The 224,688-nt window shown below is 38.0% G+C and overlaps 26 protein-coding genes and 3 long non-coding RNA genes across 53 annotated transcripts in view; 17 read left to right on the plus strand and 12 right to left on the minus strand.

Annotated features, from left to right (window-relative positions):
* The first annotated feature begins 394 nt into the window (after positions 1 to 394).
* On the plus strand, positions 395 to 4,195 carry il12b2 (interleukin 12B 2). The gene is made up of 8 exons (XM_056766352.1): positions 395 to 553; positions 1,024 to 1,105; positions 1,425 to 1,670; positions 1,953 to 2,055; positions 2,138 to 2,301; positions 2,726 to 2,880; positions 3,196 to 3,318; positions 4,057 to 4,195. The coding sequence occupies exons 2-8, from the start codon at positions 1,024 to 1,026 to the stop codon at positions 4,150 to 4,152; spliced, it is 969 nt and encodes a 322-aa protein (XP_056622330.1). The 5' UTR covers positions 395 to 553; the 3' UTR covers positions 4,153 to 4,195.
* A 129-nt stretch (positions 4,196 to 4,324) lies between these two features.
* Positions 4,325 to 6,444, minus strand: cfap161 (cilia and flagella associated protein 161). Its single transcript, XM_056766353.1, has 7 exons — positions 6,228 to 6,444; positions 6,036 to 6,125; positions 5,467 to 5,705; positions 5,301 to 5,382; positions 5,059 to 5,217; positions 4,896 to 4,969; positions 4,325 to 4,686 (listed from the first exon to the last, which is right to left on the minus strand). Exons 1-7 carry the CDS (start codon positions 6,297 to 6,299, stop codon positions 4,455 to 4,457), a joined length of 948 nt encoding a protein of 315 aa, XP_056622331.1. The 5' UTR covers positions 6,300 to 6,444; the 3' UTR covers positions 4,325 to 4,454.
* Positions 6,445 to 10,402: 3,958 nt separating this feature from the next.
* si:dkey-88e18.8 (major intrinsically disordered Notch2-binding receptor 1) lies at positions 10,403 to 14,361 on the minus strand. The gene is made up of 3 exons (XM_056766476.1): positions 12,330 to 14,361; positions 11,672 to 11,839; positions 10,403 to 10,906 (listed from the first exon to the last, which is right to left on the minus strand). The coding sequence occupies exons 1-3, from the start codon at positions 14,271 to 14,273 to the stop codon at positions 10,724 to 10,726; spliced, it is 2,295 nt and encodes a 764-aa protein (XP_056622454.1). The 5' UTR covers positions 14,274 to 14,361; the 3' UTR covers positions 10,403 to 10,723.
* Positions 14,362 to 17,580: 3,219 nt separating this feature from the next.
* Positions 17,581 to 28,738, minus strand: cd9a (CD9 molecule a). 2 transcript variants are annotated; one of them, XM_056765793.1, is made up of 8 exons: positions 28,441 to 28,738; positions 23,794 to 23,896; positions 23,615 to 23,712; positions 23,442 to 23,516; positions 23,250 to 23,351; positions 19,530 to 19,619; positions 18,642 to 18,725; positions 17,581 to 18,054 (listed from the first exon to the last, which is right to left on the minus strand). In XM_056765793.1, exons 1-8 carry the CDS (start codon positions 28,507 to 28,509, stop codon positions 17,989 to 17,991), a joined length of 687 nt encoding a protein of 228 aa, XP_056621771.1. In that variant the 5' UTR covers positions 28,510 to 28,738; the 3' UTR covers positions 17,581 to 17,988. The 2 variants fall into 2 exon arrangements, with proteins under 2 accessions (XP_056621771.1, XP_056621772.1); XM_056765794.1 differs by lacking the exon at positions 28,441 to 28,738 and adding an exon at positions 25,906 to 26,180.
* A 1,164-nt stretch (positions 28,739 to 29,902) lies between these two features.
* vwf (von Willebrand factor) lies at positions 29,903 to 54,973 on the plus strand. Its single transcript, XM_056765778.1, has 52 exons — positions 29,903 to 30,029; positions 30,628 to 30,691; positions 30,781 to 30,927; positions 31,123 to 31,225; positions 31,300 to 31,508; positions 32,427 to 32,548; positions 32,637 to 32,853; positions 32,938 to 33,060; positions 33,235 to 33,346; positions 33,439 to 33,485; positions 33,581 to 33,717; positions 33,798 to 33,936; positions 34,275 to 34,375; positions 35,293 to 35,488; positions 35,676 to 35,891; positions 35,975 to 36,215; positions 36,351 to 36,445; positions 37,023 to 37,177; positions 37,867 to 37,970; positions 38,095 to 38,233; positions 38,311 to 38,445; positions 39,682 to 39,828; positions 39,979 to 40,119; positions 40,260 to 40,358; positions 40,457 to 40,613; positions 40,895 to 41,050; positions 41,141 to 41,276; positions 41,859 to 43,294; positions 43,665 to 43,775; positions 43,869 to 44,012; positions 44,096 to 44,239; positions 45,116 to 45,280; positions 45,395 to 45,441; positions 45,950 to 46,127; positions 46,443 to 46,657; positions 47,248 to 47,437; positions 47,832 to 48,161; positions 49,131 to 49,384; positions 50,171 to 50,273; positions 50,425 to 50,496; positions 51,421 to 51,525; positions 51,605 to 51,810; positions 51,948 to 52,097; positions 52,181 to 52,264; positions 52,424 to 52,607; positions 52,687 to 52,727; positions 52,827 to 52,934; positions 53,750 to 53,848; positions 53,977 to 54,105; positions 54,203 to 54,242; positions 54,326 to 54,423; positions 54,507 to 54,973. The coding sequence occupies exons 2-52, from the start codon at positions 30,628 to 30,630 to the stop codon at positions 54,696 to 54,698; spliced, it is 8,463 nt and encodes a 2,820-aa protein (XP_056621756.1). The 5' UTR covers positions 29,903 to 30,029; the 3' UTR covers positions 54,699 to 54,973.
* Positions 54,974 to 55,119: 146 nt separating this feature from the next.
* LOC130435283 (anoctamin-1) lies at positions 55,120 to 77,191 on the plus strand. Of its 3 annotated transcripts, none has more exons than XM_056765780.1 (26): positions 55,120 to 55,888; positions 56,787 to 56,980; positions 58,057 to 58,362; positions 60,212 to 60,304; positions 61,842 to 61,993; positions 62,091 to 62,145; positions 62,486 to 62,537; positions 62,632 to 62,687; positions 62,793 to 62,840; positions 62,936 to 63,000; positions 63,143 to 63,277; positions 63,575 to 63,735; positions 63,859 to 63,941; positions 66,456 to 66,533; positions 67,346 to 67,411; positions 69,278 to 69,352; positions 69,444 to 69,645; positions 69,782 to 69,893; positions 70,688 to 70,745; positions 70,837 to 70,937; positions 71,107 to 71,258; positions 72,762 to 72,914; positions 73,009 to 73,061; positions 73,452 to 73,633; positions 73,708 to 73,813; positions 74,362 to 76,919. In XM_056765780.1, exons 1-26 carry the CDS (start codon positions 55,867 to 55,869, stop codon positions 75,466 to 75,468), a joined length of 3,867 nt encoding a protein of 1,288 aa, XP_056621758.1. In that variant the 5' UTR covers positions 55,120 to 55,866; the 3' UTR covers positions 75,469 to 76,919. The 3 variants fall into 3 exon arrangements, with proteins under 3 accessions (XP_056621758.1, XP_056621760.1, XP_056621757.1); XM_056765782.1 differs by having other exon boundaries at positions 56,814 to 56,980; positions 74,362 to 76,905; XM_056765779.1 differs by having other exon boundaries at positions 55,120 to 56,980; positions 74,362 to 77,191.
* A 408-nt stretch (positions 77,192 to 77,599) lies between these two features.
* cers3b (ceramide synthase 3b) lies at positions 77,600 to 83,963 on the plus strand. Its single transcript, XM_056765789.1, has 11 exons — positions 77,600 to 78,416; positions 79,381 to 79,548; positions 79,895 to 80,012; positions 80,316 to 80,434; positions 80,529 to 80,586; positions 81,008 to 81,058; positions 81,259 to 81,351; positions 81,937 to 82,065; positions 83,334 to 83,440; positions 83,520 to 83,673; positions 83,826 to 83,963. Exons 2-11 carry the CDS (start codon positions 79,385 to 79,387, stop codon positions 83,934 to 83,936), a joined length of 1,104 nt encoding a protein of 367 aa, XP_056621767.1. The 5' UTR covers positions 77,600 to 78,416; positions 79,381 to 79,384; the 3' UTR covers positions 83,937 to 83,963.
* Positions 81,790 to 89,227, minus strand: caps2 (calcyphosine 2). 3 transcript variants are annotated; one of them, XM_056765787.1, is made up of 17 exons: positions 88,938 to 89,226; positions 88,813 to 88,850; positions 88,666 to 88,711; positions 88,454 to 88,543; positions 88,056 to 88,259; positions 87,868 to 87,935; positions 87,686 to 87,775; positions 87,237 to 87,311; positions 86,666 to 86,761; positions 86,464 to 86,542; positions 86,274 to 86,389; positions 86,128 to 86,204; positions 85,566 to 85,717; positions 85,308 to 85,427; positions 85,100 to 85,196; positions 84,379 to 84,544; positions 82,060 to 82,076 (listed from the first exon to the last, which is right to left on the minus strand). In XM_056765787.1, the coding sequence occupies exons 1-16, from the start codon at positions 88,983 to 88,985 to the stop codon at positions 84,381 to 84,383; spliced, it is 1,560 nt and encodes a 519-aa protein (XP_056621765.1). In that variant the 5' UTR covers positions 88,986 to 89,226; the 3' UTR covers positions 82,060 to 82,076; positions 84,379 to 84,380. The 3 variants fall into 3 exon arrangements, with proteins under 3 accessions (XP_056621766.1, XP_056621765.1, XP_056621764.1); XM_056765788.1 differs by lacking the exon at positions 84,379 to 84,544 and having other exon boundaries at positions 81,790 to 82,076; positions 88,938 to 89,227; XM_056765786.1 differs by lacking the exon at positions 82,060 to 82,076 and having other exon boundaries at positions 84,005 to 84,544.
* A 278-nt stretch (positions 89,228 to 89,505) lies between these two features.
* Positions 89,506 to 91,805, plus strand: glipr1b (GLI pathogenesis-related 1b). Its single transcript, XM_056765792.1, has 5 exons — positions 89,506 to 89,880; positions 90,443 to 90,682; positions 90,823 to 90,938; positions 91,179 to 91,264; positions 91,420 to 91,805. Exons 1-5 carry the CDS (start codon positions 89,707 to 89,709, stop codon positions 91,542 to 91,544), a joined length of 741 nt encoding a protein of 246 aa, XP_056621770.1. The 5' UTR covers positions 89,506 to 89,706; the 3' UTR covers positions 91,545 to 91,805.
* A 542-nt stretch (positions 91,806 to 92,347) lies between these two features.
* Positions 92,348 to 97,357, plus strand: si:dkey-30c15.17 (cAMP-regulated D2 protein). The gene is made up of 8 exons (XM_056765783.1): positions 92,348 to 93,635; positions 93,826 to 94,027; positions 94,106 to 94,239; positions 94,330 to 94,457; positions 95,733 to 95,851; positions 95,943 to 96,080; positions 96,162 to 96,334; positions 96,412 to 97,357. Exons 1-8 carry the CDS (start codon positions 92,979 to 92,981, stop codon positions 96,862 to 96,864), a joined length of 2,004 nt encoding a protein of 667 aa, XP_056621761.1. The 5' UTR covers positions 92,348 to 92,978; the 3' UTR covers positions 96,865 to 97,357.
* Positions 97,358 to 97,502: 145 nt separating this feature from the next.
* Positions 97,503 to 100,284, minus strand: bbs10 (Bardet-Biedl syndrome 10). Of its 2 annotated transcripts, none has more exons than XM_056765785.1 (3): positions 100,251 to 100,284; positions 99,544 to 99,731; positions 97,503 to 99,368 (listed from the first exon to the last, which is right to left on the minus strand). In XM_056765785.1, exons 1-3 carry the CDS (start codon positions 100,251 to 100,253, stop codon positions 97,733 to 97,735), a joined length of 1,827 nt encoding a protein of 608 aa, XP_056621763.1. In that variant the 5' UTR covers positions 100,254 to 100,284; the 3' UTR covers positions 97,503 to 97,732. The 2 variants fall into 2 exon arrangements, with proteins under 2 accessions (XP_056621763.1, XP_056621762.1); XM_056765784.1 differs by lacking the exon at positions 100,251 to 100,284 and adding an exon at positions 99,922 to 100,230.
* Positions 100,285 to 101,132: 848 nt separating this feature from the next.
* On the plus strand, positions 101,133 to 104,606 carry syt1b (synaptotagmin Ib). The gene is made up of 9 exons (XM_056766256.1): positions 101,133 to 101,234; positions 101,753 to 101,949; positions 102,033 to 102,208; positions 102,330 to 102,443; positions 102,610 to 102,777; positions 103,244 to 103,411; positions 103,968 to 104,085; positions 104,199 to 104,332; positions 104,403 to 104,606. The coding sequence occupies exons 2-9, from the start codon at positions 101,754 to 101,756 to the stop codon at positions 104,604 to 104,606; spliced, it is 1,278 nt and encodes a 425-aa protein (XP_056622234.1). The 5' UTR covers positions 101,133 to 101,234; position 101,753.
* Positions 104,607 to 105,906: 1,300 nt separating this feature from the next.
* si:dkey-30c15.13 (uncharacterized protein LOC558731 homolog) lies at positions 105,907 to 108,203 on the minus strand. The gene is made up of 7 exons (XM_056766750.1): positions 108,080 to 108,203; positions 107,468 to 107,626; positions 107,140 to 107,250; positions 106,939 to 106,995; positions 106,608 to 106,715; positions 106,304 to 106,450; positions 105,907 to 106,192 (listed from the first exon to the last, which is right to left on the minus strand). Exons 1-7 carry the CDS (start codon positions 108,095 to 108,097, stop codon positions 106,139 to 106,141), a joined length of 654 nt encoding a protein of 217 aa, XP_056622728.1. The 5' UTR covers positions 108,098 to 108,203; the 3' UTR covers positions 105,907 to 106,138.
* A 1,302-nt stretch (positions 108,204 to 109,505) lies between these two features.
* Positions 109,506 to 115,393, minus strand: LOC130435938 (B-cadherin-like). The gene is made up of 15 exons (XM_056766836.1): positions 115,337 to 115,393; positions 114,513 to 114,569; positions 114,170 to 114,322; positions 113,720 to 113,875; positions 113,481 to 113,625; positions 113,224 to 113,390; positions 113,006 to 113,134; positions 112,716 to 112,901; positions 112,262 to 112,509; positions 111,058 to 111,200; positions 110,726 to 110,950; positions 110,426 to 110,641; positions 110,181 to 110,310; positions 109,908 to 110,034; positions 109,506 to 109,712 (listed from the first exon to the last, which is right to left on the minus strand). Exons 1-15 carry the CDS (start codon positions 115,379 to 115,381, stop codon positions 109,506 to 109,508), a joined length of 2,334 nt encoding a protein of 777 aa, XP_056622814.1. The 5' UTR covers positions 115,382 to 115,393.
* A 460-nt stretch (positions 115,394 to 115,853) lies between these two features.
* On the minus strand, positions 115,854 to 125,000 carry anln2 (anillin, actin binding protein 2). 3 transcript variants are annotated; one of them, XM_056765504.1, is made up of 23 exons: positions 124,917 to 125,000; positions 124,402 to 124,477; positions 123,822 to 124,007; positions 123,549 to 123,635; positions 123,288 to 123,460; positions 123,090 to 123,182; positions 122,549 to 122,672; positions 121,892 to 122,232; positions 121,440 to 121,531; positions 121,156 to 121,285; positions 120,777 to 120,912; positions 120,501 to 120,665; positions 120,301 to 120,427; positions 120,137 to 120,185; positions 119,987 to 120,052; positions 119,882 to 119,914; positions 119,742 to 119,763; positions 119,544 to 119,653; positions 119,127 to 119,180; positions 118,547 to 118,633; positions 117,609 to 117,716; positions 117,364 to 117,500; positions 115,854 to 117,230 (listed from the first exon to the last, which is right to left on the minus strand). In XM_056765504.1, exons 2-23 carry the CDS (start codon positions 124,457 to 124,459, stop codon positions 117,068 to 117,070), a joined length of 2,541 nt encoding a protein of 846 aa, XP_056621482.1. In that variant the 5' UTR covers positions 124,460 to 124,477; positions 124,917 to 125,000; the 3' UTR covers positions 115,854 to 117,067. The 3 variants fall into 3 exon arrangements, with proteins under 3 accessions (XP_056621482.1, XP_056621481.1, XP_056621480.1); XM_056765503.1 differs by having other exon boundaries at positions 121,440 to 121,528; positions 121,892 to 122,328; XM_056765502.1 differs by having other exon boundaries at positions 121,892 to 122,328.
* Positions 125,001 to 125,733: 733 nt separating this feature from the next.
* Positions 125,734 to 128,887, minus strand: pdp2 (putative pyruvate dehydrogenase phosphatase isoenzyme 2). Its single transcript, XM_056766169.1, has 2 exons — positions 128,783 to 128,887; positions 125,734 to 128,326 (listed from the first exon to the last, which is right to left on the minus strand). Exon 2 carries the CDS (start codon positions 128,280 to 128,282, stop codon positions 126,729 to 126,731), a length of 1,554 nt encoding a protein of 517 aa, XP_056622147.1. The 5' UTR covers positions 128,283 to 128,326; positions 128,783 to 128,887; the 3' UTR covers positions 125,734 to 126,728.
* A 319-nt stretch (positions 128,888 to 129,206) lies between these two features.
* terb1 (telomere repeat binding bouquet formation protein 1) lies at positions 129,207 to 139,264 on the plus strand. Of its 6 annotated transcripts, none has more exons than XM_056766919.1 (22): positions 129,207 to 129,244; positions 129,327 to 129,407; positions 129,518 to 129,595; positions 129,903 to 130,013; positions 130,145 to 130,276; positions 130,361 to 130,489; positions 130,654 to 130,714; positions 131,195 to 131,292; positions 131,575 to 131,703; positions 131,793 to 131,945; positions 132,022 to 132,153; positions 132,683 to 132,808; positions 133,171 to 133,283; positions 134,171 to 134,371; positions 134,493 to 134,800; positions 135,111 to 135,175; positions 136,035 to 136,130; positions 136,206 to 136,415; positions 137,324 to 137,365; positions 138,024 to 138,094; positions 138,352 to 138,519; positions 138,941 to 139,264. In XM_056766919.1, exons 4-22 carry the CDS (start codon positions 129,950 to 129,952, stop codon positions 138,971 to 138,973), a joined length of 2,331 nt encoding a protein of 776 aa, XP_056622897.1. In that variant the 5' UTR covers positions 129,207 to 129,244; positions 129,327 to 129,407; positions 129,518 to 129,595; positions 129,903 to 129,949; the 3' UTR covers positions 138,974 to 139,264. The 6 variants fall into 6 exon arrangements, with proteins under 6 accessions (XP_056622897.1, XP_056622898.1, XP_056622894.1 ...); XM_056766920.1 differs by having other exon boundaries at positions 130,148 to 130,276; XM_056766916.1 differs by having other exon boundaries at positions 129,518 to 129,578.
* Positions 139,265 to 140,000: 736 nt separating this feature from the next.
* si:dkey-238c7.16 (uncharacterized protein LOC559078 homolog) lies at positions 140,001 to 142,005 on the minus strand. The gene is made up of 2 exons (XM_056766922.1): positions 141,675 to 142,005; positions 140,001 to 141,089 (listed from the first exon to the last, which is right to left on the minus strand). The coding sequence occupies exon 2, from the start codon at positions 141,079 to 141,081 to the stop codon at positions 140,386 to 140,388; it is 696 nt and encodes a 231-aa protein (XP_056622900.1). The 5' UTR covers positions 141,082 to 141,089; positions 141,675 to 142,005; the 3' UTR covers positions 140,001 to 140,385.
* A 5,663-nt stretch (positions 142,006 to 147,668) lies between these two features.
* neto2b (neuropilin (NRP) and tolloid (TLL)-like 2b) lies at positions 147,669 to 152,768 on the plus strand. Its single transcript, XM_056766837.1, has 11 exons — positions 147,669 to 147,699; positions 147,741 to 147,797; positions 147,969 to 148,112; positions 148,305 to 148,553; positions 148,667 to 148,714; positions 149,337 to 149,464; positions 149,889 to 150,117; positions 150,481 to 150,594; positions 150,868 to 150,998; positions 151,201 to 151,729; positions 151,846 to 152,768. Exons 1-10 carry the CDS (start codon positions 147,669 to 147,671, stop codon positions 151,693 to 151,695), a joined length of 1,626 nt encoding a protein of 541 aa, XP_056622815.1. The 3' UTR covers positions 151,696 to 151,729; positions 151,846 to 152,768.
* Positions 152,769 to 154,994: 2,226 nt separating this feature from the next.
* Positions 154,995 to 160,501, minus strand: si:dkey-30c15.2 (uncharacterized protein LOC558938 homolog). 2 transcript variants are annotated; one of them, XM_056766528.1, is made up of 12 exons: positions 160,310 to 160,501; positions 159,905 to 159,948; positions 159,498 to 159,561; positions 158,497 to 158,643; positions 157,903 to 158,010; positions 157,571 to 157,617; positions 157,364 to 157,492; positions 157,243 to 157,288; positions 157,082 to 157,153; positions 156,801 to 156,939; positions 156,021 to 156,094; positions 154,995 to 155,867 (listed from the first exon to the last, which is right to left on the minus strand). In XM_056766528.1, exons 1-12 carry the CDS (start codon positions 160,331 to 160,333, stop codon positions 155,709 to 155,711), a joined length of 1,053 nt encoding a protein of 350 aa, XP_056622506.1. In that variant the 5' UTR covers positions 160,334 to 160,501; the 3' UTR covers positions 154,995 to 155,708. The 2 variants fall into 2 exon arrangements, with proteins under 2 accessions (XP_056622506.1, XP_056622505.1); XM_056766527.1 differs by lacking the exon at positions 160,310 to 160,501 and adding an exon at positions 160,123 to 160,278.
* A 567-nt stretch (positions 160,502 to 161,068) lies between these two features.
* LOC130435262 (ADP-ribosylation factor 4-like) lies at positions 161,069 to 164,776 on the plus strand. The gene is made up of 6 exons (XM_056765740.1): positions 161,069 to 161,282; positions 161,531 to 161,611; positions 161,981 to 162,090; positions 162,267 to 162,338; positions 163,022 to 163,147; positions 163,239 to 164,776. Exons 1-6 carry the CDS (start codon positions 161,216 to 161,218, stop codon positions 163,323 to 163,325), a joined length of 543 nt encoding a protein of 180 aa, XP_056621718.1. The 5' UTR covers positions 161,069 to 161,215; the 3' UTR covers positions 163,326 to 164,776.
* Positions 164,777 to 165,396: 620 nt separating this feature from the next.
* LOC130435263 (ADP-ribosylation factor 4) lies at positions 165,397 to 168,764 on the plus strand. The gene is made up of 6 exons (XM_056765741.1): positions 165,397 to 165,593; positions 166,284 to 166,364; positions 166,679 to 166,788; positions 167,013 to 167,084; positions 167,231 to 167,356; positions 167,615 to 168,764. The coding sequence occupies exons 1-6, from the start codon at positions 165,527 to 165,529 to the stop codon at positions 167,699 to 167,701; spliced, it is 543 nt and encodes a 180-aa protein (XP_056621719.1). The 5' UTR covers positions 165,397 to 165,526; the 3' UTR covers positions 167,702 to 168,764.
* A 1,418-nt stretch (positions 168,765 to 170,182) lies between these two features.
* LOC130435817 (uncharacterized) lies at positions 170,183 to 171,330 on the plus strand. Its single transcript, XR_008908861.1, has 3 exons — positions 170,183 to 170,300; positions 170,415 to 170,480; positions 170,876 to 171,330. It is a non-coding gene; the product is annotated as an uncharacterized LOC130435817 (long non-coding RNA).
* Positions 171,331 to 171,517: 187 nt separating this feature from the next.
* LOC130436040 (uncharacterized) lies at positions 171,518 to 176,582 on the plus strand. Its single transcript, XR_008908907.1, has 4 exons — positions 171,518 to 171,662; positions 172,217 to 172,304; positions 172,423 to 174,166; positions 175,178 to 176,582. It is a non-coding gene; the product is annotated as an uncharacterized LOC130436040 (long non-coding RNA).
* Positions 176,583 to 178,194: 1,612 nt separating this feature from the next.
* On the plus strand, positions 178,195 to 179,178 carry LOC130435780 (uncharacterized). The gene is made up of 3 exons (XR_008908849.1): positions 178,195 to 178,304; positions 178,579 to 178,664; positions 178,746 to 179,178. It is a non-coding gene; the product is annotated as an uncharacterized LOC130435780 (long non-coding RNA).
* A 5,568-nt stretch (positions 179,179 to 184,746) lies between these two features.
* zgc:77752 (uncharacterized protein LOC393862 homolog) lies at positions 184,747 to 189,233 on the plus strand. The gene is made up of 11 exons (XM_056766604.1): positions 184,747 to 185,055; positions 185,212 to 185,292; positions 185,409 to 185,527; positions 186,694 to 186,831; positions 186,911 to 187,476; positions 187,557 to 187,784; positions 187,903 to 188,019; positions 188,310 to 188,411; positions 188,673 to 188,753; positions 188,893 to 189,003; positions 189,101 to 189,233. The coding sequence occupies exons 1-11, from the start codon at positions 184,877 to 184,879 to the stop codon at positions 189,206 to 189,208; spliced, it is 1,830 nt and encodes a 609-aa protein (XP_056622582.1). The 5' UTR covers positions 184,747 to 184,876; the 3' UTR covers positions 189,209 to 189,233.
* A 175-nt stretch (positions 189,234 to 189,408) lies between these two features.
* Positions 189,409 to 191,371, plus strand: cimap1b (ciliary microtubule associated protein 1B). Of its 3 annotated transcripts, none has more exons than XM_056766348.1 (8): positions 189,409 to 189,526; positions 189,824 to 189,858; positions 190,123 to 190,239; positions 190,341 to 190,544; positions 190,623 to 190,724; positions 190,804 to 190,925; positions 191,005 to 191,145; positions 191,233 to 191,371. In XM_056766348.1, the coding sequence occupies exons 3-8, from the start codon at positions 190,128 to 190,130 to the stop codon at positions 191,323 to 191,325; spliced, it is 774 nt and encodes a 257-aa protein (XP_056622326.1). In that variant the 5' UTR covers positions 189,409 to 189,526; positions 189,824 to 189,858; positions 190,123 to 190,127; the 3' UTR covers positions 191,326 to 191,371. The 3 variants fall into 3 exon arrangements, with proteins under 3 accessions (XP_056622326.1, XP_056622324.1, XP_056622325.1); XM_056766346.1 differs by having other exon boundaries at positions 189,445 to 189,595; XM_056766347.1 differs by having other exon boundaries at positions 189,471 to 189,690.
* Positions 191,372 to 193,285: 1,914 nt separating this feature from the next.
* rabl2 (RAB, member of RAS oncogene family-like 2) lies at positions 193,286 to 197,420 on the plus strand. Its single transcript, XM_056766781.1, has 8 exons — positions 193,286 to 193,788; positions 193,876 to 193,905; positions 194,303 to 194,382; positions 194,589 to 194,668; positions 194,902 to 195,013; positions 195,127 to 195,224; positions 195,488 to 195,571; positions 195,650 to 197,420. The coding sequence occupies exons 1-8, from the start codon at positions 193,688 to 193,690 to the stop codon at positions 195,725 to 195,727; spliced, it is 663 nt and encodes a 220-aa protein (XP_056622759.1). The 5' UTR covers positions 193,286 to 193,687; the 3' UTR covers positions 195,728 to 197,420.
* Positions 197,421 to 197,553: 133 nt separating this feature from the next.
* shank3a (SH3 and multiple ankyrin repeat domains 3a) overlaps positions 197,554 to 224,688 on the minus strand; it is a 190,491-nt gene continuing 163,356 nt past the window's right edge. For 4 of the 9 annotated variants that reach the window (XM_056766772.1, XM_056766775.1, XM_056766777.1 and 1 more), the window contains 9 exons: positions 220,129 to 220,211; positions 218,507 to 218,631; positions 218,181 to 218,316; positions 213,037 to 213,117; positions 211,411 to 211,434; positions 210,831 to 210,955; positions 209,650 to 209,755; positions 206,869 to 209,296; positions 197,554 to 203,046 (listed from right to left, as the gene is read on the minus strand). In XM_056766772.1, the coding sequence (XP_056622750.1) occupies positions 202,497 to 203,046; positions 206,869 to 209,296; positions 209,650 to 209,755; positions 210,831 to 210,955; positions 211,411 to 211,434; positions 213,037 to 213,117; positions 218,181 to 218,316; positions 218,507 to 218,631; positions 220,129 to 220,211 (3,658 nt within the window). In that variant the 3' untranslated portion in view covers positions 197,554 to 202,496. Of the gene's footprint in view, positions 203,047 to 204,655; positions 204,709 to 205,969; positions 206,019 to 206,868; positions 209,297 to 209,649; positions 209,756 to 210,830; positions 210,956 to 211,410; positions 211,435 to 213,036; positions 213,118 to 218,180; positions 218,317 to 218,506; positions 218,632 to 220,128; positions 220,212 to 224,688 lie in introns of all 9 variants that reach the window. The other 5 variants (XR_008908896.1, XM_056766776.1, XM_056766779.1 and 2 more) reach the window with 5 other exon arrangements.

The raw sequence follows: 224,688 nt of genomic DNA on the forward strand, positions 1-224,688 counted from the left end.
CTTCAAAACTCTTCAAACTTCCTTGTAATCTCTTCTCAAGCACCTGACCAAATGCAGACATAAAAAAACTATATGCAGAATAAAAATAATTTCAACTGGGGAAGACACTCTGCACTTTTCTCTACTGTGTACATGAGTGTAATATAGTACATCGCAGTACCCAAGAACATAACACACAGGTTGTTTGTTTGTTTATTATGAAGTAGCCAAGACCACACAGATGCAAATGATTCTAGCTGGGTTTATAACTGCATCTTTGTTATTTTGTTCTTACTGATAAGTCCTTTTAATTTGATTAAAAGAGGGTGAAAATATAGTGATGTCACAGTGACCACATGCCTATTTAATGGTAATTTTAACACTTCGTTCATGGCCTCGCGAGGGGAACTCTTACTAGAATTCACAGACTTTCGCCCACAGAGTGAGTGGGTGTTCACAAGTGGGAATACAAAAGAACACGGACCCCAAGAATCCGAGACACATCGTGAGATCTCAACAAGCGCTCCTGGTTTCTGCGCTTAATTTGACGCAAAGCACAGCACAAACAGATAAGGTAAGAGATGCGCTACTGTTTCTATGAGTAAACTGAGCAACAAAATTATTCATTCAATAATGAAAGCGAAGGCATTAATTTAAACCTATTTATATATATTTTTTATATTTTTAATTTAATATAAACACGTATATGTAGTGTATACGCTTTTTTGGACATGAATAAGAAGAGACATGAAAAAAGACAAAAGTTATACATTAATAAGAAGAGGGTTAGAAATTTGAATATTTATTTGGCTTATTTATGTGATGTCCCGTTTACAACGTAAATAACTATTTAAACCATTAAACATAATTTCAAAGAATAACTTTACCTATTATTACCTGTTATCATGCTAAATTAACGTATCTCCTTAATATTACTATAGTAATTTCCACCTTGGAATTTGTGCTCACATGTGACACTTTAAATATGAATTAATAAGATTAATAACAAGACTTAATATTGGTTCATTTTATTTCTTTTTCCAGATGGGGTTGCTGGTGAGGTTCATCTTACTCCTGAGTTTGTTAATAATACGAATATCGACGCTTAATGTTTTCCCTGAGAAATGTAAGAATATTGACGACACACACACGATTTTTACTTAGGCTATTATGGGCACTTTTATTGCTTTAATATTAAGATCATTTTAATTACATGTTAATATTAACATAATCCAGAAAATATTTCAATCCAATAAAAACGAAAAGCAACATTATAGCCTGTATTTATTTTATTAATGGTATTTCATTACAATTCATCCCATTCCCGAAGGAATGTTTAATTCCTTAGTTACTTTATATATATATATAATATGACTCCAAAACACACAGATAAGAAATGACGAATCTTCTTTAATTCACTTTTTGTATATATTTTCTCTTTAAAGTTCACTTTGGAGAGAAACACACCACCATTATTCTTGATTGTAAAACGAATAAGAACAGTGTCACGTGGAAGCGAGAGGAGGCACAAGGCACAGTGGACGTGGATTCCGATTATGAGAAACCCGACGGAACCAAACTGATCGTGTATGACCTGCAAGAAGACCAAACTGGGAATTACACCTGCTGGAGTGATGAAGGTTTAGAAGACTACATCTATCTCCTACTGGACAAGTCCAAGGAAGCTTCGGGTAGGAACATGTTTCTTGATAAAGAGCCTTGTTTGGATCTGGAATTTTTTAGGATTAGGAATTTGACCAGAATTTGTTGCATCAAGACTGTTGATCGATACTGTGAATGTCGTCATGGAAGATGTGCCAGTCTGACGATGACAGTAGTACAAGTTAATCATAATGCAATATACATTGCGCAATAACGTCAGCCCACAACGCTGGCCAGAAGTGACTTCACAAGAAAATATCAATGTTATAATTTTTTAAAGGCTGAGATGTGGTTTTGACTCGTTTTCACAGATTTGAACTTGAATTGCACAGCCGAATCTTTCTCCTGCGCACACAGCCTCAAATGCTCGTGGACCTTAAATGATTATACAGCGTTCAGACTTCGTAATACACGGTATGAGATATTCAGACATACAGTAAACAGTACAGACATACTCACACACCCTGACTCACCGGAGCATGATGTATTGATGCAGTGACGGTGGGAGCTGGGTGTCATCATCTGTGGATGGGCTGTTTCTTGTCCCACATACCACCAACCCCTTTTCCGAAGAGTCTGAGCGCCTGCGGATAACAGGGGAGGCTGTTTCCTCTTGCTGCTATATTAAAACCGACTACAGCTTCTACCTTCGAGACATTGGTGAGCATGTGGTTTAAACTGGGCACATTATCCAAATGTAATGACATCATCAGTGAGTTTTAAAGTAAAAAAAAGTTTTAAAAAAGGAAAACTTAATGATTATAGTGGGAATTGTAGGCTATTGGTTTTAATCGAAACTACAATGGTCTGTTGCCTGATAGCCAGGGTTGTACCATTAAAAAAAAAAAAAATATATAAAGGAGTTTTGTGATGGTTTGGGTAAACACATTATTTTCAAAAATACATTTGTAATAGAAACCATTAGACAGGAATGAGTGATAATAAATGTAAACTCAACATTATTAATAATGAATTCAAATGATTTTTAACATGATTCACTCATGAACTCTACTGAGATGTACTTAAAGAGAGATTTTAGAAGGGTTTCCCTTATAATTGATCACACTTTTTTTTATTTTCTCAGTCAAACCTGCTGGTCCAAACATTACCAAATGTTTCCAAAAAAAAAACAAGGAAAAGGTTGAGGTGGTGGTGACGCCTCCTTCCACATGGCCACAGCCTCACAGTTTCTTTCCTTTGAAGCATCAGATTGAGTATGAGATACGTGACAATGGGAAGGTAAGATAAATTAATGAACATATTTTAAATTTCTACTTTAAAATATCACTTTATTGGGCGGTATCCTGGAAAGGATTTAAGAAAACAATTTGCACTGGCATATCTAAATATCACAAATATATCAGTGCTTTTGTTTTGTCTCAAGTAGACACCAGTAATGTTTTTTTGTAAAGTTTGTTTTCAAAAACGTCTTAGATATCCCAATTTAACTAAGCCCTAGTCCTGGTTTAAGGTTATCCCTGTCCAGGAACCCCCCATTAGAGTTTGAATGGCATGAAGTATTATTCCTTTCTGATATGAACTTCCATCCTTCAGTTCAAGACTCATGAATGGGAGGGGTTAAAGGTCGAAATTCAGGGGGTCATCACGAAATTGAGGGTGCGATGCAGAGACCTGCTGCTTCTCTCTCAGTGGAGCGATTGGACGCCGTGGAAACACGTAATCCACTGATCTACATTTATTTATGCTTCTGTTCCATCTTCTGATTCCTACATCCTCTTAACTTACTTATGAATTTATTTATTATCAGTATTTATTTATTTATAATCACTCGACACCTGACTGTTATAAGCTGCATGTCTGGAACATGTGGTTCTCTGTCCTATTAAAATATGCTCATTTACTCACTGTCTCTTGATTTTTTTAGATACACAATAATATTTTCCTGAAATTATTCATGCAATGTTGCATTTTATTAACATGTAAAATGCCTGAGGGATGAATGACAGTGACCCCAAAAAGTATTCAGACATTTTAAAAGACATCATCATCACATCAAAAAACTAAATGTCAACTGCAAAGAAATAATTATAGGAGCAACTTTTAAAACCATTTTTCATAATAACTTGTGTAGGCAAAAGGTGTTTTTTTGTGGAAGTCAGTTCCCTCAGGTTCAAACAAGTGCACTCATACTTTAAATAAATTCTTCTTACACTTGACAGCCAGAAGGTGGCCAGATATGCTGTGTCTCGATTTTAAATTTATAGTTTGATTGCTTTAGGTTTGATAGGATGTCATTTTTCTCACCCTGGTGAAAAAAATGTGTAGCTTGATAACTGCACTTTTACTTTCTGTTTTAATAAATCCAATTTGATTTGACATTTTGTTACCTTTTGGGGTCATTGGACATTATACAATAGATGATCGAGAGTGCAAATGATTGTTTGTTCTCCATAGGTACTAGACAACAAGAAAGGAAAACTTTCGAAGGGAAAGAAAAAAAACACTAAAACAAGAAACCGGAGAAAAAAAGGCAGAAAAAACCAACAGTGAAAATGTCAAAACCCACCCAACCTGACCCAGTTAAAGATTTTTTAACAAAAAGATTGAATGTTTAAATGATTTGTATTGTTTAATGTTAATTTGTATTGTTTGACGTATACATGATTGCGATGCTGAAACATTGAACAGCACGGGGCAGCAGTGAGTAATGAAGAAATGCTGCCTGGTTTTTGATGCTTTACTATATGCAATGTTCATTAAGTCAACTGCTGATGGAAAAATGATCTTGGTAAAATACAGATCGGTGAACATTATATTTTGTAATATATAAAGTATTTTTCTTTTCGGCCCAGTTATTGTTTTACATCTCCTTTGAAATGCTCATTTACTTGTATGTCCTCCACTGGCTCTGGTTCTTGTCTCAGCTCATCTGTCATGACATCATCTTGTTGTGGTTGCAGCAGACTTTGATTTTGATTGGTAGGATTAGCCGTGACAAACAGCCAATGATTATTGTCCTGCTCAGCCTTATGGGAGTCCAAGAATGTGTGAGCAGTGAGTTCATACTCTTTACCAAACGGAGTCCTGTAAACACAAACCAAATAGATAAATAAATACACCCGGTACACCCAGAAATGAACGTATTTTAACAAAAGGATACAAAAGGACGCCTGATTGAATTTGGAGTATGATCATATTTGTATTTGGAGGATCAATGATATAAAGTACCTGTAGCTTCCTCACTTAAACTGAGTAATTGGGGTATTGATTTACAATGTTGTGATATACATTACCAAAGGATATGATTGCCGAGCGCAGCCAAACATTGATTGGTTTTACAGTGGGAAATCAAAACCTTCCTGTTTACCTGCAAAACAGAATTCACCATGAATTATTAAATTGTACACGTGTACAAACGTTGAAGTTTGGGAATGAAAATATAACAGTGTGTGATACCGGAACAGGATAGCCCTCGTTTTCAAGCCTTTCTTGAGGGTCCAGATAAATCACTTTCCACCAGCAAAGGAAATCAATTTTGTCAACCAAGCTCAGCTCCTGTAGCCGAGATTTCTTAGCGCACTTCAGAAAAGTCCTGTGGTCACTGGCAAGGTACAGCTATGTGGAGTCATACAGGTCACATAGTAAGACCAAGCCCGGCAATTCAATAAACTGAATACACATTTAATTTGCTCGGTTACCTCTCCGGCAAAGCCTGAAGCAGTTCTAAGTGCAAAGTTTTGGTCATATCTGACCACCTCTCCATCTGGGGTCCCATCAACGCTGAATCATAAAGCACAGGTGATAAAACAAGTCAATATATTTATGTACTCAAGTGTCTTGAAGTGTGTATATGTTTGTTTTTACCTTGCAATGACAAAGGCGTTTCTGAGGCAGGGGTCCGTACTGTGGGCTCCCCCGACTTGAAGGGGCCCTTGAAGGCTGGGAGATGGATTTGTCCCAGAATGCGACCCGATATTACTGCTGTCGGCAATTATGCTGAGGACACAGGGCCGGCGTGGGTCATGCAGTCCACCTCCAGAGTTCACCAGAATGACTGTGTCTCCAAAGTTCAAAAAGCCATCCAGAGATACCGATAGGCTAACCTAAAGAACATCAGTTCAAAAGACTCACATACACTGACGCCAAAACACATTAAGACATCTAAAATATAAGTACGTATTTAAATGCATTTATTAAATACAAAAAAATATTTTCATTGGTACTAATAAGAGAGTTAAAATTGTCTTACCAGCTTGGTAAAGACAGTTCATGGTTGTGTTGTGTTATCTACATTTTTTTTAAATCAGAAACAAATTCCCTTATATAACTATCCTACCCACTAAAGGCCTATTTGTTTTAGTATAATATATAATTGTAATATTATTAGACTTCATTTTATATAATAACAAGCAGCCAGTTAACTTTTATCTTACCGGTTTCATGATGTTGTGCCTCAAAACTCCTTCTTTCTGCACAGTGAGTTCGCCTCTTTCTTTTCGAAGAATAAACTCCTTTAAAGTTTCCTGCAAATGCACAATACACAAATAATGTACAACACACACATTTATTGACATGTTTTATACTTATGTTTTAAAGTAAGATCGGATGCGCTAAAACAAGCAAACCTCTTCTAAAGTCACGTCTTCTTTCCAGTTCCCCACACGCACGCGCGGATTGTAGCTCCGAACATATGCCATTTCGATGCCTTGATAAAGCAAACTCAATAGTTTGAATAAAATTGATCAAGCAAATGTAAAAATAATGCTTTTAGCACAGGAATGAACGTTTACTATGGAGACAGCCTACTGCGCAGCACTAGCGCGCAAGGGTATTTGTTACTATGTTGTCTCCATGGCAACACTTCCGCGTTTTACTATAGTTTTGAGTGTTTTACAATTGATAGTTTTATAATAGACGTAATGAAAAAAGTCAATAGTGTGCCATGATTGCTTTTTAAATGTGTCTTTGTTTTCAACGTGATTTTAAATTATTTGTTATGCTTTTTGAATATATATTATTTTTATACCACATTTTGGTAAATCATCGCTTTGTGAAGCACTTTAAATTAACTTTATTTACATACACATATTGCAGAAACTTGCAAAATGTTATTTCATGCAAAGCAAACTCAGGACCAACTCATGATTCTTTATGCTGACCGAGGTGTCAAAACTGCAAAAGTTGTGTTTGTTTGACTTAATAATAAGAATATAAAATAATTGATTATTTTATCTATAGTCCCAGTATACACACCTTCAAACATATATGAATCCTCATTTTTTTGATAGTCAACATGCACCCAAATACAGAAACAATTGAGGAGAAATGAAATTATAGACAATCATCCTTTAGAGAGACTCATTATGTGCTATATTTTAAAATGACATTATTTGATATGAAAAAACATTACATTTAATATCAGTCTCTAATTAATTACACACAATTCACAGCATCGATATGGCAGCTGTACCCTGCATTGGCTGATGTGAAGCAAAATAATCTGTGTGCAGAGTATAGAGGAAAAAGCCAGTCGAGATTTGAGCTAAACTACATTAGAAGGAAGTCTCATTTGGACTTAAGAGAGTGTGTGCGTGTGTGTAATGTGTGGTTAAGTGCTTTTGCGTCAATAGCGGAACTGACAGATCATAAATAGATAATAAATGTTTATAAGAGCTGTGCTCTGAAATATTAAAACTCCAATGGGGTGCACAGCAATCTACTGTGTGCTGAAATGTTCTATAGAAAAACACTTAAATCAAAAACAGCCATTATCATTGTCATGATCTGAATACTTACCTGTCAGACTTTTTAAATGTTGAATGACAAGACAGGAAACGGCGATAAACCAAAATCAGCTTTATGATGACAATATAAGATGCATATATATTTTTTAATTCATTCCTTTTTAAAAAAAGTGTCAAAGGTGTACTTGAAAAAAGAGGAATCCCTATACAGCAGGCCTATGTATACAACTACATAAAGAAACAATTTAAATATAAACTGTAAAATTAGAGCAAATTAAATTCTGATTCGGCCATTGGAACTCAAAAGCAAATATGAAAAAACATGTTAAAGGACAAGTTTTCTAACATTGCCCACTAAAAGCTGTAGTGTATCACAAAACTTTTTATCCCTATTAAACTGAAATAAAAGTAATTCATGGTTAAATACCTCAATTAGTTTAAACACTATTGCTGCGTCCCAATCTGCATATCTGGCCTAAATAGTATTCAACAGTTGAATTAGTATGTCCCAAATCGTAGTATGTTGAAAAGAGTATTCCAAAGATTCCCGGATGGACTACTAATATTTCACGTAGAAATTTGAAGTACAAAACGATGCACAATCTAACGGCTAATATTACCCACAACTCACAGTTTAGTGCATCTATAAATTATATAACTGATGCGTCATTATATTAACAAATGTAAGTATACAGTAAACATCACATATGAAACATTGAATGAATAAATAACTTGTGGAAGGAAGAGCTGGAAGGAAGAGCTGTATTTTGATGTGTGTGATAGTGGCCACAATATTGTCTAGGCAACAAGGGCCACTTACGCTGTCCCAATGCGAGCATTTTGATTTGCTACACACTAAAATGTATATACTTTTACAAAAAAAAACAGTACATAGTTTTAGTGCACAGTATAAGTAGGAGAATAGGCCCTTTTCACATGACGACACGCATCTTCTGTTTGCCGCGAAGCAGTTTAGCGTTACTTCCGCTAGCACCTCAAAATGGAGTTAACCAAGTCCCTTGCACAGCTGCCACAAATACGGCTAGATGATGTTTAACATCTTGCAGACAAGATCAAACCTAGATAAATTCTTTGCTGAACATTAACTGTTTGGTTATGAAGTTAAGTGTTTTGTTTTCTTTTTGTGTTAGCGAAGGTTTCAGGATAAGTACTTGAATACATGTTCTGTCAATTTTGTTCACTGTTGTTAAATCCCTGCGCGACGTTAAAATGGAAGTAGTTGTTCTTCTCCTTGTTTGTTGCAAGATGGATTTTATGATACACTGCTTTGCGAAAAGGCGGAAGTTAAGTTATGTCATTGTGAAAAGGGCCTATTGGAACGCAGCATGTGACTTCCAAAAAAAATCTGTTTTACCAACACAATCTCACAGCAAAATTTTTAACTATATTATCTTGGCTAGAGATTTGTCTAATTCGTACGATATCACATTTTAGTATTATTTGCTTTCGTGCCAGCGACGTTCAGGGTGGGGCCTCGGTATGGATTTTTATTCTGGTAATCATCCGTTTTTATGCATTTCACAAAGGTAAAAATTAATACAGATAAGCCATATTATAAAAAAATATTATTTTTGGTGAGATCAGGGCTGCATTCAGCCCCAACAAAATGTTGAGAATTATTTTTTTAATAGAAATGGTGTTGCAATGAACACCCTGTTCTGATGACGTAAGAGTTGTAACTATGGCAACTGAGAAAGCCATTCTTTGTGTTATTTTTGAAGAACTTTCAGAGCATGATGAAATCTGTATAAATATGTGTTTAATACTGCAAAATACATGTCTTCTTATATCTACAATTGTTGCTTTTATATGGCCCATGGCAGATAGGAGAAGTGCTCAGGACACTTGTTTCAATAACAATCGTTTCATTTTTACAATACAGGTTAATTTATATATAGTTAGTCTTACAATACATATTAACTAATGATCATAGCACATCTTCGAAAATTGTCTTCACGCTGCGGTATTTAATATGGAAAATATTCAGTTTTTCAGTATTTGCTTATCAGATTAGTCAAGAAGCGAACCCTGAGACAAGAAAAATACAGGAGTAGAATACTGCGTTGTATAGAAAGACATGGACAATATACAGTAAGACAGTGTTAACAACCGTTTTCAATTTAAGTTTTCTATAAGGAAAATGTCACTGGGGCTTGCTTGCAGTTGCAAAAGTTTTTTGGATGTTAGCACATTGCTAAGCAGTTGCTATGAGCGTTGCTATGCAGTTCCTAAAATGTTTTGTGGATGGTTGTTAGGTGGCATCCAATTGGAGGCCATGCTCATAAATCATCTGCAGCAGACAGAACCAGGCTTTAGAAACCTTTAGGCTGAATAAACAGGACAAACCTTCTCTTTCTCTCCATTCCATTCCATCCTCCCTCACTCACTCTCTCCGTCCCATCACTGCCCATTAAAAGTTTAGTGCTGTTGTTCAGCAAATTGAAAATGTGTGCCGTATCGATCCACCACTATACTGTACATCCATTCTACCTCTCTGGAGGGTCATTTAGGCTACTTTTCTTTTAAGCTTTTGCGAGGAAAACCAGTAGGAATATTACGCTGTCACATTATCACAGTCGCGGTGGATGCGGGTCTACCGCCAATACGGGTCATTTATAAGAATGTTGGGGAGGAAAAGCTAAAAAGATAAGTGTTTCCCGAACGTACCTCAGCTTTTTCTTCATAGCCATGAGGTACACGGAGCATTATTAAAGAGGCGGGTGCATGCAAATTTGCCAAGGTCAATGGATTTTCCTAGCATTTAAAAGGAGTGAGAGTAAAAGGTAAAAGAGAGAAATGCCTTTGTGTGAGCGAGTCGCGATCCATATCAGGTTTCAAAAATATTACATTAGCGTAAGAGGAACTCCCCAATAAGCATCAACAAAGAGAGCGTACTGGAACAAACACAAACAGCCAAATCAGCCTTTGAATCGTAAATTAGAATCTGCTTTAATTCAAAACATCAACATTCTTACTAAACATTTATTAAGGGAAACACCATGGAAACATGGGAAAGCCCATGGAAATTTTGGTAAATTTGTTTTGAAAAGCAAAATATTATTCAGCATGTGGGGCCGATCCGCCATGCTTGTTGATTACAAAATCATGCTTGACATTCTTAACATTTTACGTGCCATTTTCATGTATTGGATTAAAAAAACACTTAACGCAAGTAGGACACACGAAAGTTCTGACTCACGCATGGTTTGAACATGTTCATTCTTGTGTTGCAGTGAGTTTAACAGTCAACCTTGCGTAGCTGGAAGGGTGTGCATTCGCGTACATGCGCCGATTATGTTTTGGCCTTTAAAAAATGAAGCTGATCAGTGTGTTTATATCATGTGACTGTAAGTACATTACACAGTGCTGACTGGAATGACGATGATGAGAATGAGGATGATAGTGGCAGTGATGCTGAGGGCGGCGATGCGGTAGGCCTGGTTTCTGTTGCAGCGGCTGTAAGAATGTGAACGCCGCAGGAGCGTGTCCGAGGCAGGCGTGTAAATCTCATCCGTCCAGAACTCCAATGACTCTGGGGCCTGCAAACATGAACAAACATGAGAAAAGTTGCTACATGTGATTTATCAGCAAAAATTGTCATTATTTTATTCTTTATTTAATTTAAAGTGTAACTTTTACTTTGTTAGCAGTCTGCCATGTTGTAAAGCCGAATGTGAACGATTAACAAAATTATATTTGTTATAGATTGACGTCACTGCGTGTAATGCCCGCCTACATTCCATTTTCGACATTGTGACGCCGTACGCGTTACACCAATAACAACAGACTAGATCATCTGACCAATCAGATCAGAGTTGGCTGACACAAAGGAGGGGATTAGACAGATGAATCGCCGAACGAATCATTTGAGAGTCAGTCAAGAAGTAAGGCAGTAAAAACTGCTTATTATTAGAAATTGAAAGTGTTTTTACACATTGTATGTACGTAGACTTGTTGTTGGACACTCCATAAACCAAAGTAGGATCTTAGAAATCACAAAATATTTACTCTTTTTAAGTCTTTTATAGTTTGAAATGGCAGAGACAAAATCAATGTAAAGCATGTGTGTAATGAACTTATACATTATATAAACGGTATAAATTATAAATATATAAATGTATAAAACTATATCAAATGTATTAAAAAAATGTAAGTGTGGATAAGATATTGAAGTTATGTTTGCAATTTGCTCTAAAAATGAAATACAAAAAAATCAAAACTATCAAATCAATCAATAGACAGAAAAGTTTTGTATGAAAAATCAATATCCTCAAAAGATAATTTATTTAACTCAATCTAATTACCTGAAGGTCCAAAGGTGTTAAGTCTGATTGGTTCCAGGTGACTTTGGGGCGGTCATTGGAAGTCTGGGTGGTGCTCTGGAGAGATGTACGCCGCGAGGTTCTGTGCGCTTCAGGTGGCATGAGGTATTCAGGGGCTTCCTTTTTATAGACGACACTCAACTGATCTGACTGAGGAGCCAAAACAAAACTTTAAAGGCAAAGCCACACTCATACAAAATGAATGTCTGAGATCACTCATAAAAACACAATTCCTTTAATTGAGACAATTGGTTTGAATTTCTTTCAGCTGAGTTCACTCAGAGTCGGCATGGACTGCACAAGAACATATAACTTTCATGTTAACCTTGAATGATTGAAAAATGATTCAAAGAGCATCTTGTGTGCCAAATGGAGAGTAAGACGACCTTTTCCTTAAAATATGTTAATATGTCATAAATTTGCTTACATTTGACTGGTGCGTCAGCTGTTTGCTAACTTCTGCTTTTTGCTTCAAATTCTTGCCATTATAAATGATTGACAGGCATTCTGATGCTTATTCTTAATTTCTTATACTCTTTGATTAATGAACTATGTGTTCTCAGACATTAGACATTTCTTTCCTAGCACGTGTTTCTCATCACAGTGCTTTAAAAAAAAAAAAATTCTCTAGCTTGGTTACCTTGGAAGGCTGTATCTGTTGCTCTTTGGTGAAGCTGATGCTCCACTCTCTGTGAGCTTCAGAGCAAGAGCTGCTTTCCGTGGGAGCTTTGGACGCCCTGCGAACAAAAAGGCGTCTACGCTTGGCCGCAGCCTCATTGGACCCCTCAGTCCCCAGGCTGACCCTCGGAGATCCCTGTGACTGTATACTGGTCTGCGGAGTGGGGTGCAGGTACTGTATTTGATGAGGGTGTGGGCACACGGACGGCTCGCGCTGTTCAAGTCGGTCCAGCGTGGAGAGCACAAGATCAAGTTGATTCCGTAGCTCTGCGATGGGCTCCAGCTGTTGCTCCAGCTCTGCGACCCGTTGGAGCAGGCGGCCCACGCCCCATCGCACGCCCTCCTCAGGTGCTTCCATAGAGTGAAACAACCGGCGCAATTTTCCCAAGCGTTCACGCCTCTCCGGCAGACCGACTCCCCCCCCATCTTGGGCACCTCCACCCCCTTCCCCTGGCAGGACCGCCATGGAGCCACACATGCTGATATCATCCAGGAACCGGAAGATAGCGCTGATGTCGTCCTCACCAATGTCGGGGTTGTCAATGGAGAGCCTTTCGCTAAGCATGAGGCTTCGCAAAGCACGCCGGTCCGTAGTTTCCGTTTGGGTGCCCGCGTTAGCCACCCCCTCCGCGGTCGGTGACCAGTCGTACCAGGCATCCAAACTCATGCCGCTCAAGCGCTTGAAGGTGTCCCGAACAGAGCTGATGATGCGAGGGTCAAAGCCGGGAATGTCAAGGCTCGAGCCGTCGAAACTTAGTTGAAAAACTCCTGGTTTTCTCAATCCAGACATTTCCAACACAGACCGCTCCGATTTGGGCTTCTGCAGCCCGGAGGGTTCTTGTTCAGATCTTTCATCGGCAGTTCTGCTATCGATGTCCAAGCTGTGGCTCTTGATGTGCAGAGCTGGGGTCTGCTGCTTTTCGAAGGAGACCGAAGGCCCGAAGTAGGTAGATGTTTGTAGTTCATCCAAACTCTCATGCTTTTTCTGATGCCAGTGAATCTGATCAGGACTGTACGGGTTCGAAGCGTCAGTGTCGTCGTATGCATCCGATGCGTTCGAATGTGTTGACGCATCAAAGGATTGTGATGCATAGATGTATGACGGATCATGCAGACACAGCGAATTTGAGTTGGCATATGTTGCGGGGTCTGGATAGGGGTTCTTTTGAGAAATATAATGCACATCCTCACCATCCTCTCTTGGGCTTTGCTCTGATTGGCCAACGTGTTCCACGGAGATAAGTGGCACCAACTTGTGGCCCCCTTTAAATGCACTCCTCTTCTGAGAGCAGGAACGAGCAAAATGGGCTTCCTGATTGGCCGCCGACGTCTTCCCTGCCTCCTGATTGAGAACATCACCGGACGCATCCACAGAATGAGTATCCTGCATGCTGCCTTGGACGTAAGAGTGAGGGTAAGCAAGCAATTCAGAGGCGGTCTGCGTGCGGGAAGCCTCTGCGTTAAGACTGAATGCCTCACAAGGGAGGTTCTCATATTTACAGTCCGCAGAGACACTCCCTCCTCCTGTGACGGGCAAGGCGGCCGGCCAGTCATAACGCACGAATCCCTTCCCACAGACCTGACAGGGTGTCAGAGACTGAACATTCGTGTATGTAGGGGCCATGCGTGTGTGCATTAAGAGGTTGAACAGAGACACAACATCTGCGGCCGCAGAGAGCCGGTTGCTGCAGGGCGGGTGCAGGCGCTCTCGGAACAGGGTGGCCGGGAAACAGGGATCTCTACAGGCGGTGGAATAGAGGAGACTCCGTAAGTCTAGAAGGGGTTGCAGACTGAAGCGTCCACTTAGATACACGCAGATATCAGCGTAGGACACACTCTGACGGCAGGCCCCCAAAACCTCAAGTATCTCCAATAGCGCCAGGGGGTCTTCTGGATTTTCAGCCATAGATGCAGGGGATGCAAACTTGCACTCATGCAAACACACGTTTATCAGCGTGGCATTCTGTCCCTCCGTGCTCCTCGTCCACACAGCACGCAGCATGCAGAAAAAAAAAAGAGCAAAAATCAGGTCAGCAAAAGGTGGCGAACATACATACAAATGCTTTATGCATAAAGTTAAAACAGTTTGCCCATTCACAGACATGCAATGAAATAAACACATACCTTTTGCTACTGGGACACAGATGGTGAGGATGAAAAGATTCAGCGGTGACCTTATTCAAATTCTTAATATAGCCGCTGATCGGAGCACATATGAAAGGCACAGAATCCAGTACATGAAAGTGTTCGGACTCCTGCACAACAGATAAAGCATCAGCCAGTGGTCAGACAGCGGTCAGTCCAGCACTCAGTGGAGAAAAGCAGGTCGTTTAGGGTCTCCAGGGATGCCCGATGGAGTCTCATTCTTGCACAGCCGAGTAAAAACACACAGCACGTGAGAAACGGCATAAAGAGATTTAACTTCACGTCTGACAGAAAGAGTGCATCCTCTGTAGCTGGTGTGCGCATGGAGGTGCCGTGATGCAAGACACACATGACGTTAGTAATAGTGCATATCAATAAACCAAGTCAACGCACAGCACAAAGAAACGTGTTAGGATACATTATAATCTAACTGCTAAAAAAATTATATCTTTCAATTTACATTAGGTAAAAAATACTATTCACGAAAATGATATAATCAATAAAATAAATAGAATGGATTTATAATATCAGAAATTCATGGAAGTTACAATAAATTCTCTTGAATTCTCTGAATATTATTATATATATATATAGTTGGCTAATTAGAATGAACAAAATCTAGTCAATTCCTACAAATATTGACTTGATGAATTTATATTAATTGAATTGTGACTAATTTAAATGCACAATAAAAAACTACATCTTTGGATTTTTTTAAAACCGATGTATTTATTTGTGCAAATAAACTTCACTTATGTATACACATATTATATATGGTATATAAAACACATTTAAATACACAACGAAGACCTGAAGGATACGTAGAAGATATTGATATTTTAAGGTAAGGTACACTAACATTTCATTAAAACAATCATGTTTCTTTCCTGTGCATAGACTTAAGAAAATTCTATTGGAAAATTATTGAAACATCATATTTGCTGAACATTGTAATAAAGTCTAAAGGCTTGATGCCATCATAATAATAATGGAGACTCACCTATGCCATCTGATTGATCTGACACACACAGACCGTCCCAAATCAAATTCCACCCCAGAAAGTGGATAATTCAAAGAAAACAGCCTCAACATCTAATACACAGCGTATCGGAGCCTGCATCTGTCTGCAATGAGTGATCAGTAATTGACTTTAATGGAGACTATAACACACATTCCCTCTCTCTCTGTTTTAAGTGTGTATATCCTTTTAAACTGTAATGTACCTCAACCACTTTAGACACCACATAGTCTGAACTATTCAGAAAGTTCTCTCTCCATCTCTAATTAATGAGCACCTGAAAAACTACATTAAACATCTTAAGTCATAATACTCACGACATCATCATGGCAGTCAGGCAAATGCACTTTGTAAAGTTTGTTCTGAAGTTTCATACTCGGTTGGTTGTCATTAAAAAAGCCGCCTAAAGGCCACTAGAGGGCAACAGAGTCCATATTATGACATCAAGAACCTGAAGACTCAAACATTCCTGACGAAGTCAAAAAGTACAAAAGCATGTGAATAGGTTTTCGAAACACTACCAAACTTAAAAAATGTCTTGGAGTCATATGACACGGCCAAAACTAATAGTATTGTTTGTTTTAGATGCTACGTGTATACACGATTTAAGTTTAGAAAAAACTGTATTTTCCAGATACCTTGCATTTTTGTGTCTCCTCTTAGCCCCGCCTCTCTAAAACCCACACGTATATTACAAAGCTCATCGCTCTGAAAAGCAAGGTGTGCTATGATTGGCCAGTTAACAAGTGTGACTTAAATGTGGTCTTAGTCAAATTATACCACGAACTGACGTAGATTTGAGTGGGTGTGGTTACACGAGGTGTTTCAACTAGGTCTGGGTGAGCACTCGCTTTTAGATGGAATGCATCTTTTGTTCTGCATCTTTAATTTTTATAATTCAACGTGTCTAATACATGCATGGGCAACTTATAACACACCAAAAAAAGACATTTTGCGCCATATGACCCTTTTAGAAAATATCTTGATTTTCTAAATATGAACTAAATATTTATTTGTCTAATTTTATATAGTTTTAAATCATCTTGAGGCCTTTAAAAGTTTATCGAAGCCCTGAGGCCCTGGTTGAGAGAACGTGACGTTTAATAATCTGACAATTAAAGTCTGGGCTTTTTTTCAGTAAACGACTAACCGATGCTTTTGTACCTGGCTAGTTGGTTAAAAAGACATTAAAAAAGAAAATACGTCCGATTATGCACTATTTAGGTCACTGCATTTGTGACACAAACTATGTATCAGATTCAAGAGTCATCAGATTTTGCTCATTTGTTCTCGCTCAAGTATGTATATATATATATTCATAAGAGCTGAGGAAACTACCAAAAATCTTTAGTTTAACTTTTCACTCTAATAATGCAGATAATATAGCCTAGTTAACAAAAGATGTCAATATAATGGCATGTTTAGTGTTTTAGAAGAGCATTTTTCACTCTGATCTATACATCGCATGAGAAGGTACTTTATGATTGATGAAAGGGCTTTTTATTTTAAATCCAAAATTAATTAAAGTTTCGAGGTTTTTGATAAATTACAGCACAGGAAATGTTTTGATGGGTGTGCCCCTGCGTGCTTAAGTGTGCTTTTCAAGATGACTTTGATGATAGAATCTGTTTGGGTTTGTTGGTGAGTCATAGTGTTACTTGTTACACTATGTGAGAATAAACAAAAAATTGCATGACATCAAAGGAAGTGAAACTAGGTGGCGAATAATTGTACGGTTACTAACCTGACACGAATTTATTCTGCCAAAATTAAAGCTCAGCTGAAGTAAAAAAAATTAAAAGGAGGCAAGCAAACAGAGACAACAGGGTTGAACGGAAAGAGAAAAAGACACAGGCGCGATTTGAAAAACGGAGGGTACCAGGGTACGTGATACAGTGACCATGAGTCATCACATGATTAAGTTTGTGCATCATTTTCCTTTGAATTATTTAACACTCTTATCGTTTGCCTGTTAAAGGAAACACTGATTAGTTTTAAAACAAGTCACACAAACACATTCCACAGAACTACAAAAACAGCCGCTGCATAATTCATGTTGAATTTGGCTTTATTGTAGCCATGCATCGATGTTGGTAAATCAAATCAACCCTATACACAAATCAAAACTTTAGAAAAAGCTCAGCAATACTGCAAGTACAATACAGAAAACAAAGGTTAATCCTTATATCTATTTTGAACAATAAAAAAATATAAAAATACTTAAAGGCCTTATTCAATGGGTTTGAAATGCTAAACCGATCCTTTTTTATCTCACGGTTGAGGCCAGGTACACAGCTGCCTAAACTAAGATACTGCCTGAATTCCATCAATCGAAGAAATATAGAGATTTTATGCTCGTCGGTGTGATCTAACTGGTTCTAAGCCGATGAGGTCATGTGCTTCGGGACAGACATCATGCAACAACGATACACAGGCAGTTGCCCAGGCAACGGCACCATCACACAATCTCCCGGGTTTTTCGGATGGCACAGCACAGCATCATGCTGAAGATCATGCCAAAGATCTGTGAAAACAGACAGAACGTTCCATTAATGAACACGTAACATTGAAGCCACGCACATCGTGATGCACTTCACATTAAAAACATTTCCATTTAAAGCTGCAGCGTGTAATTTATGTGGCATTAGCGGCACTGGACACAAATTATGACCGCTGTTAAAGATGTTTTGAAAACAGTCTCCCCGGCTTCTATTGTTTGGGAAGCAGGAAGGTCTTGCCTGAATCTCACGCTATTAACTGAACTTATGTTGTGTCAGGCTTCTCAAACCGCAAAAAGAAAACTCTTAAAAAAGGTGCTTCACTATGACTTAGAAGAAAAAAAACTTGGCTAAGTGGTTAGATAAGGAACTTTTAACATCTGAAGAACCTGAAAAAAATGAAAAAGAAGTTCTTTAGAATCAAAATTGGGTTCCATGGGGAACCAAAAATGGCTCTTCTATGGCATCACAGCTAAGAGCTTTTTGTTGTTCCTTTTTTTAAGAGTACAAGTAAAATCTTTTAGAACATATGCCACTATGTTGATAAGTTATCATTTTCACCCCACTCCAGATGTTTTGAGCAAAATGTTTCAATGATACAAAAATAATTTACCATAATCACTCCGATGCCAATGCCAACACCTCCTATAATATGTAGTTTGGAGTTGAAGACTTCGTCAATGGCATCAGGGCAGGTCTAAACATAAAAACAAGATCACAGAATAAATATCAACGATAAACTATATAGGCAAGTTTCTTCTGCTCTGTAAACTACACGAAAAGAGCATTCTTGGTTCTCTGAGCATCTGCTCCTGCCAGTCGAGGGTCATCGTGGTAGAATAAACATCAAGAGTGATTCAAGCTGAGCCGCGTTTAGAGTTTCTGAGGAGGTCACAATGATTTCCAGCTCAGCTGGTGGATATCGAACCTGCTTCTGTGACTTATATTTGATGGATAGGTAAACTAAATTGGCAAACGCATTTTCTAGTAAACATGTTTTTGTATTCCAGTAATGTAACAAATATAAATGCAATACCATATTAAAAACTTTTGTTTTGTGCAACACATTTGAAGGGGCTTTTTCTGTTCTGAAATGACTTTACCGCAGTGAATAGACATTGATGTGTTTAGCTGGGTTCAGGTCTGTGCTTTATGCAGACCAGTCAAGTGCTTTCACACTAGACTTACTTATTTTAATATCTTCCTTTGTGTACATGTATTGTCATGTTGGAATTGAAAATCAACAGAATATTAATATATGATCAAAGAAACAACTAAACTAGTCAAACCCGTACATTTGAAGATATTTTTGTCCATACAGTGCATCTTCACATTTGCAAAAGTTTTTTTATTGTTCATTTATTTATATCTGTATTATTATGCATAATTGTATTAATTTCGATATTGTTCACCTATAAGTTGAAAACACTAAACGCAAACTAATTATTTGTTAAAAAGCTATACTAAACAAAAGGTTTAAATGACCGTTATGGACTTTTACCTTGGTAATGAGTACATCAAGCCCCTCTTTTTTGGGGCAGGTCTCCTTAATTGCCTCTTGGTCTAGTCCTGATTGACCACAGCAGTTCAGCTGAGACAAGAGAAAAGATATTAGCAAAGTTCATATTAGTGGCTATAAACACACTGTGATTCTTTCATGGACCATCTGAAATGTTTATATTAATATTATAAAAATGTTAAAAGCTTTCTGACAACACAAAGCTGTGACTGGCCGGTTTTACACAATTTCCAGCATGATAATGCGTTGATTTTTATCAGTGTGTTGTGAAACATGGTCATTTCTATGGAAGTAAAATAGTGACTAATGTGTTTGAAGCAAAGAGACGTGCTGAAAAGCACTAACTGAAAAAAAATGCATTGTATTAACAGTTCTTGCATTTTAAGGTTCTGCAATTCAATATGGTTGTACATTTAAGCTGTGAATATTTCAAATTGAAAAATTTCACACTCGGTTTTCACTTTCTAAAAATTAAAAAATCTAAATTCAACTTTTAAATTTCATTTAAAAAAATGTAACTTGTTTTTGAATACAACCTTTAATATTCGACGGATAATTTTCAGTCCATATTATTTCGATTTAAAAATTCGCTTCCACAAATTCAGCGGTTCAAATTCGGCTTGAAATTCAAAGTTTCACATCCGGGAATCCCAGGAAAAGCAATAGAGCACCGATTCTACAAATGCATGATCTCTTCCTGCTGCCTGACCGCTTCACCAGCAGGTGGTGTAAGTCGGTTCTGACGAAGATCAAATCAAGAAATGCAGATACTCTTTAAATGTTTGCCACGGAGTCCTTTCATCTGCTCGATTAAGTGAATTTAGTTGTTCTCATATATAGCTTCTTATGTATCATCAACATTTTCAGTAATTCAACTGAAGCTTGCACTGCTAGTAGTTTACACAGACACACTCTAGGACTATTATGCTCAGACTATGAATCTCCTCCTGTTCTGGCTAAAATGAATTAGGTTATGTTTTACTTCAACCCATCATGTTCACATAAATATTATGCATCGTCAGCATTTACAGGACATTTATTGTGTTTAACTGTTTAAAGCGGTCAAATACTGAGATCTCAACCAGCATCTCATTGATAACTGCTCCGACTTTAACACGTATGCAACTCTCTCAGTAGTGCTTCTGTTTATATGACATAGAAGCAATCTCTACAGACTTTCTTTTAATTTTCCTCACATGATCTTTTTTTAGTTTGCGACTCTCAGAAAATGCTGGATGTTGTGGAATTGTGGAAACGTTCGTCGTTTTTATTTTGTTAATACAAAATAGAAAAAACTATCTTTTAGCCAAGCGAACTTCTTGAGCAGGCCAAATAAAATTGACCAGATACAAATAGACATCACGTTCTTTAGAGCCAGAACAGACACGAAATGTATTGTCGAAGCCAAGAAAGAGACCTCACGGCGTTATGGATCTAACAGCTGTAAGATGGTGTTTCCTAAAATGTGCGACAAATTGCTTGAGTTGCTGTCTGTTAATAAAATGCAAAAATGTCAATTACGGTATTAATCTAATAATGTATTGGAAATTTTGGTGTAACAAATATTTGTTGTTTCCATAACATTTAAACAGATTCAATTTTTGTCTTTCAAGTCGATTCGGTAAAAGTAAATTCATTTTAAATTACTAGAGACGCAATGCCATATCGGACACGATCTTTGTCAACGTTTTAGACCCGAAGCCGCTGGGACCCATAAGGATCTAACAGACCTGTACACCTCATCGCAAAGTGTCTAAAATGTATGTGTACAGTTCAGATAAACGATCAAGTTTACCCTCTTTAAACTTATGATGACTGAATGAGATGCGTAGGTAGGTGTCTTTATTATTGCAGTATTTCAGTTTGTTTTTTATTCATTCTTTCATTTAGCCAATAGACTATACTTGGCTATATTTTTCGTTCTGACCTCAGAGATTTCAGATGAAAAACAGGCATAATTATTTCCATTGATATGTCTCTTCTAAGTGGTTATTAGTTTGTTTAAGTTTAAGCATTTATATCCTACATTTTACTACTTTTTTTTTAAGAAAATACTTTACTTTTAATTGGTTATTTATATTGTAGATTATTTTACGTTGTGATAAAATAGTTCATGGCTTGTTCTTATATCTGTTTGGACTACTTTTTCATTTCCTACTGTAGTCAGTTTTAAATGGATATTTATTGTTTTTCTTCCTATTTAGTTTTATACCAAAATAAACTGTTTCATTTGAATCATTAAGTTTATTGTGATTGTGTTATGAACCTAATGTAATGCTTTAAAATCTTATTGTATTGTTTTCTGGCACATTTAATCATATACCATCGCATGTGTCATTCAAATAGCTTCATGAAATTAACTTATTTTATTTTAAAAACTCAATACACAGTATGGTTTAGTAAAGCTCTGTTATATATCCATTTTTTCTCATCCCCGAAACTCAAACCATTATTTGATGACTTAAGATGGTGCTTATCAATAGCACGATTTTATGTTTGCATGTGGCAAGCTACAGAGATTTGCGTGCATTTGATACGCAGGTGTAATTTACCCATAGCATCTTAACCAATATTGTTTTGCTTCTGTATGACATATCGCTTTATTGCTCCCTGACCTCTTTTGAAGTTAATTTGGATAAAAATGCTAAATGCTGCTAAATGACTTAATGTAAATGTATCATATGCACGTAAAAAGTAATGAATGGGTAATAAATAGCAAGCCAAATACAAACGTAAACTCATACTCTAGATAGACAGTACAAGGAGATCGGGTAGAATATTAAATAATTAAATTAAAATGTATGACTAGTCCAATGATTCCAGGCCACCTAGAATTGTCCCCGTGCTCCATGTCCTTTCTAGGGCTAATAGTGGTGAGCTAAGCTGCCAGTACAAACGTCAATATTTTTTTTCTTGATGAAGCATAAGAAGCCATCTATGAGAACAACTAAATTCACTTAATCGAGCAGATGAAAGGACTCCGTGGCAAACATTTAAAGAGTATCTGCATTTCTTGATTTGATCTTCGTCAGAACCGACTTACACCACCTGCTGGTGAAGCGGTCAGGCAGCAGGAAGAGATCATGCATTTGTAGAATCGGCGCTCTATTGCTTTTCCTGGGATTCCCGGATGTGAAACTTTGAATTTCAAGCCGAATTTGAACCGCTGAATTTGTGGAAGCGAATTTTTAAATCGAAATAATATGGACTGAAAATTATCCGTCGAATATTAAAGGTTGTATTTAAAAACAAGTTAATTTTTAGACAGTGAAACCGAGAGTGAAATTTTTCCATTTGAAATATTCACAGCTTAAATGTACAACCATATTGAATTGCAGAACCTTAAAATGCAAGAACTGTTAATACAATGCATTTTTTTTCAGTTAGTGCTTTTCAGCACGTCTCTTTGCTTCAAACACATTAGTCACTATTTTACTTCCATACATTTCAGGACGATGCAATAGAACAATGAACGTTACAAACTTTGTCCAGTCTAGCAACCTCTGTCTAAGTCTTTAAACTATTCAAAGCGTTTAAGACATTACACACCACACCTCTGCTTTGTTCTTACTTGTTTCATTTTAGAATGACCCATGAACATCACATAAACAGACATGAAAAACAAAACAGCGCTTTGTAGATCTGCATGACTGACAGGCGTCTGCATGACTGTCAAATAAGTAAAAAGAGACCAGATCTTACGCCATGCTGAATGAGACGGAGTGTCTCTTTCAGAGCATCCTGTTTGGTGTCTTGGTAGTTTTTGTACGTTTGCCTGTAGAAAGCAGTTATATCTTCAATAACCTGTAGGCACAGAGATATTAACAGATTAGGATCGCTGTCTGTGTGTGTTCGTGTCTTTGTGTATGTGCATGTGATGCATGTGATGCTCACCTTGGACTGGTTAGAAAAGCCCCAAATTCCAGCAGCCACTTCGACGGCAAATATCACCAACAGAAAGAAGAAAAACTACAGGAACCAACACAAGAAACATAAAAGATCCTAAAATAATACTGAAATATGTTCAAGAAGAGAAAGTAAGCAACGGCACATGTCGTATGATTTACCAATCCCAGCATGCACGAGGACTCCTGGATGGCTCCGCAACATCCCAGAAATCCCACGACCATCATCAAAGCGCCAGCCGCGATTAGAATGTACACACCTGAAACACACACACGCTTCATTTCCACGTTGCACAAAACCACAACAGATGTGTTTAAGACGCACATAAACAACCACTGACCGGTGTAGAAGACATAAGGAGAGTTCTCCCCTTCAAACAAGCTCTTAGTCTTGGGATCCAACCTCAGCCAAAGTCCAATACCCAGGACACCCGTACCCGCAATCTGCACAAACGAAGGACAAAATATTGAGCATAAACCAGACATGACACCCTTAAATACACATCACTGGCATCACATCGCTAGATGAAAACATAAAGATAACATAATAGGACAATACAGATGTATGAACTTCATTTGCATCTTGCAAAGAACCTCCAAAAAAAAGCATCCTTAGATAAACTAAACTTGGCTCTGTACATTGTAGTAGGCTTTGTGAGACATGTTTTTATTGCGCTTATGCTTTTTGTTGTCCTAGTGTTTGACCCAATTGCTTCCATTGTTTACCCAACTTGTAAGTCCCTTTGGATAAAAGCGTCTGCTAAAAGACTAAATGTAAATGTTTGATGAAAAATTATTTCCCTTTAAGGCAAATGAGTTACATATGTGGCCATCTCTGGCAGCTCTTATTTATACAACTGACACGCATTCAATTACTTAAAGGGGCTGGGTATCAATTCTGATGTTCCAATTCGCTTCCAATTCACAAGCCCTCAATTCGATTCTCGATTCGAGTCAATGATTACAGATTTAAAACAAATACCATACATATTTCTAAAAAATATCGGTAAACAACAGATTACAATGGTGAATTGAAAAATGAAATTAAGAGCCACAAACCTGTATATTTACCTTTAAACAAAACTGGGTATATTGAAACAGAACAGTTGCATACCTTAGCCAAACAGGATCAGGTTATTTTACATTTAAGATCAACAAAATGTCCCCAAATTAGCCAGTTGGACGTATGACATAGTATTTCTGGCCCTGATACACTCCCCCAGCATTCCACCTTGTTTCGGAAGGTTTTCAATAATTTTGGATCCCTGTGTCATCACTGAGATCCTATTTCTTTTATTGGACATTCTCCTGGAAAAGCACGTGAAAAACCTGCTGAAAAAAACATGCTGGACATGAACTGCACACGGTAAGTCAAACTAAGTCATACGTCTGTGTTTTGTTGGCTCCTCTAGCTGCTTGTGTTTACTAATCGTACAGCTGTATCTCTCTTTTGTAAATTTGATCAAACTAAATACTCTTTGAAGATACAATGTATGCAATACTACTGTTTAGGCACTCAGACTAAGATTAGTATGAGATTGGTAGAAACTGCCTGTGATATGCGATCTTTAAGCAATGAATGAATGAAATGCTCCCTGTTTTAACATCTACGTGTGGTTAAAAGAAAAGTGACATCTGTTGGAAAGTAGTAGCAATAACATTCAAGTTAATGAATGTTCAGGGTTTGCAGAAAGAAATGTGAAAGAAAAAAATTGATTTGTAGCTTTTGAGGATCGATATCCAATCGGCCGCATAAAAAAACAACGACGATTAGTCTATTTTTCTTGCCCAACCCTTCATACAAACCTGTTTGTGAGGATTACTTTTTTAATTACCATATTAAGGTCATAAAGTTTCTTCTCTTAATGCATTTATGACAACAACATAGTTTCATCTAAGAATGCACCCTTTAAGTAGGAATTTTGTGTGAGAAATGTGTGAATCATGTGTCTAATTACACTTCCGCCTGCCAAAATATTGACATCTGGAAAAAAGACACATGGAAAAAAGTATGTCATCACTTTTTTTAATGTTTAAAAACGGAAGCTTCTAAAATTCTGTCTGCGAGGCATCTGCCGGTTTGAGCCAAAATGACTACAGCTCAATTCGAAGCCAGCTAAGTCTGACCAAGGACAACAAGAGCATCTGGTTCAAGTACAAGTTTATGCACAAAAATACAATAAAACACACAGATATAGTGACATCACACTGACCAGTCATTTTCACATCGATTTAAAACCAGTTTCTTTCAGTGGACAGTCACAAGTGCCAGTCAGCACATGTACTTCTAGCTAAATTAAATGCTTTCACATCTTTGTTATATCCCTTGTGACCCAGTTTTTTACAATTACAAATCTGGATTCCAATGTTCAGCTAAACAAACACAAACGCACCCATAAACCACAACCGCACTTTCACACAGACACACAAATATGAAGTTACGCTCTACCTACCCAGAGAATGAAGTTCAGGATAAACAGTGCGTATTTGATACATTTTGCACATCCATCAACTCCCATTGTCGTACTGTCCAAGTCACTTTCGCTTTGAGAAAAACAAAAGGAAGCTTTTGTGTGCGTATAAAGAGTCTGTCTGTAGAGTTTACAAAACGCCCCTGTACAACCTCAACTATATACTAACAGCCTTTAGAAACCTTACAGCGCAAACTTTGCTCACACTAATGTGGTTTGTTGGACACTTCCCTTCTTTGTTGAAAAAGAAAGCAAAAAGGCTTGGCTTGCGCAAGCGCTTCGTGTGTTGGTGGGAGGAGTTTAAAGCAGGTGCTGAGTGATCATACACAACATGCACAAGCAGGTGAATCACCACTGCATGATATCAAAACAAGATATCTTCTATTTTGTCAAATAAAAATACTTACTTTGCACTTTACTTCAAGAAATAAAGTGCATTGTGCCATTGAAAATGAAGCTTTACCTACAGACTGGGGCTAGTTGTCAGATGAACTCTATTGCAGTCATTTCTAAAACTTGTTTTCTATAGTGGTAGCAGTCCGTGGTTGGATTTTAAATTCCCGATTCAAAGGTAAAGTGGAATAATTTGTAGAAGAGACGAGAGGTTAAGATATCATATCCCATTGAGACAACTATTTTCTCTTATATTTTGTCCTTGAAGGTCAACGTGTTACAGATAAACTGCCTTTTTATACAGAGTAAAAAATATGGAAATCTTCAAAAGCTTTCTGCAGCCAAGACTTTGCGGTATGTATCTAATGCAGGGGTCTCCAACCTTTTTGTAAGCGAGGGCTACCTGAGGATATAAAATCATCTAGGGGGCTACTTGCTTATAAAATACTTTCAAACTTGAAACATGCGATGCATTATTTTTAGGCTCATAGGACCAAATTATTTTTTCTTTCACATATTTTTGGACTTGAATATATAAAAGCTTACAACACATGCTAATAACATTTCATGATGATTTAGCACTTGGCCGATCCCTATAGGCAGAGATTTATCAACTATTATTGTCGATTCCTGTGTGTGGCGGGCACCACGTTGGAGTCCACTGATCTAATGTATATAAACAGACATAACCATTAAAATGATCCAAATGGACAGTTTTGTCTCCACCCATCCAAAAATATGATGGACACTGCAGGAGTCAAATATTTCTATTTTTCTAAAAGCTAAAGATCAAGCTGAATGCAAGAAACAAACACTATATACACAATCTGTCAGACAGCACACAATAAATACAGTGAGTTTGTTTGTCAGATTATCATGCTCTATAAATAGTCCTGCAGATTACAGACAATCTAGGACGTGAACTCATAAACCCACGGGGCTGGACACACACACACACACACACACACACACAGGTTTGCACAGCTATCTTTATGAGGACATATATCGTAGCAATGCAACTTAGCCCCTTACCCTAACTACCAGAACTGAGTACCTGACCCTCACCCTAAACCTAACCTAACCTAAAACCAGGTCTTGACCCTCAAACAGCCCTTTAAAAGGGTCTCAGAAAGTGGGGACCGGCCAAAATGTCCTCACTTTACTCTCTTGGTCCGCACTCTGCTGGTCTAAAACTCAAACTGGTCCTCATAAAGATAGATGTACAAGTACACACACACACTCAAACCAAATGGCTCTAAATAAAATTTACTGTGTTGTAAACCGAACTTCAATATACTTATTTATAGCAACCACTCCGATCATTGATCACGTATTCGTATGATTCGCAGTTAAAATACATCCACACTATCTAGTGAAAAATGCATAATGAAATTCAACCTTTATCAATATGCATCAAATTCTTGAAATCATACCATGATGATAAACCACCTCACCAATAGACCACATTCTAACGTTTAGAGAAATGTGAAGAAGCGTCACTTGATTTAAGGGGAAATAAATGATGTAAGAATTTTCATTTGGGTGAACTAGCTGTTGAACAAAACATGCACTATATACATTAACATAGAGGACAAGCTGCCAAATAGGCGAATCGGGTCGAATGAGTCTTAAAAAAAGAACCGATTCAAAAGAACGATTTGTTCAACAACAGTACATCAGAGAATGAGCGAACAGCTGACACGGATACAAATATGTGATTCAAAAGAAACAAAGTATCAACATTCAGTGCTTGTCCCGCCACACACACAGACTCTCTCTCTCTCTCTCTCTCTGACACACACTCACACTTTTTCTTTCTTTCTTTCTTTCTTTCTTTCTTTCTTTCTTTGTTTCTTTCTCTCTCTCATACACACACACAATCTCTCTTCCTCTCCCACTGTGATTTTAATGACACGATCGGGATCCTTAATCGGATACAAAAAAAAAACACTCAAAATAGGTCAACCAAATGATTGCTGGTTGCATGGAGTGTAAAGTCGCTGACCATCGTGACCTTTCCCTACTCAAGCCCGCGAACACCTGCATGTCTTCTTTTATTCGGTGGGAAAACGCGTGTTTTATACGCCAACAATCAAACAAACAAACACGAGCACGCGCACTCACCCAGAAGATGAAATTGAAGGCGAACATCAAATACTTGACGCACATCTCTCCTCCGGTCAACGCCGCCATCACACCAAAGTGTTTCCGAATGCAATGCACGGTAATAAAATAAGAGTGCGGGAATTCACGGGAGTTCCGTGCGGGTCCCGGTGTCTCGAGGCGGCTGGCGCGTGATGTAAACGCTCGCAGAGCAAGTGAGTGGCTGGAGCGCGCCCACGCTGAGCACGAGAAAACTCACGCTCGCTCATTCATCGCTTTCGTCAGTCATTAACTTTTGCAGCCGTTTTAAAATGCTTAAAACCTTAAACGTGGAAGCATGCAGTTAAAAAACTGCTTTAATCTTTATTAAATCCAGCTATTTTTTCGCAATTTATAGTGAAATCACACGAAAAGTGTTTTTCTTCGTTATAATTAAACCGTTTTCTTTGACCAAGAGATTTCTCTGCATTTTAGGTGTTTTATTTATAGTCACTTGGAATGACGTCATAGCCCGATGACGTCACCGCTGCAAAAGCAGCCTGGAGGTTCTGCTGGAAGCTATTCGTGTAGATTTCACGTCACACCGTATTTAACGTCAGGCTGTCGCTTCTGAGATGCATACATTTCTTTCTGTGTATGTTTATGCACCTGCAGATGCAGAACCAGGACAGCCTTCACGGTTTCCATAGCTTATAATCAATCATACATGCATGCATTTATAATCAGAATTTGCATTGACGTTTTAAATACCACGCACGTATGCATGCGTGTGCACGTGCAGGTCTTGTGTGTGGGTCTGGGACGTTTGAAGTGCGCGTTAACTGTCGCAATGCTTATTGATTTTCGTGTTGTTTCAAATAGATTAAATGCCATTTAAGTAATACATTGACAGACATTGTTGTGTTTTGGAGTATATGTTGAAGTATTTTTGTGAAGGCCAACGTTTTGAAAATATCATCTCAAATGTACAAGAAAGTGTCAGATAAGACTTAACTCAAGCTAAAAATATTGTGTTTTGCTTTGTGTGAGGGTCAAAGTATACAAAATGTTATTTTCCTACAGCATAAGAATCGATGAAAGTCTAAAAACTAGAGAGAAAGAGATCACAGGATATGAACTCCATGTTCTTGACAGCGAGTTGAGGGTCAGTGATGAATGAATACTTCATGTCAATATGCTCGAATATGTCTGAGGTTTATCCAACAGTGAATCTGTCATTATCCTAAGTACAGAAGTTACACGGCAAAGGCTGTGAACCGTGTGTGTGAATACTCCTTGTGCTCAACACATGCGGCGGTATGTGTGCTGTTTGGCTTGGCACTGAAGTCTACTGTTGGTGTATCGTATCTGTCTTCACTACCAGACAAACCCTTCAGGTCCCCTAATGCCCAGACTTCCTCCTATTGTCCGCTCCTAATGAGTCTGAGAAACGGAAATCACACCATCCCTCCCTTTCTTTCACTCTTATAAATTTCTCCTGCGCTTCCAGATCAGGTACCAGTCATGCTTTGAGAATCTTAAGAGGCTGGAGAACGCACAACTTCAAAGAATTACAGGGAATCCATTACAGCAGAACCTACAGGTGGGCAGAAGTCACAGGTGTCCTCAAGGTATGTTGGGATTGCGGGTCTCTTTTTGAAAATTGTTGGTTTTGAAGCCATGCATATCTTTTTGATTTTGTATGTAGTATTGTGCTTTTCATGTTTGTGTGCATATTTTGTAATATTGTTTGTGTAAATCTTTCTGTATCTGTTGACTTGCTCTTTCACCATGTATTGCATGTTTTTTTTACAAGAGATTTAAAGACTTTAATGTTTGCTGACTATGTGGAAACTCTTCAAACGTTCTGACAGATTTGAATGTCTGCAGAGAATTCCTTTGTTTCCCACTTCCAGCTATTAAACTTTGCTTCTTTAAATAAATAACATGCGGAAGCTTTGTGTTTCACTTCCTCGACTGTAAAATATACATTCTTAACTGGATTTGTAAATGCTTGAAAAATGAAAGTGCACAGTTGCCACAATGATGCTATGCGGTTGCATACGTGTTCTGAGGGCATTTATACTATTGCTGGATGGTTGCTAAGGTGTTCTGCTTGGTTGCTCGGGGGTTTGCCAACAAATGATGTGTGTCGAGCAACAAAAACAGGCAGAAATGATAGAAAAAAATGTTCCCTTCACCACAGTTTGGCTTTCTTTTCATGATCAGATGGAACCGTGGAGATGGAACGGATGCAGCAAAATCCTCTGGGTTTTTATTGTGCATTTCTCAGGTTAGAATTGCCCGATCCGTCAGATTTAGTGCACGATTATGCCTTTCTCAGCTGGTTTAAAGACTTTGTGGCATACGTGTGTTCTGTAGGTTTTATATTTGTGGAAGGGTCTGGTCGCTGTAGTCTCTTTAGCCGGCAGCATGTACAAACATTTGACGGTGTGATTTACGAGTTCCCCGGAGACTGCAGCTACATGCTGGCTGGAGACTGCCAACAACGAAGCTTCTCCATCCTGGGTAAGAGCCAGTCGCACACACAGGCATACACATCAATAAAACAAATGTCTACATTTCCTAATTTCGGCAATATCTGGGAATATTGGTTCATGTGTTCCCTGGAAATCAAAACCGTGACCTTGGCATTGCTGTGCCAAAAACTTTGCCAATATTTCCAGAATCATAAAATGCCTTCCTGTGTGTGTTTATATCAAGGTGATTTTTCTCATGGAAAGAGGAAAGGAGTCACTGTGTTTCTCGGAGAAGTGTTTGAGCTTCACCTCTCTGTTGATGGAACATTGTCACAAAGGGCAGAGAGGTAAAAGATCATGTGAATGTCCTACAATACAAGCATCTAGATTTATACATATAAACATGTGCCTTTGGTTTTAGGCTGCCACTGCCGTACGCGTCGAGCTCAGTGTTTGCAGGGTTCGAGCTGGGGTTCGTTCAGTTATGGAGTGAAGAGTTTGGATTCTCCATCCGTATAGATCCCTCACATAACATTCAGCTCACCCTTACCAAACAACTCAGCAATCGCACCTGCGGACTGTGCGGCAACTACAATTATTTGAAGGAGGATGATTTTACCGCACAAGAAGGTGAGACAAGCACCAAAAATTCTTAAACATTCTTTCATTCAGTTGTTTACTTTGTTATAAGCAGCATGCACAGGATGCTGATAAAATTGAGCTGAGGAAATAAGTGGCGTCAGTGTTCATCGATAAGACAAAACATTGTTGAGTTTGTGGTTTTAAAGTTGAGTGTGATTTCCGGAGGTCTCTCATCATTCTGTGTAACAGCTTTTGAAGTTGACGGGCACACTTATCAGCTGTGTAAAAGTCCAACAAAGATATAAAAAAGCCGGGGATACTACAATAATTTATTCAGTATTTATAATTAGGGGTGTCACATGAAATATTGTGGTATGATAAATCCCGAAACAAAAATATTTATTATAGAGCTGTGGTGATTGTGATTATGATAAAACATCTACGTAATCCTGCCTCAACATGGTTTATTTTTTTCTTTTACTGCTTTCAGAAGTCCTCTTTTAGTTAGTTAATGTTAAAATTCAGTTTTACTTTGCAGTGACAGACCTACCCTAAAAAAATTACCTATTGCATGCAAAAATTATGGAAATTAACACAAAGGATTTGGTAAATCTAGTTTTTTCAGGGAATTTATTTTTCTTGTGAATGCAAATACTTAAGATTCAGTTAAATGTTGAAAAGTATTTAACAAAATAACAATTGTTATTGAAAACTCTTAATGTTTTGGTGTAGTGTCATATTTTTTTATTTCATAAAGAAAAACAGAGATACTATTATAATCGTGAACCCAGTATACACATTAAGATTCACAATATTGTATTAAGAATAAAAAAGCTTAATAAACAAATAAATTATTTGAATTTGAATACTCAATGCAAAAAAGTGAATGGTCCTGAAAGGAAGATTTTTTAAAAACAATCTATGATTAAATTTGTATTTTATAAAAACATCAATATGCTCGTGTAGGTTTCCTGACAGATGACTCGTATAACTTTGCAAACTCTTGGGTCATGAATGGAGCAGAGGAGCCGTGTAAACGTGTGCCGCCCCCATCTCAGAGCTGCAACATTACCGGAGAATCCGCCAAAGTCAGACACTCACCTTCCCTCACAACCTATTCTGTGTGTCTGATAATACAGTTGGGTCGATTTCTGATTATATGTGTGAATACAATAGGATCTGATGTCGCAGTGCGAGGCCATGAGCAGCTCCGGCCTCTTCCTGCGTTGTGCGCCCCTCATCGATCCGGCACCGTTCGTATCTGTGTGCGAGTCTGATGTATGTCACTGCTCGACGGGTGACGAGTGTGTTTGCCAGGCCATGCTGGAATATGCCCGCACCTGCGCCAGTCGCGGAGTGACCCTGACCAACTGGCACGTACAGAACCAGTGCTGTGAGTGACACATACTCGCTTTCATACACACAATTCTGATACAGTCAGCTTTAAATCCATATGTATGTTTGTGTGTGTGATCAGCTCCTAAGTGTCCGGTTGGCATGGAGTACAGCGACTGCACCTCGGCCTGTTCTACTTCCTGTCAGAGTCTGAACATTCAGGAAGTTTGTAAGGAACAATGTGTCGATGGCTGCAACTGTCCAGGTAAAGGAGGAACTTTGTAAGATGTCCTGATAAAATAATCCAGAAACACTGATTTGGCAGATGTATGTGTGCTTCCTGGGTATCCAACCCATAACCTCTGCACTGCTAACACGATGCTTTATACAACATGGTACATGAACACTCAGTACTTACATGTACACGTGTTTGTGTCAGCTGGTAAGGTGTTAGATGGAGAACGCTGCGTTGATGTCTCTCAGTGCTCCTGCACTCATGCAGGACGACGCTATCCTCCTGCTTCCTCCATCTCGCAGGACTGCAACACATGGTAGAACACAAACACACATTTACACAAAACAATGCATTTAAATTAATGTGAGCTTTATTTTCATATACACACATTAATCATATCTTTTCCAGTATGTGTCACCACGGATCCTGGGAATGCACCAATGAAGAATGCCCCGGTAAACATTTCTCTGTGATTTTGTGTAACTACTTGAAACATTTCCGAATGTTTTAACATCCACAAACGTGTCATCTGTCCGCTCTCTGTCTGTAGGGGAGTGTGTGGTGACAGGACAGTCCCATTATAAGACCTTTGACAACAAATTCTTCACCTTCAGTGGTATTTGTCAGTATCTTCTGGCCAAGGACTGTCTGAGCAACTCGTTCTCCGCTATCATTGAGACAGCACAGGTCAGAAATCTGCCCTGGAGTGTATTCTTTTATGCCTGTTTGTTGGGATGTGTGACGAGGAATGTGTTTTCATGTCGAAGTGCGCGGATGACCAAGATGCTATTTGCACGCGATCAATTTCGCTGAGGTTCCGCGATCTGGCCTATCAGACGGTTCGCCTCAAGCATGGGGGTGTGGTCTCTGTGGATGGAATGGATGTACAGACACCTTTAATAAACGGTCAGAAGAAAACATTTGTTGCTCAGTTTTTCTTAATTCATAGCTAAATTATTATTTATTCAAGTATAGATTTGGTGATATCCATGTATATAATGGGTTCGGAGTAATCTGAGGACAAGCATTTTCGTTCATTTTGAAATCTCAAGTCTTTTGGCATATTGTTCAAATCACTTCTGAAGCTCTCAAGGAGACGGGAGAGAACTGGGGTCTCGAGAGAAAATCTGAGAAGCATAAGATTAGCCGTTAATGTCCATTTGCTTTCCATGTGATTAAATTACTATCTAGCAGAAACTACAAATAAGCGTACAGTTGTACAGATCAGTATTGTGTGTGTGTAGGTGCGCTGAGAGTCCAGAATACCGTGTTGTCATCTGTAAGACTGAGTTATGGAGATGATCTTCATCTGGACTGGGATGGCAGAGGGCGTGTTTTGCTCAGGGTGAGTGTGCCCGGCTTGTAATCCAGCAGAAATGTTTCATTTATCTGGTCTAGGGTGTATTATTTTGTGCATGTTTGTGTAAGAACTTCCAAAACATTATCATTTAAACATCTCCTTTAAACCACCAAAACGGACAAGCCAATGACATTCAACCAGCTATAAACAGCCTTAAAAATTAGTTCACCCAAATATGAAAATCCTGTCATCATTGACTCAGCCTCTCGTCATTTTAAACATGTTTGACTTTCTTCCACAGAACACAAAGGAAGATATTTTGAAGAATGCTGGCCCATATTCGCTTCTATTGTATGGACTCGAAACCAATGCAAGTGAATGGGTGCCAGTTAACAACATTCTTCAAAACATCGTCTTTTGTTTTCTTCAGAAGAAAGAAAGTAATAAAGGTTTGAAATGACAAGAGGGTGAGTAAATGATGACAGTTTTTGGGTTAACAATCATTTTAAAATCCCTTAAAGTGAGTCTTCGCCCAAAAATGAACATTCTGCCATCATTTACTCACCTTCGAGTTGTTCAAATCTGTACACATTTCTTTTGTTTGATGAACACAGAGAAATATATTTGGAACAATGCTTATGACCAAACAGATCTCGAGCCCCATTGACTACCATGGGGTGAAAATTACAATTAGAATTTTTCCTTCTATGGGAGTCAATGGGGGTCGAGATCTGTTTGGTTATAAGCATTCTTCCAAATATCTTTCTCTGTGTTCAACAGAACAAAGAGATGTAAACACATTTGGAACAACTCGAAGGTGAGTAAATGATGACAGAATTTTAATTTTTGGCTGAACTATCCCTGCATGTAATGTGAATCTGTGAATTGCATAATGTCGGTCCGGCGTCTAATATTTCTGTGCTTCAAACTCAACTGGCAAGCATTTGTGTGTGTGTTTATAGCTAAGCCCTGCCTATGCTGGGAAAACGTGTGGTCTGTGCGGTAACTATAACGGTAACCAAGGAGATGACTTCTTAACGGTGGGCGGGCTGGTGGAGACGCGCGTCGAAGGATTCGGCAACGCTTGGAAGATGAACGCAGAGTGTGAAAATGTCCAATTGCAACAGTCTGATTCCTGTATCTCCAACCCCAAGAGAGGTTCACACTATCTGTTATACACAAGCAACATCTATCTAAATAACGTCTAAATACTTTTGGTTGTGATTGATATCTTGAATAGTTGCTTGTTTGATGTCATGATTAAAAAACATAATCATGCTTTGAACACTAGATGGAGACAAACCCCATTAGATGGCAAACTGATGCTCTATGTGTGTGTCTTCAGTGCGTTTTGCAGAAGAGGCCTGTGCAGTGCTGCTCTCCGTGAAGTTTGCACCGTGTCATTACGAAGTGAACCCTGAGCCTTATGTGAAGAACTGTCGCTATGACGTCTGCTCGTGTGCAGATGGACAGGAGTGCCTGTGTGATGCTGTGCGCAGCTATGCAGCCGCCTGCGCAGCCAAGGGAGTGCTGATCAACTGGAGGGGACAAGGATACTGTGGTAACTATCTCTGTCTCTTTTGTGGTATGACATGTTGAGACAATTCAATCTTTTTTTATCTTTTCATTTGTGTGGTTGAACAGAACTGACCTGTCCGGATGACCAGATGTACGAGGCGTGTGGAAACGTGTGTAATAAGACCTGCAGATCGCTATCCCTGCCTGACAGCGACTGTCAAGGGTTGTGTGAGGAAGGCTGTTTCTGTCCCATAGGACTGTATCTTAGTGACGCCGGTGAATGTGTGTCAGAGGACCATTGCACATGCCACTATAACGGAGAGATCTTTGAGCCCAATGACATGATTGGTGACCATCACTCCATCTGGTTAGCAAAGAAACCCACTCATAAACGAAAACAATAAATCTGTGAAACAGTTTTAAACTATACAGATGATTTACATGTAGTACAGTTCCTAAGGTGACGTGGGAAATAAGATGAAGTCTTTGTGTGTGTTTGTAGTGTTTGTGAGAAAGGATCGATGCATTGCAGTTCTAGTGAAACCACGGGGTCGACCCTGTCAGATCTGTTCTTTGAGGATCATCTGCCGTCAAGAGGTTTTCAAAATCACACGTTAAGAGTACATAACATGAGATCATGAAAATTACATTTCATTCAGTGTGTAATGTTGGCGTATTTGAAAGTAAGCAGTCTGCCAAGTTGTAAAGCCGAAGGTGAATGAAAAGTTATTGGCTTGAATAAAGGGATTCGACTCTGAATCACGCAAACGAGTCGTCCCTAGTCCTATTCGCGAGCCGCCGCGGATTAACGTCACTACATATAGTCCCGTCTACGTTTTGCTAGGACTGCCCGCGAAAACTTCACTCTTCTCCTCCAAACACTGTAGCTCCTGAGCCTCATTCGCGGTAGACCAATCACAGCAGACTATACCATCTGACCAATCACATCAGACTAGCGGAATGGAGGGGATTAGACAGATGAATCACGGAACGAATCATTTGAGAGTCAGTCGAGAAGTAACGCAGTAATAACTGCTGTTTATTACAAAATAATCATATTTTTACACCTTCTAGCTACATCTATTAGGACCTTAAAAATCCCTAGTTATGTACTCTTTAAATACAACAATGTGACAAACAAGAATCCTGACTCTTTGTCTGTGTGCACTTGTAGAGCGGCGTTCTATCGCTTGTCCTCTTCCGCTGGAGCGGTTCGAGTGTAGCAGTGTAAGGGATGTTGGGATTGAGTGTGCCAAAACCTGTCAGAACCTGGACGTGGAGTGTGTCAGTTCGGGATGTGTGTCCGGGTGTATGTGTCCAACTGGACTGGTAAGTGTATTTATAAGTTTGTGAAATGGTCAGCGTTGGGTAAGTTACTAATTACTAGTTACTCATTACATATTCAACATATTGCTGTTCAAATGACTCTTTCCAAAAAGTATTGAATTACTTATTACTATTTACTTTCTATATCAAACATCAACCTTGATTAGTTAGGTGATTCAAGTATAGACATGAAACAACTCTTAATTCATTCAATTAATTAATATAAAACTACATAAAGTAAATATATTAAGTACTACAAATGTGAGAATTTGACATTAAAGCACGGATTTTAAAATTAGACTTGGACTTTTTATGTCAATTCCACTACATCACATATATACATTACATAAAGTATTTAGTTTAATTACATCAAAAGTACCTGTAATTAAATTACAGAAAAAATAGAGTAATCCCTTAATTTACCTTTTCAAGGGAAAAGTAGTTAAATTACAGTAACTGTTACACCCAACACTGGAAATGGTATGTATAAAACTACTGGTTTGACACAATAAATAAAAACAAAAAGGTTCTTAACAGTTTTTGTGTCAAATTCGAATTGAATTTGAATAGGATAATAATAATAATTATATCGCCTGATGGATAATTAAGCTTATTTCTTGATTAAAACAATATATAACTTAAATGCATATAGTGAGACTTTAAGACTCAAATACGACATTTAATGTTTGCAGGTTCGACACAAAAAAGAATGCATTCCACAAGACCAGTGTCCTTGTTTCCACAATAACCGCCCCTATGCTTCAGGACAGAGCATCAATGTGGATTGTAACACCTGGTAAGAACCTCAATCACAACTCTTATTCTCTTATACTCTGTACATCGCATAAACTGTCTTAAACAACCAGATCAGTTTGCATGCTAGTGCTTTCGTGTGTTTTATTTGGAACCCGTTGTTTCAGTGTTTGTGAAGGACGTCGATGGAAGTGTACACAGCGTGTGTGTGACGGCGTGTGTCGTGCAATAGGAGAGTCGCACTACATCAGCTTTGATGGACTGAAGTTCTCGTTTCCTGGACCCTGCCAATACGTCCTCGCTCAGGTAAAGACGATATTCTGTTTTAGTTTCACTATTCTGAGCCTCACGTTCACCCATGTTTTCTCTGTTCTTCGAAACAGGATTATTGTAGCGGATTGGAGGGCACGTTCAGGGTTCTCGTGGAGAACTCTGCCTGTGGGATCGCAGGTTACCGCTGCAGTAAAAGCATCACAGTGTTTTATATGGGAGGGTTGATCATCATGGAGAACAGAGAGGTAATAAACTGTCATGGTGTTATATTTAATAACACGATATAAAACACTCGACACAGTAACAATACCCTGATGACTCAGGAACAATATTGGGTCAGTTTATATCTGTAAGCAGTGCCATGTTATTATTAAGGGTGGGCTTCACAAATAAGGATTACATTTTCATTTATGCATTTGGCAGACGTTTTATATTCAAAGCGACATTATCCTATAAATTTTTATCTGAGAATGTGCAGTCCCTGGGATGGAACCCAGAGCCTTGTCGTTGCTTGCGCCATGCGCTGACAACTGAGCAACAGGAACATTTTTAATTTATGAAGAGTTTAAAGCAAATCCTGGATTTACTGATTCATGTTTTATCACAACACTTTAAACAAAACAGTGATTTTTTTTATAATAGCCATTATGCTTTTTTTTTTAAGAAGCCATCTATTGCAATGTGCTAAAATTGACAGACTATATACACTCACCTCAAGGATTATTAGGAACACCTGTTCAATTTCTCATTAATGCAATTATGGTGGTGGTGTAATGGTTTGGGAGGATGTTTTCTTGGCACACTTTAGGCCCCATGTCCATCCCTTTATGACCACCATGTACCCATCCTCTGATGGCTACTTCCAACAGGATAATGCACCATGTCACAAAGCTCGAATCATTTCAAATTGGTTTCTTGAACATTGACAGCGTGCACAGTCAGATCGGTGTATGAGATCAAAGCATCGCGAGAATATGCTTCTCCGCATGCTTTCGAATAGATCGCTCTCGCGGTACTTCAACGTCTAGCAGGTTACGACGCAACTCGAAGACATCTACGTTAACTGGGAATTCTGTTGGTTAAAATATACAGTGTAGCTACAGTAAAGTTTTTAACTTACCAATATAATTGGTTGTCGATCCATTGACTTGGGGGCATAATTTAGAATAAATTGAAAATTTACGCAAATATTTGCACAGCACCATTTTAATTTAAAACTGCCATGAAGTTACTTCTGCTCTATAATTCTAGCTATTACTGCATCGTGTTTAATAAAACATATGTTTGAAGTGTGTGGTTACAAAATGACATTTCCAAAATCATGTTTTTTACTATGTTATCATCTTTCTATTGTGTTTTATTTTGTTAGTTAGCTTTTTTTGTTATTATGGCTTAAATCAAAACAATTATTAAGATATTAATTGGAATGCACAATAAAAACATTTGGAATCAAACTCTTAATTTCTTCCTGACATCAACAGGTGAGGATGAAGAGGCCGGTGTTAAAAGAGACAGAAGTTGAGATTGTGCGCTCAGGACAGTATTACATCGTCATGCTTGGAAAACACATCTCTCTCACCTGGGACACAGGAACCCGAATATCACTACAGATCAGTGGATACTACAGGGTAACACACAGCCTTCTAAATGAACACATATCATCGATAATGTTTTATAAAATAGTGTTTTTGATAACTTGAATGAGTTTTGTCGAACGGTTTACAGAGGCAAATGTGTCAGTATCGGTATGAATGAACTAAGTTGTCTGTGTGTTTAAGGGGAAAGTCTGTGGCCTTTGTGGAAACTTCGATGGCAGTCAGAATAATGATCTGATGAGCAGCAGTAATCAAATGGAAATGAACTTTGCTGATTTTGGAAATTCCTGGAAAGTGCAACCCAGCTGTGCTGATGCAGTTCAGGTCAGTGAGTTCCACTGCATAATGCAAAATGAATATCAAAAGGCCTCTGTAGGTCACAGAATTAATGGACCACTTTATTAAAGTCTACACTGTGTCTATTTTGTGAGATTGATAACATTGATTTTGATGTGAATGTCCAGGTTCCATCTCAATGCAGCACTGACCTGGTAAAGTTGGTGACGGTGGAGCAGTCCTGTCGTGTGCTCACCAGCACCCCCTTCAGGCAGTGTAACAGTGTGGTTTGTAGCCTTTATACTTGATAATCATATTCAAATTTCAATACTTTCTAAAAAGTCCTTGGCCCTCATTATTATATTCGTTCTCTTTTCTTCGTCAGGTGGACCCAGAGCCATATTGGGACATCTGTACTCATGACACGTGTTCATGTGCGTCTGTGGGTGATTGTGCGTGTTTCTGCAACGCCGTTGCTGCGTACGCACATGAGTGTGCTCAGAAAGGGCTGGTGGTGAACTGGAGATCCAACGACTTGTGCCGTGAGTTTGAAAGTCTTTAAAAGTGCTGTCGCCCTATTATACTATTTGTGTGGCGAATGCACTGGTAACTGGAAGGTAACTGGTTTGAAAACCACAAACAATAAGTTAATAACTCTCCCTATGCTATAAGCAAAAAATTGTAAACTGTTTTGCTCATGTACTTTTGTGGAACACAAAAGATAATGTTATAACAAATAATTGAATGGGACAATATCCCAAAAGTGATGGACAAAATGCAATGGATAAAAGACTTTGCTAAACGTCTGCCTTCTTGTCTGCAGCTCTTAGCTGTGAGGAGTTAAATAAGGACGCAGGAGTGGAGTGTGTGTGGAAATATAACGCCTGTGGTAGCGCTTGCCCCAGAACCTGTCAGCACCCTGAACCTCTGAACTGTCCCGTCACATGCGTGGACGGATGCCATGCTGTCTGCCCTGCAGGTAGCTCAAATTCACACGTACTTAAAAGCGCTTCATAGCCGTCTGTCTCTCTTTATTTCACACCTGTTGTCTCTGCTTCGATGCCCTCAGGACAAATTTTGGATGAGGTGCTGGGGAGGTGTGTGGAACCATCGCAGTGTCAGGAGTGCATGCATGCTGGAGAGAGGATTTCCCATGGAAAACAGTTCATCCTCAACCGTGATGATCCTCATCTCTGTCAGATATGGTACGTTCTGTATGGGATTTTAAAAATCTCTGGTAAAGAAGTGTAAGGGGCTGAATCGCATCAAACAAAAATATATTCTTTACCCCAATTCTTCAAAAAAAATGATGACATTATCTTAGAACAAAAAAAACAGTAAAAACATAAAAACAGTAATCAAAAAATGTGCTTTAATTGCATACATTACAGTATAATTTTTCTACAAATACTGATAATTAAGATAATTTTCATGTGTGTGTAACATTTTCTGTTTCACAATTTTCAATTTGGTGGGCTAATGTGACCAAGACATGTTCTTACAGAGACCGATCCCCTAAAAATACAATTCTCTCATCATTTACTCACCCTCAAATTTTTCTAAATCTGCATAATTTTTTCCTACTATGGTAGTCAACAGCTGTCAAGAACTGTTTAGTTACAAACATTCTTCCAAATATCTTTCTCTGTGTTCATCAGAACAAAGACATTTATATAGATTTGGAAAAATTCAAGGGTGAGTAAATGAAGACATAATTTTCATTTTTGGGTGAACTGTTTTGTAACAGGCTTCGTGACATTCATGTGGAATGTTTGTTTGGGTTTCAGCCATTGTGAAAGCAACACAATGACATGCACTCCATGTCCCGCTACTGGTTTCGCTTCCACGCTTGCGCCGACCACTCCGACGCCCATGCCCTTTTCCACACCGGTGCCGGCGGATGCCTGTGATAGGGCGATGGACTTGGCATTCTTGGTTGACGGATCATCTGCTCTCAGTGAGGAAGACTTCAGCTTGATCAAGCTCTTCATCCTTAGGGTCGTGGAGCGGTTCCGCATGGGTTCTGCCCATACTCGCGCCACAATCCTGGTCTTCCACTCCGGCGTGAAGAGTTACAATATGCAGGTGCAGAAGTGGATTTTTAAGAAAATGGTGCGTGAGCTTAATTACAGTGGTGGGGATGTGGCATTCATGGATGAGGCTATAAAATACCTGGCCGTTTACATTTACGACAAGAACAAGCGCGAACATGCGGGCCGGGTTGCTATCTTACTCACCGCGAGCACTAATCCGCGTCCCATGCGTAGCACTCAGCGTTTGCTCCGTAAGAAGGACATCACCATTCTCGCAGTCGCTCTAGGGCCCGACGTCAGCCTGGCGCAGGTGAATGAGATCGCAAAGGCGACACCTAGCAGCCGCGCATATGCATTGAGCGGTCCAACGGAGCTCGACGATAAAGCTCTGGCCATCACAGACTATCTTTGCACTTTGGGGCTGGACCCAGAACCTCCAAAGATCCCCTCCACCAAAAAAACGACCAGCACGACAACGTCAGCAACTTTAACACTTGCTGCAACCTCTAAACCTAATGTTGTCACAGTTCCTCCAACTGCTGCTATTCTCACTGCGTATCCCAGCATCCTCAGCCCCGGTACTACATTTCCCCCATCCACGGTATCAATGTATGAAGTCGTCTTCTTGTTGGAAAGCTCTGACGCAATGGGCGAGGAAAACTTTAATAAAACACTTGACGCGCTGGTGGATGTGATCGCTTCACTTGATGACAAAGAGGTAGAGAATCTTCGAATCACAGTGATGCAATACTCCCTCACTGTCACCGTGGTGATAAACCGCATGGAGTTGTGGCACAGGGAGCAGGTGCTGCGTAGAATGCGACAGTTGCGTTGGACAAGAGGGGCGGAGGTCAACACGGGCCATGCCGTTCAATCTATTTACGAGTCCGTTACAACGGAGATCCCGAGCAGTTCACCAGACCAGTTGGTGTTTCTTATAACACAGAGCCCGCCCACTGATGTGATTCGGCGACCTCAGAGTTCCACCCGCAGAAAGATGTATCCAATTGGGATTGGCCAACAGATTCGATACGAGGACCTCGCACCGCTGAGTTTTCCAGATGAACCCATCATGCTGGATAATCCTTCGGACCTGAAGAAATTACGTCCTATGCTGATTAATATCAGTAGAACGATCAACAGACCTCTGGTGCCCATGCTACCCCCCAGAGCAACGCTGCCCCCTTCAGGTCAGAAACAACAATACTCTTATCTCTCTTCTTTTGTCATTAAATCTTGCTTCATTTGTCCTTTTATTCATTTTACTGCTAAAAGGGAAGGTTTGCCGAAATGATTTTATAATTGACTTGCATGTCATTCAAAATCTGTATATGACTCTTCACAAAAGAAGATTTTTTTAAAGGACGTTGTTTAACAAACCAGGCCCCCATTGACGTCCATTGTACGAACACAAAACCACAGACATTTCCCAAAATATCTTCCTTTGTGCTACACTGAAGTAAGAGTCATGTGAACGACATGAGAGTCAATAAATAAGAACAGAATTTCTTATTTTTGGGTGAACTGTCCCTTTAAATGTATGCATGTGTGTTTGATCAGTGCCGTGCACAACACCCATGGATCTGCTGTTCCTGTTAAGAGCCTCTTCTGACAACCAGTTTGAAGACCTGAAAACATTCGTCAAAACCTTTGTAAAGAACACGCATATCAGTAAGTCACACGAATGAAAGTCTCACCACATATACACGCTTTATAATGGCTCCTTTGGTAGCGCGGATGTATATGTGTGTACATGTGTTTTAGGTCATAACGACACACAAGTAGCAGTGATGGTGTATGGAGCAAAACCAGCTGTGGCGATCTCCTGGAAAGATGAACAGAATAAAGACAACCTTCTCAAGCTCCTGGATAACTTACACAGAAAAGCAGACAACACATCCAGGCTGGGTAAATGTGCGACACAGCGGGCACATTGCTTGACAGTTTAAATATATGCCACATGTACGTGCGTTCCTTCCTTTTCTGTGCAGGAGCTGCTCTGCGATTGGCAGTTCAGACTGCCGTTTCCTCTAGCAGCGGAGGACGGATGGGCATCCCTAAAACCGTGGTTATGATAGTGTCTGACAGGTCAATAGACTCTGTGAATGAGGCAGCAAACGAGGCTCTGACCGCTGGTGGGTGATTGTCTTATATGGAAGAGGTCTTTATCAAACATCAGGGGCCGGTTGTATAAACTCCGTAGACTTGTTTATTTTTTTCATCATAATTGGTCATAACTTCTTTAAATCAGTTAAATAGAAGGTATATTAGGCTAATTGAAATATGAAAAGGAAGACAGATTAGTCATAACTAATCGCTAGTCAGTGAGACTAGTTTGTGCAACTGGGCAGAGAACTAATGTGTCTGTCTATCTGTTTATCTACAGCTGCTAAAAATAAATTAAGGGACTATTTCAAAATTCGTTTTTAAAATGCACTATTTGCAGGTATGTGTTTAGGTACATCGATCATTTTTGTTTCATTATGTGAACTACTTACAAAGTATTTATACTAAATTTCAAATAAAAATATTGTTTCTATTTGCATTTATTTGCAGAAAATGAAAACTTGAGCAACATGTGAAAATAGCAGAGAACATGCTCTGTATATTTACAGACCTCAAATACCGCAGAGAAAAAAGTTCTGATTCTTTTATAAGAAATACAACAGGAATATTTCTACATGTATTTAGGAAAAGTTATAAATATATATTTTTTATGTGATATTATGTCTGGTCATGCAGTCTTTCACATTGCTGTTGGATGACTCTATGTCACTCCTGAGGTTTGATTTTGTTGAAATTAAACAGAAACTTGACTGGAATGGCCACAATACATCTATAAATAATGATTTAACGAAAATTTGGAATGGTCTCTTCATTTTTTCCGCAGATGTATCGGTCCAAAATTATTTATTCCCCCACATGTCCCGCCCCAATTTCTAATTTACAAAGTAGAGTTGCTTTTTTCAAGACACATAATCATCAAAGAAATGATTATTTATTTCACACAGGTGTGTCTGTGTTTCCTATTGGACTGGGTCAGCAGTATGATCAGACTGAACTGAGCGTGCTCGCTGGCACACACGCTGAGAACAACATTGTTCGGCTCAGCAGCACCGAGTATCTGCTCGCCATGGTTGCGCTGGATCAGTCATTCACAGATAAACTCTGCAGGGGTAAGACATGGGTACATTCACACAGTATTCACATACAACTATGTCTTCCTTAGCAATTTCACAATGCATGAAAGATGCTGACAATAAGATGGTGATGGTGATAATGTCCCTTAGCGGGTCCCCCGGGAGTGTGTGTGGATGATGAAGGAAATGAACGGAAGGTGAGCTGTGTTAAGCAAGAAGTGTAATTCCCATAATTGCATTAAACTAAAAAAACCAACTTGCAATCTACCCGCTTCTCTTTTTCTGCTGTACCAGCGGTTTAACCGAAGCAGATTGTTAACTAAAATCTCAATTCATCTGTCTCTGGATCTCAGGATCTATAACCCCACATCAGCCTTTCTGTCTCAAAAACGTCATCCTTCAAAAACTTCAGAAGAACAGCTGCTCATTAACCACACATCATTAAATCTGCGCAAGAATGCAAACTGCAGTACCAATGGGTTGCAAACATGTGGTGTGGTTTTGCATATTTAATGTGATTTCTTGCATTAATAGAACTTCAAGGAGGCGTGGAGGAACACATTCATGCTACTAATGTCGAACTTAGCATGTTCCCTTTGGCAGACACGTTTGACATTTTTAACACATTGAAACCAGCCTTACTTTTCAGTGCCTACTTTTCGTTTCATGTGCATCTCGTGATGTTTGTGAATTTCCATCTACCAGCCCGGAGAGGTGTGGAGGTTGGCAGATGGATGTCACTCAGTGTTGTGCAACCCGTCGGGCACAGTGACGTTGCAGAGCCATCGAGTCAACTGTGAGAAGATGGAGCCTCCCGTCTGCAAGAACAACCTCCCGGCCCTGCGACTGAACCACACCTGCGGCTGTACCTGGGCCTGCCCCTGTAAGAACACACAACCCTCAGTACATCTGCTGGTCTTATGAAATGCACAGATGTGAAGCGATTTTAGAAGGCGTGTAGTGTAGACTGCTTTGTTGATTGTAATCAGAGAGATGATGTTTTGTTGATTGTAATTAGAGAGACGCGCAGTGTCATATTATTCTCATTTGTAGACAAACACTCTGTAGGCTGATATGAATATGAAAGTTATGAGTAAATAAACAAAACATTTGAAAATATGTAAATAAAAAAACCTGTGAATATATCAACTAAGAAACCATAATCGTGTAACCATCGTCTTTACCTGTGATCCATCAGGCACGTGCATGGGCAGCTCGTCCAGTCACGTCGTTTCATTTTCGGGCGCGGCTATGAAGTTGAGATCCGCTTGCTCCTATTTGTTGCTTCGCTCGGGAGGGGCAGAGCTCATCTTGCTTACAGCCGCCTGTCAAAGCTCCCCCAATCAGATCTGCATGAAGAGTTTGGAGCTGCGGGAGGACGGGACCTCAGTGATAATACAGGATAACATGAAGGTACTGTATAAGTAACAGAAGATGAACAAATACAGTCATTGACAATTTTTATTTAATCTGCATTTCTAGATGTATTGTGGCCATTCCAGTCCAGTGTTGAATTGGAACTAAATCAAACCTCGGAGTGACATGAAGTCATCCAACGTCAATGTGAAAGACTGACAGCAAGACAAGATGCATAAAAATTACATTTAAATACATTTTGAACTTTACCTAAATTCATGTAGAAATATTGCTGAGTTTGGTTCCAAAATGAGATAATATTTCAAAAATCATGTTTTTTTTATTGTGTATTCCAGTTAATATCAATCAAACTGCAGTTGGTTTGTTTTGATTTAAGCCATGATATCTAAAAAAAAACTAACACAATAAAAACATGATAACATAACAAAAATTATTATGTATGTAGTATGCTTCTTATGAACTTGTTTTCTTTACCGTATTTGAGCTCTGAGGAAATACAGAGCCTCGTTTCTGTCATTGTCACCTGTTTCTCCAGTTTTCATTTTCTGCGAAAAAATACAAATAGAAAAATTATTTTTATTTGAAATTTGGGAGAAATAGTGTCAAACGTGTCCTCTGTACTGCAGGTGTTAGTGGACGGTGTGGATACTGCAGTTCCCTTCAGGACAGGGCGAATAACTGTGACACAAATCGGTTCGATCCTGCACCAGCTGAGATCAGAACAACACGGTTTCACACTTACGTTCACTCCACACAGCAATGAGTTCATGCTTAACATGGACATCACTATGGAAACCAACACAACTGGATTATGTGGTAAATACAGCCTTTTAACCTTTTGACACTGACGTGCAAAGTTTGAGAGCTTATAATAGTGTGTAATGTTTGGGTCTTTACACATTTTATATTACTTTACTCTCTCTATCGTGGTCTCCGCTTCAAACATAAAATCGTTTCTTTGTGTGGTTTAAAGTCAAATGACATCAAAATGGCATCTCTCGTACCCGGAAGTTCTTATAAATCAATTTACAAATGTTGTTTTTTAACCAATAGCGTCACCGTTGCACCCTCGTATTAGAATTATAGAATCATTAAAATATGAAATGAATTCTGTGTGTTGTATGTTTTGTTACATAAACGTTGGACTAACAAATATCCTTTACGTGACCTTTTCGCATGTGCAGAGCGTAATACAGACTCTGTCTCTCAGGTTCCTGCTCGGATGATCAGTCCAGTCTGGTGTTGTCTGACGGTAGTGTGACCGCAGACCCTGAGGTGTATCTGAAGGGATGGGCTCTTGGCGAGTGCGTCGTCCATCAGAGGGTTGAGTCATGTGCTGCAGGTGTGGTGGTGGGATGTGACGTGTTAAGTTCTGAGGTGTTCGGTCGCTGTCACGCACTGGTGCCACCGCAGGACTACGCCCAGATCTGTCGGAGCGTGGCCTGCCAGCCCAACGCCATGTGTGACCTGGTCTCGGCATACAGCAGCATGTGCCGACAGCTAGGAGTGTGTGTGGACTGGAGAACGCCCACCCTGTGTCGTGAGTCATAAAACAGCATGTGGACCCCACATGAGTTTGGTCATGTGTTATGGTCTTGGACCAATGTACCTGAGAAAAAGAGTAAAGTTATGACTCATTGCATAATATTAAAACTTTAATAGGTTTAGTTTGCCTTCATTTTTTTATTTGTTTGTCCAAACTCATTTGATTTTCATATGTCAATGCAATGGGTAGAATGTTAGTGGGGGGCAACCTCAGTCACCATTTACTTTCAGTTGCAGTGGAAGTGAATGGTGACTGGAGTTGTCCGTCTCTAGCATTTAAAGGGATTGTTCACCCCTTAATCAAACTTCTATCATCATTCACTCAGCCTCAGGTTGTTCCAAACCTGTATAAATTCTTTGTTCTGCTGAACACAAAGGAAGATATTTGGAAGAATGTTAGTACAAAACAGATCTCATCCCCATAGACTCCCATAGTATTTATTTTCCCTAATATGGCAGTAAATGGGAGATGAGATCTGTTTTCTTACAGACATTCTTCCAAATATCTTCCTTTCTGTTCAGCAGAACAAAGACATTCATACAGGTTTGGAACAACCTGAGGGTGAGTAAATGATGTGAGTTTCCTTTTTGTGAGAACTAACTCTTTTAAACATTTTAAACCTGAATGACTTATAAAAAAATATAGACTAATATTTTAAAGAATGTTGTAAACAAACAACAATGGCCCCCAATGACTTCCATTGAATGGACACAAAACCACTGAGACATTTCTCAAAACATCTCCTTTTGTATTATTGAACTATCCATTTAAGAAAAACTAAAATAATAAAGATTTGGAACAATTTAAGAAATGCTTATTTTTGTCCTGTAAAACACCACTAACTATACTGCAGTGTACAGCCAGGCATTGTGTTACATTTCCATGATAGTTTAAATCTAAATGTTGAAATTGTGAGGATTCAGTTAAAGTGAATTCTACATTTTAAATTGTGTGTTTCTGCAGCCATGTCATGTCCGGACTCTCTGGAATATGCTGCATGTCGAACGGGATGTTTGGATCAGTGTGAACAGGGCCTGTTTTATCCCGGGGACATGGTTGCTATGGGCGATGGTGTAATCAAGGCTAATGGATCCCAGTGCTTGACCGCACCCACCGAAGGCTGTTTCTGCCCTGAAGGGTTAGTGTTCATGGGAGGTAAATGTGTCAGCGAAGAGGCCTGCAGTCAGTGTGTGGACCACCACGGGAGAACTCACAAGGTACCACATACAAAAAAGTTACTCAATTTTGGTTCAGATTGTTTACCTCTTAACATAGCGTTTACCTGTTTTAAAAACCGTTCGGTTGTAAAATGTCCTATATACACACGACTGTGATTTCACATGGGGTCAAATATTTTATTATGGTACATTTTCATCTCTGCATTTGGCAGACATTCATATTCAAAGCAACTTATAGTGCATTGAAGGTTAACATGTTTTTAGTATGTGTGTTTCCTTTTAATCGAACCCATGACCTTTGCGCTGTTAATGCAATATCCTATCAACCATAAAAAGTCTGCAATTAGTCAAATAAACCGTGTTATTTATTCTGGTTATTAGCTTTCCTGTAGCTCAGTGGTTAGAGCATGGCACTAGCAATGCCAAGGTCATGGGTTCGAGCCCTCGGGATTGCACATAAAAGTCCGAAAATTTTAGAATACAGCACAATGTAAGTCACTTTGGATAAAAGCATCTGCCAAATGCATAAATGTAAATGTACTTTTTTATCATGTTCCTACGTTTGAAGAGTTTGGTTCCAAAATGTCTCCATTTTTATTTTTTGAATCATGTTTTTTTATTGTGCATTCCAATTAATATTAAACAAACAGCAGTTTTAATTTATGCCACAATAACTAAAAAATACAGCTAACTAACACAATAAAACACAATAAAAAAATGACAACATTTAAAAAAACAGAGTTAGCTCATTTTGGAACCAAACTCTTCATTTATTCTATTGACATTCCCATAACCTTGACTTGTGTGCATGTGTGTGCGTTCCAGTTTATGGAAAGCTGGAATCCTGAGGACAACCCTTGTCTGCTGTGCGTGTGTCTCAATCGACAGCGTATTAACTGCACAGCTCTACCCTGCACCAATGCTCAAGGTAAAGACATAATACAGATGCTATCTCTCTCTCTCTCTCTCTCTCTCCCTCTCTCTCCCTCTTTCTTTCATGCACTACACGATAAACAGCCTAATTTTTTCAAAGTGGCTTCTCTGTGCGTGTTGTCATGGCAACTGTCGGTGTGCTTCAGCTCCAGAGTGTGGACAATGCGAGGTTCTCCGGGAGAAGATGGAATCCAAGTGTTGCCCTGAATATGAGTGTGGTGAGCTGAAAACGCATCTAATGCACTGTATTCAAACACAACATGCTTTCAAAAATTAAAAGACAAAGATCTTATAAGAACATAAGTATAGTCATGTCAATATCTAGGGTGAAAGCAAGCTGTTTTTACACTTACTGTATATTGTGTTACGAAGTTACCCACGTTATAATGTTTTTTCAGCAGTTTTTCTGAAATAGCTTTTTTTAGGTATGTGATAAAGTAATTTTGTTTCGTTTTGGGAACTCCTGACAGCATTTCTCCCGAATTCAAAAAGTTAAATATGATTTATAATCTGCATTCATTTGCAGAAATTTGAAATTTACAATAACTACAAAGATGCTGTGTTTGCAGATCTTGAAACAAGTTCATAATCACGTTTAGACAATATTCATATTTTTACACGTGTTTTAAGAACGGTTTAAAACGAATTTTTGATGGAATAAGCAAGCTTCCGTGAGTCTTCTTATTTTCTCAGTCTTCTACATTGCTGTCGCGTGACATAATGCAAGCTTTGCGTGGGTTACAATTAGGCAGACATTGGAATAAAACGGTTGCACTACATTTAGAAATGCTGAGTAAAAGCAAAACTAGCGTGATGGTCTCTCAACGTTTTTGCGGAGCTGTACATGTATGCTTGTTATTCTGAATCCAAGGGCTGATAGATAGACAGACAGATCAATAGATAGATGGCTCGTGAGTAATTACCCTAAATTTGGAGCAATACAAAATCAACACTACATGGTGCAAAGTACATACAATACTATAAAATCAATAGAATTAATTTCCTGCAGATAAATGGTTAGAGCCTCGTTCTAGCAACGTCAAGGTCATGGGTTCTAGAAATTCATGGACTTTATACCCCAATTCATTTAGATGACACACTTTGCACGATGTATATAATGTGCGATGAATTTATGTGTGCAGTGTGTGACACAGCCAACTGTAAGCTCCCGGATCCTCCAAACTGTGCCGACGGGCTCAGTGTCGTCCTCACAAACCCTGGAGAATGTCTGCCAGTTTACCAGTGTGGTGAGCGTTCGCATATACGCCCGGACTCTTCATACACATTCATTTCATATATTACACAAATGCGCTTTCAATCTCTCAGTGTGCAAAAAGGATCTTTGCGCCACGACGGCCAAACCCTCCTGTCCTGCCTACAAGAGGCTGGCGGTTAAACAGACGGAGTGCTGCGATTCGTACGAATGCGTGTGCGACTGCCAGAGCGTTACCCGCACCTGCCCACCAGGTTACATCACGAAAACGACTGCCAATGATTGTGACTGCGTAGAGGTCACCTGCACACCGGATAAGGTTGCCATGTTTATATACTCTCTCTGTGTGCCTGTGTTATTTACTTGACCTTGGCGACTCTTTGTGCCGATGACTCTACATCCGATCAGCATGTGTTCAACTATTAATATTTCGATGTGTGCGTTGTTTGTCTGTAGGTGTGTGTGGTGGACGCCGTGGTGTATCAGGTGGGCAGCAGGTGGGAGGAGAAGTGCAAAACTTGTGCCTGCACGGAGCAGACGGACAGACAGACAGGGCTGCACATCGCTCAGTGTGTGGACCCTGTCTGCAACCAGATTTGTCCTTTGGTAGGTCAAGTACATGGGGATGATTCACTTGACTTATTGTCATGGTGTATTTTGTTTTTAAAACATTGTGTTTGTGTTTGCAGGGAACCACATACTCGCATTCGGAAAGCGAATGCTGTGGTCACTGCCGCCCATCTAGTTGTGTCGAAGAAGGACATCTTAGAGAGGCGAGTGTGTTGTATTGTTACATTTGGTTTTCTTTAATGTTGAATAACGGGTCTGCGTCTGAACACACAAATTAACAGTTTCTCTTACATGTGACATTCACACGAGCCCGAGATGAGAAATATATGTTTTTTATGTGGGTATTTCATATGTGCATGTAGATTGGAGATCAGTGGTTGTCACCGCACGATAATTGTGTCTCGAGCGAGTGCGTGCAGGTGAATGATGAGGTGTTTATCCAACACATGAACGTGTCCTGCAAACTCATGGACACGCCAACTTGTCCACTGGGCACCGAGCTCCAATGCAACACTGCGGATGGGTGCTGCCCGAGTTGTCATTGCGGTACACACAGATCCTCTCTCTCTCTCTTTCACACAACTCATTTCCTACTCTCTGTAAACATGTTTTGATCTCTCTGCAGTTCAAATGGATGCCTGCGTGATGAACCAAACTCTTATTGCGGTATGGATGTCTAGTTACATACAGAATACTAATGTGCCGCACACAAACGTCTTTGTGCATAACAGATTGACTTAGGGGTGTCTCACTGGGTGTGTGTAGGCAGGAGAGCGAGTGATGGTGGATGTGTGCACACACTGCGAGTGTGTGAGAGATAAGAGGAGTTATCGTCTCTCTTGCAGGAAGCTGAGCTGCTCCCCCTGCTCAGAGGTAAATCCCTCACCCACATGATTATTAAAGGGGTAGTTCACCCGTAAAGGTGTCATCATTTACTCAACCTCATGTCCTTGCAAACCCACATAACTTATACATTGTTGCGTAAAACACAAAAGATGTTTGGAAGAAAGCATGAGCAGCTTTGGCATATGTTGACAGCCTATAGTGATCAGAGGCTGAAAAGTGCACACAGGAATGAGATTTAAGAGTCTTTGAAATAAATCCTGCGCTACGTTCATCATGCTTTTATGGTGCCATTAAAAGCTTGACAGCTCTTTGTGCTTTTGTTGTATGGAAAAAACATCTTTTGGGTTTCATAGTGGAATAAGAAAATCATCAAAGGTTCTTTTATTGTGATCACTTATTTAAAAGGAACAGCTCGCCCAAAAATGAAAATTCTGCCTTCATTTGCTGTAGGAATTTCTTTGTTCTGATGAACACATAGAAAGATATTTGGAAGAATGCTTGTAACAGTTCTTTGCCCCCATAGACTGCCATAGTAGGAAACGTTGCTTTATAAATTTCTTGGTTCTGTTGAACACAAAATAAGATATTTTGAAGAATGTGGGAAAGCAAACAGTTCTTGGGCACTTTTGACAACCATTGTCATTTTCCTACTATGGTAGTCAACGGTGGCCAAGAAATATTTTGTTACAAGCGTTCTTCCAAATATCACACAGAAATGTATACGCATTTGAAACAACTAGATAGTGAGTACATAAAGATTCCGGGGTGAACTGTCCCTTTAAGAACGATCATATAAAAATACAGTTGCCTACATCAACGTCTGTGTCTGTTATGTGTTATAGGGTTATACGCTACAGCCGATACCTAATGCTTGTTGCGGTCGTTGTGTACCAACCGCATGCAGCATCCGATATTCTGGTGGACAGATGAAAATGTTGAAAGTAATCAACACAAACACACATGCAAAGCCTGGAGCGCTTATATTGTCGTCAGGAATAAGCCATAAGGCTGTATAACAACCACTCAAGATCCTCATAAATATCTTAAATGGATGTATGTGTGTGTTCAGGCGAATGAAACTTTTACAGATGGCTGCACTAAACATACATGCAGCGTGAATAAGAAAGAAGAACTGGTGCTGGAAACTCTGGTTACAGCTTGTCTTCCTTTTGATCGCAGTGGATGTGTGGAGAACGGGGTACATTCGACAATTAAATATAAATACTACTCTTACCGTCCAGCATCTAGGACTGAAACTGCTCGCTTTGTGGTTTCATATTGTGTCTTTCCCACAGGGTCAAATACGTCAGATTAAAGGCACCTGCTGCGAGATGTGTAAGAACACACAAACCACATCCAGACATGTTTCAATAACAAAACTCCAGTTTGATTGTCTAAACGTGAATGTATGTGTGTAGGTGCAGAGCCAGAATGCAAGAGGAGTGTGGGTCTGCTGAATTACATCAGAGTAGATGATTGCCAATCAGAAGAGAAGATTGAGCTCACTTACTGCGAGGTGAGACGATTCACAGTATGCATAACCACAATGGTTAGAAGCATCTGATGTATAAATCAAATTCATGTTTGTCTCCATCACAGGGGAGGTGTGGCAGTAAGTCTATGTATTCTCTGGACAAGCACAAGGTGGAAAGCGAATGCGTGTGTTGCTCGGCTACAGGCACCGTGCCTATGAACGTCTCCCTGCGCTGTGCTAACGGCACACGGACGCATCACCAGGTCCTCGCCGTCACCGGCTGTGACTGTATGTCACACAGCTGTCCGACTACCTGAGCACACACACAGCTGATAAAATAACATACAACATAAACAGTACATTTTATATATGCATCTACAGCAGGTATGTTTTGTGATTGCCTTTATATCCAACGTGTTTCACACTTTAACCAACATTTCTGTTAAGCATTAAAAAGGATATTTCATACATAAACATTTAAACGGTGTGTTTCAGAATCTGACTACGACATTGCATACTGTATAAGTGGTTGTATTTTATACACCAGGTGTTTGTTTCTGTAAATTACAATAAAGAAAAAGCTTAAAAGAAATACTCCGCTCGGACCACTTGATGGTGCTCTAGATGCTTGAACTCATTTGTGTGAGAGTGCGGTTGCGTGGGGAGAATATTAATGATCCATCAGCTGTGAAGGGTGTTGAAGGATACAATTCACACGTCTAAATGAAATGTGGCACGTTTCGTTGCTTATCACAATCTCCTCCAGACACAGAATGAAATATTAAGCCATTATGTGTTTTAATCTGTATAGTGTATGGGATCTAGGCTCATCGTCCGTCTGCGTAACCCTGTGACCCAATATTCTACCAAGAGTAACCAAATGATGTGACGTTATTTGTATGCGATAGTGAGGCAGATTTAAAGTCCATTTCAGCTGATATGAGCTGACAGTTGTAGAGACATCTGAAGCTCAAGGCAAGTATTTAGTAAGTTATTATGCGCATACTTTTCTGGTGTGTTTTGCCATCAAGTAGGATTTGTGATTAATGAATTTCAAGGCGCTCTTACTGGTACAAAAATGTTTGTGTATGAATGATATATGCACAATTTTGTGGTTATTTAATGGATAAAGCTCTGAACTGCTCAAATAGCATCTCCAGGAGATGTAACCCATGACCTCAGAGTTGAACAGTTTTGACCTACGGCCGCCTTTTTACATGAAAAATGCAAGAACGGTTATGGAAAATGTTTCGTGTGTTCATAATTCGCACGTTTAAGTACTTCCCAGTAAATAGACTTGGTTTGTGTGTGTGAGAGAGAGAGAGTGGGTGAGAGATACCCACTGTGTGGGGGAGTGTCGGCTGTCACCCGTCTCGAGAGCACGCGCGCAGTGTCGGACTCTCGCTGAAGTTTGTCCACGGAATTAACGGCAGCAGCACGAGCGCGTTAAGCTGCGAGCGGATTGTCCATCGTCTCACCGGGAACATGAAGTCGCCCTCCGCCACCGGTGAGTAGGGTACCTACAATGACACTCCTGTTGTGTATGCGCGCGTGCATTCGCTTCTCTAAAAGTGAAAAGCATTTTCCGTACGTCTATCCGATGGTTATTCCGTTAAATTGGTTTGTTGCATTATTATATAAGCTGCTTTAGCTTTTGCACACGCTTGCATGTATACGATCTGATCTTGTGTAAACTGTTGGCTACATTTCGAGTCGCTGCAAACTGGTTTTCATGTTAATTGCATTGAAACCACTAGACGCGCGCGCCATTATTTGTCCCCTATGCGAACCGTTTCACCTTAACACTCGTATGAATCTCACGCAGTTGTGTTGTAAATGGTTTTATTTGGGAAACAACGCGTGAACCGTGCGTGATCTAGTGGTGGGGTTTGTTATATTAGCTTGGGCAATAAGATGGATCTATTTCAAGTGACATCTGATGACACTGTTTACACTGATGTTATTGAAAAAATCAAAGATGCCTTATTTATGGCACACCTTTTCTGAATTGGTGATATCATGGTAAATGGGAATTATGAACAGTAAAACAATGCATTATTGGCAAGGCAATGCGCGCATAGACTATAATGCATGGTTTGTCCAGATGGTGTTAAATGCGCTTAGCTTTCTGTAAGAGTCATGAATCTCTGTGTTTGTTTACCTGGGGGCATTAGGGATATTAAAGTGACGCTTTAGTGTGTTTTTGATTATTTTTTAATAGACTAGAGGTGTACGTGCCCTTACAGTCACTTTGACAGGTTTTGCAGAATTGACGCACAGCTTTCAATTATGTCGCTGTCCATGGTGCTGAATGAAACGGAACGGTATTTTCCCTATACTTTTAAAAGGATTCTCTCTCTCTCTCTCTCTCTCTCTCTCTGTATTTTTGTCTCTGACACACACAGTCACACATTGCCACTCTACTTTAATAGAAAATTGGAACGGGGCTCCAGAGCGCATGCGCGTCTCCAGCGTGCGGAACGAGTCCTCCTCGATGCAAAGCGACAAACTCCGCTCTCTTGCTCGTGATATTTCTGAACTTGGCCAGCAGGGCACTGCTGACACTTGCCACGACGCCAATGACATTGCCGAGGATACGGTGCGTGACCTATGATTTCTTATGCAAAAATGTCATTTTCAACAATTAACACTGACACTATGAGACAGAGCTTTTCAACCTTTACACCCCCAGTCACCCTCCATATATGCTATCAGCCAAATCCAGTCATTTGAAATAAAAAGTAAAGTTTTATATTCATAGTAACTGTTATTAAAATATTAACATACAGTTTGTGGCTACATAATGCTTATCAGATGTTGCATACACAATAGTTAAAAAATATCATACAGTTCTAATGTTCCCGTGTGTCTACAATTTCACGTTGTATCTTCTTTATTTCTGTACAGCACATAATTGACATTTAGATTATTGATTTGGCAGATTCTTTTATTCACAAACAAGGAGCATTACACAATGCCAAGGGTTTTATACAAGCAGGATTAATATAAAACCGAGCTGAATTGAAATGCAGAAAATGTGTTTTTGTAATTGCTGTTGTCATTAAATCATATAACATCAGCATCTCAAGTGTCTTGGTATTGGAATCAGCCTTGCACATTAAAAACCCATTGACTGACTGCTACTGTAGAGATAAAAAAAGCTAATGGAAAAACAAGCAAACTCAACAAAACTTAGAATATACATTGTGGAAACTGAAATCATGGGGCTATCCCCTCAGTTTAGTATCTTGTTCAAAAGCAGAATTGCAGTAAATCAAGAGCACAGCCTTAGGAGATATTCCGTTCCTTTGAAGTGCGTGACCCAGATCTTCAATTTTTGGCTGAAACTTCCCACCATGCAGTGTCAAAAGAAATAGGAATATTTTATTCAGCGCCTTCTGCAATTGCAATATACAATTGTATCTTCCATGATTTTTGGATCAGTGTTTCCCAAACTTTGCATCTTTTGTATGCCCATAGCTTCTTAAGTATCAAGACCCCCTTCACTGACACCAAAAATATGTACTGTGTAATGAAAGAGACAGCTTAGAACTTCCACCAATTTTACCAGAAGCAGTTGTATTTAACATTGAAAAAAAAGATTATTGGAATCTGAATACAGGTATGTATGATGTAAATGTTACCAGGACAAAGACTGTTTGTGTGTGCTTTCAGGAGGAGCCAGGTCCTGGGCCAGGAGGAGGGCTGTATTTTGCAGATGGCCAGAGAAGAGTGGACTATGTTCTTGTCAATCACGGCAAAAGACGAAATACGCAACATCGCCTATCTGTCGTTTCTAATGGTAATGTGGCGTCTCAAAGCCCCACCCCTTCACGCAGGAGTACAAAGGGCGATATTACGGAGGCAGTGCTGGAGGCGGGGTTAGCGACGGAACCTGATGATGGACTGAAAGATAAAATCAGGGAGGAATTCGAGAGAGGACTTCAAGAAGAAGGCTTGGAGATCGAACGCGACAAAGAGGTGCATACTGTGCAGTATATACTAAATACTGCATACAATTTTTGAAAAGAAAGTTCTGAAAGAATGCACCATTTAGTAGTAATTTTGTTGTAACATTTATCACATGAACATAGAAACTGTTTGTGCACGCATGCATCTGTGTATCATTCATGCCACAAACAGGTTCATGTAATCTTTATATGTTGAGTCTTGAACACTCAGAGATGAGTTCATTTGTGAGTGCAGCATAACAAAATAAAAACAATCAAGACATTCTCAAGGTGACCTTGGACCTTAAGAATCTGAGATGAAGTGTAGCAGATGCTGAAGCCCTCCCACACTCAGTAAAGCCCATCTGGATTTAGGAGAGATACTTCTCATTTTTAGAAAAGGCCGTATTTTCTAAAGCAAGCTCACACCTCTCGAAAAGCATTTTTGTTTTCCTGCAAAACCACATCAGTAGCCCCTGGCAAGATTGTTGCGACAGACATCACAGTGGTTGTCAAAGGAGATCATTGGTTCTCTTTGCATCGTAGATTTTCATAAGTTAAAGAAAGAAAAGCATAGCATTTCTGAATAAGAGACTGGTTGAGTCATGCAGCGTTGCTAGAAAAAGACTTGTCTCAAAAATCCAGGTATCATTTGAAATTTTCTGCTGTTAAGGACAACTTAAAATGCATCTATCAGTTTCTTATGCTGGTATGGGTAGATCTCACAAAAAAATCTATTTGTAAGACTAATCATATTTTCTTGCACAGTGTCTTGATTTTAATGACGATGCTGTTAGTACAGAAATAATAATGTTGTCCAGACACTGTGACTAAGTATTAACAGTATTAAGTGTTAAGTATCATGTAAACAAAACAAAAGAAATCTCCAAATGAGCCGTATTTTTTAAAGTGCATAGAAAAAGAATAGATTTTCAGCATGTGTCGAATACAGCTTTCAATTCATAGTACTTAAATGAAAAAGCTAATGTAGGATATCCTTCAGTATAGCCGGTTAATTCATTTTAATCTTCATAAAACATTGTCCATATGTTTTTTGTCTGCGTTAATCTGAAATTGTCCATGGGTCTTTTACTTTGTCCTAAAGATAACCTGATGTGAGGATATCTTGATGTGGGCTGTAAACCAAAGCATGTAATGTTTGATTGGTGGTAGATCAGGTCTGGTATGCTGGTGTGGATTAAAATTGAGTGCTGCTGTCTCCAGGCGAAAGAAAGATTATAGCTGATCCTCATAGCCGGAGGTGTTTGTTTTTGTATTTTTGTGTAACTCAGAATAAGGCCACTTTGGAACTGTAACAACTGCTTCTCTCCACATCCCAATTTGCATACTATCCGTCCTAAATAGAATTCGAAAATTATTTTAGTATGTCCCAAATCATATTATGTTGAAATACGGGGAACACATTTTCACTATTTACAACACAATAAACTTTTAATTTTCTGGTACTAAATACTTTATAAGGCAGTTGTAGTATTGTTTAGGTTTACAGTAGGTATGGGTTAAGTACTAATAAACAGCCAATATGCAAGCTAATCGGCAACTTCTTAAAACTGAGACTTGTTCCCCTACTTATGTTTTAGTAAAATGTTTAAATCCCAAAAGGTTGTATTTGTTTTTTGAGATTGTTAAGGATCGTAGGCAAAAATCGTCACTTCCGTCACACGTTAGTATGTCCCAGTGTGTTCAAAAGTACCTATTATCCCAATGCAAAACAGCACTAACTATTATATTTTTCCATTATATCACAGTATAAGTAGTTGAATTGAGACGCAGGGATTTTTCATTTTCAAATAATAGACTGTATTATACACACGTCTTACATCTGTTTCTCTCTCTTTCTTTCTGTTGCTCTACTCAAGTTGAGGACTGTCAAATTCACTCGTCTACACGTTCCCTGGTCCGTTCTCAGCCGTGAAGCTGAACTTCTAAAGATCAGAGTCCCCACTAAAAAGGTGAGTTTCATCTGTTCACTGTTTTTTGCACATACAATTTTCGTATGAAATTTTTCTTATTTGTCAATCTAAAAATTTGTCATGCACACTGAGTCCGTTGCATATTAGTTAGGCTGTCCTCACTCTCTCTGCCTGGATTTTCTTACATACCTGTAAACACTACTGTTTTTCACACCCATTTGCCGCTATCCATCCGTTTAGTTATCTCTCCCGTGAAACAGTATTACAGTTTTGCGAACGGACCGAGCCAAATTTTGGTTATGTTGCCGAAATGTTGAGGTATGATCTTCTAGCATTTAGAGCAGTGACTAGAAAATCAGTGCTATCCTGTTATAAAGCTGCCACACTCTCTTTATATTCTGTTTTTTTAATCCGCACTTTGTTTCTCATACAGTACTTTGTATGAAAACATCGGAGACAGTGTGTAAATGTGATTGATACAACGTGAGGTCATATTTATTTTTTAACATGAGAAAATTTCGGAAGGAAGTTTGTACTCTATGTGCATTTACCTTTGGTTTTAAGCTTACATTATTGATTCTCTCTGTAGTTGCAGCAGTTTTACATTAATATGCCCAAAGGAGAACTGTCCCTCCCGGTTGATTCTGGATTCTCCCTAGGTTTTTTCTCCACATTTATACATATGTACATTTATAGTGGAGTTTTGGTTCCTGCCTTGCCATTGTTCGGCACTATAGCTTGCTTATTGGGAGACTGCAAATATTGCTTCTGGGGGTTTATACTCCGTAAACATAACATAACTACGTGTACATTTAACTTTCTCATATACACTTCAATACCAATACTGTCTTTATTTTATTTTATTTATTTATGTACTGAATAGATTTTCAAAATATAAAGATATGTCAATGACGGGCAGGTTCAGGGAAGAGATAAAAACATCATCATTTTTGTGATTCTGTTTGGTCATAAGAGTGGAAAAGAAATAATAAGAAATCCAAGGGCAACCATCATCACGGTTGCCCAACTCGAAGGGCAACTGGCACGGCCCATTGGTGTCATATTTTTAAGAGCTTAGGATTCATGATGGACTTCTTTAAGTGCTCTCAGTTGGCACAGGCTTTATGAGCAGTAGTTATGCCAAAAGTCAATTCCCAAGGACCTGCTAGAGAGAAAGAAATCTGATTAGCATTTACCAAGATGATTTGGAAAACGTTTTCAAATTCCTGAAACGGGCGTTTGGCATATCAACCATACAGTATGGCGAGTCATCACCGTTATGTTTTCACACACGTTTAGATCTGTCTTCGAGCAACATCCTGACTGATTTGTCCTATGAGGTTGTGAGTATTGAATGGTATAATCTGATAATGGTGGATTAGCTGTTGAGACATATGGCCCGACATCCCACATGTGCTTCGGTTTGCACTCAAAACATGTCATTTCCACTGCGCGTTGCTAGTGTCACCATCGTCCGACCCTGGGCTGAACCCTTACTGTCTCCTCTCTCTAGAGCTGAGGATCTAAAAGGATTAATGTCTGTTTAATTTCAGTTCCGTTATGCTTGTTTTTGCAGACGTATCAGCTGAAAGAAAAGAAGGGGATAGTGGGCGTAATAAGCTCGTTTTGGGCCAAGATCAATCAGCCATTCCAGCCGGGCGTTGCTGAGCCCCCAAACCCACGCGTACGTGTCCTATCGCAGCCGTTCAGCCGAGACAAGTTACACCTGTGAGTGCCAACACACACACAGCCAGACAGTCATTAAAACACATACTGTATATCAAGCCTACGCAGTAGCTTAATTGGTTTGTTTTTTCTTTTGCAGATTTGATATCAAGTCAAAGAGCAGCTTGTTCAGCAGTGCAATAAGAGGTCGAATTGTGAGTAGTATAATAATGCAGCAAAGTTTTTACACTTCAGCGATAAATCCAAAGCAAACACAAATATCAGATAAACAGAGCATTTTGATTAGATTGCACTACGTTTTAGTACTTCAGTTCTCTTTTTTATCTGGAGTGATTTTTTTATAGAGCTTGTTGAAGTGCATTACATACTAAGCACTTTAAATGATAAATGCATGTGGCCATGAGAATTTTTTTTTTTCTAAAAGCCTTTCAAACCATGATCATACCTGCAACGTATTATAAAGGGCATCTTATGAGCTTTAATGTACATGTCCGAATCTTAGTTTTCTTTCTGATCCATCTGTTGCTTTTGCAGGTTTATGAAATTCTGCGGCGCACAGCTTGTACACAGTCCGGTCAAACTATGGGTGTGTTTCTGGAAATTGTGCCGTTTTTACGTATTTTTTCACAAATCTTAGAGATATTTGACTAAATTCTCACTTTTCTCAATCACTTTCTCAGGCATTTCTTCATTGTTAGCTAAAGGGGTCTATGATGCCGCCTTCCCTCTACATGATGTACGTTTCCATTTTACCCAGCTTGGGTGAAAATAGAGAATTCTGAGTAAATCGAAGGTAAACGTGTTGTGTTAAAGGAAAATCTCTGTTTTCTCGTTACTTCAGGGTGACTTTGACAGCTCAGAAGATAAAGAACAACGTAATGACAGACAGGTGTGTCATGCGCTCTGCTCTGATTGGACAGCAGTGTGTCACGTGGTGAAATACAAAAATCAAAATATATTTTGAGTGTCACATGTTTATTGCAGATGTTACATGAGGAATGGGCCAATTATGGAGTTTTCTTCAGATACCAACCAATGGACCTTATCAGGTATTATTGTAGGCGTTATGACCTACTTTTGTGCAGATTGTTATCATTAAAGCAGGCATAACTTCTTATTGCTCATGCTTGGGGACAGCTTCTACCTTGTCACGTTTGATTGATCTCTAAGCGTTTTATCTGTGTTTAACAGAAAGTACTTTGGGGAGAAGATTGGCTTGTATTTCGCCTGGTTGGGTGTTTACACTCAGCTGTTGATTCCAGCCTCGGCTTTAGGAGTCGCAGTATTTCTGTATGGATGCTTTACAGTAGACACCAATGTGCCAAGGTAAACCCCACCACACACATCGGAAGCCACAGTGGTTGTCTTACTCTATATTCACAATTTTGAATATCAAATATACAATAAGCCTAGATTAAGCACATTTAAGTACATCCACAAATGCTTTCTTTTAACATCTATAGTGTTGCTTTTAGTATAAATCCATTATAATGTTACACCTACTGTATCGCTGAACATAAATAGATATAAATGATAAACCATTTTTCAATAAAAAGATGCACAGATAATAATTATCCATCGCACATTTGTTGTATTTACTGTTTCTCTCTCACTCTCTTTCAGTCAAGAGATGTGTGATGAGCGTCTTAATTTCACCATGTGTCCGCTGTGTGATCGTGTGTGTGATTACTGGCAGCTCAGCAGTATCTGCAGTACGGCGCGTGTCAGCTATCTGTTTGACAATCACGCTACTGTCGCCTTTGCCATTTTTATGTCCCTCTGGGGTATGAAGGATATTAATATTGCCATTGTATATCATACACTAAGAAATTATTTTAATATGGTCCTATAAAGGTATATATATCTAGATGTTGATTTGATTTATTATTGTGTGTGTGTGAATTTAGCGGCGGTGTTTTTAGAACATTGGAAGCGGAAGCAGCGCTGTTTACAACACAGCTGGAATCTGACAGGCATGGAAGACGAAGAGGTAAGAATAGTCCAAATGTTTCCGGATCCAAAAACATGATTAAACGCAGCATCACGACTCAACTCTAACTTGTCGCCACCACATAATCACCTGGTCTGATCATGATTATACCTATTTGATCCGTGCGTCCCAATAATTTATTGTGAAATACAGACAAAAGATAGTCCTTCTTTCGAAATGAAAGGGGGAAAAAAGGATGAATAAAGGACAGAATTACATGATAGCCCAATGGACCTTTTTCACAAGCATGTGATGATGCTTTCAACGGTATTCAGCATCAGAAAATCCTTCAAGGTTTTTATATTTTAATTTAACATGTATTTTCGTTTATAACACTGTACTTTGTATTATTTTACGCTTGCATCAAATTACAAAAAAACTGTAAATGCATTGCAAAGGAGTTTCTTATACAGGGTCTATGGAAGGCATGATAAATTTGACATCATTCTCTCTTTTGACTGCCGTTATCAGTAACTAGTAATTCTTTACTTTTTCAAGGTAACTTACCCAACAATGTTCCTAACGGTTTGATTTCATTGTTTCTGAGTTCCTCAACCGTTAACCTAAGACTGCTAATTCAGTCTGAAGTGTGCATGTGTCCTTTCTGGCCAGAAGGTGTTGATAAGACGTGCGAGTCATTAGAATGCGTTCTTATTAAAGGGATAGTTCACCAAAAATAAATATTGTGTCATCATGTATTCACCCTCATCTCCAAACCTGAATGACTTTCTTTCTTTAGAAAAAGAAAAAAGAAGATTATTTTAATAAATGTCTCAGTGTTAAGTGTCCCTACAATGGAAGTCAACGGGGGCCAATGTTATTTGGTTACCAACATTCTTCAAAATATCTTTGTTTGTGTTGTGCAGAAGAAAGAAAGTCATCAAGGTTAAGAATCATACGAGGTTAAGTAAGAATTGTCATTTTTGTGTGAATTCTCCCTAGTGAATTGGTCAGGGAATTGAGTCTCATGCTAATGTGAACCAACAGGAAGTTCAATTTATTCTTCACTAAGCTCTGCCTCATTGGTCACTGTTTCTCGCTCAGAGAAATTTTTTGAATGTACCATAAGCATGAATTAGAGATTTAGGATTTCTTTGAACAGAAAGATTTTCAGTATTGTATTCTTAAAGAAGCAGGAAGAATTAACTGAGACACTGCAAAGCTTTTGTCTCTTGTTTTCTTCAAAGAAGTGATTAAATAACATGATTAAAAACTGCTGAGATTAAATTCATCAAGACAAATGCTTATTAAAAGCAATTAAATAGAAAACTCGATCATGATTACAGCTGATAACATTAGTACAAATGAACAGCACTGTACAACAACGCTTTACTATCCAAACCAATAGATACACCAATTAATGTTAGGTTAACAACATTTTAAGCGAAACAACTTTTAAACTTAATTTACTGTATGAGGTGCGTACAGTTGTTTAATTCTCAAGAATCACTTAAACCTTTGCAAAAAATATACACAGACGACAAAGTAGTAAAAAAATTTTCAAAGCCACCCAAACACACAGATTTAAATTTGAAAAGAGCGAAGGCTCATCTGAACATGAAAGAGTGAGAATGCAATTTGTTTCATTTTAAAGTCTGCATGACTCGACGTATATTTAGCCAGCTTATTTAACAATGTAAAACACGGTCAATGTGTCTCATTCATGTTTTTCTTTGCTTTGATGCTGACCAATAGGACAGAGCTGAGGTACATGATCAGTATCCCCACCCTTCGCTCTCTTTCTGTGGCACAAACAAACCCACACCATATTTGTCTCCCGCTATTCCCCTTTCCTTGTTCTCTCCCCGTTTCTCTCATTTGTGATTTTCACCGCAGCAGGATATAAATACTGCATCTGAATCCACGGTGACGGTGTTTTGATGAATCAGCCCGGAATTTATAGCAGGAGGAGAGATTTACAGTGGATTAACTTTGTAGTAACCTGTGTGCCAACGAATCCTTTATCGTGATTGTATACCATTAACCCCAAAGCCGTAATCCTGACCACACTGTACTTGTCAGATAATCTTTTGTGCAAAGTTACCCAAACTGCATTTTGTATTTTAAACAGTATCAAATATAAACGTATGTAAATGTGTTCACATTCTAAACAGAGAACCCAGCGGGTTATAAATGTGTTGCAAAGTGTTCCCAGAAACCCACAGGGTTAATTGATATTAATAAACATGCAATTTTGTGCCTTGTCAGCCTACACAAACTGCATAATCATCCCATCATTTAAGTGTCCCTGCCTCAAGACATGAATGATTTGATTTTATGCGTAAACAAGATAATTATTTCTGTTATTGTCTGTGAATGCGGTAACTATGGAGACAGTTTTGCTCGTGTGTTTGTGTGTCATCCTTAACTTGTCGGTGGTGCTTTTAGAGATCAGTGAAGTCCTAGACTACTGCATTTAATGCGTATGCAAAGTCTGTGTGTGTGTGTGTGTGTGTGTGTGTGTGTGTGAGTGGAGAGAAAATGGAACTGATATTACACATTTCTATATCTCAGAATGAGCTTCGGCCAGCATATGAAGACTTTCTCCTTAAGAAACAACAAAAGAAGGCCAAGAAAAAGAAAAAAGATGAGGTACAGTGAATCAAACTACTCACAGTATTGTTATAATAGGGAGTAATCAAAAAGGTTTGGGATGAGCTTGTTTACCTAATCCTCTTAATAAGAACTATATAAACAGCTTAAACACTGCGGTCCAAATGTACAAGTTTAGAAATGTGATACGGAAAACCCATATTAATCAAACGCCATTAAACAGTGGGGGGCGTTAAAGAAGGGGGGTATCCAAAAATAAAAATTCTCTCATCATTTATTTACCCTCATGTTGGTCAAAACCTGTCTTTCTTAGGTGGAGCACAAAAGAAGATATTTTGAGTAATGTCTCTGTGGTTTTGTGTTCATACAGTGGAAGTCAATGGGGGGAGTGTTGTTTGGTGGCCAACATTCTTCAAAATATCTTCTTTTGTGCTCTGCAGAAGAAAGAAAATCATACAAGTTTGGAGTGACATGAGGTTGAGTAATGATGAAAGTCATTCCTGGGTAAATTGTCCCATTAAATTTCAAGGGCCCAACGCAATATCTAATCAATAGTCTACACTATTTAGGACCCAAGACAATATTTCTGTTTATCCACCTTTTTAATAGCCTTGGTATAACATTAATATCAGTAGTATTGAATGTGAAGTGGTGAAGCATAGCACGGCTAAATTCTAATAATAATATTCATACTCCAGTCTTATTATATCCATTGCATGATGTTGTTAAAACTATAACCTGAGCTGGAATACCTGGAAGAGATTTCAGTCCTTACACTACAATGATTCCAGGTAGTTGAAAGATGACAGAAACATTGTGTGTCATGCTTTAATCTGTGCTCTGTGTCACAGCCGGATACGGGAACAGATGACAAAGGAAGAGAGAAGCTCCTGACTGCGAAAGGAGGGCAGTCGCCGGTGAGTAGGGGGGACGTTGTTTGTGAGAGTTTACTGTCTGTCTATGACAGAGAGAGCTAATCAACTTAACCAGAAGAGGCGGGGCTCCAGAGATAATACAGATAGATCACAGCTGTCAGTCACGGAATGGTCACATAAAGAACTGACCTACGCCGGATCCCACCTCCCCCCTCGCGTCTCATCCTCCTCCCTGTCTTTCTTCACAAGCTCTCTTTTATCTTACTTTTCGTTAATTCAATTATTTAGACAAAGAATAGCACAGATTGTGTTTTCTCTATCCGGTTTTTCCCGTTTGAAATGAGCAAATTGGTCGCAGTTTCACTTGATGAGATTTTGTGGATTTTTGTTACCGCCATCGTGCCCTTGCGCGCCCGTGTCAGACCTCCGCCGCGCACACGCAACACGCGCACAGTCTCAAACACCAGTTATAGCGTACACGCTTGCTACACACACCACTGAAAGCAGATTACCTCTGTGTATTCCACACTAGATTATGCAGGATTAGAGCCAGAGCTGGATTAAAACACGCAAGATAGAGTGGCGTCCTTCCTGTAATCAAAGACACATGTTTACTGTGTATGTGCATGCGTGTACCTGAAAGCGTGTATGTTTTAATTCATATCTCATGTGAGGGGGGTTTAAATCGGGGCGGTTTATACATTACAGAATACACAGCACTTTAATCACTCTCAATGTTAAAAAAATATTTCTCAGCATCAGCATTGGCCAATAACTACTGATATTTTGCCCAATTAACAGAAGTTTGCTGTATTGCTTAAATCTTTTAAATGTGAACTTTATTAACATGTCAAATTATGTTTTGGCACATTTAAGTAGTTACAATTTAGAAGCAAATCATAATAAAGCGATAATTCACCCAAAAATACCATTTCTGTCGTCATCTACTCAGAACACAAAAGAAGATAATGTATTTTGAAAAATGTTGTTAACTGGACCCCGTTCACCCTTATTGGTTTCATGTCCATACAATAGAAGTGAAAGGTGCTGTTTGGTTACAGACTTTCTTCAAAATATCTTCTTTTGTGTTCTGCGGAAGAAAGAAAAAGTTGTAAAGTTTTGAAAAGACAAGTGGGTGAGTAAATGATGTCAGAATGTTTACTTATGGTAGAACTAACACGTTAAGGCTTAAAAGGTGTACTCTTTTTGTATCATAGATTAAAATAATTGACATTTTAATCTTTGTATGGTTGATAATTTGAAGTGTGTGGAAGTCTAATATTCTATAAGTAATATTCTTTATTATTTAATATTATAGTAAATATTTAGATTTTGATTATTCTTTTCCAGAGAAAGGAATACCTAAATGATGAAGAAATCCAAACTATTAAATATCATAAAAGAATCTTTACTGAGAAACTCATAAAAAATTGTAGAAGGGGGTTTAAATGGCAATTTTTTACACAGAGTGACCCTGCTTTGTGTAAAACAAATCTATATTATTTACATAAAGACCTATATTGCATACGATCAAAGTATAGATCTACAATATTAGCCTTTATATAAGTTTTAATTATAGAACACTTAAGATGTAAACATTGGTCTAAACGCACTTGTGATTTCATTATTTAAAAATGTAATTTCATATAAATCTTACATATATAATGACATCTTAAATATATTATAAAATTTGGATTCAGTTATAAATGTTCTGTTGTTTTTGGTATTTTTCTGTATTTTGTTCAAACATTTGTGCAGTGTTAAAAAACAAAAATGGAAGTTCATTGGACCAGCGTTGGACCAGCGTTGTTTACGTCTACCGAAGTCTATAGTTCATTGTTTTTAGGCCAAAGTGAACTAGTGCTATATGTAATAGTGACATTAGGTAACATCATGTTGTTCTTGTAGTTTGCCTCAGAGTCTCTATCATGGACGGACCGCTTGCCTGGGTTCTGCATGAACATATCCTCCATCCTTCTTATGGTGAGAAGCATCAGCCCGATGAAAACCTAATGTTTCTTTCTGTGTTGTGTTTTTAATGTTTGGTCAATACTCGTCTTTCTCTCTCTGTCAGGTTGGGGTCACGTTCTCTGCCGTCTCTGGGGTGATTCTGTACAGAATCATTGTTTTCGCTGTCATGTCAATGAACCCTGACCACGAGGCAAAGGCAAATGTGCGAGTAACCGTGACGACAACAGCTGTCATCATCAATTTGCTGGTGGTTTTGGTGCTGGATGAGATCTATGGAGCCATAGCGGTCTGGATTACAGAGCTCGGTGTGTGTGTGTCTGTGTGTGCTGGCCTAGAGACAGAACATGTGTGGCTTGTGAAATAATGTCTATACTAGACTGACTATAAACTGTGCAATAACAAGAATGATGAGTGTGAATATGATATTTGTTGTACTTCCAGAGATTCCAAAGACTGAATCAACATTTGAGGAGCATGTGATCTTAAAAGCTTTTCTGCTGAAAAGCATGAATGCATTTGCTCCTGTCTTCTATGTGGCGTTCTTTAAGGGCAGGTAAAATGACAACAGACCTCACCATAGCAATCTAACTCTCTTATGTGTTGATAGATTCTGCAGTGTTGTGTGTTTTCTGTTATAAAGTTGTGCGTCAACCCCGTAGTAACATATATGTAGTGTATATCAAAGTGTTATGTCTATCCTGTATCATAGTGTTGTGTGTCCGTCTAGTATCTTCCATGTTTGTGATATTATACACATTGTGTTTGTCTATACTGTATGTACAGTATCACTTCATAGTGAACATTTGTTTTGGTGTTGTCTTTTATGTGCACAGATAATTTACACTCTTCACAATTACATTACAAGATCTATAGGGATCATTTTTTTATATAAAAACTTTCCCCAAAGAGTAAATTGTTTTACTGTATGCAAGAACTTTTATTTTGTAATTGTATATTTTCTGTGCCACATCAGGAATTTATGACTGCAGTTTACAGTATATGTGATGTTTTTGTGATGACTTATTGTTATGAATTTCTACAAAAATATGTTTTATAATATATATTTATAATATATTTTTAAAATAAAAATCACAATACTATTATTTAAAAATAATTATGAAATTGTAATGCAATTACCGCTCTAAATTATACTTCCAAAACTACTCCTGTTGTGTTCTGTGTATTACACATAGTGGCGTGTGTCTGTGTTGTGTCTTCACTGTACAGTGTCATGTGCTGTGGAGGAATCCCCAGCATCAAAGTCCCGATTTTTTTAAAGCATCCTCTATATAGGTCATTGATGTCAATATTGTACAAATCCATCATAACTCTGGTCTACTAACTTAGGTTTGCCGGTCGTCCGGGTGACTATGTGTATGTCTTTAAGGATTTCCGCATGGAGGAGGTAATTATTAAAGCAATAATACAGTTCGCCTTTACCGTGTCGGCATGATTTAACTTCTTTGCTTGAACACGTGTGTATGTGTTTGGTTCAGTGTTCTCCAGGTGGCTGTCTCATTGAAGTGTGTATTCAGCTGGGCATCATTATGCTGGGGAAGCAGCTTATTCAAAATAATGTTTTCGAAATTGCCATTCCGTAAGTGTTACACACAGACACAGTCCTCCCTCTGGTCACTGATTTTATGATTTTCCTAATTCCTATTTGTACATTAAATTAAAATTTGCAACACTGTTAAGCAGAGCCCAGGGAGTGTTTTTACTGTTGTTGTGTTTAAAACGATGTTGAAGTTGTTATGTTTATAAAGGAAGCTGAAGAAGATGTATCGCGTTTATAAGGAAGAAAAAGAGGGAGCGGCGGATGAGGAGGACAAAGATTCCAAGCGAGAACCTCAGCGCTGGGATTTGGATTATGAACTGGAGCCCTACGAGGGGTTGAGCCCAGAGTACATGGAGATGGGTAAGTTCTGGGATATCACGTGGACTTAAATGTTAACAAAGTTAAGTGCTTGTTGCATCTTTTGTATTACTCTGATAATGTAAAATCTCTACGTACAATTTCAGAAGAATTTTTGGTAACACTTTCCTTAAAGTATGTATGTATAATGCATTATAAAGAGTTATTAAAGTGTAAAATGCTTTATAATTCTTCATAATGTGTGTTGTAATGCATTATATGTAGTTTTAAAGAAGTATAACGAAATTAAAATGTGTAGTGTAACAATGAATTGCTTAGTGTTATAATGCATTAACTGTTACAACAATTATTTATAAGACATTACAATGCATTAAAAGGTGCATTACAATGCTTTAAAACTACTTTTATAATGCATTATACAAACACGCTTCAAGGAAAGTGTTACCGAAGTATTTATGTAAAAAAAGTATTTATTTTGTACCTTTTCAGTTGCTCTGGTGGAGCCCCTTAAGGTTCCTTTTTGTACCTTTATGGGTATATACCACATATAATGTACATGTTTTTGAGTACATTATTGTACCCCAATATTAGACATTATGGGTACAAAACAATTAAATGTACCTTTGAAGGTACACAATAGGACCGCTATAGGTACAATAATTTACCCAAAGGGGTACAACATCACATTATGGTCTGTATACGTGTTAAGGTACAAAAGAACCCAGCGACAGAAAATTTCAAATTTTACACCTTTTATTGTGACAGTATAGCAATAATTTGGCAAACACAAAGGACCAACGGCAGATGTAAATAAAAGTAAATCAGGTTAAACCAGTAGTGCTGAACAAGGTTAACATGCACCAATTGTTTAGTATGTATTGTGTGCAACACAGACTAGTATGGAGTATCACAGCTTCAATGCGCTTCTAATTGCTTCTGTTAAAAAACACCTGAACGTAATATAAATGCATGCTTAGAGGCGACTGAACAAGACTGTATGACTCAACTTGCTGCACACTTGCCAAAGGGCAATCATTAACGCATGGGTTTTCAGATAGAAAGGAAAATTACATCAGTTTTTTTTATTTTGTGCGTGAGAAATTCTTATTCACAGTCTTATTCAAATATAAACACTCCAAAATCGGACTGCACGAAAAACCATGAAGACACTGGACAGCAAAGAGAGAACTCGCTAGGCCTACAACACAGACCAGTTTCGACCGGATAGCGCAGAGCAATTTGTGCAGAGCTTGGCAAATTGGTGTTCTCTGCAGTTGGTCATTATTTGGTCACGACTTACACGGTTCAGTTGACTAGGCGCAATCCCTCTACCGCAGTGATGCGTTCTGGTCTATTTTTTGGAGGAGAGGGTGTGTGCGCAGGGATTTCCAGGAAAAATGTCACACAGGTTGCCAGCCCTCTTTATAAACATGTTTAATTAATACATTAGATGACATTTAAGGATCTACAACGACTCGATCAAAATGGGTTTGATCAAGGACATCCATTCACGTACAGTATGTGTGTGTGTCTCCCTGTCTGCAGTTATTCAGTATGGATTTGTCACGCTCTTTGTGGCTTCCTTCCCGCTGGCACCGGTCTTCGCTCTGCTTAATAACGTCATTGAAATCCGTCTTGATGCGGCAAAATTTGTCACGGAAATACGCCGACCTGACGCCGTCAGTGCGAAAGAGATTGGTAGGAAATGTACCGATAAATATATACTTGTATATCACACTTACACTTTAATATCTTAGTTTGCTCCGACTGACATTTGTTTATCTGTTCCCAGGCATATGGTACAACATCTTGAGTGGCATCAGCAAGTTTGCAGTCATTACAAATGTGAGTGTTAAAATGGGGGAATCGCAATTCTTCTCACTAATTGACAAACTAATTGAATTGCAACCACTAACAGTGCACTTTGAAATGAAACATTAGTCAAATATAAAATGCAGAATTATGCAAATCTCATCCTCTGAAAAAAACATTTTGGGGTGGTTTCCCGGACAGGCCTTAAGCCTGGTCCCAGACTAACTTTACTGTTACAGGTGTCTTAATCAAAAACAAAATTTAGACTGACATATCTTAAAATAAAAAAATTAAAATTAAAGTATTTGTTAAAATGATTTAAATATCCTAATTAATCCCTGTCTGGGAAACACCCCTTTGTGTTCCTTTTAATTAATCTGAGTTTTTCAAAGATTTGAAGCCTTTCTCTCTTTTCCCCTCAAGGCATTTGTGATCTCCTTTACATCAGAGTTTATCCCACGGATGGTGTATCAATATTTGTATAGCGAGACAGGCACCATGCATGGTTTTACCAATCACACACTGGCTTATTTCAACACGAGCAACTTTAAACCTGGAACCGCCACGCATGACACAGACTTTGACCGACAACTCCGTATTTGCAGGTGACTCAACATAAGTACACCTGCATAAACCTTTACTGAAATTCAAACATTCTTAACAACGAATCTTCTTCTAGGTACAAAGACTATCGAGATCCTCCTTGGTCTCCAGAGTCTTACCAGCTCTCTAAGCAATACTGGTCTGTTCTTGCTGCACGACTGGCATTTGTCATTTTTTTCCAGGTCAGTGTTTTGAGTATTGAAAGCGATAGCAGTTGTTCTTTCTTTACTTATTGTCAAATAAATATATTGAGTTAAATAGCTTGAATAAAAGTTAAAAAAAAAACTCAATTAACCCTCATTCCATACCCATCTATGTATTTGACTTTGTTTCTTTGAATGCCAACAAATAATTGTATGCTGAAAATGCTGTTATGTTATATTCTTATTTGGGACTCAAAATGCTGAATCTCAAAAAAGTACATCCATGATTAAAGTAATCTAATTGACTCTATTGGTTTTTTTTCCAAAACAAAATGATAGGTTTGTGAGAGAAAACAATATTTTGAGCGTATTTATTTAATTATACAACCTGCATGAATGTAAAGAATTCAAGCGCTAGATTCAAATATGGCGGCACATCGATAACTCATCAGAGATTCACTTTCGCTGTAACTCTGAAGCCACGTCATTTAAAAACACCATTTACACAAATGCCACACTGTTTTAAAAACCTGTTCAACCTGTTCAAGACTGCGACTGGTGACTTTAGATGTTTTTTTGTGGTTTAGAACCTGGCCATGTTCCTCAGTATGCTGGTGGCATGGTTGATCCCAGACGTGCCTCGCTCTCTGAAGGAGCAGCTGAAGAAGGAGAACGCGCTTCTGTTAGAACTTATGCTCACCGAGGAGATGGACAAGGAGTCACACTCATCTTCGACTACCAACATTGATAAAGTTGTCCAAAGTTTGGACGAGGAGCCACCAGATGAGTCATCTGTCTGCAGGGGAGTACTGCTGAGCCAATCAGATGAAGAACTAAAAGAACTTCAGGAAGTGAAAGAGCCAGAGGAACAACCCTCAGGGACACCTATAGCGTCCCCCGGTGATCTGCGTGACGATAGCTCTCCATCTTGTTTCCGTGAGGCTCTCAACACAACTGCACAGTCTCTGTCTGAAATACCCTGTCAAGTTGAATCAGACCGTTTAAGCCATTCTGTCCATTCGGTCAAAACGGCCACGCTATCCCGGTACCAAGAGTTCGACTTAAACGGAAGTCCATCTGGAGACCCAAGTTCCAAGGCTAAGAGCCGTTGTCGAACCCTTCCCTCAAGGCACAAAGTCTCCAAGGAGGGTGCAGCTAGACCCAGCCACTCCACCACATACACGCACTTCGACCAAAAGGTTCCTCCATCTCCTAGTGAGTTTGCGCGGAACTACCCAAAAGCATTGTCCAAAACCGAGCCCTCTGGGAGCCAAATGTCCGTGCCGACACATCTCCAATCCCAACCCGATTCCAAAGGAATACAATTGCCGTCCCCATCAAAACCAGAGCACACAATGACAGTACTTCCTCGTCCATCATCCAGACCGGAGCTGGCAGGCGGCCTTTTAACAGTCTTGCCACGTCCACCTTCTAAACCAGAGCTTGCAGGCATCCAGTCAACAGGATTACCACGGCCTCCCTCCAAACCGGAGCTGATGGGGATCCCAATGAAAGGCCTTCTACCCCGTGATCCAGGCTCCAAACCTAAGGGGCGTTGTCAGACTCTTCCTCCGAAATACAGAGAGACTGCAGGGGAGACGTCAGCAAGACCTAGCCACTCCACCACCTTCACGCACCTGAATGAACAGATTCCCCCTTCACCCAGTGAGCTCCAACGTAACCCCCGTGTGTGAATGTTGGAAACGTGGACAAGCGCTCCATCTCTTTAGCACCTTGCATTCAAATCTCTCAGTGCCAGGCAACCCACGCCATCAGCAACACACCTCTTATTCATCCATTTCTCATTGATGACTACATGACCGTCATCAGTGATTCTGGAGGATTGTTGATGGCTCGGTGGAGGTTCTTGTGAACGCTGACTGGGGAACCTCCTTGCTTGGAATGATTAATACTTTACAGGGGGAAGCCATGTTCAGCTTGTGCATTCTGGGTATTGCGATATTCTTTTGAAGCCACCTGATGTGACTCTTAAACGTTGTCTTATACTGTGACTTGCCATTCTGTATTTCACACACAAATACCTGTACAGACGCACACACACACACATCCAATCTCATTAACCCAACCTCTTGAACCAGAACCGCTGAGATGAGAGAGGCTCGGGGATGTGGGCCAAAGGGCTTTTCAGTCCATACAGATTTGTTATTCAGCAAGTGGAACCTTCGTTTTGTGGTTTGTTGTTCTCTCGTTGGTTTTAAATGTGAACACCACAGTTCACCTTCAAAATGAGCCAAGTTGTTTGTGAAATTGTCTGTTTGTCTTGGGTGTCATTCGCATTGGCAAGTTAGCATGTAACTTGCTGCTTATCAAGCTCATTACATATAAAATGTGATGTTTAAGTGGATTCATAAGACATGCAAAGCCAATTACTTACTTAAGTGAATGTTAGTTGCTTATGATTCTAATGGCCATACTGTAGTATTTTACACAATGTACATTTAACAATATGCTAGCACAGCTTAAATTCATAGAAAGCATGTTATATTCACTGTGAATATGTTTTCGGGGAAGATATAGACCCGGATGGAAACAAAAAAGCCACAATCCGTACTAATGGATGATCAAATGAATGCAGACTAGCCTTGCGCACGCTGCAAAGATTTAGCAATGACACTACATTTATCTTTGGAAATTGTACAGACTTATACATTCATAAGTGCAAGATGAGTCATCAACATCATTGGTCCTTTTATCTGGACATAAAAGGCTGGAAATTTAAATATGATTATGTCTGCAATAAGTATTATGAACACACTTCATGTGAAGACCACATTAATTAGAAGCCTCAAATATCGTCTTCATGGGGTCTTTATGCACTGAGTAAGAGCCAATGTTAAGTGCAGTAAGCACGTGGCCGCCGTGTATTCAGTTTTCCGTTCGTGTCAGGTGTGTATGATAAGCACTGTGCTACAAACCAGCTTTCACGTAGAACATTCATGTCTATGTTATTTCAAGAGGTATTGAGAAACTTTGACAATATTTTGATAATAAAACCGGAAAAGGAAAAAAAGGAAAGGAAGTCTGTTACCTGTGATTTGATTTCTGATGACTGCCACTAGATGGAGACAGAAAACCCACACCTGAGACAGAGAGACAGCCATCAAAAGAAACTGCTAAGAGTCTTGTCACTTGTGTGTGTGCAGGTGGAGTGACCGAGTTGTATATCTTTAATAAGTATAGATAGCTGCTGTGTTTTATTACAGCATTTAGGTTTAAGTCTTGCGTAACAAAAATGTCACAAGGGTTAATGACCAGACTTTAAAACATTCCACCAGGATTTTTTTTAATGTATCAAAAGAGCTCCTGGAGTTTTTTATCTTGAGCTTTTTATTTCATTATGTTTCTACAGCATTGTGATATTATTGAAAACCATACAAGAGTTGTTTTTGACTTCATCGGTATAAGGAATAGTTCACCTTCAAAATATAAACAATGTCATCCTTCACTCAGCCAGTTGTCATTTTAAACGAATGATTTTCTTTCTTCTACAAAACACAAAAAATAAGATATTTTGAAAAATGTTGGTAACCAAAAACCAATGGTCCACATTGATTTCTATTGTATGGACAGAAAACCATTGCAAGTCAACGGTTTTCTGTAACCAACATTTTTCAAAATATCTTCTTTTGTGTTCTGCAGACGACAGAAAGTCACACAGGTTTGAAATGACAAGAGAGCATGTAAATAATGACAGAATTTTCGTTTTGAAGGTAAACTATCCCTTTAAATTCGTTTTCTTTTATACTTTTTAATACAATCCAACAGGGGGCGCTAGAAGATTTTTTAATGTTATTCTGATGCCCTGAAAAAGTCATTTTATCATCTTGATAAAATTGTATCATAATCCTGTTATATTACAGTTTTAGAATGTATAAATGCATATCTAATATAAGATTTATTCATTTTACATTTTTATTCAGATGAATCCTGCACACATTCTTGATTCTTAAAGTGTGATTAGGGCTGGATGATGCTTTCTCATCCAATGACTCACAACAATGTGTTTCAGCAGTACTTGAAGTTTTAAAAATGTGAAGTTAAATTGAGAACTAGTTTTCCTTTATCTTAATTGGCATATAGCATTATTTTAGCAAATTCACAGGTTCAAGTCCCAAGGATTGTACTTTTAGTGCACAGAACACACAGACAAAAATGTGTATTCTAAATGTGCTGTAGGTTGCTTTACATAAAAAACAGACTGCATATCCGATTATTATATTAAACAGATTGTCCTTTATTCCCTCTGTTAGTTATTAACCTGTTTAGGGCAGGCAATATTTCAAGGTTCATCTCCTCTCTCTCTCTCTCTCTCTCTCTCCTCCTCCTCCGCCTCTAACTCTGCCCTTCTTTCACTATACCTGAGTTGACAGTGGCCCCTCCCATTCATCCCATTCTCTGGCCCCTTTCAACACACACACTCAAGCGTTTCTATGAGCTCTTTGTGGGGAGTTGAGGTATGCAGTGAAAGTGTCTTTGAGTTTGTTCAACCAGCACCTAGCGGATTGCTTTAGGTTTACCTGTGAAAAATTGGAAGAAAACACATACGAAAAGAGAAGACAGAAGTACAAAAAACTAGAACATCGTAAATCTGCCTTGTGTTTGGAGTCTGAAAAGGGAAAAGGTACGAATGTTTCTCTTGTTTTTCTCTGTCAGTTGTTATGCGTCTCTGTGCGTCATGGTAACAATAAACCATTGTTATTTGCAATAAGAATTCACAGAGTAACTTGAGCGCTTTATTGGCCAACAGCCGTTCCAACACAGTCCTGCTTAAATCATCGGATGGAAAGTCTTGCTTTTCTGCAGTGGCTTCATTAGAAACCATTGTTTTTTTTTAAGGAATCTAGACTTTACTGTAGACTTGGTCGGTTGGGCTGACGATGGATCTAAATGACTTCTCCTAAGACTGGTTCTGTATAACATTTGAATATTCCCATCGAGAGTCACTTAGGTCAAAATAAAGTGCTCTGACTGGCTTTATTTCAGAGCTGTTCAATCATGTTTCAAACTTTACACACAAATTGACAGTCTATGTGTGTTTATTTCCATGTCAATTATGTCTTCTAGGAAGTTTTTTGCACTCACAAATATATCTAACCCTGTCAAACACGTCAGTCATACATAGGCTTCATAACAAGTTGGGCAAACACATGGGTTCTAAAGAAATTAATTTCCAGTCCCAATTGAACAGAAAGTTGAAAACATTGACTTGCTCCGAATGTTCCAGTAATGTTAGATGTGAGGTTGGTGGGATGCACTTTTAATAGCGGATACATTATGTCATTACGTTATCCATACTTTATTTGATAAGACCCTAAAAATTACTTTATAGTAACTTATTAACTACAAAAAGTTCATATTGATACATGATTCCAAATAAAGCAAATAGATGGAATAAAATACATAGATATCTCCTGCATAATAAATAAAGGACTCAACAAGTATCTGAATTCACTATGATACCTGAAGGTTTATTTCAAAAGCAGGTTTTCCCTACATTTATCCAAAGCGAATTATAGTTTATGTTATTCTTCTTAAATGGTATGATATTCTTGACGATTAAAATGGAGTGATTGGTTGTTTTCCAGGGCAATGCTTACTGAGTGGTTTTGGTGGGATCGGCTTTGGTTACCGAAGCCTGTGACGTGGGCGGACCTACAGGATGGTGAGGGGCGTGTCTATGCCCGTGTATCCCACTTGTACATTATTATACCCATAGCAGTACTGCTGCTTGGCTTAAGAACATTCTATGAAAGGTACACACCTATACACAATATGATCCACCTTAAAAGTGCAGGTATCATGTAATTATCATGACTATGGCAATAATCTAGTACCCTAATATAAAATAAACATCAAATTACCATGATCTGACACGTCACTCTTCCATAGCACATCCACATTATTTAATGTCAATTTGATGGTTTAGCAGGGTGCTTAGAACTCTTTTAAAGATGAATACACACACCCTCCAGTAAAAAACTGTTACTATAAATATTTTGTAGTTGTTATATTTGCTGAAGAGTAATAAAAGTTCTGTATGCGAAGGTTAACAGCAGGTGGAAACATGACTCACTGTCTTGGCCTGTTCTCGTTCACCAGGCTAATCGCTGTGCCACTCGCTCATGCCCTTGGGGTGAAAGACAAAGTTCGCTTGAGAGAGTCACACAACCCAGTCCTGGAAAAATACTACAACACACACTCTAAGCATCCAACACAGGTAACCCCCAACACACACATAATTGTATATGAAAGCTTGTATTTGAAAAACGATATTAAAATGTATTGTTTGACATTTATTGGTTAACAAAACCTGCTTAAGACCAAAGACATATTACATAAAAAGAAGCCTATTTTAAGAAAATTTGAATTTTCATAATAAATGAGCAAATTTTCAATAAATTGTGATGATTTTCTGTTTGAATGTTTGAACTATTGAAATCACAAACTCTGAAAATCCGACTCTCTCTCTTCCAATTGCATTAAGAATACTGTATAATACGTTCAATATTTATGTATTTAGGAAGATATAAAAGGTGCGTGTAAAAAGCTAGGCTGGTCAGAAAGGCAGGTGGAACGCTGGTTCCGCAGAAGAAGGAACCAAGACAGACCCGGAGTCCAGAAGAAATTTAAAGAAGCCAGGTATTGATTCACTGCAATTTAACCTTATAAGATTTATTTACTTTATTATACGTGTTGTTGTCATTTTAATAAAGAAACTTTCTTGTGTCTGTAGTTGGCGGTTTGCATTTTATCTGTTGTCATCGATTGGAGGCGTCCTGGCTCTTCACGATGTGAGTGGTTTTGTTCAGATGCGAGACTCTTTTTGAACCTCTAAATGACCTCCACACAGCTGAGTATACGTGTGTTGAGGCACATGCAGAGATTCTCAGGAGAGACCTTGAATCAGCATGTTTTTGTGAGACATGCCTGAGGGTTAAATTAGTAACATTTCCCCACCTGTAAACAACTCCCGCTCTTAAAGAAAGATCTATTAACAGGAACAATAACAGGCATAAACAGGCCTACACACACACATACTCATACTCATTTGCAAGCACCACTATTGCTCATGCATAGGGTTATACAGTATGTATTTTTAAACTTCAACTCAAGAATCCTGGCCAATGACAAATTGATAGAGTGGTTCTTTGCCAAACCTAATGTTGTTATTTAGTAAATGAAAATTTATCATTGTTTTGTTTTGTGCAATAGAAACCTTGGTTTTACGACCTACGAGAAGTGTGGGCAGGATATCCAAAACAAGTAAGTGTGATTTTTATTGCAATAATTACCTAGAGCAACTTTCTTATTGTGCTTTAAGAGCAAGAAAGTGCACATGTATGTTGGAAGAGCATGTGTTTGAGACACCGGATTTAATATTTGCATGCGGTTCTGTGCGTTTTGTGTTTTTTATGACAGGTGTGTTTGCTTTGATGTGTCTCTGTATGTATGTGTGTTTACAGTCGCTGCTGGATTCTCAGTACTGGTATTACATCATTGAGATGAGTTTTTATGGATCTTTACTGTTCAGTGTGGCTGCAGACATAAAACGTAAGGTAATGATGAGCTACTGTACATTATTGTAAAAACTGTATCTCTCACTTGCTTTCTTACACATGCAATAAGATCTCCGCTATATCTGCTAGCCTGTTATTAATGTCCTAAATGAGTACACAAGTTACTTTATAAGTAATAACATGTATACATTTCTTTATATTGCTAAACACAAAAAAATGTCAGTAAGCCAGAAGATCTTGTCCCCCACTTACTGCCGTATTTGGGAAAATAAATACTATGGGACTCAATGGGGGACGAGATCTGTTCGGTTACTGACCTCATTTCAAATATCTTCCTATGTGTTTACCAGAACAAAGATTTGAAACAATCTTTGGGTGAACTGCCCCCTGTTTAATAAACGCAATTACTTTGAAAGCTGTTACAAGTATTTAAGCAACATACAAAAGTAATAAGTTGGCGCTTTGTGTGTGAATGATAAAGATATTGGATGTGGATATGCGTTTAAAGGAATTGCCTTGACTTTTGCTTAGTAAATAACTGTTTTGGCTTTATATAATTTGTCATACCTCAACAGATACTGTAAGTATATTCAGGTTTATGAATCTCTCTCTCTCTCTCTCTAGGACTTTAAGGAGCAGTTGGTCCATCACTGGGCGACTTTAACTCTACTGTCCTTCTCCTGGTGTGCCAACTACATCCGGATTGGCACGTTGGTCATGCTCGTGCACGACACATCTGATGTCTTACTTGAGGTGAGGACAGACTGGAAAGAGACAGATTTTAAAAAATATGAGCGTATCATCATAAGACATCACAATGTCACAAGCTCAGACATCAAAAATATTAACTCAAACATTTTTACACTATAAGTCTAAACAGCAGCATTTAAAACCTAGGGGTTATGGTAAAAGCATAGATTTGCATTGTTTTTGCATAGTTTCACCACTAATATCATGGTTAACCTATGGTGGCTATAGCGACAGGATGTTTATTAGGGTAAATACAATAGATAAACTATAGTTAGCCTACTATAGTTTTCATAAGGGCAGTGTTTCTGAAGTCATTTTTAATCTTAAATGCCATAATTTAATTTGCAATATGGGCTCTGCAACTACCGGCAACACAAAAAAAGAAACAAATTTCATTGTACTAACAAAACTTGACCTCTTTAGTTATAATCAACGGTGTTCAACTGGTTGACAGTACGTTAGACAGGTTAGATCGGTTTTAACCCTTTAAGTGACTTACATCATAGGTATAGAAAATAACCGTGAAAACAATATACGACAAACCACCTGCAAAACAAACAGCACGTTGTTGACATAAATAATAAATAAATCCAGGAAGAAATACAAATTGATTAAACAAAAACAAACCCCCAAAAAAATGTGACAGTTCAAACAGGGGTTTCAGGGAAAAACTTTTCACAATAATTGAGTAAGGTTTTACTTTTTTCGTTCTTCAACAAAAACAGCAATTTAAGGAAAAAGTTTAGTTCCGTGAGAAAAGGTACAAATGTAGGTATTGATGTTTTTGTTTGTGAATAAAGAATTTTGCATATAGAATAACAAAATTAATCAGGTGTTCAAGAGCAATATCTTTTGGGTTAACATAGTAACAAATAACATATTTAAGGGAAAGAGAGTAAACAGTGTTAGATTCAACTTTATGCTGCGCAGACGAGCTAGTGAGTTGTGACGTCAGAGATTAGAGAGACATTTATCAAGACCACTTTTGAATCGCTCTCGCGGTACTTTGATGTCATAAGCCGATGGGTCTATGTTGGTTAAAATATTGTAAAAATATAATGTTTCTTGAATAAATGTAAACAACTTAAATGTGAGGTGAAACATAATCGCTGAGCAATACATCCTTTTACATAATATTACATAATTATATATATTTAATTGTATTTATTATTTATTGATATCTTTATTTTTTTGTGGTCCTTCAGGATGGGTTGAGTTATTATATTGCGAGTTATTCTGAATTGAGTTATTGTTGTTTCTCTGTATCTCAGTCTGCCAAGATGTTCAACTACGCCGGATGGAAAACTACCTGCAACAGTATCTTTGTGTTTTTTGCTCTGGTCTTTATGGTAACCAGACTCGTCATCTTTCCATTCTGGTAAGTTTGTGACCGAGGTAACTGTGTTGGAGACTTTAATTTTGAGTAGACTGTTTAATCTTGTGTATTTGTTGTGCAGGCTGATTCACTGTACGTGGGTGTCTCCTCTGGACCACTTTGAACCCTTTTTTGGTTATTATTTTTTTAACGTAATGCTGGTGGTGCTGCTGTTATTGCACGTGTTTTGGGCCTCTCTTATTCTTCGCATGGTCAAAAAGTTCCTCTTCGGTAATGTAAGTGAACGACACCCCTCAAACAACATTAATAACCATCTGTTTTTTACATTTACATTCATTGGTTGCAAAGTCGGTAATCCATTTAATCAGCAAAACTAGAAACTTCTTACAAAATATAAATGTCATAAACTTTCTCTCTTTCTCTTTAGCTAAAGGGTGATGAGAGAAGTGATGAGGAAGAGGATGAGGAGGGCACTGAGGAAGAACAAACACACATACATTCTAATGGATCTGTGACAAGATTATCCAATGGTCATTGACACATTTAGAGACATTCCATACATACATACATACATACAGACACAAATACACTTTTTAATGCCATGCATACATTTATGTCCATATTGGACACATAATTCATCTGTGAATTTTAATTTTTGCATCGCCTTTCATTAAGGTGTTAATATGTACAAATGTTGTTTTAATGCAATAAAAGCAACAAATCAAACAATATCCCAGACGTCAAGTTAAACGTAATAAGATATGCACACAAAAATGTAAACAAATACATTAGCTTAGCATGTGACAGTCAAAATAGTATTTTATATAATCTATTAAATATGTTTCATAATAAATTCACTAGCTTCCTATATACAGATGTTACATTGTTGCAGTATGTAAAGTACAGTAAATAATAGCATGTTACTTGTATTTAAAATTGTAGTTGTCGTTCAAAAACGATAAACTATGAATGAAACATACTCTCAGATACCCCACATAGATCTCAGATTATTGATGTATTCTTCATCATCAGGGATCTCAATACTCAGACCCTCATAATAGTCCTCAAACTGTGCATAGGACACACTTTTGTTGACCTCTCCTGCTTGCTTTATGAAGGCCCAGAAGTCAGCGTTTGGATCTGCTTCTGTCACATTTCAATATAAAATTATAAGATAAACATTAGTCATCTGTGTAGCCCATGTATTGATGTTGCTTTTATGCATTAGGCGAACTTAGTTACATTGGTAAGCCTAACAATAAGGTTGAATTTGTTCACTTTATTTATGAAAGAGAATCTATTCTACAACATTTATTCATCTAATAATGTTAATGTATTCATCTAATGTCCTTTACCACATAATATATTTAACTCATAAACATAAATTGCTTAACGTATAGTAATCTAACGTGAAATAGCAATAATCATTAGTACATATATGTACATTAAGATAAATTTATATGAAATAAATGCGGTAAAATTATTGTTCATTGTTATTAAATAATACCTAATGTAAGGTTTAAATGCTAACAAATTGAATCTTATTGAAAAGTGTTACTGATGACAAAAAACGGTCAGTACTGAGTTTATTTCTAAAATTACACATAGATACCACATATTTCAAGACGTTAAGGTCATAATTTAATAAATAATATAACAATACTGCATATGAACAAGAAACAAAAGGATAAATTTGCTCACCGTGTGTTGTGTGCGAGTCTTGTTTTCCTCTATAGAATTTTTCAACATCACTCATGGATATGAAGCCAGTTTTATTTGGGTCAAGCTTTACATAAACCTAAAAAACAAAGAGAGACATACATTCAAATCAGCAGCAAATTACAGAATTAAGATTTGGGTGCTCAACGGCGCCCTCTGGAGGACAACAGCTGTCACATGCGTCTCTCACCTTCAGGAAAACAGCCTTTCTGTTCTCGCTCATCTCCCCGGTAACGGCACGCATCACATCGGCGGGGTGCACCCGCCCCTCAGCACACCGACTCACAATCCTCCGCACCGCCTCGAAGTCCTGATACACACACAGAACACAATAATGTAACCACGTTGCATGTTTATATAATGTTTAACATGCATGATTTTGTTTTATAGACGCCTGGATGAATGCAACAAAAAATGCAAACTTTGTTTTTAATTTTGTTCTCTGTACCTGTTGAGCGAGACACAGAGGGTCCATGAGCGATTTTCTAAGAAGCTCTTTTTGTTGAACGCTATCCGCCTTTGAATCCAAGTTGTGCAGATGTCTCCCTAGGTGGATCAAAGTTTGGACCGCACGTCCCCTCAGCCTATCACGCACCACATCTGCAAAACATCCACCAATCAGGGCGCTTAATTCCAAGTATAAATTCAATGGTATTAATTTTACTCTCAAGTTCAGTGTAGGAATGACTTGGATTTTCTGTGTAGTCCTTCACACGTTGAAACCCGGATGAGGATGTATTGTAAGCTACAAAAAAACTTAACCTTTATGACGGGTGTGTTTGTGTATTTTCATGTGTTTGATTGAATGTGTGTTGTTAGTTGACAACTCGATCTTCCACATCGTAGAGCGACTTGTAACGTTGTGTCTATGTCTTTGATGCTCAGGGCTGCACTTTGTCAACCCTAAATGTAGCCTAGGATGGAAATGCCAATAACAGTCCGAATGGATTTTTACACACTTCCAAAAACTGAAAATGGGCCAGCGGGACAGAGAGTGTGTATGTAGTAACCTTGTATTGCCTTCAGGGTGTTTCTTTCATTGATTTCCTCTTCGGAGAGAAGAAACAGGCTTTCCCCGTACTGGAATCTGTACAAAGAAAAACTAGCTTACACACCACTTGTTTACACAACGTGCGTCTGTGTGCGTGTTACATACAGCAGGGCTCTCTTGGCCGTCTCATCCACATCAGTAACTTTGAGAGAGATGCGTGGCTGCTGTCTCAGGCTGTGGGGGAGGTGTGGGCCGTCTGTGCAGAAGTGAAGCTCGGCACCCTGGGTGATGTAGGCAGAGTGTTAATGAGGTAATATTGTGTGTGTGTGTTTCACAGATGATGAGTGTGTTGAACCTGCGAGATGTCCTGCAGGCTGTACGGTCTCCCTCTGTTCTGATACACCCCACGAGCGATAAAGGGCAGAGCGTTCCATCTGAAAATGTATTTTCAAATGTATAGCTCCAAACCATACACACTGTAAATGTTTCTGACAATTATTTATGTGCGCATGTGTTTGTGTTGCATTTGTGTTACATGCAAAACAAAAGAGACTTACCTGTTTTTACCGAAATTTCTGTACTCGTACACGGTCAGCGTTCGGTCACAGGTGAAGAAGAAACCGATCAGCTCTCGACACGCTTCCCGTCCACACCTGTAAACCAAACACACGTGCCAGAGATAATAAAGCAAACCCTGGACAACAAAACCAGTCTTATGGGTCAATCTTTCGAAATAGAGATTTTTTTTAAAGCTGAATAAATAAGATTTATATTGATGTATGAGTTGTTAGGACAACATCTGGCTGAGATACAACCGTTTAAATCTGAGAATGCAAAAAATCACAATATTGAGAAAATTGCCTTTGAAGTTGTTATTCAGAGGCACTGGTGCAGGCCATCCACTCACAAAAATAAAGTTTTGATACATTTAAGGTAGGAAATGTACAAAATATCTTCATGGAACATGATCTTTACTTAATATACTAATGATTTTTGCTATAAAAGAAAGTATTTTTGTCTTTTACTAAAAATGTTCCCGTGCTACTTAAGACTGATTTTGTGATCCAGGGTCACATATGGCCAAATCTCCATTCAAATGTGATAAATCGAACCAATAGTTGAGACTACCTTGATAAAATCCTGGCGTTAAAGCGGAGCTTGTTGGACAGGAGGTTCTCTGTTAAAGATGTCTGGGTTTTTACTCTTAAAACACAACAAAGGAATCTACAGTAAATATCACAAATAACATAAAAGAAAGCATAAGTGTGCACGGAATCAAAAGAACGCGTATTAGTGCGAACAGTTTTCAGTGGTAAACATAAGTTGACCAATTTCTTTGTTATTTCGTGTTTTATCATCTGACAAGCAACAGAAATATTTGTAAATATGATCACATCTTCTCAATAAGCCTCACGATTTGACAAGTCAATAATTATGGATAAAAATGCAAAATTGATAATGTCCCTTTAACAGTCCTCTTGTTGTTGGGATTGAACCACCGTGACCTTCTCCATCTATGAGTATGAGACAGAGGGAGAGAGTTTCATATATGAATCATGCATGTGGGCGGGTTTTACTTAGTGTGGTGAAGAGTTCTCGTGTAGCGCGGTGGGACGCTCGTGGGACTGACAGACACAGCATTCTGTTCCGGATCGCTAATGACAGCCCTGCGTGAGCATTGAACAACTCTCACCATGTTATTACTCACCAAAGATACAGACAGAGAGAGAGAGAGAGAGAGAGAGAGGGGTGGACTGACCTCGACAGCTGATCCACCATAACCTGCTCTATTACTGCCTGTAGTTTCCTCTCCTCTGTAAGCCCCTCCTACACACAAATATATCGGCCAACCAAATGTATAATTCTTCTGGAGCGTACAAACACAGACAAAGAGAAAACACATGATTGGTTGTGTATAAGTCAATACGAGCTAGAAACTGAACTGACCGCATCCCTCATCTTCTTGTTGGGTCGTACAGTGTTGGTCGGGTTATAGCTGGGTTGAGCTGGGTTTTCAGAGGTCAAGTCGGGTGGATCTGTGTTTGATTTTTGGGTGGACAGTGGACTTCTCTGTGTCGGGACCCTGCTGCTCAGCTGTAATGAGTCTCCATGATCCACCAGATTCTTTTCTGTTATACTGGTCTCGAAACACTGGAGGAAAACACACATGACTCTTCATCTTGTAGTGAAGTGTTGAGATTGTGGTGTAGTGTGGTGCTGGTAATGCCTTTGATGTAGGTTTGAACCACTTACCCACGTGCACCACATCCTCTTTTTACTTTGAATTCTAGTTTCAACCACTAACAGACCGAAGGCTGCTTATTTTTATAGCTTTGAATGAGTACCTGATTTGAGTTTGTGAGGGGAGGAGAGCCCCAGCTAAAAGCTGATACATCTCTTGAGACAGCAGCATCCTTGGGAATGACTGCAAGATACTGTCAAACACGACAATCAGTTTGAAACCTATCCTAAGTTTGCATTAAATATAGAGTTCATTTTTCTAATTAAGTGAATGTTAACATCATAAACAACATCATTTTTAAGCCTCGTTTCCAACCTCGTTCAATGTGTCTTGTAGAGTATCTAACTGCAGCACTGGGACTCTGTTACAAAAATTATGCAACGTTACAATATGATATTGACATGAAGGCCCTACGTTCATCTTTTGCATGCTGTTTATCGTTTTTTATTTCTCTAAACTTACTCTGCTGGCCTTGGCCCGTGACGTGCTCCATTCTTGGGCTTCAGAAAACAATAAACATACAAATTATTAATAACATCATTGTTCTGATAAATGCAATGGTCAGTTATAACAAGAAGCGCACTTACCCGGCGCGGACTATGTTGTATGGGTAAAGTCTTGTTATTTTCGCTCATGGTTAAAATTGATAAATATTTATTAAATTTAACAGGTCTAAAGACGATGTTTACTTCCGCCCCTATGTTGCTATGGTGAAATCAAACACAATGCATCTCAAAAAGCGCGTCACGCAAGGTTTCTGGGTAATGCAGTCAACAATACTGGACAGATGGAAAAACACACAAGATTCTGTAAAAAGGGTATGTGAAAAACGTCATCATTATTTAAACTTAAAAGGAAATATACAGTTAAAAGAGTAGTTTTTATGATGTTTATGGTCAAATTTATGATTAGTAATTCTGGACATTTCATACATTTTTAAATATTTACATATTTAAAAAGTAAAGCCACTAAAACCTCAAAGTAAATATAGATATTTAATTAACATTTATATTGTATGAATTTACAAATGTGCACAAGATGTTTTATTGTTCAGCTAAATATAGCAAAATTATGCAAATCACGATTTATTTGGCTTTTGGCGCCCAGTAAATATGCGGGTGCGCGTGAACTTGTGCGTGGTAGTTGGAGACAAAGAGCCACGCGCATCATATTTTTCGTGACATGGTGGGTGGTTCTGTTGAAGCCTACTTTAAAAAGACACGGAGATACACAGACAGAGAGAACGGGAGTGGGCAAATCCACGGCACCATGACGCACCGGTCAGAGCATCTCCTCCAGTGATGCTCCATTGAATCATTTATCAACAGAAAACCAGTGCTGCTCGAGACAGTTGCCATGGACTCTCTCGGCTGTCTGGTCTTACGGATATCGGTTCTTCTGTACGGCACTTGCGGGGTTCTGGCATTCATACCGGGAATAACGGAACCGGAGTTCATCCGCCGGTGTGTGCTGGCGCACAATGCGCACCGCTCGCGCGTCTCTCCACCTGCGGCCAGTTTGCACTCTATGGTAAGACAGGTGCTCTCAGGATTCTGTTATTCTGCTGCACTCTTTATGCATGGTGTAATGGGGACTAATATTAATTTCTCGGATGAGTGACAAATAAAATAGGCTATATGTTGTCATATTTATTTGCGTGGGTACTTGAAAGCAATCTGTTCTTTCATCTTCTGTGTTTATCTTTTCATGATTTCACAAATAAATTAAATTGTATTTAATCTGGCCTTTTGTCCTCTTTAGATATTAGAGATTCACTGTGGTGTGCTTCAAATAATGCCTCTTTGTTTTTATGCTCCAGATAAACAGATAGAGTACAATAAATCATTCTGGTTGTCATGGTAATAGCTTTTGTACGAGGAGTGTGTTTTTTGAGCTGCAAGGAATGGTTCCCTATTGTGTCTGTCTTGATCTGTATCGGATTTTTTAAAAAGAGCACAAAGAAGAGTCAACAGCATTGCAACATGAAGTCACACAACTACACATCTTTTGTGGTTCTCGTGTTCATTCTGAAGTGAAACCGAATTAACTATTTATAAAAGATTAACCATCGCTGTACTGGCGTTTTCCACAGTCATGGGACAAAGAATTGGCCAAAGGAGCAAGGGACCGGGCGAGACACTGCCAGGCTTCTCATGCCCCTTCCATGGCACATTTCGGACACCCAATGTTCGGGTGGATGGGGGAGAACATCTGGTTAGGAGTTCCCTTTTCAGCCTTCTCAGTGGAGAACGCCATACACAGATGGAATAAAGAGGGAGCTTATTCTCTCAAAACAAACAACTGCTCGAGATTTTGCGGCCACCACGCACAGGTATATCGTAGTATAACTCTACAATTATATTAGCAAAGTATTTATATTAATGAAAGTGACTGATATTACCTTAAATTAAAATCTTTTACATAGTTTTAACTTCTGGTCATCGGTCTTATGTGTAATTGTTTTTTTTTCAGTTAATGTGGTCTACGAACTTCAAGGTTGGCTGTGCTGTTAACGTGTGCACTAAAGGAATCGAAAACTTCTCCACACATCCGGAATCCACCATTTTTGTCTGCAACTACGGCGATTCGTACGTTAGATTTAAAATTGATTTTTTTTGTGACATTCTAGATGGGAAACAGGTTTATAGAGCAGATTGTGTGTCACAGAAAATTTCTGTAGAATATTGATGTAGAAACTACAGCAATTTGTAACAGTGTAGTTGTTGATTTTTTGTATTATTGCGTTGATACAGTAAAAGCAATATTTAGAAGAAATATGTCCACTTGGTAAAATTTCATTAATGATATTCTAACATGTTCAAATGCAGGGGACAAGTTCATGGTGTGACTCCATATATACCCGGTGGGGCTTGCAGCGGTTGTGGCTCAGAGATCTGTCGAGACAACGTCTGCAGTAAGAACTTTTACAGCACGCACAATATTGAGATGTTACAATAACACACAAAATATTAGTTAAAATGTCCAATATAAAGTCTTAAAAATAAATATAAATATACACTCTCTTTAACACCGTAAACCTTAGATTTGACACAAAGTTTCTTTTTGCAGGATATGATTGGTTCCCTGGTTGGGACTATGGCCCCACCTCTTCAGCCCAAAGTGTCTCCAATTGGCTGATATATGTTGGACTACAAGGACTTTGTTGGCTACTTAACTTTTATGCAACACATTAATGTCATTCTGTTAACCTGGTCTATTTCATTTCAGACTCCTCATCAATTTTTATTTCTTCAATTAACAAAACAATAATAAAAATGTGAAGAAAACTTCTCTATAGCAAATATATATAAGCTGTAAATAAACACTGTACACCATTTATTTTAGTATCATACACAGCAGGTCTACACATGCATTATTTAAAGACTCTTTCATGTTAGTACATCCATCATGAAAGTGATTATAATAATAATAAAAGTTAATATTTTATACTCTAACTAGTCTTCTCAGTGATTTCTTGTTACAACCTCTCAATACTACAAGGTGTGAACTGTGTTGTGTTTCACATGCATATACTCACAAATCACGACACATCCTGGATGATTTTATAGTCACCATGGAAACGGTTGTACGTATAGCACACTGTAGGCTGTGAGTGAGAACAGCTATGAGTCACGGGATGTGAATTATATTTTGAAGTACTTGTCTATTTTTATGAGTAACCAATTAAGTGTCCTGTCTTTTAGCATGAGTAATGTCACAGTCAGGGCTTTACTGGCTATAGATGACATAAAGGATAAATCATTTATACAGTTTGTCACGCATATTCCAAAGTCTCAATGTGTTCAAAGTATATATATTTATATGTGTATATGTCAGAAATTCATTTCAACTTGTTTTTCTAAGTTACACCAACTTAGAACTAGTCAAAATTAGTACATTGAAATGACTTGTACAGATAATTTTATAATAATTAAAATTTAAAGCGACCAAGAGTTTATTATGTATGTTTATAATGTGTATGTATTTTAAAATATCTCTAACTTTTAGATGCAGACACAAAGTATTCACATGATTGAACATGTTTTCTGTGGATGCGTCTGTGGATTATTATCACAGCTTTTACAAAACACTTCGCGGAAATCTATTAAACTTAAACCTCTCAGAAAATGATTAAACAGACAAGTGCATTTAATGAAAATCACCATCCCACAGGCTGACCTCACACACACAGAACGGAAACTAATACATTTAGGCAACTTAAAATGCTTTTTTTTATCAAACTCAACATTTTAACTGCTTTTTACTTTTAAATCTACGGTTTGGTTGTGTAGAAATACAAAATATATTTGTTTAAAACCTGACCTGTGTGTTCTCAGCTATCCTCTCGTTGCCTGTAATCTGATTTGTTTTACAATGGGTTCTTTGTAAATTAGAGAGACTGAAAGAAACATTTGTGAATGTGGGGCAATCTAACTCATTGATATCACGAGAAACTTCACAAGAGCACGAGACGCAGTCTGATTCCGTACATTCAACTCTTCACTTTTTGATTTAATATTCTGACAGCTTTAGTGGACACATAAAACCTTAATACACCATAACACCTCTGCCAAGAATTTTACGTGGACCTGATCGACTGAGAACTTTCTGCAGAAGTGGATCTATCCATGGCCATCATGGTCTTGTTGAGATGTACGATTATCTTGGCTACACAACTTTCAATGGGGACAGCTGGGCAAGGAGGACAAGAAACGGAACAGAGTCTCTCGATATACACATTTGGGACATTGTTCAGCTCCATCCCAAACATCAAACATAATGAAGAACTTGAGAGAATTGACTATGATGAAAACGTCAAAGATGTTTTTCTAGGTGAGTCTTTTAACAAAGACGTGTTGTCGAAGGCTTCATACTTTGCGGCTGATTATTCTCCAGGAAATGTTGCTGAGTCTGAATGTAATGAAATCAATTGTGATGATGAGAATCTTGCACGTAAGGCTCCTGTGATGGATATCACTGGAAGTGGTGATAAAATACCTGGGTTAAATAAGATGAAGCGTGATGGTTTGGATAACACTGCTTCGGTTGATAGCTCTGATGTTGACCCTGTGGTCACCACACGTCTGGGACGAGTTCGCGGTCTAACTTTAGATAAAGCTTATGTGTTTTCTGGGATTCCGTATGCGGACCCTCCAGTGGGGGTCAAACGCTGGGCGTCTCCTTCACCTGTGTCCTCTTGGAAATACATATATGATGCCACGTTTCCCCGTCCTGCATGCATGCAGGTATGCGCTGGAGAGTCATTTCAGTCGTGTCCTACTAAGGTATGTTATATTCGATCATTTTCTTAGATGGTTTTCTTTCAAAATCATTTACCAATCAAAAAACATCACTGTGAAGACTCAGCCAATCAAAGTGTACAAAACACTTATACACAAAACGCATTCAACTGTATTTACCCCACAAATAAACGTCTTCACAAAACTCATCCTCTGTTTCTTTCCTTTTTAACAGGTTAGCGAGGACTGTCTATATCTCAATGTGTTTGTCCCATTAAGTGTCAATTTATCATCACCAATAGTGACATCACTCCCAGTGATGGTGTGGATTCACGGTGGTGACTTCATCGCTGGCTCCGCCTCCAAACCCTTGTACGATGGACGCTTTATCAGTAACTATAGCAACACAGTGGTTGTAAACATAGAGTATCGTCTTGGTAAGGTTGATGTTTTATTTTACACATTGTTACAAAAGTACATTCTTGTGTAGATCGTAAAATATGGGCCATTTTTAGGTGCATTTGGGTTCTTAGTCACGGGAAAAGATCCAGAGAGCTCTGCAGTTGGGAATTATGGGATTCTAGACCAGCAGGCAGCCTTGCTCTGGGTCCAAGAAAACATTGCTGCTTTTGGAGGAGACCCAAATAAGGTGTTTAAGGGGCTGGGGGTGGACTAATGACGACAGCGTGGAAATGTAGTTATTTATATATATAATGTACATAAATTTGTGTGTGTGTAGGTGACTCTCTTTGGCGAGAGCGCCGGAGCCCAATCGGTGTGTCTTCATCTAATGATGCAGAACAGCGAGTCTTTGTTTAGACATGCAGCCGTACAGAGTTTACCATTCTCTATACCATTAAAAACAAGGTAATATACAAATAACACACTTTTAGTTATTTAACAGTAAAGGTTCCTCACTCATAAACTGTCAGAAATGCACATCAAAGGTACTTGGTACTCAATGTACATACCTAAATGGTACATTAGGATGTTTTGCTGTCTCTGCGACAGGTATTGTACCTTTTTTCTGACAGTGTAGATTATGCCAAATAAAATATTCTGTATATAATTAGAAATATGTATATCCCTTACACTAAGGAATAACACTTTACAGTGAGGTTGTATTTGTTAACATGAGCTGACATTTTTTTGACATGTATGTTCATTGTGCGTTACACTTAAAGTCAACTGTGTTGTTAATTGTTAGTAAGCTAGTTATGTTTTGTAAGCTAATTCATAACTCATGTTAGAAAATACAACCTTGATGTTGTGTCTTGATGTTTAATTGTTTAAGAGTATTTGGGCAATTCCAGCGTTATGGACGTGACATTTTACGTCGTGGACGTGACATAAAAATGTCAGTCTATGCAAAAAAAGGGAAATAAACATCCGTTTTGGATGTGACAAAAAAAGGACATGGTTTTTTGGAGAGGATAAACTTTGTAGGATTTCAGTAAAATAAAATGCACAATCCTTTAGCAATAATACCCAATGAATGGAGAAGGGATGCCTCTTTATGGAACATAAATAGTTATTTTGTTTTAATTTTCATGTGTCCATTTATCAGGAATATGTAGCGTTATGGATGTGACAATCCTGAAAATGGCTCTTACCTCACTATGAAGAATCATGCACTAAAATAAAACATGCTTTATGAAAAATGCTTTACAAATTTAAATAGAGATCTCACATGGGTATTTGAACCACCAAATGTTAAACTCTGTGCTGTAAGCCTGTTACCATAGTAAAAAACGTTCATATTTTTCTGGTAAGGTTGACATTTTCACGAAATTGCCCATTTTAATGCTTGTTTTGTCTTATTTTAAGTCATTGTTGAGAAATACTGTTATAAATACTGTTTGAATGAGCTATTTTTATCTAAATAACCGCGGGTCCCCTTGCATGGAATTCACCATGTTATTTCTACAGTAGTCCTATAAACGGACGAACGCACGTTTTGTAAATACGTTATCTCCTTCAGCAAAGAAGTGAAACGTGACAACTTCTTTGTTCTGTGTCAGCCACCATAGTGCTTCGAAAGGGAGGGTTTGGAGTGAGACGTTGGTTGTAATTTGCAACCTCACCGCTACACTGGACCTTTAAAATTATCTTAATGGTATATCGCAATCAAATGCATTTTAGGTTGGATGCTATGAAACTGGGTTGGGATTTTGCTAAACTGACAAACTGCTCAGTATTTGATCTGGCTTGCCTGCGGTCCCTCAGTGCTCGTGATGTTCTCAACGCCCAGGTTAAATCAGGTACGCACCAAAGTAAAGTTAAATCCAACAAATAAAGTAACATTGTACTCAAACAGTGACACAAATAAATCCTTATGTTGACCTTTTGAAGGTAAGATCATAAACCCCTTCTGCTTCCTGGAAGCCTTTGAGACCTGGGGGCCATTCATTGACGGAGAGCTGATCCAGGAACAGCCAATCACAGCCTTCCGAAAAGGCCATTGGCAAAGTTACAAGCCCCTTATACTAGGTTTGTCCTATCTAGATTTAAATTTGAATGACCTGCTGTTTTTAAGTTTTGATCTAACAATGTTGTTTGGTTGTCCCGTAGGTACGACCTCTGAGGAAGGTGTGATCTTTGTTTATGGCATTTTTAATAAATCTGTGTCAATGCTGGAAATTGTGCTGTACACGGCGGCTATTTTTAAGCAACACACATTTAAAATTCTGCACAAATACATCCCATTCTACCGAAACCTGGATAAACGGGTCATGCTTTCACAGGTAAGACATCATCATACTATGCACTATTAAATCTTTTCCAAACACTTTAAAACTCAACGTCCTGCCCTGTTTTGCAGATTGTAACAGATTACATGTTTCTGTGTCCGACCCGATGGTCTGCCCGTTCTGGAGTGAGCATCGGTGGATCGGTCTGGATGTATGTATTTGACCATCCACCGTCTGATGACAGCATATGGGAGAATCTTACGTTTTGCTTTAATCACACTTGTCATGGAGCAGAACTTCCCTTTCTGTTTGACTCCGCCCCTAGCACTAACCTCACACTTACACCTCAAGAGACCCTCTTAGCCAATCAGATGGCATGTTACTGGGGAGCATTCGCCCACGCAGGGGACCCAAATTCACAGGGGGAGCAGACATCCTTCTGCAGAGAGCAGAGGCTTCCTGTTTGGCCAAAATACACATTCACTGAGGGCTGGTCCATCCTCAACCTGACTCTACACTCACACCCACAGCATGGAAACAGAGACCATTTCTGTGATTTTTGGGACAGGTTGGACATTTATTGAGGACTGGAGATTTGGGACTGGGTGAAGGATGCACAACATCATGGTCCTGTCCAAATGAAAAGTGTGACAATTAAATAGTAACACACAGCTATCAAGCTAATTGAGCAATTTTCTTATTTCCTTATCGCAGTTTATTAACAAGCTATCTTTTCTTTTCTGTAGTCCATACTATTATTAATGTGACTTCTTTTGTAAATAAACATGGCATACTTTTAATAATAAAATGAGCTGTATAGTTCTAGGGATAGTTCCCAAAAAAATCCAAGATTCTATAATTATTTATTTGCCCTCATGTGGTTTCAAACCGTTGTATGAACATAAAACCACCGAGACATTTTTTCAAAATATCCACAGAAAAAAAAGAGTTGTATACAGGTTTTGAATGACATGAGAGTGAATGAATAGTGACAAAATATTGGTTTTTGGGTGAACTATTTAATTCAGAGAACAAATAACATACTATTTTTCAGAAATAAAGCAATTTTGTAGTTCAGTGTTTTTAGATATTTAACAAAGATTATCACGTATATTCAATTGAATACAGAAAAAGTATGTGGACGCTTTGGCTCTTTAAAGACTAAAAATGTCTCTGTACAAGAAACCAACTAAATGTTATATTTGTAACAAAATGTTTAACCAAGTGGCAGTTATTTTCAAGAAAGCTCAAGCACATTTAAATAATCACAAATTTATTTTCTATACAATATTTTTCAGTTTAAAAAAATATAATAATAGACATTATGAAGAGAAAAAAAACTAGTCAGTCATCAATTTGAAATTTATCTGAAATATCCTACATTTTGAAATATATATGAAACTTTGCATGAACTAAGCTTGCATGTGCAGTACAGGTCATATATTTGTTGTTTCAATAGTCTGAAAGATGCAGGTTTTCTGTCTCTCCTTCTTCATCCTCAGAGCTAGTGGAAGGGTGGGAGAGTAGTGGAGTGCGGGTGTGTAGAATCGCCCCTATACATAAAAGTCTGTTTAAACACTGTAACACAGAAACGACCAGCTGTTGTTTACTACTGACTGACTCTAAACACACCGGAAGTGTTGAACCTTCATTAAACCTGAACTTGAGCTCTGAGCGTTTGGATAAATCTTGCACATTAGTCATTTCCTTAAGTTCACTTAAGAGATGTGTTTGGGCATCTAGGAAGCGTCTGCGAGAGAACAAAGTTCTAGGCACACACAGTAAAGCCTCTGCCAACAGTCTACAGCTCTCTGAGTCACCATGGTTACGGGCATTCAACAGGAAGTGATGCAACAAGAACTCAAAAGTGCCGCCAATAGGAATCACTCCACCAGCTCTCATAATTCTATCCCAAAAGCCCTGAGATGAAAGAAAGCTTTGCGGTAGGTCCAAATCGGAACGCTGGGACTGGCTTGAAACCAGAACAGAGCTTTCACAATTTTCCTGAGTCTCACGGATGTTGTCAGTTTCAGAATTTGTGTATTCATTTAGCTGTTTTTGTGTACTAATGATGGACTGACAGAGATGTTCCAGAAGTGTAAATACTCCTCGGCTCACGCACACAATCTGGTCGAGGAGTCCCGGCGCAGGTCCACATAAAACAAGTGTGTGTATTTGAGGCACACATTGCGAGAAAGTTCCCAGACAAGCGTAGCGATGTCCACCCAGCTGAACACGGCTACAGAACTTAAGCATCAGGAGGTGTTGTAGCGATGGATGAGGGACTGTCTCTGTACCACTGATGCGACAAAGCAAATCCAGCTGAGCCGAGTCGACACACTCCAGCAGAGCGATGTGGTTCAGCCTAGCCCACTGCAACACGCTTTCTGGCTGTTTCACAGATGACAATAACACACGCACCTGTAACTGTAACACACTAGCTAACTTCTGTTCCAAGGCTTGATCTATACGGGACAGCCAGTCATGTTGAACACACAGTGATATATTGTTGCTCGCTGCAATGAGGCAGAATCCAAGACTTTCATGTATAATAAGAGCTTTGGCCGATCCATTCGGGTCTGTCCACACGGACCAATCACGAGTCACAACCAACCCTTCGATCACCTCTGAACATCCAATTGAAAGGCCTGTCACTGTCGTATGCAACTGAGAGATATGTGAATGAAGGAATGTTATTGTTTTGACAGCATCTTGACCTTGGCTCACTTTGTGGTAGAATTCACATAGAACACGTTTCAATATATCAACCTGTCCAATGCCCAGTCTTCCAGCAATATACCCACCAACCAACAAATCAAGAATGCTGCTTGATTTGTATCCATGGCGACTACAATAGAAATAGGCATTTGGGAGGATTTTGTGTGTTATGATATCATCAAACTCCTTATAGCTGAATGCCAGCAGCCGATGAGCTAGATTTCTAATATAAGGAGCGGTAGATTGTCCTATGCCATGTTTGTCCGCCGAGTTCTGAATTCCACGCAGCAACGCGGCCAGCAGGAGAATAAATGACTTTGTGCCATCCGCAGTAACTTGAGAATGTGCACTCACACAGTCCAACACCATCCTAAAGGACAAACATGACAAATATATCATTTTCATATAAATAAATCATTTTGATAAGTTTTGATGTTTAAATAGGAATACATCTGGAGCTTTCAGTATTTTCCTATTTTGGGAAGTGTATACATAGAAAGTGTATAAGATTAATTAACACAAAAAGGATGTTTTTTTCTATTTACCTGGCCATTGGGTGCTCCAGGTGTAGTGTGTTGAGAATTCGTTGTCCATGTCTGGTTATGATTATTTCTCCAGTGTCTCGTGTGAGCAGCACACTTCCACCTTCAGGACCGACACAACGCCGCACCACACACTCCAAAACCCCCACCACACTGAGAGACTGCTGCAGCGATACACACTCTTCATGCATCTACAACACACAACGTTTGTGTTTATACAGCATTTGTTGACTTCCAATAGACCCTTAAACTATACAAACTGTTTATTACTTCATACTGAATTCTATCCCTCACATACAAACCTAACCCTCACACAAAGCTTTTTGCATTAAACAAATAATAAATGTCAAATAAGCATCATGTTTAACAATCAATTATTACACTATTTCCTTTCCCGTGGGAACATTTGCTCCATTTGGCTCCAGTATTTAAAACGACGAAACTTGTGTAGTTGTAGAGGTTTATTTTAAGATGATATAGATAACTGTGCCATTCAAGCAGTTGCATAAATACCGGACAAAACGACTCATTGATATTCGTCAGATTTGTATAATCCTACAAATCAAATATCTTTTTATTAAACGGAAAAATGAATTCAAATCAAACGTGCGCATTTCCGAATATACAAAAACACCAATACACAACGTTTATATATCTTAAAGCGGTAAATGTAAGCATTAAACTTTATAAAACAATGCTATATGATATACCATCTAATCTGTTGCCCATCGTCGAGCTTCGTGCAGTATCCAAGCGACGCTCTTCTTCTACGTCACGTGTTTCTCCCTAAGCACAGTTCAATATACTGACATCTAGCGGAGACATGCTGGAGGTGCAATAAAATAAACATTCACATGTTTTAGCTTCTTAAATGTTATATATTTATATATATATATTTCTACTACATACGTATACGTATCAGCCTGGCCAATATATATATATATATATATATATATATATATATATATCCTGTGTGTTTTTATAACTATAATTTAATACACATATTAAATGTACTTTTGCCATAAAAACATGGCTTTTTGACATCTTCTAATCAATTAATGTAACCTTTTGAAATCAAACATAGAAACTGTTCTCAAGTTATTAGAAATCTGATATCATTATCAGCTGAACACTTTACTTATTTTCTTTATGCAGCCGATGGATTTAGTTTTTTAAAGCAGTTGTGTGTCAATCCGATTCTTATGTTTTCTTCTCAGTTTATAAAGATAAACAATATCCATGCCTTAATACATTTATGCATTCGGCAGATGCCTTTTTTTAAACTCATTTACAATCCATTCAATCTTAACATTTTCATCAGTATGTATGTTCATTGGGGATCAAATCCATGACCTTTACATCGCTAGCACAATGTCCTACCAACTAAGCGACAAGTACACTAACACATTAATATATCATCCCATTTAAAAAAAAATCTTTGTCATAATGTCCACCTGGTACCGCCCACTGCTGCATGCCAATTGGATTGTTTCCTCTCTCTTGTTCTCTCTTTTCATCGGATGTGCCTTCACATCATTCATACAATCATATGTTCTTTCTTTTTGTTGGCTCTCACCAACACAGACAAGACATCTATCTCCACTATTACTTGTTTTTCTTTCCGTTTTGAAGAGTTTTTTTCTTGAAATTCACCTATTTTAACAATCCCCCCAGTGCACTTCTCAGAACTGCAGGTAAGAATTTTGCTTTCTTCTTAAATTAATAATGTGCGTGTGTGTGTAATTCTTTACAAGTCTTAATTTATTTATAAACCTTTTCTAAATAATCAGCTTTTGCGTGCATGCAAGTGAGTTGTGTCAAATGATTATTTATTTATTTAATAACTGCATGAACGTGTTAAAGGAACACTTATTATGTGGTATATCAGATTTCAATAGCAGAATGGTTGGTTTGGCTATAGGTTTATCACTGTTTGTGTTTATATGTGCATGTTTTTATTTGTACTGCATATTCAGGTATAAGTTAAAGTCAGCAGTATTTCTCTGGGGTATCAATGTCGCTGGCTCTCTGTGTCTCATTTCACTGTAAATAGAGAGGAAATCAATAAGTCTCTACTCAGCATTTCTCAAAATAATCCCAAGGTCAAGGAGCATCATGTCACCTGCTGTGTGCACTGAATATGAACTGTGTCTTTACACCTTGAGTTAACGAGTTCCCGATACAGCAGCAAATCTTTGTTACAAATCCCCAGAATGCACGAGGGCAAGTTGGATGCTCTGCAGGCCGGTCCTACCTCGTCCACATCACCCACTCAAAAGCAGAATGGACCGCGGATACTCGGACCCACGATGTCTTCACCCACTGCGGTTCATCCACAGAGCACAGCCACGGAGCGATCTTTTCCTAGCATCCGAAGCAAGTTTTTAAATGAGCTCCATAAAGTGCATTGTGAGTATCAACATTTTCACATCCGTGTTCACACACGCACTCACCTGTTCATTTAATTTCTGTCTCTGTGTGTTGTGTGTCAGTGCCATCCTGGGCTCCGGTGACACTCGGCTTCCTCGCGGTCCTCCTCATAATCACCTGCATCCTGTGTGTCTGTAAAAAGTTCATATTTAAGAAAAAGAAAGATAAAGGTGGGAAAGAGAAAAGTGACAAAGAGGGCATCAACATGTCAGATGTGAAAGACGAGGGAATGAAACAGGTACAGACTGTCAGAGGAAAGTGTAACGCATGTGCATCAGATGTTATTTTGTATTTAAGTTACGCAGATGTACCGTTTGCTATCAGCTAGTGCGGTGGTAAAATATTATGAATATTTTCAGGCTGTCTGTCCTGGCACTGATTCTGATTCCCAGGAGGAGAAAACAGAGTCGAAAAAGACTGCAAAGCTTGGAAAACTGCTTTACACCCTTGACTACAACTTTACTGACAGTGCGGTATGAATACAAATCAGTGACCTGTGTTAATCCACTCATCACTTCCATGTTAATGAGAAAAACTTTGTTAATGTTTTGGCATGAACTGGAGAAATTTATAAATAAGAAACAAGTATGCTTACTTATTTAATAGCTGCTGATCTGTTAATTTCATATATTTTTTTAGTTAATTGTAGGTGTGATTCAGGCTGAAGGCCTTGCTGCTATGGACATGAGTGGCACCTCAGATCCATACGTGAAAGTTTACCTCCTCCCAGACAAGAAGAAGAAGTTTGAGACTAAAGTTCACCGTAAAACCTTAGATCCCACGTTCAATGAACATTTTAATTTTAAGGTAACACTTGACATATCAACCTAACTTAATCATTTGACATAATATATTTACTCTCCTAAACTAATACTAAACTAATAACATTTAAAGAGACATTTTGATGAATGCAGTGCTTTATAAAATGTACAAAGACAATACACCATAAGTTCCAGACAGTATAATAACTAATCGGTCGATAGGACTTGATTTATAGTGCTTTAATGCTAATCTTTAGTAAATTATACAAGTGTCAGTGAAGGGACCACAACATACAGATTCCCAATTTCCAATCTGACACAAGGACAAGACGCATGCATTTGCATTGTAAAAAAATATTTGATCCAGCTTATTGTTTTCGATTTATCACGAATGATTGACTATTTTGAAAAAATCGATCGCTGGATCATTTAATTAGTATGTTTCTATCAGTGTATTATAAATCTTTTTTCCAGTTTGAGCCATTCATCAGAATGGGACACTTTGCTTACAGGTTCCATACGCAGAGCTTGGTGGAAAGACGTTGGTCATGACTGTGTATGACTTTGACCGCTTCTCCAAACATGATGCTATTGGTGACGTGAGGGTGCAGATGAATAAGGTGGACTTCAGTCATCTGACGGAGGAATGGAGAGACCTTCAGAAAGCTGAGAAAGAGGAGGTAAGAGAGAATTTTGAAAAACATGAAAAATGGAAAGTTTGCATCCCTTGGTAAAAAGAAATGTGTGATAATAAGATGCCAAGCACCTATATGATGCTTAACTTTAAGCAAGACTAACATGGTAAACCAGCTTTACACAAAACATTTTAGTTGACCAGAACAGTTGGCACCAGATAGGCACGCAAAAAAAATCATTTATTCATTCACCCGCATGCCATTCAATATTATGTATCACTCTTTCTTCAGTGGAACACAAAAGATAATATTTTGAGAAACGTCCCAGTGGTTTCATGTTCATATAATGGAAGTCAATTAGGTGTTGTTTGCTTCCAAACGTTCTTCAAAATATCTTCTTTTTTGTAATGACATGAGGGTGAGTAAATGATGAACAGTGTTTTTGGGTGAACTACCACTTTAACCAGGATAGGATATAACAAAGTAGGTAGTAGTTTGCCTTTGGCAAGGTCACTTTTAAGTTGTGAAAAAAGTTGCAGAAAGTTGCTGATTTTGAGAAAAGAAGTGAAATAATAACTTGTCCTTGTGACTGACTCAACAGCAAGAGCGTTTGGGTGATATCTGCTTGTCACTACGTTACGTCCCCACTGCAGGAAAACTCACTGTTGTTGTTCTGGAGGCCAAAAACCTCAAAAAAATGGATGTGGGCGGTCTATCTGGTGAGTTTAAAAGTGCAATATTATTTTAAAGTAACAGGAAAAAGAGGCATACATAGGGTATATTTTATCACAAGCGCAAATTCCTGCATTGAATTATCTCCTGTGGATTACAGACCCCTATGTGAAAATCCACCTGATGCAGAACGGCAAAAGACTGAAGAAAAAGAAAACTACAACTAAGAAAAACACACTGAACCCGTATTACAATGAATCATTTAGCTTTGAAGTTCTGTCGGAGCAGATTCAGGTAAGGTTTTTATATTCAAGTATAAATCTTAGCACATCATTGGTGCCTAACCAGCCTTTTCATCTCTTAGAAAGTGCAGGTTGTGGTGACAGTGTTGGACTATGACAAAATCGGAAAAAATGATGCCATTGGAAAGATCTTTGTTGGAATGAACAGCTCAGGAACTGAGCAACGCCATTGGTTGGATATGTTGGCCAATCCGCGAAGACCCATCGCCCAATGGCACGCACTCAAACCAGAGGAAGATGTGAATGCTGAACTGTCGAAGAAATGAAATGATTACATATTGGGAGTATGAGCATCTGGTCAATTAAATATGCGGCAATTTTATTTCATTCGTGATGTGTAGGAGAGGGGTTGAGAAGTACGGTACACCCTGTAAATCTGTTCATGCATTGATAAATTATTCATCAGAACCAAATGAATATTCAATGTCTCAAGATGCACAGCATGTGCACACTGTGAAGACACATACTGTAACAAATGGTTTTGAAAGAGCAACTGCAACCCGTTTAACTTCTGTCATGTGAAGTGGAATATTTAGTGGGTAACTATAGAGGCGAAAGAGGAATAATTAAAATTTATTAAAAAATAAATAAAGTGCACAATTACTGGTAACACTTTATATTAAGGTTCCCTTCATAAAGCATTTATAAATGTTTTCATTAATGATTAATAAGCTATTTACAAATGCATTATAAAGCAGTTATAACTGCATGAATAAAAAGGGGGATTCTAACGAAATACCTGCCAAATAGGGAACTATTTTTAACTCACGTGTTATAAATGCTTAATAAGCCTATTTATTCATTATTTATTTTCCTCCAAAGCAGATTCATTATTTTCTTGATGTTGTTTGCAAAATAGCTTTTCAGACGGGAGACTTTAGGGTGTTATGTTGGTTTTTATTGTATATTTCATATCTTATGTCACTTTTCAAACCATGTTGCTTACCTGATCCGATTCAGAATGTTTTACGGTCGCCTCCAGAATGCCTCCAGATTATGATGCTTATCCAAAGCAGTTTTTCTTGCTTACCAAGATAAGATAATCAAACTTATCATCAATTTTTAACACTTAGTGTTGTTGTAAACTTGTTTGTTTATGAAGTTTTATCAATGATCCAATTACTTCCAATAGTTAATCAAAAGCAGAAAACATGTATTTGGTATGTATTGTAGAAACAGAAAGCATGATCACAAGGCTACATCTCTGGGAATCATACATTTAGAAGTATTGACAGCCCTGAAAGTGTACTTTAAAGAACGGGGGATGAATGTGAACTTGAAGTTTCACATTTGTTAAGCATTTTCAACATGCAGGTTAAAAATGGCTCACTGTTTGTCATTTTGTTAGAATCCCTTCTCATTTATGCAGTTATAACTGCTTTATAATGCATTTGTAAATGACTTAATAGTCATTAATGAACCCATTTACAAATGCTTTATAAAGGGAACCTTAATGTAAAGTGCTACCCAATTACTTACATGTTATTCTACAGGGTTAACAAGATCTTTATTCAAAACCACTGTTTTGTACATAAATATAGAAATAAACATGTTAGAGGGCCACATTTGATTGTTATAAACTTTATCTCTATAAATGTACAGATACTGGCTATATCATACTAGCATATGCTGCTGGAGTCGTAGGGTACAAGCTATTCAGGAATTTGCAATATCACATATTTCTTGTAAAACTGGCAAGTTCAAAGAATACAATATCACTTACATCACATATTTAAATAACAATTATAGAATGCAATAAACACACACACACAAACATGCACACAAGAGGTTTCAGTGTTCAAAGGCTAAAGTGTTCACTTTCCAGCAGTGGATCTGTAAATTCATCCGTATTCTGTAACACAGAAATCAGATATTTTTTTGTATTTGTAATATCTTATCTTAATATCTTGTAAGATCTTGCAGTGTGATGATGTTTGTGAAAATGTTTTATTGTTGTAAGTACCTGCATTACTCTGCTGTAGTCTTGTCTGTAGGGGGCGCTGGAACACTTCAGACCTCTCCAAACAAGAAAGATTGTGTATGTGGCCGCAAATATGCACTGGAGGATGAACAGAATACAGCTGCCCTTGACCACATATACACCTATACGCTGAGAGAGAGAGAGATAGATAGAGAGAGAGAGAGAGAGAGAGTATAAAGTGTCATTTGTCCTGTGAATTTCAGCGGTTTATTCTACCCTTCAGCATCTTTGTACATACACACAGAAATAGTGATGTATCACAACACGCTTTGATAACAACGCACACCTGCTGAGTAGTGACGTCTCCAAGTGCTGTGGACTTCAGTGTGTAGGTGATGAAAGAAGAGATTCCAAACAGCAGACTGAGAATGTTCAGACCCATCAGAAACATGACCTACAATGCAACCATACAGAAACCCCAAAAAGTACTTTGTATCATTATACAGTTTATAAAATAAAAAGATGTTCCAATTTTTAAGGAAATTGTTTAAATAAAAAATTGATTTGCCTGGTTTCAAAGGATATAACTTATTTGGTTAACTAAAAATTTAACAACAACAGTTGTTACAACAGTGTATCCTTCAAATCATTTGAAGGAGGTAAAACTGAAAACTCACTTTGATCTTTTTTGGTTTCCTCTGTACGTCGATTGCAAGTGAACCAGTGGCAAGATACTGGAAACACAAACACAGACACAAATAATTTGGTTAATATGGGGACATCTTAATAGCATCAGGAATAAACTTGGGTCATCACCTTGATCTTTCTGTGTTGTTGAAAATAAACTTGAAATCCAAAAATTTAACTGGAGAACTTACAAGCAGGGCACACCAGACGGGTGCTGTCATAGACACAGAGCATCTGAAACCCAAACACGTATAAGAAATGGTGGAGAGAACACTGGAGACAGCACTTAAAATCTGAACAACCTGAAAGACAGAGAGAGACACAGCCTTAGATGATATATTTTATATTATATAATATCTTACATACTGCACACTATTCATACGGTTTTTGTATGACCTGCATATTTAACTTCGAAGAAGAAGAATTGTGTTTACTCAGACACACATAAACTTGTGAGGTTCTGGGTTATTCATGTCTTCTGGTTTATTTAAGAAAGTTAAACTAGAGTTAACCTCTCACCCCGGCCAGGAGGAGACGTGTGCTGACCACTGTCCCAAACCAGCGGACCAGTCTGGCTTCCTTGAGCTCTGCAGATGTGGAGACTGCGAGTGAGCGGATCTGGGGGCGTTCCTTGAAGAACACCTGATAGAGCCCTTCCTGAAACATGTTCTGAGTCATCTAAACAAAAACGTCAAAATAGTGACCTCACAGGTAACCATGGCATCAAACGGATTCGTCACATATGCACAGATAAGGACCGGGACAACAACAAGAACATTAATCACAGTAACAGGGTTGAGTTTAATAAATGGAGTTATCACTACAGATTATTGAAATATTAATTTAATATTGATTTATATTCCTGGCAAGCTTTACATACAGCATAAATAATGTGTTCACAATACACCTTTTTGCAAAATCAAGTGGTAACAGAGCATGCAAAATGGAGGATACGGCTAATACAAATGAACTTAAGATAATTGTTCACACAAACTATTGTCAAAGTGTGTGATTTTAAGACATAACTGATTTACATACATACGTGTAGAGCAGTATAGATAACATTTACAATTATGGTTTATCACTAACATTTAGTCCGTAGTGATTAAAGTACAATAACATACATCTTACCTCTGGAAACCCTGACATCAGATATAAAAACACCCTTCCAAACCAAACCAACACAAGATAAAACAAACATAAGAAAACATACACAAATCAACTTTTAAAAGGAATTTGTCATCATGAAATAAAGATCAAAGTTCATTTGTTAACTCCTCCTTTAAGACTTGCCCAATAGGGAGAGTCCTGATCTGTGATTGGTCAAGATCTGGTAAAGATTGTACACTGTCTCAAATGAAAATGCTGTGTGAATGTTATTCTTTGTATGTTTAAAGGGATAGCAACCCCAAAAATTTTAATTTGGTCATTTTTTATTCTCCCTCAAGTTGTGGAAAACCTGTTCGTTCTGATGAACATAAAGTTATTTTGAATAATGTTAGTAACTGAGATTTCTGGAATATCATTGACTACCATATTAGGAAAAACTATTGTATCATTTTTTTGCTTTGTTGGACACAGGATATTATATTTTGAAGAATTTAGAATAGAAAACACTGGAAGACCTTTGACTACCATTGTTATTTTTCCTACTAGTCAATGACGTCCCAGAACATTCATTTGTTAACATTTTTCCAAATATCTCTGTGTTCAACAGAAATATATACAGGTTTGGAACTTCTAGAGAGGGAGTCATTTTTGTGTATCCCTTGTCTCTTTAACCTCCTTAATGTATATATCATTGTTTTAAAGGTCTACATATGTTACAATTAAGAAACAAACCAATATATATGATAAACGTAAATTCAAAACACTATATATGTATAGAGAGTAAAAACTAACAGCATTTTGGTGGTTTAATAAATATATGTAACTGCATATACTGTATGTAAGCTATGTAATAATAAAAGGCAAGGCAAGTTTATTTATATAGCACTTTTCATACACAAGGGGAATTCAAAGTGCTTTACATAAAATGATTGACAAAGAGAAATAAGACATATCTTTAAAATGCAAATACAGAGTGTATGTATATATAAACATGTTGAAATAAAAGTGCAGTTGATGTAAACCAGCACAGTGCTCAGGCTGTGAATGCACATCTAAACAAGTGTGTTTTTAATCTGGATTTAAAAGTAGCTACTGTTGGTGAACTTCTGATGTGGAAGCAGATTTCAGCTACAGGTGGTGAAATGGCTAAACGCTGACTCGCCTTGTTTTGAGTGAACCCTTGTTATCTCTTACTGACTCGATCCTAATGATCTGAGAAGTCTGTTTGGTTTATATTCAATGAGCATATCTGAGATGTATTTAGGTCCTAGACCATTGAGTGATTTGGTTAGACAAATGTGTCATGAACTATAGTGACAAATAAAAAGAAATGTAAATAGAGATTTTCACCTCTTTTTACTTTCTATTTTTTATCCATAGACAACAACGAGATTAAAATTATATCAAATAGAGACTTTGATCATTCGTTGTACTTTCAGCTCATGTGTCACTCATCATCTCCTGCATACATGTCAGCGAGTCTTGTGAAGGGAGACCCCCACTGCTGCAGATGCTGGTAGTCTTGACTGCCGTCACTGCTGGACGAATGCAGAGAGCTGAGAGATCCGGCGCTCGATCCCTCACCCTCATAACCAAACACCAGAAAAGAGTCACGCGGCGCCAAACGGTGGTCATCAACTGCAGTGTTCAAATTCTATACAAAATCATAATGCAACACGTTACAAATGGATGTAGTGAAAGTGATGTTTTACTAAATTGTCTATTATTGAAATAACATTCTTGCCAAACTAACCATATGACCATAACTTAGACAACAATAATTTGACAGAATAAAGACTTGTTTAGCATGAGCCCTTTTCATGGTGCCAGGGCGGTGTTCAATACATACATTATTAATGAAGTTTCCAATATCTGCATTGTCCTCACAATGTTGCCGATAGAAGAAATCTGTCGGAGTGATGTTTGTATTGAAAACATGTGGTCCGCAGTGTAACAAGCTCATAACATAATCCTGTAAAACACGCACACACATGTTTTGTTGTGATTATAGAATCTCAATCTTTTGTTTTAATGCTATACATTTGTTTGTATATCCGCACACACACACACACCACACAAAAGGACAGTACAAAGTCAAATATCCAAAGAGGACTTTCACCTGGTCTTCTTCCCTCCTCCCTCCTCATTGTAACATAAAATATTGTCCCTGTCATTGTCATCTGTCTGGATAAACAGTTTATGCTTCCTCCCGCTCTTTCTCTTCAGAAAAAGTAAAAGCAACAATAGCAGCACTGAGGAAAGAATATAGAGCGAATAGAAGATTTTATTAACACAGCTCACCCCACCTTCATCGTATATAATCTATACTCAGATTTCATAAAAAATTCAAAGAAATCATTTGCTTACACAGAAGGCCAAAGACGGCTGCTAACGCATAGATATACAGGGTGGAGACGTACGCAGCACGCACGCCAGCGAGGCATATGACATCACGGCCTTTACAGTCACACATCTCTACCGTGACTGAGTTGTCCTGAAACAACATCTGGGAGTCATACACACGCAGCAACAGGCGGTACTCGCCGACATCAAGATGTCTGAGGGGATTCAGCCACACAGCATCTCCTGCGAAAAAAAAGAGTGAGTTAGAGATGCATTTAGAAAACATAACCTTTTGGTTTTGCTTTTTAGGTGTACTTGTCGTACCGCTGGAGTTGACGACGACGGTCCAGTTGTTTTGATATTCATTGAGCACTTCTACATGGAATGGAAGGCTGTTTTCTGGCTCGTCTTGGTCTGTAATGGTCAATAGGACAGGTTCTGGTTCTGTTGAACACATCTGGGCTCTGTGGTGCTCCAAAAATGGGGCGTTGTCATTCACATCTTTCAGATGGATTTTCAGTGTGCCTGTACCTGTGGCTGGTTCATCATCTGGAGAAAACAAAGAAACGATAATATCTTTATTTTAAGCATTTCAAAATCTCTAAACCATAAAACTCTAGATACACTAAGTGTACAGTAGAGTTTTTATACATTACCATCGTCATATGCCTCTATTAAGACGGTGTATTCTCCATTTTTTAGAAACGAAGCCTCTCTGTCCATGGGGTTCCTGACTTTAATTTGTCCAGTATCTTCTGCGATCTCCAACCACTTAGCTATGTCTTTTGGCATCTTATATCTGACAAATTAATACATTCAAATGTGTGAGAGCAGACAGACTGAAGGGTTTTTAAAGCAGTGGTTTAAAAAGAGGGGGATCCCAGGATGGAGTCATGGGGGGCGCATAGCAATGCACACTATATAAAGGGGGCTTGCAACAAAAACGTTTTAAAACCACAGTTTTAAAGGGATTACAGTGGATTTACAGTCCTGCATGTTTACGTTCTTAGGGCTCCGGTCAGTTGGTAATACCTAGAATTTCAAAATCAAGTGAAGGCGGTAGATCCTTGTCCTAACTAGCGCCGAAACTTTGGAACAGTCTTCCTCGTGACAGACTCGTGACAGACAGACTCTTTCAGTTTAAATCTAGATAAAAGAGGCATCTTTTCTACCTTGCATACACTGCACTTCCTTAATATAAATCCTCTGAGGGTTAAGGCTGCATCAGTTAGATCAACTGGAACCGGGAACGCTTCCCATAACATAACCGTGTGTATGTGTGTGTGTGCATGTGTCAGTGCATGTGTATATTGTGCTCTGTGCGTGTGGAGTTGTGTTTTATGCATGTGGGTGCGTATGAACCTGTGTGCGTGTCTGTATTCTCTGTGTGTTCACTTTTTTTTATTTAACTTGTATAACTTTAATGTTTTGCTCATAGTCAATATGTTTTATGTACAGCTGCTTTGTAACAAGGAAAATTGTAAAAAGCGCTAGATAAATAAAGTTAAGTTGACTTGACTTGAAACTCAAGCCACACTCAATAAATAAATGTCAATGCAGTAGATAACATATCAAACTAATAGTTAAAGAGACAAATGTTCTTGGAAAGTCAGTTTAATCACATACAAACATTTGATTGTCTAATGATAGCTGGTTGAGTAATTTTGACAAAAAAACCTCTAAAACGGTTTAACGTCATTCCATTCCATTCCATTTTCTACCGCTTATCCGAACTACCTCGGGTCACGGGGGTTTGACGTCATTTGTTAAGCAAATATTACATGTTTTAAATCTTTTTTCTGAATTCACACATATCATATGTGGGTTAAGTAAAGTTGAATTAAGTATGTACTTTGCTACCTTATGTTCTGTCGTCTAGCAGTATCTGGGTCCTTTGCTGTGTAGTTAGTGATGGTGCTGCCCACCGGGAGGTCCTCGGCCACGTGGACCTGCTTCTTTAAGAGTTCGAAGATGGGCGGCTCATTCACGTCCTCCACTGTGATGGAGACAGTGGCAGTCGAGGTGGACAGAGGAACAGCAAAGGGAACTGTGTTCTCCACCACCACAAGCAAAACGAAAGTGTTTCTGCCCTGCTCGAAGTCCAGACCCTAAACACAAACAACTTGATTTTAACATCTCCCAACTGCCACAAGAAATACAAATACTGCAATTAAAAAAAATCTTTTAACTTTGTGTTAAGTTGAAAAGCTTTTTATATTCATGTTGGATAAACAATCATGAAGGGTGACCAACAGTCTCATTTCGCCAACCATTTTCTTAAAAAAAATGTGATGTGTTTTTAGGAACATTTTACTTTTACTGTTGTGATGATTCCCTCCATCTTGTTGGGGGCGGTGCTAACGTTGAAGACTCCTTTCTCGTTGCCATCGATGATGGTGAACTTCACCATTGAGTTTGCAGTTAAAGGTTCGTCTTTATCCGTGACGGTCAACCTTGCAACGATTTCCCCTACTTTATGTTCTTTCATCGTACCAATATACTGCCAGAGCACACACACATACACACATTTGTGGCTACTCAACACTATCTTTAAAAACAAGTTCAAGGAAATTTTAGCTTAAAGCCTACGTGCAGGGAACTCACAATGTTTTGGCTGAATCTAGGGGCATGATCATTGCTATCGGTGACTTTGATTAAAACCACACAAGTGGAGGAAAAGCCATGTCCCTCCAAATCTGCAGCCTCCACGTGCAGTTTATACAAAGGATAAGTCTGTGTAGAGACATAGATAGACAGTCGTATTCCCATAAAAGTTAAACATATTCTCTTGTTAGTGTCTCTATATGTTTGAGCTTTAGTACCTCTCTGTCTAAAATGCCAACGGAGGCTAGACTAATGTTTCCAGTAACAGGGTCAATGCGGAACGCATCACCGCGGGGTTCCTGTCCCACCAGTTTATACCGCACTATGCCATTAAATGTATTTGGATCATCCAAGTCCTTCGCTGACACTTGCATGAAAGACACATCTGTAAATAAACATGAACAGTATTACGCTATAATAATTCTGAGAATAATGAAATATCTGGGGTCATATCTTCTGAAGATTTGTCATTTACTTGGCTTTGACCTTTCCGGGACCTCTCCCCTAAAAGGATTGTGGGTACAGACAGGTGCATTGTCATTTTGGTCAATAATGTTTATGATGATTTCAGCAGGTTTCTCAATGTAGTTTTCGCTCTCCGATGAGCCGTGAATAGTTAGCTGCTCCATACGCACAAAATACAACAACATTACCAACACAGCTGCTGTTATAATCATTGTCTGAACATGTCTGAGAGCATGACAGATGACTCACGATGTATTCTTTAGTTTCCTCTCTGTCCAGTTTGTCAGTGACAGACAACATTCCTGAATATCTGTGCACTTTGAACAGACCAACGGGAGGCTGGTCAGCTCCTGGGCCTGTGACATAATAAACCATTTTCATCAAATCAGCTGCGGTGGACTTCATCTGTGGAGCCAAAACAAAGGGATAGTCTATAGCAAAACAAAATGAGGTCATTGATCTCTCATGTTGTTCCAAACCTTTCTGTCTTTCTCCTGTGAAACACAAAAAAGCTGAATGTTAGAGACTGACAGCTCCAGTCACCATTGACTTTTGCTGTATAGAAAAGGTGAATGTTGACTGAAGCTGTAGGTATCAAACATCTAGACGTTTACTGTAAGTTACATGAAAGAAAGTCACAAAGGACAACATGAGTTCAGCCTTTTGAGACATGATAAACAAGAGCAGAACAAAGACCACCTTCACTACTTCCTTTGGAAAAGGGCCTTTATCGTTTTCTGGGATGTTGACGGTGGGAATCATCCATTCCCTCTTTCTCCTGAGCAAACCGGTCGATGCTTTTGGAAAGACCTTCATCAGAAACACACTTGGGGTCCTTGGAGTTGTTGCATTCTGAAAGACGGGTTTTATTTTAAACCAAATGTTTTAAAATGAGCTGGAGGGACGGCAACAATACAGAAGTCCCCAAATATTGGTTTCAGCTTTGTAGACTATTATGCTTATTTCTGTCTTCTAAGACAAAATCCTCCCTCATGTGTAAGTTGCTTTGGATAAAAGCATCTGCTTAATGTAAATGTCTCACCTGTTCAATGACTGCGGCATACTGGGGTGTTGTCTTTACCTGGAGTGTAAAAATCAACTGTACAAAGAATATGGCAATATTGTAAGAGGATGTTACATTAATTTGCATAAGCAGAACTTCTCTTGAAATAATGTAATGTGAAAAATAATGACTAATACTGCATTCACATGCTCTCGGAAATTTGATAATTCACTAAATAATTTATGGAACAAGGCTCTTTTAATGTTAGCTGATACTTTTCATGTGTTAATGCTACTAAATCAGTAGTAAGATAAATGTTTTATGTTACTAAATCCAGACGTTATTTGACGTTACCGGGTTGAAGTGGGAATTATCAAATTTCCGAGAGCACGTGAAGGCTGCATTAAATGCATTAGATAACCTAAACAAAAAATATAAAGTCAGTTATAAAGTCTACAAACTCAAATTATTAATTTTATGGAATTTTGAAGTATATACTTTTCTCTTAATTAGCAGAATTCAATTTGCAGATATTGTGATGTACATTTTTTATAGTGCGTGTAAAACTGTGCAGATGTGGAAAAAGAGACCATTCAAAAAATGTTATGCCCTTTCCAGTCCAGTGTCTGTTGAACAACAGCAATGTAAAAAAGCCTTGACAGCATGACAAGACTAATGAAAACTGGGTTTTCAAGGTTATCACATTAATGTTTTAGAGGAATATTCTTAGAAGTTTCAAACAAACAATGATCATCTAAACATGCATATAAATAGTAAATTCAGAAAAACTGAACAGAACTTTAAAAAGGTCTCTTAATTTAATTAAAAAACCGTCTAATGCAAATACATTAAAACACACTCACCAAAGACAAAACACAGATGAAACCCAGGTTACTGTATCCCATCATGCATTCATTTAATATGAGCAACTAAAAAAGTGAGTAGCACACTTTTCTCTTTCCATCCAAGCTGTGAGCAGCGAGTGTGAGAACATTTGCATGTTTATGGGAAGGTGTTGATGACACGTATTGACTACAGTTCATTAGAACTAGTCTTTAGAGATGCTCAATATAAAGTAAATAACACTTTAGATCAACACTGTCATATAGCAGACTGGCCTCAGTTGGCACGCACACATGCAACAATACCCGACTTCTTTAAAAAAAACTAATTTTATTAGGTTTGCATGCTGTAAACAATACATGTGCAGATTCTTTTGAAACATGCCCTCCGGTTAAACCACTTCAGCTACACGCCGCTCACAGCTAAGATCCAGTACAGTGCTGTCTTTGTTGTGATCATTCACTTACTAATATTATCAATACATTGTTGATGCAGTATGTATATATTTATCAATGTTTAAAAAAACAATACAGCAGGCATTAATAACCATATTTATTTCATGGTATCATTTCCAGGATATTTTAGAGTTCAACTGCAGCAATAGGATAGGAGACTCTTGAAAGGAACACAAAAATGCGACAAACAAACGGCACATTGATACAAATTGTCAACTCTAGAGACAACTCATCTACAAAAGCAAACCTCCACTAAGAGGTGACACTGTCACGGCTTTCTCTCTCTCTCCAAAATAAATCACCTGCACGATCAATTTGATATCATGACACAACTGACTACACTGTTGGTCAAACTGCCTCCCAATGTTAGTGTACCACTCAGAGAATATAACGCATGCCTATGTAGTCCCACATTTTTTCATAATTATCAGTATATACCAGGTCATGTGAAGATAAACTATGAAATCATTCTCCCAAGACTTTCTATTCATGACTTACTTCATATACTGTAACTGTACATACAAATAAAAACGTTTCTCCCTTCTATACGAAGACTGCAGTATGACAGTCACATAAAGTGTAACCAAAGTTAATGAAAAGTCATAAAAATATAAAGTTTTAGCCTAGAGGAAACAAAAAATAAAGTAAACATAACTTTTCATTTAATCTTGAGGACACCCTCATGCATAAACATTACTTGAAACAGATCCTTGTTTTAGAATAATTGCAATAAAATGCAATGCCTTCATATAATCACAGTATGTACATGTTGATCAATTCTACATTCAAACTAGGAACAGAATTACCAGGAAAACATGCAAATCGTATTGTTTCATCTGCGTGCATGGCTTAACCCTCAACCTTAAAGAATAAGTCATATCAGATCAGAAATATAACCATTTTATATACTCTACATATATTCTGTATGTGTGTAATAAAGAAATACAAGGGTGTCCAGTCGTTATCCAGAGAGCCTACTGACTTTAGCTTTAACCCAAATCAAACACACTTGCCTGTCATTTTCAAGATATGAAATAACCTTGATTCGTAGGTTCAGTTGTGATTGGTCAGAGTTGCAGCTAAACTCAGTAGCAGTAGCCCTCCAGGAGCAGGACTGGTGGCCCCTGTAGCAGAACATGCATATGGACTAACAAATCTCAATAAAGCAGATTTGAAGCGTTATTAAAATAACAAGCATTACAGATTTCTTCTCATAAGATCCTCTTGTTCTTTGAAAGTGGCAGATATGATGTGTTCTAGCCTACTTTCTTAAGTGTGATACAGGTCAGTATTATTTTAAAGTATGCTTTCACGAGAGGTCCCGCTCATGGATGATGTGCTAGCTCGGCTGTCGTTAGAAACAGGCTTCCTGTTCCAGGTTTGAAAGTCCAGTAAGGTTTGATTGAGTTTCTCCATCCATTCGGTCCTTTCCTCTCGTGTGTCTGCTGAAAACCAGGACCTGAACGAGATCATTGGCACAAATTAAATGCAAAACTCTGTATAAAATGTATACAGTAAAACTACTAGGACTTTTTTTATTGTCTTGGCTTAGAAATAGGGAAAGATCATGGGATATCTCTAAGATGAATTACTTCTTTAAGGTCTGGTCGTCTTGCTGCTCTGGGGTGTTAGTTTCTACCAATTCAAACGTGTCCGGCCGCGCACAGCATTCTCTCTTCACAGGTCTGACGCTGCAGAAGCCAAAGAGAGAGAAACTGCCATCTGATGGCTGGAAGAGTGAAAGAGTACAGAAAAAACATTAGAGAGCAGAAAAGGTAGAAGTTTAACACGTTCTGCGCTATTAAATTCTAATGAAATTCTCGTTGCAAGAACCCACCGTGTCACCAATCTCATTAGGATGACTCCAGTAGAGCAGATGTCCTCCCTCCAGACAGAAGTATAACCTCTGCCAGGCTCCAAAACCACTCACATCCTCAAACATGGTCTGCATGAAGAGAAATACTAATTACTGATCAATTAGCATAAAAAAACCACAGATCTCAATTACTACCCCTTATTCTAAAAAACGGTGGGCGTTAATACATTTTAAGCAATGAAAGGGGTAATATGGCAAAATTCATGTTTTTCTATGTTATAAGTTGCCAATGCATGTTTTAGACACGTAAAATTGCAAAAATGTGAGTGTCTGTACAAAAGATGCATTCTTTCTAAAAGCGAATGCTCACCCAATCCTGCCTGAAAGAGATTTGACAAAGACTGCCCAAATTTATATGCAAGTAAGGTGGGCGTACCTGTCAGTACAATTGAAGAGGAACCTGATGTTCCAAATATGGTAAGATGCATTACATTTAAATCACACGCTTGCAATATTCGACCAATCACTCCGCACTGGTTAACTGGCCAATCATAGCACACCTCGCTTTGTAAAAAATCCACGGGTTTCAGAGAGGCGGGGCAAAGAAGAGATACAAACATGCACGGTATGTGGAAAATACAGCAGTTTTGAACCTTAAATCGTGTATTCACATTGCATTACATCTAAAACAAACGATTATATTAATTTTAGCCGTGTCGTATGACCCGTTTAATGACTTTGACAACTTATAAACTAAAACCCACAGACAATACAATACAGACTAAAATGGGACAAAAAACAAATCTATTTTGCAAATACACTTTATATATTTTGTAATTGTGTTATGGCTTTTTGCCAATATACAAATGAACACGGGGTGACATTCATCTGGCATCAAATGCATCTGATGAAACCACCCAAACAAGGCATGAGTCACACATGCACACACATCAACCCACCAGAAAACCCTGATGCTTGACATCGGAGTGGCCCTCACTGTGCAGCCTCAGATAGATGTGGCCCTCTAAAGGAGAAAGAAATGGAACCTACACAAAACAACAAACACTTTAGTGCGATTACAGTTTAAACAACAGCTGTGAATGTCACACAACAGCGGAGTCTGATCATGACCAATGATTATAATGTCACATAATTCTAAATAACCAATTGCTACGATGTAATTTTCAGACAAGAAATTACAGATACCTCAAATAATTACACCTGCATGAACAAAGACTACAATAAGAATTTTATGATTCAAAACAGATTCATCTACTCAAGTATATTAAATGTCTTGGGGAATTGTTCACAGAAATGTATAAACTGCTTATAAAATTAAATTACTTTCCCATAACTAGAAAACACATATTTTCTATGACTAATGAAAACCCTGCTCATATCGCAGTCAAATATGAGATTTAAAAAAGGAAATGGGGTGTATCCGGAGTAAAAATATTAAATTAATAAATAACAAACAACAAACAGAGTGTGCAGAGCCCACTAAACCAAAAGAAGACAACGAATGAGAAAGTGTGACACCTTTTCCTGAAACTCATCGCCAAGGAGTCGTCTGATTTTCCCTTCAAATTTAATCTGAGTGGAGAGACACAGGAAAGAAGGACGGACCCAATTATATCCCACCACAGTGCAAACACAGAAAAGACCCTCACACTGATGTGCTTCAGGCCTGAGAGATTTAAATAACCTGATATTATAAGATCTCCATTAAATTAAGAGGTTTATTGACTTTAAAAAAGAAAGTGTCCATGAATCAGAGGTGCTCAGTGGTGAGAAAAGCATACACACACTTGTACTTGGCTAAATATTACTTTATTGCTTTTACCCTAAATAAAGCTAGTTAAAATGGTTAAAGGCTAACTGAGGCCACACACACACACTTCATTCCAAAGCCCATCACACTTATTTTATATGACCCCAGTCTCTCTGTATCAATACCTTGTCCAGAGGAAACTTGCTCTGTCCCAGTGAGCTCAATGTGACTTTGTGAGAGCCCACTAGTTTGAAGTTACTAGAACGCTGGGTACTCAGACCTGGCAGAGTAGCAGCTATATCAAAGAAAAGAAAAACATCAGTGTTCGAAGGACCAACCAATGACTGACAAATACTGTATATTAGACAACTAATAATACTTACATGTCACACTCTGGCTAGACTTCTAGAGAGAGTAAGAAAAGTGTTTTAGAGCTGTGGTTGTGTAACATTCAATACATTTATTTTCCTTACCCTCAAATTTGAAACAATGAATTAAAAAACAAAAAGAATAAGAAGCATACCGTGATGCTGTGGAGTATTTTCTTGGGGGTCACCTAAAGGCACAAACATCCTGTTAAAATGATTAAAGTAAAAAAGGGTGTTGCTTTAGGATGATATGTACATACCCTTGACTTTGTTGAGCTGCGGAACTGCTGAGTGTTAAGGCTGCAGGTATTACTCTGATTATTAGACTACAACACAAAAAACACATAAATACACAATAACAACCCTGACAAGTTATAACTATGTATGAACTGGAAACAAACTCTACCTACCAAACTGTACACTTCAATGTCGATCTCAAAATTGGAACGAATATCTTGTCTAGCGAGGAAAACATTCAAACCAGAGTAAATTACATCTGTTAGATTTAAACCATTTTTTCATCATGGTGTGTTTTGAGTACAAAGCAACAGTGCCATGTGGTGTTTACACTCACAGTGTAATGGATGTTGGAAAGGTGATGGTGTCTCCATTTTGGGCATCTGCAGGTGTAGCCAATGGCGTTGCCACGATGTTACACGCACCATAACGAATCAGAACAAAGAAGTAGTGCATCGGGCGACCTTCGCGAACAAAAAAGCATTAGAAATTGTGCATTCCAAATTTAAGGTTTTAATAATAAATAATCACTAATACCTGTGCGAGCCGAGCACACAAACTCCACCTTGAGGGGCAGCTGGATGCTGCTGATGCTAATGGTGCCCCTGCAAGGCTGAAGAGGTGCATTATGGGAGTCCGGTTCTCCAGACCCACCCTCCCTAAGTCTGCTGACCTCTGCCAGTAATGCTGCACGCTTCTCGCCTGCATTTAAGGGAAAGAGCACAATTAAACCGTGTATTCTTAATGTGACATCAGAACTCTGCAGAGGGTTCCAGCTAAGAAATTTGTGCCACTAACAGGAGTTCAACTTACAGGAAACTAGGAGAAGTTTCTCAGCCTCCGCCTCCTGCATGGAACCCTTGCCATGTTCCTCATCACTGCAGCAACTCAGAGCCTGCAGTGTCTGCGTGATGATCGTCTGTAACTTTGCTGCCTCCTCATTCAAAGTCTTAATACACAAAATACGACGACACCTTACAAACTTGCATGCTTATGGCAGGATAAAGATCTTGCTAAATAATCCAGACATCTTATTCAGAAAAGAGGTCATATTTTATTTTAAACATTTAACAACAGTCTGGCACACAACAGTACACGTGACGATACCAGTTTTCAGAAAGGACAGCCTAATTTTCCGTAAATTACATTTTTGTGTCTACTCTCTTTAAGGTCTAAACACTGAATTTCAAACCTTAATTCTCTCTTTGGTGTTGATGGGCTGTTTTGGGCATATTTTCTCATGAACCTGCTTCTGAACTTCACTGTTCATGTTCTGAGTGGAGGGAGGGTGGATCTTCCTCTGCAGGCGGTAGGCATCGATGCTGTCAATCAAAATATAACTCCAATAAATAACAATGTCACATGTTTAATGACATACAACAAAAATAGTAATTAACACACTGTATAATTACTACTTATTCTTGACAGAGATACAAAATGACAACAAAAATGAACAAAATAGGTAATTTTGAGCACCTGTACAGAGGTGGAACAACATCAGCTGTGTGAGACTCTTCTTCAGGTAAGACCGGTGGGACTGATGGCTCAGCCGCAGTTATTACAATCTTCTGTAGTAAGATTAAAAAACAGTAAGTACTTTTTCATTTATCAATGTTGTAACTGAACCGTGCGTCCATCTGTAAAATATTTGACATTTGAATCTTCCCAAGAGAAAATCCAAATGTAAAACACTTGCTGGGGTTTTGGTTTATATGCAAAAAGGAATAATTATGAAAAAATATACAAGTTTTTCGTGTATTGTATGCTACATACTATTTAAGCGAAGCATTGGGATTCTATTCAAGTATTGTTGGCTCCTGTATGATAAAACGCTTGTGATTGTCATAATTTGCAAGTTTCTCTGCATAAAATCCTGTGCAAAATGCCTAACTGTAAATGTAAACCAATCAGGATTGTCAGAATAATACCATTGGTGTGACAACAGCCTCCACTGATTTGCTGAGTGGAGAGAGAATAAATCTGGGCGGCAGGGTCAGGAAGTCCTCTTCGGCACCCACAGAGGTGTTGTCCTTCTTCTGCTCCATCTCTCCCTCACCTTTATCAGCAGGCTGGAGTTCCTGCACTTCATCAACTGCAGAACTGCCATCAAAAGTTTCCTCATTCTCCTCACACATCTCACTATTTTCTTGAGACGACGGATTTGATTCAACCGTGTCTGGTTCTGATTCCTCTTCCATTTCAAGTCCTGATGAATTGTTGTATTTCTTCTCTTCCTCCGATTCCTTCTCTCCATCTTCACCTTCCTTGTCTGCGTGTTGCAAGACATCTTCAAACATTTTGTCAATAAGAGCAGAAGTGTTCAAAGCAGAAGAGCTCAAAGCAGAAGAGCTCAAAGCAGAAGGTTCTAATAAAGGAAAATTCATAATGAAATTCAGTTTCAAAATGATTAAATAGTCCAAACGTTTGAACAAAGAAATGTTTACAGATTAGGAACAATTTGAGGGTGAGTAAATGATTACAAAAATAAATAAAAAATTGGTTGAACTGTCCATTTAACAATGTGGTTACACACTCATTATTTATGGTTTGTAAAATCCGAGCGATAAATCATAAAGCACATTTACCTGCTGATGAATTAAGGTCAAAGTGGGGAATCTCCTCATTACGTAGTGGCGTGGTGTTTAGACTTTCCTCCACCACCTTACTATCAACCTCACAGGAGCTGAATTCTGATTCCTTTAGCTCCTCCTGTAAAACAGTTCAAGGTTAAATTAGCGTTTGTTTCATTGTCAAAACGCGAATCCTCCCCAGCGTGTGTGCAAATGACATCCCTTTGTCCCCGTGGTGACAAGCAAACTTAGGATGAACCTCAAAACCAAGTGACAAAAAAAGGTGAAGAGGCAACACTGGCCCTCTATCCCCATAAATTCACATCAACAAACTGTCTCAATCCTCACACTCCCGGGCTGTAAAGAAGGCCATTGGAGTGTTCGAGTTTTCCTGGGAATCCAGGGTGAGGTTGTGGGTGGAGACCCCCTCTGAGAAAGTGGGAACACTTGCATTTGATCTAAAGTTCTAAATTGCTCAAAAACTGGATAAGAACACATACACATGTCTCAATATGGTAAGAGCACCCAATTGAACTTCTTAGGCTGATTGACTCACCTCAGTAAGAGAAGAGTCAGAGAGACTCCTCTTCAACCACATGTTCTCTCCCACAGCAGGAACTTTCAATTTACGCAACTCCTCCACACGAGCCTGCAACCGAGAGACAGTTATGACCCGAATTCACCCAAATCCTCTTGTTCGTTTTAAAAGTTTTAAATAGGCATTTAATTGAAAACAGGGCCTGAGGAAATATACCTGGCGGATACGGGAGGCTTCTTTACTGCTGGGTGTAACTGTGGCATTAAGCTGCTTTTGGATGCCATGCACGAAGCTGGAGAGATTGCGTGTGCAAGGGGTGAGGCGACCGGGACTGTTCAGAGGGGTTGGTGGCTTGAAGCGCTGCTGGCGGGAACTAAACTCGCCATCACCTTTCATAAAAATACACAGGTTTAGAGGCAGATCCTCATTTAAGGCTCATCTTTACTTCAATGGAAAGCAAAAGAAAAGAATACTGACCGATATGACAAATATCTGAGGATAAAGGTCTAGAAGATCCCTCAGATCCAGGGTCAGACACGCAGCGCTGGATGAGACCAGTTCCACCTGGACACATAAAATCAAGAAATTTGATTTAGAAAGATCCACAGAAAACGAGATGGTATGAAATGACACACTGCAAGCGTTTGAAATCTAAGGAGGCAAGGCAGAGTATACATTTAAAGAATATATAAATGTTATACATAAATATACTTAATTTAACATATGAAAGTGATTTAACAAAATGAAAACCTGAATTGTCACTATCCCGTCTCTGGCTGAGCTGTTGGACCCTGGAGCGTATGGAAACTATGGCTGGGGTGTCCGGTTTTACTTCCAGCTCTGTCAATCTCAAGCGGGTCCTGGCGGGGGATTTTGTGGGGTCTAGATTCTCTTCTCCTGCAGCAAGTCGCCTCTTCTTCAACACATTTTCCAATTCTGGAAAACATTGCACAGCTCGTGAGTCGCGTCACGATTAAATAATTTAAGTTAAACACCTGCACTGGTTACTGAAATGCCTTTGACACGGTAATTTCTAATTTAAGTTAATGCAGAATGTACCCAATAAATGACTACTTATTCATTTGGGTTGCATTAAAACTAAAAAGTCTATGTACTATTTGAAGATCTATTGCACATGATTCGATCAACCAAACTAATCTTTTGCTTTGAAATAATATATTAGACAATGTAGCCTGCACATGCAGCCATAATGAAATGAATGAAGGGTAGAACATGTTGTCTATGCAGTTAAGTAACTACAATACTGGACTTACAGACACAACCACATTGTACAACATGACAAAGCAGGTGACAGGTGACACAATCTTACCACTAGAGGTTGAAGAATTTTCATCCAGTGGATCTCTCGGTCTCTTCTGATTTTCCATTTTTTCTTAATCTTTTCACTTGACAGATAAAAAAACTAATTTAACAAGTCGTAATTTTACATTTAAAACAAATCATAGACAAAAAGTATATTAAACTACTTCTTGTAAAACGTGACGTTAACTGTACACGTTACTTACCTAACCTTAGCTTTGTTACTCACAAAGAAATGTAAAATACGAACGACTGTTGATTAAATTCAATAAAAAATATATTCAGCATTGTGTCACTTTCCAATTTAGATTGTTGGCCAACATAATTTCAGTTATGACTTTCGAAAATATAACGTTGTTTCATTTTTGAGAGGCCAAAGTGCAGCTAACTAGCAAAGTAAGTTAGGTCGAACAAAACAAAAACACGAAACCAAACCTACTTAAAGACGTAACGAGCAAAAAGTATAACATAAGTGTACGTATACAATTTAGTTTATAGCTTTTGCATTTAAAATTGATTTCTTACCTTAGTAAAACAACCGTGTCAAGATTTGTGGAGTTTCAAACGTCTCTCTGCCCTGTCATCATCAGTCAAGCGTTTGAATTTCCGCGGGCGCTGCGCGCATGCGCACAACGTCAGTTCAAGACCACAGGGCCCTCCAGTGGCTTAAAGCTGAAATGTACTTACACAATACTAAGTTATACCATAGTCATTTATACGATGCTTAATTACAAGTTTGTCTTGATATATTTTGATTTAATCATATAAAAAGTTATAAATTAAGTGCAAATTTAAAGGATTTACATTCGTCATTAAGTGGTAGTGCCGGAAGTACTTAAATGTCCTGGAATAAATGTGTGTGTGTGTGTGTGTGTGTGCATACCTGGCGAAGAAAGCTTCTTCCGTTTTCAACAAGTTAGTCTAGAAATGCATTTCAATTTATGAGTAAAACATTCTTATTAGAAAACGAACCCCTTCCATATCTTAATTGTGCTTATCATCATTAGATAATACCTGTCATTAGATAAAGTATAAGTTGGTCTGATACATGTAAACTTACACAAGTTACCTGCTTACCTGCATCCATAACTTAAATCTGCTCTTTACTGAATCAGCTCAATGCAAATGGGATTCAAAGAGGCTCTATGGTTGCTGCTACATTTGTTTCATAAACAAAAAAGTTAAACCAGAATGATAAAGATATATATATACGATCTGAACACACTTGACTTGATCATAAGGAATCTGGTACAAAAGCAATCAACACACCCCATTGTTAAATGTTTACAAATGTTATTCAATGTTTTTCTTTCCTTTTTAAACTTATACAGCATCACTAATATCATTTGGATAAAATAGTTTAATAGCAAGAGTAGTTTTGAATATATGACAGAAAACAAGATACAGAAATTCCAAATGAAGAGTCACATGACGTCTTATGTCTGATGTCTTATACACATTACAATAGTGAAAATATTATGAAATAACAGATTCTTACAAAGCAAATGAACCTACATAAGGATTGTAATATACGGTAGAGAGAATTAAAATCTGCACTAAAAGTGTAAATAGTGCTAAAACCTTGAAATGAAATTGGCTTTATGACCATTATATCTTGCTCTACAACTATTTGGTTTAACCATTTGAAAGGATTTTATGTTATACACTGTGGTAATTTGAAACAACCTGCATTCGCTGCAAAGTGCAAAATATCTCAAAAGCTATAAATCTTTATTAACATCAACTTAAATGCTAAAATTAATAATTTAAAACAAAATATGTGCATGATATATTAATCTAAACTTCAGACTACACAATAACTGACAGAATTAATGCATAGTCAAAATATTTGTGTAATGGAAAATAAGACAGATTTGATTAAATAATTGATGATGTTAATGAGTTTTGAATAAATTAGACAAATGATAACATCTTCATATTGATCCTAGATTGAAAATATAAGAACAGTGGAAAATGAAGACATCTGCTAACAATTAAAAATACTTTAAAGCAGTCAATTATCATATAAACAATTCCATAAATCTACACGGTCAACATAAAAAGTGTGAAGTTTAAGCAGACAAAAAACAAACAATCAAACAAGAACCTGAGAGAAAAATGGCCGGGTAAACTGGCAGCATGTTTACACAGACAGATTCATATTAACCTTCATTTTCTGACTGTGAATCTAGCAATTGTTTGCATAAATTCTTACGAAACCACATATTATAATTCTATACCGCTAACAGTTACAATATACATAAGCAGAACATTATTCACAAGATTTTGAAACATACATATTTTGCACCCCCAACAATAAAGAAATGTTGACTTTTATTATTTATTATGAGAAGATTGGCTGAAGTTTGAGTTAAAGTAAATCACTGTGACCGTGATGTCGTCACGATACATGCGTGCTAGGTCACTAGGCAGTGCCAGCATGGTTGCCAACCTCTCCTGGTCCATCTCTCCATACTCATTTGTGCTCAGCGCATGTCGAATTAAGTGTGTGGCTGCATTACGATCCAGCGAGGGGGTTGCCTTGGCACGTCGTCGCAGCAACAGCTGATGCATTTGTCCCAAGTTAAGCTGCCTGGCTGAGACCCGCGCCTGCAGGTGAACACCTGTCAGGTGTTCCGCCACAAGTCTTACAGCCTCCTCGTTGCTCATTTCGTCCCAAAGACCATCAGAGGCCACGATCAGAAACCGGTCCTGCGGTCTCAGACGATGATAAGTTACCTCTGGTGTGGCATCCAAGTAAGGTGGAGTGAGGTAATTGGGTGGAGCATATTGATAAAGGTTCAGTGCTTCTGAATCAGACTCTCCGTTCTCCAGCACACTTTGCTGCAGCTCTCGGCGCCACTTAAAGCGCACATCTCCAAATGCACGTAGTGGCATCAGGACCCCGAGCAGCCTGTCGTCTACGATCACGGTTTGCCGTTCGCTGACTGGATGCTGGCTCCATACCCGCTTCAATTCTGCTTGATTTGTACTGTTGTGGTCCTGCGTGAGTGGTAGAGCGTTCCAGCTCCCATCATCCTCTTGGAATCCCAACACTGCACGACAGTCTCCCACATTTGCCACGTGCACACCTTCTGGTCCTACGTGCGCTACACACGCAGTGCAACCGGCAAAAGCAGCCTGAATGGCCGTGCTGCGCATCAGGTCATTTGCCAGGGGTACCTGCGCTTCAAGGGAAAGATCTGTGTCTAGCCGTTGGAATGCGTAGCTGAAAGCATCTACGGGGCTCATGCCTTCACCTTGTTCTTCACTTGCCAGAAGCTCCTGCCAGTAAACACGCAAATTATTGACATAGAGAGCGGCAGACTCCCTGTAATTGTAGTCATTGCGATGCTTGTACCACTGCAGAATAGGCGGCACAGGTCGTGCAGTCTCCATGGCTGCCTCCAGATCCTCCAGGAGAGATTCTGACATCATTGCCACAGCAATGTAATACGGTAGACGTTCACTGACAGCTTGAGCACACGCGTGACCGCCATGTCCATCAAACACGCCAAAGATCATTCCACGAGCTTGAAGGCATCTGGCACTACTGCGTCGGTCTTCTAGTGGAGTATTGGCTGCAAGCTGGTTACTCTCAAACCTCAGCACAGGGCTGGAACCACCCCGTCCATCAAACTCTGGAATGCGTACAGATTGTTCGTTAGCACACAGGACCGCATCGATCTGTAGCCGGTTGAGGTGGAAGTCCAGTGTGTTTTCTCCTCCCTGTCCTGATCTACCTCTACGTGATGAGATGCCCCGTGCATGAGAGGGAAACAGGCAGGTTTTAGACAGTGTGGCTGGTGAAACATTGCTCGTAGCGAAGGAACTGGACAGATGTCTTATACCAGTGTTAAAGAAAACTCTTGAACACACATAGCCAGACATTACTGTCTGAATGCAGGGACTGAAGCGGTCTACAACTCCAGCACCTGTGAAAATACAATGTATGAGGAGAACAATTAATTTCAGATTTCTTGAAATGTTTATTGATGAATAACCTAATCTGAAGCCACACGGTAAAAACCTTTCATTTATTTAGAGCACCATGTCTGATATTTCAGATTAAGTTAACATGACACAATGTGTTCACCCAGTGATCAGCAAAACCTTGGACGCGTACATTTTTATTTTAGTTTGTAATGTACATTTTTAATCATATCTTTCATACGTATTTTTAAGTCAAAACTTAGTCTAACGTTAAATTATATAAACACTCCTTCTGTTTACAGTCCTGCTTGTTAATTCCTTGCTAGCTTCACCGCGGCTACATACGCTTTTAAAGGTTATTTATGTTCTGTCGTTAACAAACACATAATATAGAATTAACGACAAAAAATTCCGACAAAAATGCTCAGTTGTAAATTAATGCCGACTCAAACACATACCAGTCACTCTTCGGCGCAGAATGGTCTTCTTCTACACTCCGGTTTCATTGTTGGGGGCTGCAAACGAGCTGCTCACAGCGCCCCTTGCAGTTCCGCCTCGAAAACACACTCACTGTCAAATTAACGTTTTCCTTTTTTTTATGTCTATATATGTTATTAAATATTCTGCGAAAAAAGTTATTCTATATATTCTAAATATTCCATCAAAAAGTTCATCTAAATAAAATAAACATCGTAAAAAAACATTTTACTCAGAACCTAAATAGTCGGCTGTATTTATGAGTGCAAAGAAGATGCCACAAAATAGCATAAATACACATTATGCAAATATCAATAAATAAAGCACTTCAATACACCTTTAATTACTAAATAAATACAAAAAATGGTCACCCACATCCATTGCCATAGGAACGGGACTGATTACGTCATGAGCTCAGGTGATTCAGAGAGCGGGAACTTGTTGTAAGGCGAAAAGATCGTTTCTAAGATTTTGGCTTATTAAAATAGCCACAAATACTTCAATTTAAGACTTTTTGTGATGCAGGTCTGAGGCACAGCACCCGCATCTTAAAACACATTTGGGTGGTGATATAAAAACGCCACAGATTTACGGAAACGTTTTGGGGTTAGTTACTGTAAAATGCGTATTAAACCATAATGTTTAGTACGTTAATTGTACCATAACTAAGAATGTGTAGTTATTGTACCATAACATAATTTGTGACTTTGTTGTAGGTTCCGGGGATGTTGTAAGCGGAAAAGCATGTGTTGATGATCTCGAATAGAAAAATGGAAGGTCAACGTCACACATCAGTAGCAATTCATTTTAATAATAACACAATATTTGTCAATACTACGATTTGCAAGTTTCAAGTAACCTTGATTTATAAATATACAATTTCACTTAAATATTCCAGTTATATGTACTGTACATAACTGTAAATGTCATAAACTCTATATTCGAAAGTTAATGTACACAAATAACTGTTTGTAGGATTAAGTACTGCTTATCGATGAAAGTTATCACAGTTTCCTGTGAAATGTTTTCTATTGACACATTGTCTGATCTGGCAACACATCTTCCTTTATAATATGATGATTTAAGTTTTCACATTTTCAGCAATCAAGACAGATTTACGTCTTTTACTGGAGTGTCTGAAGTACCAGATGAAATTGCCAGCCGCCCAGAAACAAGCTCTCCTCACCATCCTCTCTATCTGCAAACATAACGGTCTGCTTATTAAAACACACACAACATGACCTGACTTCTCTCTGACATTAGGTGTCGTTTTAATGACACTTTACCATGGACTGTGCACACTCCAAAAGCTGTGTGGTGTAGTTCTCTCTGTCTTTGTGTAGCAGGTCAGTATGTGGAGTTCTTCATAGAGATCGGAGGGATTTCATTCATCTATAACCTGTCAAAGTCTTGCTCTTACTCTGAGGTTAAACAGACTGCACTTTTTACACTCGCATCCTTGGCTGAATTGTATGGTACGTGTGTTTTTATGGAGATTTGTTAAAAGATATCAGCTGCAATATGTCATTTAGTTATGAACCGTTTCCCTCTGTCTGCAGAAAGCTGTAAGCAGACCCTGTGTCGGGAGGACACTTTTCGTGATTTGGCGCAGCGTTTGGAACAGGAAATGCCTTTGACATACAAAAGAGTTGCAGTGTACATGCTGGGTGTCCTGGTTGCTAACAACAGTAAATTCACTATCACCTAGTTTCACCAGAGTCAGTAGACAACACATCGTCAAATTTAGATTTTGTTAGTAATATCTCCTACGCGAGGAGTGCCAAGCACATGTGTATATGCACACATCACACATAATTTGTATTGTCAGTATGTCACATGTTTTTTATTTCAGGATGTGGCCAGACTTTTGCTAAGACCTCCAGGTGTATTGAAATCTTGCTCAATTTGTTCAGGTACCCACAACAACAAAATATCTTAACTATGTTCCATCTGTGAAGCGTAATTGGTCTGTAGGAGCACATCTGCAAAATGTAAAGTCACTGCTTTGGATAATTTCGTTTTGGCAATTTTGTTCAAGTTAACATCAATAATCTTGAAACTAATGGGGAATGCAAAGTCTTGAGACGTAACAGTATGAGAATAAGTGAACATTTCCATTCTTAAAACTTCGTGTTCAAGGAAAGGAAAATCAAGTTGCTGTTGGCTGAATTCTCTTGGACGGTGCCCTGGATCTAACAAAACATTCACAAACAAAACTGTCATATACTCCATGTTTGGAAAGAAGGAAATAGCTTTCAAACACAGCATGATGTGTTGAATAAATCACAGGGCTGCATATCTGTGATTCAGAAAAACATCTGAAAATTCACTTAAACATTCCCCCGCTGCTCGAAAGAATCAGCTTTTTCTTTTTTCATTTTTGCTACTTTCAGGAATAGTTTTCCGGAGCAGAATGAGTCTTATGAGCAGACACAGTTTTGGGCCGCTGTATTCAGCGCTCTCTGTGGCTCTGTTAACAACCCTCAGAATGGTAAGCCAGTGATGTGGAACTCTATGCATGGAATATATGAATGGAATGCACATCGTTTTAAAAATCACAAAGCTAGGCTGTGCATGATGTTTTAGCAAGCAAAGTGTCAATCATCACTCTTTCATGAAGAGTGGAAAACCTGACACTTTTGTATGTAGTTGATAAGCTTTGAAAATACATTAATAAGCTATTATAATTGATTTGAATATCAGAACATTTTATTATATACATTTAAAGTGATGTTTTCCCAAACACATTTTCACTGTATTTTGTCTGTGGCAGAGGAGAATCAGAATGCCTGCACGTGTGCATTTACCCTGGTTATAAAATGGCTACAGGAGGTGACATTGCCCCGAGCAGAATTGGCACAGCCTATATGTTCATTTATTGGCATGACGGTGGCAAACAATTGTGAGCACAAAGCACATCAACACTAAATTATGTATATTCCCACCTTGCGTTTTGTTTTGTACATTTTCATTACTGTATTTTGTTCTCAGCCGGTGCTCAGGAGTATTTTGTGTCCGTGGGAGGCCTGGATTCACTCTCTAACACTCTTACCAGAGTTTTGCCTCAGTCTGCACACAGTGCAGCTGCTTGTAAGATGGCCACCGTAATTACTAAAACACTGTCCGCTTGCATCTCCAGCAATGGTAAGACACGTACATGCACACACAACATAATGCATGCTGGATTGTTTTACGTTCTGTATTTCTGTATCGTTTTCAGAGTTGTTGATGCCTTGTTTATCGAGTTTGAGGGTTGTTCCAGGGCTGTTGTCTCTGTTGTCCAGTCCAAACCTTGACCCTCAAGGCCAGCTCGCTGTGATGGTGACGATCGGTCAGCTCACTGATGCCAGTGGTGAGTGTGTGTAACACACAGTGGTCAACTGACACGAGGGATGTAACGATTCACTCAGCTCACGATGCGAATCACAATACTGATCTGACGGTATGATTTATTTACGGGTTTTGAAAAAAGGAGTTGAGAACAACTGTCCTTTTATTATTTCACAAATGCTGCACATTTCTTTGTAAAACAAAAATATATTTTAAATCAAATAAAAAAATGAATAAAACAAAAGTCTCTTTAACATAAACAAAGTAAGACTTTGTCTGTGCTTTTCTTGGATTTTTTTACATTAAGAAAAATCAGCATATTCACATATTCCAAGTTTGCAATATACACAACGGCCCCTGCTGTTCAAAACATGTGTTGCGATTCATTTTACATTTTAACCATCTTGTCCGACGTCATCACATATTATAATCGATTTTCAACGGCATAACAGTGAATCGTTACATCCATATCTGTCACTGAATGATTTACAATTGTCAAGCTTCTAAAAAATATGCTCCCCTGAATTTTAAGCACTCTCTTTAATCTGCAGTGGAGCATCAGTCTCAGCTGGTTTCGTCCGGAGGTCTTACTCTGATGATTTCACTTCTCACTGAGGCCACTGATGAAGAGGTCAAGAGAGCAGCTATGTTTGTACTTTACACTTGCAAGAGAATCAGTAAGTTACAGATATTTCACATTGTACCGCAGTAGCATGCTGTGACATTTAGCAGATGTATGTCTATTGTACAACAATGTATCTATTTATAATATTAAAATTATTATAAGGACTGTTTAAGAATAACTATAATGATAACGCAAAAATGAGCATCCACTCCACAGGAGCAATAACATTAGGTAGACGTCATCATATAACTTTGTGCTTTTGTGTTAAGTCTGGATCTGGCAAAGTTGTGGGAAGAGCGGGGTGTCATAGCACAATAAACACAGTCCAACAGTAATTTTCCACCATACTGTATACTTTATAGTTTATTATTGTCACACACTTATTTTTTGACATGTATTTTCACTCCCACACAGCTGAAACGTTATGTGGGAGCATGTCTGTAAAGCTAGGAGTGGAGTGTGATATGGAGAGACACTGGCAGTCAGCTGCTGTCATCCTCCAGAGAATACAGCAGCTAGAGAAAAAGGTGTGACTGTGTATTGTGTTGCAATGAAATTCATATATGAGTGTGTGAGCCATAAGATTGGTGTCATTAAGTTCAGAATTTGTGGGGTAACACACGCAGTTTCTGGCAATCTCATATTAATCTTGAGAACCTATACAGTAGTATTGCATACGTCGTATCTTCAAAGAGTATTTAGTTTGATCAAATTTATAAAAGAGAGATACAGCTGTACAATTATTTCTGGAAAAATACGAGTTGTTTACATTATGCATGTATGCGCCGATTGCCAACAAAAGACAGACATATGTCTTAGTTTGACTTGCAGCGTGCAGTACATGTCTGGCATGTTTTAGCATTGTGACCTCTCCATCTATCAGCTTCAAATGATCTCCAAATCCAGTGTTATATCCAGCGTTTATATAACATCCATCACTGAAATTCCGTGAACAAACAAACACAACTTCCAAAACAAGTTGGAGTGCTGGAGGAGTGTATCGAGCACAGAATTACTTCGTCATACGTCCAACTCGTTTTTTAAAGTTGACTGTGTTAAGCATTAGAAGCCAACACGTTCAACTGTGTTAAGAAGTCAGAATGCATGACATAGCATGTTATCCTGCCTTTTAAGAGCATTTGTGCTTTTGTATTTGAATGAACATTTCAGAGCTAACTATATGACTATGTGACTAAGAGCATTTAAAGTCCACACCGTGTAAGTCTGCATCGGGCGCAAATTCCTAAAATATGATTGATTTTAGTTGTTTTGTTAAGCTTTCATTTCATCCAAAGTATTGAGGGAACTGCTAACTCGGTTATGCAGGCGAGCTAGCGCAGGTGAACAGGTCTGCGCTTTAGTCTTAAACTGAAGCCTTAAACATTTTCTATGTTATTGGATTGTCGTAAAACAGCTGGAAAAAGACAACGAAAGCCAGCACAGCGGAGAGGAGTCGGGCTCATCTGTGATAAATGATGGAGAATGGTTCGAGGGCTCCGTCATACGCAAGGTCAGAGATCATCATCTTCAAGCATGTGAGGTGTTGTGTCGTCCTTCTGCTGGAAATCCGGATCAACCAACAACAAATCCAAGAACGTATAACCAAGAAAGCATGGTGAGGATCGTTTAAACATTGAGCATTGCTTTGAAGAAGATTTTTCCTGACGTTTTTCCCATGCTCTGATTTAAAGTTATAACTTTGTGCTAATAGTGTGCATTTGTTTGTCTGTATACAGCAGGGTGTCCGAAAGCATGGGAGTTCTGCAGAGTATTTGGGTCCTTCCCAAATCACTATTTTTCGACACAGTAACTGCAAAAAGGAAATAATGGAAGAGCAAACGACTGAACCTGAGAGCTTATTTCAGATGACTGAAATGAGCAATGACAGGGAGACCGAGATGTATGTGAAGAAGAGTAAACTAAAGTCTGAAACAGTAGTGAACAGATTGAAGATGATCGAGGCCCTCACTAAACCAACCTTGGAAGGCGATAAACCTTCTCAAAGCTGCAACACACCAACAAGGGGTGACAGAGATACAAAGGGGTAAATAAATGCTTTCGCTTTGGGTTTTATATATCGTTTGTAATATCATAAATTACACTTGAGTTGTTTATTTAAAGCAGCATGATTTGATGTACAGTTTTATACACGAACGTAGTACAAATGGCAGTTTAATACTTCATTCAGATTGCTTACCTACATATGACAGTGCTAAGATATCCTCTTTAGTAAAAAGCACTAACTTTTCCAGAAGTCACATTTATGTCAGTGGCTTTTCAAGACCGAGTCAGTGATTTATTTTCTGCTCTCGGAGTGACATTAACTTCTCCGTTTTATTATTTTTGGGTTTTAGCCCAGATATTTTCAAACATCCTGATCTTTGGAAGAGAGGCCAGCGCACACAGACTCTTTCTGATGGTAAAACTTTCTTAAACACCACACTCGCTTTCCTTAGTATTGTGTCACAAAAACCTTTTGATTGTTTTTCGCTAAACTCAGGGGTCCCCTTATGCAAAGAAAAAATATTTTATAAATACAAGTACTTGGCTTGCTATTCATTTGAAGGTTTAGACCAGGGCTGTCCAGAGTCGGTCCTGGAGGGCCCGTGGTTCTGCAGAGTTTAGCTTCAACTCTTATCAAACACATCTGAACCATAGACCGAATGAAATATGGATGGAGCATTCCAATTCACTTCCATTGTAGAAAAATGAAGGAAAATTGTCAAAGTTATGGCTGCTGCTGTTGGCATCATTTGGACCCAGTGTTTGCGCATTAGTGAGCACAAAGTGAAGTGCGATATCAAGCTCCTTCCCATATTCCCTGATGACTCAATTGTAAACAAAGAAATCGTGTTACAAGACCCCTTTTTTATAATATATTAAACCAACTAAAACCAAACTTATTCAAAAAACAAACACTTGGACATACATCCAGGTGTTAAAAACCTGACTTAAATAACAAAAAACATCTTTGGAAATAAATAATTTAAAGTGTAATTGGGTTTCTAGTTTGGCTCCTGTCCTATTTGTTTACTTGGAGAGGGTGGGGTTTATGATCTATACTGCAGCCAGTCACCAGGGGGCGATCAAAGAGCCTGCAGCTTAACTTTTCAGGACATTTGAGGCACACCCGACCTGAGCCAGCTAATCACGATCTCACTAGGCAGACTAGAAACTTCCAGACAGGTGTGTTGAGCTAATCTCTGCAGGACACTGGCCCTCCAGGACCGTCTTTGGACACCCCTGACTGGTTTTCTCATTTTTGTGCCTGTTCACAGATGAGATCTCTCTGTGCTCTGAGCTGTTGGACAAAGAAATTAAGAGATTTCTGAAGCCACCATTCACCTCTAAATCCAACATCTTACGCTGTGCAGGTGCGTGCCTGTAAACGCACAACATGTTGAAGTACTCACTGAACACCCCTTAATGCAATTCCCTACATCTATCAGGTTGTGTAAAACTTATGCACGAGGTGGACAGTCGTTCCTTTGGCGCTGCGATGCGTGGCTGCAGGTATCATTGTGATTTTCATCAGGTGCTTCAGAAGGCTGAGGATCATTACAGGAAAAGCCAGCAGTTAGAGAGGGCTAGCTACACTCCAGCACGTGCTCACATCAACACACACAGAGAGGAGACAAAAAGCAGAGAGTGGGACAGATGTAAGAGACTCGGCTCTACACGGTCTTTCGCAACGACTTTGGAAATGAGACAGATGGCCCGCCTCATATATCATTGTAACTATTGTTTAGAAAGTGGCTGTGATAGGGAGAGGCTTGGAAATCCTAACACACCCTCATCTCAGCGCTGGGAAGATACATTCTTATTGTGTTAGTCTGTGTGCAATCCGTTTTTGTACTATTAGCAGAGTTGATTCAGATTAACAATATTGGTAACACTTTCCTTGATGCAAGCATGTATAATGCATTATAAATAGTTATTAAAGAATTATAAAGCATATTAAAATGCTTTATAATTCTTCATAATGTGTTTTTTATTGCATTATATGTTGTTGTAAAGAATTATAGCCAATTTAAAATGTGTTGTGTTACAATGAATTGCTAAGTGTTATAATGTTTTAACTGTTATAACAATTATTTAGAAGACATTACAATGCATTAAAAGGTGCATAACAATGCTTTAAAACTTCTTTTATAATGCATTATACATACACGCTTTAAGGAAAGTTTTATCACAATATTTTATAGAAGATTATATTCTATAAAATATTATATATTTTTAATCAGAAGCGCTGTAGGAGGCCATCCACTCACAAAAAGAACGTTTTTATAGATTTCACTAGGAAACGTATAAAATATCTTCATGAAACATGATCTTTACTTAATATCCTAATGATTTTTGGCAAAATGAAAATTCAGTAATTTTTACCCCTACAATGTATTTTTGGGGATTACAAAAAATGTTCTCGTGCTTCTTAAGACTGGTTTTGTTGCCCAGGGTCACATGTCAGATTAAACCAATAGAAAACTTCTTCACGTGCTGTAATCACTTTTTTTGTTCATTTTGTGTTACATTTCTGCTCTGTAATTCTCCGCGTTTTTCTCCTCAGGTTTAAGTCTAACGCCCCTGAGAAGGCAGTGTGAAAAATGGGGTAAGAGATGTTTTATTTTCCTATCTGTCAAATGTGATGGAGTGAACAGCATGTTATAGAGTCAAGAGGCAAACATCCATAACATCTTTGCCATTGTAAACATGAGCAAACCTTCCCATAAGCTTGATAAATTGCATGCCGATGAATAAGCTTCTACTGTTCCATAACTTTTCATTTTTTCCACTTTGGTCAGTGCTGTTGACATGTCTTTCCATCTTTGCCTTTAATTTTTCCCTCTTGTGTTATATTTTTTGTCTTCATCTCATTTCATCCCCCTCCTTTGCTGAGTCTTGCTGTCTGAGTGTTGTTCCCCTTTCCAAAAACCGCAGACTTCAACTGCCATTTACAAGTTATATTCTTCGTTTTGACCAATGTCTTGGTTAAGTGTCGTTGAGTGTAACTATTCCACTGTCTACATCTTTCCACCCATCTCCGAATACATGCAATGCATATATCATGTGCAAAACAAATACTATACATACACAAAAGAATACTTATGTGGAGTTGGTGGGACAATGTGTATTGCTGTTGCCTGTATGTGCATACTTGGTTTAAAGGATTTTTTTAATGGAGTATTTAGTAGTTTACTCTGTCTGATAATATTAGAAAATAATAATTGACTTTAGTTTTTTCTCTTTTCCCCTCTTCATTTTCACAGGTTCAAACATCGAAGAGAAATTAGTTAAGAGAAAACTCGAGACATCATTTGATAATTGCTCCCAAAAAAGTGTACGGTATTCTTAGTTTTAGTGTAAAGATGTAAATATATTTTATGTTATTCTTTAGTTTATTGATACTTGTAAATTCTTAGGTAGTCACAAGGCACCTAGATTTATTTTTTCCCCAACCTCAAGAGCGATAAAAGATCAATGCACACTATTTAAATATCAATTTTCTGAGCAGACAAGTCATATTCACTAATGCCAATTGTTCTTGGTAAACAGATTTGTGACCAGAAATGTAACTGTTTTTGTAATCATTGGTAGACTTCAGGCAGAAGGAGAGACCGGAAGAATTGGTCTGCTGAAGAGCTGCACTACCTCAGTAAGGGTGTGAAGAGGTTTGGTCACTCCTGGAACACCATCCTCTGGAAATATCCCTTCCAGAAGGGACGCACCAATGTAGACCTTGCCAAGAAATACCAGCGCATGCAGGTATGTCATGACCAAAATTCTAGAATATTTCCAGTAACCAATAAATGTGTGATGGAGGTGTTAATATGAAAGGTAAATGACTATTGAATAAAGTGATATTGGGTATTAAAGGGATAATTCATGACAGAATTTTCCTTTTTGCATTGACTATCACTTCAACCTAAAGCCCCAAAATTGAAAAAGTGCTAAAGATGTACTGGTCTTGTTGGTACTTTATATAGATGTAATTCTTTTGGTGTTTGTTAACTGCATGACAGCTTACTGAGGTCCAGGCTCCAACCACTGTTTGTAATGAAAGTATGCCCCTGGGCTATGGCACATCTGCCTTCTGTCACAGATTGTGCCAGTGTTTCCGGTTTCATTTCCCCAGCAGTGCTCTCTCATAAACTTGATTCTGTTTTTTTGTTTGTTTTACTGACAGAAAGCTAAAGCTCAAGGTTTGGATCTGTCTTAAGCAGGAAATCTCTAATGTGTACCCAGGGAAACTTGAAATGGATCGTCTTGTTTTCTGTTATCAAACTTTATGCATTTGTTGGTTTTTGTTACGTTGGTTGTTGTATATTTAACAGAGACAGTATAATATATTTGTTAATGTTAATATTTTGTTTATGGATCTTATGGTTTATGCAAAAAAAGTTAGAACATTTTGTCTTTCTTACTAGAGACAAATGGTAACAGAAATGTTGGTTTATATAAAGATTGTTATATTTTTCTTTGCACAATTACATTTATGGCCAAAAAATTACATGGTTGTCTGTTACTGTTGTGTGTTTTACTTGAAGTTGGTGTATTATATAGATATTATACTTTATATAGTGTTTATGTAAAATATTTCAATATGTTTTAGTGGTACTTTCCCCAGAGCCCATATCATCTAAATTTATTACTTAGAGAATGAGCCTTGATTTCAGTAAGAGAGGAAATGTCTTAATATTTCATGTCAAACTTTTTGCATTTAGATCAAAATACTCTAAGATGAAGTTTCTTGGGATTAGAGCCATAGAACTGACCTCAAGAAAAAAAAATATATATATATATAACTGTCCCGTGAGACCTCTTCTCTGTGGAAAGAATGCTGCCCTTCCTCCCCCCCCCCCAGATTACTTCTGAGAAAACTATGAGAATGTGAGAAAAAGAGATGTTATGCATGTTAAATCTCTTAAAACGAAAAACTCCAAGAACAGAAAGTAGAAATTTGTCAGTATTTCCTATACCATCAAAGTGTGTGTGGTAGGAAGGATTGATCACACGTTTGCCACATGGCTTGAGTTTTGTTTGTGTTCCAACATATTTTTAACACCGGTGTCAATGTAGTGACGGTTGTTTCAATGAATGCTGTTTCCACTAATCTTTAATTCAAATGTTCGACAAACCCTTAGAAGACATTAATAGATTAATCAGACTTAAAATTGTATTTGAAAACTTGCTTACAAAATCCATATCTATTGAAAGATTGAAGATAGTACAGATCAAAGCAGAACGTTATTGTGGTGTCTTTATTTGACTTCATTACAATCACTCTTTATTGTACATTCTTTTACACCGTCTCTTATTGGAGACAAAGTGAAACATTTCATACAAAATCACCAGGATATTAGATGAAACATCACTGAGGAAATGTAAAAAAAAAAAAATTTGCATACGTATGCGTAACCGTTACATTAGTAAATTTCATTGGTGTTCATCTGTGGTTGTTTGTTTTCATTCTTTGCTGTGGTCTATATTCAGCTTTCAACCTTTTCATGACTACATCCTAAATTCTTTTTGAAAATTAAAAATAAGAAAACGTTTCATTGTATTATCTTTGCTGTTGTCTTGCTCTGGCATGCCATGGTTCTAATGAACTGCAAGTGTGAGTTTAGTGGTTTATATGAGGTCAACAGCTTCGCATGCCTCCTGTCTCACTCCTGCCAAAGTGTCTGCGAGATCCGAGTCAGGGATTGTCGATTCGTAGGTCAGTTTGTAGTCGAGAAGATCCACCGATGGTGTCACCGCCGTATCCAAACATTCCAGCAAATCCTTGTTCTCATTACTAATGATGTCTTCCACCGTCTGACTGGTTATGGTTTCGCTCTCCACTCTGACCTCAGAGTCACACTCAGGAATGAGGGATTCTGAGATGGGCTGAGATTTCAGCAGAACATCCAAGAGGGTGGAGTCGGACTGGAGGGGTGCCGAGCCAGAAGCAGAGAGACTGACCAACGGTTCGGGCGTGGACGATTGGATTCTCTCGGGTTCTTGTTCTGGAGCATCAGGTTCTTTTGCGTTCAGGCTGACAGCAGCCAATGCAGACTCGACTGCTTTAATACCCTTGTTCACAACATCTTCCACTGGTGCAGAAATCTGCTCGGTCACAGTGTTGACTCTTTCCTCTACAGCTTGTGTAATGGTATCCAGGAAGCTGGTTGATGAGTCAGGCTGTGCTGTCGGCGTGTCATCTGAAGCATTTTCTTGAACCTCATTCTCTGGTTTTTGTTCCGCAGTCTTGTTCACCTCTTCTCCCGCGTTCTGCTCCACCCCTGTGCCCCCTTCACTCTTCTTCCGACTCAGCCTGGCTCCCATTCTGCCCCCTTAAAATTATAAAAAAGATTATATATTGAAGGCCAGCTTACTCTGATGAAACCTTTATTGTAAGTCTACAGCTCATCTACATTTTTCTGGACGAAGCTGAGTTGCAGTGTGAGGTACTTTTGCACAATTGCATTTGCGTATTATATACATTGAGTATATAAAAAGAAAACTTTGCACATTATTATTTTAGGATAGTTGATGCATTACATGAATTAAATTAATTAAATGTGAAATAAACACAAAGCTAAAGTGGGTTAGATAAATCAACCACACCTTCCTCCAGCCGTTTAAATGACCTGAACACAAGGGTACTGTTCTGGAATCTCAATCTTTTGAAAAGAGTTTTAAATGCACAGCATCAATTAAGTTTTTAAAAGAATAACCCCATAAGCTTTTTTGAACTTCAACAAGTTTCATTGACTTCCACTGACGTGGCATCAGAGCTCTAAAACGAAGAGAGCGAAAGAAGAGCTGGGAATTTCCACATACTCAGCAAAAGACATCATTTTCTAACATTAATAAACTAAAAAGTGAACATCGCTATGTATGCATGCAAATCAAAATGTCAAATATTGTGAACATACCTTATTGAATGTGAATAAACAGAGACGCGGGAAAGATACGGGATGGAGAGTCTGACTGCGCAAAGGGAGGAAAACTCCAAGACGGTGACGCACAATTGGCGAGCGAGCCGATTCACTTGAGACGATTCGTTTGATTCACTTGACCCAATTGAAACCTTTTTGTTAGTCAAAATATTTACATTGACATCCCTTTAATATTATTTTACAGCACGCAGAAACACGTCCATTTTAAACTGCATTAGTTAATTAACCGTAACAGAGAAGAGAGAACAACAGTTGCCCGCGTCTGGAAACGTAACTTAAGAGTAACGAATCAAATGAACCGGATCTTTTGTACCGATTTATTCTAACAAATTCAAAATGAATTGATTCGTTCGACGTAGACTTTAAAAGTTTTCAGTGCTTTTCAAGGATCGGTCCACCCCTCCCTCCCTCGTCATTCTCCACAGGACTTTCGGAAATTTGCGTGTTCTCCAAACCGCCCCATCCCTCCTTGTCCTCGACAACAGGGTCAACGATTACGCTATTAAAATGTGATTCAATGGTGACATTTTCTGACTCTTTGTAATGCACAACTGGTTCAAAGAATTAATATCACTGTGTGTGTAAGTTGTATTTCTCATTATGGTGTTTTATATTTTTGTAGAACAAAAAAAACGGAGACATTCTGATTTTGTCAAACGAGCGTATTGTCCACAAGATGGCGCCATGGAACATTTGATAATTTTCGTATATGTATACAGGGGAAGACATAAATAAGGATTTTTTTTATCTTTTCAGTTTATCACTCATGCCATTAAGAAACAACCTTTCAGTTAAAGCTTCTTATCATACCAACTATTTATGTCTGAAGCCTGATGTCTCATGTTTAACCTTTTGTGCATCAGAAATGTTCTGTGGATGTTAAAGGTTCTTTATGTAATCATAAAGACGGACAAAAACGCTTTTCTAAGAGTGTATTTGAAACAGGATAGCATGGTTAATACTTCCTTATAAAGTGTCTGATTGTTTACTTATTGTATGTATTGTTTAAATTGACTTGCATTTATTTTTTTACAGAAGCACAGAACCACATACAGTATAGTTTAAATTCTCATGTCATCTCTTTCTCCAGTTTCTTGTTGTGTACATGTGCAGTTGTGTGTTTTTGCTGTAGATGATTGCAGTTGGCAGCAGTAATTGTACAGCTGAAGCAGTAATTGCAAAGCCACAAAAACTGTTTGTGCGATGAGGGTGACAGAGAGAGATGAAGCTGTTAACACTCTTAAGACTCTCCATCTCTTCATTTCACTTCTCTCTCTCTCTGTCACTTTATTTTAATGCTGGTGTTTGGGAAAGAGCTTTTGGCACAGAATGTAAATACCCAGGGATGATAAGAAACAGCTGTGTTAGAAAGAGAAACAGTAGCAAGAGACTTTGTTTTCAAGCAGTGTAATTTGAATTCCTTCCTTTTTTTAATATATTTTTTAAATTGTCCTCTTGCCATTTAGCTGTGAGTTTCTGAGAGCACTTTTTCTTATGATTTAATTATGTATTACATGAGAAAAGTGGTTGGATCAAACCTATAAATTCCTCAGATTTATTCATTACATTAAACGGCAGACTTGAAGTTACATTCACTAATTCAAAGCACGTGTTATGGGTTTTCTATATTGTGCCTTTGATCACATGTACAGCCATAGACATGTCTGCTTATGTAAGCCTCAGATGAGACATTTGATATTTACAAGTTCACATTTCATATTCCGGCAAAGGTTACAAGCTTGAATTCTAATAGATTTGGTTAACTGTATTTATCAGTCCAAATTATGCAAAGTTTAAACTTTCATGTTAACAAGACTATGAGAAAAGTCACAAATAAATAAATGCAGTGGTATCGTTTTTTCCCAATTTGGCATCCGTGAACATCGAAACAATATGTGCGCATCCGACCTCTTCGGTGTGAGTGAACTGCTTGTGGCTTTAATGTATTTTGAGGATATTTTTAGTCTCAGGGGACGTTTAGAGATTTGCTGAAGATTGACTTTGGTCCGAAATCTCCCTCCCATGGTCTCATAAGGGTATATATAGATAAACACACAGACAGGCTGATTTGTGTGGCCAGCTGCCACACAACCCTTTTAAAATATCTGAAGAAAATCACTTGATCGTCTTTGATGTCATCTTGGAATCAGCCTGATTGTGTGCCGTGTCACATGGTAGATTCTAATCCATAATGCTTCCTGGATTTAACCCCTAAAATTACATACAGTATGGCTATACAGGATTTATCTTCTGTGCCATACTTTTGAAATCCATCCATTCTCTGCTAGTATTAAGAGTCATAGCTTATGTTACAGTCATTTGTCATTCGAAATACAGTTGATGTGTATTAGAGAAAAAGATGGCAATAAGATAAAACCCTTTCGATTATCTGAAGGATGTAAAACCTTCGGCTGGTCTGCGCTTATAGATTTAATATGTGTGTGTGTGTGTCTATCGATACTGTCTCTGTCCCTGTCTTGTACACTTTCTCTCTCTCTCTCTCTCTCTCTCTCTCTCTCTTTTCTATCTCTATCTCTCTTCCTCTCTTAAAGATTGCATAACACTGTCTAGGTTCACTGGCAGGTCACGCAATATTTCCCTGAAACACCTTTTTTGTGTTACAAAAGATCACTAAACACCATGTCAGTATTTTTGAGACAAAACACATTTCCTAGACACATTTCATGCTTTTTTCACTCTTAAAATTAATTCACATCAAATCAACTTGCAAAGTCTCTCGCTCTTTCCGTCTCTACAAAGCAGTAGATTATCAAAACGATTTTACTCTTTTCTTAATCCTTCAACACTCACTACCAGACGCAACAGCGAGATTGACTTAGATCCGCAAACCCGCACACACACACAAGCCATGAATTTAGACACCGCAAAAATATGCCATGTTTAACTGATGCTCTTTTAAAACATTATTAAACGGTATTCAATTTTACATATGAGTTATGAATATTTTAGACGGGTATTTACGGATTCCACTACATCCAGAGATCCTGAGATTGCAAAGCATCAGAGCAGGAATTATAACAGAAGGATGATTGTTTTAAAACTATGCACACTGCTGAAAATTCATTTTGTGTTTTTAAAATACTTGGTTTAAATGTATATTGTAATATTACCTTTCAATATCAACCCCACTCTATAATGTGAAGTACTTCCAAGTTAAATGCATTATTCAGATTTTGTTGAGGTATTATTACATTTTGATAAAAATAAGTAAGACTAACATTTTGTTTTATATGGAATAATGTGCACAAAGGATTTATACATAATAGAGTGATAAATGAGCAGTAAACGGGAACTAAATTCATTTTACATTGACTTAAAGGGAGGGTACACCCTTAAATAAAAATGCCTGTTTTCAATATTCACTCACCCTCGAGTTGTTCCAAATCTGTATAAATGTATTTGTTGTGATAAACACAGAGAAAGATATTTCGAAGAATGCTTTTAACCAGACACTTCCTGGCCACCATAGTAGGAAAAAAGACAATGGTGGTCAAAAGTGCCCCAGAACTGTTTTGCTTTCCTACATTCTTTAAAATATCTTCTGTTATGTTAAACAGAACAAAGACATTTAAAGTGATTTTTCCTACTATGCTAAAATATGTAAAAATCTGTTATAATATTCTGAACTTCCTCATTTAATCATTCAACTGTGTTAGTTTATCTTAAAGAACACCAGCAAACTTTTAAACCAGATGTATTTGCAATTGCATCTTGCATGTTTGTTTATTAACTTCTAATCACTATCTCATAAACATCATTTTACTCATTTTAAAATGTTAACTTCTCAAATAATTGACTCAGTTTGCACACACTTGGCTTCAAAGAGAACCGGCCATAATCTACAATCTCAGCGAATGCATGTTGACTTCACTCTATTAAAGTTGCTTCATTGTTTCCTTTAGGACATTATAAATGAATGAGGCAGAATCTCTATTCTCAGGCGAGAACCTCATCTCCTCTGTCACAGATGAAAGGGAGTCAGAACTTTATTTGAATTGCAAATGCATGCCATCACACTTCAGCGGCAGATTAAGTAATTTATGAAAGCCTTTTTCATGTTAGTTGTCAGCAGGCTGGGTCATGTTGAACCTTGAATAGAAAATAACTCTTGATAAAGTCGTGGGCGCATTTATTCAGTGTAAAGCTCCAGAGGGTTTGATAAACATTTTTAGTTTTTGTCGTGCCAGATATTCAGTCAGATCTACTTTTGAAATGTAGAGAGTGGTGTGTTCAACATTCCAAGCTGTTTATCACAAATGGTCACCAATGAATTATCACAATGTTATTTTACATGAATTATCACCTATTGTAACATGATGGAAATCGCAAAAGGTAAAGTTTGCTTCTTGTTTTCATGTTGCTTGGCAACTGTATGAATTCATTCATTAGGTCACGCGGACATATTTTTTTATTGCAACAAATACAATGCCAAGGATAATCTGAGATGCAAAATTTTAAAATATATCATATGAATGACACAACGTTACAGTTTTTAGGGCTTTTGGATTGGAGTCGATGAGAGTATCTAGGTAGGACATAAGATCTTTGCAAAAAAGTATGACTTAGCACCTTGAAGTTTACACTTACCAAGTGTAAATTTCCAGTTAGAATTAAGAGGATGATCAAAAAATATTTTTTGGTCAAAACTATGACAACCACATGTTTTCTTTTTCGAAATCTTCCTAGATAGTCTAGTGAAGTGATGAAATGAATATGCACGAGGGTTTAAGGCAGCAGCTTACTCTTGCCTGCTTTGCATCCTTCAGCCAATCAGATACGCGTACCGTGCTGATGTCGCGAGACGTTTTAATATTCATAAGGACAGCTTCCTCTGTGGTACCACAATCACAATGAACATTGATGAAGACTTAGCCGATCTTCAAGTGCACCCCTCACCATCCTACACGGGTTTCTGCACAGGGAGTCGATACGTTTTGTGCTTTCCCTGTCAAATGGACTTGGAAATGTTTCGTTTACAATTAATTGTACTCTAATATTGGCTTTGAAAATGTAGACAAGAGGAAAAGAATCTCCCAAGAGCAAACGTGTTCAGTCGAAGTGGAAATGCAAGAGGGTGAGTTAACTTTGCTTCATTATTTATTGATGTTGATATATTTGTTAACCAAACCTCAGAATCGGATGCCCACTTGTTTTTGCAAGTTCTCAAACGTATTTGGAGAATTATAAAATAGGTTCAGAACACTTACAAAAATTCTACCATGATAATTCTACCAAATTATACCGTGATTATTAGGCTACTCAATGAAAGTTGATCTATATGTCACGGTCTGCACAGTATGTAGCATGCAGGAGGCACATTGCGAGGTTTTCTCTCAGTGTGGTGCTGAATGGACAGCTCCCGCTGCGTTCAATGAGGGTCTCAACCGCGGACAGACCCTCTCCCAAAAATATGAAGGATAAACAGCGAATTCTCTCAGGGTTATTATGTGCTCAGTACATAATCTGACATCATCCACAGAAATAATGAAGCCGTTTCTTTGTCACGACATTAGACTGTAATAAACAAAAACGTTTTGCTAAATTGAATTTGGGTTTACCCCTAAATGAGGTTACCACCTTTTATATTTTGCATGATTTTTTGCTGAAATAGTGGAATTATAGCGACTAGTCCCATTAAGAGAATCTTATATTCAAGTTACTTATGTGTGTTTAAGGTATTACATCTTTGCATATATTATGCATAAATTAACTTTAGTAAAACAGGTTTGTATGTACTGGCATGAAATGACTGATTAATTGAATGGAGCCATTTTATTGGACTCATTATGTCCATATTATCTCAGCAGGGAACGCCGTTGCTCTAATGGAATTATCTCCTGCTAACCAGACTATAGACAATAAAACCAGAATATAGACAAATCTAAATATTGCTTTTCTATATGTTGCTGGCTGAAAGCTGTGTTTGTTTAAGGTATGCTGTTAAGCACAATGGAGGTCCAGCCTGACACAGATTTCAAAAGTGAAGTGTGCATGTGAACACTGTTTTATGTTGTCTTTCAGTCTTGTTTCTGCTTATCCTGATAGAGGAGGGGTTTGCATTGGCACAGAAAACTCAAGGTCGGTACATGTTAAATGCTTTATGACTCTTGAATGGAGACCCACATGCTAGAAACAGAAAATGGCAAACAAATCTGTGCATTTTAAGGAAAAGCCTGTTAAATATATTCTTTATCTCTAATGTCTTGAATGTGTGTCATCATGTATTTGTGTGTGTTTTCTTTCTCGTAGCATTGCCTCAGAATGTGGCTATTGAGGATAAGAAGCCAGCTCACTGTGGAACTTTAATCCAGACAGCCAATGGAGGATCATTCAGTTCTCCAAACTACCCAAAGACCTACCCTGCAAACAAGGAGTGTGTTTATATTCTGGAGGGTACGCGTCTCACACCCACAAGCACAGAAATGATTCATCGTTCAGTCTTATTTGTTTCGTTGTGTAAAGCAAGTGAATTGGATTCTGTCATTATGTATTTTTTGAATTACTCCGACCTGTCAGTTTTGGACTGTGATTTTTTTTTTGAGGAATGTTATGACCTCTGTTTCTGTTTCGCTGTCTCTTCATCAGCCCATCCACGCAAGAGAATCCAGCTGATCTTCGATGACCTGTACTACATCGAGCCGTCCTTCGAGTGTCGATTTGATAACATTGAAATCCGCGACGGGCCGTTTGCTTTTTCTCCATTGATCAATCGTTTCTGCGGTGCTCAGAGTCCAGGAGTGGTCACCTCTTCTGGACGCTTCATGTGGATCAGGTTTATCAGCGATGAGGAGTTAGAGGGACTGGGATTCAGGGTGGAATATTCATACACTGCAGGTACACACACACACACACACACATGCTTCATAATATGTATTGCATTTCGCAACTTTTCTCTGTTCTGTTTTCATTCATTTGTAAATATGATTTTATTCCACAAACATGTCTAGATCCTGATTTTCATCTTCATGTTGGAGGACTTCTGAATCCCATTCCAGGTGAATATGACTTTATTGAAAAACTAGGTAAATGTTTTGAGACAACTGGAAATTGACATTTTTGTTTGTTTGTTGTTGCATTTTTGACTGATCAAGTTGTTTGACCAGACAAAGAAGTTGATGTGACTTTTTTGGAAACCACCTCTTGAAATGTCAGATAGTTGCACATCGTTTACTTTAGGTTTCTTTGTATACTGGACAGTAGCGGAGTTATAACACATGCAGTTTTATTGCAATTTGGCATCAGTTTAGTTTCTGTCCAAAGCTGTAGTTTAAAGTAGATTGTTAAACCCTCACCTGACAGTGTTGAATTGGCATCACCGCATTCACCGCCCAATTTAAAACAGCTAAACTAAAATGACTCGACGTGTTTTTAGCACATTTTCATCAGAATTTCAGCCAACACGCTCTGTGTTTCAGTTGCTATGATTACTGAACCCAGCAAATATAAATGTAAATGAAAACTTTAGCGCAGACGTTATGTAAACTCTTGAATATTTCAGTGGCCCAGAATTTATTAGTATTACACTTCCCATCGGATATCTGCACTCTCAAATACACTGAAGGTATGAATTTGTTATATTTCAATGTTATTTGTCTTCCCAATGTCTCCTTTTCTTAGACTGTCAGTTTGATCTGTCTGGATCAGATGGTATAATCAGATCTAGTCAGGTTGAAGAGGAAAACAAGGTGAAATCAGGGGAAGCAATAGACTGTATATGGACGATACGAGCTCCGCCTATGTCTAAGGTTAGTAATCCAAAGTGGGCTCTCCTCCTTTGCTGACAATGAGATATGTAAAGACTGAGCCAAGTGAGTTAGACATTTTCAATAAATAAACCTCGTCGAGGTGATAAAGGACCTTTTTACTTTGCGTTTATTTTTTACATTTCTACTTAAATAATATATATATAAATAAACAGAACTAGAACATGGATTCACATTAAATTGATTTAACTATAAAATATAAAAAATACAAGAAATATTTCAGCAAATTGATGTACAAAATATTTGACTGCAAATTGTTCAAATTTGAATTACAGTTTGTATTCCAGACATCCAAGTAATAAATCTTTTTGTTTTTATATGTACTCACTAGCAGCAACTTGTTAACATCCTTAACATCTCTCTCTCTCTCTCTCTCTCTCTCTCTTTCTTTCTTTCTTTCTTTCAGATCTACCTGCGTTTTCTGGACTATCAGATGGAGAACTCAAATGAATGTAAAAAGAACTTTGTTGCAATCTACGAAGGCAGCAATGCCATTGAAGACCTAAAGGCCAAATTCTGCAGTACCGTCGCCAATGACATCACACTTGACAACGCTGTTGGTGTGGTCCGAATGTGGGCCGATGAGACCAGCAAACTGAGTCGGTTTCGTATGATCTTCACGATCTTCGTTGAACGTGAGCTTTCCTTTGACTTTTCATTTTCTGCACTTTAATTAATTCATCTATATGTCTATAACTGCCAGAAATGACTTGACAAGTGACTTTATGTCCTGTGAAGTGCAGTCTCTATTTCAGTCACTTGAAAATGTAAGTTTAATTTACTTTACATTGAATTCAATAAATATGAATGAGTAGCGACATCTGAACTATGCCACAAAATGACCTCAGGAGTCTTTTGCATGGCACTCACAATCAGAATGACCAAGGGTTCAATAAAGCAGTGCAGATGTTTGGTGTAAGAGCTCCACCATGTGAACATTATGAGAATTACATCATCTGTCTGTCTGGCATCTCATTAGTGACTTGTTTGGTTTGCAGCTCCATGTTCGGCCAACACATATTTCTGTCACAGCAACATGTGCATCAACAACACGCTGGTCTGTAATGGTGTTCAGAACTGTGTGTTCCCATGGGACGAGAATAATTGCAAAGGTAAAAAGTGTATTTGTGCAATGTGCCTGCGTGTGTCGCCATTGACACATTTTTTATTTGAATGGGTAGTTAAACAAGGATATCAAAGTAATCATACATCTTAATTCACCCAAAGACTCATTACTGTTTTTTAAATGAAGATTTGGTACAAGTTGTGTGTATAAAAATGATTTTAAACCTTAGGACAAACAATTAAATTTCATTGAAAATGCTTGATTGGAAATTTAGAAAATATTCTGTTGTTTTCTCCCTGTCGTTCTCTCTCTCACACAGAAAAGAAGTCAAAAAGTTTTTTCCAGCAGATGAGTAAAACTCATAGCACTGTTATTGGAGTGTCTACTGGTGTGGTCTTTCTCCTCCTCCTCATCTCTGTATTCATACAGATGAAGCAACCAAGAAAAAAGGTGACTATTGATCAAGAAATTGCTGCTTTGATTTGGGATAAAAAACATGTAAATTCAAAATTAATGCCACTTTTTTAGTGGCCTGGGCTACACAAACTATTCAAATTTTCCTTCAGTATTTATCAAAATCGTTCAATTTAAAGTTCTTATGTTAAGTAAGCAAATTTTACTCAAAAACATAACCTGTTTCATGGATCCGAAGGTCTTGAATCGCAAGAGTTTGTTCAGCGCGGCCGAGATGCAGGAAGTCCTTGAGCCACCTCATTATGAACTCTTTTCCATGCGCGAGCCCGAGCTCTCGGATGAACTGTCTGAGGAGTTGGATACCATGCATAAACTCCGCCGGTCCTCCAACACATCCCGCTGCATCCACGAGCATCACTGCGGCATGCAGGGCAACTCTTCATCCGTTTCCATGGCTACCAGAGCACATCAGCTTGCTCAGGCATCGGAGGAAATGAGCGGCATCGTAGGGGCCAGAGGTTGGAGCAGTTTCCATGAGAGCAGAGATGTTCCGCGTCCGCACACTCGCAGTGTGCAGAGTCTGCGTGAGGTGCTGGAGGATGGGGAGTTGGGGCTGGAGGAGCGGGTTATGGAGGAGATCGGGTACAATGATGTAATGGCCCGTGGAGGTGTCTTGATGATGCGTAACCATGCCAACCCTGTCCAGCAGCGCTCCCTCTCCATTGACTTCTGAGTGAGGGGAAAGTCAGCTGATACTTTGTCATACTGTATGTTACATTATATTACTTTATAATATTTTTAAGGTTAAAACTTTTCTCTCTATAACCCAATTTTATTTCCCCAATACTATTTGTGACCTTCTCTCTATCTTTTATCATTTCAGGCCAAGACAAATAAGATTGGAAACCCAGAAACCTGGGAGTGGTAATAGATGATCAGCTTAACTTCACGGATCATGCTGCATCATTCGGCCCTGTTCATTCTTCCTCTACAACATTAGGAAAGTTAGACCATTTCTGTCCGAGCATGCTATACAAGTCCTATTCCAGACTGGACTATTGCACTGCGCTACTGGCTGGACCTTCCAGTTTGAACAACCAGACCTCGACAGATGATCCAGAACGCAACGGGAAGAGTGGTCTTCAATGAACCGAAGAGAGCACACATCACTCCTCTCTTCATTAAGTTACATTGGCTCCCTATAGTCACTCGCACCAAATTCAAAGCTCGGCTTTGGCCTACAAGACCACCACATGTTCGGAACTCCCTTATCTTCATTTGCTAATACAGACTTCCCCGCCAGATCACTACGCTTTGCAAAGGAACTACATCTTGTAGTGCCATCCCTAAAAGAGAAACATCACCCTTACTTAATTTTTTTCTGGATCTGTTCCACATTTGTGTAATGAACTGCCCGCTGCTACAAGATCTTTAAGAATCGGCTGAAAACACATCTCTTCCGTCAACACCTGAATTTTTTCTATTCTTTTTATCCTTAATATAAAAGAAAATCCTTAGCTTTGTGTACTGTTGTAGGCTATGAGACCAGTTTGTACTGCAGTTATGCTTTTTGCTGTCCTTCTGTTGTTCCAGTTGATTTCTTTGTAAGTCCCTTTGAATAAAAGCGTCTGCTAAATGACTAAATTTAAAATGTATAGGCATTAAGATGTGGACTAGAGATGGTTTGATTTTGCCCTTTTACTTTAACCAAACTAATAATTGACTAAGATGGTAATTTACATGGAATTTTTATGTCGTGTTGTGCACAGTGAGGTGTAATGAAAAGGAGAAGTTAATCATTTTTCTGGTCTTGTTTATAACGTAGCGCACATGGGACTGTTATTGAGCCAATCTGTGAAAATAAACATCACATTTTAAAATACAAAATCATTACTGTATAGTTTCTTTCATTTTCACTGAGACAGTCATTCATATTAAAATGTATTTTTATGTGCAAGAACAATGACTTTTTATCGTTTTGCATAACGTAGAAATCCCCTTTCCGGAGAAATGAAAGTAATGTTTAATCAACTGACTGCGGGGTGAAAGAGTCCCTCCTTTGAATTTCTTTATTTTTCAGAAGTGTATTAAAAGTATTTCTCCTTTTTGTTTTAGACAGGTGCATGTTGACATACACACACAGTGTTAGGAATCTTTGTCACATTATACAAGTTTCTTTTTGTATTAACACATAATGTAGAAATACTCTTTATTGATTACTATGAGACAAAGAAAATCTTCATTATTCAAAAGCATGTGTTTCATCGAAAGCATCCGAAAATGCACAGTTGTAGTTTATAACCTTAGCTCTTATGACTGTAGACCTCTTTACCTTTGCATTACATAATTTCTTCATTCAGATAACACATCTCATGTACAAATCCTCGCCCAACCGTTCCAGCAGTCAAAATCTTTGGAATTAATATTTTTGTTTATACTTGTTCTTTGCAGTTGTTTAATGTAGCTTTATTTTTTAATTCAGTTTCATGTTGTATTACCTTTGTTCATTTTCCCACATTATATTGTGTCTTATTAGCTGTTTTTCCTTTTTCTTTCAACTACAGGCACGTTTGACTTTCCAAATTCTTGTTCAAATGTAGTTTGTTTGTTACTGAAATTAACTTTTCATTAGTAATGTTCTTTTCAATGTCGTCCCACTGTAAGTTGCACACTTTTTTGTCTTTATCTTTAGAGACGAGCCATATTCTTCTGTCCAACTTGCACAACAGCAGGTTTCTATTCTCTCCTATAAAGTGTCAAACACAATAGAGCTTAATAGGGCATGCAGCTCTGGCCTGGCATTGGCCTATTTCAGCCAGGTATATATAGGTCAGGAAGACAGCAGAGTTTATATCACATTGCACTCATTACAAGAAACTCATGAAGTGTTTTGCACAAACACACAATGTTTATGCGCTTGCTATCTTTCTCGCAGGGATTTACCAGTAATTTTGGTTCCCGGCCCTCTATATGCCATTTCATCAAAATGAGCACAGGACAGGTGAGCCTGCTCTTTTCTGTTTGTGAGCTTTGTTGAGTTTTTATGACTTTGTTTAAACATTAATCAAATGCATAAATATGAATGAACTTATTTACTGTATTTAACACTTTCCACATGTTTTTTTTGTTGTAAAATATCCATAAAATACATTAGAACGAACAGTAGACATAAGAAGGAAAGCTTTCAAATATACAAATAACACCATTAAAATAAAGAAAAAAACAGGAAAATATAAATTAATGGAATAAACACACCGATGGAACGACTCCTGAAAATGTTCCTGAGCATGTGACACAGTTACATCAATTTTGTGCCAATGATCAATAATTGTATTGTAACCTGGTAACCTTCTATCAAAACAATAAATCTAGATAGGTGTTTGCAGTATTTTATTGCTATCTCGTAAAGTAAAAGAATTGGCTAAAATCTTTAAGAATCGACTGAAAACAAATCTCTTCCGTCTGCACCTGACCGATCATTTCTTTTCTACAATATCAAAAAAAAAAATGCTTGTTTAAGCTTAGATAAACTAAACTTGGCTCTGTACACTGTAGTAGACTTTGTGAGAAATGTTTTAATTGCTCTTTTTTTTGCTTTTTGTTTCCTAATGTTTGACCGAATTGCCTCCATTGTTTATCCAACTTGTAAGTCGCTTTGGATAAAAGCGTCTGCTAAATGACTAATTGTAAATGGGTCTGTTTTATCTGCTCTGAATGTCAAATTTAATTTCCATTTACCATAGTCACAGTGGAGGTACCATTTGAGATTAAATGTTATACAGTACATTCACACATAATAGAAGTGGCTCACGAAACTGAAACCATATTTTTGTCATTTGGCCAACGTGAATTTCCAACCCATGCAGGTGATACAGAAAGAGGAACTATGCTTCAGACAAAGCTTTTTCAAGACCTTGACCTCAAAAAAAGTTCACCGGATGACTCATAAATGCATTAAGAATGGGTGCCAAAACAATTGAATTCAATCCTTTGTATATATCACCTCAGACATTTCGACTATTAACACATTTTTTTAATGAAATTGAAAATACACTGACTTGTTGAGGCTTGTTTCTTAACAACCTCAGAGCTCATTGTACATTAGGTCCATCTTGAAATCTTAGATTTTTCCTTCGGTGACCACTCAAGCTTATTATAAAGTAAGTATCTCATAGAACTCTGGTGTTTTATGCAATTTCATCATCCACGGATATGTTTTGTTAAAAACTTTTGAAAAAAATCACATTTAATCAGTTATTTCGGATGTTTCAGTTAACATAATAAACAGTGCGCCCTCTTTGACCTGCAGCCATATTTCAGAGTACACATTGTGCTGTGCTCCGAAACTTTATGGGAGCGCACAGAATCATTGACTATTCAAAACATTACTAACAGACCTGTGACTACTTGCATAGTCATTTTTGGTTAAAGCAATGAATCAGCAAGAACAAGCAGTATGATGTCACATGAGGAAATATTACACTGACATTTATAAAATAACCTGCAGGTGTGTAAGAAATAAAATGTTTCAATGTAATATCAGTCTTAAAAGTATGTGAATAAACGAATAATGATATAATCAGGTAATGACATCTTAATTATTAATTATAATTTCAAGTATAGTTTACAGACAGTAACATTTAACACTTGCAGGTTTCACAAGCATACAAAATAAATAAAAGACATTTAAACATTAAAACACATCTGAATTCTCACATCATGCATACATAGAGGTCATCTTATAGTTTAATGTCCTAATGGATCATTTAATGATTGATCAAAGAAAGCTTTTTGTGAATAGGCCATGAGCGGCATACGCTCTCCAAGCACAGCGTCTCTGAAATTGCGTCGTCTCCACGCATAAACAATACTGTTCAGAAACCCCTGCAGTGATACCGACATCGCCTAGACAATGACACAAATCACACAATTAAACCAGCTATAAATACAGCACATATATCAAGGTAAAACTCCAGGACTAACGTTAATGCAATCTCTTAATCCAATCATTTTCACTTAGTCTAAAATGTACATCCTATTTTACAAAACACAGTGTACCTGTATGATATAGAGAGGAAATAGATTTTGTCTAATCGGGGATGACGCAAAGGAAAGACTGACCAGAAGCAGACCTGTGGACAAGAAAAAAAATCCCAAATTAGACCAGGGTTTTGAAGAGACAAACATTCAATGGAAAACAAATGTTTGGTGATCTTTCATAGCAAAAATTCCTAGTATCTGTTCTTGATTTTCAATACAATGGTTATAATGTGTTATGTGTCTCTGGCACCAGCGATGCCAAGAAAAAGGTTGAAATGTTAGGGAATTTACAGTTGCTGTGTTATTCTCACAGTTAAGCATTTGTGTGCGCATGTGTGTTTGTACTACATTGTGTGTGTGTGTGTAGAGTAAATACAGCAGCAGAAAAAAGAGAGCATCACAGATTTTCATTAAATCAGCCTTCTTAGATGTATTTTGTCCATTCCAGTCTGTTGAATTTCAACAAACAAACCTAAAGAGTGACATTAAGTCATCCAACAGCAATGTGAAAGACTGACAGCATGAGAGGACACATGAAAACGGTGATAAAATCCATGTTATCACATAAAAACATATTTGTTGAACTTTGGCTAAATACATTATTGTACAAATATTACTATTGTGCTGATTAAAAGCTGCTTAAACATGTTTTCTTTGCAGTATTTGAAGTCTGAAAGACACAGAGAATCTTTTCTGTTATTTTCACCTGTTTCTCCATTTTTTACTTTCAATAGAAACATTATTTTTTTATCATAATTTGTGAGAAATATAGTTAGTAGTTGGTGTTATTATACTGACCTGGTGCCCAGCAGAATACGATAACAAGAATCATGTATCGTGCCGAAGACCAAATTCCACCTGGATGGTTCTGGGACATTCTGAACATGGTTGTGGTCTTATAATTCCTATACCAGCTCTGTAACTTCCAGTATACCACCTATACAGGAACAAAAAAGAACATTTAAAAACAATGTATTTGCACACAAGTGCATTACTTTCTATACATAAGATACCAAGTAGAATTTGCAGTAACACACTTTATAAGCAAGTATTGATATAAGTATTGTATGTGTACCCACAGTGCAGCATACGAGGACAGTCATCACACTGGTGAGCGTGAAAACTCGAATGAACTCTGCATGACCTGGATCCTGTTCGACAAAAGTTGACTGAATCACTTCATTTCATTCAAATATAAAAAAAATGTATTCGTGCCGTTCGGTGTCTCAGTATTGCTTACCACAGTTGGGCAGGTGTCATTTGTTATATGCAAAAACAGAATGCAGCTGGAGAAGGAAACAGGAACAGATTAAGTAAGGTGACATAAACACGTAGACACAAATTTAGACAATTGTTCTCACCTGTCGCAAAACCTGGCGGTGTCTGGCGCACTGCTGACGTATGTAATGAGATTGTTTGCGGGCGTAAGAGTCGCTTGCATAACTGTGACTGTTTTAACATAGACGATGTAGCCAATTATTGGAACAAGCCTAGTGACATAAAGTACAGAGCATTACATAGATCCATTTCAAGCATTCTATTTGTAAAGGGTTAACAAAACTACTCACCACACAGTAATATAGAATAGGCAAAACAGCTTTCTTCTGCGGAGTGACTGTGGTAATGAATAGATAAAAATAAGCACAGTTTAAATTAATGATCCACAAACAAAATATACTGCATATTCTAGACCTATAATTTAGAATCACTAAGCACAATGATTTAATTCTACAGGAAGGATAAAACGAAGAAAAAAAGTGTATGGAATGTGGTACAACCAGTCTGAGGTGAGATTACATTGGCTGAAGGATAAGCAGATGTTCATTGGTGTTGTCATGTTATACAAAAGCAGTGGCATTGATCTGATGTTTAGTGACACGGCGTGCGTGTGTCCGCTCACCTGGTTTTCAAATCCTTCTGCTTCTGCTCTTTCTCTCCATCCTTTAAACACGTATGCTGACTCACAGGCGTAAATGATGACGAGCAGAAATGAAATGCAGTAGAATGTCTAAAGAGACAGAGCGTGAGAGTGTAAATGAATGTTTATGGCTTTTCTATTATTGTGAAAAGAGAAACAAATATTAAAGAATAATTAGGTGTGTGACATTTCAGTCTGGTACATTTAAAAATAGTTCTCGTCCCGTACCGATCTCTAAGTAAATACACAATAACGTCCTAAATGTTTTATAGGGTCATGCATGACTCAGTTCTTCTTACATATAAAAACTTCAATTGTTTTATGGTTTGCCACAATAAAACAGAACATCTATGAAGCACTGTCTAAACAGTTGCGTTGTAACTCTACGTTGTCTTTTTTCCCAAGAGGAGAATTATTCTACTGCTGAAGAAAGATGTTGCATACTACATAGAACTTTTTTATAAGCATTATTACTTAAAATGTTAATCAGCTGAATGCTCAGAAACTTTTATTAGTTCTTTAATAGTTTAATAACGTCGTTTAATGTGTCAGAGCTGCTGTATAATTGTTTCTCACCAATGATAAAGGCAATCCAAAGTTGCACAACTTTTCACTGGTTTTCACTGGCAAAGTGTCGTAGGATAGGAAGTTAGTTACGATTGTGCCCATCAAAACAGCTGAAGCTAGAAAATCAGCCAGGGCCAGCTGAAGAAGAGGCTTTGCCTGCAACACAAGAACAATGAGAAACATACAGTACTATCAGTAGCACAGCTTTTTCAATGAAGCACATATTGCATATTTACAAATGGTGAGAATCAACGGAGTAAGACTGTTGAAGCAATATTCAAAAAATGTGTTTGCAATCAACGGTCAAGGGTAAACTTTGCACAAGAAGTCTTTCTTTTATCAAGAGAGCGATGTGGTGCTTGATTTTCATTCACACCATGCGTGTGTGTACACTGCCAATATTGATCTTCCCTGTTGACGTCTGTAGCAATAGTGTGGAATGTATGTGTACTTCAAATATGAACCAAGGAATGTAGATTTATAAAATTCTCATTCGAAAATATTCTTATATTCCGAAGTTCAATATTTACTGGGATTCAAATGAGAATTTACGTGCCAATTTAGATTTTTGGTTTAACCAGATACTTATTCATGATATAATGAAGTATCACCTTCGCATATAGCAAAGCCCAGGGCTAGTTGTCACACTTTTGACTTGTGAAGTGAATCATATTGAACACATAATGTTTTCACTACAGTAAACATGTCTTCTGTTATTATCCAAGAAATGAGACACAGTCAAATACACACGATATATAGTAAGCTGGCAGAGCGGAATCTGCTACTTCATTGCACATAAAAGGCATTTTAGTCAAGATGATAAAATTCACAACAAGTGTTTTAATTTACGAGAATATTTCCCTAAGTTTCCAATGAAATACAAAATGCAAAACCATTGAATACTGTATGTTTATCCAATATATACAATAAAAGTTAGTCTTACTGGTTATCTTGGTCTCCACAAAAACTGATTTCAAGTTTCTCTCAAATGTCTTTTCACTGTGACTCACCTGTACACTGAGATGTGATCTCCTTAAAATGGATACGACTATGACAGAGCAGCTACCTAACAAACTGCAAATAAAAAAGAGAATAACATTACATTTTGACAAAAACAATAGATACTTAAAATACATTCTTCAAAATATCTATTTTTGTTGCATTTTTATTTTTGGGTGAACTATGGTTTTTAGGGGTAGTGGACCCTGGTGGTCGCTGTCCCCGGGGGTAAGTCCTGAAAGTTGGTGAGGAATTATGGATCAGGCAACTCTGGGTTTATTCATCCGTGCCACATGGAAACAAGTCGCGTTACATGTCATACAAGCTCGTTTCTCTTTTTATGTTTAAGCTTCTTCTAACGCACTAGGTTCAGACTTATCAAACTTTTCTATTTTCCTTAAATTTGAGACTTTCTTACCTTAAACTCAAACACGAGACGTAGACCCCAGACAGAGCCGAAATCTGTATACAACCGTAAATAACACAACCATATCGATTAGAATGTAGACCGATCTTTTATCTTTTGCATTTGTTTTATGTAATAATATCTGTTCGTTTAAGCAATATGCAGTGTCAGATAATGGTACAAAATGCTTTTTAAACAAATTAAGAGGAATGTGTAAAAAGATGTGTTACCCTTTGGTCTTCCCATCCACCACTTGAGTTCACTACGCCGGAGTTCATATCTAAGACTTGTAGGCTATTCCTTGAAATACATGCCAGCTCTGTGTTGTGTGTCGTGCATGTACATCACCTGTCTGACTGCCCGCTGTTATACCTGTACTCTAAACCTCAGCTGTGACCACGTGACGTCTGCTCTCACCTGTGCTGTTGTGTTGTTTTTCATGGGGAATCCCACGTCTATTGTGTACTTGTCACCGCGGAGAGACTTCTTGCCAGCACTATAACAAATGTCATACAAATGGCTAACCGAAAGGTTAATGTATTTTAAACATACATATATATATATTTATGTATAATTTTAACTAAGAATATTAATTAATTTAAATATTGACGTCACACTCGCGAATCAATGCTGCACGATTACTATAGTATGCAGTGCCCTCTACTGGTCAAAGAGGGTAGTGCTCTAGTTTGACAGCATATTTGGCCGATGCAAATTCAGATGTAAGAAGACTAAAAACGAACTAAAACGGTTCCCTTTAATATGTAGGTGTTCAAAAAAACATAACATCAATTATAATTGAGTTAATGGTTCTAATGGGAATTGTATTGGTTTTAATGGAATGGAAACTAATGGGGTCTCGTTTGGTCATGTGTTGGATTTTGATGTTGGATGTGAACCAATAGAAAACAATTAAAATACTGGAATAAGCACTTTAGGCTACATCAAATAATTTTGTAATGGTTTTAAGTGCAAACAGCTGATGGTTCATAATGGCACTTGTAATGAAACCCGTTATAATTTCTATTGTTACGAATTGCAACTTGATTTTTTTTAAGATTAAAAAAAAAATGTAATAGTTGTTAATTCATTACAGCCTATGAAACGTGGTTGTTCCTAAAACTCCGGAAGTTATGAATAATTTTGACGTCACCACAGGGAGTCTGCTCGGGGCGGGAAGTGACGTCAACTCTTCCACGGTGGCTCCTCTTCTTACGTGGCAACGCGTCAAGCGACCGGCGAGACAGACCGAGCACAAAGAGATATAATATTAATCAAAATAGATTATTACATTTGCTTTATTAAGTCTTCTTCAAAATCGTCATGGGCCTCACGATCTCATCGCTTTTTGGGAGACTGTTTGGCAAGAAACAAATGAGAATACTGATGGGTGAGTGTTAACCGCTTCAGTTTTTAATCGTTCAATTATTTTTATATAAAGTTAATCGCGTTTTTTAATATACGACAGAGATTTCGCGTGGAACTAAAATAGTTTTAACAATATCTACATTTTATTACAAAACTCCATAATAAATGTCTTAGAGAGTGGCTAATGCTAGCTTGCTAGCCTCACACACAGCCTGAATAAATAGATGAAATAACATTATTCAGAGCTAACATCCTGTTTTTGTGTTTCAGTGGGTTTGGACGCCGCAGGTAAAACCACAATACTTTACAAACTAAAACTGGGAGAGATCGTGACCACTATTCCTACTATAGGTGAGATTATTTCCTGATCCCTCTTTGTAGTAGAAATTTTGATAATGAATGTATATACAGTAATTGTATTGGTTTAAACGGAAACTATATTGATCTGTCTGTGTCTCTTCTGCTCATATGTTGTCTTGTAGATAAGAATCATTTTTTAGGGTTGTTTCCTTGTTCTGTGTTCTGTATTGATTATTGCATGGTTTCATTGGGAATTTTAATAAGGTTGATTTTGAAGCTGACATTAGGTGCAATGAAATATGGTGATATTGTTTGATTGATCGGGCTGGCTGTTATTGCTTGTCAAATCTTATTATAGCCAAGTTAATTTGTTTAATGTTCTGTAAAATTCTTGTTTTCATTTAACTGTATTGTTATCAGGTTTTAATGTGGAGACTGTCGAATATAAGAACATCTGTTTCACTGTGTGGGATGTTGGTGGTCAGGACAAGATTCGTCCTCTGTGGAGACACTATTTTCAGAACACACAGGTATGATCTTGCTTTGGAAATGCTTTGATATGCCACAGTGATTCATTTGTGGTCTCTCATTTATAATGCTTTTTCAAATGCAAACTATTCGTTGAGATGTGCTGTACTTTTAGTGATTAAACATTTTGTGGATATAATGATGCATTTTAATAATACCACTTTTCCTTATTCTTTAGGGTCTGATCTTTGTTGTGGACAGCAACGACAGAGAGAGAGTGGCAGAATCTGCAGAAGAGCTTTCTAAAATGGTAAGACTTGCTCTTTTTCCCCACATTCATTTTAATCATTAAACTTCATTTTCTGCAGTTCTTTAAAAAAAAATGTAACCCCCAAATTAACATACTTCAGAGACATAACAATATTGTGGCAGACTCAAGTACAGAATAAAACTGATTTTACATCAGCTTAGTTGCACATTTCTTGACTGGGATCCTCTTACTGAATAAATATATACAGCTTTCCTGTAGCTCAGTGGTAAAAGAGCATTGCATTAACAACGCAAGGTTGTGGGTTCGATCCCAGGGATTGCAAATACCTTTGTAAAATGTATAGGATAATACAATGTAAGTCGCTTTGGATAAAAGCGTCTGCCAAATGCCTAAATGTAAATATAAATATATATATATATATATATATATATATATATATATATATATATATATATATATATATATATATATAATAACAGTTATATTTTGGATTCTTTCTCACCAAACTAAACTGTTGATTATTATTATTAGTCCATAATCGATAATGCCATCAATTACAGTAATATTTCGTAGTTATATTATTTTAGATCTAATGCAGGGCTCAACAAAAAGATTTTGGCCACACTATTTTTTGATGCATCACATCATGTTATAAATGAGATGTGATGTACAACAGTTTAAATGTTCCCTTTGACTTACCCCTGCTTCTTTTGTCTATGCAGTTGCAGGAAGATGAACTGAGGGATGCAGTGTTGTTGGTTTTCGCTAACAAACAGGATCTGCCTAATGCCATGGCTGTCAGTGAACTCACAGACAAACTTGGACTACAGAGTCTACGCAGCAGAACGGTAAACACGCATAACTAAAGTTATTCCAACCTGCATTTGCTTAAACATACAGTAGTAGGTATTGCTTACAAATTCCTCTTTTTATCCATAGTGGTATGTTCAAGCAACCTGCGCTACACAAGGGACCGGACTTTATGAAGGATTGGATTGGTTATCAAATGAGCTCTCCAAGCACTAGTATGTGTGTTGACAGTGACCAGATGTGTGTGAACCTTAGACGACAGAGGATATCAGCGTGTAAACTCTGTCCTCAAGAACTTGTGTGAGTGCGTGTGTTTGGACAGACAGGTGTGGAGGAGCTATCAAGTGTTCAGCATCGTTTCTAATCTTTCCTATTAGTCTTTTTTCAATGCTGTATTCCTACTAATGTTCTTTTAATTTTTTCCTTATGAATCTGATTGTTTTCTATGACTGTAAAATAATGCTTAAATTGCACGTTTCCTTGATAACTGTGAGAGCATTATGGCACAAGAGAAGGGAAGTGTGGAAGTAATTCTGGGTAGAGGGGGTCTGCAAGTGTCTAGCAGTCATTTCTTAAGTTGTTGAAGCTGTTGTGCATTGAAGCTCACCACAAGATTTCTGTTGCAGTGCTGCCTAAACCGAGTCACAGGCCCCGCTGCTCAAGGAACATTCTATTTCACAGCAGTCTATTTTATTCTGGGGGTGTTTTGTACAGCTACACGTTAATTTATGTTGCAGAAGGCTGATTTCAGGGACTTTGCCACCAACAGATTATTTGAGATGTTTGGAACAAAATGGTACATGAAGTATTAACAGCAATATGTTGTCATCCATGGTAGAATTAATAACATGATCTTACTTCCTGTCCTGTTATCTTCATTGTTCAATATGTAAGTGTATGTCAAGGCCCTGCATGTTATGGACTGGAGAGGGGTGAATTGTTTTTAAATCCCAGAGTTCTGGACAACCCAGCTTCATGTTTCTTTTTTTTACACATGTCTGAAGATGCATGTTGGCACCTTTGTCAAGGTGCATTGGAAAAGAACTTTAAATGGACACTCCAATACATCAAAAAAGCCCTTTTTTTCTCTGATTAAGGGGAGAGGGCTGTTCTGAGACACTTCCTCATTCTGGCGTATGCCCTGCCCTTGCTCGAACTACCACAAGATCCAACCCTGTGAGAATAAAGATCTGATAAAAACAAAATGTATACCTTGGGTTGATATTTATTTATTTGTATGGGTTTTTATTAATTGATGTACTCTGACAACAAAAATGAGTTGCCTTTCTAATGGGGTTTTCATTCCTTAGAATCATATTAATAGGCTGTATTGTTGCTTGTTGCAGGGACACTCAGTCCTGCTGTTAAGAGATTTGACTTTCTGTTTAGTTTGTTCCAACCACACTTTAACCCACCTGTTGGTAATCTTGAGGTTAGGTTAACTCTTGGGTTGTGATTAGATCAGGGTTTGGGTGTATGTTGCCAGGAAGAGATCCGCACTTCTGACATGCGTATAGGTTTACATGGAGTTAAATGCAAATAGCATCTGCTTCAAATCTCAAATCAATGTCAATCCTCTTGTACTGCCGATTTTGTAAAGAGTTCAGGACTTAAATGTCATAATTCTATTTCCCCTCTGAAATAAAATGTTAAAGGACTCATACAGATTTTGCTCATCATGTGTGTTTTACTTGATAGCAATTGTGGCACAGCTTTCAAACTTTGCTGATCGATAGGACGTTTTCTTTTACGTTTAAAATTATTATGGTGCATAAAGTTGAACACAATGACAAGCAAATAATATCTTATCTATAGATCATAGATGTGTCGGAAGCAATATAAATCAGTATTTTTAGTATTTCATTGCATTATAAAGCCTATATATTTTTATTCCACATTTCATATTTTTTACCTTACCTTATACTTTTTACCTAAACTTAAGTACATTTTTTGAGTAAAAATATTTGAGTACAAGCGAGGAAGCACCAGATTGGTCTGCTTAAGTAATAAAGGGAAAAAACGACATGTAACATAACTTAATGAAATGAAGTAGAGTAAACGTAGCTAATATGACATTATGCTTTTTAATGATGTAGTAAACTCCCCCACACCCCCCCCCCCCCAAGTAAAAACTCAATACTAGAAAAGATAATTGCAAATGCACTTGAGAGTAAAAACGCTTTACAAATGTCCACCTCTGATGATTTTTGTGTTTATATGCTCGTTCAAAGTAAATTAAAGTTTAACGCCACTCGTCGGAAGTGACGTCATATCTTCCACGGCGGCCGTGACGTGGCGTTGCGCAAGCTCAGAAGAGTCGACACGGTTTCCTGACAGCCAGACGAGCATCACACCAAAAATCTTAAAACTTTAGGAATATTCTCGTAGTTTTAGTTGGTTTGTTATTAATCTTCGTCATGGGTCTGACCATATCGTCGCTGTTTAGCAGACTGTTCGGAAAGAAACAGATGAGAATTCTCATGGGTGAGCGCTAATTCTCATATCAACGTTAGCGGTGCTAGCAGCGTCAGCCAACTTTCGCGATTTGATCATTTCCCTAAAATGTCAGCTCTTAAGGCTACGAATGACTGTTCTCTTTCATGAGCAATTTTGTTTTTAAGAACGTAGAAATGAGCCGTTTCAGTCGGGCATTATCTTACCTGAAAGATTATTCAAAGACTGTGATACGAAGCCACCAGTTTTGTATAATTTATTCGGTTTGTTATTTCTTTACCTGTTTAGTGCGCGATCGATTATTGAGAGGGTTTAGCATAGCAATTGACACCTTTGTGTGGTTTAGATTCGTGTTATTTTATATTAGCAAATATAGTGTGTTCTTTATGTTGTAGTTTAATCTAGATGTGCACTTAGTTATGCCAGTTTGAATAATATATATATATATATATATATATATATATATATAATTTGTCATTTGTTTATAATTTGAATTGCAGTTCAATATGTAACTAGTTTAGTTTACCTTACTCTTTATAAATACTGCTTTATCTGTTCTTGTATAGTATTATTTAATGTTAGTTTGATTGTAAGCATACTATTATTTTCTGCTGTGGTGTATATTTAGTATAGTTGCACACATATTTTATATGATTGGTTTATTCTGAATATGTTTGTTATTGTTTACAAACATAATTTCTATTTTTATCTGTGTCACAGTTGGGCTGGATGCTGCCGGCAAAACCACAATATTGTACAAACTGAAACTTGGAGAAATTGTGACCACCATACCCACCATAGGTAAGAGGGTGTGGCTGTAATGAGCAGAACCTGAACCGAAGCACTTTACAGTTCTTTAAAGTTTTACTTTATGATTTTAATCTCAACAAGTGTTATGATGTCAAAGAAAATTAAGGTGATTTGATTGATTTATTAGCCTGTAAACCCTATTATCCTTTCGTTATGTCATCATCCACTGACTGTTTTCATACATGTGTTGTTTACATCATTAAATTGATCAGCCAGAGTCAACCCTGCTTTTCTTTACAAAGGAGAATTTCCACTATTGAGTTGTGTGGGGTTACATTGCTAAATATTGCATTACAATTCGACAGGTTTTAATGTGGAGACTGTTGAATACAAGAACATCTGTTTCACCGTATGGGATGTTGGTGGTCAGGACAAGATCCGGCCTCTGTGGAGACACTATTTTCAGAACACACAGGTATGACTTTAGCAACAGGTTGTTCAAGTTTATAATTGTAAATGGTATGATTTATCAATGGTTTGGAGAGAAGGTAATTACTGTTAATGTTTCCAGTATCCCTACTAAACATAAGGGGGAATATTAATAGTGGCAACTCAATCAGTATAACCATTGAAGTGTATTCAGTGACTGCTAAACCTGCGGTCTATTTGTTACCTCGGCTTATCTATCTATATCTTCAGGGTCTGATCTTTGTGGTGGACAGCAACGACAGAGAGAGAGTAGCAGAATCTGCAGAGGAACTTTCTAAAATGGTGAGAATCTTTTTTATTTAGATTTTGTGGTTTGCTTGCACAAAACAGCTAAGTGGAATGTATCAAGACATTTGTTTGCTTAATGTGGTTAAGTTGCCTCATCTGCCTTTTCCTGTGTGTGTGTGTGTGTGTGTATGTATGTACAGTTACAGGAAGATGAACTGAGGGATGCAGTGTTGCTGGTTTTCTCTAACAAACAGGATCTGCCTAACGCCATGGCTGTCAGTGAACTCACAGACAAACTCGGGCTACAGAGTCTACGCAGCAGAACGGTACACACACTTTTATTTTAATAATCCCTGTATACACTAAACGTTAACATTGCCCTTATGACGTTTAAATAAAGGTGACTTTGTTCTTTCTTTGAAACACAAAAGCTCTTTTACATTCAAATGTTATGACGATAGAGCAACATAACATTTATGCATGCAACTTTTTGCACTTTATTATTGCGTATTTATGTCTTGATTTCTGTGGAGTCGTCTTGGGCGATGACAATGTTTTTGATTATTGTATCTCTTTTAATGCAGTGGTATGTTCAAGCAACCTGCGCTACACAGGGCACTGGACTCTATGAAGGACTGGACTGGTTATCCAGTGAGCTCTCCAAACGTTAGTGTGGCTGATAGAAGAGAAACAAATTCGTATGAACCAATGAAAAGTCTAGAGACTCCTCTTAGAAACTTTTAAGTGTATGACAGCTGACAACTGGGAACGAACCATCAAATACTCGGCGCTGTCTTAGCCTTTTCTCTTTACAATGTATTCTTTTGCCCAAGTTTGTTTGTTTTCCAATTTAAAAAAGCACATTGTTGCATTGCCGAGACGAAACAATATTTTGAAAGACCTTCCTTTTCTGTTGCTCTTCAGTTTAGCAAAATGGCCTTCTGGTCTATTAACACTGGAGTCTCTGATCAGCATGCCGGGTTATTGGATTTCATTTAGTATTCTTACAATCTGATCATCATGGTACCATTGCTTCTGATAAAGGGCTTGTTTTTTGAACTGGAGAATCTTGGGGGTCACAAATATTTTTGAGCTGGACTGTGAACGAATCAAAGCCATGCCTGTTCCATCAGTCTATATAAATATGCAACATTTTAAATTTATCAAATTGTCACTGTAGTGGCTTGAGGTTTCTGTTGTCCTAAACATTGTCCATGACTGTGCATGCATCTTCAAGAATTGACTTTCTAGATCTGCTTTGACATTCCCCACATCAACACATGACGCGTATGGCATGAAATTGTAAAGTTCATAGCAGTCGTCTTTTGTATTTTCCCCTCAGTTCATTGTTGTTTTATGGCCAATTTTGAATGTTTCATTGACCCAGAGAGGACATTTCATGTTGTTAAGTCACAGTAACGGAAGGAAGGTGCAGTTCCTTATAAAGTTCTTAACATTGCAAATTCACTTTGAAATTGACTTTTTTTTTGTCAGTCTTGCCATGTGAAAATGCTAATGTTGAGTTTTACCTGCAGCTTATCGTTACTTGTGACTGAATTTGACACCTGGATGCTGATTTAATGTATTCGGATAAATTCCATGTCTGGTTGAAATGGTTTGCTTTCCTAAATTATGTGTAACAGAAACAATCTATTTTACCCTATTATCATGACAAATTTGTTTGTGTATTATATGTATTATATTGTTTTAGAATAAAACATAATCGTGAACAAATGTTGAAGCTGATGGTGCAGTTACTCAAATGTTCTTTTAATCTTTACTCAATGCAGATTTTCATAAAAGTAAATTTAGGAGGCAGTATAGCTGTCCTTAGCCATTTGACATCATATACTGCATGTCTATAAAAACCATCTGTATTGTGCTTTAAATCATAATACATACTATATGTATGTATATTTGATTCATGATTCAGTTATTTAAGTATGTATTACATATTTTCACCTAAATTTAGTCTACTTTGAAATGGCATCATCCAAAACCATTTTAACACCTATTGCTGGCCATAATGATCTGATTCAGTCATAACTCAGTTTTCATTTACCAAGTTAATCGCCTCATGTTTGTGCATGACCACTGTTAATACATTAATGTTTATAGATCAAAATCACATTTTTGTTGAGTTATCGAAGTTGCATTAATACATCAATCCAGCAGGTGGCACCTAGAACTAAGTTAACAATGCATAAATTGGAGTAAAGGTGGAGCATAACATTTAACATTTAAGTACTTAGGCACAGTAATTGATGAAAAATTCTCATTCCAGGAAAATGTGAACTTCATACACAAGAAAGACTAGGTCAACTCAAAATATTAAGAAGTTTTAGTAGTGATGAGAGAATTCCAAGTATTGTGTAGGTCTGTGATAGAAAGCATTTTAGCATATAATTTTATAGCTTGGTATGGTAATATAGCAATGAGAAAGAACAATTATTAACGAAACAGATAAGATAATCGGACTGAAACAGACTACAATAGAAAATATGTTTTTAGACTTTATGGAGACAAGGGCAATCGCAATTAACTCAGATCGAACCCACTCCACCATAGGTTTGAAGTTCTTCCTCCAGGGCATGCCGATAGCTAAAAGGAATGCATATAAAAGATAATTTAATTTGAAATTTAACCATTTCAAACCAATTGTTTTAGAGTGTTCAAAATATATTTTAAAGGTCTATGTGTTGTACAAAAACATGTGATGTGTTTATATTATGTGATATGGGAATGTATTCTATGTTATACCAGTGTCAAAGATGAATTTCTGTTCAAGTATCAGACATTAGAGTAAACTAACTAACAAACTTAACTTAATTCAACCTGAAATTAAGACTAAAAACTGTACATAAACTTTATTAAGTAAAATCTAATGCAATGAGGAATAAAGGATTATTTTTCTATTTTATATCAGAGCAGCTTTACAGTAAAGGAACAAAATGCAAACAGTTAACAAAAATAATAATATGCTACGATATAATCCAAATACACCGCGTAAGAAAACGGAAAAAAGTTGTCAAAATTAACAAATTCAATAAAATGCATGTAATGAAAAACAAAAGCAGAAGTAGAAGTGGCACCGTTGTTAACATCACTTACAAGAAATTCCCAGATGAGTTTCAATTCCCTGATTAGATTTAGACCTTGTGATGCTTTTAGAACTATGGTGAACTTTGCCCACAGGTGTGAGTGTATAGCAGTATAAAACATGAGGAAAATCTTTTCTTTTTGCAACACATTCTGAAAGGATCAACAAGGGTAAGGAGATTACATTTTCCAAATTGTCTATTTTGCTACCAATGCTTAAAGTTTGAATGAAAAAGAGTTGATGATGTTTTTCTGTGTTTTTATTTTGGACAACCATGTTCACAGTTTAGTTGTGGTGCCTAGGTGGGGCACACCGTGGTAAACGGAACTTCTGTAAAAATGTAGTAATGAGTGAGTATAACAATATTCACCAAACCTTAATAAACATCAGTTAACCACAAGACAGGTAGCCTATCACAATTAATACACATCACAAATTTTGAAGTTTTTGTTTACAAACCAAACGTCATTCAATTTGAATAATGACAATGTTATGAAATGTGTTTATGCTGACTTTAGGAGTAAAGGCAAAAAGAAAGTAGGATAGATTGGAAATTTGCTTACTGTTTAAAAAGCACCTCAGTGTGAGACAACAAGAAGCTAAATAAAGTTAGTGAAAGTGTGACCCTAAACTTTTGAACAGTATGTTAGTGTAGCTGCTCTGTTACCCAATTTATAAATATTAATTCACCATCTTGCCACCATTCATGATTCTTGTTTTTGTTTGTTCTTTTAAACTGTTGGAGGAGTGGATTTAAAATCCTGCTGCCAAGGGCAGGTCATCCGGCCCAGAGACAAAGGAGAATCTCAGCAGGGCTTGAGTCATCACCTATGCGTATGGAGTCCGGATGCGCGGAGACCGAAGTGACGCAGTTGCGCTGAAGTCTTATGTGAAAGTCTTAATGAAGTCTTAATGTTTTATGTGAAAGAAGAATATATGAGTATTCTGCACGATGCATGCAAAAATGCAAAAATGCAAACCATGTTTAGTTTGGTTTCTGTGGGCTTGGTTCGGTTGGTTGGGAACCAACGGATTAAAACCCTTCCTAAAAAACAATGCAACATCGAAAACGTAATGGGTGCACATTACACAAATGATTGACTGATCTATTATCATCTGTTGAAATGCAATAAATGAAAGTGACTGTCAGGACATTGTTAAGTCTGTTAACTTGTTTGGTAACTCACTTCACAAAACATCCAAATAAATAAAGGTTTAATTGAACAAGTATTGTTGTCCTTATTATTATACCTCGATGTTTAGAATCAGATTAAATAAAACCTACTCTGATGCAGATTGCACGTCAAATGACGTGACTGTTGTTATGAGTTTCAGTTTACTGTAATATCCCGAGACAGAAAACAGAAACAGAGGGAGGAGTTTATGACAAAGGTTGACGGGACTATTTAAAGAGGAAGAGATAACAAATCGGTCCTTTCGATCCTACAGACTCTCTTGTCTGAAACGGCACCAAGATGATCCACTTGCAGGCAATGATCTAACTGGAAACGGACTGGAACAATTCCAGAACGGTAAGGGATCAATTTTGTGGGATCACTTTACTAAAATGTTTTCATGAGACATGTCTGTTTAAAAAAGGGGTTGGGTGGAGAAAGTATAAATGTGGCAACATTACAAAGTAAACATTTAAAAAGGTTTTTAAAATAGAGCCAATAAGAGGCCAGAATAGAAGGGCGCTGTTATTTCTAACAGGGTAATATTTCAAGAATTCAACATAAAAAAGGCTACCAAGACTATATTTTATACAGTAACCTATATACTTTTTTTTACAGAACAACACATTTGGAATTTCATAACATATATGAACGTATATTTACTTTAATGTATTTAGTATTGTTAACTTTGTGAAGGGTGACGTCATGGAAATTCTGCTTGGCCAGCAGGATCTCTGTTTAAGGAAATGGTTTATTATGGTTTCAAATGTCCCAAAATAATTTTATTAACAGACAGCATGCATTTTTTCTTAGTGTTATAAGTGATAAAAACGTATTGTTTATTGTAGATGGAAAATACAATAATATTCGACAGTTTTTCACTTTTTAATACATTTTTCACTTATTTTTAGCTTTCTGACTAGATGACTGCCCACATGATGAACCATCTCGTAGCCAAAGGATGACTTTGCCGTTTAGGCTAATGCTTGCATTTTCTTAGTAAGTACCTCACAAAACTTTTAAAATACATTTATTTTCCGACATAACTTGTTTTTGTCTGAGCTCAGACAGGCAAATTTAAAGTCTATCTAAAACAAAATATTTATTTCTTATATAGTCAATTCTTTTGGAGGAGTGGAGGAGGAGTCTCCCACGGGACTCGGCACTCGGGTCCATTGCCCTTCTCCAGTGGCTCCTGAGCGGTTTTTATTCTGAAAACAGCATCAGTCCTCTGGTTGGGGTTCAGTGGACCTGCAGTGTACGGCGCCAGATTCACGAGCTGCTAACGAAGCTCAGAAACTAGAAGCAACCAAAACAAACAAACACAACAAGAAGCCCCCTATCCCTTTTCCCTGGGTCGGCTTCTGGTTGTCTGTGGCTTGGTTGGTGGGTCTTGAAGATGGCCCACTGGAAAAAAACGTTCTTTACAAGGCTGAGTGCAACTTTCCATAAAACGAAGACGAAAAAACCCCCAATAAAAATCTCACAATATTTATCCGTCTGTGTTGTCTTTTTTTGTCACAGTAATACATTAAAAACTAAAGAACTAAACAGAGTCAAAATAATCCATCATCTTAATTGAGCTATTAATCCGGCATTGTTCTGATAGATGATATTATATAGCCTACTATTGGATAGCTACCTATAATTGTAAAGCAATATTAGAAGTGATTAATCTGTGATATGTCTTACAAGTGTAAAAAGACAATTCTACACTGTACTGATATGAGTTGGGACCACACACTGTTTAGCAAAATTGAGACTATGAATGGATTGAGTTATATTGTCAAATACTCCTCCATTATCTTGAAAAATTATTGTCTGTGCACTGACTGGAAACTACGTGTGCTTTTGTTTTTTATTTGTTCTTTCATGACTCATCTGTTGACAAGACGATTTCTTGGTAATAAGTGGTCTAGTTTTTATGGCAATTCAAATAACCAGCTGAAATTTTTATAGTGTTGGACTTTTATATTGGTGTATTGTTAAAATTATTAACAAATTGTTTTATCGATATATGGTCACAGTTATAAACAAACTTTTATATTTGTATACTAGTGCATTTTGGATCTAATTCTCTATGGGTCCGTTACTGTTTCTTCATAAATTTCCACAATATGTATGTGGATCTTTAGTCTTTAGAGTTTAAATTAAACATTTAGAAGCTCAAGAAGTACAAAAAAATTGTGCAAAATTACAGTTAAAAAACTGTTTTCATAAATACGGAAAATTACTGTTTATTCATGTAACGTATATTTTCAGTTTTTTAACAGAGTAGAAATACAGATAGCTGATCTTTAAAATATACAAAGTGAGTCACGAAACCTCCCAAACACAATGTTGACGACTTGAGGTTGAATCCTCCCTTGACAAATATGTTGAACTGAGTGGGTGAGTTTTCTTTTCTTTCCTAATTGTATTTATGTATTTATAGAATCAGAAATAGACAGTACAGTATAATGAATGTAGATTTGCTATACACAAATTATAAAAGGGATTGTGGAAAGCTGTATGAATAAATGACAGGATGGAAATAATAAATTGACACACATGTATCTACGATATACAGACTGAGATAACTGTGATGAATTGTGTTATTTTCATTTTGTAAATCATAAGCAAATGCTAAAATCCCCTGCCAGCATAGATATTCTTTCACTTTCATTTATCACGAAAAACATGTAATGTGTCATGACTGGATTGGCTACCACAAACAGCCAATCAGGAGGCAGATATAAAGGAAAGTATAAATAAAGTATGCAGAATGTCTGCTCAATAGATTTCTTTATATTTGTCAAAAGATTTGTCTACAAATTTGCCTGGTAACCAACTGCTCTGAATTTAAACAAATCGTTAATATGGTAAGTCTTTTTAATCTAAAGGTCAGTTGTGTTAATTTGTCAAAAATATTTTTATGTCATCTGAAAGTCATACTGCATGCAAGTTTTTCAATAACATTGAAAAGCATGAATGCATGGATTCTCGATTCTTTTCGATTTGCTTTTAATTCATTTCATGCCATTTAATAAACTGTTTAGGGTCAGAATTGTTTACCTAGTTAAAATCATGCTGTATTTTGATGTTGAATGTCCTTTCTATTTCTGTTTCTGTTTCAATTATCCTTTCTATTTCTGTTTTACAAGCCTACTTTAGTGAGCATCAGCTTCTTTAAAATGTGCTTTAGTTCTGCAGCATGACACATTTACTTCTACAGTTATTTTCTGTATGTATGCAAATAACTATATAATACAAATTATTGACAGTGCATCTCTCGGAGATATATCAAAGATAAATATATTTACTAGGGATGTAACAATATCAAAATCTCACTGTCGATTATACCTCGGTATGGAGTCTACATATGATCACTTGGAAACATGCCATAAGCATTCTCTTTTCTTTATCCTCTTATCAGAACGGTTGCTTAGAGTTATGAGTAATAGTATGAGATGTGTCAAATGACCTAAAATCCCTTTTATAAAATAAAATAATTGCAGATGGACCTTGTAACATCTATTATTTTTCCAACATTTATGTTAGGCCCGGAAGACTTATCGATTCATAGTCATATGACCACGATAATATTGACACAATTTTGCTATTGCAATAACACAAAATAATTTCAAATTTTCACTTAACTTATTTTGATGTTTTAAAATATTTTTGATTTTATATGAATTAAATATAAACATATTTTATACATTACATTTATACATTTTTTTTTATAAAAATTCACTTAAAGGAATAACACACCCAAACATTTTCCCCATTGACTTGACAATAGTAATTTTTATTCCTACTATTGAAAGTCAGTGGGGACTATTTTTTGGTTAAGTATTTCTTTAATTTTAACCTTTGTTCTCCATTAACAGATCTCATCAGTGGACAATGAAGGAGAGGATGATGACGACGATGATGATGATGACCAAAGGGGTGTTGGAATAAGCAACTGCTGCTAAGGGTAGATGCTCCATACACCCCACAACTAGTGTTAAGAAAGGTCAAAGGAGACACGCTGGACCAAGAACTGTGTCGTTCGATGATACAAACCGGCAGCCACAGTTCCTGTCGTGGCAAAGAGTCACGACCCCAAAAACCTCCCGCGCCATGTAAGCACATGGCAAACCGTGACGGTGACACAAAGACTGAAAAATCCATGGAAAAGATGCCTCTCGCATATTTCCCGCTGAGCAGTGGCAGCAGCATCTGTGTTCTTCAGATTGGCTTTGCTTTTGTGCCTGTTTGTGCAACCCTGAAGAAACCATGGATAAAAGAAAGAATGTACATGGAATGGTGGAAACCTGATGGCTGAAGCTGCTGGTCCAAAGGTTTGAAGATGTGAGGCAATAATCCATACAGCAGTCTCAAACACCATTGTGCTCTTGAGCAAAGCACTTGACTTCATGTTATTTCAGCAGGACTTTAACTGCGATCGGTCTACTAGTCACTTAGATGCATCCTAAACAAACAGGATGGGCTGGATGGGCAACATTTTTATTTCAAAGGATGCATTTTGCTCAAATCTACTGTACTGGGAGTCAGTGCCCTATTCAAGCCCATGTGTAAATGTAATAGTTTGTTAGAGATATTTTTCAAAGACTATGGCTGCTTGGTCCAAAATACTCTCCAGAAAAACTAGCAGAAGGTTTCTGGAGGGGCAGAGATCAGGGTCAGAGGTAAAAGACCACTGCTTACTTTTAGAATCTCCTCACCTCTAAAGACTTTTATGCCGAAGTACTGTCACACTACTGGCATTCAGCCATAAGGAGCATGTTTTGTGCGAGATGAAACGCTCACCAGGACAGTCAACAAGCACAACAATTCTGCAGGTTGTGCTTACAAAGTTGAACTCTCTGGGTCTGATATCTTGCAAACACACATTACACCATGACACACTGCCAAATGCACATGCACAGGTGTCGTCAGTGCTGTTAAACACAAGTAACACTTGTGAATATAAATGAGAAAGCAATGTGCAACTCATGCATTACTCTGTCCAAATAAAAGGACTGAGGTCTAGCCTAAAATGAAGCCCAACTGGTCACAACATCAGAGGCTCTCGTCCTATTGAAATATAATTGTTGTACTTAGTTATGTAGAAAGGGATTATTAGCGAAGTGATCTGTAACGGTAAATTAACAATAAGTTAACTGCAGATTTATTTATGTGCATCTGTCTGCCCGTGACTGCATCTCGTGCTAATAAGCTACATAGAAACTCCCCATAAAAAAGTTGTGTACAAGGATGGATGTTTAATAAAGCAGAAAAACACTTTTATTGGCTGTGATTTCTTGTTTATTCATTTAACATTCAAAACTAAACCATCATTTAAAAATATTTATATATAACACAGTAAATTATGTCTTGATTCTCTAATTGTCTACTGTAATATTCCCGCACTGCTGTCAAAAACTCAGGATGTAGATTTGCTGTTTATTGCTAATACTTTTTTTCCCAATATTTGCATTGATTTGTTTTGGTTTTCTTACAGCCGGTCATGGTTTATGGTGTGAATGTCTGTTAAAGAGCTTATGTCTGGTTGAAATGGTTTGCTTACCTAAATGTAACCGATACAATCTATTTTACCCTATTATCATGACAAATTGTTTATGTACTATATGAATTATATTGTTCAGAATAAAACAGAACGGTGAACTTATGTTGAAGCTAATGGCACAGCTTCTATGTTTCAGTGCAGATTTTTGGAAAATAAATAAATCAAAGAAATCATAGCAGAACAGAAATGAAAGTAACTTGCTTATTCAGTAGCCACAATTGTATACAAGTTTTTACCAGGCATGGAAAAATCTAATATTGAATGAATATATTTTTGAAATGAATTAGTTGGAAAGAAAAAGCAATTCAGACAACCTATTGCCATGGTAAGCAAATATGGAAAATGTAAGCATCCCGGGACGAGAGACATCTAGAAGCTGGCTGATAAAATGCCATTAAATCCTTTTTACAAATTCAGGATTAGTGTGATTACACTAAAGATGCAGTAAATAATTGGACTTATTTCAGAGCTTTTTAGTTCCAGTATACTGAAAATATGTAGTCTGTAAGTATGTGACCCTAAACTTGTACTATGTAACTCAAGGCCCGTTTACGTAATGTACAATTATTTAGGAATTGTTAGCAACATTTTGCAGTTTTGTTTTTCTTTGTCATTTATATTGATGGTTGAGGAATTAAAAATCCTGATGCAGAAAGGAAAAGCATCAACAGGTCATCTGGCTTAGAGACAGAGCAGAAACTTGGCAAGTGCATGAGTCATCACCTTTGCGTGCTGGAGTCCTGATGCGCAGAGACCAGTGACTCAGGCTTATGTAAATAAGTCTTATGTAAAAGAAGCTCTGGAAAAATAAGCGCATGTCATGCAAACATTTTATTCATGTGTCAAGGCCCCATTTGATTTCTGTTGGCTTAGTTTGGTTGGGAAAACCTGATTAAAATCTTAAAAACTGTGCCTATATGGTAAAAAATGACATTAATGTTTTTTTGAAATGTCATCTGCTATAATGCAATACATAAAAAGCATGACTGTTTTAGAACAGAAACATTAAAAACTATATGTAAAAATCTAAAGAAGATTTAGATCACTCAAAAATGAAATTTCTTTTGCTTCCCCTATAAAAAAAGACTTTTTAACCAAAAGAAAAATGTTATTTAAAAAATACACTGCCATAATGTCGTAATTGTCTTACACGTCATCTTTCAGAATCAGAGATGAAATAAAAAGTTGTTTTTTATAAAGAATAGGCTATATTCTTCACCCATTTGACATCACTGTAATAAGTTTCAGTTTACAGAAACCTGACACAGAAAACAGAAAAAGAGGGAGGAGTTTATGACAAAGGTTGACAGGACTATTTAAGGAGGAGGAGAACACAAATCGGTCCTTTCAATCCTACAGACTCTCTTGTCTGATATGGCACAGAGATGATCCACTTGCAGGCAATGGTCTAGCTGAAAACGGACTGGAACAATTCCAGAACGGTAAGCAATAATCTGCTGGTCAGATAAGGATTGTTTGACTCAAATGTTTTTCCTGATCTTAAAAAAACAAGTCTTAAACGTCTGCATTTAGTTAAGTGGATTAAAATGATCGTGCTAACATAATTATTTATCTCATAACAAAACTAAATACTTCAAAAGCATCTTGAGACAACTTATTAGTCTGTTAGACACCTAATGTTTCTTTATTATTTAAAAAGTAGTTCTACTTCTATTGGAGAGATTTAATCATTCTTTTTTTTTATTTTAATTTTAGTTCTCACGAGATGACTGTCCGTAGGTTGAGGCATCACGCTGCCAAAGGATAGCTTTGGCATTTTGCCTAACGCTTGCATTTTATTTGTAAGTATAGCTAAATTTTTGTCTGATATCAGAAATGCACATTTAATTGTAGAAATAACAATATATATAATTATTTTCTAGTTTTTTTGGAGGAGAGGAGGAGGAGTCTGCCACGGGACTCAGCACTCGTGTCCATTGCCCTGCTCCAGTGGCTCTTGAGGGGTGTTCATTCAGAAACCTTCATCAGTCCTCTGGTTGGGGTTCAGTGGACCTGCAGTGTACAGCACCAGATCCATGCGCTGCTGATGAAGCACCAGAAACTAGAAGCAACCTAAGAAACTCCTACAACCTATGAAACGCAACATAAGCAACATGACGCTTAAAGACACGTGAAGTCGACTACTTATCCCTTACCTTTTCCTATGGTCGGCTTCTGGTCGTCTGTTGCTTGGTTGGCAGGTCATGGGGATGGTCTGCTGTGAAATGACCTATTTTTTTTTTTTTTTTTTTTTAAAGGCTGAGTGCAAATTTCAGAAAAAAATAAAAACAGAAAAATATGTGAAACTGAAACAAATGTGTTGTCTTTTATTTAATAGCAGTAAAACATTCTAAAGAAAATAATTATACTTCCTCTTCTGTAATATGGTAATCACAGATAACAAAGGCGATAAAAACAGAAGCTAACTGAAAAATAAACTGAAACTAAGACTCAATGTAATATCCTTCTGTTGTTGCACATGAACAGAACCGGTTAAGTTTATACTTAAGCAGTCAATTTTTTTGAGTAATGCTGGCACAGGCCAGGTGGTAGTTAAATGTAGATAGTTTAAAATATTTATTACATTTTTTATTTACATTTACATTTATTTACATTTATTACACTTCATAAAAACCATTGTCTGACAAACTTAAATTTATTTTCAATTGTACACACTTCTGAGTAATCCAAATGAGTCAAGGACTGACTGATTTATTCGACTGAATTATAAACATATATTCAGATTTTGCTGTACATTTACTTGAAAAGAACTGACTCAAAAGGGAACATCTTTTGCTAACATAATTCTGCCCAACAGATCTTGTCAAGTTGATTCCAAGTTACTCGAAGCTGTGAAAGTATCCAAACAAACACGTTCACATGTATACGGAACCAAACAAGATGCCATTGGTTAACCCATCAAAATAAGTTTCAATTTTAACTGTCTGGTGAGAGCATTTGAAATGATAGGTTGAAATGACGTGTACAGTACAGCCGATATAATTTGTCTTAAAAAATAAAGACGCACTATTACAATGTTTGCAACTGCAAATCTCCAGTGGAGCTTAATTTTTTGTTCTATCATCAAGAAGAAGGAAAACTTTATGTAAAACCCTTCTGCCCGAGCTATGTCATGTGTCCCAGAACCACCCACAGGACAAGCTGAACATTTGCGTGAGCTTTGTTTGCTATTGTTTACAAAATGTGAACCATATCAGTTATTCACCAGGCAATGATGTTGTAGTAAAACGAAGTGTCAAAATTCTACATTCCTATCTTTATAATATTATTTACACAACAAGCTTGTGATCCGGGTCACGTGGGTTCTCTTCCTGTCACTATGTCTGTTTGTTCAGTGTCTGCGGCACAAATATTAAACTTCTACCCTGATTCATTGCAAATAATCATATTATTCGTGGTCTTTTGTTACTAATGAATGTTAACAAGTGATGCGTTTAGTGGAATGCATTTGCACTTGCACATACAGGTAGAACCAGACCGACACGGTGCTTAAAATAGTGGAACATTTCTATTATTGTACTTAAGACAGAGGGGAGGAGGAAAACACAATTGTTCGAAATTGATTTTTCACAGATGTCTCAAATGTCATGCAGTCAAAACTTATTCTTTACTTTCATTTTTGAGGAAAACATTTCAGTGTGTCTTAACTGGATTGGTTGCTAAAGAACGGGAAGTGTAAAAGAAAATAGATAAAAGCCCACAGTTTCTCACTTTTCACATTTGCCTGCCAACACACGGGTCTGAACACTCAGTGAATCATTTAAATGGTAAGCTCCTTAAAAATGATTGTATACTTTAAAGTGGTCAAATTTAGATTTTTTTGCTAACTAATAATTTATGATGGCTCGCGTGTGGCCTACGTTTTTTTAGGATACATTCTTGAAAACATATGCTTTTTGTGCTAATGTTTGTATACGATTAAATGTCAATTTACATTGAGTTAAGTTAATGTGCAGTTTTTGTCATTAATAGCAGTACAGGTTTAGATTATAAAGGAGATCACATTGCGTTTACATCATGGGTTTGCTCTTTTACTTTGCATTTAATGATATGGCTTTTTGATATTTACTATATCATGCTTAAACTCTGCATTTATTAGCTATTGGATAAAATAAGAAAATGTGACTGCAGATGACAAAAACCACTAGTTGACAATATTCTTTATACAAGGTATCAAAAATACCTAAATATTAGATCTATTTACATGTACACATTTGTAACTTATACATATGCATTATATACTAGTTTGATATTGTTTATTTGTGCACTGCCACTCATAACTGAAAGCTATGTTGCCCTCCCTCCATCGGTACATCAATGGAGGGAGTGTCAGGGATTTTCCTCTCTCAAGTTTTAGTTGGACTGTTCTAGAAAGTCCCTTTATTATTGACATAGTTTGCACTGTGTGGATAGTTGGTAAGACAAATGTACAGGTAAAGGTACACTTTTCTTCATGATATAATGCAGGGACGTAACTGTAATAACTTTGTTATTGTAATAGCAGTCACATTAATTTCCTTATTAGTTTTTTTTTACTAAAAAATAATGTTTGTCACCCAATAACAGATATTATCAGGGGACGGTGAAGGACAGGATGACGACGATGACGACGACGACGACGATGATGATGAAGATGACAGTAGGGGTGCTGGAATAAACATCTATTGCCAGGGATAGATGTTGCACCTTGCACTGCTGAGAAAGTGGAATAAAGATGCTGGACCATTGGACTGTGTGGATCAATGGTCTACGCATAATATGACCAACGCACGCACGTCCTGCAGACTCAACCCAAAGACACTTGAAAATCCAGCATAAATTGGATTCCTTTGTCTTTTACCTCTTACAAGGGACAGTCGGCACCTTTTTATTTATCCTTGCCTCTTAGAGTTATAGCTCCTTGGGTCAGGAAAAAATCAGTACACTTAATCAGTGTTACGCAGTTTTGTGGGTCATTTCTAAATTATACATAATAAGACATTACTGTACTCACACAAAATGGCTGCACAACTTTTCAATCTCATTGATCTTGAGAACCATCTAAAGCTTAGGTTTGTGGAACCTGTGCGGAACCCTTTCTTTGAGTAAAGTTATTTGACACATAGCCCACACAGGCTCAACGAATCTCAACTTTTGAGTCTTATTGATTGTTGCGAGTCTTTGACCACAAGAACCAATGAGATTCCAAAATCGAGATTCGTGGAACCTGTGTGCGGCCATTTTGTGTGAATAAAGGGATCTGAAACGTAGCCCTGACAGACTCAACGAATCACAACTTTTGAGTCTTATTGATTGTTGCGAGTCTTTGACCACAAGAACCAATGAGATTCCAAAATCGAGATTCGTGGAACCTGTGTGCGGCCATTTTGTGTGAGTAAAGGGATCTGAAACATATCCCTAACATACTCTACTAATCTCAACTTTTGAGTCTTATTGATTGTTGCGAGTCTTTGACCACAAGAACCAATGAGATTCCAAAATTGAGATTTGTTGGACCTGTGTGCGGCCATTTTGTGTGAGTAAAGGGATCTGAAACGTAGCCCTGACAGACTCAACGAATCTCAACTTTTGAGTCTTATTGATTGTTGCGAGTCTTTGACCACAAGAACCAATGAGATTCCAAAATCGAGATTCGTGGAACCTGTGTGCGGCCATTTTGTGTGAGTAAAGGGATCTGAAACATATCCCTAACATACTCTACTAATCTCAACTTTTGAGTCTTATTGATTGTTGCGAGTCTTTGACCACAAGAACCAATAAGATTCCAAAATTGAGATTTGTTGGACCTGTGTGCGGCCATTTTGTGAGGACAGTGAAGCCTTGAACAGAATGCCTCACTGTACTCATCTAAACCATAATCTAAAGGTTGTAAATGTAAAAAGGAATGTAGAATGTAGAAATGACTCTGGGGTTCTTTATGAATCATGTATGTTATAATTCTATGTGTGGATGTTTAGCTATACATCATATATTAAGCTTATCATCTATTTCTCATTAGCTGCACACAACATGCTAATGAGATGTATTGAGTTTACTAACCTTAATTACCATGGTTGTAAATTCTCTAACGATTAACATGAGTATTTCCTCGTAAATCGATTACCAATCTGATTTAAGAGCAACTCATGTGTCCAGCTATTCACTGTTGATATCTCAAAATTGAACTTGGTTATGTAAAGGACTATTAGCAAGATGTGATCTGTTACAGAAAATGTTATGTCTTTTCACATAAATGACTGTAATATGACTGGTTTATGTGACTGTATCACTAATGCTGATAGGCTACATGGAAACTTCCTCTTAAAAAAGCTGTGTCAAAAAGAAGTGTGTTTTTTTACCTAATGCACAAAATATACCTAAACACTCCATTTAATAAATGAATCTGCCTTCATTTGAGGTAGATAAAAAATCAACATTACATTTATAAAAAATAATTAGAACACCGGAAGCTTTCTTGTTTATAAACTTAATCTTAAGTACTATCGAGTACTAACAAACATTAAAAATGTCTGTCGGAGTTTGTGATAATGTAGAGAACGTTGCAGAATGGCAACCTTAGTTTAAAGGTGTCATTTGGGGTGAATACATGTTTTTCTGTGTCTTTGATGTGTTATAAGTTGCCCATGCATGTTTGAGACAGATAAAATGCAAAAATTAAAGTGTCTAAACAAAAGATGCATTCTATCTAAAGGCAAATGCTCAACCAAACCTGCCGGAAATGCCTCTTGTAACCACACACTAAATCTACGTTAGTTTGTGGTATGATTTGACTAAGACCGCCCAAATGTATTCGCAAGTAAGGTGGGTGTACCTGTTGAAGAGGAACCTGATGTTCCAAATATGGTAAGATTCGTTACATTTCCGTCACACGCTTGTAGTATTTGACCAACCACTACACAATGGTTAACTGGCCAATCATAGCACGCTTTTCAGAGCGATGAGTTTGGTCAAAATTCTGAGCGTTTAAGATAGGCGGGGATAAGAGATACAAACATGCACGGTATGTGGAGAATACAGCGTTTTTGAACCTTGAATCTTGTAGACACATTGCATTAAATCTAAAAAAAAACATAATATTCATTTCAGCCGTATCATATGTCTCCTATAAGTCACTTCTTGTTTCTCTTTCCCAGCTTTACCTGTATAACTTCCTGTCTCTTTCCATTGCTCTCTCAAAAAAAAAAAGGGGAAAATTGTTCTTGGTGGGCACATTGCTGCTCTAGGTCTCAAAACATTTCATGTAGTTAGCCTTACTATGAGTTGTGAATGTCTATCCAATAATGAGTTTATGTCAGTTAATAAGGATTAGAGGACAAGAGCTGGGTCAGCTTTGAAGCACATGTGCCTCCATGCAGCACAGTCATGTTGGATACGCTATAAATGTTTGTCGTGTCATTTAAATATAAACTTACTTGAACCCTTTTTTGGAGAGACTTTCTAGGTAAGTGACTATTTTGACAACAAAAATGCAACTGAGGACATCAAATCTTGGTCAGCATTTGGTTGAGGAACTAATGTGTTATTGTATAATATATGCACTGCTGTGGTTTTAATCATTTTCTTGCATGCACAAATGATAAGAAACGTGTTAAATGTGCTTTGGATAAAAGCATCATGCCGTATGTGTAAATGGGTAGTTTATAAAACTTTCAACTGTCAAAATGATGTGACAGCGAACATTTTGAAAGCAAACTGTTAATAATATTGGTAAGCATTATTCATATTTTTTATAATATAAAATGCCAATGTAAATGCATTTCTTGCATGCTAGATTTTTTCAAAAATATTTTTGATGCGACACCTTTAGACATTTATTTGATCACTACCCAGATGTAGGATGTTTTGACAGTTCTGTCAAAATCATACACACAGTTAATCTTTGCTCTATTCTGTATTCCTCTCATTTACATCTCATCCATGTAGTGGCATACTACAAATGAAGCCTTAGGTGAGTATAGACATTTGCCTCCTCTCCTGTCCTCTCCTTTCCTCGATGACTCTACAGGTTCCAGTGCCCCGGCCTTCATATTCCAAGGCCAGGGAGAGCCTAGTAAAAGCTATTCCACCTAAAATCATCTGTATTCTGACCTGTGGGGGGAGTGACTGCCGCTATGAGGGTCCAGGATGCTGGAGTATGAGCCAGCAGGCCATTAAAGGCGTCTTCTCCAGCTGGTGAGGCAAACACCAATTACACAACAATACAAACCTGTTTAAAAATGCTGGTATGACGTTCAGGATGTGATCATTTACACTATTACATCAATATTCAATTCTATCTCTTTATACACTAAATGCACTGCATGTGTTTATTTATCACTTTGTATTTAGGGTGACTGATGACATCGTTGCGATGGCAAGACCTTCTACATATCTCATCAAGAGATACAGCATCATAGAGCAGTTCAAACAGTGAGGTTTACATTGTTTTTTATTACAAGGCTAAATAAGCTGTTTTAATATATTGTGTTTAAACGTTTCACTTGAAGTGAAGTGTTAATCAGTGGTATGTGTGTATGTACAAACAGGATGAACATTAAATCCATCATTAATATGCAGCTGCCGGGTGAGCATGCTCACTGCGGTCCTCCTCTGGAGCCTGACAGCAGCTTCACTTATTCACCTCAGATTTTCATGGACAACAAAAGTGAGTCAAACACACGTTAAAAGTCGACATTTACCAAAAAAGTAAATATCACAAAGCCGGAGAAGAACAAAAGTATTTTAATTTTCATTTTCTACATTTTCAAGTATATGTACTTTATCTGTTTTTTCACTTCACAATTTGTTTCATGAATACATTTAGATTTTTTACCCACCCATTATACTTAAATACATTAAATATCTAGTACTTTCTACTCGAAACTTTTACGTTCACTTGAGTAAAAGTGAGATATTTTAACTAATTATTAAAGGTAATAAAAGAGATTTAGTGAATAAAAAGTTTGATAAATGCTTTATATTGTAAATGAAGTGAAATGGAAAAACACAAAAAATAAAAAGCACTGTCCAACTCTATCTGGGTCATATTTTATATAAAAAAAGAATATGAAACCGAAATACAAGTAGGAAAGACAAGAAATTGAAAAACAAGAAAAAATTATATATTTTTTATATTTTTTCTTGACTTAAAAATATTAAATAGTTTAACAACTGCGTTCATGGATATTTGGAAATTGAAAAACAAGAATAAAATGCCAAAATATATTTTTATTAATATTATTTCTTGACTTAAAAATATTAAATAGTTCAACAACTGCGTTCATCCATGAACGCAATTGTTGAACTTTTTAATGTATTTATTCAAGAAATAATGTTAATAAAAATGTCATGCATGGGTAATTATATATCATATAACGTAAAATATGAACAAGCAAATAATTTTATAATATATGATATAAAATTGAACAAAATAAAGACTTAAGGGTCAGTACAGAAACATTACAGCAATGTGAATTGGAACAGTGACAATATTCAAAATGCCTTACAAATGTAGGCAAAGACAAAATTCTTGCCTTCTTAAGACACATAGTTGCTTATGTTTTCTTATGATATTAAGACGAAATATAGACCCACACTCTGAAAGAATTCTGGGTAATTTTAACCCATGGTAACATAACCATTAATTGTTGTTTCAACTCAAAATATAACGTTGTTTGGGTTAGATATAAACATTTTCTCATTTAATTTAACCCAGTGGCTGGGTTCATCCTTTTGACCCAAAACCGAGTTAAGTGCAGACATGTTGAAGTGAACTTTCATCACTTCAGATACAATTTCATCTCTCTTTAACTATGCTTTTCTCTCGAGCAGTTTACTTCTACAATTTTGGCATGTCTGACTTTGGAGTCTTGTCTCTGGACGGGATTTTGGATGCTGTGAAGGTTCTGGCCTTCTCTGTGCAGGAAGGCAAAGTGGCTGTACACTGCCATGCTGGGTTGGGCAGGACAGGTAAGTTGCAACCTCAACATCATCGCTTTCAGTCTAAATTAAATTCTAGTTGAATAGCAAGAAATCATTCCACATCCAGGTGTTCTGATTGCATGCTATCTGGTCTACACCTGTCGGATCAGCGCTAGTGAAGCCGTCCACTATGTCCGGATCAAACGACCCCGCTCAATTCAGACCGGTGCACAGATAAGCTTAGTGTTTGATTTTGCCCGGCTGATGGGCTCTAAGTTAACCCAGTACCCATGTCTGAATATGCGCTACGGATTCACCTTCAGTCTTCAGCAGTATCTCCAGCATCAGGCCTGTCTGCTGCACGGGGAAGAGGCTCGAACCCTCACATACACGCCTAAGATAATACACGTGCTGTGCAGCATGTTGATGGCTCTAACACAGGGTGAACCCAATCCTGTTGAAGTTCAGAGAGAACTGGAAAAAAGAGTGACCATTCTGGCTCTGAGAAAGGCCGTGACGGACACGCTTTCAAAAAGAAACCTGACAGCTTTGAAGGAAAGAAGAGGATCCTGCAGAACGTTATCTTGCAAGTCCTGGGACGAACCATTCGGGTTCTTGGAAAGAAAGAGGGAAATCCTACTAAACAAGCGAAGCTACAGCGAATCGGATCTCAGCAAAATTACCATCATTGAGGTGAGAGCCAATAAGCAATACATCATATATAACACAGTGCAACAGTTTTAAACGGCGGCAATATTGTTTTTCTCTGCAAGGATTTCACACCGTACGCAACTCAATTTGATGGGAAATATCATGTCCGCAATGGAGATATCCATCAATCAAGAGATCAGAAAATGACAGACTCCCATCAGAAATCTGTTCAGTGTAATGGACTGAACGAAAAACACGGCACTATTCTGCCATCAGAGACTGTCAACAAGAAGACTAAATGTACAATGAAGAAACCTCAGGCTTTCTTAAAGTTCAGCTCAAACGTAGAGGTTGGTTTAAAAGAAATCACTATACCTCACTAGCTAAATGGTTTTGAAATTAAACTTATTTCAGTTTATAGTTTATTTTTGGTTACGTCGGGGAGGTAAACCAAAGTTTTTCTTAAAGCTTCAGAGGGACTGTCGTAAAATAGAGCAATCATCACTATCCAAATCCGTCGCTCAGGCAATGGCACAACAGCGCCCTCTATCGGACACGGTACTAAAAAGGGCAGAAGTTTTACAGGTAAAGCATGCACCGTTTAATTTGGGCAAGTAAAAACTGATTGTCCTCAACATTCTCAAAACCCAGACTTTAGGATTAGGTCAAATAAATAATTATATTTATAAAAATTATCAATTAAAGTTAACCATAAAGATAGATATTATAAATGATAATTATAAAGATACATAATGTTTTAAAATTTACAATCAACTTATAAGACTTTGTGTCAGGGCCACCTGTTTTAAAAAGAGAACTGCTGTAGATGAGAGTTGTGGTGACATCCCAAAATACTCGAAACTGTTTTATAACAGGACGAGCTCAACTCGAACGAATGCGGCTGGGCTTTGCTGGTCCTGGAGGAGAATCCAAACGTTCTGAGCACACTCTTATGGAGCTGGCTAGACAAACTAAAGGTCAGAGGTTACAGGTCATTTTTATCCTAAATTGGATGAAAGCTTGTGACAAATCATAGAGCCAGCATTGACAGTAGCAGTTCGGGTGCACTAAATTACTTGGCTGAATAATTTAAAGTAAATGTTCTTAAATTGCTTTATAAAGGGATGCACGTCTCTCTCGGTGCTAAGCATAAAAAAAACCAAAGCCTCTTAAGTTAAATATTTTGCACGACATCGTGTCATGTAAAATAATTCAGCCGGTGTGGTTTGTCCTAACAGGAACCCATTCTGAATAAAGACGACACAGAGAAGCTGACGTCATCCTGGCCTGCACTAAATGCCCTGAACACACTGTATAAGGTGAGAGCATGACCTCACCTGACCTTTTGACAGAACACAAAGTTTCACACACCCCAAAGCACGCTGTTTTACAATATTATGTGCATGTCCTCTTGTTTAAACAATAATATGAAAACACACATTTGTGTTCTGGCTGTAGGCCGAGCGGCACACCATCTACTGTCTGCTGGTCTGTGTGGGTCATGTAGTGGTTCCTTGTCCACAGTATGAACACGTCATCCTAGAAAGACTCATTCAAGCTTTAACAAGAGTAAGTTCGACTAGTGAATAGTAGTTATATTATAACCACAATGTATACATCAGGGTAAAAATATAAATAACAGTTTGCATGTTTCACTTTGTGACAGCGCCCTCCGGAGGAAATCGAGAGACACAACACCTTGTTGCAGGTCTTCAGAGCTGCAATGAAAGAGCTGCACCTGAATAAACACCACTCAAATATCAATACTATATAACAGCATTAAAGTGATGAGAATGTTGTTTAAATAACAAGAAAACTAATAAAAAGACACGTGTAAAGAATCATTGTTTGAAAAAACGCGCATGACTGATCAGTACGTGTGTAAACCTGATCTCCATAGAGAACGCATTTGGTTATGCTATTTTATTTAATAAGTAATTTCTCTGGTATAACATCAAGACAGAGCCACTATTGCGCAGGTCAACCATAAACTCCTCACCATTGGAATGTCACTCAAAGAGCGTCACCATGGCGACGCGTCATAGAGATGCAAAAGGAAACAATCATAAATCATCAAAAAAGTTCGCGGCAGGTGCGATACATTAACAACTCTTCCTTTAAGTTAAACATCTGATCTGAATCATATAGCACTTTTTGGCAGGTCAGATATTTTTTATCATTAGTTTGAAAGGGAATACTGACGCAATTGGATTGGAGAGTTTAATCTATACATTTGTGTAAAGAATAATTTTGCAGGTACAAGTCTGGATATAGGCTACAAACTCGTGTTTCAATGTATTGATGAATAGATTTATAGATAGTATGATATTAAGACGTCTTTAAACGATTAATTAAACGAGTTTTATATCACCTGGGGATCAAAACTCAGACTTTGGAGGTTTATTCGGACATCTTTAACGTACGGTGAGTCACTGTTTTTGTTTGTTTTTTTAACGGTATTTGGGCACTTACATGATTTGATTTGAAAACGTATTTTTTACAATAAAGTAGCCTATACTAGCATGCTGTTGGGCATATACTGGCAGTTTGAACTTTCTTCAAATAGTACAGTGAATTGTTCAAAATTAAGCCCAAGACCTATTTATATAAACCAGTCATAACATTGTTGCATCATGATTTTTTTTATTTGAGTAATTACGAAACATTATATTCTACAATATTCTACAGAAGTCATGTCACCTGCTGATGTATGGGTGGGTTCTTGGAGACCCCATAGGCCAAGGGGTCCCATCGCTGCTATGTATAATAGTCCTGGGCCAACGTATGCTCTTCCTGGAGCAACTGGTACACACAGTCACACACATACACACGCAAACACACACACGTTATAATAATATTCTGCAAATAAAATGACAACCAATGCGAGTGTCCAATGCCCTACTCAGGAATGAACAACCATGATCCACGGATGCAGAAAAACCCTGCGTTCAGCTTCGGCATCCGTCATCGTGATTTGCAGTTTAACTCTTCCCCGGGACCAGGGTACCTCATTCCATCCAACATCACCAGGGTGGGTCGAGACGGAACCCCTGCTTACTCTGTCTACGGCCGGTGCAAAGACATTCAGCCCTTTCAAACCCCTGGACCAGGTCTTACACACCACACACATACACATCTACGTTGTGTAGCGATGCTACATGTTACAAAAGTCTGTTTTACCATTTCAGGTAGTTACTCCCCGGAAAATTCGATTAAGAAAGTGTTTTACGCTGCTCCTGCTTTCTCACTGTCTGCAAGGACTAAATTGTTCCGTAATGACCAGACACCAGGTAGGTGCCCACACATCCCCAATGAACACTAATGGAACGGTACACCCAAACCTGGACTCATTCATTTCATTATTCTCAGGACCGGCCGCATACATGCTTCCCCCAGTGTTAGGGCCAAATGTTGTGAGTAAATCAGCCGCCCCGAACATCACCCTCAGCGGCCGTAGCGCTCACGGAAGTTTCCACGAGGATTTACGGAAGGTGCATCAGTATTGCAAATAGAGTTGTAACATGTAGTTTGCTTAAAATGACGAGAAACTTTTTGGTCTCCCTGTCTCAGACTCCAGGTCCCGGAACGTACCAAGTAGTGGATTCTGGTGTGTACAAACAAAAGGCACCTCAGTATAGTATGACTGGGCGGAACCTCATGCCGGGGGACACCACCAGGAGACCAGGACCTGGGGCCCATCATCCTGAAAGGGTCCATACAAAAATCTTTGGACCTAATGTAATACTATAATGTTTTCTCACTTAAGCAAGTCCACTAAATTGTGTGTCCCTTTCACAGGTGACCTTCACACGAGCCAACGCTCCAAGCTTCTCCTTTGGAATTCGTCATTCGGAATTCACTGCCCCTATAATTGTAGACGGTGCTGACTAACCTGGTCATTTCTGTCATAATAAACCGTGTTATCCATCAAAATATACTACGTTGCATCAGTTGCAAATTTTTTCGTGTTGCTAATTTTATTGCCACGCATTTGCATTGATATTGCAGTCCAGCCATCAGAAGCGTTCATTTAAATGCACTCCTCTAAATGAAAAATCCAGATAAATTTGTTTACTACAATATTACATCAATGGTGTGTTGTTGTTTTGATTCATGTCATCTTGCTGAAAACAAAGAGTGAAAAATCTGCAATGGAACACAAAATAAAATGACAACTAAAACAACCATATTCAGGAAACATCCTCTGAAACCAAGTTGACATACTTAATTCACTTTTATTATCAAGTAAATACTGTATCTTGTTTAAAGCATGTTTAGGATACTCGAGTTATGTTATGTGCAGCTTGCTCTCATGGGAATTCCTAATCATTTTAATTATGTACACATGGGCACTATGTGAATAGAACAAATATATTATTCAAAAAGGGTATTAGAAAAAGTGACTTTGTAAAAAAGTTGAAAAATTGTCATTAGATGTAATGTTTGGATTGTGAGACTTCACATATTGAAAACCACATGATGTTGAGTTTGTTCATTTCAAAGCATCTGCTAAATGAATACATGTAAATAAAAAGATACCTAAACTAAAACCAGAATCATACAAAAACAGAGAGCATTTAAATGTTTTGCTCTAAATGTCCTCTCTCACAGATGTCTTTGCTGGTATGATTCTCAGCGGTTGTAGAGAATGGTTGTAAAAGTAGGGGAAAACTCTTTCCGTGAAAGTGTGTTTGAAAACATGCGCACTGACATTATGCCTCACATCGGTGAAGATCACTTTTCCTTTGTTCCACTCAAGCTGTACTCTGATCTTCTGGATTCTCTGGCTCACCCGAAAAACAGTCAGGATCTCAGTAAGTTTACTGTGAATTTAAGTTTGAATCAAAAAAAATATTATACACAGTACATACAGTTCTCTTGTCCTCTTACCTTTCAACAGTTGCCTTGTAATTCTACAATATAAAAATGTATATGAGAAGCTGCAAAACGTTTCATCGATCAGAAAAGAAAACATACTTACAAATAACACATTATCCATTTCTTATTTAACTTTTTCTGTAAATTATATTGCATTCTGCTGTATATAGCACATAGCTTGTACTACAAAAGTATATTCTTATTTTTTATCTACATATTTACATACACGCATAGCTTTACACTCTTTATCTTTATCTTATGTTTATTGTATTGTATTTCTTAACTTTTGTATACCCATAGGCCCTTATTTAAATCATCTGTGTACTGAATTCAATTGTGTTATGGTCTCTGTGAACTGTTGTTGCTGTTTCTGTGTACCGGATGCTCCAATCACCAAAACAAATTCCTTGGCAAACATACTTGGCAATAAAGCTCTTTCTGATTCTGATATTCTCTTCACTTCAAATGAATACACACCATTAAAACATACTTAAAGTGCTCACACTATTTAATCAAATGTAATGGTGTACCATAAACATTTTTTAATGTTGCCACTCAAAACACCCTCAAAACACCCTGATTTGACCAGTTTTCACGGATTACTTCATAGCTTAATTTAAACTTTGATATAATCATATAAAGAAGCCAAATAAAGCGAAATGTAAAATGCTCTCTCATTTCCAAGTAGTTTTGGATAAACGAGTATGCTAAATTAATAAATGTAATGTACAAGTAATATGTGTAATATTTCCAGGGATCGACCGCAACGCTCTGCATTGGCTACAGTCTTAGAATAACATCAACATAAACAAACGTAAACATAAATAAATAATATAAATAAACCATGCAAATATATGCCTGAAAAGGAGCTAACGTATGTGCACAGTGTAACCTTTGCAACAGAGAATTCCACCCTTACAATTTTATGAAGAATAAACAGGCACATTAAAAGACAGCTAGTCGCTTAGCAGCGGGTCCTTTCAGGTCCTATCGTTGCCTAGAAACGCGTTGTTGTCGTGCGTGTTCGCGTTGGATTTTCTAGGATTTTATTCACTTAAACATACATTTTCTCGTCAATAACCCAAGCGTGAATGCAAACAAATATAGTATCGATTGATTATTACAAATTTATGTTACGGTTAGTAGGGTGCTAGGCTAATATAAACACGCTGCTCACTCATCAGTTAGCTACAGTAACACTCCGAGTAAATACGCTACCAGTTGGTTTTATGTTGTTGTAAAACCATCTCTTGATGATATCCCTACGTGTACATCGCGTTTAATGGATTAAAACAGCCCAGTTCGCTGTTTGAGCTATATGGTCAGCTGTCTATCTAATCCCACTGTGTGAAGAGGCTCAGTGTGTATCTTGAGGATGGAGGCAGGAGGCATTTCTGACTTGGATCAGGAAAAATATGATGCTGACGAGCAAGTCAAGATCATCTGCCTCGGAGACAGCGCGGTGGGCAAATCTAAGTATGTTTAATATGTTTGATGTGTAATTGCTTTTGTTCAGGGTCGAAAGGTGGAAAAACACTTAATGCTTTGATCATTTCCTTACAGGCTTATGGAAAGATTCCTTATGGATGGATAGTATCCTTTAAACAATGTTATTTTAGACTCTGTTTTGCCAGACACTCTTAACGCAGGATATAGTTGAACTAAAAAGGTGCTTTGGGTGAATCTCAGTCATGAAAAGAAAAGAAAAAGTATGTTTTCAGAAGGCAATTTAAATTTATTTTATTGTGTTTTATTTAAAAAAAAATATATATATATATTTTAGTGGGTGGTGGGGTTGGGGGTCATTTGTTTTGGTACAGCCAGTTGTACATCTCATGTAAATGACAAGGGACATGGCGACATGCATAATGTGTGTAATTATAAAGGGTTCATTAAGTAAATAAACCTAAAATGGATCAATTGTTTTTGGTTTGTGGAGAGTTTATCATTCAGTCATTAAATGTGATGTGCACTTAATGAAATGTGTCAGTCGGCCTCAGCAGCTGTCCACCTACGCTTTGACTCTGTACAAATACACCACCACTATCAATGGAAAAACTATCTTGGTTGGTAAGTATGAAAGTAAAGTAATGTATATAAAGTATGAAAACTGTGTTTAATTTTAGTGTGAAACATCAAGCTATCATGCTAACTTGTATTTTTCCTTATAGTACCTGCACATTTAGCTGTCTGTCTGTTAGACAAAAAAGTTGAGGGTTTATTGTTTGTTCTTGCTGCTTAAGTAATGATACTGAGGTTTATGTATTTTCCCACAGATTTCTGGGATACTGCAGGACAGGAACGTTTTCGGAGCATGCACCCCTCTTACTACCATAAAGCTCATGCCTGTATTATGGTAGGGGAAAACATCATTACGTACAAACATAACTCGAACATGAAATATTACAACAACATATTTCTTTATCTGATCATTTCATTAAAATAAATGAATAAAAAAAGAGAAAATACTTTTTGCTGACGATTTTGGATGTCATTTGGATGATTATTCTTATGAAATATTTAAAAGCATTTCCATAATGTAAAAAAACAAGAAAAAAGTAACGTTATTATGATTTTTTTTCTTGGCAGGTGTTTGATGTCCAGAGAAAAATCACATATAAGAATCTCCCAATTTGGTACAAAGAACTACGAGAGTACCGACCCGAGATCCCGTGTCTGGTGGTGGCTAACAAGATAGACGGTAAGAGTCACTCATATTTCTTTTGTGAAATGATAGATAAGAGCATTATTAGTGGCCATTACGCTTTGCATCTGTCTTACCTCCTGCTCTTTTATCTGGGCTCTTTTTAAAAGCCGACATGAAAGTGACTCAGAAGAGTTTCAACTTTGCTAAGAAACAAGGTCTGCCCTTCTACTTTGTGTCTGCTGCTGATGGGACCAATGTGGTCAAGGTGAGAAGTTACCTGTGTGCTTAGTAGTCCCTTTAGAGTTCAGCTGAGTGCATGTCAACTTGGGGATTAGAAATCATGTTTTTCATGTAGGCAATTTTTAACTGTCATTTAGCAGGTTCTTTTATTTTATCAACCTACACTAAGTTTGGTTGTACAGTATTTTATATTTAAGAAATGACTTATAATAAAATACAGTTATCTGTAGTTTTCTGTTAGAGGTGAAAAAAAACTTTTGATTTTGGAATTTTGTAAATGCTCTTCAGGTTTTTAAAGATGCCATTCAGATGTCTCTGTCCTACAAGAAGAACTCCAACGATTTCATGGATGAAGTCATGAGGGAGTTGGAGGTGTGTGGTGCATCTATAATTGTTATTAATGCTACTCTGACCAAACAGTTTACTGATATTACACATTTTATTCTGCAGAACTTTGATTTAGAGAGCAAAGAGGAACTGTCTGATAAAGAAGAGGAGACGCAAGAAGGAAATACAGAGTCTGCTTGACCGAATACCAACATACAGTACTCTTTTCTGTCTGTTGTACTGTTGCGTTTCTCAGATCATGGTTGTCCTCTCACTCTCTTGTAAAACTCTTTTACAACTACCTCACATCTCTGTTAGTGTCTACTATCAATCTTATTACAAGAATAAATTATGATTCTGTGAATGTGACATTATCAGGTGATTGTTTTGGTTGGTATTACGCCAGATTATGAACATTGATTTGACATGACTGTGTCAAGCTCTTACTAAAGTTACTTAAAGAAAAACAAATACTCATTAGAGGATTGTCAAGTATGGACTGTCCTTAAAGTAAGTTTTAATAACATTTTGAATCTATTCTGTAATTAGGATAATTTTTTTAATTCTAAAATGTGTTAGATTTTGGAAAAATCCATGTTTTTGATTTCTAACCATTGTTAAAGTTGTATTCAAAACTACATTAAAGAGATTAGTTGATGTTCTTCATCTCTTCAGGAGTGAGAAGGCAGCCATGCATATGAGCACATATGAGTGTGTGCATGTGAAAGCACTAGAACACACTGAATGATCTCTGGCCTGTGGAAACTGTCAGGTTACAGTTCTACTTGTGAAACACACCTTTTGTATCTTTAAATAAAAATGAGGAATCATTAAAAAATGTACTGTGAAATGGACATGCAGACAGAGCTCAAAGCATTTATCCTTTCCCATGTCCCTCACCAGGTACTGTACATTATACCTCCAAATAAAAAGAAAAAAATGGCATTAATGCAATTTTCAGAACTTCAAACATTAGAAGGCAAAGCTCATTCTGATTACTTAAATAAAAGCATTACAGCAAAATTTTAATCAAAATTATGTCACAATACAGATGTCCTTCACTTCTAAAAATAAAGGTGCCACAGTGTAGAATTTTTTTAACCATTTAGTCAAAGGTTCTTGAAAAGTTTTTTCTTTTCTTTTGGAAAACAGGAAGTTTCTCTAGACGTTAAATGTTCTTTTGAAACCATAAGCCAATTTTTTCAATGGTACTGTTTAACACCTTTATTTTTAAGAACATAAATAGGCTTACATTTCTTTAGTCCAATTATTTCTATTGAATTTTTGGGGTAAAATGTGACGTGTTTCTTTATGTTGGATCGGAGACCAGAAATATTTCTTATTCTTTTGAATAGCAGTTACATTGCATAAGCTGTGAAGATAAATGTGTTTTAATAAATTTGCTTTGGTTTGTGTTTGTTATTTGCACAAGCGCTCTAACAAAATGCATGTCAGTGAATATGTATAGTAACAGCTCTGGACGGTATATATAAATGTATCTAAACTGGATTCAACATGTTGTGTTGAATGGAAAGTTTATCTTATTTTTCATTCCGCTTTTGTTTTTATGTAATGTTATGAACACTGAATATAAATACATATTTATCCTGTTTTTTGACTTATCAATTATGTCAACAGGAAATATACACTGAGCTTTAACCTATTAACATTTCTGTTTAACTATGGAGTCATTTAGTAATTGATTCTCAGCGTGTTACATGAATGTAGTGAGTACTATTTGGAGTTCCATTATCGTTTTGAAACCAATAAATACACAATTAGGATAGAGAAAACGAGTAGAATAGAAATGATATAACATAAACATATAAAAGAAGCTGAATACTTGAAGGTTTTGATACTACAAACAATAGTTTCATGGAATGTTAAGGAAAACTTAAATTTGTTAACAGGTTGAACCTCCTGAGGTGGACAAAAATTTACTACAGCAACCACCGACAGGAATAACAGCTCTCTTGGCATTGATAAATCCAAATACTCACGGCACAATCAAGCCACCAGAAAACAAATCTCATTACAGCAGCATATGCTGCATTTCTTCCCATTTTATTGTGCTTTTGTTAGTCAGAAAACAAGATTGACAACCCTACAGAACATAGTCATGTGAATGATGTGTTTTATTTCATGTTTCGTCCTGCCATTGGTTGTAAATGTAATAAAATTACAAAGAAACCATTTGCAATTTCTCAATTCTCTTGACATATTCAGAACCCCATAATGTCTGCGCTACATTGGGGAGCGTAAAGGGCAAAGGTCAGGGACCGTGTCCATCAAACGTGCAGTCAGTCATTAACTGACTTACAGTCATTTAAACCAAACAAAACATATCCAGAGACGAAAATACCTGTGAAATCCCACTTACACCCGACCGCATATGGGCTGGTGTAATAGTCGAAAAACATTAAAACACGTAGAAATGTTTCATTTGGAAAATGAAGAAATCAAGAAGAAAAAAGGGGCTCAAGATTTCCAGGAGGTGGCACCATAGTGCTGATTCTAACAGCTTGTAGTTTTCTAAAGACCCTTGAAGAAAAGTTAAAAAGGTCGTTACTTTTTGGCACGTTTGTTCAATTTCTTCTTCATTTCTTTCATCTTGCTAAAACAACCAATCACTCTGTAATCAACTCAAATGTAGCATCAATATTACGAAATATGAAAGTATGAGTGAATGGTACACAATGATAATCACAGCTCGCAAGTTATTTGAGAAATTGAGAAAATCTGTGGTACATATGGCTCAGAAATGCAGTGTTAGGTGAGACAATGCACACAAATGCACACACACTCTCATTTCTCGATTCACATTCGTGATTTTATATGAAACGGTCACCGAGCATGTATCTTTTCATCCTTTAATCCATGGGTTTGTTTTGTATTTTCCAGATCTAACAAACGAGATGGGAAGAGTAGATTCAGGGCTGGTTTGCAGCAAAGGACATATAATTCACAGTTATCTTAAAGGCCCGCCCACAAACGTCCCCTTAACATCTTTATTGAAGCCCTTGTAGAGTCAAAGAGACAGAATTGTTTAAACAAAGATTTTCACCATCCTCAGATCACTGTTTAACAGGTAATCGATTACTTGCAGGATCAGAATAACTTGGGCCAGGGTTCTGAGTTCAGGATGAACAGATAAACCTTCAGAATAAATGCCATATTCAAATACGAAAGCAAATCAAACCGAGGCTGTGGGAATTTGTGGAAAATGCATTTCATAATTTAATAATCTAGAATCAAAGAGGACATTGGGTAACATAAATAATGTGATTTCTTTATATCGGAGTGAATCTTTCAGATCTAAATCTGCAGTGGTTTTGGTTATTCAAAGGTATAATAAAATGCCAGCAGTATATCTGTTCGGTGTGACTTAATTCTACAAAAGTTAGTTACCAGTGTCAAATCAAATATGGCATCTACCCTGAACAAGCTGTGTGGCTCTGAAGCAACATGGTCGCTATAGAAACGGCTTTATTACCCAGTGATAATCAAATACATTTGGGAGTTCCTCTTATAACAGAAAGAGGCTATTCTGATTTCGGATGCAAATCATGTGGCCTTTAAAACAAGACAAGAGATGAGCAATAGTGATTTCTTAAAGAGACATTTCACCGCAAAAATAAAACTCACCCTCATGTCACTCCAAACACGTATTTCTTGCTTGGAATACATACAATTTCTAGCATAATTCCCACGAAATCGGACACAACAAAGGTGTGGAACGGTGACTACAGCTGTCCCTCGTTCCCATCCCCTTTAATTGTAGATAATGAACAAGCTTCTGCTAAACATTTTCTTTTATATTCCACAAAGTCAAACGGGTTAGGAATGACATAAGGGTTGATTTTTCAGGCGAACACTTTCAAATGTCTGTTTATGACTTTTTTTGCCCTCACAGTCTGGTTTGGACACACACGCACAAAGCTAAAGAGGAGCAGTGGTGGACAGAACTATGATGATTGTATGCGTGTTAAACGACCTTGGCCTTATGTGTTTGTTGCCCTAATGGAGGGATAATTTGGATAGATGGAAATGACTTGAAATGCTAGCACCTTGTTTTGTGCAAATCACCCCCAAACTCCATAAAAAGAGTAAAATCTTCACCTTTTTCGACAGGTGGTTAACTATGCATATATGCCAAACATTCATATATAGATCTATATCTTTTTTGATTTTTACAAATTTATATGAAAACTATTGTATATACATTGCTTGTGATTGATATAAAAAGCAACTATTTTAGTCATTTGACCATATATACAGCTGTAGGATCTCTGGGCTATTTTTAAACTTTTTTTTCATTGAGTCTTTTGTCCTCAGCTTCATCTTTTAAATAACATCATTCTAAAATTCATTCTAAATTAATTCATAAAAATTCTTCTAAGCATCATTTTTCACGAGCTACCAAATCCACCTATGAAGAAAAAAATCTAATAAAACAAAACTGGCCAAAACAAGTAAGCCAAATGTTTCAGTGCGTATAGCAGATTAACATACAGGCCATATAATGGCTCAGAAAATCTTTTACAATTCTAGATTCTGCTTTCTGTATGACATGTCGAACACCAGTCGGTACCATCAGATAAACTGGAATATTAGTGATACTTCTAATCCCACAGTGTTCCTTTCATGCACACACATCACACACATTGCTTCACACGCTTGTTTGTTTCACACACACACTTATTGCAAGGTTTGCGGATTGCCAGATTTAAGGAAAAGTTCACCCAAAAATTCTATGATGTCATTCACAAATGTTATGTTTTAAAGAAATTGTGCGATTGCGTATGATGTGGCTCTTTTTCACGCAATCACATTTAACAGGGACTAAAGCTTTTTAGGCTCTTGTTTGAAAGTGAATCAATGATTTAATAAAAAGATCTGACTCTTAAAAATACATTATCACAAACAGGACATTACTACCTTTTGTTTTATAGCAAGTGGGGTGAAGCAAAAGAGAAATAATGTTTAATAATAATAATAATACCATTAATAATAATTAAATGTATTTTGGTCTATTTCTTACACAAAACTAGTGTATGACTTAAATATACAGAGTTACTGTGTAATGTAAATTTTTTATTACAAAACTGGCGTAGCAAGTAATCTTAAATACTTGTTTTTCTACCAGTTTTTACATGTTTTAAATCATGAAAATTTACTCATCAAATTTTAAATAAATAAATTAAAATGACTAGTTAATCCAATTTTGCTTGAAAATTTAAGACGGTAAAATTTAGTAAAATTTAATTTAAATGTTAGTGTAGTTATTGGACTATACTTTTAGGGTGCTTTCGCATCCTTTAATGCTCCCAAAAGCTTCAGACTCTATACATTGTGATTACATGTAAAAGAAAAACCACAAAATGTGTCCCTTTTGAGCTCCATAAACAAAAATGAAAACAGGCTTGCAATGCCAAAATTGAGATTAAATGAGAGTTTTGGTTGAACTATTCCCCATAAAGAAGACTGTGAATAGACCTTAAATTCAGCAGATTCCAATTTGTACAGGAAAGCAGTGTGGTTGTGTGCATGAGAGTGTATTACTGTTTTAGGAATGCTTTTTGTGTAAAAAAAATGTCAAAACATAATGACCACACCGGTTAATGTGTTTAGGTAAAAGAAAACAGCTAAACATAAATAAAAGTCAACCCGCTGTGAGATGCTTCGGTTCAAGAGGGAAGCCCGTGTTCCGTAAAATTGTAACAGACAATACCAACAACCAAAATAAAAAATAGTGGGGTGTGGTTACAATGCAAATTGAACAAACCAATCAACCGTCATTCCGTATGGTGATGTAACGTTTCATGCTACAGTCCAACCAAAAAGATATACAAAAAAAAATCGTTTTCAGTGTTTTTTGTCTTTATATATAATATCATATATAAGTTTTATATTTATGACAAAATTGTTATATTCATATATCTATATACTTTTTCTGTCAAATATATATGTATATAATTGGTAAAAATGAGTAAATTATTGGTGGAATAAATCATCTAGGTGGAGAGACAGGTGCAGTTTTGCACGGTCCGTTTTCTTGTTGCTGTCTCTCCCCATTTTCAAAGCTATTTAAATACATTGAGATATTCTATCTAACGTCATATTTCCTTTGGAAAGCCAAAGGAAGAGTCTGATTATGAAAAAAGCCACTAGTGTTGGTTAAACATTCTCCGGGTGTAGTACGTCCCTCAGCCAGAAGGGGGCAGGCAGCAGACAGAGAAGACACGGCCACGCCTACTCTGCTCATCCGCTTCTAAAAAAATACTCTGAAAGGCAACTGAACTTCCTTTATTTCTCAACAGCATCCCTTCTGCGTTCCAAAGAAATGACTGGATAATAAAGCTAGGGGATTCATGGGTGTTCGATAGTAACATAGTAGAGTGGAGTAGAGATATCCCAGATGGGCTTTGTTCAGACAGGCAGCAAAAATCAGATTCGGGGTTTATAACTGTATCCATTTCATTTTTGTAGCGTGAACAGCAAAACGCCAGATTTAACATATTTTTTCATCATTTGGGATAAAAAGTGTAAAAACACCATAAAGTGTCACTCATTCATTCTGAGTATAACGTGTATTGTTGCAGTTCTGGAAACAGGTTGTGTAAAAAACATGTAAAATACACAGCAAAGACTGAATTCCAGTTATTGTAGAAGAAACCAATTTTTTAATATAGAAACTGCTGTGGATGTCACTTAAATCACTAATTCAAGTGACATATCAGTTTTTAAATGTACAAAAATAATGGATCTGACCAAATCGGATTTGTGTGCAGTGTGAACAAAGCCTAAAGTGTTCAAACACCCTTGTGATTGGCCGCTGGCAGTGGGGAGGGGCTTAGAAGACTGCTACAAAAATGGCATGGATCCAACTCCCACTCCGCCGATGATGCGATTTCGAAAATGAAAGATAAATAATAAAAACGACTAACTACTGACAGAGGGAGGCGCACGGTCAACTTTCCAGGAGCTGTTTAAGAGCCCGCTCGATGTTCATGCGATGTCCGACGCGAGTCACGCCCAGCTCTGCGAAGTCCTCCTTGGTCAAAGCAGGCAGATGGGAACCCTCAATCTCGTGCTCTTGGAACCGTTCTTGATGTTCGGCCAGATTAATGCTGCCCAGCCAGTCGCCCACATCGTATTTGTTCCACAGGTGGAGGGGCTTCTGATGGAACGGCCGCAGGGCGAGCAGGGGTGAGGGCATGCCCGGGGAAGGGGCGGGCGAGGGGGAGCGACTCCGTGCGCTGGAGCTTCTCATGACGAAACGCACTTCCTTCGGTTCGTGAGGGAGGCTAAGGCTAGATGACTTGAGGATGGTGGGAGGTGTGGTGGGCGAGGTGGCCAGTCCGAAAGCACGGATGGGTCCCAGGGGATCGGAGCGGTCTGGGGAACCAGGACTTGGGGACCGGCGGGTCATTGGGTAGCGGCTACCCGGTCTGATGGTGTAGGTGGTGCCGTAGCCTCTCTGAGAGATGGTGTGGAGCTCCCCTAAACTGCTGAAGAGTCTGAAAGAACAGAACAGAAGAAAAGAGACGGGAAGAGACCAGAGAGGGGTTTTAGAGAAAACACAGCAAGCACCAGCCCAGACACTCAATTTAATTCCATTCAGTGGCTCTTTCTCCCCCAGCTGTAGTAACAGCATTAGCTATGTTATTCTAAGCTTTGAGTTAGATGACAAACGCATTAAACTAATGTTATTGTGTCATTAATGCGTTAAGCTGTAACATTAGAAGTGTGAAGATGTTACAGCACTGTAGGGCAAAGACGGTTTACGAGTGATCAAGGGTTTAATGGACAGAAAACAGATCTTACTTTCTGAATCTTAATTTAACTGTTTAGAATTCAGTCAGTCAAAATCTGTGAAATCAAAGCTGATCCTATTTATCTTTCATAATACATGTAATTGGTCTTATTGTGGGTGGCTGTTATTAAATGTGCTTATTTAAAATTTCTCAAGCCACTCCAATAAACCAAAACACTGATTCCTAAAAAAATCTGTTATCATTGAATCACCCTCATGTTGTTTGAAACCTGAGTCTTTCTTCTGTCAAACACAAAGAAGATATTTTGAGAAATGTCTCTGTGGTTTTGTGTCCATACAATAGAAGTCAATGGGGGCAACTTTGTTTGGATCCCAACATTCTTCAAAATATCTTCTATTGTGTTCTGCGGAAGAAAGAAAGCCTGACAGGTTTGGAAAGACCTTACGGTAAATAAATGATTACAGATTTTCTTTTTTATCTCTTGAAATCACTTTTATTTATTTATTGAGCTTTTCAGGATTGTGTGTTTTACTTGATAGATGTAATGCAAGAGAAACCTGCTCCTGTCTTGCATGATCTGAGCCCTGCGGTCATGACTAATGTTATGTATGACTTGGGTGTTGCGAGTAAAAAAAAAACAATGTAAAAACTGCACAAACAACACTACAGCAAAGCATTGAAAGCACATCTTTACATGCAACATGCAAACACAGAAGACGACAGAAACTGAGACATGCATAGCATCTCAACCTTCAAATTACTTAAAGGGACAGTTTACATAAAAACAAAGCATCAAGATATTTTGAGAAATGTCTGTGGTTTTGTGTATTTACAATGGAAGTCAATCGGGCCGTGTGTTGTTTTGGTTATTGACGTTCTTCAAAATATCTTTGTTTGTTGGTTTTTGGGTGAACTAACCTTCAAGACAAAGCACTTTTTTGTTATGTTTTTTTTGTGCAGCAACAATCACAGGAAGCTTCAAGCAGTATATTGAAAAATGAACGAAAATAGCCTAGGCAGCCATGTTTATGCGCCCCAGATAAAATAGACAGAATATATTTAGCAAAATGGATGCAGGCTCTGACTATCATCTATCATGCCTGTAGAAGCAGCGAACAGAAGACATCAGAGCCCGATGCTTAAATTTCCCCGTCTTTTCCCGTCTTTTCCCATGTAAAGATTGAGTAAAACTCAGAATCCGATGAAAAGCATGGATAAGCTGAGGGTCTCAGGGAGGCGGGGCCAAATTAGCACATGGCAGTACATGAGGGAGGATGACGACCAGGGCTTGATTCAGAGATGTGGAAACAGACCGAAAAAAAGAGAGATGAGATGATTCATGCGCACTTACACAGGTGCCCGGCTCTTCTGGGCTTAGCCTCAGATTCAGTTCTAGATTCAGTTCTAGACAGAGCAGCGTAGCATGCAAAGAGAGAGAATGAGAAGAGAGAGAGTGAGAGACGGAGAAAGGGAGAGGGCAATGAGAGAGAGAGAGAGAGAGAGAGAGAGAGCGGTCGGTTAGCATCAGTCCATGACAGAACAAAAAACAAACAGCACACACTTAAACAATCTCAACAATATCAATCAAATGCAAACTTAACGCATAGCGACACAGACCAGAGCGCAGCTAACCCCAGCTTACTCAAACACAAATGTATACAGATGCTATCAATAACAATTTACTTTAATTGATGTTATTATTAAACAAAGCTTATTTTCTTTTCAGAAATCTTGTGTCTGGGGTAAGGTGTTATTCTGGTCAAATGCAATAACATAAAATAAAACCAAACAAATATGCATGAAAAATAAACAATACATAAAACTACATGAAAGCAACTGCTTGTCCCAAGAAGAAGCCGGACTGAACACTGTGTCAGCACAATTTAAAGATGAAGTGTCACACAACTACAGAATGAGGGGCTAAGTGAGCACAGTAAAGCTTACGCAGTATGTCTGAATGGAAAAAAAACTTTTAAGTGACAACAGGCTGTCAAGACTGAGAGGAATGAAGGTTATATAAGGAGATGGTTACGTGGATTTTATCGTTATCTTTCAGCGTCGTTGTACACAATGTCATTTAACATAAATTCCCTTGGAAAAACCTTTTATTGGTTAATAAATAAAAGTAAGAAATATATTGTAGTGACTCAACAAGAGTCCAATTTAAGTCTTAATGTCTCAAACTAACAAGTCTCTCAGTCACATGTAAACATACATACTGCTACAAAAATGGCACAGAGCAGCAGGCCGCACAAAAAGGCAAAAGCTCAAAGGTTGAGATGGCGCATGCCCTCAGGCCATCTGTTACCTAGTAAACACCCAAAGGCAACATGAAATTCAATTTATGTCACATACTTAAAAAGTTGTCATGGTCAAATGTCTGTTTAATCATAATGGTTGTAAATTGAAAAGAAAACCCATTTGCGTTGGAATATGAAGTTTGGTTTTATTTCATTAAGATGACACGACTCCAAATTTGGTTTATACAGGCCGTGACATTTATTTCAAGGTAGAGCTTCTCTGGATATTTGCCAGGGTGAACTAGGAAACAGAACCTGAGAAGTGATTTATAAAACCCAGAACAATGTTAGCAAGAGTGATTGAACAATATGACATTAGTGGATTGTTAAAGAATAGGAAATAAAAAGAATGACATTTGATTTACCCTAGTGGCTAAAAGCTAAGGTTTACTGTCTTCCGTGTCCTTTTCACATCTGTTGGGATATAAAGGACTTTAGCGGTTTATAAGTAAAACGTCACATAGCTTGACGAAAAAATAAGCATTGTCCATTGAGCCCTCATTTGAAACAACAGAAAATATTCCAGTGGCTTTGGTAATGTCTGTTGGAACGACTTATCTCACTGAAAAATAAAAACACTGTCAAGGCACCATTTGTGCATGAAGAAACCCTTTTAGTTTCTGTAAGAACTCTCATGACGATAACAGGTCCTTCAGTAAACCTTAAAGGAAAATATTGAGGAACTTTAATTGAATGTTAAAGTTATCGTTTCTTTCTAAAGAGGGTATCTATAAGTTAATTTGGTAAGAGGGTTCCACCACTGAGACATTTAAGGTACTCCAAATGGTGCCTTAAAAGTACAGAAAGACTTGTATTGTTACTTTAGACTACCTAGAGTCTACCTACATGGTTTAGCTAGGAGACTGGCCTAAGGCAGTTCTACATTACTTACCAGTGGTCGTGAATGTTGACATAGCTCTGGGGCTCCAAACTTCTCAATGAAGAAAGCATGTTAAACACGAACTCTTATTGATTTAATAAATTACCAAATGTGGATTTTTTTATAGGCAAGATGTTTGCTGGTTGTAATGCTTACCAGGTCCAAGCATGTAATTATGCTAATTTCTATTAGCATAATTAACACCATATAATAAATTCAGACAAACTGTAGGTTTTAAATATTTTATTCCTTAAGCAATACAACTGTGTGAGGAACGTATCTTTGCAGTTATAATAATTCCCTTTCGCATTCTCCAAATAATGGTGCAAACTTACACAAAACCAAAATGTGAAAATCAGTTCAGCTGAAGGATTTGTTCCTTACCTCGCACCGACCACTGGCGATTTCCTCCCGGGGTCAAGCGAAGCTCCGAGCGGTTCTTCCCCAAGCGACCGTGTGTCCTTGTTCAGCTGCTGCAGCCGTGAGCTGAGCTCGCTGATCACAGTGGGCTTGCCTTCCTCTGCCCCTGCAAGCGGACGGGGTTCCACGGGGTCCCCCCACAACTTGGAGCGTCTCTGGAAGAGGTAGCGGGGTCTGGCCGGGCCTGAGGCTCCCGCAGCAGCAGCCAGCGCAGCTGCATGCTGCTGCGAGAGCAGTTCACTATCAGATGACTGCTTGAGCAGGGGGTCCCTGAACGTCACCGGGCCCTTGCTGAGCTGGGACTTGAGCTTTGGCTTTGGAGGCACTGGCGGCTTATCAAGAATGAACGTCTGGCCATCTGCGTAGGTGGTGTAGGTGTCCGTGGGCTCGCCGCTCTCCGAGGACAGTGTGGACATGCTGGAGACCGTGGAGATGGTACTCGTGGTCTCCAGGTGGTGGTCGCTGGAGCTTCGAGTGTCTACCTCTTCCACACCGGAGTCAGCAGCAGACTCTGGGCCCAGGTGGGACTCAGACGGCTTCCCTGAGGCTGCTTGCGGGCTGCTGCTTGCTGAGACCTGTGCTGCTGCGGCACCAGCCGTTGTTAGGGCAGGGTGCGGGGCTGCGGGAGTTGTCTTTGCCAATGGAGGTGCCGCTTTTCTAGCTGCCGCTGCAAGAAGGCCGTTGGCAAATTCATCTGGTGGAGGAACAACGCCAATTTTGCGAAGCTCCTCGCGCGTCTCCTCATCACTGGAGGAGAGTATGGCAGCTGGTAAGGTAACCGTATAGGGTTCCACATCCTCCTCAGAACTACCCTGAGCCAAGGTTTTATCTGAGGACGGGCTAGGTTTTGGTTGAGAGGTTGGAGTGGTGGTTGGAGTCAGGGTGGATATTGAAGAACCATCGGGACCAGGGGACTTAGCACGCTTTATTTCAGCCAACATGGGTCTTGGACTTTCTGACAAAGCCCCCTTAGGAGAAGGGGCGCTGTGCTCTGGGCTGGGTACAATAGCTTGACCATTGCTCGTTGCATGAACCATGATAAGGCCAGCGGTTTTCTGCTGGGATGTGTCCATGATGCTAATGATCATACTCTTCTTGTCCTCAACCTTTCTTTCTGTCTTTTTTTCTAACTCTTTTCTTGTGGTTAAGGGACTCCCCCACTGAATCTTGCTTGTAGGGATGGAGGGGTCATAAGTTCTTTTTGTTCCAGGGGAAAAGGGGGTTGAGGCAAAATTCCCTTCACCCACAGAGCGCTCAGCCTCTTTGGTCTGAGTCTCTATATACAGCAACCCTCCAGCAGCGTCATGTTTAGTTCTGGGCTCAGGGCTGCTCGAAGGGGACTGACTCTGAGAGGTTAATGCCCGTTCTCTTGCGGCCAGCGCAAGTGCCAGTGGAGAATTGGGGTCCAGGGGCTTGCCTGTCAGTGGGTGAATGAAGGTGGTTCCCCCAGGGGAGGGACGCAACGCCAAGGCAGGAGGTGGCAACTGACCAAGCTCGCGTGTGAGCATCCGTTCGTCTACAGACCGGGACGGTGTAAGTGAGGGGGCTTCATGAGGTGAGACTGAACTGCCCTCCATAGTGCCCACTGATAGGAAGACTGTGGATTTTCGCTTCTCTTCCAGACGTTGCTCACGGTCTTTTACAGCATCTGCGATTGCGGCTGCGAAGGGTCCTTTTCCTTTCAACAATGCCCCAGCCTGAGCTTGACTACGTTCCTGCAACATCTGCTGTTGGTAGAACTCGGCCCTGCTGGTGTGGTGGGCAGTTAGGCGTCCAGAGGGAGAGTGCTCTCTGGCATGGAAGGATGCCAGTGCCAGTGAGGCTCTCTCTTGAGCATCTTCCACCTGCAGCTGCTTTACAAGTGGGCTCTTCCTCCGCTGCGGCTTGCTTGGAGGCGATGTGAACAGGCCTACACTAAACTGACCAACATTGGCGTAGGGGTTATCAATGATTCTACCTTTCCGTTTGATCCTCTCGGGTGGAGTTGAAATGGCACCTGGCCTCGGGATGTCAGTAGGCTCAACAGGGAGGTGGGTGGAGTCCTGGAGGATGATCATGGAGCGGGCTTTTTTCTGCCGGTCCATGTGGGAGGCGTGACGTGGGGGTTCAAACATCTCTGCGGACATTGTCTGCGGCAAAGCGTGCAGTCTTGGTTCGGAGCCCGGTTTAAAACTGGAGCGGCTGGGGTCATGAATGCGGCCAGGGGGAGGGGGTGGACAGAAGGAAGGTGGAGGCCCGGTATCATAGTAGTACAGTGATGGGGGAGGCGGGGGAGCAGTCTGGGGAGGGGGAGGTATACTGCGGCTGTCTCTCAAGCTGTCTGTCATGGAGGAGCTCCGCGGAAACCTGTGCTCTGCTGCTAGGGCAGAAAGTCGATCCTCTTCAGTTGCTCCTGCACAGACAGACAAATTGAGCTTAAATCATTTATACATTTACAGACGAGTCTCAGATAAGAAACCGTGTTATGGGATTTAATCTCTCTTTTCTCTTTTCTTGTAATTTAATATGCTACTATGGTTAAGATTAGAATTGCAATACATTCACATTTTATGATCAACAAGGAGGCATTTAAATATCACATTAATGCATTTGGCTGACACGTATCACCAAAGCAACCAGGGCATTCAAGCCATGCAATGCTCTACTAACTAAGCAAGAACATACACAGCAACAGGAGCACAGAGACCAAAAACCCATAAAGCTAAACAAACTGACATTTTTTGTAAATTATTTGAAAAGGATTACCAAAAGACTTGGTTCTGGCCATGCTTTTGGGCAGCTGCATGTGGGCTTTTTCCAGCGCCGGATGAAGAGCACCGTGAAAGGCAAGACCTTGCCGCTCAAAAAGAGACTGCACAGATACACAAACACGAACAATATGAAGATTCAGCAAGAACTATCAATAAAGTGATCATTTTGATTGCAAGTGCTGTGTCGGTCATCTTTTACAGTCGCTGGTATATTTCTTAAAGCTTTACTAAATAAATTTGGCTGGTGAACAGGTAGACTGGGTTACCCAAAGACTTATTCTTAAATTCCTAGGGATTTGTGAGAGAATCCTAGACAGAACAGCCACTTCGGAAGTCTATAATCCCCACGGTAGCATGTTATTTATATACTAAAACCACAAAACTTAAAGAGAACATATTTCAATACACTACTAAATATATTCTTCTTCTTTGGTCTTCGTAACACAAATATAACGTCCTTTACCAATCATCTACACATCGTAGTTCTAAAATCATTCAAGAATTATTATTTGCATAATAGTAGACAAGTTTGGTCAAACTCAGCAGCTCTTGCTAATACAATAAGCTTATAGAGTATATGGTGCACTATCATTTTATTGATCTCAGACAATAAAGATCGATGGACGAAAATGTTTGGCAGCAGAAATTTCGGTGCATCGCTATATCCTACACATATATATATATATATATATATATATACATATATATATATATATATATATATATATATATATAGTATAAACATACAAACAATAGCCATCATTCCAGTTTACTAAGAAGATACAAGGAATAAGAAGTGTCCTCGGTAATTAAAATATCTTAAAATTATCCTTTTTAAATATCAATATATCAATAAATATATCAGGTGTAAAAAAGAAAAGTATCAATTTCCGCCAAAAACAATAAACAAGGTAAAAATACCAAGTTGCAAAAGTAATTACATTTTAAACTATATTATCATTTCTTTATGCATCAAAGTTAAATATGTAAATTATTTTAACATATTGGTTCAGCAGAAACAAAACATTTGTTCTAGTTAACACATTTAAATGCAAAAACTGAACATGCATGCTAAACAAAGTCGACATTTTTAGCAGGGAAATTGTTTCTTCTTTTGAGGTTGTATAACTGATTCGTAATGATGTGTCATTAGACATGTTTGTGTGTGTATCTTACACTGATTTCTGCTGGTGTTATCCGGCGACTGGTTGGGCGTTGCTTTACCGTGGCTGCTCTATAATCCGATTCCACCTTTGGCCTCAGTGCTGACTCCTGAGAGGCCAAAATCTCATCTAGCCGTTCTGTTAATAAACACACAAAACAACAAATTTAACAGCACTTCTAATCTGATCCAATATTGTAAATGCAATAATGAAGGTGAATATGAAATAACATCACAGACTCTTTCCACATCACAATGCATTGTTCCTTTTTTTATCAATGATGAAAGCTGTATTATGATACAATAGCTCAATTCCAGTAACAGTGCAACAGCGCTGTAATTAGAATAAAAATAGGACAAACTAATTTTGGTCCTTTAATTCAAATACTTAAAAAAATTGGAAAAATAAATACTGTCTTTTATCATACGGTTGCTTAGTTGTCTTGCACACATGATGTCTAAAAATGTTGTTTTGGTGTTGCATACACCGAGTTTTGGAACAGAGCTAGTGGAAGGATGTTAAACTCCATCACGAGCAAAGTGAAGATGGCTGGAACAATACACACTGGTGAAAGTTCTTTGTGAGTAACTCACCTCCTCTTCTCCTCCTGGCAGAGGCTGAGCAAGAAATAAACGCAAAGAACACTTCTCTATTAATGTCTCACAGCGACAAACGTCTGCGTTTCATGAGTGTAAATGTGTTTGTGCGTGTGTGCAATGAACTCAGTAAACTCAGCACAGATTGTGAGAGAGAGATCGCTGATGTTTTGAACAGTCCACATGGCAGCAGGAGGGATATGATACAGTTAATAAATAGAGAGAGACAGATAGATAGAGAGTGACAAAAAATGATAGAAAGAGAAAACAGCTAATGTTTTGCAAAGAACAAATGGCAACAGAGAGAGAGAGAGATCGTTCAGTTAATACAAAGAGTGTCACAGAAAGAGGGAAAGATTTTTAATCTTAAAATCCATTTCCTTGTGAAACAAAGTTTGGGTGAGACATATTGATTTGAAAGCAAACTGACAACCAAACAGCAAGTCAACATTCATAGCTGTAATTTAAAGTGACAGTTCACCCAAAAATGGAAATTGTGTCATAGTTTCCTCACCCCCTTGTCATTTCAAGATGGGTGACTAAATGAACATGCAATATTAATTTGGGGTGAACTCTCACTTTAAATCACAGCCATGAATGTTGACTTACTGAAATTAGGGGTCGGGACAAAGCAGAGTATCTATTGGACCAAAATATGTGGAGTGCAGGATGAGTCATCGATATTGATTTGCACCGTTTCATAAGAGAAACCGTGAATTTAAAATGTTCTCCATCTGCTAGGTTACTAAAATAACTTTTAAGAACATTTTAGCTGCTAAAAATGGTATAGGGTCATTGTTCACAAAACATTTCCTAGGTGATATATATTAGTTTTTGTTCACAGACCAAGAGTTGTGTAAAACTAAATACAAGAATTGCCGCCCCTAAAGGACCAGGCAGTGAAATTTAGCGACATCTAGCTGTTAGGTTTTGAATTGCAACCAAAGGCTCACTCCACCCCTCCCTTTCACAGTACTATGGCGGCTGACACATGAAAAAAGATGTCGTCAGGTTTTCACTTCTATTGCAATGAAGATTTTATGAACGCATTTATGAACAGCGCTCTGTTGAGCAGTTTGACAGTTTAGTGCTACAGTGGAAGCAACATGACGGATTCCATGCAAGGGGACCCACGGTGTATGTAGATAAAAATGTCTCAATCTAAGGTAATAAAATCATAATCCTTCATTTTGTAAGATCTTTTTACACCTCTTAAGGCATAGTTATGTATATTATGTTGCGTTTCTATCAATAGAGCCTCCAAAAAATTACACACTGGTCCTTTAAGTAATATGTTGTCATTTTGTGTTTTTTTTCACATTCTAACGGATTTATGGATTATGCAAATGTATTCCTTTTTTGTAAAAGACAAAGAACACACCAAGAAGTGTCTCAATGGCTCTATAGGGACCCTTCATACTATAGTGATGCAATTTCTTGATGCAAGACAGTTTATGATGCTTTTAATCACACAACACAGCAGCTCACTAAAATCTGAATGTTTACGTAAAAAACAAACCTAAAACAACAATCTAGAGAAACTTGTCAACCTCACTCATAAATGAGTTGGTCCTACACCATCGTGACCCAAACAAGTGTGTGTTTTATTTTAAGGCATCTTACCTAGTTCTTCAAGCTCAGCGGTCATACTCTTAGACCTCAGGGTGAGCGTGGTGCTGGGCGATCTTTTTGGAGGCGGGGGTGCTGTGGAAGAAAGACAAGGAGCAGATGAGAAGATGGGGTGGCGTGACGACGAGGGGCCTTCACGACTGCTGCCCACTTGCAGCTGCAAGCGCTTTTTCACCATCTTCATCTGATGGTCTGAATGCACCACACTGCCACAGGACTATAAAACCCTCTCCTTCTCACGATCTCTTTATGTTCAGAATCAAACAGCCGTTAGACATCTCCTGTGTGCGTGTAAAAACGCAGCTTCCTTCCTCGGTTGGCAAAAATCCTTTACGCCCGCCTTTTGGCATCTACCGAAATCCTTCATGTCATGTTTCTTCTTTTAAAACCCTTGCTTTGAACAGACTCTTCCAGGACGCGATGACTGAATCTTCCTTTCGTCTTTCAGAAATGGACCTGTCGCTATATCCGTAAGCATGCTGCAACTGCCAAGTGCGAGGCATCAAGTTCAGAGGCGTGCCGTCTCGATTACATCGGCGGAAACTCCTCAGTCTTTCAGCTAACAATCTTGTGGACTGGAGTGGAGATGGAGAGAGAGGTACCGAGAGAAAAACCAAGGCGCTAATGCAATACTTACTTCAAACATGCATTGTAGTAACCATGGCAACTCTGGCAGGAGCAATGTCTGGGTTTGTGCAGCTAAACTGTGAGAATCTATGTGTGTGAGAGAGTGTGTGTTTAAGTTTGTACGCGTGTGTGTGTATTTTGTGTGTGGGAGGGTATCGGCACAAAACTAACAACAGACACTCTCCATTATTACTTGATCAGCAATGTGTACATGAGTGTTTGAGTGTGTGATAGTTTGCAAGCTCGAAGTTATATAACAAACCCCCAACTTTGCAGCTGTCCGTGATACCAGAAAGTAGGTCTTGCAACGATGATCTTATCAACCCATCACATTTTAGGGTGAAACAGGTAGTTTAATGGTTATGGTTTGGATAGTCTCGGCCGCAGACGTCACGCCCACGGACCATTGGCTGAATGTCTGATCCATAATGCCCACTTTCTTGGAAACACTTCAGCAACTTTGAAGTATTCATCTGAAGGGTGGAATTCCACAGGATTTCTGGGAGTGTCCGCATAGCTTCTAAAGCATTCTCAAACACGGATAAGTGCAGATGGACGAGCAAGACACATGCAACGTGTCACCTAGTGGACTCGGCCAATTCACTGTTATTTTGCATGCGTACCGGTACAAAATAAGCGTTGAATTGGGGTGTACGGATGGCGTGTCGAAAATGATGTCATGAATGGCTCAACTATACTTTGGGCTTTAGCCACCTGATTGAAGAAGTAAGCCGTCATGTTTACACAGGTTGGAATAGAAATTCATTGTGAATGACTAAATGTTAAATTCTTATAAGGATTACAAGTATATTGTTGTTACTGTTAACTTTTGACACGTTTGTGAATGTACAGTACACGGCGCTTTTACTGCGGTCACTCCAAACATCACGCGGCACAAAATGAAACATGATTTGTTGCTTTACTTGTCAGTCATGAAAGTGGCAAAAGTTCCCAGACCTTCAGTACGAGACTAGGGTTTGAATAATATGAGGTTGGCTGAAATGTGGATTCTGGACCTATAAAGACCACCTCGAATATCAGGTTTTCATTACACGGTTATTGTTGCCAAAAGAATTCAATAAAATGATACTATCGCGATATCTATTGAAATGCCTTTTTTAATAAATGAATAATGCTACTAGTCAAATTCATCTTTCAATTTTATTTATTAACAGTCAAAATATGAGAGAGAGAGAGAGTTTGTAACTAGGACGCATGCAAAAGTTTAAGGGGTCCAAAATAATTTGCTATATTATCACATGTGGAGGATTAAGATAATACCGTTGATCGTGGTCTTTAATATCACGGTTATTGACAATACAAAAACTGTTGTGTTAAAAAACAATCTGTCCATATCTGAACATATCTCCATGTCCAGTTAAGGACATCGCAATTTGTGATACTTTTAACTTAACCTTGTATTGTCCCTTTTTTTTAACACAAAATCAACACGAAATGTGTTAAAATTTCACAACAAAAAACTGTGTTATCTAACACATCCTTTCTGACAGTGCACCAGTATACTGTGACTCCTACATGTGTCTCTAAAGGAAAGAATGTTAAACGGGTGCAAAACCACCACTTACTGTGTCAGTGTAAACCAGATACTGGCACTACATTTTTTATCATGTGTATTACAGTGTAATGCACTGTTATTAACATCACTATTATTGCCAATCCAGGTAAATTGTGGAGGATTATTCAACCATCTCATTGCTAACTATGAAGCACTTTGGATAAAATCATCTGCGACAAGAATTCTTATTTACTATCTATAATGTTCCATCATCCACTCAAGGCAGGCACAGGTCAACTAAGGGCTGGATTTGTGTGGGAGTTGAAGATAAAATTCAGGTTCCCTTTCTGTGGGTCTCTCAACGTTTACCTTTTGTTCTTCAGAGCCTTCGCTCATGACTATGAACAAAACAAATTCAATTCGTGGAAGCCACCCTATCTCCCTGAGAGGAGGAAGGTGTGCGGGTACTAAACTATCTTGACGACTGGCCTATCTTGGCACACTCGCGAGATATGTTGTGTACACAAAGGGACCTGGTGCTCCTGCACCTAGATCGGTTGGAATTACAGGTCAACCGAGAGAAGAGCAAGCTCTCCCCAGTGCAGAGCATCCTCTTTCTCGGTATGGAACTAAACTCTGTCACCATGACGGCGCGACTGTCCGCAGCACGCGCCCAGTCGGTGTTGAACTGCCTGGAACACGTGTAGGAGGTGGCCTCTGCAGCGCATCCCTAATTAAGGAAGTTGCGCTTACCCGGTGTAAACCCGAGCCGGACGGCCTCTCACCAGTAGAGAGCTAAGGCCTCCGTCCGTGAAAGGTTACCGGTCAGGGCTGTACCCATCTTTCTCCAAGAAAGCTCTGGAACCCCCCGACCACCACACTGGAAGGTTACAGTTTCGTGAAAGCTTCGAGCTGACACGCCCAGGCCTGTTACCGTCGCGGCGTTTTCCATAGGTAACCCCATCTGTCGTTCTCGACACAACGTCGAGAGACCAACAGAAAGGGAACGTCTTGGTTACGTCTGTAACCTCAGTTCCCTGATGGAGGGAATGAGACGCTGTGTCCCTTATGCCACAAACACGTATCGTATTCTGCTGCAGTCGTGAGAGGATCTCAGGCTCTTCAGAACAAGAGGTAAATGAATGCTGCATGCAAATTTCATTCGCCAAATTTCATTGGCCTTTTCTATAGTAGTCAGAGTTGATTGGTTCTCAAGGGCGAACCCCTTCTGTCGTTCTCGACACAACGCCAAACGGTTACAGACGTAACCAAGAAATTAGTTTACATGGAGACTGAAGACTTCTTTTTTGCATTGCATTAAAAAGTATACATTTTATCAGCATGAGTGACTCAATGCTCTCCGAGTTGAGCTACAGCAACACCTACTCATGACAAAACTGATATGTTAGCCAGAGGTGGGCAAACTATGGTCGCGGGCCACATCTGGCCCCTTAAGCAATTTCATCCGGCCCGGTAGGCGGTTTTTAAATGTATTCAATAACATTGCGTCTCCATTAGGTTGCGCGAGTCTGCAATGCAGCAAACATGAGTAAAAATGAAAAGAGAGGGAGATGTGCGCTATTGAGCTAGCTAGACGCATGGGTTTAAACCAGGGGGGCAATCTTCCGCTCTCTCTCTTGAAACCAACAGGGAAAGTGACTAAAACGGCAATTCATCGACTGGCCACTAGAGGCAGAGCTCATTGCGCCCCAAGTTAAAATGGCCAACTTTACAGCACCAAAATGGTGAGGTTGGTGAATTTACAAAATATACATGAGGTGGGTTGATTTTTTTATTACTCATCTGTTTAGATTATAATAAGCCTTTAAATTCTGCATAATTAAGGGCGTGGCCACTTGAGTGACAGATGTCCATTTAGCTGTTACATGCACATTTCTTGTTTAGTTTCAGGTAATTTACCTCAAGAGTAAGCTGTAAACCACTGTAAACCGCTGTAAACGTTTAAATGTCAACTACCAATACGTCGAGCATGGTGGGCGTGGTTTGTTTCAGCAAAAATTATTATAATAATGTGTCTTATGACAGTGTACAAATGTTTAGCCATTTTTTTCAATACAAAAGTGTAGAAGGAATTGCATGCACATACACTACAGTAGTTATAAAGTTTGAAATAAATAAAATTAGCTTTAATTTAATGTGCGAATAATATGCGGCCCTTAACAAGGATTCGAAAACTTGATGTATAACCCACACATTACTGATTGTGTGAAACCGCACAAATGTGTCTACATGGCATATCTGCACAGAAACCACTTTAGCACTTTTGCTCACTCATAAGACTTTCCTGTGACAACCAACCCTGTCATTTAGTTAATATTCCTGAAGTTTTCTTCTTTGACAAACAGGGTCATTAAACCTGCCACCAGCTAGACTTTAAACTTGCTTCTCTAATGCAGCATTCCTCTCACGGGTACATTTCTATTCCTCCTGTTTGATTTTAGATGCACCCTGAAGAAAGATCTCTTAGTGTCTGATCATCACAGACAGTACAGAGCATCCAAGATCGGTTCCCTAGCAACCTGTGCCTTTAATAGTGCTTGTGTCTGCCACCAGTAGCCCCGCCCAAAATAAACAGACAAAACAATCATTCAGCATATTAAAGATAATGCAGATGAAATTCAGTGTGCATTCGGTTATTTTTTTCTGTACAATAAAACTTCTTTAAATTCTGTTGAACACAAAATTACATGAAGAGTTTAGGAAAGTAAACATTTCTGGGGCACCTTGGACAACCATTTTAATTCTCCCTACTATGGTAGTCAATGATGTCACAGAAATGAAACTTGCAAACATTGTTCCTATTATGTTCTCTTTATACATGTGTACAGGTATGTAAATGATAGATTTTTAGTTTTTTCGTGAACTATCACTTTAATGACAAAAATGTAATCGTGCCAACATATGAATTGCTTTTATCAGAAAACTACAAAGCAGACATAAAGTAGGTTCTGCTAGATGAGAACACATCTCTTACCCTTCTTTCTGACTGATTCCTCAGACTCTGGCTTGCGTGTGACAGACACCACCTTCATCAAGAGACGGTTCCCACCCTGCCGAATGAGCGACACCACCTGCTTGTGCCCCACCTTTACCACGTTTACACCGTTCACCTGCGAGAACAATTACAAACAGACCATCACTGTTCCCCATCCCTACATTTGAGTCCACACATCACAGCTCAATGACATGCTTGAGATGAAAAACAGGAAGGGGATATGGCTTCGAGGACACAATGCAAAGATGACTATATAAAAAACTATGCAATACCAGAGCAAAGCAGGTTTGAAATTTATCATGTACCTCGATGAGGAAGTCACCGGTTCTTAGCGTTGCCCTCCAGGCCACACCTTCAACATCCACAGACTCCAGGTACTGCAGCGCAGGAAAGGCAGGTGTGGGTGTAAACTCTTCAATAGGAGTCTCCGCTAAATGCACACAAACATTTATATTGAATAGGTATTGATATTACTGTTTTAAACATTATTTTGTGACAAACTAAAAGGAAATTTCTGATCCATTTCTGACCAGGAATCATAATAATTTGAAAGACAATTTCCTGAAAACTGCCGGTTAAATGGATCGTTGCGGCCAAAAAAAAAATTGGTATAATTTGTTCAATCTCAAATTTGTATATGACTCGTCTATACATTGAAAGTCAATGAGACCACAATTGTTTGGTTATCACATCATTCAAAATATCTTCTTTTGTTTTTTGTATCAGAAAGTCATGTGGGCTTAAATGGACATTTTAGTGAATATAGTTTGGCTAATTAAAAATCCGTCACATGATTTGTTGTTTTAGTCAAGACATCATGAATTCATACGTTTGCGTAGGTGTATGTTGTTGGCGGAAATGTCTTCGCAGTAATAAGTTAAACACACAAGTAGTTCTGCAAGTACTCATTTAAACCTACTGTCTTAGCAGCACATTGACATCCTACGGCAAAATCAAATTCAAGGAAAACCATAGAACATTTATGCAATATTAAAAAAACAAGTATTATTCATAAGATTGATATTTATGCACCATGTGGGTAACAGATGGCACAGGGAGCTCATAACTCCTACCCAGGATGGTGTCACCCCAGAGACTGGGCACCAATAACACACACAAAGCACATTTACTCACACATTCTTACACAATCCCTGTTGAAACTTTTAATTTATGCTGTCAAACGCAACTGTCTAATACTATTGCTGAATCATTGCTAAATGTGCTATGAAACATCAGGGTTACTAGATCACACAGTGACATAACTATAATTACAGTCATGAAGTTGAATCTCGCTTTCATCTGTTATGCAGTTTAAGACGTGCACGTTTTGGGCGTTAAATAAAGCCGCAAAAAACAGTACAATGACGAGCATCGGCCTTAGTATACAACTGTGGTGAGGAAGGCGGGACGGGAGCCGTTTGGCGGGGCCGGTGGCGTGAGTGATAGTTGGAATCAGCTGTGCGCACATCGGTCCTGCATATCTCACGGAGGAAATCGGGAGCATAAGAGGACGGGACTGCTGACGAGAGAGGACCGGCTCCGGACATATGTTGACGTTTGTATTTATGTTATTGTGGCCGGCAGTCGGCCGTGAGGTGACTGCCAGCCATTTACTTGCGTATTGTTGTTTATTTATTTTGACTAAAGTTATTTAAATGTTCGCCGGTTCCCGCCTCCTTCCTTCCTTTTATTGAACCTTGTTACAATCACGTTGAGTGATTCTTTTAAATACTCTCCTCCCTTAAATGTTACGTCTGAAGAGGTAACTCCTACAAATGCAAATACAGTATAGGGCCGTGTTCAGACTTAACTTCTTTTTGAAGCTGCTAGCGACTGTTTTACGATGTAATCCTATGGAGTAAAACATGTTTTCAAAAAAACGCAAATTAAGGGCCACAGGTGTTCATAGCCACACATCACATCTTACCTTTTGCTCCTCGCAGGACAAAGCCAAATCCCTCATTCTCTTTCTTCTGTAGCACAGCGTTCTTCTCTTCGATGATGTAATCGCTGGGTACAAGAGAGAACAGAATACTCAAGTCAGACTCCAGCACCATGCCTCCCTCAGGAGCACCCCGGCTGGTCACCACCAAACTGCCACCCCATCACCCTCCCGCTCCACTGATGAGCCAATCCGGTTAAAAGCAACGTCTGTGAAAGTGCAGACAGTATAAAATCGTCCAGGTGGGAGCTTTTGTCCTTCTGCTCGACTCCACAGCAGTCTCTTTAACTGCATTAGGGGATTGGCCCAAATGCTAATATCAATTCTCTTGAGCTATTAAATGAAAAGAAAGCTGTTTTTGTGTGTGTCCTCCGACAAAAGAGATTCTTTTAAAGCCAAAAAAGTAAGAAAAAGACAATGTTCATTTGTATCCATGTCTTGTAGGGAAGTCCATCAGTGATGGGGAGAGCATCAACAAATGAGAGATGGACCTCTGGATCTCTGACGGACCAACTCCACCACCCCAAACCCCCGCCCCACACAAACAAACACACACACACGGCCCATCTGTCTAGATGCATGGAGATGGATATCATGAGCGCTAACAGCAGGGACAAATCTGTTCTCCTTACTCATGAGCCACAGTTACCCGCCTGTAGACACGATCAAGCCCCCGCCAACACACATATACAAACAGTGCACTTACACATACAAACATAACACATTTCCTTTTTAATCAAATCCTGCTATGAAGTATATTGGCATTTGTTGTTTCCATTACCTTGGCTTGTTTTGCAAATGCTTTTATTCATCTTACTTCGTTGTTTGAAACTGCGAATGCATTTCTGGTTTATCTTGCTCTTTGTTTCACCATGAGTTAATAATTCGTTTCGGGACTTCACGCATATTGGATTTTCGTAAGCACAGCCTCTCTGATTTGTTCAACACATGCCGTCAATTATAAAAATAACATTAAAACAATCAACAAACAAAAACATTGTGATCACATGACCGGAGTAAAGACTGGTGACAGTATTATGAGCTATTAAAAGAATCTTCATCTATCCATGTTCTCTCTCTTTTGTTCTCTCTCTTCCATACCCCGAGGGTCTACATCACTGATGCATTAGGAGTGACAAGAATCTAATTAAGCAGTGGAGAATCGATTAGATCAATTACAGATGATTTGGTGTGGTTAACGCCTCGGGTTAACAAGAGTGAAACAGCGTGTCCTACAGAACAGCAGTCACACTTCTGATAAAATAGGTGTCGGACCGCCATCTGGAATTGACGTTTGCTTTGAATATGTTTATGAATGTGATTCGGTAATTACACATTACATTAGGTTAATATTAGGACAAACATCAATATTGCTGTCAATTATATTTATGATCAGGGTTAGGGAATATTTCAAACATATCGTCGCCGTCCTTCTCAAACCATTAAAATTTTAGGAAATAGGAAAAACACTGTATGTTTTAAATGATTATATACTATGTTTTCAAAGTTGACAAGGACTGTTTATATTTTCTATTGGTTAGATAATGACTAATAATAGTGATTTACTGCTAAAAATAAATATAACAAAATATGGATATTCAAGGTTTCAGAAGGAGAGCAGGTATGTGAAAATATTGAATAATTGTTGTGTGATGTTGGATGCTACAGTATATTGTATTTAAAACTGTATTTTGATTATTCTTTAGTTTATCAAATTAAAACACAACATTTTCTTTTTAATCAAATGAATCTAAAAATTATATAAAATTATAAATGCATATAAATCTTTTATAACATCATATGTGACCCTGGATGACAAAACCAGTCTTAGGTAGCACGGCACATTTTTAAGTAAAAGACAAAAATACATTGTATGGGTCAAAATTATCGATTTTTCTTTTATGCCCAAAATCATTAAAGTACAGATCATGTTCCAGGCAGTTTTTTTGTAAATTTTCTACCTTAAATATATAAAAACTTTATTTTTGTGAGTGGATGGCCTGCCACAGTTTACCTGAATAACAACTTCAAAGGCAATTTTCTCAATATTTAGTTTTTTGCACTCTCAGAATCCTGAGTTTTAAACGGTTGTATCTCAGCCAGATTTTATCATATTCTAACAACTCATACATCAATGGAAAACTTATTTATTCAGATAGTGTAAAAATCTAAATTTAAAAAATTGACCTACAAGACTTGGTTATCCAGGGTCACATATGTATCATTAGGCTATGGAATAATATGTTTATGAGTTATGCATCAACTACTCATATTTCTTATTTGTGGTACACTTACAAAAGTCTAGCGTTTATGATAATTTGATGAGATAATGGAGTGTGAAAAACTGATATAATGGTCATTAGACCAAAGGAAGGTTCCCCGTGGCGCTGAATATGTGCCAGTGGAGTGCACATAACTCGAGGACCCGAGGACAATGCACACAAACACATTAGCACCACTTTGTGCCCCGCCATGTTTTTATGCCAAACATCTGTATGCTGACTGACACCAAGCCCTCATCTTTATGCATTTAACAGACGCTTCTATACAAAGTAACACAAGCAATGCAAAAGCTTGAAGCTATGCATTCCATCAGTGTATATGTGTTCCCTGGGAATCAAACCTATGACCTTCACACTGCTAACACAATGCTCTACAAACTGAGTTACAGAAACACATTCACACCTACTGAACGCTTGTAGGAGGTGTGAAGGGAGATGAGAACGCACATTTCAATATAGCCAGTAAACCAGCTCCCAGGGTGCATTGTGTGTGTAGCTTAATGCTACATAGATCGTCCACCCGAAAATGTTTTCATAATTTACTCACCCGCATGTCATTTCAAATCAGTATGACTTTCTTTCTTCTGCAGTACACAAAAGAAGATATTTTGAAATGTTGTCAACTGGCACCAATTCACTTGCATTGGTGCAAGTAATTGAGTGCCGGCGCTGTTTACTTTATTCAAAACATCTTCTTTTGTGTTCGGCAGAAGAATGAAGGTCATACAGGTTTGAAGCAGGCGAGTAAATGTCAGATCATTTTTGCGTGAACAGTCCCCCTTATTCTCCCAGCTAAGTCTTTTACTATGAGATCAACTCTACCCTAATATTTGACAGGGTGATATTTGATATACACAAAGTCTAATGATTGTAAGAGTGGCTTTGTTTGTCTAGTGTGTTTGGAGTCTATTTCTCTGATATAGCGGGTAATTGATTTGACTGGGTTCAGTTCTTTAAACTGCTCTGCCAGACCTGTTTACTGTTGTTGAGCAGCCTGGCAAGAAAAGACAAATGGAGTGAAATGTCTCAGTTTGACAGTGAGACTCCAGTCATTAATCCTCTCTGTCTCTCTCTCTATCTCTAGTCTCGTCTCGTCTAGGCCTCCACGCCACATCAATCACACATTTTGGAAACATGTTTCATTACATTGTGTGCTACACATCTTCACACATTAATTGAATTGATTACAGCAGCAGTAACCATAACAGCTTCTAACACAGAATAATTGCATGTTATTGGATATTATTTATAGATTTACGTTAATTGTGCTCTGTTGAACTAAATGATGTCTGCTCTGACCCACCTCAGCTTAAAGTTCACCTAAAAATGTAAAGTCTGTCATCATTTACACACCCTCTCGTCATTTCAAACCTGTAGGACATTTTTCTTCCGCCGAACACAAAAGAAGATAGTTTGAAGGGAGTTGGTAACTGAAGAGCACTGGACACCATTCACGGTAACATGAACACGGTAACATGGTTAACAATATCTTATTTGGTGGTCCGCGGAACAAAGAAAGTCATAACGGTTTAAATCGACAAGTGGTGAGTAAACGATGACAGAATTTTTATTTTTTGGGTAACTATCACTTTAAGTGTCAAAAGCAGTTTTTATTCGGTGCTTGTTTTGACTTCAGTTGTTTCTTGTATTCCTTTCATAACTTTTCACATAATTTGTGAGCAGCAATACAGTGTGTTATTCCAGTCCAGTCTCTAGATGGCAGTAGAGGCTCAATGCTTAAAACACACATACACACACACACACTGATATGACACAGAACATACATAGACCTACAGAACATACATAGACTTACAGAACAACTAAACTCAGATCAGAGTCACGGCTATATAGCCACCTTCATTCTGTCAAACGTTTGCGGGTTTCACCCTAAACTAACTTGGAAGCAGCACAATTACAATTTCTGCAAAACAAGGCTTGCAGTCTAGACACTGACCATTGACCGGTTTGGTTTGGTTTATTTGCGTCATATTGTAGATGCAATATCCATACATTTACATTTTTACATTTGGCAGACGCTTTTATCCAAAGCGACTTACAGTGCATTTAGTTTATACATGGCTTTTTTATCATTGTGTCTTCCCTGGGATTGAACCCATAACCTTACTTAGTAGCGCTATGCTCTACACAGGAACACAACAAGCACATCTTGTTGATGAACAGTCTGATGAAAATGATTTTTGCATTAAGATTTCTTTCTTTGTCGTTAGATATTAAGTTCCAGAATTTCAGTATGGTCTCAGAT

This window comes from Triplophysa dalaica, chromosome 14, assembly GCF_015846415.1.
Source record: "Triplophysa dalaica isolate WHDGS20190420 chromosome 14, ASM1584641v1, whole genome shotgun sequence".
NCBI classification, from domain to species: domain Eukaryota; kingdom Metazoa; phylum Chordata; class Actinopteri; order Cypriniformes; family Nemacheilidae; genus Triplophysa; species Triplophysa dalaica.

Excerpts from the sequence above, each read along its gene's own strand:
- il12b2 (XM_056766352.1), top strand. The coding sequence starts at position 1,024 with ATGGGGTTGCTGGTGAGGTTCATCTTACTCCTGAGTTTGTTAATAATA. Across the intron at positions 1,671-1,952 it reads CAAGTCCAAGGAAGCTTCGG|ATTTGAACTTGAATTGCACA; the intron begins GTAGGAACATGT and ends TCGTTTTCACAG. Across the intron at positions 2,302-2,725 it reads CTTCTACCTTCGAGACATTG|TCAAACCTGCTGGTCCAAAC; the intron begins GTGAGCATGTGG and ends TTATTTTCTCAG.
- cfap161 (XM_056766353.1), bottom strand. The coding sequence starts at position 6,299 with ATGGCATATGTTCGGAGCTACAATCCGCGCGTGCGTGTGGGGAACTGG. Across the intron at positions 6,126-6,227 it reads AAGACGTGACTTTAGAAGAG|GAAACTTTAAAGGAGTTTAT; the intron begins GTTTGCTTGTTT and ends GTGCATTTGCAG. Across the intron at positions 5,218-5,300 it reads CTTCAGGCTTTGCCGGAGAG|CTGTACCTTGCCAGTGACCA; the intron begins GTAACCGAGCAA and ends GACTCCACATAG.
- si:dkey-88e18.8 (XM_056766476.1), bottom strand. The coding sequence starts at position 14,273 with ATGGCTGAAAATCCAGAAGACCCCCTGGCGCTATTGGAGATACTTGAG. Across the intron at positions 11,840-12,329 it reads AACAGATACAGCCTTCCAAG|TCAGATCAGTTGAGTGTCGT; the intron begins GTAACCAAGCTA and ends TTGGCTCCTCAG. Across the intron at positions 10,907-11,671 it reads TAACACCTTTGGACCTTCAG|GCCCCAGAGTCATTGGAGTT; the intron begins GTAATTAGATTG and ends TCATGTTTGCAG.
- cd9a (XM_056765793.1), bottom strand. The coding sequence starts at position 28,509 with ATGGCGGCGTTGACCGGAGGAGAGATGTGCGTCAAGTATTTGATGTTC. Across the intron at positions 23,713-23,793 it reads TCCTTATGTCTTCTACACCG|GTGTGTACATTCTAATCGCG; the intron begins GTCAGTGGTTGT and ends TGTGTGTTTCAG. Across the intron at positions 23,517-23,614 it reads CCTCGTGCATGCTGGGATTG|TTTTTCTTCTTTCTGTTGGT; the intron begins GTAAATCATACG and ends TGGTTCCTGTAG.
- vwf (XM_056765778.1), top strand. The coding sequence starts at position 30,628 with ATGGAACCGTGGAGATGGAACGGATGCAGCAAAATCCTCTGGGTTTTT. Across the intron at positions 33,486-33,580 it reads CACCAATGAAGAATGCCCCG|GGGAGTGTGTGGTGACAGGA; the intron begins GTAAACATTTCT and ends CTCTGTCTGTAG. Across the intron at positions 51,811-51,947 it reads TCACCTGCACACCGGATAAG|GTGTGTGTGGTGGACGCCGT; the intron begins GTTGCCATGTTT and ends GTTTGTCTGTAG.
- LOC130435283 (XM_056765779.1), top strand. The coding sequence starts at position 56,693 with ATGAAACGGAACGGTATTTTCCCTATACTTTTAAAAGGATTCTCTCTC. Across the intron at positions 58,363-60,211 it reads AGATCGAACGCGACAAAGAG|TTGAGGACTGTCAAATTCAC; the intron begins GTGCATACTGTG and ends GCTCTACTCAAG. Across the intron at positions 67,412-69,277 it reads CGAAAGGAGGGCAGTCGCCG|TTTGCCTCAGAGTCTCTATC; the intron begins GTGAGTAGGGGG and ends TTGTTCTTGTAG.
- cers3b (XM_056765789.1), top strand. The coding sequence starts at position 79,385 with ATGCTTACTGAGTGGTTTTGGTGGGATCGGCTTTGGTTACCGAAGCCT. Across the intron at positions 81,059-81,258 it reads GGGCAGGATATCCAAAACAA|TCGCTGCTGGATTCTCAGTA; the intron begins GTAAGTGTGATT and ends GTGTGTTTACAG. Across the intron at positions 82,066-83,333 it reads CATCTGATGTCTTACTTGAG|TCTGCCAAGATGTTCAACTA; the intron begins GTGAGGACAGAC and ends TCTGTATCTCAG.
- caps2 (XM_056765787.1), bottom strand. The coding sequence starts at position 88,985 with ATGAGCGAAAATAACAAGACTTTACCCATACAACATAGTCCGCGCCGG. Across the intron at positions 87,936-88,055 it reads ACAAGAAGATGAGGGATGCG|GAGGGGCTTACAGAGGAGAG; the intron begins GTCAGTTCAGTT and ends ATTTGTGTGTAG. Across the intron at positions 87,312-87,685 it reads AGAACTCTTCACCACACTAA|AGTAAAAACCCAGACATCTT; the intron begins GTAAAACCCGCC and ends TTGTGTTTTAAG.
- glipr1b (XM_056765792.1), top strand. The coding sequence starts at position 89,707 with ATGGACTCTCTCGGCTGTCTGGTCTTACGGATATCGGTTCTTCTGTAC. Across the intron at positions 90,939-91,178 it reads GTCTGCAACTACGGCGATTC|GGGACAAGTTCATGGTGTGA; the intron begins GTACGTTAGATT and ends GTTCAAATGCAG. Across the intron at positions 91,265-91,419 it reads CTGTCGAGACAACGTCTGCA|GATATGATTGGTTCCCTGGT; the intron begins GTAAGAACTTTT and ends TTCTTTTTGCAG.
- si:dkey-30c15.17 (XM_056765783.1), top strand. The coding sequence starts at position 92,979 with ATGGCCATCATGGTCTTGTTGAGATGTACGATTATCTTGGCTACACAA. Across the intron at positions 94,240-94,329 it reads TTGGAGGAGACCCAAATAAG|GTGACTCTCTTTGGCGAGAG; the intron begins GTGTTTAAGGGG and ends GTGTGTGTGTAG. Across the intron at positions 94,458-95,732 it reads TCTATACCATTAAAAACAAG|GTTGGATGCTATGAAACTGG; the intron begins GTAATATACAAA and ends AATGCATTTTAG.
- bbs10 (XM_056765784.1), bottom strand. The coding sequence starts at position 100,047 with ATGCAACTGCTTGAATGGCACAGTTATCTATATCATCTTAAAATAAAC. Across the intron at positions 99,732-99,921 it reads CCCACGGGAAAGGAAATAGT|ATGCATGAAGAGTGTGTATC; the intron begins GTAATAATTGAT and ends TGTGTGTTGTAG. Across the intron at positions 99,369-99,543 it reads CTGGAGCACCCAATGGCCAG|GATGGTGTTGGACTGTGTGA; the intron begins GTAAATAGAAAA and ends TTTGTCCTTTAG.
- syt1b (XM_056766256.1), top strand. The coding sequence starts at position 101,754 with ATGCACGAGGGCAAGTTGGATGCTCTGCAGGCCGGTCCTACCTCGTCC. Across the intron at positions 102,778-103,243 it reads ATGAACATTTTAATTTTAAG|GTTCCATACGCAGAGCTTGG; the intron begins GTAACACTTGAC and ends CTTTGCTTACAG. Across the intron at positions 104,333-104,402 it reads TTCTGTCGGAGCAGATTCAG|AAAGTGCAGGTTGTGGTGAC; the intron begins GTAAGGTTTTTA and ends TTCATCTCTTAG.
- si:dkey-30c15.13 (XM_056766750.1), bottom strand. Across the intron at positions 107,251-107,467 it reads CACGTCTCCTCCTGGCCGGG|GTTGTTCAGATTTTAAGTGC; the intron begins GTGAGAGGTTAA and ends TCTGTCTTTCAG. Across the intron at positions 106,451-106,607 it reads GAGACGTCACTACTCAGCAG|CGTATAGGTGTATATGTGGT; the intron begins GTGTGCGTTGTT and ends TCTCTCTCTCAG.
- LOC130435938 (XM_056766836.1), bottom strand. The coding sequence starts at position 115,381 with ATGATGGGATACAGTAACCTGGGTTTCATCTGTGTTTTGTCTTTG. Across the intron at positions 111,201-112,261 it reads GCTAGACGACAGAACATAAG|ATATAAGATGCCAAAAGACA; the intron begins GTAGCAAAGTAC and ends TTAATTTGTCAG. Across the intron at positions 110,035-110,180 it reads GAGGGAGGAGGGAAGAAGAC|ACAGGATTATGTTATGAGCT; the intron begins CAGGTGAAAGTC and ends TGTGCGTGTTTT.
- anln2 (XM_056765502.1), bottom strand. The coding sequence starts at position 124,459 with ATGGAAAATCAGAAGAGACCGAGAGATCCACTGGATGAAAATTCTTCA. Across the intron at positions 120,186-120,300 it reads TTTCCAACATCCATTACACT|ACAAGATATTCGTTCCAATT; the intron begins GTGAGTGTAAAC and ends TTTCCTCGCTAG. Across the intron at positions 117,717-118,546 it reads TCAAGCATCAGGGTTTTCTG|ACCATGTTTGAGGATGTGAG; the intron begins GTGGGTTGATGT and ends CTCTTCATGCAG.
- pdp2 (XM_056766169.1), bottom strand. The coding sequence starts at position 128,282 with ATGTCTGGCTATGTGTGTTCAAGAGTTTTCTTTAACACTGGTATAAGA.
- terb1 (XM_056766916.1), top strand. The coding sequence starts at position 129,554 with ATGATCTCGAATAGAAAAATGGAAG. Across the intron at positions 131,293-131,574 it reads TGTTAACAACCCTCAGAATG|AGGAGAATCAGAATGCCTGC; the intron begins GTAAGCCAGTGA and ends TGTCTGTGGCAG. Across the intron at positions 131,946-132,021 it reads CGCTTGCATCTCCAGCAATG|AGTTGTTGATGCCTTGTTTA; the intron begins GTAAGACACGTA and ends TATCGTTTTCAG.
- si:dkey-238c7.16 (XM_056766922.1), bottom strand. The coding sequence starts at position 141,081 with ATGGGAGCCAGGCTGAGTCGGAAGAAGAGTGAAGGGGGCACAGGGGTG.
- neto2b (XM_056766837.1), top strand. The coding sequence starts at position 147,669 with ATGGAGGTCCAGCCTGACACAGATTTCAAAA. Across the intron at positions 147,700-147,740 it reads GCCTGACACAGATTTCAAAA|TCTTGTTTCTGCTTATCCTG; the intron begins GTGAAGTGTGCA and ends GTTGTCTTTCAG. Across the intron at positions 148,554-148,666 it reads GGAATATTCATACACTGCAG|ATCCTGATTTTCATCTTCAT; the intron begins GTACACACACAC and ends AAACATGTCTAG.
- si:dkey-30c15.2 (XM_056766527.1), bottom strand. The coding sequence starts at position 160,170 with ATGAACTCCGGCGTAGTGAACTCAAGTGGTGGATGGGAAGACCAAAGG. Across the intron at positions 157,618-157,902 it reads CAGAAGGATTTGAAAACCAG|TCACTCCGCAGAAGAAAGCT; the intron begins GTGAGCGGACAC and ends TCATTACCACAG. Across the intron at positions 157,493-157,570 it reads CTATTCTATATTACTGTGTG|GCTTGTTCCAATAATTGGCT; the intron begins GTGAGTAGTTTT and ends TTATGTCACTAG.
- LOC130435262 (XM_056765740.1), top strand. The coding sequence starts at position 161,216 with ATGGGCCTCACGATCTCATCGCTTTTTGGGAGACTGTTTGGCAAGAAA. Across the intron at positions 162,339-163,021 it reads CAGAAGAGCTTTCTAAAATG|TTGCAGGAAGATGAACTGAG; the intron begins GTAAGACTTGCT and ends TTGTCTATGCAG. Across the intron at positions 163,148-163,238 it reads AGAGTCTACGCAGCAGAACG|TGGTATGTTCAAGCAACCTG; the intron begins GTAAACACGCAT and ends TTTTATCCATAG.
- LOC130435263 (XM_056765741.1), top strand. The coding sequence starts at position 165,527 with ATGGGTCTGACCATATCGTCGCTGTTTAGCAGACTGTTCGGAAAGAAA. Across the intron at positions 165,594-166,283 it reads ACAGATGAGAATTCTCATGG|TTGGGCTGGATGCTGCCGGC; the intron begins GTGAGCGCTAAT and ends TCTGTGTCACAG. Across the intron at positions 166,789-167,012 it reads ACTATTTTCAGAACACACAG|GGTCTGATCTTTGTGGTGGA; the intron begins GTATGACTTTAG and ends CTATATCTTCAG.
- zgc:77752 (XM_056766604.1), top strand. The coding sequence starts at position 184,877 with ATGACTCTACAGGTTCCAGTGCCCCGGCCTTCATATTCCAAGGCCAGG. Across the intron at positions 187,785-187,902 it reads AGTTCAGCTCAAACGTAGAG|CTTCAGAGGGACTGTCGTAA; the intron begins GTTGGTTTAAAA and ends TTTTTCTTAAAG. Across the intron at positions 189,004-189,100 it reads TCATTCAAGCTTTAACAAGA|CGCCCTCCGGAGGAAATCGA; the intron begins GTAAGTTCGACT and ends ACTTTGTGACAG.
- cimap1b (XM_056766348.1), top strand. The coding sequence starts at position 190,128 with ATGTCACCTGCTGATGTATGGGTGGGTTCTTGGAGACCCCATAGGCCA. Across the intron at positions 190,926-191,004 it reads TCCACGAGGATTTACGGAAG|ACTCCAGGTCCCGGAACGTA; the intron begins GTGCATCAGTAT and ends TCCCTGTCTCAG. Across the intron at positions 191,146-191,232 it reads GGGCCCATCATCCTGAAAGG|GTGACCTTCACACGAGCCAA; the intron begins GTCCATACAAAA and ends TCCCTTTCACAG.
- rabl2 (XM_056766781.1), top strand. The coding sequence starts at position 193,688 with ATGGAGGCAGGAGGCATTTCTGACTTGGATCAGGAAAAATATGATGCT. Across the intron at positions 193,789-193,875 it reads AGCGCGGTGGGCAAATCTAA|GCTTATGGAAAGATTCCTTA; the intron begins GTATGTTTAATA and ends ATTTCCTTACAG. Across the intron at positions 195,014-195,126 it reads GGTGGCTAACAAGATAGACG|CCGACATGAAAGTGACTCAG; the intron begins GTAAGAGTCACT and ends TCTTTTTAAAAG.